General features: G+C 37.4%; 12 protein-coding genes and 1 non-coding gene across 19 annotated transcripts; 6 read left to right on the top strand and 7 right to left on the bottom strand.

Moving 5' to 3' along the window:
* Window positions 1–3,648: 3,648 nt before the first annotated feature.
* LOC100891414 (stimulated by retinoic acid gene 6 protein-like) lies at window positions 3,649–21,188 on the bottom strand. 2 transcript variants are annotated; one of them, XM_030977117.1, is made up of 18 exons: window positions 21,099–21,188; window positions 19,230–19,372; window positions 18,592–18,724; window positions 17,920–17,962; window positions 17,010–17,135; window positions 15,428–15,528; window positions 14,716–14,777; window positions 14,251–14,312; window positions 13,509–13,659; window positions 13,032–13,107; window positions 12,783–12,858; window positions 12,419–12,467; window positions 11,480–11,597; window positions 10,878–10,979; window positions 10,164–10,327; window positions 9,304–9,441; window positions 8,226–8,644; window positions 3,649–4,892 (listed from the first exon to the last, which is right to left on the bottom strand). In XM_030977117.1, exons 2-18 carry the CDS (start codon window positions 19,237–19,239, stop codon window positions 4,482–4,484), a joined length of 2,241 nt encoding a protein of 746 aa, XP_030832977.1. In that variant the 5' UTR covers window positions 19,240–19,372; window positions 21,099–21,188; the 3' UTR covers window positions 3,649–4,481. The 2 variants fall into 2 exon arrangements, with proteins under 2 accessions (XP_030832977.1, XP_030832978.1); XM_030977118.1 differs by having other exon boundaries at window positions 8,400–8,644.
* Window positions 21,189–27,834: 6,646 nt separating this feature from the next.
* On the top strand, window positions 27,835–49,441 carry LOC584157 (methyltransferase-like protein 27). Of its 3 annotated transcripts, XM_784034.5 has the most exons (7): window positions 27,836–27,991; window positions 29,443–29,511; window positions 44,892–45,073; window positions 46,187–46,309; window positions 47,334–47,472; window positions 48,415–48,507; window positions 49,163–49,441. In XM_784034.5, exons 3-7 carry the CDS (start codon window positions 44,915–44,917, stop codon window positions 49,360–49,362), a joined length of 714 nt encoding a protein of 237 aa, XP_789127.3. In that variant the 5' UTR covers window positions 27,836–27,991; window positions 29,443–29,511; window positions 44,892–44,914; the 3' UTR covers window positions 49,363–49,441. The 3 variants fall into 3 exon arrangements, with proteins under 3 accessions (XP_030833140.1, XP_789127.3, XP_030833139.1); XM_030977280.1 differs by lacking the exon at window positions 29,443–29,511 and having other exon boundaries at window positions 27,835–27,991; XM_030977279.1 differs by lacking the exon at window positions 27,836–27,991 and having other exon boundaries at window positions 28,029–29,511; window positions 44,904–45,073.
* An 11,463-nt stretch (window positions 49,442–60,904) lies between these two features.
* LOC584137 (sodium- and chloride-dependent betaine transporter-like) lies at window positions 60,905–69,774 on the top strand. The gene is made up of 8 exons (XM_030976418.1): window positions 60,905–61,350; window positions 65,287–65,421; window positions 65,924–66,212; window positions 66,776–66,914; window positions 67,553–67,687; window positions 68,865–68,968; window positions 69,177–69,328; window positions 69,610–69,774. Exons 1-8 carry the CDS (start codon window positions 61,152–61,154, stop codon window positions 69,738–69,740), a joined length of 1,284 nt encoding a protein of 427 aa, XP_030832278.1. The 5' UTR covers window positions 60,905–61,151; the 3' UTR covers window positions 69,741–69,774.
* Window positions 69,775–69,821: 47 nt separating this feature from the next.
* Window positions 69,822–73,555, top strand: LOC115920539 (sodium- and chloride-dependent GABA transporter 3-like). Its single transcript, XM_030976416.1, has 6 exons — window positions 69,822–69,827; window positions 70,196–70,333; window positions 70,877–70,979; window positions 71,263–71,366; window positions 72,164–72,337; window positions 73,375–73,555. The coding sequence occupies exons 1-6, from the start codon at window positions 69,822–69,824 to the stop codon at window positions 73,480–73,482; spliced, it is 633 nt and encodes a 210-aa protein (XP_030832276.1). The 3' UTR covers window positions 73,483–73,555.
* A 9,967-nt stretch (window positions 73,556–83,522) lies between these two features.
* On the bottom strand, window positions 83,523–94,318 carry LOC584111 (acetylcholine receptor subunit alpha-1-A). 3 transcript variants are annotated; one of them, XM_030977097.1, is made up of 8 exons: window positions 94,131–94,318; window positions 91,303–91,445; window positions 90,445–90,489; window positions 89,544–89,653; window positions 86,460–86,640; window positions 85,136–85,493; window positions 84,858–85,017; window positions 83,523–84,294 (listed from the first exon to the last, which is right to left on the bottom strand). In XM_030977097.1, the coding sequence occupies exons 1-8, from the start codon at window positions 94,234–94,236 to the stop codon at window positions 84,009–84,011; spliced, it is 1,389 nt and encodes a 462-aa protein (XP_030832957.1). In that variant the 5' UTR covers window positions 94,237–94,318; the 3' UTR covers window positions 83,523–84,008. The 3 variants fall into 3 exon arrangements, with proteins under 3 accessions (XP_030832957.1, XP_030832958.1, XP_030832959.1); XM_030977098.1 differs by lacking the exon at window positions 91,303–91,445 and having other exon boundaries at window positions 94,131–94,232; XM_030977099.1 differs by lacking the exon at window positions 94,131–94,318 and having other exon boundaries at window positions 91,346–91,445.
* A 4,354-nt stretch (window positions 94,319–98,672) lies between these two features.
* On the bottom strand, window positions 98,673–105,740 carry LOC754776. Its single transcript, XR_004062526.1, has 5 exons — window positions 105,614–105,740; window positions 103,923–104,130; window positions 103,041–103,213; window positions 100,638–100,826; window positions 98,673–99,306 (listed from the first exon to the last, which is right to left on the bottom strand). It is a non-coding gene; the product is annotated as an uncharacterized LOC754776 (transcript).
* A 1,829-nt stretch (window positions 105,741–107,569) lies between these two features.
* On the top strand, window positions 107,570–130,046 carry LOC763050 (probable ATP-dependent RNA helicase DDX59). Of its 2 annotated transcripts, none has more exons than XR_004062390.1 (16): window positions 107,570–107,651; window positions 110,665–111,523; window positions 111,901–112,077; window positions 114,592–114,667; window positions 115,343–115,462; window positions 116,137–116,283; window positions 116,654–116,736; window positions 117,810–117,858; window positions 120,704–120,780; window positions 121,768–121,896; window positions 122,680–122,783; window positions 123,309–123,375; window positions 125,277–125,474; window positions 126,089–126,155; window positions 126,999–127,155; window positions 128,334–128,440. XR_004062390.1 is itself a non-coding variant. In XM_030976446.1 (16 exons), exons 2-16 carry the CDS (start codon window positions 110,669–110,671, stop codon window positions 129,087–129,089), a joined length of 2,391 nt encoding a protein of 796 aa, XP_030832306.1. In that variant the 5' UTR covers window positions 107,570–107,651; window positions 110,665–110,668; the 3' UTR covers window positions 129,090–130,046. The 2 variants fall into 2 exon arrangements, 1 of the variants encoding a protein (XP_030832306.1); XM_030976446.1 differs by lacking the exon at window positions 126,999–127,155 and adding an exon at window positions 129,038–130,046 and having other exon boundaries at window positions 128,332–128,521.
* Window positions 130,047–130,619: 573 nt separating this feature from the next.
* LOC373382 (mitochondrial ATP synthase alpha subunit precursor) lies at window positions 130,620–143,041 on the bottom strand. Its single transcript, NM_214578.2, is given in 11 exon segments — window positions 130,620–132,267; window positions 132,744–132,888; window positions 133,481–133,588; window positions 134,002–134,226; window positions 134,736–134,887; window positions 135,328–135,476; window positions 135,948–136,114; window positions 136,601–136,774; window positions 137,155–137,324; window positions 137,597–137,666; window positions 142,893–143,041. Coding segments are annotated over 11 exon segments (1,659 nt in total). The 5' UTR covers window positions 142,959–143,041; the 3' UTR covers window positions 130,620–132,034.
* A 190-nt stretch (window positions 143,042–143,231) lies between these two features.
* Window positions 143,232–147,396, top strand: LOC105440158 (ARL14 effector protein). The gene is made up of 4 exons (XM_011669994.2): window positions 143,232–143,330; window positions 143,983–144,063; window positions 144,315–144,457; window positions 145,346–147,396. The coding sequence occupies exons 2-4, from the start codon at window positions 144,025–144,027 to the stop codon at window positions 145,548–145,550; spliced, it is 387 nt and encodes a 128-aa protein (XP_011668296.1). The 5' UTR covers window positions 143,232–143,330; window positions 143,983–144,024; the 3' UTR covers window positions 145,551–147,396.
* A 1,064-nt stretch (window positions 147,397–148,460) lies between these two features.
* On the bottom strand, window positions 148,461–154,698 carry LOC100889414. Its single transcript, XM_030976864.1, has 7 exons — window positions 154,590–154,698; window positions 153,151–153,376; window positions 152,448–152,516; window positions 151,617–151,698; window positions 150,823–150,923; window positions 149,673–149,805; window positions 148,461–148,919 (listed from the first exon to the last, which is right to left on the bottom strand). Exons 2-7 carry the CDS (start codon window positions 153,343–153,345, stop codon window positions 148,789–148,791), a joined length of 711 nt encoding a protein of 236 aa, XP_030832724.1. The 5' UTR covers window positions 153,346–153,376; window positions 154,590–154,698; the 3' UTR covers window positions 148,461–148,788.
* A 2,976-nt stretch (window positions 154,699–157,674) lies between these two features.
* Window positions 157,675–173,510, top strand: LOC583797 (N-alpha-acetyltransferase 35, NatC auxiliary subunit). Its single transcript, XM_030976831.1, has 15 exons — window positions 157,675–157,918; window positions 160,782–160,855; window positions 161,992–162,085; window positions 162,569–162,758; window positions 163,579–163,746; window positions 164,645–164,755; window positions 165,240–165,290; window positions 165,742–165,825; window positions 166,768–166,900; window positions 167,195–167,373; window positions 167,827–168,063; window positions 168,910–169,187; window positions 170,051–170,258; window positions 171,112–171,360; window positions 172,618–173,510. The coding sequence occupies exons 1-15, from the start codon at window positions 157,881–157,883 to the stop codon at window positions 172,756–172,758; spliced, it is 2,235 nt and encodes a 744-aa protein (XP_030832691.1). The 5' UTR covers window positions 157,675–157,880; the 3' UTR covers window positions 172,759–173,510.
* Window positions 173,511–182,718: 9,208 nt separating this feature from the next.
* On the bottom strand, window positions 182,719–217,510 carry LOC579152 (insulin receptor). Its single transcript, XM_030976478.1, has 20 exons — window positions 217,403–217,510; window positions 215,041–215,191; window positions 214,470–214,568; window positions 203,784–203,934; window positions 201,155–201,372; window positions 200,189–200,315; window positions 199,243–199,454; window positions 198,457–198,627; window positions 197,894–198,089; window positions 191,855–192,192; window positions 190,537–190,670; window positions 189,231–189,402; window positions 188,796–188,910; window positions 188,414–188,487; window positions 187,485–187,695; window positions 186,931–187,075; window positions 186,058–186,217; window positions 185,417–185,546; window positions 184,462–184,596; window positions 182,719–183,781 (listed from the first exon to the last, which is right to left on the bottom strand). The coding sequence occupies exons 2-20, from the start codon at window positions 215,096–215,098 to the stop codon at window positions 183,370–183,372; spliced, it is 3,258 nt and encodes a 1,085-aa protein (XP_030832338.1). The 5' UTR covers window positions 215,099–215,191; window positions 217,403–217,510; the 3' UTR covers window positions 182,719–183,369.
* A 42,637-nt stretch (window positions 217,511–260,147) lies between these two features.
* On the bottom strand, window positions 260,148–261,635 carry LOC115920538 (insulin-like peptide receptor). Its single transcript, XM_030976415.1, has 2 exons — window positions 261,608–261,635; window positions 260,148–260,937 (listed from the first exon to the last, which is right to left on the bottom strand). Exons 1-2 carry the CDS (start codon window positions 261,633–261,635, stop codon window positions 260,357–260,359), a joined length of 609 nt encoding a protein of 202 aa, XP_030832275.1. The 3' UTR covers window positions 260,148–260,356.
* Window positions 261,636–285,842: the final 24,207 nt, after the last annotated feature.

Below are 285,842 nucleotides of genomic sequence, written 5' to 3'. Positions count from 1 at the left end.
TATTGGAAATGCACCTCAACTTATAGAGTGGCATAGTAGTATGCAAGCACAGACTCTCCTTTGACAGTTTGACAGAATAATATAGGCCTATTGTGTATTGAGTAGTGCTTTATAACAACAATTTCCCACAATTCACTGACATAATTTACAAATTATATTCAATCTTAAACTTTATCATATCTGCTAACACAGCAAGACTATCCTTTATTTAGCAAGTTGGTTGAGTTTGTAACAAATATTCAAAGTTAGAAATATTATTACAGAATGACGGTTTTGAGAAGGCCAATAAATGACCTCATGGTGTGTGGGTTTGTTCAGAGCCAGAAGGGCATTCGTTGTGTTAAGAGTTAACATCCTTCTGGCTCTCAGCAGACCATGATTATAAATAAAAGTAATACAGAGAGTGCGAGCATACTGGAGGGAGGGCTAGAGAGAGAGAGAGAGAGAGAGAAAGAGAGAGAGATATGGAGAGAGAGAGAGAGAGAGAGAGAGAGAAAGAGTGTGAGAGAGCAGTGGCACAATACATAGGCCTACCATGGGGTCTGGAATCATTAAACTACACAAACTTGCATAAAATCACTACTCATCAATACACAATATATTATTATGTCCTTGCAGACTACTATACTACACTCTACACATTGAGATGCATTTCTAACGCACGCACCAGTAGGGTCTGAATCATACATCTACGCAGACTTGAATAAAGTACTTCTCAGCACACTACTAGTATGTTGTCAAACTGTCAGATTAGCGTCTGTGCTTGCAGACTACTATACCATTCTATACAAGTTGGCGACTTGAATAAAGTACTTCTCAGCACACTACTAGTATGTTGTCAAACTGTCAGATTAGCGTCTGTGCTTGCAGACTACTATACCATTCTATACAAGTTGCAATGTATTTCCATATGCACTACTGGGTCTGAATCATACAACTACACAGACTTGAATAAGCACATCGCGACACATACGCATATTGATTTGTCAAACTGGCAAATCAGAGTCTGTGTTTGAAGACTACTATGCCATCGTTTACTCGTAGAACGCGAATCGTGCACAGTACATGTACATTTCGTATGGGAAGTAGCAGAGAAATCATAAGTCCACGCGCATGCGCACATGGGATTTTTGCTCTCTCGAGTACGGAAAAAAAATTCGCCGCCTGGCCTGGGATCGCAATGCATACACTGTGCCGAAAGGCAGAGGATTGACGATAAATTATGACTTCATAACATCAAGTTATTGTCCTCTGCAAATTTTACAAGCGTAAACTATGTTTCCAAGTCATTCACTTTACTATTTTATCCTTCAACTTCAACCTAGTCAGGTTTCATGAATGGCATTTTGATTTGGTCCGAGGCTCCGAGCCCTATACCTATTAAAGGCCTAATTGACAACTAAGAATGATTTAGTCGGGACATTGCAATAAAAGTAATTTAAACAAATAATTAGGATTTGGATGCAAAAGCAATTGGCTTATACACACACACAACAAAAATTATATAGTTTTTAGGAATGACCTCCCCCACGACTCCCTGATAGTTTTATGCAACCCTCCCCCATAGACCCTTTTCCCTTCTTTTGTGGGAAATCCATTGACATTCTGCTTTAGCCCCCTTTCCCTTACACCAACAACAACAATAATAATGCTGATATGACTGGCCGAATAGGAAGAAAAACTATCGGGCTTTGGCGCCAAGCTACACTGTTGCCCATAAAGTTGGAATAATTTTCCGTCATAATTTTGCATTAAACGATTGTGACAATATTATTGATAGATACAGTAATATATTCTCAGAACTTTATTGTTTAATCAAAAGAGTTCTGAGAATACATAAACTCTACCTTTCGATAATAAACAATATTGTGACAATCATTTCATGAACAGAGGTTGGGAAAAATATTCCAACTTAAAGGGCAACAATTTGAATGAGTGGATCGAATTTCTGATCATACCTAACTTAATTGGGTGTTTTGGATCCTCTTAGCTTGTCTTTTTCCAGCTCTCTATCTCTCCCCCCCCCTCTCTCTCTCTCTCTCTCTCCCTCTCTCTCTGTTTCTCGCTGCCCTTCCCCCCTCAAATTAGAGTTTCTATCGCTCAAGACGGCTATCTTGAAGGTTCTCAATTGCTAAAACTTGAAAGTGTCCGGAGGTCGATCAGTCCCCTGGACACCCGGCGGGACTTTTCCCCCTTTGACCCGAAAGGGGCTCTATATAGGGAAAGCCCCTGGACCCCATGCTTAAGATGGAAGCGGTTCTCAAGACAACCCTTTGTTAAACCCTTTATAACATTTTACTTAGGATATAGAGTTTGTGTTACTATCTTCCAAGACGGCTATCTTGAAGGTTCTGAATTGCTAAAACTCTAATTGACAACTAGAGAGTCTTTTATAGTTGCCAACTATGGTCAGTCAAGTTTTATAAAACAGGCCCTATGTAGCAATTAAGAATGCCAAGCTAAATAGGCTATACTCCGACGCAAAGCTTGGTTTTATAAAAAAAAATTATGTCAAACGAATGCCAGCGGAGATCAGCCTTTCTTTTTATGGATTTTATTGACAAGCCTTACACATGTTAAAAGACAAGAGGATGCATTTTGAAATAGCATATGATTTTATTGAAATTACAATTGATTATTATTATTTAAAAAATCGTAATATTTATTGTTGAAATTACTAGTCGTCAGCAAGCTGGCAGTCGTACCTTTAGGAACAATACATCAAAATAATGCGGTCAATGTTGCAATGTCAGGAATGCTCTTATTACCTCTTTGGTAATCCTCGCAATTGACAAAATATTCGCTCGATGAAGAGAGGGTCGGGTTTTTTTCAATTCATTAATTATTAATTCCATGTCAAAAAGAGCTGAGTAGTTTGTTACGTAACTATTCAAAAATTGCAGGTGCAAGCTATTGAAAACAGAATCGAGTATCACTTCCCTATTCATCGGTGCCATGTTATCACTTTAAGTTTAAGTCAGCAGTTTGCAAAATAAATGAAAATAACATAAAAACTCACCATTATATCAGTAATATCAGTAATTGAAAGAAAAAAAATTACGGGCGATCTTGACAACATCGGACTACAAAAATAATAATAATTATGCATCCCGAAAGCGTAAAATCAGTACATCAGCATATTTTGTGAAGTCATAAACATGCAGAAACTGTTAACAACAAGAAGCGAACCAGTTAATATAGTCAGTTGGCTTAGCGTCAAATGTATTAATTTGTACTTAATTATTTATACTTGCCGTATAAAAACACCTTAACAACACACAGGGTGTGGGGGCGGGGGCGTCTTTTTGGAGCCCCCAGACAATTGTATAACAAATCAATGTTATATTACTTCTAAATTCTTTGGGGGCTACGAGGCGACGCCTCGCCCCGCACCCTTATATGATATTATTGCCGGGGGCTCCTAGCCTAATATCGTTCAGTAGGTCCTTAGGAAGCCCTGTACCAAAAATGGTGCTTTAATGCGGCAAGTAAAGGTAATTTCGCTGAGCCATCTGACTATTATAAAGAAATGTATTATTACTAATACAAATTAACATATCACAGGAGACTACAAATCTGGATTTCTAACCGTACATAAAGCTACTGAGAACACAGAACCAATCAATCGTTCCCCCCCCCCCCCCCCCCATTGAAATGGTGTAAAGGGGGAGGGAGAAAGAGGTAATGTGAAGAAAAGGTAATAAGAAGACCCCTTACAGTTACATCATGATCCTCCTCCTTGTCAGCACCCCCCCCCCATAAAAGGTCCTCTCAGTTACTATAAATACACTATACATGGATATGCCACTTTATCTAACACAATAGAAACTCAATTATCCCCCCAAAGCATTTTATACTCAAATGATTGAAAATGTTTAACATCAATTATTCAAGAAAAGTTTAAAAATGAAATCTATAAAAACCAACATCAGCCTGACATCATAGCCAAAATAATACAAGTGGAAGTTGGAATAATTCTTAAAGGAAATATGTGCCTTTTCATTATGTCCATCATGCGAAACTCCTTTCAAGCAATGTTGATATATCTCTAACCTCCTGGGTTTTATACCACATACCATATTCCGCAGCACCCCTTTGGATGTTCATAATGCAGTGGATTCAGGATTTTGTTCCGATTTGTACATCGGCACTTAAAGTCAGTGCAGCATTGAACTGGCTTGCTCATCGGTTTGACCATTGTCACTCCTAAACTGACTGAATTAAAATTGACTTTGGGTCAAAATAGTCAAGTACCAGAACTCAACTGGAAATCTTCCTGCTGACGTACAAGACCTCCTTTTGTTGTCCAGGTCCAGGATACATGCCATCATAATTATGTCGTCTTCGCCCTGGCCTGCGATGATCCTCAATACATTCTACATAATATCCACCTATTTTTTAGTGTTCGTCTTTGTTTCTATCTTCTTAAAGGCCTACTTTTCTCTCATTTCCTAACTTTATATTCTAATGTATTTCACTAATTACATTTTTGTTGTCATGGTCGGTGTGCCGGGTAGGACAATCTCGTCGTCTTCAATGACTAGAGGCGTAGCTGATGAGTTCGAGATCCCGTGTTCACCTTTCATTGATCTCGCCTGCGATCCATCTGAAACATAGGGCTCAGCATCTCCTGAAATATTTTTCTCTTCCTGTTTCGCGATCTCAGTCTTGTCCTCCTCCTTCAAAGGAGAAGGCGATGGTGTCATTTGAAGACTTTCTGGGATGCTGATTGTCGACAACGTCTCCGCAGTCGATCCCGACTGCGATGTCGAATCAGGATGCGACGCTCCCGAGCTCGGACCATAATCCGATGTCGTCATGAAGTTCGTTTCTCGCTCATCTTCGATCAAAGCTGTCGATGGTGTGATGGAAAAGACCTGTGGTTCGGAACCCTGTATTTTTTGACAGAAAGTATTTATTTACAAAATTTACTTCATATTTTATTCACTTACTTACAATATCTTTAGGGACATCAATGATGCTAATGATGATCCTACTTTTGATACTTTATAACTTATATTACAATATCTCTCACTACATTTTCCCCTTTCACAATACTTCTGTTCTACGCTTCAAATACATGGTATTATGTTATTTTAGTGTATTTATGTAACCTATCATTTGTTTATAAACTGAAGATTGATTTAGAGTTGTATGGCGTTTACAATACATGTCATTCAGATTCAAGGATTGCCAAAAGCGGGCGCTGATACTACATACAAAAGGGACACTAATACATGATACTTGATAGTATCCCTTCATATTATAGAAGGGACACTAATACATATATATCAGCTATCTACAGAGTTTGGCCAATCCTGTTCCAGTTGTTGGTTACAATAAGAATACTGCTGAACACTATTCTTTTTAACTTCAAAATGTCTCTCTCAACCACCCCCCTTCTTCCTTCTTCCCCCATTCCCCCTCTCTTTCTCTCTCTCTCTCTGTCACTCAACTCACTCACTCACACACACCGTGACACACCCCCTCTCTCTTCATATTTGACATTTGATTCTGGCCTTTCAGCGTTTTAACAATGAAACAAGTTGGAGGTGACCAAACACTAAATGGCATGCATTACAAACATTGCAATGAAATGATGCATCTAAATAACTCATGTAGCGTGTATGATTTTCATTCTTTTCATCGTGCCAACGTCGTCTCATTTTCTCCCTCCTCCCTCCTCCCCCCCCCCCCCCCCCCCTCTCTCTCTCTCTCTCTCTCTCTCTCTTTCTTTCTTTCTCTCTCTCTCTTTCTCTCTCTCTCTCTCCTCTCTGTCTCCTTCTTTTTCTCTTTTTTCCTCCTTCTATCTTGTCCCCTCTCTCTAACCTCCCTCCCACACTATCTTATTTGACATTTTAATTTTGGAGGTTTGCCCCTGGGATATAATAGGGACTTTTAGATTTGCGAGGACTGATACGTGGTACTTCCATTCACAGCAGTGCTTTAAAAGGACGTCGATCGTAGCATAGACCTATTGTCTTCGTGCGAATCTAAAAGTCCCTATTATGTGGAGCTGACAGACGTGAGTCATGTAGAATATAAACATTGTATTGAAATGCTGGAGCTCATAAGAGATTCGTGTAATATGAAACAACACATTTAATAAACACGTAACATAACATCAATACGAAACACAATGGTAGTTATTATAAACATGATAACAAAACATCACTACTACAAAATGTGAGACTTGTACATTATGTGGAAAACAGGGTGATTTTTATGTGGTTTCAGTGCAGAACAATTTTGTGTTGTTTGGCAATTCTATAACACAATGAAAATTTCATAATGGAATGATTTGATGGAACGCATACTATTTATTATGAAACACAATTATTTAGAGTTAAATATAAGGTAGTTTCTAATAACATACACAGAAATAAACGGAATAAAATCTGTCTAATGTATCTAATATTTCTGTTATATCCAGACTATACGGATTGGTCAGACCAATATTCTGTTCTACCATTCAGAAACAACATTGTTTAAAGGGATCGTTTAACAATGTTAAATCTGAGACACACGGTCCTACATGTTACCAGTGTCTGTGAGATGGTGTAACATTGAAGCCCTAAAAAAAAATCGCGCTTCAAAATAATCAAAAAGTGCCTCAAAAAAGTAAAAATCTTTGAGTGACCGGTTTTACCATACTCGTTTTCCCCATTAGACTGTAGTGTTATGAAAAACGTTCGGCGAACGGTTTTCAAAATTTGTAATTCCAATCATTAATATCTTGATAATCAGACAGGCGATCGGCTTGTAAAAGTCATGGAATTCCTGGCTGACCTAAGGTTTATAATTATCATTGCAGCATGAGCTAAATCAAGGATTATTTCTAAAGGATCTAAGACAAAGTTACCGGATCCCTTTAAGTCAGTGTTCTGTTTTAAAGGAAAGTTTCTTCCTAAAATTGTGCTTTTTATTTATTCAACATCAAATAATCGGGAATGCATGTGATACATCTTTCCATCAGCCCCTCCTCTCCCCTTTACCAAATTTACTAACCGTCTTCATGAGTTCACCTTATATTATGATGAAAATGAAACCCAAAACACAGCAATCAGCAGTTGTTAATTTCTCCAAGATTTGATTGAAAATCTGATAAATAAAGATCTGAAATGAATTACATTACAAATGGGCAAGATTGGTGGCAGGTACTACATTTCCAGGCTGGCGCTTACGAAGGTGTATGACATTTTGTTCCCGCTTTGATATCGGTTTTCGAGGCAGAAGACTGGTATCTCATGTATATATATTTTTTAAAAAATTAAACGAGCAAGGGCTATTTATGCAGTTTATTGTGACACTTTACAGAGTAATGAATTATTTCTATTCTTGTTGTCTACGTTAGGTGATGTAAGAACATTAACACGTTTATGGTGGATGCTGTACCATAATGGTAATGATAAGACGTATGTTCGAGGTCTTCATCGTTGGGGCAACATGTGGGTCCAGAGAGTGAGGGGCACCGGGCACCATGAAAGAGAGAGAGAGAGGTAGAGAGGTAGAGAGATAGAGGGGTAGAGAGAGGGCCAGAGAGAGAGAGAGAGAGAGAGAGAGAGAGAGAGAGAGAGAGATGGCGGGGGTTTCGGGCACTGTTTTTACCTGGTAGATGAATCACAAATGAAAGGGTTGTCGTATAAGCTTCTTCTTTTTTTTAATTACTTTTTCTCCAATCCTTTTCTTTTTCCTTTTTTCCTTTTTTCCTTTTCAGCAATTTTATAGGGTATAGGATATGATATCTAATCAGTGGTAGAGGCATGATGGGATTAGGGTTACACACTGAGAAATTAAGGTACAATTCTGCTGCAATAAGCAGCACCCTCTGCCCAATCCACGTATATAGATGGTGTGTAGGGTTGAGGATAGAGCTTTGGCTATTGTTAGAAACGTGCCTCTCCTACCGCTCGTCGATAATGCCTACCCCTTGATGGGGTTCGTGCCCCCATAGGTACACCGTTGTAAGCAATAAGATGAACCACAACCATCATGAATGAATATCTAAATGTAGTATTTATAAGTGTCATGATAACAACAACAGCAGAAAACAAACATACGAACAAAATGAATGAGGTAAAATTCCCTTGCAGATGAACATGCCTAGCCTTTACCAGTGCAACATGATGATCGTCATTATGGTCGTGAATGAGTACAGCTCTGCATGAATTATGTGAGCAAGATGTTCATAAGCCTTTAAACTACAAGTCCCAACACACTTATACCTTTAGCTTTGGATGAATTGCATTATAGCTAGTCCTTGCATTGGTGGGTGTATTGGCTAAAAGCACCAGTCGTTCATCATCTCTTCTATCCATATCTTGCAACTTGAAATTTGACGAGTTCACGGAAGCGACCTCTACGACAACGCCACCGTCATCACACCCGCTGGTTCTCACCTCTTCACCAACTTCATCATTGCTGGTGACGTCATCTTTGACGAACGTTTTGACGGCATCTTTCACTATGTTCTCATCCTTCTTTTGTTTTTCTTCCTTGATTTGTCTCTTCACTTCATCCCTCTTAGCGTTGAGTATAGTATCAAATCGCTCGGCAAGCAGACGGTTGTTTCGTACTAGGGTGTAAATGAGGTACCAACGGTTTCGCGCTCTTACGTTCACCGTCTTTGGAATCGGAAGATCAACTGCAAGAACAAAAAAGGGACTAAATTTCGTAATTAAGTAGATGAATAATGTATAAATTGTAATAATTTGAAGTATTGTAAGTGTTAACCCTTTTCCACCGGTTGTTAAAATCAAAAGAGGTGCGGGAACAAAATGGATTCCCCCTTCTATACCCGCACATCTCCTTATGTCTATCCCATGGGTCAACATTATTGAACATAATGATTTTGACCCAATGGTTTATACGACTGCCTTTTTTTATTGTTGGGCTGATGACATAGAATTCCTCAAAAGATATAATGATTCCTGCATCAATCAATTCAAGTCTCATAAATGAAAAGGAAAACTCGTCAAAGTGACGAGCTATCTCCACAATTGGTTTCTTCAGACCATACGCAAATGATTTATTTTAGCTTACAGACAACTTAAACCATTTCAATAAAGCCATCACAATAATACAATAAATTATCAGACTAGTGTTGCTTACAAATCCAGATAAAGATGCCAAATGATGAGAAGAACTCATATCTAATTGAAACACATTGCTGTTAGCGGAAGGTTGATCGAAATCTCATTCTCTCCAAGATTGCCTAACTTCATTGTTGAAACGCCACGATGTAATTTTATTTTGCTCCTTAAAATATCCGTTACTATGGTAACAACAAAAAATTCTTCTTACCTTCCTCATCTTCGCTGAATTCAAAGACTTTATCTTTCTTATCCCTCTGAGTTTTGAGAAGATAATGACAGAATGTAATCACTACAGGATGCGTATGAACCACTTCTAGTTGTAGGAAACCCAAATACGCCTTGTAACCTGATGGTAAATAATAGTAATAATAATAATAATAGTGGGTTTTTGTATAGCGCTCATGTCAGTCAGATTTGACCCTCCTGGCGCTCCCGATTATTACCCTGGCTTTAGCACGGCTGCTATACGGCGCTCTAGCATTTCAAGGAATAAATTCCTGCCAGGTACCCATTTACATCTCCTGGGTGGAGGTAACCATGAATGGAAATATCATCATAATCAGAGATAAGAATTTTGCTTCTTTGCCACTCTGAAACTAGTAGATTTAATCATAAAATATTCTATTACATCAAAATGGTAACTTGATGTTAACAATAGCAACGGCTGTATTGTCAAAGTACCTCAGGAAAGTGACCATGTTTTATACCATCGATATCTCGATGTGTTTTACCGAATGACAGAATGGTACAGTGAGAAAAAAGAACATGAAAATATGTTACAAAATCATATCAACGGAACAGTTTTATGTTCATGCAATCACTATGTTTTTTGTTACATATAGAATATTACAAAAATCTATTGGAAAAGCGACGACTTATTATATTAGCGTTCGTTTCTCTACTGCAGACAATTTCGGCTAATATTGCAAATGTTAAGATGGCATATAGGTTTATTTTATAAATTCTATTTTGAATTGTAGATTCAGTCAACAAAAGAAGTAAGTCAAACAAAAAGTTGGTAAGCAAATTACTCATTTATCAAAGCAAACAACAATTGAAGTGACCAACCTGAATCATATAACTCGAAACCCCTCATCAATAAACACCGGTCTATCCGACCAACCAGCAATAAACCGAAGAGTACCGATTTAAATATCCGAAGAAGGCAGGATGCCAATCCGAGGATGACGTTAACAAAGAAGAAGAAATACACTTGGACGTGGAAGAGTCGTCTGCAAAAAAAAAACAGTATTATTAGTTTATCATTATAATTGTTGATAAACTAGTATTCAGTAAACATGTATCATTTTAAAATTGTGTAATTGAAAAACAAGTAGGCTACAATATTAACCCCTTGTGCTAGGCAGACACTGTGATGAAATATGCATTTTGATTGAATTCACACTAGATTTTATAATAAATACAGGCGACTTAAGGTCATGTCTTCTTCTTCTTCTTCTTCTTCTTCTTCTTCTTCTTCTTCTTCTTCTTCTTCTTCTTCTTTTTCTTCTTCTTCTTCTTCTTCTCTTCTTCTTCTTCTTCTTCTTCTTCTTCTTCTTCTTCTTCTTCTTCTTCTTCTTCTTCTTCTTCTTCTTCTTCTTCTTCTTCTTCTTCTTCATCGTTGTTTTCTACTTCTTATATCATTATTGTAATCTTAAAAGAGCTTAGCACGAAATCTCATCCAAGCGTGTATCTGCGAACTACTTCCTCCTGTTAATGAAGTCCATTTTGTGAGAAAAAAAAAATTGTGATAAAAACAAATAATCGAAATTGACAGATTACCTGTTGTCTATACTGAGCTCTTTCCCTCGCTGCTGAAGAAATAGAAATTTCGCTGAGATCACCTGACTATAATACACAACCAAGTAGACAACTACGGATAACCTGAAATGGGAGCAGCGAATATGAGATGATTTAAAATTTCTTAGCAGTATAAAACTCAACAGCCATGTGCATACAGGTACTGGGTAGATGCTTCTTGCACGAATATCAACTTTTCAGTTTCCAAATTTGGCAAGCGAGCGAAGCGAGAGAGAGACTTTGATTTGATAAAGCAAGGCGATCTTTAAACAAAAATGTAATTCGGGCTCCTCGCTGCCCGAATAAGAGATGATAACTATAATAATTCGTAAGACTATGATAAGATCGATGAATAAAAAAGTCACAAGGTTACAGCTAGAACATAAAGTGTAGGCATAAATACTTTTTGACCAAATATAACCTAAACCAAATAAGTTTTTATTGAACTTTTAGTTAGTTTGAGATAATTCTTTGTAGAGCGCTATGAGCGTCAGTACCCGACGAATAACGGCCCTCAATGAATCTTATCATCATTAATTTATATCTTTATACCGTATGTTTAAATAAGGTCTATGTTTTCTTACCACTGATTCTTGATAAGTCTCCAAGCCCAATTTTCTTCTCTGTTGATGATGGGGAGAATGAGCAAGTAGATGACGAGGAACGTCAAAAGCCATAATGTCAACTGAAGTAAAATAAAACCTGGAAAATTAAAGGTGGATTGTTAATCAGGGCTCCCACTTAGCCGAGTTGTATTAGCGAGTTATGGTGAGTTGTGGTGAGTTGCCTCAAAGAGACACTCGCAATAACTCGCGAAAGCTCTTCTTGTAATTCGGGATAACTCGCGACAACTCGGTATGGCTCGGCGTAACTTTTTACAACATTCCACGACTCTCCTTGAAGTCGCGAGCCTAGTTCCAAGTAACTCGAGGTTAACTCACTTACACTCGTAATATACTCGCATTACTCGTAAGAAGCTCGCGTTGCACTCTTCATAAGGTGGCGAGTTGCTACGAGTTATGAAGAGTGCAGTGCGAGCTTGTTACGAGTAATACGAGTTTAGTAAGAGCTCACCGAGTTACAACGATTACTGCTCGAGACTTCGAGGAGAGTCGTGGAATGTTGTAAAAAGTTACGCTAAGCCATACCGAATTGTTGCAAGTTATCCCGAGTTGCAAGAAGAGCTGTTCGCGAGTTATTTCGAGTGCCTCTTTGAGGCAACTCACCACAACTCGCCATAACTCGCTAATACAACTCGGCTAAGTGGGAGCCCTGCTTAAGAGTCAATGATCCTCGACAGATTCTATGAAAAAATGTCATCACGCAAAGAGAAAGATGCATTTTTATTTTGGCACTAAACTTTTTTAAAAATCCACTGGTTTTAGTTCAGAAAACAACATTCACAATGAATATAATTATTAATCACCTGGACGCAACTTCTCGAATACTACATGATCAATTGCATTATTCTGAAATGTTCTGATGATTATGTCCAAAATCAATGATTATAATTATATGCTTACCCCAAAGAACAAATGCAATGTGAAATCCTGAATACTTGAGACTCGATACCTAATCAAGATATAGAATGGAAAGGAAAAAAAGTTAAATAGCATGCACTTTTTTGTATAGTCTGAAAAATTATACAATTTCACATTTGACAAAATATAAATTAAAAAATTCGGATGTTGACGCCTAAAACACTTTCGACGTACTCGATCTCAACCCCTCCCCTCCCCCCCCCCCCCCTCTCTCTCTCTCTCTTTCTCTCCGTGGCGATTCTGTTGTGTATTTTCCCATTATTTATTCATTAATTCAGCTTTGTAGATTGGCATATTAACTCATGATGGCAAGTTTTACTGAATAGACTTATTTTAATATACTCACCACTAAAGTTGTGTTCGAAAAATTTTCTTTCGGGCAAAACGATTTATCTCCTCGCCATAACCGGAGAGTATTTCTCCTGTAATGAAGATGAAAAAAATGAAGAATGTGACATTTAAAATGTTGATGAAGTATCCACATTCCTACGTAAATGTCAATCAATTTGAAAACTTTAGCTAATCGAAAAATGATATATAAAAAGTACGATAAACCGATGACAGATAAATACATTGGTTTGAATTTCTTTCTCACCTATACGCAACAAAGGTGACGAAATTGTAGCAAATCATTACTCCCATAGCAGCGAATGTTGTCGGTGAAAACGTGTCTGTTGACAAAGAACAAATAACAAAAATAGTACTGATAAAGCAACTTTTAATCGTCCTATTGTTTTTTTCTTCTTCAAAATACGAAAACTTACTGTGTAAAGTTAAAACAGTTAATGAAAATTTTGTTTATTGTACTCAGTCATTATTCTTTTAAGAAATGAAGGTGTGTGAAGGGAAGCTAGTCGTAGGGAGGGTGACCCTTCAAGACTCACCAGGTGGCGGGATGGATGAAATTAAAATTCCATTATTTATTTTCTATTTTGTTCCCCTCTCTTTTCCAGTTTACACTTTTTGTTTTCCACTATAGGAGGCCATCCACGCGATCCTCTCGCCTCATCTCAAACCCGCCTATATGCGTAACATATTGCAATTAAAATAATTACTATATAAGTAAACTTACAGGCAAATGAATCAACGACATCCTTGGCTGCGTCGAACGTATCAGTATCATTGCTTTCGGCAAGGTAGTTATAAAGTGATCCGTTTACAGCAAAGGTTTCAGCAGCCCACCTTTCCAGGTAGATTCCACTGGCTTCGTAAATAATTCCAATCTACATGCGTGATGACATGAGCACATAAACAAATAGATGTAAATATAAATATGACCTGTCACTTGAAATAACAAACGTAAACTCTAAAAAAGTTTGTACAAATATCACGAGGCTTATGTCACAAGAAACGTTACCAATCTTAATTTTGCATCATATTTAAATACACGTTGGGATTTTGCTTCTTCACACTCTTGAAATTAGCATGAATATACTTTAGAGACAAGTTGTAAATGATTCATTCAGCCATTGATAGAATGATGTTTTAAATGTGCAGGAATTAATGTTACATCTAATATGTACCATTATAGTGTCTTTTAGACGAATCGCACATACATGTAAACATAAAAGAAAACATATTGGAATGCAAAAATGATCACATTTTTCAATAATATCACTTTGCATTCTTTGATTATTACATTTTTCTACACAGTGATGTAGAATACGTGACGTCTTCTTTTAATATCTACAAAATCCTCAAGGATATACTTCAACACTGAAGTCAATGTTTAAATGTTTTGGTACTCCTCTAAATTACGATATATTATGCTACTTGTTGTGCAAAAAGAAGATATTAATCAGGTGTTTCCTTACACAAAATAAACACAGTCCACTCAGTCCTATGGTGCAGATGATGCGACGAGAAAATAGAAAACCTGTAGAAAATTAAGAATATATTTGAAAAGGTCTATGTTACTTGAACGGTAAGAAATGCACTTTTTATTCATCTTTCTCCTTCTTTTCATGATCTTGTTGTTACTATATCTTTATATTTCCTTTGTATATACTACTACTACTACTACTACTACTACTACTACTACTACTACTACTACTACTACTATTACTACTACTACCACCACCACCACTACCACTACTACTACTACTACTACTACTACTACTACTACTACTACTACTACTACTACTACTTCTACTTAGACTACTACTACTACTACTACTGCTACTACTGCTGTTTTTTTGTTTTTTTTTTTTTTTTACTTAAGTCACAATTCTATCAATTAGATAACTGAATAATATTTAGAGCAATCAAGATCTACCTACCTGGTTCATCTTTGTAAAATTTGTTCCAAAATTTTCTGCATTTTCCAGGTTCTTCCTGGTCTCTAAAAATTAAATCAAAAAATATTTAAATGACAGACAAATGAAATTACGTCAAAATGATGATTTAAGAAACTGTGTTGGCGAAATAATGGGTTGGATAAATATATAATAATAATAATAATAATAATAATAATAATAATAATAGTGTAAACTTATCGAACACACCATCCAGGGACGATCATAGCGCTAGCTCAGCAACAGTTCTCTTTGATACAAGTACAAGTAAAGTAAATGTTTATTTGATGATAGAATCATACCATCAAAAACTCAAAAACAATTTTGCAACATTTGAAAAGTGGGAATGGAATATTATTGTTAATTGTCAATAAGAATCATGTTTAATATAGTCATATTGAATGGACGAAACTACTTTCACATAATGATTGAAAGTATAACATTTATTTTTTCATTTTCGAAAGTTTGACTTTTGCATGCTTAATCGGTGTCAAGAAAACTGGCAATCGTTTAGTTTGTTAAATATTAATTTGGCATCTCTCTCTCTCTCTCTCTCTCTCCTCTCTCTAACTCCCACTCACTCACTCTCTCTCTGTCTCTCTCTCTCTCTGTCTCTCTCTCTCTTTCTCTCTCTCTCTCTCTTCCTCCATTATCTTACTTAATAGAAAGTACGAAAATATAAGTAACATATTGGTACTTTTCCCACTCCTCCTTGGGTGTCAATAGATATTTGACCCTTTGATAAAAGTGTGTCTTCTTGAAGTCTTCTTCATAGTCGTGAATCTCCACTTCAAGACCCTGTAAGAATAACAATGCAAAATCATTATCGTATTACTTCAAAGTAGTGTACATAACCAAGAGAATAATTTGGAAAACTATATCACCATTGCTTTCATTAAATAATCAATAACAAATTTGATCATCTACGTTACCACAAACCTCATAGTCATAAGTGTCATCACCATCAGCAGTAGCATCATCATTATTATCACAAACAAAAACAACAATACCATCATCATCATTATCATCATAATTATCAAAAATAATATCAATGATGATAATAATAATAATAATAGGTGCTTATAAAGCGCTTACCACCGAAGTCTCTAAGCGTTAATCACATCATTATCATCATCATATCGTCATCTGAATAATCATAATCTTCATCAACATAATGGTTATCATCACCTTCAATACAATGCTCACTATCAACACGATCACCATCAACATCATTTGATAGTGTCTTCATTATCACCACCACCACCATAATAATCATCATCATCATCGTCATCTTCATCACCATCATCATCATCATCACCCTCATTATTATCTTCACAGCAAAAACAACCACATCATTATCATCATCATATCATCATTTTCATCATCGACAACATCAACAAAATAACTATCATTACCATCAATACCATCTTCACTATCAAGATGATCAACGTCACATAATAGTGTCTTCATCATCACCACCTCTACCACTACCGTATTAACCATCATCATTACCATCATCCTCGTCAACATCATCGTCATAATCACCATGACATAATCATTATCATCATCATCACCAACTTCATCACCACCATCAGTATACTCACTATCACCATCATCGTCATCCTCATCGTCATCATCATCATCAACATCATCAGCAGCAGCATTATCATTAATAGCACCACCAACCTCATCATTATCCAGTACTTCTTCATTATCATTACCATCATCATCATTGTCAATACCAACTTCATTACCACCATCATCATAATCACTATCACCATCACCCTCATCATCATCGTCACCATCATCATCAATACCAGCAGCAGCAGTAGTATCATTAAAGGTAAAGACCAGTATTGGAAACGCCCCAATTTCAAAAAATGAAATGGAAGCCCCCATTACCAATCATGTGAAAGAATATGTTTTGACTAATACATGATGATAACAAATTTGCCGGGAAACCGCCTACTAATTCATATATTTGGTAAATTTGTTTCTCTCATGGTCTGTGAGAGATATAGGGTAGTCCCATATACATCTTTCTGTGTATAGTGCTTGTAACTTTACGAAGAATGGGCTAAATTTCTTATCATTTTGATGATTCCAGAACCTTGCAGATGCTAGATGCTAGATGATCAATCTTTTCTGATCGATTCCACAACGTTTCTTTCACAATGCAATCGCATGACCATAACTGGTCTTTACCTTTAATAGCATCCCAAACTCATCACCATCCACTACTCCTTCATCTTCAGTATAGCATCAACCTTTAGACCTACCTGTCTAAGCTTTTGCCGGAACATGTGATTATTGTACATGCGTCGAATGAAGATGCCCAAGAGAATGAGGTAACACAGGTAGATTGGTATCAGAATTAGACTGTTCACATCGCCCTCATCAGATTCCTAATCGAAAGAGTGCGGCACATAATATAGAAGGGTAAGCATAATGATAAAGTAAAATAGTGCTAAATGTATATCGTCAATAGAGCGCATTTCTTTGTGTTCTTTAAGTTCACTGAACAAAATTCTCGTTTCCTTTTTTTATTTTATCTTGCCCCGTTTACATCTCTCTTCTCCCACGCTCTTTCTTTTCTCTCTCTCTCTCTCTCTCTCTCTCTCTCTCTCTCTTTATCTTCCCAATCTCCCCCACCCTCTCTTATTAGAGAAAGAGAGAGAGAGAGAGAGAGAGAGAGAGAGAGAGAGAGAGAGAAAGATATAGAAGTAGAGAGAGAGAGAGAGAGAGAGAGATACAAAAAGAGAGAGAGAGAAAACGAAAGAAACAAAGAAAGGGAAAATAGAAAAGATAGAGAAAGAAAGAAAGAGAGATAGAAAGAGAAAGAAAAAGAGAGAGAGAGAGAGAGAGAGAGAGGAGGGAGGGGGAAAGCAGAGAAAAAAATGGCACGAGGGAACAAGAACATTATTTTGTTACGGTGAAACAAAGAATTCATGACTTAACGTTCACGCTAATAATCGTCACGGCTCATCTTGCCCCTCCCCCCCCCCCAACTTGGTGGGGGTATTGAATGAAGAATCACATAGAGTAAACATAGCTTTATTTACTTCAGTGCAAAGATAAATACGTGGTATGATAAAACAATTTTTTAATTATTCATGTCTATTAAAACTAGAGAGTCGTTAATACTTTATAAAGGGAAGATAAAAAGCAGCTAAAAAGATAAATACTCACTCCCCAAGGACACTCAGCCAGCGAGTAGTAATATAAAAATGCCCTGAAAAGAATAAGATTAAAAATCAAAGAAACATGCCCATTTTAAGGTCCAAATTGGTTGGCGTTTATTATGTAATCATATGCAGTATAATTATGATTAGTATGTCAATGCTCAGATTCTCTTTCAGCGAGAAAATGAATTTTAACCTTGCTATTGGTGTTGAAGACGATGGAAAAGATTGCCAGTAAGTATATGGCGATTAACCAATCCAAAAATAAAAGTAAGAAACAATGCATATATCCAGATGACCATATACATGTACATTCATTATTTGGGGCCATGACTTTAAGAGTTTTTCCCTTGAGTTTTCTAAATGCATTTAGGTCAGCCCACAATGCATTCGACATCCGATATTATATTATTAGGAATTAATATTCAAGTTTAGTTGAAAGACAACTGGTCACATTTATCATTCATTCATTTTATTTCTTTACCTAAATAATCCTCCAAATCTGAAATGGTAATATTTGTGGTAGATTTTCTTTGGTCAATAATTATTCATTAAACTTCAGGCCTGTCAAAAATCGAAGGAATCTAAAGAGCATTACATACTTTTAATCATTAATACTTCATACTTTATATTCAGTTCAATGCACAAATTGATAGTTTAGATAAATGGCTTTTATTACCATTCTAAGGTGTATAGTATTCCGATGACGTCACTAACGACCCATTCTTGTACAGTTAGGCAGATCATGATTGGATAATGAGCTAGTCCAATGGCAAACACGTTTACATACGCCATACAGCTACGAACAGCACCTGTCGAAGTAAAGGTAGACGTATGCAAACCAGATACAAGATACATCAGACTCTGACCAACTCCACAACACAAGCATCATAAAAGAGGTGATTAGTAAATAAAATCTAAGAATAGTTTCAAAGTAGTTCCTGTTGATATAATCATTCGTCTCGGTGCAACAAAGAAGCTTCCGTATGTGTATGTCGCATTTACCTTGAAAGAAAAACTGGTAATATCGATACTTTATAAACTTTGTAAATTACTTATTTTGTACATTTTTTAATATCTATAATAAATGCAAAAGAAGAGGAAAGCTAATTTTATGGTCAGGAATGTGGATTTTTTAATATTTAAATGACTATTCTTGATGAAGAAACCTTCTATTCATGTTTTTATTGTTAATTGATAATGATACAATTTTTGATTATTCTAATTTCAAATTAACATTAATATTCCATCCCCACTTTTCATCCAACCCATTCTTTCACCAAGTTCTTCTTCCTGACCGCCATGGTCGATGCTTACCTCTGACCATCTCGGGCAGGTCATCGTAGTCGGGTTCGACGTAGTAGTTACCGGTGAACAGATCGAGGATACCAATACAGGTGATTCCAAATGCACACACGAAGGCAAGGCGATCAGAGTACGAGTCTAGTAGGTTGACAGGACTGTAAAGAAAAGACAAAATGTACCACAAGTCTGAATGACCAGCAATTATGTTTCAGGTGTGACACTAAAATATTTGCTCCAGCAACAATTACTCCAGGGGAGTGTTTCACAAAGACTAAGATCGGCTTTAAGTTGGACTTTCATCGCCTTGCCTTCGTGCGCCTTGAGCACTCCACAGAGTGGATTTGGCGCGATATAAGTTACATTATTATTATTATTATTACTCTGACAGACCACACATGCCACTGGTTGTTCTCACCATTGGTCTCTCAATTATGATCTTTAGATAATATTTTTCCTTCAATAATGAACTATAAAAAAAAAGCTTAATTCTGTAGATGTGTAACCATGATTTGTACGTCCCTTTTAGAGACCATTGCCAGTCTCATGGTGAGAGCAAACAGTGGCATGACCATCTTAAAGTCGATCTTAGTCTTTGTGTAACACTCCCCAGGCTTTGTTTCGTCAACGGTATATGGATAAGGTTATGGTTGCTATTCGGTTTTAGGTTAGGTTTAGGGTTAGGTATAGTTTTTCTTAACCAGGGTTGAAATGATTAGGAATTCGGTTAGTGAAAGAAATTACCGTGGAGAATTGTCTCAGATGCCCGTATCGTATATAACCTGTTTAAATGTGTAGTTATCTTTCTACAAGTTGCGAGCTTTTTTTCATGTTTTTCAAGTTTTTCAAGTTTTTCAAGTTTTTATTTGTTCCACATTTTACAGAAAATATAGACATACATATATAATAAAAAATTATATAATATAATTGTAGTATAAATGAGCACAACTCAATGATTATCAATTCATATAATAGATTAAGTAGAATGTGAGGAACCTATTAAAAAGCAATGCTTGTATAATGTAGGTTCCTGAAACAAATAAGTAATGTAAATGAAGAACAGTATCAGTAGAGAAAGATGTAATTTAGAGGAGAGAATTTAAAACACAATGAAATAAGGACATTTGTATGCAAAATAAAGCAGTAGCACCAATACCCAGAGTCACCCGGTTAAATGCGTAGTCAAAATGCGTAGTCACCCGAGAAATTTAGTAAGCATAGCACAAAGTATTTTGTTTATAAACATTACAAAACTGGAACATGTATCATTAATTAACAATTATGATTAGCATTGAAAAAAAAAGGACTGTAGGGAGGGCAAACAAATTATATGAGTTGTAAGAATTTAAAAGAAAAATTCCAAGTTTGCGTTTAAAGCAATTTAACGATGGTGCTTCCTTAACCTCCGAATCCAAACCAATCCAAAAAAAGGGACCGGTAAACATAATTGTTTTGGGGGCAAAAACTGTCCTGATTGGGGGAGATGGAAATTTCTACTTCCTTATGAGAGTCAATCAAACTTGCAAGATGACAGTATAAATTGGTTTACGATTGTTTATAGGTCACACAATACTATTATGTGTTTTTGCAGGAGAGATTAATAATAGGTTTCTAGATAATCAGTTTAACGAATATCTATAATAGAACTACTTCATTTTGCATTAATAAAGTTATTTTTCAACAAAATCAAACATGAGTTAAAAAAGAAAGAACAAATTCGATGATGATAGTTACACTAGATGGGTGTTTGATAGCATACGTGACCGAATTAAAAAAAAATGTTTTAGAATGGTTGAGAGATCTTCTGAAATTCTCTACCGCAACTGTTTTCTTTTAGTAACAAAATATGATTAGCGGCCGTCATAGCAACCGTGTCTAACTTACTAAGCTACGCTAGGTCGTCCTCCACAGCAACCAGGCCATAGCCGTGTCCGAGGTTGAAAGAATCCAAAGAAAAGGATTATCAGAGCCTACAAAGGTGATAAATAATCAATAAATATTATAGATATATTGACTGCTATGAGAGCAAGTATAGAAACAGCTATGCTTCGAATATTAAAGCAGTTCGTATATATTTTATATACCGAATTCACAAACAAATCTACAAAGAATTCTTATCTTATCCTTAACATTACCGCAAATCTGAGACACTGAGGCATCTTAAAAAAGACTACTGACCGGTAGACGGGCATGGCAATCATGACTCCAATTTCGACAAATCAATTCGATAAATATTGACTAGATTTGTTCAACATACTAAAGAGAGGTATACAATTATAAATATGTATATATGAACGTGTATTATGACTCAATATCATTTTGACAAACAAGTCGCAGTATGAGAAAACAAAAAAATTACAAAATGTAAATATGGTATAAAAGCATGAATTACAACGATGATTTCATGCCTCTGAGTATAGTCACATTTTCTTTCCGTAAATTATACATACGTAAATTCATGTTTTTTTTTAGCATAGCATAATTGTATTCATCAAGATATTTCGATACAGGAGCTATACGAGATAAACGTTTGTTAATATTATGATTAAAATCATAATGATATCCATGGGTATTTAAGAATCCATGAACCCCCCGTCGTTCACTTTCCTTGCCCGATAAAATATTGAATAATCAGTGCCTGTCAACGTATAGTCTTCAATACTGACCGCGGAAGACAGGTGTAAAGTCCCAACCCACACGATCACCTTACCATCCCATAATACTAACTGCTAAAGGTAGGTTGACCATCGACCACTCCTGCACTGTAAATCTGGGGTTTCCGCACCCGTACGCCGTCTCATTGACCACCACCTCATCGGTCCAGTTCGTCAGGTCGGGGGTTCGATTCGCGTTGACCAGTACACTCATATTGACCACCTTGGGTTCGACGGGTGAGAGAGAAGCTGAGAAGTACACATAGCCAAAGATGCATGCACAGATGAAAATGAAGAGGATAAGTAAGCGAAAGGCAAAGACAGAGCATCGACTCGGACGTGATTCGGAAACCATGGTCTATCGATCTCTACGTGTACATTAAATTGATAACGAATGCGGAGAGGAATCCTATGTATCTTTTAAAAGTTTATGAAGGTTATTCGGTCCCGGATATACACATGCGACGAAAGAAAGTGAAGCTGACCAGCACAAACGACCAATTTCCCGGAGCAGAAACTGCTTACAAATATTGCCAAGAGAATATTTCGCTAATTAGTGAACGGTGCACAGATATTGATTAGTCTCACTGGAACAATACTTGGCAGAAATAGCTTCGCAAGATATTGAACTAGCATTCTGCGATGCGTTGAAGCTAGTACATTAAAGTATAGTAGCTACACAGGCTGAGAAATAGTACAGAACAAAGTGAAGAAGGAACTTTGCAAGTTCAAGTGAATAATGTAGTAGTTCAGTTGCAACTTGCATGGCTGGTGTATATTTTCTGCGTAATAAATCAAATATAAACTTTGCTCTCTCTCTCTCTCTCTCTCTCTCTCTCTCTTTCTTTCTCTCTGTCTTTCTCACTCTCAGTCTTCTCTCCAACGCAGGGGTACAAAGATCAGTTTCGTTTCAGGGTTGAGCTACGTCATCGCATCATCTACTGGACTTTGAAACCAATTATGAATCCTTGAGTTTGTGTGCTCACACCGCAGTCACACCGCCAAACCGTTCTTAAAACCGACTCAAAACCGGCTCTAATCCGACCGTTTCTTTGCCACTTAGGTTAATGTATTGGAGTTTGTTCGTTCGGTCTCATGTCGGTCTGATTTCGGTCTGATCGATTTCGGTCCGATGTCGGTTTCGTCGATGTGACCGGGTTATTAATAGTTATACACGTAACGGGAAGTGCGCGCGTGTGGTTGGTAAAGTAAACACAAAACCTATTACAGTTAATATGGCAACTGACGAGGAGTTAAAACATACACGTCTTCTATATTCGAAAATTGTTAAACTTACAGTGGTTTCAATACAAGTGCCGTTTGGCCTATTTAAAATACGGTCCTTGGGGTCCGAACATCGCTATTAACATTGCGATGTTACAGTGTAGAAAGACTAAAGAAAAAGTAGTTGCTAGCAGTTCTATAGTAGTTCTATCGGACACTGTGATGTCACACTACAAAAATCCGATGTTTGGACCGAAGTATTAAAAAGGCATATAACGCCATTGGAAAACAATCTGAGATTAAATTAAATTAGTTCACCTTTTGATAATTAAGATAATGGTTTGGACTACGGTGTTTTCCCCCAATGAATCAACCTCGTGTTCGTGACAATTGTGTTCGTTTTGATGTAAACACTATTTCTCACAGTGTACATGCATACATCGCATACGTTACTGGTAGGAATTACATCAAACAGTTATTACTCACATGTGGATTCCATGATGCCCTGATAATATTAAATTAATCTTATCATTTAGGCCAATACACAATTAAAGATCTTGGCCGACGTAAAAACATGCCCAACCTTCTGAACCCTACAAACTATGAGTAAAACTATGAGTAATGCTATGCATAAAGTGAGTAATGATATTTTCCTCCATTTTGTGTCACATTGTATAAGAAATTTTAACGAGAAGAGTAAATCGTTCGTTCCAAACTGCACACAATTCCTAGAAAATATATGCATGTAGATTCCGTAATGATAATATAAATGAAAATAATCTTTTAATACATGGATCTTGGTCTTGTGCCTTATGTTTAATTCATATCACCTTGTTAATTAAGTTTAATTTATATCATAGAACATTAATCTACAGATTTTCACAAATATGAAAGATCATAATTATGGCAGAACTTACTCTTCGTTAATAATGAAGAATACTCCACAGTTCCATTGTCGACAACTTGTTGCCCTTGCGTTGGTTCTATGAGGAGTTATGCTGTTATAATGCTCTCATTATTGAGCTACATTGCTTAATCTGCAGACCTAACAGTCTACTTTTCAAGGGGATGAACGTGATAATCCGTAAAGCAAGTTAATGAGTAACTGGAACAAAAACAAATAGTGGTCTCGTTTTGTTTTGTTTCACGGTTGTTTTTTTAATTAATGTGTTTGATACGATGGCCTCTAGACGATAGTTCCTTCTATCGGAGCAGAATCCCATGCATTTTGAACACGAGGCGTCTTTTTGCCTGACATAAGACTGCAAAGATAGGGGTGTACTAATGACGCCCACAAGTAAATCAAATGAAATATTGATCTATTCTCCCTGGACACCTACTCCCTCTTCACGGATCCAATGCCGTGTTTTAAACCCATGACGACACGAAGTGACTAATATCGAGACAATGATACGACATGATCAACACTGTTATCATTCCGGGGAGCTTTGGAAGGCAGGGTAGCGTTTCACGAGACAGTCACAAGTGCAAGTTCACCGACAGCCCATTGAAACGTGTGAATTCAATTTAACACATTTTTCAATTGGATGTCGAAGGATTTGCACTTACGACGGTTTCGTGAAACGATACCCATGTCTTTTTTAAAAATTTAATGCACTGGAGCACTAGATGGCGTTAGTAACCAAATATTCACCAATTACTTAATACTCGAGTGATGGAACAACCCACTAAATCATCTTTCAAAAGTTTCAGGGTTATTATTTTGTTTTAGTTGACTGTCTACTGACCTTATGAAAAATCATGTCGTTTATTGTGGTGGTTATTATACCAGACTGCTAATAAAGCATCGATGCTTGTTAGTTTGCTTACTAACAAGCATTTATGGGACCGACGGACCAACGGCTTTAGGTCCTATCCGAGGGATCTGGTAATGAGGATTAATGCCTTACCCCCCAAAAAAATGAAACGTGTTAGAACCATTATGCGTTTATTAACAGAGGTTGTTGATGGTGACGAATAAACTAATGTGCAGGTGTATTGGATGTTGATACATGTGGATTTCAGTCGTATAGAATGCTCCTATAAAATGAGCATCCTTTTTTTTAATTTTGTGAACTGAAACCGAATTGCACTAAGAATTGTATATAATATGCTTTCTTTTCAAGAGCGGTTCTAAAAGAGTGATTTGGGAGAGAGGGATTTTTTTTTTTTTTTTTTTTGGGGGGGGGGGGCCTCTGGGAGCATAGGTATTATTAAATTCATTTTCTTCAATGGGGGGGGGGCATTGAATTAGATTGGAAGTCTCTTGAATTGATCGCAAAAAACCCCAAAAGAATTCGATCATTATATTCAGAAGGGGATAGTCAGGCAGGGGCGGATCCAAGGGAGGGGGCCTCCCCTGGCCAAAAAAGAAAGATGTAAACGTTAATTTTACCAATAAAAAAGAAGAAGACGCCCCCTAGCCCCCACAAGTAATCTTTCGTTGTTGTTGTTGCTCAAAGGGGGTTGGGTGATGATTAAAAACAAAATAGAGCTCCTTACCCCCCCCCCCCCCCCCCCGTTGAGCAAAACAAAAAAATAATGCTCCAATAAGGAAATGGTGTTTACTTCGGATAGGACGTTAAATGGAGGCCCCGTGTAGAGAAGAGTCACTACCTTAACCCACTGCACTATTCGTATAAGAGTAGGGGGAAACCCCGGTGTAGTGGTCCACCTGCACACACCCCCAGTATAGTACGATAATACTCTGTAAAGAGGTCTGTACTCAAAAGGAATAAGAAAATCCTCCGAACCGGGAGAAGATACTTAGATAGATAGATAGATAGAAGCTAGATTCAATGTGAAGCTGCTTGTTAATGGGGCTTTCACATATACACTCCGGGGCCCGTACGGCGAGTAAAAACAGACATTTTGGGAATTTTCGGCCGGTGTCCGGCCGGCTGCCGACAGGTTCCTACGGGCGCCGGGACAGTTTTCTAAGCCGTACGGGCCCCGTGGTGCTGAGTTGGCTGCTCCCAATTCTCCCGGCGTTTTTAACTGACCGTTAGCCCGTAGAAAACCCGTAAAGGGCCCGTGAGGCACCTTACGGGTCCCGTGCGGGCTCCGGACAGTGCGCGGACGGGCCCCTTACGAATTTTTTCTTCAATTTTAATAAAAATATTTACGGGCGCCTTGCGGTGCTCAAGGGTTCCGTACGTGTACCCTACGGCGCCCTCACGGGCCCCTCAAGAGCCCCGGGTGATATGCACAACAACAGGCGTCTGCCGTCCGGGGGCCATTTAAAATGAATATTGCCCGTGCGGGTCCCTCACGGCGGCATCTCGAAATGTAAAACGCAGATTTAAATACAGGAGGTACGGATACCAGAGGACACATACAGAGTGAGTCAGAAAAAATGTCCCACTTTTTAAAAGTTGTATTGTTTGAAGTATGAATATTTAATGATGAGTTTTATGATATATGTCTTGATAGAGTTATCCTCCCAGTACATTTAGGTACCATTTTCATTTGAATTTCTGCATGCATGATTGAACATCAGACAATCTTTACAAGACTGACAGATCTCACTTGTGCCAAGTTGCTAGGTGAGGAACAAAATAATGTTTTGAACAAAGACAGCCATTTTGTTCAATTATCCAATCAGCCAGACAGACAAAAACACACAAATACACGCACCCCCCCCACACACATATATATATATATATATATATATATATATATATATACGAACATGCACAGGCACACGTCCACAAATGAGCATTCCATTCCCAACAAGGCCTACCAAAACTGTTACTTTTTGTCGGGAATTCTTCTTATCGTACGAAAAGTTGAGTGGCCGCTGTCCTCTTGGTGCGTATTGGCGGATGTTGTGGTAGATGATGATGATGATGATGATGATGATGATGAAGATTAAGATGATGACAATGATGACATGATCGTGGTAGTGAATGTGTTTAAAAGGGAAAGATTTTTACTTTAGGGTTATGCCACTTAAACATTCAGCGATCTTGATAAAAATCAATGCTCAATCAGAAAAGGGGCAATTATGAAATAATTGGCACCGTGTGTGTTGTGTGTGTTGTGTGTGTGCGTGTTGGTGTGTGCACGTGTCTGACTGTCTTTGTCCAATGCATTGTTTTATTCCTCACCAAGTAACTTGGCGCAAGTGAGATCTGGCAGTGTCTGATATTCAGTGATGCATGCAGGGATTCAAATGAAAATGGTACCTAAATGTACTGGGAGGATAACTCTATCAAGATATATCATGAAACCCATGATTAAATATTCATACTTCAGACAATACAACTTTTAAAAAGTGGGACATTTCTTCTGACTCACTCTGTAGTTCAGTGCACCGCACGGCACACGGCCTGGCGCCTTGAGGACCCCGGCCGGGCCCCGGCAGGGCACCTTCCGGGAGCCATCGGTACACCTGCTCATCGGACGGAGCCCGTAAGGTTACCGGTCGGCACCCTGCCGGCACCTTGCCGGCACCCTGCCGGCACCCTTACGGGCGCCTTGCATTTCACTCGACCAATTTTCTCCGGGCACCTCCCGGGCGCCGCATAATATGTGACCACACATGCCGTAGAAATGAAAATCGGACGGTTCCCGTACGGTCTCTAAATCTACGGCAAGCCGCCGGGTAGGGAAAATCGTACGGGGCCCGGTTTATATGTGACCTAGGCATTAGGTGACATTCTATCAATGGACTCGTATACAGTCCAGTGGTCATGTTCAATACAAGTGTCTAAGGTCATAATCTGATATTGAACAAACCATCTTCACTGATAGCTGGTTCCTGGTCTCACAGTTTTGTGTAAGTGAACAGTACCTCATATCTTCGGCTCTTTCTCATCTACGGAATTTATTTTCTAATATCTACCAGTAATGCCTGTTTTGATAACATGGGTTTGTATCAGTGATATGTTATCTTGGGTAAGAGTGCAGATTTCTCATATGTTTATACTGTATTAGTACATTTTATCCGATAGAAAGCCTCGTAAATGTGTGAGTGGTAAATTTTGTGTTCGGATGCCTAATTTCAAGGTTTATAAATGATTGTGTGTATTGCATAGTCATATTGATGGATGTTAACATTTTATACGATTGACATATGATATCATCATCGACAGAGCCTGGTTATAAGGGATATTTTCATGTTTATAATGTCGTAATTTCATTAGTTCTTAACAATTTCGGCGCCAGAAATGTGGCGCCGTTGTACGCATTCATGTGCTGTACAAAGATGGAACGCACAGGCAGTGTTCACTGTGCAGAGTACGATCACTGTATATCCAGTTCAATCATTTAGTCATCTTCATTTTGAATAGCTTGTATCCATATTCGCGATACATTGGAATTTATCTATAATAATAAAATATTAATAATATCTAAGATTTATATAGCACTGGTATACAGATACAGTTTCTTAGCGCTTTACAAAACAAATGAAATGACAATTACGGTTAAACTAAATTATGTCATAAGGATCAACAAGAAACGTGAAATGAACATTGCGCTTAATTTGTACGAATTACTTTACTATCCTTTTTTTAATAAATTCCATAGAGATTGCGTTTGATGGTTTCTTATATCTAAAAAAAGTTGAAGTTCCTTTTTGGGGTTTTACTTTAATTTTTGGACACAAGTTATTTTGGCATTTATATTTCCCTCTCCTTCATTGTAATCGAACAACGATGTAATTGATTCAAAGCAGGCCATAAAAAATTAAATGTAGATAATAATTCCCGGGTGGGAGAACGTGCTGGCTTGTGAATGATGAGATTATCGAGCCATGCCCTTTAAACTGTATGTGAACGGCACGCCCAGTCAAGTCTTTTTTTCGTCTTTTTTCTTATTCAATTAGCTTGAAGATTGTTTAAACTTTTGGACTGATGTATTTTTGTTTTAGGCTTTAATAAGAAGAATATTTTGTGCAATTCCCGGCTGGGAGATGATGGCCTGTAAATGATAAGCCTATCAGGCCCTGTCCCTTAAACTTTAGGTGAACGGCACGCCCAGTCAAGTTTTTTTATATTTCTTTATTATCATTATCATCTATATGGCTTTGTTCAATTAGTTGATTATTTTTGTTAATGTAAGGTGTAATACTTAGTAGAATTAGGTGTAGGTGAATTTTGTCTGGGAGATGTTGACCTGTGAATTATGCACCTACCGGTCCCTGCCCCTTAAACTGTAGGTGAACCGCACGCCCAGCCAGGCGTTTTACATATTTTTCGTTATGGCTTACAAAAGTTTCTAGATCCGAGGAACGACGAGATTATTTTATATTGTATTATTTTGTTCAGCTTTACAAAATTTATCAGTAATGTATCATGCCATGTTGGCGTTTTTCATAATTTAAAGATTTGAGTTCATGATTTTAGGTAATTTCTGATTAGGAGATGGTGACCTGTGACTGATGAGCCTACCGGGCCCTGTCCCTTAAACTGCAGGTAAGCGGCACGCCCTGTCAATTTGTTGTTGCTTTTTAATTAGCTGTAAGGCTTTCAATAAGGTGCTAACGGTCTTTAAAAGTAAGGCTTAGTAGAATTCTGTGTAGTTAATCCCTTGCTGGGAAATCATAGGGGGGTGCTTGCCCCCTCCCCCCCCAAACGAAACAGGGGGGGGGTGCATTTTCTCTCCCTCACCCCCAAAAACACCCCCATCGAAGAAAAAAATTGAAGTAAAACAAGTAAAAATAGTTTGTATTTTTTTAATAAAAAAGAAAATAAAATATAATAAAAACCTGAATGGAAATTTGATACCATTCAAAGAAAAGGAAAATTAAAAAAAAGGAACTAAATTTCCTAAACATTCCGCATGTCTCTTTACTTATCAATGAAGGGTTTTAGAACATATCGTTTGAATATTTTGATATTTTGTAAGGCTAAGTCCTCTCCAAAAGTAATTTGCTTTCAATAGATGCAGAAAAACAAGAGAAACAAAGCAAACAGTTTTGAGTAAAATTGTATAACTAATAAGGAAGTGACGATTTTTATAAGTATGAAAGACTATGAAAAAAGGAAATCACAACACAATTTGTCCAGGTTATTTGACTTGTATCATATTGCGTGCATGACAATTCAAGAAATCTTGTATGAAATTTGAGGTTTGATTTATTCATAATCATTGATTTTCATATAAATAGTTTTTCATTTCAACATTTAACTGACAAAAAATTACTCTTTTTATTAGTGCATGCACAGTTTTTCCACACAAAAACATAGGGGCAAATTGGAAATTTATGTTATCAATATAAATAAAAAAAATTAGTGGATAGTAAGGATATGACGTCACAGACTCTTGAGTGAATCGGCAATTTGTCTTGTGATTTTCAGAGTTTTTCATGTCATCAAAAATTCCAAACTTTCTTCTATCCGATTTTGCTCACACTTTTTTTGATCGATTTGTCTGATTTGTCTGCTTCTATTGAGAGTAAGATATTTTTGGAGTGGACTTGCCATTCACTCATTAATATCATTCAAGGGAACTTTTTAAAATAAGGCCACCATGGGCTTTTCCTTTGTTCTCCAATTGATTTCTATTTGAAGTTATCGTATAAACTGAAAATTCTCTGCTTTGTATATATATATATATAATACTTGTATGTTTATTTGCTTTTGCTGTGATAAAAAAAAAATGAAATGAATAAACGAACGAACAAAGGACGGGAAAGCGTTTTTTTTTTTAATTATTGGGCTGAGAAGCAAGGGCGGATCCAGCTGGCGGCAGGGGAGGGGTCAAATTGTTCGACCCTCGAAAATTTGAAAAATCGCACCCCCACCCCTTGAGCGCCAGGGGAGGGGGCCAATCTCCAAAAAAGGTAAAATTAACGTTTTTTTACACGTTTTTTTCCCCAAGGGAAGAGGCCCCCCCCCCCTGGATCCGCCACTGTGTGCATCATTGTACTCTATGTTTTTCGCAATAAAACCTTAATTGAATTGATTGAGTTGAAACCAAATTTTGCGTTTGCCTAATTGTTTTCATAACTCTACAGTCTATTAGGGAAAACGAGTATGGTAAAACGTGTCACTCAAAGATTTTTACTTTTTTGAGGCACTTCATGATCATTTTGAAGCGCAATTTTTGTAGGGGGTTCAATATTACACCATAGTACAGACACTGATAACACGTAGGGCCGTGCATCTCAGATTTAACATTGTTAAACGATGCCTTAAGGGCCCGAATGTAACGTTGGTGATTTAAGAGGATCACACTCTTGGTTTATGATCTATTTTCTTTCTACAGATATCATAATTGTGTTATACTAAAGTTACTAGATAGTTCAACCAATAGTACATCATTTTCGGGGTACCTGAGGGTGTCCCGGGAACTCCGAAGCTATTCATTGCAACCCGATGGGAAAAGCCCGAACAAAAATTTACTCACTTGAATAGTAAATGATTATGATTTGTTCAACCCATTGATGGTAGATGTGGATAACAACTTTCATTGTCTATAATTATATTGGTTTCCAAGTGGTACAAGAAATCAGTGTATTCAATATCTTTAGCGCAGTACCGGATAATGACAAAATTGTTAACGTATTGCTCAGTCATCCGGGAACTTCAACTATCGATATCTATAATTATGACACACACAAAATCCATATTTTCCGAGGTAAGTCAAATTTTGTTATTTCGCTAGTCAGCCTGAAATAGATAGTAATAATAATATTGTATGGCTTTGTTTTCGTGTGATACAAGAATATATTCCTCTCTCTGTGGCAATATTGGAATCGTCTCCGACTCGTTCAATATTGTCATAGCTCGAGCAATATATCCTTGTATCACACTCAAAGCCATTCAATATTATGTAAAGAACACCGCGGGCTCCTATAACTTCCATCACAATACTCAAGATCAATTTTATTGTTTAAATCGTGAATATGGGCCCTTCGAAGGGCACATTGTCGTGCTTGAATAATGTAGTGATCATTAACACAGTTGCTGGTTTATTGACCTCATAATAAAGAAGTATGTATGAACTACCTAATTTCGAAATTCCAGCTTTTCAGGAGTAGTTTTGAATGCTAAAATCACAGCTTTGAAACACATCTCTGATGCATGTGAAAGAATTTGCAGAACACTCCCACGTTTTGAAGTAGCTAAATAGTATGAAGTCAGCAATATGCGAGGTCGCAATGCGGAAAATTACATCTTATAACAAGGGAAAACCCAATCCTGATGAGGTTATAAGCACATTCTCAGTCATAACGGAAGACTGAAAAGACATTTGATAAGTAACGATAAGGCAATATAATAATATATAAAGGAGAAGGCTGAAGCTTACATTTTTCCTTTTATAATGGGTATTATTTTTGGTTGTTGTTTCGTAACTTTCGCCCATTGCCCCTTATTTTCTCCGTAAAACCCTTTCATATTTGGTAATTTTTCGCTTTTCCCTTATGTCACTGTAACCTACCGCAGTTCACAAATTTTGAACGCTAAAATCAAAACCTTTCTGGTGAATGAGAATGGCCTTGGCATATGAGGTTAATTTATAAAAATAGTCAACATTTATCACTTAATGTTGCCATAGATGTTTTCTCTGCAGTTAAGTAGTTTATACATAGTTCTTTGTAATGAGGTCAATTAAACAAGCAATAGTACTAATGATCACTATACATTATTCAAGCAAGACATTTTTCCCTTCGGTGGACCTATATTTACAAATAAATCAATAAAGCATGGATGTCAGGAATTGTGTGCATATGCGTGTTCATGTAGTCCTTCATGAAAGAGCCATTCAGACTGACTGTGTGTTGGGGTACAAGCTCCCTGTTGGGGCCGTCTACGTACTAACGTACTACGTACTATACTAACATGCCTTCGTGGCACAGGACAGATCTTTTTACGTGCTGACTACGTGTCAGTCAGGGGCGTAGACAACGGGGGGGGGGATGAGGGGGATGCATCCCCCCCACCTCACAAGGTGGGGGGGGGGGATGGCATGTACAATCACCCCCCCCCCCAGGTTTTGGGGAATGATATTTGCTTACTTAATAAGTCATAATGATGATGATAATAATAGTAATAATAATAATGATAACAATTATAATATTAATAATAATAATAATTATGATGATGATAATAATAATCCTCATCATTATTGTAATTGTGTTTATTGTTATTAGCCGCATTCACACGGTGAAAGCCAATTCAGACGGTAAAAAAAAGAAAATCTTACAAGTATTTTGTGGTTATCTTGTGGTTTGGAAACCACAAGATAACCACAAGATTAAACAGGCGCGGATCTACGGGGGGGGGGGGGGAGGTTTAGGGGGTTTAAACCCCCCCCCCCCTTGGTCGGCCCAAAAAAAAAAAAAAAAAAACAAAAAAACAAAACAAAACAAAAAAAAGAACGCACGCTGGAGAGAAACCATTTCAAGTGCAAATATTGTGAGAAGATATTCAACTCATCTGGTAACTTAACCAAACACATGATAACTCTGGATATAACTGTGTATTTAACTGTTACTTGATTTAAAAAGACGTTATCATGCACTGCTTTTTATGGTCTCCATTGTGTTAATAGATGCCAGGAAAACATCACTTACGGGGTTCAAATAAACACCCCCCAAAAAATCGGCTCGCCGCTTCGCGGCTCGTGGACGATGCTCCGCATCGTCATTATTTTGGTCAACCCCCCCCTTAGCAAAAAGCTAGATCCGCCCCTGAGTCATCCCCCCAGGTGTACGAACCTGTCTACGCCACTGGTGTCAGTGATTCATGTTCAAGGCCATTCAGAGTTCAGACGGTGTGTTCGGGTATGTTTTTATGATATTACGGTTAAGCAAGGAATTTTAAACGCTGGAATCCCAACTGGCAACAAATTATTCCAAGCAGCTGCCGTTGTCTAAGGTTGCACAATACAATCTACAGGTGTGCTGTTACCTTTGATGTCCGAGATTCGAAGCCCCGGATTCGAAGCCGCCAATATCATTGGAAAGCTTGAGTAAGAAATATCGTTAATATTTCACTTTTTTTATTTAAACTAACAAGGGGGAAATCGAACAGATGATAAAATATCAATTCAAAAGCCTAACTGTGTCAAGAACTTACATTGTATTATAGCAGTTTTAATTTGTGAAAAATAGTGAAATTTTACAATCTTAAAACCTAAAACCTGCAATTTGACACTTTTCCGATAGTTCCGGCTCACGAAAAATAAAGACTGAAGTTGTTCGTGTACAGTTCTTTATTATGTTATATGTTAGATTTGTGCCCACACATACCCAGTCGAGTAATTGCGATAAATATTTCTGGAAATTTGCTCCATTTTCTTTCGCTTGCCTCCTGTGAAGGTAAACACTGTGTACTGCTCGTATTATCAGACGAGTGGTAGCGAAAAGTAATTATCATTACAAAAGCATATTTCCCTTTAAAAGTTGCCGTTATATAGTTTGCAGCTAGGCAGGAATCTTTTGTCTACCTATTTGCAAGGAATATCCAGTTAAGCGCATGCCTGACATATTTTCTACTGGCGGCATCGAAGATGGTACAAAGGGAATGAGTTAGATATGACTCCAGCTCTTAAAACCCTTTTGGTTTAAGCCTATTTTGACACCATGTATGTCGTAATGTCATGATAACATGCTATAAATTCATTTTTATTCTACGATACTGCTGAGGGAGTACGTGAGTCAGGGATACGTGAAGTTAGTATCGCAGCTTAGTAACACAACCATTATGTGATTTCAATGACTGGTTAGTAGAACATGCATGGAGATCGAGCAGTGCTATATACGCCTGAGAAGGGAGCATAATGTAGTGTGTTTAGGTCTTCCCCTACTCTTTTTGTGTTACACCATTGACACGCCATGTCCCCTGTGGCATGTTTCCTCTCCTTTTTGCCATATACCTTTAGACGTAGATGCACTGAGCTTGGATCAGAGGTCCTTAAACTCCCTTATCAAACCAAACTAGTTCTCACTACGTTCTGTAAAATGTTGTCGAACTGTGTGCAGATGGAGTGAAAGTAAAAGCAACTGTTTACGATCTGTTTAAGATATTGTAGCATAACTAGTCCAGTGAGTTAGTAAGACATAGAGGGCGTTATCGATAATTGTGAAATATATATGTGCATGGACATCGGAAGATGCCCGTCAGTCAATGTTGAGCTGTCGTTACGAGAGCCCGGTGGGGTCATTCAATGTGACTTCCGGACCGCATGACCGTTACCAAAATCGCGGAAAAAGGGGTCAATTTCAAGCAATGTCCGCGGACAAAATATTCCTCGAAATAAAGAAAATAGGGGTGCACAGGTGTCCCCGAAATTGATAAATAGGGTCAGGAAAAGGAAAAGAGAAAACCGGGAAGGAAAAAGAGAAAACCGGGAAGGAAAATTCTCGGAGCCGAGTCTTTTTTTGTCCTTGAAATATGGTAAAATAGGGGTAAATTTGCGAAAGTGTCCTTACAATCTTATAAATAGGGGTATTCCAAAGTACGATTTTGTCCTTGTTTTGATGTAAAAAAAGGGGGCTAAATTTCACAAAATGTCCTTGAAATTGACCGCAAAAGGGGGTTTTATGCATTGGTGGTAACGGTCATACGTGTCACTCTTTGCAGGGGAGTGACCCCACCGGGTACGAGAGGTACAAGAAACTATATAAAGTTACCCAAACTGCCAACACTCTGTAAGTGTTGTTTCTTTAGTCCTGTCAGATATTCTGTGATTGCAGGAGTAAGTGAATGAGAGCTAATCCACGTTATTTCTTACACGATATACTTTTGTGAGAGCCCACTGAGAGATATAGTTGATAAATGATTGTCAAGAGCGTGGCCCGGGTTTTGACAGACTGCAAGGCAGAACGCTACCCCAGCAGAGCCCGGTTACGCCACAATATTCTTGAACGGGCTCGGACTGGCTTGGACGGGAAGGGTGTTCTAAAACTTTGAGCCTGTTCAAAATTGTCCCCGTCCTGCAATTAGACGGATTGACAACGTAATTAAAACGAGATGGGTGCACTACGAACGGAATTGCCATACTTAAATGATCATTGCATTTTGTTTCTTTCTTTTGATAGGGAGGTGAAACATGCAAGTATATATAACAATGGTGAAGAGGAATTGAATGCACTAAACTGAGCGGTTAGAATTATGTTCTGTTAAAGGCCAAGTTCACTCCGAAAATTATTTGCTTTGAATAGGTACAGAAAAACAAGAGAAACAGAGCCAAAACAAATTGAGTAAAATGGGATAACTAATATTAAAAAGGAAGTTATGAATTTTTGGAAAAGTATGAAAAAGTATGGAATAATGGAAAACACCACACAAATTGCTAATTTGGTTATCAGTTTGTGACGTCATTGCCTCACTATTTATCAATTGCTTTATATACATCTTTATCCCTCAATTTCCTTTTTTATCCCCGAACACTTGATTTCCCCATGCCTTTGCCCAGGTTATACGATTTGTATCATATTGCGTGTATGATATTTCACAAAATCTGTTATGAAGAAATCTGTTTGAAGAAATGATACTATTTTCTAAATATTGTATATTCATAATCATTGATTTTTATATATGGGTCTAAAAATATATTAACATAATGAAAACGAAGCACAAAACGACATAGTAAGTATTGTAAAATTAAATTTGACAGGTTTTAGGTATAATGATAGTAAGATGTATGCTGCAATTGACAACAATTTCGGGAAAGGCTATTTTCGGAACTTGGTAAAAGTGCTCATTTCAGGCATGTTATCTCTCTTCTAAGAATAGGACTGGAGTATATACACTTGCTGCGTACGCATTATGATTCAAGGGGTGTTTCACAAAGATCCTAAGTTGAACTTATCTCTAAGTTGGACTTACCAATTATGGAATGCCGTTAACACCCTCGAAAATATTTTGTAAAAGTTATTTAAAAAGGCATCAAATGTTGATTCAAATCATTCATAGTTTTTATTATCATGGGAGATGTCATGTTCTTGATGTGGAATTTATGAAAAGTCTAAAATACTTGATTTTTTGCTATTGAATATATTTTATCATAAGGCTACAAAATGGCTCTATATTAAATTCCAACTTAGAATTAAGTTTGACTTAGGAACGTTGTGAAACACCCCCCAAGGTGTAACAATCATTGTGATGGAATATAATTGGACCTTAGTTGAAATTCAATATCAGCTTTATCATGCTACGGGCATACTATAGGATTTCCCGGCCAAATTCGCGAGTTTGTCATTCAAATTAATTTGGCTTGCGTTCAAATTCGACGGTTTTAGTGCAGTCAGGTATATCTCGGGTTTATATTCCCTTTTCTAGTTTTCAAATCTATGGAATTTTCGTTAGAATCTACGTATGTTTCATTCAAATTAATGAACAATGTGCTTCTTTCGCTATTTGGTCATTCGATTTGGCGCAACACGATTTTCTGACAACCCAACGGTGTACTTCTAACAGGGCTCAAATTAATTTTTTGTCCACGGGGGCTCTTCCCCCGAAAAAAGAGCCCCCGTTAGCCTTCTCATGGAGGCTCTTTTATTACTGACGGGGGCTCTAAATACAAATATCCATTGAATTGGTACCTATGATACTCCTCAATTATTTGCTATTTCATCATTATCATTTCAATCAGCATTTTCCCTCTTACAAATTTACAAGCTACATAGCTGTTACTGGCCTCTGTATATAATATATACGCATACAACACTGATCTTTATGATATCTTTAACGTGACATATCTTCTTCTCCCCTTGCAAACGAAAAAGAAAACATGGTCATTAAAAGGGATTAAGCGACAAATAATGATTGTGATTCAAATTGATGCGAATATTTGTTTGAATAAGCACTGCTATTCACCCGAATCTTCTTTGTAAAAACAACTTTTACAAATCTCAGCCATGCTTACTGAGTTGAGACGTTCCATTCAATTTAAAGGTGAAATTCAAAGAAAATCACAAATGTGTCATCTAATGTATCACTATGAACTGGTAAGCTAACAGATGGCCATCGTACAAGTTTTAGGTCAACTACATATCGGGTGATTTATAAAAATACAAATACAACCACCTGCATAGCAGCTGGGATATACGAGAGATTCGCCGGAAAATAACGATGTTTTAATGACGTCACTATATGGACCAATACTGCCCAAGCAGACGACATCCCATAAAGAATGAACATAATTGCAAAGCTTTTATTTGTCAAATTATAATGAGTTTAGTGTATATAAATGTGATGGCATGTCAAATCATTCAAAAGGGGATATGACCCGATTCCGATAACAAAAATCTTTTGCTTGTAAATACACAGGATAGGGGTTAATTAACAATCAAAGAAACCAGACTTTTGAATTGAAAACCCCCCGAAATGATATTAAGGACGGCATTTGTTCCCTCTTGAAACGCCGAACATACCGCGGTGTGTGCAGCTGAATATTCAACGGCGTCTTATTTTGTTTACAAGCGAAAGATTCCTTTATTTTTGTATCGCTACATTTGTCATCAAAATAAAACCATGTGCGGGGTTTAGAGTGAGGCAATAGATTATACACTTGGCCTTACGGTAGTGAAGTAAGAGAAAGAACTCAAGAGAAGATGAAAACACAGGCACTAAAAATGTGTGAGATGTCATGGGACATCGTCTGCTTGTGCAAATCGTGTCCATACTGTGATCTCACACACCTAAGCAGCGTTCGGAGAGCTCTTCAGGTGCTATGCCGGGGCTGTATTTAAGCGTTTTATAATTTATAATAATCATTTCTTCGAATGTTTCCAAGCATTGAATTTTGATAACCTTGTCGAATCAAAGTTTCAACTTTGCAATAATGAAATTAAGTTAGTTTTTTAAATCAATGAATACCTACTTTAAAATACCCATTACATAATACACTTCTCCTAATCTCAAAGTGATCTTACAGCACAGTGGCAGAATTGCATGGCTGAGATTTGTAAAAGTCGTTTTTCCAAAGAAGATTCTGGTGAAAAGCATTGCTTATTCAAAAAAAATCCTTGCATCAATTTGAATCACAATGATTATTTGTCGCATGGTCCTTTTATTAAATAACCTAGCTATGTCACGTTAAGAAATCGTAAAGATCAGTTGTATTATGCGTATATACATAATGATACCAGAACAAATGTTGATTATCAGAATGTCATTTTTGGAATACCTCTATACAAATACCACATTATCTTTAGCCCGTATCAATATTAGTATGATCCAATATAAAGCTATTATTCTTTATTTTATTCAGTATAATGCTTTTCCTCAAAAAATAGTTTTGCTATTTTTTTAGGGTTGAGACGCTAAGAAATGGTTTCAAATGTACATTACATGAACCCTGAACCATTGCAAAATGATGGTGGTTCTCTCTCTCTCTCTCTCTCTCTCTCTCTTTATTTTAATCATGCATTATCAACTACATATAAAGCAGCAACCAAAAACTTAGGGTTATCTGAGATAGGTGAAAGTAAGAGTTAAAAAGAAAGTCATGCTAAAACGGCGCTTCACTTCCCCCCGCCCCCTGGAAAAAATGAAATAGATTAGTAGTCCTCCTCTCCAGAATCCCCTCCCCCCCCCCCCCCCCCGCTTTAATATCACATTTTCACTTGGCAGCCCAAGGGGGCCGGGGGGTGGGAGGAGGGGGTTAACCCCCCCCCTCCCCGCCGTATATCTGCCCATGTTACCATATCATTCCACGACATTTTGGTCTTCCTCTTCTCCTCAAAAGGGACTTTTAGATTTGCGTGGACGTGGACGTGGACGTGGACGTGTTACGTCCTTTTAAGGCACTGGCAATCACATGTGACGTCCTTTTAAGCACTGGCAGTGCCTTAAAAGGAGGTCTCACGTTGCAGTCCACGTTCTCATCGTGCAAATCTAAAAGTCCCTAATATTGATTTACTGGTCGAGGTTCATTATTTGCTGACAACGAAAACTTCTCCAGGCCATGACCATGTTTCTGCCCTTGCCCGATCGCCTCCAGCTCCAGCAGAAATGGCGCGGCAGCGTGCACACGACCGCTACTAACGGCGCAGTAGGCCTATAACCACTGCTGACGGCGGCACTGCACTGCGAGCTGAATCGATAATAATAGGCCTACTCATAAAACGAGAAATCTTGCACGCTAATCTTAGTTCCATTTCATTGGTTTAAGGTTTGAAAATTGAAACTCAATATTATGATAAAGTTATAACAGAAAAGATTATCTTTATTTTATAATTCCACCGGGGCGATTTTTAATTTTGCAATCGCCCCCGTGAGCAACCTGACGGGGGCGATTTTGTAGCTCACGGGGGCGAATCGCTCACCGCCCCCTGTATTTTGAGCGCTGACTTCTAGCATTCTAATTCATTTGTAGCATTCAAATTAGCACTTCGTGCACTTAAATTGATGGTCAATATACATTTCTCGTTTATTACACACTTTTTATAGCTCATTCTTTTTCTTTCAAGATTGTTTTTTCTTGTGTATTTCATCATATTTCATTTTCTTGCATTTATACACTCATACTTATTAGATTTATCTGATTGTTAAGAAGAAAAAAAAACGACTTGCATCTACGGACCTGATGGTCTCAGTATATTTGTAAATGTTCATGTAAGGAAGTTGGTTGTCTTATGTTTCATCATAAATTTATCATAATTTCATCATAATTTCATTATGGAAGAAGGGTACAATATTGTGACTGGGGTAGGGACTAACGTCAACAATTTGAACATGATTCATTATTTAGCCATGTCTTTAGCCATCGATCTGCTGGCGGGCAAGTAAACTATGAAACTTTTTAAGAAAAACAGAGGGATGTGCTGGGTTTAAGAGACGATGTGAATTACTTTTGTAAAATTCCGAGTCTGTAGTAAAAAGGGGCGATTGAGGGTACCCCCACCTTTCCCGGGTATATGAACATGTCCGTGCAGAAATGCCATATTCCTTGATTTCGCCCCTTCTTTACTTTATGTCTGACTAAACCCATCTGCATTGTCCTTAAAATAAATAAATGGAATAACAGCTTAGACCCCAATGGTAAATCATGCATTTTAACTGCATTATTTAAAAACTGTAAAAGTTTGTTGCAATTCTTCCCCCTAACATTCCTAACTTGAATAAAAATATTATGAATACGAATGACACTATTGAATGATTAAAATTACGCTTCGACAAGTGAATATTAATTTGAATGCTAGTTGAGCAGTTTATAAATTGAATGACAGATCTAGGAAACCCTTCGACCAAAATCCTAAATTAAATACAAAAACTGGAAAATTGAATGATAATTGGCATGGCAAAGCCGATCTGCGCTAACTTAAATGCAAAGTAAATGAATTCGAATGACAAACTAGCGTATTTGGCCGGGAATTCCTATATAATCAAATCATATGTACACAAAAGACCACCTTGTAATATTATTATAGGACTATCTCGTATAATATATATTTATATTCGATAGATGCACACCATGTGTGAATTGGTTCAAATTAAAGTCCAACTTCATTTAGTAACGGGTTTATGGACAGCTAATATTGAACATTTTAAATTTTACGAGCAATTTCAGCAAAGGATAGGGAGTACATACAATGTGAGCAATACATGGACTTACTACGTGCAATTACAGTGTACTATGATCATTTTCAATGTCAATGATGCATGGTGATGGTGATGATAAGAGTAATGATAATGATAATAGTATATAATAATAATAATAATCATCATCTTGGACTGATGATATAAAGAAAGTGTCCGGACAAGGAATGAAAGGTGCAACACAAATGGCAGGTGAAAGAGTTGCATGGCGTGCTCTTGTGAAGGCCACAGCAGCGCTTTACAGCGCCACCTGAAGTTGATGATGATGATAATAATAATAACAGTAATAGTAACAGTAATAATACTAATATATTATTTAGTTGCAACGACCGCAAAACCAACAAAGACCAGGCGCGGATCCAGGGGGGGGGGGCCGAGCGGGCCTTGGCCCCCCCCCCGCAAAAAAAAAAAAAAAAAAAAAAAAAAAAGAGAAGAAGGGAAAAGAAGGGAAAGGGAAAAAGGAGAAAAAGGGAAAGAAAGAAGAGGAAGAAGAAAAGAAAAGGGGTAAGAAGGAGATCGGGGGCCGAAAGGGCCTTGCCTCCCAGGCTGTTAACCCCCCCCCCCCCCCCCCCCCAATCAAAAAAAATAAGAGAGAAGGAAGGAAAGATAAAGAAAAAAAGGAAAAGAGGAGATACTGGCGTACTGAAAGAAGGGGGGGGGGCTTGGGGGAAATCAAATTCAAACGTGGTTTATTTCTAATTCCACAACGGTTGATAACAAATAATGCTGAAATGACACAATTTACGAAATTTTTCCTCACTTTTTAGTAAATTATACGTTTGTATGTGTTTGTTGGAAAATGACAAATTCCTAAATTTACACCCAAGCAAAAAATATGATTCTTGAGATTCCTACATGTCAGGGCCCGAGGTACGGCGGGGATCGAGAGCCTCGAACCCCCCCCCCCCCCCACTTTTCTTGAAAAAGTATATTAAAGAGAAATAAAATAGAATGAGAGCAAGAAAGTAAGAATAGTTAACTGCCAGTGTTAACAAAATAATGAGGCATCAAAATATGCTCATCTGACCGTGATTAAATGCCTAGAACCCCTAAGCTTCCGGGGGCTTTGCCCCCTGGATTCCATCTAGGGCCCTACGGCGGGTCCTTAGATGATCATCTGACGGTAATTTCTTATTCTCTTATCTGATAGTAATGTATTGCCTTAAACCCCTGAGCTTGCGGGGTCGGACAAGGTATCAAGATGTGTTTATCTGACCGCAGGCGCGTAGCCGGGGGGGGGGGCGGTCCCCCCCCCCCCCCAATCGGAAGAGGACGTACAGTGTAGGAAGAAAAAGGAGCAAAGAACATCTTTGAAATTCAGACATGGATTAAGAGTATAGAGAACGGTACAACGCATCGTTTTCTTTTTCTAATAATAAAACGTCAGAGCCTCGCGCATGAGGGGAGGGGTACTGAATTCAGACGAGGATTCAGAGTCGAGAACTCTACAACGAATGCTCTTCTTTCTCTAATAATTTAATAAATCGTAAAATTTTCCGAGCTTTGCGCAGGAGGGGGAGGAGGGGGAAGGGGGGGGGGGACAGAATTTAGACAAGGATTAAGAGTCGACAACGAGTCGTCTTCTTTTTCTAATGATTTAATGAAACGTAGAAGCTTCCGCGCTTCGCGCAGGAGAGGGAGGGGGGGGGGACTGATTTTAGACAAGGATTATTTTCGAGAACGGTGCAGCGAATCTTCTTCTTCTCTAATGATTAAACGAAGATTAAAAGCTTCCGTGCTTCGCGCAGGAGGGGGGGAGGGAACTGAATTCAGACGAGGATTAAGAGTCGAGAACGGTACAATGAATCGTCTTCTTTCTTTAATAGTTTAATAAAACGTCAAAGCTTCCGCGCTTCGCGCAGGAGGGGAGTGGGGAGACTGAATTTAGACAAGGATTAAGAGTCGAGAACTGTCAACGAATCATTTTCTTTCTCTAATGATTTAATGAAACGTAAAAGCTTCCGCGCTTCGTGCAGGAGGGGGAGGGGGAACTGAATTCAGACGGGGATTAAGAGTCGAGAACGGTACAACGAATCGTCTTCTTTCTTTAATAGTTTAATAAAACGTCAAAGCTTCCGCGCTTCGCGCAGGAGGGGAGGGGGGAGACTGAATTTAGACAAGGATTAAGAGTCGAGAACTGTCAACGAATCATTTTCTTTCTCTAATGATTTAATGAAACGTAAAAGGTTCCGCGCTTCGTGCGGGAGGGGGAGGGGGAGGGGGAACTGAATTCAGACGGGGATTATTTTCGAGAACTTTACAACAAATCGTCTTCTTTCTCTAATAGTATAATAAAACGTCAAAGCTTCCGCGCTTCGCGCCGGAGGGGGGGGGGGGGGAATGAATTTGGACAAGGATTAAGAGTCGAGAACTGTACAACGAATTGTCTTCTTTATCTAATAATTGAACAAATCGTAAAAGCTTCCGCGCTTCGCGCGAGAGGGGGGGGGGAACCTGAATTCAGACGAGGATTAAGAGTCGAGAACTGTACAACGAATCGTCTTCTTTCTCTAATGATTTAATGAAACGTAGAAGCTTCCGCGCTTCGCGCAGGAGAGGGAGGGGGGGGACTGATTTTAGACAAGGATTATTTTCGAGAACGGTGCAGCGAATCTTCTTCTTCTCTAATGATTAAATGAAGATTAAAAGCTTCCGCGCTTCGCGCGGGAGGGGGGAACCTGAATTCAGACGAGGATTAAGAGTCGAGAACTGTACAACGAATCGTCTTCTTTCTCTAATGATTTAATGAAACGTAGAAGCTTCCGCGCTTCGCGCAGGAGGGGGAGAGGGGGTGACTGATTTTAGACAATGATTAAGTGTCGTGTACTGTACAAATAATTGTCTTCTTTATCTAATAATTTAATGAATCGTAAAAGCTTCCGCGCTTCGCGCGGGAGGGGGGGAACCTGAATTCAGACGAGGATTAAGAGTAGAGCACTTTACAACGAATCGTCTTCTTTCTCTAATAATTTAATAAATCGTAAAATTTTCGGCGCTTCGCGCGGATGGGGTAAAAACTAAATTCAGACGAGAATTATTTTCGAGAACGGTACAACGAATCGTCTTCTTTCTCTAATAATATAATGAAACGTCAAAGCTTGGGAGGGGGAAATCGCCCCACCCCGCATTACGTCACTGTTGGTCACCATTACGTACCAATATTTGGCTCGCATAATTTCAAATTTGGGCCCCCCCCCCAAGAAATCCTGGATCCGCGCCTGACAAAGACCTTAATAATACTCGAGCAATACTATAAACAGTTATATTTTTTGTTTATTGCATTGTTCATTTTACCATAGATAAGCATCAAGCAAGCCGCAATATGAATGTGAATGACAACGAGAAGGATACCAAGGTAGAGAAAGAAACCCCACCAGACGTGTTGAAATGGGCGAGTGAACGACTACGGGCAATCCTCGGAGCAAGCAATACTGACGCACTCGAAGTTATGTACGATGATGTTGCTGAGCGATATGATGAGGTACGTGGCGTAGCCACTAGGGTCAAGGGGCACATTTGCCCCTGATCGAATAGATACCAAAAAATAGAGATTGAAGAAGAGGGGGAAATAAACGTGAAAAGAAGATAAAATGACCCCCAACACCCCCTAATTCCATGGCCTTTCTCTCTCATTTCCACCTCTAACATGACATGTGCACCCCCCCTCTCATGACAACAAGACGAATGCCCCCCCCCCCCATAAGCTTAACATATGGTATGCCACTGTGGAAAAGGGTGTATGTATTAACATCTAAAACGATACTCGTTTCTTCTTCCAATTACCTTCTCAACAAAAATCACTGTGAGTCTTAAAGAGGTTGACATAAATTGTGTGGAAACTGGAAAGATTGAAATATTTCAGACTATGAGAAAATTACGGTTTGAATGTTGACAATGATTTTGTTGACAACGTATCAATTGCTAACAATTAACATGAAATGGCGTATGGAAACAGAAAGGAAAAACACATGGGTTCGAGTGATGTAAAAGTTCTGCACTGTGTATATGTTTTAGGACTCCGAACCAAACTTCATGAGTGATGGCACAAAATACATAATTTGGCTATGATGGGTGAAATTACAATTGCAATGATTATAACACAATGAGCATGGTTTACGCGATCGATATTCTAAAAATCAATGATCGTGACAATGAGCCAGTTCGTAGATATAACTGCGCATTGGCAGATAAAGGTCATTTGTACCAAAGGTGTAAAAACCCATCGAGACGAATACTGGATCCGTGCTCGTGATTCACCGACGACACGCTCTATGATACACAGATGGAAGTATTTTTCTCGAGAAAGCAAATGAAAGGCATTTAACGTTTCATGAAGCGCCTCCATGACTTTGGCAGTGATTATTCTGAAATGCACAAGCGGACGTCTCAACAAGATGTGTGAATAGGGAGGGGGAGAGGTCATTTGTACCAAAGCTAACTACTCTATTCGGTTGACATAAACATACTTATTTTCTCTGAGCTTAACATTAGAATGAAATGATACTAAAGTTTTTAAACTCTCACTGGAAACTAATGTACCACTTAATTCTTGTCTTTGTATTCCCGTATCTAAATGACCAATAATGAAATTTAGTTGACTGCCGCAATGAAGTACAATGGAGATGTGTTGACTGTTGACGCCCTCACCCGGTTGGTACCGAATCGAGATGTGAGAATACTAGACGTAGGCTGCGGCACTGGGCTTGTTGGCCAACAGGTTAGTTTCCAACCCCCCCCCCCCCCCCACACCACTGGCGTAACTACAAGGGGGATTGAGTGCCTCGATCCATGCCTACAAATCGAGTGGTGAAGTTTAATTAAAAAGGAAGAAAAAGCGTGAAAATAGAGAAAGGGAAAGGGAAAGAGGGAAAAGGACTTGGACCCCTCCCGCAACCTTCCCCTTTTATCAGTGGCCTTGTTAACTCAAATTTACTCGTGTTTATTTATTAAGATCGGTGCCGACCCCCCCCCCCCCTTCTAATTCCAGTTCTCTCTTAATGGGTAGATTTCTACGCCACTTCACCACATTGTTTGGTTTGACTGCCATTCGATATTGGAATATTTAAAACATTTGAGAAGAAAATAAATATATTTGTATTTTAACATATGAATATTCAAGCATGTATAATGTGAATCGTAGTATTAATAAACTATAGTAAAATAACAATTTCGGAGTGTATTGCAAGTTTCCTTGTAGGAGGCAAAGCCAAATCTGTTCTGCATCATAATCATGGAAGTGACGTCAGAGCAGTCTTGTGATTATTTATGATTTGAAGCCGAGTTGGCCTTCACTCCGACCAAAATGTTTGCAATTTCACACTAATTCGATTTTTAGTACATACATTTTACAAAATATGAACATTTATTCAAGTAATATGGAATCATATAAGCCTGACCCATAGTAATGAATGACACGAAGGAATGTTATGTAAATCATTAAATACATAGAACTATACTAAAACTAATCTAGATCTGATAATAGCGGAATTATTTAATGAATCATTATAACATTTGAAATGACATGATGCAAAATTACTGCTGTACGTGGCATGTATACACAGGGTTACATTCTTTCATGTAGGTATGGTTAAGACAATTCTCTCTATCTTGTTATGGTTACGAATGCAAAATATTAATGTATATCAAATATTAGACAGAAAATGGGCTCTTAAAATAATTAAATTTGTTTGTCTCTCTCTCTCTCTGTCTCTCTCTCCCTCCCTCTTCTACCACCGTTGTAGCTCTACGACAAAGGATACCGTGATATACATGGAGTAGACATGTCAGCTGGATTATTAAAGGTTCTTGAAAAGAAACAGATTTACTCGAAGCTAGTGAAGGCTAGATTTGATCCTAGCACACCTCTCCAATATGCCGATGGTAAGCATTCGATGTAGTATTAATTTGTATTTTTGTTAGACTTCACATTGAATTTTTTTATTGGCACCCTAAATTGAGCTTCTAAATGGTTTGAATTGTTGTTTTCTTACTTCAAAGCACGCAATAGTTTTGATTTAAAGAAATACTTTTGAATGAATCAAAAGGCTTGTTTATTGATATTACTATACAATAATGTGAAAATGGACATTTCATTTATAGTTTCGATAATAATAATAATAACAGCTACATTTATATTGCGAAAATATCCATCCCAGGGGATGCTCTAGGCGTCTACAAAGTAGCATTATAACCCCTGGTTTTAGCCCAGCTGCCCTATTAGGAAGGCCCGATACCTTGTGCTTAGCATAGGTCATAATGTGTAAAGGAGAGTAGTTGTGAATTGTATTGAAGATGATTTTTAGCAAGTTGTGAGTTTGTTTTTATTTTACTGGTTCAAACAATCAATCAACTGCAGGATAAACACTCCAAAATGAATTATAGCGCCATGTTTTCTCGACATACGATTCCTATATACCAGAACTGAAGATTAGCTTTAAGGTGATTTCTTCTTATTTTTCTTCTTCTTCTTCTTCTTCTTCTTCTTCTTCTTCTTTTTCATCTTCTTCTTCTTGTTCTTCTTTTTCTTCTTCTTCTTCTTCTTTTTCTTCTTCTTTTTCATCTTCTTTTTCATCTTCTTCTTCTTCTTCTTCTTCTTCTTCTTCTACTTCTTCTTCTTCTACTTCTTCTTCTTCTTCTTCTTCTTCTTCTTCTTCTTCTTCTTCTTCTACTTCTTCTTCTACTTCTTCTTCTTCTTCTTCTTCTTCTTCTTCTTCTTCTTCTTCTTCTTCTCCTCCTCCTCCTCCTCCTTCTCCTCCTCCTCCTCCTCCTCCTCACCCCTATTCTAACTCGGTATGACATAGGCCTACCCTTTGTTATTTCCAGGTTATTTTGACGTGATAATAAGCTCTGGTGTTTTCATACCATCTCATCTCACCCACACCTGTCTTCCAGAGATTATTCGTCTTCTCAAACCTGGTAAAAGACATCTTCGAATCAACATCATTCGACAATCGACATTAAACCATTAAAAGTATATCTTACGTATATGTTAAGTGCTATAGTTCAAAATAATGCGTGCTTCACTTATATGGAATCATAATTAACATATATCTAATTTGCCTTTCCAAAAGAACATGTACAAATAGCAACTCAAGATTGACGATCTCAAGTTACAACAGTTACATGAAACCACCGTTAAGTCTCTTCCCAGACTGTATTTCATTAACATGATCAATGAGGCCATTAAAATTATACCAACATTGCATTACAATGCCTAATTGAAGTGACAGGTTGTTTTATGTTGATGTATATTTCTCCTCCCCCCCCCCCTTACTCATCAGACGAATAAAAGAGATTTAAAACATGAATCCCATGAACTGTAACAGTTTCAACCTTTAATGGTCTGACACCGATCCATAAATATGTTGATGCTATGTAAATGACTATTATCAGATGAGTATTAGTTTATTTCCATTGGCGTAATATGTAACGTATACGTATACAAAACATTGGCATATTTGCATAGCCTCTCTCAAACGAAGCAAAATTATTTTGTCGTTGATTTTTGCTACGCATCAGTTTATATAATATCCCAATAATGATACTCACTGTTGAATCACTCTTTTCTCAGGAGGACTTAGCCTCATCACCACGAGGAAAAACGTCTTTGATGAGGAGATGGCAGGCATAAAGCTGAAATCATCCTTTGCCAGCCTGACCAAAGATGGAGTACTCGAGAAGATATCACACGAGGAGATCGATTATTTGACTGATGAGAACGATGGAGTTACACCAGGCTTGATATTATCGTATAAGGTCCTACAGCAATGAGTGAATGCTCCCCAGGGAGTGGAGATTGTGCACACAGTGTGTGCGGGCAAGCACTGAATCCAATGACCGGGGTAATAGTATATAGCAACGTCGATCTGGCGCTGCTTAGTGGCTGCCGGGCTCACGATCAATTGGGCAAAAAGAATTTCCGTTCCGGTTTAATAAAATTTGGAGTTGACTATTAGGCTATTATTATTATTATTATTATTATTATTATTATTATTATCATTATTATTATTATTATTATTATTATTATTATTATATTTGTAAAGCGTTTAGAGACATTTGTAATAAGCGCTATATAAAAATTAAATATTATTATTATCATTATTTTTATGCATGGGCGTCTTTATATTATCTTGAAGGAGGGTGGGGGAGATTTTGGCCCAAATTCATCGATAAGTCAGCTGACAATTTCATTTTTTCCTCTTCAATAAGTGGTATTTTCAAATTTGCCGACAGTAATGTTGTGTCATAACGGTCGTCATTGATTTCAAATTTGCCGTCTGTATCCTAAGGTTTCCAACGGGCGTAAAAGGGTAATATACTCCGTTTCCGACAGAAAATTATTAACCGAGGACATAGGTCTTCCGCATCAACCTACGAGAAGGAAAGACAGCAAGTCACTCCCATCAAGACCCATCATAGTGAAATTCACCTCTTATCGCGCCCGCAATCTCATGATCAGGAATCGCAAACTGCTGAAAGGAAAAAGAAAGGGGGTTGAGGAGGACCTGACAGCAGCAAAAAGACTTCTGTTGAAGGAAGCGAAAAAGGAGGTTGAACAGAACAATAGGCTGAATGCCGCATGGTCATCAGATGGAAGGATAATTGTATTGACCAAAGCTACCAATGGGAAGACGACAAGAAAGATAATACATTCCGTGAGTGAACTGGCAAACTTGTGAAAACTGATATACATTAAACTGACTACATGCAAATATGATATTTTTCATATTCTTGCCTATGCCCTTTGATTAATTACAGATCTTTTTGTAATTATCTTCGTTATTTTTACTGTATTTATGTTTTATTAACTACTTATTGAAAGTTAATTTGTGAATTTAGGGACCCCACTGGAAATAAGCTCTCGAGCTTTCGTGGGTTATTCTGTTCAAGCTGACTTTTTTTTTTTTTTTTGATCTGATATTATTGTATATTGTTGTATGTTGGAAGCTTGTCGAATAAAAATCAATCAATCAATCAATCAATGAGTGTATGTGTTCATTGTGGTATCTCTTCTTCCTTCTTTCCAACTCAGTCATGGTTATGCACTCAATGTACTTCTAATATTTTTCCATTCAACCATATAGATGATGATAATGAATTTTATTGGACTATGTACGACTTTTTCCATTTAAATAGGAGAATTGATATTGACAAGTTATTACAATTGAAATTAAACCCATTTTGTATGAATAAATATGATGTGCATAGCCTTTTTGATTTAGATCTTGAACTTAAAAATTCATGTCAATACACATTTTGTGAAGAATTTAGTCTAAAATTTAGTAAATTGAATTCTATACTGTCACTTCTCCATTTGAATGCTAGAAGCCTAAAGAAACATTTTGATGAATTACAGATTGTTCTGTCATCTCTTCAATTTGAATTTGATGTCATTGCCATAACTGAAACTTGGTTCAATTCTTCTACAAATATTAATATGTATAACCTAGACGGATATTTTCTTGTTTCTAAGTGTAGACCCCCAAAATCTGGTGGCGGAGTTGCACTTTATTTGAAAAATAATCTCAATTACAAATTACTACCCGAATTTATTTATTCTGAATGCAATTATGAAACTATATTTGTTGAAATAAGTAAGAAACCTAAACCTATAGTTGTTGGTTGCTAATTATTAAAAAATTATCTATGTACAGTAAATTATTATACATCTAATGAAAGAGTGTTCTATCCCAAATCATTATCCCAAATCATTTGGTATCATTTTTGTGTGGTATGTGTTTACGCTTGGATGAACAGGAGGTATTGTTTGCGAGAGTGCAAAAGTCGACTTGCGCCAAAGTTGCTTATGTGATGTTTGGATAAAGAAATTGGCATTGGGTATTAATTCGGTCTTTGCAGATCCAAATAACATCCCTAACAAAATTAATCCTGCTACACATATCAAAAATCGAATATCAAATATCAACAAACATTTGTGTGAGTGTGTGTGTGTGTGTGTGTGACTTTGCTTCTGCAAAAAGCATAATGCAATGCATTTCATTTGATGCATTCAATTCATTCGTTCACTCCGCTAATCCCAACAAAATACATGCTGTAGGCATCACTTAATTGGCGCAAGTCGATTTTTGCACTCTCGCAAACAATGCCTCATGTTCATTCAATCGTGAACACATACCGCACAAAATGATACCAAATGATTCGGGATAAAACACTCTTTCATAAGATGTATAATAATTTACTGTTCATAGATGATTTTTAAAATAATTAGCAATTTTCTAGGTGTAAACTTTTTTTTGACTCACTCGGTATGTCTATGTTTTAACTTACAATGAATTAATTAAAATGACAAGTATTGAATGAATGCTTAACAACAATATTAAATAGCTTGCTCTGCTGAGAATATAACGTTTAATATATTAAATGAATTTCTTAAGCCGGAGCAACGTATTTATCTTGGCGGTACTCAAATGAGTGAAGTCCCCAAATGCGTGTGGGGTCAATAGGGACTTTTAGATTTGCACATCGACATAGTGGACTGCAACGTGTGACGTCCTTTTAAGGCACTGTGATGTCCTTTTAAGGCATTGCCAGTGCCTTAAAATGACGTCACACGTAGCAGTGTTCATCAGTGAAGGTTTTCAAAGAGTGGAACAAGTTTCACATTTATATGGAAATGTCTATGTACATACAATGTAGTGTCCCGCACGTTACCAAATTGTCCCACGCGTTACCACAGGTAATAAATACATTTTGTTTATTAGATAAATCTGGTCCAACCTGTTTGTTATGGAATTGGCATGTCCCAAGGTAACTCAGAACCATTTTAAGTTTCACTCAAATTCAATGTCGCATTTGTAAGTAATTCAAACATATTATCTTAAAAAATAACGCGTAGGACATGCACATTATTTTTGGAACATCCATTATTTGAATATTCAATTAGTTGACGAACTGAAATTCCTAATGTGAATGACCTACCCCCTATGCTATAGGTCCCTGCACTTTGTTGATAATATCTATTAAAAACTATTGAAATACATTATAATGGATGATGTATTTTGTAATGTCCCACGCGTTACCATTACTCATCGATTATGCAAATTTAGTCATTGCATTTACACATTTTCAAATTCACTGACTTTCCCTGACTTTCCAGAGCAGAACAATGTAGATTTCCATGACTCATTGGTGACGTGAGATGCTGATTTACAAAGTTATTAAATTAATCTGAGTGCCATGCACGCAGGGCAAGTCCAATCGCGAATTGACTAACCATAAAGAATTGTGTTGAATAAATGATTTTCCATGAATTTCCAGAAGAAATTGACAAATTCCCTGACTTTCAAGAAATTCCCTAACCCGTCTAAACCCTGTGATTACTTACAACATAGTAGAGATTTCAATTTTCTTTTATTGATTCTAGAAATTTCAATATTTTATCTTTCAAATGCTACCAAACTCAACTCTTATGCACAAAGTTTAAAACTAGTCATCCATTCATCCTGGAAACAAATAGCTTAAAATTGCCCACATATCTAACTCTCTGCCAACTGAGTTAATTTGTCAATTGTTCCTTTGATATTTTCTTTAAACTCTGCTTTTATTAGAGCATTATTGATGCTAGTCATTATTCTATAAATCTTATATATCAAGACGATATGTATAAGAAATATGTAAAGGAATTAACTCTTCAGAGAAATTTGGAAGAAGGCAGACTGGCAGAGTAATTAAACAGGGGATGCCAGTTAGAATTGATCGGAGGGCTTACTGAATTGAATTGAATTGAATTGAATTTTTTTGTCCCTTTCAGGAATTTTTTTTTTTCACTGGTTTTACAGTCATTGTACATTATACATAATACAAGAAGAAATACATAATACAATAATATCAAATGTACATCGTTACAAACATAGTTACATTCTGAAAATGATTGTTGCATTGGAAACGGAACAAAAATACATTGATTGCAGTATAAACATAAACATGGCATTCCAGGTGAAAATTCGAACATTAAGGTTACTGTTTATTTGAAAATGTAGGTAAGTTTAGTATTACGAGCCCTTAACAAATTAAATTCAGAACAAATGATAAGTTGAGACCAGTATTTACGTTTGAGTTCCAGACCTCCGGGCTTGTGCATTGACAATATGAATATGACGGACAATGAAAGCGGACAAAATATACAGTTCCTTAGGTAGACAAAGGAACATCCCTTCACTGCTATTATGTAAAAATGTGTAGAACAGGTGTCACATGCACATAGCAGTCAAGGGATGTTCCTTTGTCTACCTGAGGAACTGTATATTTTGTCCGCTTTCATTGTCTGTCATGTTCATAGTGTGAAGAGGTGAATGGCGTTGGGAACAAAAGATTGCCTGAAGACTGTCATTTGTACGCCATATCGAATAGCACCTCATTTTTGTTTATTGTAAAGAACTTATTGGCATGCACCCAGTAGATTTTTATCATGATTGTGTTTGATCTTGTTATTGAAAACAAGATCAAACATGTCACGTCATCATAATTTACAGGCTGCAACCAACGATTTCTTAACAACAATTGTTTTCTTCTTCAGAGAGCCCAGCAATAAAAGCTGTTTTTATTCAAAGAGCATTGTAGAGACGATGAACAAATAAGGAATAATAATACAACGTCGTTAAGCGTGAATCCGTTCACTTCTATCTCTCCTCGCCAAATAATCCGAACAAAAGAATCAATCGAGGGAATCAATTGTTTAACGAATTTATCACGAGCCCTGGAAAAAGTTATTAATACTGATAGTCGTAGTATTATTGAAGAGCAGCAAAGGCGAACGATTGTCGCTACAATTGAGAAATCATTACCAAAATTACCATGAGATATCAAGCTACATAGAACTACACTGTATGATCGACAAAAAAGATATTGTCTTGAAAACAGTCAGAAAACATTAAAACTAGAATGAATAAAACATAATGCAGATGAATATGACTAGAATGAATGAAAGACACAGGTTCATTTTACCATGTTAATCATCCAGTACCAAATACCCAAGCAAATTTCGAGCCAGATGCATACTGGAAAGCTGAAAGACAATGATTCATGACAAATTGTCAATTGTCATGATTGTATTATATCTAGACGGATTGCAAAAGATAATCAGGATAATAAGAATCAGAAGCCAGAATGATACCACTACTACTAGGCCTACTTCTTCATGTACTATACTACAATACTGCCACTGATGATTATGCTGATGATAATTATGATATACTAATAATTATGATAATACTACTAATATTAATCATCATCATAATCATCACGTTCGTATTCATCATAACACCACCAACAATTATAACAATAATTATTATCATAACACACCTCAGGAACAAACGGGATACCTTACCTATATTCAAAAGTTTTTAAGTATTTTGACTTAATTGAATTCATTATCATGATCATGAGTGAAATGGCACTATAACTGTATTCCGATCTTTAATTCACTTTGAAATAAATGACATGAAAAGGAGGCAACATGAATTGCTGCAATTAATTCAGCAGCAACGAAGACGGCTTCATAATTATTCAAATACTTTTGGTTTCTAAAATGTACGTAATAAAGCCAAACTGTTAATGTTTAAACATTGTTATACTTTCTTGATAGAAATATGCATATGCCGTGCATGAAAAGAAAGAACGTGCAGCAAGTTAAAAATCGATAAACCATGACTAATGCTGATAAAAAAAGACAATAAATGAACCGGTCACCAATGAAAATAAACGGCGTGAAACAGAATAACTAGAGAGAGAGTGTGTGTGTAGCAACATAACGTGGTATAACTGAAAGTAACTATAAAGGTGACATGTAATTGTGCCCCCCCCCTCCCCATGCTCAAGCTCGGATTGACGCCCATGATGGGTTCCAAAGCCTTTTTAGTTCCTTCTCCTACGTGCCTCGTTTATTAAGTACATTTCTTAGACATACAGCTACCGAAGTTGAACTAGTTTAACAAGTATCTTGTTTAAGATGAACTATTTTTTGGTACCAGGATGATGATGATGATTCACAACATTTAATTGGCGCCATCTTTCTGTTTTTGAAAAACATTGAAAGGTGCAGGCTTCTCCAATCAGTATTAGGGACTTTTAGATTTGCGTGGACAGATACGTGCGACGTCCATTCAAGGCAGTGCATTAAAAAGACGTCGAGCGTAGCAATCCACATTGTCTTCGTGCGAATCTAAAAGTCCCTCTTGTCACATTTGATGACTCAGGCCAGTTTGGAGGCATGATTTAAAGCATGATTTAAAGGCATCGTTTAACAATTGTTAAATCTGAGATGCACGGCCCTACGTGTTATCAGTGCCTGTGATATGGTGTAATATTGAAGCCCTTAAAAAATTGCGCTTCAAAATGATCATGAAGCGCCTCAAAAAGTAAAAAATCTTTGAGTGACTGGTTTTAACATATTCATCTTCCCAAATGGATGAGAATTAAGGCGCCATGAATGTCTTGCTCAACTTTATATCATCTGAAATCGCAACCATAGTCTGACAATGGTTTCCACTATAGCTAACGTCAACAATCCACAGTACTGTCTTTTAGGCATACAGTACTATAAAGTGCTATAAATAAGCGAGATTTTTGTACGTGTATGTTATCAAAATAATTAATGGTTTAAATTTCAAAATGGATATATAATTATGTCAGTCATTTTTTTAATCGATGTTATTTTTTTTTCTCACAACACACTGGCACCGATGTTATAGAAAATAGCACTTGAATAGATGGATGTTTGTTTCTACTTCTTGTACCCCCCCCCCCTCCATCCCCCATTTTATATAATCTTACCTTTCCTTATTCATCACAGTGTAGTCTTTATCATTATATTCTTCGTTTCAGCTTGTCATTTACACCTCTCTCTCTCTCTCTCCCTCGCGCTCTCTCTCTCTCTCTCTTCCTCTCTCTCTACCCTCTCTCTCTCTCTCTCTCTCTCTCTTTCTCTTTCTCTCTCTCGCTCTCTCTCTCACTCTCTCTCCCTCTCTCTCTCTCTCTCTCACTCATGGACATTGCCAACTGATTCTGATAATATTGTAGTCCAGTAGACGGTGCCATATCGCATATGCCATGTACATGACCTGGAAAAGTTGATAAGTACAAGGTTTTTTTGTTGATTTGTGTTCTAGATGGGTATTGAAGTAAATTCAGCGTGGTTGCCAGCTTGGCAACCTTGAGCAACTTTTTTAATAGCCGTATCAGCATAATCATCTAATTAGCATATGTGCAATTTGTAATAATGTTGCTAATCTCAATCCAGGAAGCCTGAAAACATGAATAATACGACTATTCAAGGGTTTTCTATGACGAGGAATTCATTTATGACACCAGTTTTTTATTCCAATTAATGCAATTGTCTTAAATAGCATAATTAGCATACTTATGTACAATGTATGGACTTCATTGTCACTGTTTATCTATAAAGCCTAACAATGGTGCAATGCAACATTGTAAATCACTTTTGAAAGACTAATCATTAATTCATGAGAAGATATTCCATGTATATTAGCCTAATTAGCATAATCATATAATGTGCAGTATGTAATAATGTTGTTAATCTTAATCCAGGAAGCCTGAAAACATGGATTATGTGACTTTTTAACGATTTTCCATGACGAGGAATTCATTTATGTCACTATTATTTATTTTTAACTAATGCAATTGTCTTGGACTTCATCGTCATTGTTTATCTATAAAGCCTAAAACTGGTGCAATGCAACATTTTAAATCACTTTTGAAAGACAACACAGTGATTCATGAGAAGATATTCCATGTAGATGTAGTATAATTAGCTTAATTAGCATCATGTATGTGCAATATGTAATAATGGTGCTAATCTTAATCCAGGAAGAATGAAAACATGGATAATATGACTTTTCCAGGGTTTTCCACGAGGGATTCATTATGTGACACCATTTTTAATGTTTAAGTAATGCAATTGGCTTAATGTGTAATTATTGTACTGATAAGCCTAATTAGCACATTTGTAGAATATCAATTATTTGTGACTCTATTCAGCTTCACAAATTGTATGTCAAATGTACAGTGGGGGTTATAAGGCAATGTTGTCGAACCTCATGAAATGTCTAGGAAATGACGGGGTCATCATACGCATTGATGGTTAGGCTTCAGTCATTGGATTTAGAGAGACTTTCGGGAGCACACTGAAGATGGTTTAATAAAGCAGATGATAATGATGGAATTGATGATGTGGTGAGACAGGTACGTACATAGGCCAGGGATGTTGAATACAACAGTGCAAACTATGATATGTCTATGTTTACTATAAAAGCCAGAACCATTGATAGTACAGGCCCGACGTTGCTCAAGCTTGTGGCAGAATTCCTGGAAAAGTCATGTTATCCATGTATTCAGGCTTCCTGGATTAATATTAGCAACATTATTACATATTGCACATCATATGCTAATTAGATTATTATGCTAATTAGGCTAATGATGCTACATATACTCTAATGAATTAATGATTAGTCTTTCAAAAGTGATTTACAGTGTTGCATTGCGCCATTGTTAGGCTTTATAGATAAACAATGACAATGAAGTCCATACATTGTACATATATGCTATTTATGCTATTAAAGACAATAAATTACTTGGAATAAAAACTGGTGTCATAAATGAATTCCTCGTCATAGAAAACCCTTGAAAATTCGTATTATCCATGTTTTTAGGCCTCCTGGATTGAGATTAGCAACATTATTACATATTACACATTATGCTAATTAGATGATTATGCTAATATGGCTATTAAAAAAGTTGCTCAAGGTTGCCAAGCTGGCAACCAAGCTGAATTTACTTTAATACCCATCTAGAACACAAATCAACAAAAAACCTTGTACCTATCAACTTGTCTGTTTGCGATCAGACAAAGTGCATACAATTCAAGAGGTCAATTGGAGTACAAAGGATAATAGCGGTGAATGAAATGATTCAGCACCACAAACACCTGGAAAAATTAGCATCCATAAATTGAATACATTTAATTGATAAACGACTCCCATAGTTCGTCATGCAATCAAGAAAATTGCGATGCCCATGTCTTGCTGAGAAACTGTACTTTATTCTTGCTTTATGCCTTTCTCATACACTTTAGTGGGGAGTCTTTAATCGTGTACAAATTGGGCATGACGGAACTAAATAAGAGGAATTAAAACATATTATGCTTAAACCTTTTTTTGCAATTTATGAATAGGGTCCAATTTCGTAATGCCAAAATCTGTCCATGTAATGTTGCCGCAATAAATAAAAGGTTGTCATAAAGAGTTGTATTACAGAAAGAGATGTTTTTCTGTGAGAGTATACTAAGTATTTGATATAATATGCCTATGTTCCTAGATATGGTATTACATTTACGTAAGCGCTGTTCATTATGACAGATTATCATCAAGACCGAATCCTATACAACGGAATCAACAAAATTCAATTCAATATCTTCATTTTTACAGAGAATTCTAGAGGATTGTGTGAAAAATGTGGGTTTCGAGAACATGAATTAGTCTATTAGCTTCTAAGCAATAGGATATTTTCCACAATTCGTAAAGTTTGTTTATTAAATGATAGAAATTTGAAGTCACCATGGGTCGATATAATGCAAATAAGTTTTTAAATATCTGTGTATAGTTTGCAGTGGAGGCTCCCAATTAACTTTCGTTGATGCCCATGGTCATCGGTATGCAACTCTAGCCCTTGACATTGTTTTAACACATGTGGTATGTCATTCATCATTCATATCTATGAGTTGATGACCTTTAAAAATAGGAACTATGAACCTCCGATTGGTTTGAGAGTCAAGCGTGTACAGCAATTAACCAAATGCTCCCACTGAGTGTATCACCAATTTGCCTTACACTTACCAACAGATGTGAAATAAAGAATTATATTGTGTGTGTCATGAAGATGAAGAAGATGATGGGTTGGTATAAATAAAAGAATTTCCATAACAGTCAAACGTAGAACTAGATTTTGAAAATAGAAGAAGAAAAAAAGAAGAATGCTTATTTCAGTTATATATTCCTATTAGTACAATTTTTTAACGATTATGCTCCACTTTTCCTGAAAAAGCAGGAATTTATCAATAAATGTTTAAAAATGTTGGAAGAAATTAACAATGGTTGGATGATATCAAAGATTACAAATGAAATCATATTCTTGTACAAAAACAATTGTTATTAGAAAATGAATCCCAAACACGTGAAAATGAAACACTACATTTTCTACATCATACAACTGGTGAGCCGCTATCAGTTTATTATAGCAGAGTTTTTTTTTTTAACCGGGTAAAAAAGTTTTAACGCATTTTGAAGCCTCAGTTGCATGGTTTAAAGGGCAAGTTTATCAACCTTATTCCAAAACTCTAGCACACGTGCTTTACGTTGCAGTACGGTGCCAAATAAGTAATAACATTTATTTAAACAAATATCTTGTTTAAATGTATAGTTGTTTCGCTCTTTAAGACAGCATAGACAACTTTAGGCAACATAAGTCTTGTACTTAAAACATATACATGATCCATTCGTCAAACAGTTAATTTTGAGGGGAACTCAATCCCACCAACGATTCCTCAATTGTAGCGACAATCGTTCGCCTTTGCTGCTCTTCAATAATACGATGACTATCAGTATTAATAACTGTTTTCCAGGGCTCATGATCAATTCGTTAAACTGTTGATTCCCTCGATTGATTCTTTTGCTTGTAATTATTTGGTGGAGAGGGATAGAAGTGAACGGATTCACGCTTAACGACGTTGTATTATTATTCTTATTTGTTCATCGTCTGTACATTGCTATTTGATTTTATTTTTAAACAGCTATATAATGTTTTTTTAGGGGTGAAGGAAATAAGATATGGAGTACAATTTCCACAACACGTATTCTCCATTCATGTCTAAAAGGTCATGTTATACTAGTGCCATGCGGGAAACCCATGCAGGACGCAGGTTCGGAACTGAGTCACGCCTTTCGGATGGTGGCGCTTAAGGTCGGTCCCCAGACGTAAATCGTCATATATGATTGATACACGTCTGTAAAACCCAATTACACACACACACACACACACACACACGAGCTGCCGTTTGATTTTGCTTTTTAAATCGAAAATCGTGTGTGTCATAAGTAAGTGCTGGAAAACGAGAAAGAAAGATTTGTAAAAATTCAGAAAATACATAAACAAAGAACACTTCTCACAAAGACTTTTTTCATTGACAAATGACAAAAATAAGTGACAGATCTGCTGACAACTAATCAGAAGCAAGGATTTCAGTAGCTTATAACATAAACTGTCATTTGTCACTGATGACAAGTTTTGTGAAACGGGCCCTGGTCCAACTACTATGCACCGTATGTGTGCCGTGTGCACGCCTCGGGGACATTCGCAACATATCTAATCGATATCAGATTTCGTTCATCACGCGCATGGGCTTGATTTTTCAACGTAACTATACTGGCACACATTCGGACAGTGCGGAGTGACAGGGAATATATTTCGTCCAACGAGACTGCTCCTAAAACGTGCCAACTGCTGTGATCTTCTCTTGGAATCATTTCGAAATGGCAGCTCCAATTAAAGCCAGAGATTTGAAAAGCATCGAAGATGAGGAGAAGGGAGATGAAGACAGTGATGTGGATACTATACAAAAGCGAGGGGAATGGACCAAGAAGATCGATTTCTTCTTGGCACTTTGCGGATCATCCATCGGGCTAGGAAATGTTTGGAGGTTCCCGTATCTCTGTTATAAGCATGGTGGAGGTAAGGCCAGGATTATCTGAGTTTTCTGTTAATAATGATAATAATAATATTGGATATTTATATAGCGCACATAATATTATCCACCATGCGTGGTGCTCAAGGCGCTCCAACTTTTTCCCGGCTCTGCTAGGCAGCCGATTTCGGCGCTCACATCATTCAAGTAATTCCTTCCTACCGGTACACATTTAACACTATGATTACTGATTACTGATTCAAATTAAGACTAAAGAATCAAAATTATGTCCTGTGATTTTCTTAAAAAGAGATATGAAATATAATTTCTTCCTTGACTGCCTGCATTCCTTCTATATTTATATTTATCTTTTATAATATGTTATACGATTTACGTTCTGATATTTAGTTGTCTTATTTTGTGTATTGTGTTTATATACTTTTGATTTTCAATGACTCTCAAATTATTTGTAAATACTGTGATTCTGTTTTTATTCAATTAAACATACCCCATATGGAAACGTTGTATCATCCGCTCAATCTGACCTGCGTACATAGAAAAAAAAGGCATTTTTCCATGAAAAAGTGAAGTTTTCTAAAATGTGCGTTTCTTTCCAGCATTGGGGTGCCCGGGAGTCACTCGGGTAACATTCCATAAAGTATAATATAAAAAGACCATATGCAAATGTTCTGTACTTTTGTCGGAAAAAATAGATTTATCCAGCACAATGTCGTCTCTTTTTGCGTTGGAGAAGAGCAAAAAGCGAGTTTCAATCATATTTGGCCGCTGTCGCAAGCTCTCACTCGTTTCACTGTGCTCAAAAGACTTTGGGGCAAGCGGTTAATGAAAATACTAATCGTTAGCTTTCTTCTGGTATTAAACTTGTTTTGATTGATTGTATAATTGTGTCGGAATAAAGGAAACAAAAAGGCTTGACCAATAACCTAAACAGGTTCTAATGACGTCACCTTCGCTCAATCGGTGTCTTGTATCGTAAAATGCTTCACTTTTACAATGTTTATACACCTTTTTTAATTATTAGTAAGATATAACATGTTTTGTCTGATATCACTGAAGTTTTGGGTTTTATTTAATGAGTAATTTTAAAATAAGAGCCATTTTACTGTTTTAATTTACTGGATCGTACCATTACAGTCGCAGGGTAGAAAGATGCATTTTCCAACCGCGCTAAATTTAATTTACGTTCCGACATTCTGTTAAATGGGTTCGTGTTGTTAAGAATCCACTGCTTTCTGCTCCACCAAACGTCCACATACGGAATCGTTTATCAACTAAATTATTCAAATTTATGGATGCTTCCTTCCCAGGTGATTGTGTTGTTGAAGCATTTCATTCACCTGCTATCATTCTTTGTACTCCAATTGCCAGAACGCAAATTACATTTTGGTTTTTATAGTTTCATGCGGAGTCGTTTATCAACTATATGTATTCAAATTTATGAATGCTTCCTTCCCAGGGATGGTGTTTATGCATTTCATTCACCTATTATTATTATTTGTACTCCAATTGTTAGAATACAAAATGCATTTTGTTTTTATAGTTTCATTCAATAAGTAAGTCAATAAAAGAGTATGTTCTGCACAATAAAAACAATGTGTGTCCCTATTGTACAATGTAATGTGCCCCCTCATTTTGTAATAGTTAATTTACCCATTCACATCATGGAACTACCTGCCCGGTGAAGCCAGTGGCCCGTGACCCCTGAGCACTCAACACCGTGTGGGAGTCAGTTTGTGGTCAACTTCTTTTATGAGACAAATCAAAGCAAACGTTCCCATATGCCCCCCCCCCCCCCCACAAAAAAAAAAAAAAAAAAAATGCCTCCTCTCTCTCTCTCTCTCTCTCTCTAATTTTGCCTATTTTTTTTCTTCTTCGTATTACGTGTCTCTATTATTCATTTGGCCTAATAGTAATACGCGATAATTATTATCGATATAAGGCTTCCAAGTGGTACAATAGATCAGTGTATTCAACATCTTTAGCGCAGTACCCGGATGACTGACCAATATTGTTTTCGTATTGCTCAGTCATCCGGGTACTTCAACTTTCGATATCGATATCTTGGCGATATATCACACGAAAATAAAGCCATATTCACTTCAAGTCAGATTATTAAGTCAGATTTTGTTATTTCGCAAGTCAGACTAATATAGATAATAAATTGCACAATATTATGGCGTTTGCGGCAAATTGCTTTGTTGCATACGTTCTTTCCTCTCAGATCGCCAACAGTGTGTCTTGTTTGAAGGGGTAAAATCGGATTGGAATCAAGTTCCTTCCGGTGTGCCACAGCCCACAGGGTTCCGTTATTGGATCGATCTTGTTTAATTATTTCACAGCCGACTTACCTGACACTGTTTCATCCCCCTTCCACAATATGCTGATGACACAGTTTTGTACCGTGAAGTTTATACCAACAACGACTCTCATTATTTGTTGCAAACTGACTTGAATAATATACTTCTGTGGTGTATTGATAATGGCATCGTCCAGAACTCATCTAAGTGCAAAGTAATGCACATAACTAGATCCCGTAAATTAATTACTACTGTTTACTCCACTGACGGAAATCCTTTAGATGTAGTTCAGTCGTATAAATATCTAGGACTTACTTTTTTGCGAGATCTGAGTTGGAAAAACCATATTCAATGTGTTATTAACAAATGTTCTATGCTCTGTGGGTTTATCCGACTGTAAAATCTAGAAACTCAGCTATTCTCACAAAACTCTTTTGTTCATTATGTCGACCTGTGATTGAGTACGGCATACCAACATTACATCAGATGAAAGAAGAGGATCTCAGCTTTCCAAATATGTGTCATTTATCAATTATAATTGTGCTTAAGTTATGATCAAACGTCGATAATTCTCGGTTTCGTTTTTCTGGGACGCACTGTATAGTACCATATAGAAGCGGAATTAAACTTTCTATAACCCGCTCTCACCCCAATCGCCATCGGTAAGAGTAATGGAACATTCCATCTCGAGTTGTGAAGGGATCTCCTGTCGTGATGGTCATCATTTATGACGTATGTGAAGTTCATGGTTACTTTACAAGTTCAAATATTAAGTTCATAATTACCGCGAGCTGAACTTCAATTGACTCCTTCAAAGCGTTAAACTATGGAGCCTTTTGCTTTCCATGGTCATTTCTACGTATTTTTTTATAGTCTTCCGTTCCCAAAATATGAGATGGATTGACGAGTGTTTTGGGGAGTATCGTTACCTGGACTCTTTAATAATCATTACAATAATATTGATAATGATAATGATGATAATAATGATGATAATAATAATATGAATAACTTTGATAAAGATAATACATGTAATTATAATAATGATAGTGATGATAACAATAACGATAATGATAATACTATTACTTCTATTACTTCTACTACTAATAATATAATAATGTTAATAATGATAATGATAATAATAATAATAATGATGATGATGACGATGATAGCTCATAATTATAATGATAATAAGAATGATGATGATGATAATGATGATGATAGCGCATATTCTGCGGAAGGTCACGGTTTAGTGTGGAGAAGAGGATGGTGAAATTTAGACGACTGACGATTTAGAAGATGGACCAGTTCATACATGTATCAATAGGTTTCATAAAACTATAAATTAAAAGTCCACAAGTAGAATAGATAATAATAATCTAATATCTAAGATTTATATAGCGCTAGTATACAGATACAGTTTCTTAGCGCTTTACAAAACAAATGAAATGAAAATTACGGTTAAACTAAATATGTCATAAGTCATAATTATTGTGTTTAACAATTATTTTTTTAGGAAGGTCACATTAAATTTAAACCATATTGTTTTGTTTTATTATCCTTATATTACGTTAATCTTTTGTAAAGCGTTTGTGATTCCAAGAGTTCATTAATATTCAGTCTGTTAAAATAAAATCCCTTTTCTTTTCATTTGAAAAAAAATAACAGGTGCATTCTTGGTGCCTTACTTTCTGAGCCTGCTGTTAGGGGGTATTCCCCTCCTGATCATTGAGATTGGTTTAGGTCAGTTTACAGGACAAGGGCCAGTTACAGCATGGGGTATGATCTCACCCCTCTTCAAAGGTGAGCCCCCCCCCCCCCACCACCACCATGCACCCCACACACACACATACACACCCTTTCACTCTCTTTCTTATCACTCCCTCTCTTTATCTTCTCATCCTCCCTCTCTCTTGTTTCCCTCTCATCTACATTTCTCACTATACTGCTAATTTATTTGAAATATATGCTTTCATAAATCGTAACTACATGTATTATTTTGTTTTACTGTGGCTCATTCACTTTTTTCCGTATTTCACATGACTTCCTGTCCCATTCACCGTTTCTTATCCAGGGCCGCGTTGCATAAAACTTACCATTGATGGTAACTTTTCCAACAATGGCAACTACCATGGTAACAGGGCTCAACAGCCAATCAAAATCAAGGCTTCCATGGTAGTTACCATTGATGGCAAAGTTACCATCAATGGTAAGTTTTGTCCAACGGGGCCCTGGTCTTTTAAATTCATTTTTTGTTTGTTTAATGCATTAATGCTGGACACGTGCACGTTTCCGTAAAATACAGGAATCGGTGTTGCTGGCCTGGTCATCCAAGCTCTACTGGACATGTACTACGCGGTGGTCATGGCATGGGGCATCTTCTATCTATTCTGGTCATTCAGACGCGTCCTTCCGTACTCGACCTGCGACAACCATTGGAACACTCCTTGCTGCTTCGCTACGAACGCCGTGACGAACATCAACACGACGTCGGGTGATGATAGCACGACATACGAGATGACCACGAATACGATGCTGAATACGAGTGATGAGTGCGGGAACGAGACCACATCGTCGACTGTTGAATTTTGGAAGTAAGTTGACATGGAGCCTTGATTAGGCCTATACCTGCCTGTGATGAATATAATACACCTACCCTCAAGTACATAGAGACTGCACAAGACCTCCACATGTTTTTATAAAGATACATAGGAAATAGAAACGGCACTAGTCTTTTTACACCTTTTAAGATCTACACAAGATTGATGGAGCGAGAATTCCAATAAAAACTTTGATAATAATTATGTCTTGTAGTATATTTATAAAGCGCTTTAATAGAGACATTGTATTAAGTGATATATAAAAGCTCAATATTATTAGTAAAGGGGCGTCGCCAGAGCATTGTTAAATGAAAGGGGGTAGAAGCGTATGTAGCTGAATCAGCCTCATCTCTTCTCCCCTCTTCTTATACCAAAATATATAGATGGCTGGGGTAAAGGTTAGGGCTAGTTGTAGAGTTGGTTTAAAGTTAGAGTTAGGAATTAGGTCAGTTTAAATTATTGACCGCGTAGCAATAATAATTGTTGCACGAATTGTTGCAGCATTGTTACATTGCCAAACCTAATATTTTTTTAATATTTATTCCTGTTGATGATAGCCGTAAGGTTCTTCAGATTCACCTGTCAGACGGAATCGATGATGTAGGACCAGTCAACTGGCAGCTTCTTCTATGTCTCATCTTAACTTGGATTCTCATCTATTTCTGCGTGTGTAAAGGGGTCAAAACGTCAGGAAAGGTTTGTACCACAAAAAAAAATGGCAGATTATTAAATCCAAAACTAATAATGGTTGTGTTTTGTATAATGTCGTCATCAACTGCTTACATTATGAGGACAGAAGAAATATTTCAATCTCTTCTAATTCTAAAAAGATCGGGAGCATGATGTCACATTTAGTAATATTGTTTTTACCCAATTTGATATAGTGTGTGATGTATTCTTCATTGTTTTAAAACAGTTTATACGGGTCTTACCTAGGTAAAGAAAAAGTCGCGAAATTATAACAAGATATAATGATAAAATAATCTTCAGATACAATAGAGTCAGGAAAAGTGTAAAAATAATAATAATAATAATACATAACATTTATTAGGCGCTTAATACTGATGTTTCTAAGCGCACAGTGTTCTGATTAAGAGAAGACTATAACCCGTAGAATTAAATTAGAAGAAAAAGCAAAAAATACACAAATAACAATTGATAAAACTTGTCATCAATTTAAAGTAGAGCAGTTTGGATTTGCTGCATGTGCTATCAAATTGTAAAAGTGATTAACAACTTCTTTCTCGTTATTTTAAAGAAACCTAGTTTTCGTTTACTGTTTTGATGTCTAACTTTGAAAAATGACGCAACAAAACCTGACTAATGTCTTGCAGGTAGTATACTTCACAGTTCCCTTACCCTACGTCTTACTGACCATCCTACTTATACGAGCTGTGACCTTACCCAATGCAGCCGAGGGGGTCATCTTTTATCTCAAACCAAACGTCACAAAGCTACGGGAAAGCCAGGTAAGTCTTGCACAAGTTAATAATAATAATAATAATAATAATAATGTAACTTATATCGCGCCAAATCCACTATTGTATTGTATCTGATATATATAATTACTTATATCGCGCCAAATCCACTATTGTATTGTATCTGATATATATAATTCATCGTTTTTCTTTCTAGCTACTAGTACCATGTTTGTCTTGTATTTGACACTTCATGTAAAGGCCGAGAGTGATGCTTATAATTATTACGCAACTCTACTCAAAACGACAGCAACTACGTATCTGCTGCGCCTGCACATTTTGTTAGCAAATGATAAAACGGTGCTCCTTTATTTTGTCGACACTTGACACAGACACTTGACAAAATAACTTTTGATACTCGCAGCGAAATTCCATTCGAGGGAAGTTTATGGTAATAGAATGTTGTGAATATTGTTAGATATTTTCGAGATTTCTATGATTTTTCTTTGTGATAGACATTTTGGCTGTAATCTGCTGATGACTAAAGAATTTGATAATTTTATGAATATGAATTATATCTTCAGCTTTAATAATACCTATACTCTAATTATCAAAGCATGTTCTGAAATGTGCTTAAATCTAACTCGATGACGTTTGGCGTATAGAGACTCCAAAAAGACCGTTGCTGATGATTCGATACCAAATTTTGCAACGGACATCTTTAATTTCTTAAGAATACAATGATTGTTTCTCAATACCCCAATTAATTGCGATTCCTCGCACACGTGAATATAGTGAAAGGGGAAGGGGAAGGGGAGTCAGATTTGAATCACCCCTTCATGACTATTGATGTTTAGCTAAAGGCACATAGAAAATAGATATGAAACAATCGGAATTACCTGTCCTTATGATAAAAGACCTGCATAGTAGATAGTAAAAAATTCTTTTGTACTAATCTCGTTTACAATTTTAAGTTTTGTCTCTATGTCCAATTTTTTGTCTTACTGTTTATGTATATTCAGGATATTATGTTTATCATGTAAGTTTTCTTCATTTAGTTCGTGAAAGTTGAATATGTAAAGCGCCTAGAAGCAATATGTAAATTTAAATCAACTGTATTATTATTATCAATACTATTATCGTCATTATTGTTATTATCAATATTGCTTTATTATAATTTTCACTGCGTTCTCAAATTATTTGAATATATGTTGTTTTCCTGTTTTAGGTCTGGCTCGACGCAGGTACTCAAATCTTTTATTCCAACTCCCTCGGTCATGGGGTTTTAGTTGCTCTTGGGAGCTTCAATGCGAGAAACCACAACTTTGTCAGGTAAGAATCATAAGTCAATAATGATGATAATAATCATTCTGATAACCCGGGGAAGCCTCATCAGCTACAACGTTGTTTTCATGATTTCGTTTTTCCACATAACATGCGTTTTGAAAAATGTGAACAATTATCATGTGAACTATCTTTCTGTGATCCTTCCATGGAGATGATTCAATGATCTTTTTACGTTTCAATATGTTAATTGACAAATCTTCTTCCTTTTTTATTTCCCCAGGGACACACTGTTATATGCTGCCATAGGTTGCGCGACCAGTCTGTTTTCTGGCTTCGTTACATTCGCTGTCTTGGGTTTTATGGCTGGAAAACAAGGAAAATCGGTCGCAGATGTTGCAACTTCAGGTAAAAACACAAATTAATTTTCAAGATATTTGCTAAGTGATAATTTGCTTATACTGCTACTTAAACGGTTTCTCCGGACTGGCGAAGATGTCAAGTACGTTGGATAGACATGCGGCGGGTTTTTTTTGGGGGGGAGGCGGCTAGTGGCTGTATGGTCGCAGCTAGTGAATGCTTTCAGTGTTACCTTTAGCACTAGCTGTCTTTTATTTGGTCCTTCTCATGAAGTTTCGTCTTGAGGCGAATTTTTTTTTGGTTTAAATCTCTTACAATTATCTCTGCAGGTCCTGGACTTGGTTTCATCGCTTACCCCGAGGCCATCGCTCAGATGCCCCTCTCGACCCTTTGGGCTATCCTCTTCTTTCTTACCCTTCTCCTTATTGGAATTGATAGTCAGGTTAGTGACGTCATTTGAATGGAATCGAGTAGGAAAGATTAGAAAAGATATGCATGGCAATGTATGTGGACAAAGCTTCAATACGACTACCACGCAAAAATGTCGGTATGATTCCTGATTCTTATTAAAGACAATAAGGAATTATAATGTTTGATCAGTCTATTGTATAACTGATATCATCATCGTCATCATCATCATTATCATCATCATCATTACCGTCATCATTGTTATCATCACCATCTTCATCATCATCATTGTCACTGAATATTATTAACACTTTGATAACGATAATGTTACATAATGACTGAAAAGCAGAAAAACGAAATCCTAATTCAACTTTGTTTTTATAGCGTATCATAATATGATGTACTTTGTTTTGTTTTGTTTTTTTGCTACTGTTAATTATGACCAAATATCTGACAAATTTGCTGAATGAAATCAATGAATTTTCAATTCATTATTCTCTCTAACAGTTTGTATGCGTCGAGGGATTCATCACCACTGTGGTCGATCTTTTTCCTAACACCCTCCTACGAGGTCGACGACGAGAGATCTTCTGCGCTGTCATTTGCCTTGTTTTCTGTATTCTGGGCATCCCAATGGTAACCAATGTAAGTATTGACAAACAAAACAAATTATTGTGTTTTCATATATTGACATTTGTATTTGAATTTATCGACCCTTACAGCATTATAGAGGTATCGTGGTCGAGTGGATATGTCACCGGACTGTGGATCACAAGGTCCGCAGTTCAAGTCCCGCCGCGGCACTAATGTCCTTTGGCAAGACATTGATCTATATTTGCCACTCTCCACCCAGGTGTTAAATGGGTATCCGGTAGGATGCGAAAGTTAATGTGGTTTGATTAGCAAGTGGCGCTTGTAAAATGGCGACTGGCTGGAATGCTCCCCAGGAAGTGGAGAATGTGCATACATTGTGCGCGAGTAAGCATGAATCCGAAGACCGGGGTAATAATCTATAAATCGCAATGAGAGGGCCTGCGGTCATGAAATGCGCTATATAAGGAAGAACTATTATTATTATTATTATTTTTGTGTTATCTTTATTTTTGCAAAAATGTGATTTTTCTTCCAGTGTTTTATCCTCCAGTTGTCAAACAAATAAAGAAAGTTCACTTTATCCTCTCCGCTCAGGGTGGGATGTACATCTTTCAACTCTTTGACTACTATGCGGCTAGTGGCTTCGTTCTCCTCTGGGTCGCTATACTGGAGTATGGTGTCATCGGCTGGGTTTATGGTATGCAAACGCATTTCTTTCTATGTTCGAAATTCTCATTTAGTTAATTTGTTAGTCTGTTAGTTAGACTGCCGTTGTTTCATTTTCATTTCTGTCACATGGTATCTGTGTAAACACAACCATTGGATAAAATGGGGTAATAATTTTACCTGTTTAGCTAAATATTGAATATGAAAACACTGGCAATAATTATTCATACCTTCTTTCCTTTCTTGATGTTCTTTGATTTTATCACCATTATCTAAATAATCTAATTATCCGTGTTTGTCTATCCCTATTTAAGGTGGTAGGCGTTTTATGAGTGACATAACAGAGATGACTGGTGTAAGTTGGATCAAACCATACATGCTATTCTCTTGGATGTTCGCCTCTCCTCTCTTCGCTGCTGTGAGTTGAATTATTTACTTGAATATTTGCATTCAATCATTTATTATTTATATAAGGTAAGCAGGGCTGCAGGGGTATGTATCCTCATTGTATCAGCTGCGATACGCCCCTCGTGAGATGCAAAAGTAATATGCGACGGATGGCGCATTTTCAAAATTATTTCAATATTACCGTCTTCTCGTCCTCTCTTTCTTCCATTCATCAACAACCTCCCTCCGTATAACCCCCCCCCCCCCCCTTCTCTCTCTCTCTCTCTCTCTCTCCCTCTCTCTATTTCTCTCCTTTTCTCTCTCTCTCTTTCTCTCTCTCTCTCTCTCCCTCTTTCTTTCCCTCCCGCATATCTTTCTCTCTCTCTCTCTCTCCCTTAGTTTCCGCTAACAGTGTCCAATTTTAGCTTTTTGTTCATTCTTATATGATGTACTCTGATGAGTGCATGATAAAAAGCTTTAGTTTGTTTGAATTCGTTGCTATTCTCAATTTTCTTTTGTGGGGCTTCCATCCCTTCTGAAGAAAAAAATCTTATCGCTATAGGTATTGTTACGAATCTTATTTATTGTTAATCTCATCCATATTCATGATTATAAAAATATATGCGCAAGCGCATTCGTTCAGTTTTCGTGAGCTGGAGATTTAATAAACCACTATAGTCATGGGTAAATCTTAATTGTTTTTTCGATACTACTTTTGCTGTTTGAGTATCCATGAGTTGTGAGGTACAGGCGGGTGAATATTGCATAATGAAGAACCCTCTCGTCGTATTGGTGTATACATGTATGTATCTTTATTTCACCATCCAGATCATTTCTATCTTCGGTCTGGTTGCCTACGAGCCTTTGAAGTATGAGGATGTATACGTATACCCCTGGTGGGGCTACATGCTAGGGATGATCATGATCGTATCATCCCTGATCAACGTGCCCCTCTTCATCTTCTATCAACTCATCTTTCAAAGTGAAGGATCTCTTAGAGAGGTAATTTTCATTATAGCTACAAACATTCTTGGACATTTTTATAAATGTAATGCTTCCTGGGTGAAATTTCAATTATTTTAACATATTTGTGGCTTACACCCAGTAAATAAGATCGATTGATCGATCTGTATTGAAAAACAAGTCATAAAAAATCTTGGAACCAGCGGGACTTGAACCTGCATCTTCTGCTTTCCAAGATTTTTTCTGACTTGTTTTTCAATACAGATCGATCAATCAATCTTATTTACGAGGTGTAAGCCACAAATATGTTTAAATAATTGTTGGATATGTCCTGAAAATCCCTCGTTTCAGTTTAGGGGAATGAATTACTTGTCTTGTTTAGCCCTTTTTATTGTGACAATAATGAGTAGAGCATCCTAAAGACACTCGTTTTTTTTTTTTTTTTTTTTTTTTTTTGGGGGGGGTGGTAATCCGAATGCATTATTGTTGATGGTTTCTTTTCTTTTTTTATTGTATTGCATTTATTGTTTTCATATGTTTTCTTGTATCCCTTGTTATTCTTATACTCCTTTATGTTCCTGAAAATGAAATAAAAATAAGAATAAACCTAAACTTAAACAATCACCTATAGCTTTTATTTAAAACGATTTTTAATTCTCTAAAAAGGGTCACCCGTTGAAATGTTCTCTATTAACCTACATAATCTTTGATCTAGGGCGATTGTACTTCGAAAGATAATTCTTATCGGGCATTTTATATTTTATTAGAGGTGTAAGCACTGTGTTACGAAAACCCACCTTTCCTTTAATCTCTTATGTATTTGTATCAGGAATGTGGTCCTCATTTTTAAGCTGTTACATGTCATAACTAGAATTTGAAGGCATTTGAAAAGCCATGCTTTTCAGGGAACATTTTTTCTCTGATATTCTTCTACACTTGCATAATAACAATGAACACGCTCACAAATTATTTTTCACCTCTCCCCATATTTCAACCTTCTCTGTAAATTGACTTGCGTAGTAACATAAGTATAAACATAAACATCTGTAACATTTTTCTTTGATTTCTTCACACAGCGATGGACGGTGTTGACCACATCGAGAGTACCCGCCTACGTCCCCCCAGGCCCAGCGGCAGAGAAAGACACGGATTATATCAAACTCGCCAAACTCGAAAGCCCGTAAATCAATCTTCAGTCAATTCAAAATCAACCGAAGCTGACATGAGAAAAATGCTCGTTACCTGCCTTTGTCACACATAATACCTGAATACTGAACTATCGGATTTCCCCTGTTTCATAAAACTTGCTATCAATAACAAGTGCCACAATAATAATAAATTTGCTGACAGCCAATCAAATACAACAATTTTAGTAGCTTAAAACAATCATTATAACTTGTTGTTGCTATACAGTTTTATGAAACTTGGCCCGACTCTTAAGCCTATTTTCGGTAAGATCCTAAAAAGATGATTTTACAGTCATCGCGATGTTACCGTGAAAGAATAGCAATGCCTGCTAATTAAGCAACTTTCAACGTAACCGTGGTATCATCGCCATTCATCTAAACCCGGCTGGAATTGAGAAGATCAAACAAAGTAATTCCAGCAAGTTTTACCTCTTTGTGTACATATCTTATTCTCCCGTTGTTGTCTATAAAATGTAGCCTAATCCACGGTATGCATATTGACTTTCATGATTTCATTAATAAGGATGCGGTGAAGTGGATTGGATTAGATTGTCATCTGTGTTTCATGACTTTCGTCATATGGGTGGATTCAAGTCGCGCGGTGACTTGTAGACAAAAATGCAAAAATTCAGTGATTGTCGCCACGTTGCAAATGGTAGGTGGTTATTGTTTGGCATGTTATAGGTTGCATAGCTATTCTGTTTTTAGTTTTAATTTCTTTTGTAATGTGAGACTACATTATCACAACTAAATATATAATAAGTTACAATACAAATAAGTTAATTCAATTTATAATTCTAGCTTCTAGCTTTTAGCAAAAAGAGATCTAACGATTGACTTTCATTTGGTGTCAATCAGTCAAAGATCCATGTAGTGTCGTAGTCGAGTGGTTTAAGCACTTGACTTGAAATTCAAAGTTCGTGGTTCGACCCCCGACACGACACTAATGTCATTTGGCAAGGCATCAATCTTCATTTGCCACACTCGACCCAGGTGAGGTGAATGGGTACCTGGCAAAAATTTATTCCTTGAAATTGAAATGCTGGAGCGCTGTATAAACGGCAGCTAGGCTAAAACCTTGTTAATAATAAATGCGCCTCGGAATAGAATTTCTAGATAGACGGCGCTATAGAAATGCCTATTATTATTATTATTATTTGTCGATACTCTAAAATTTTCAAGCATTTGAATACTTTGAATTTGAAACTGCAGCCTTATCTTCAAGTTTCCAAATTATCGGTGAATACTTGGCGACAGGTATAAAACGATTTAACATTCTCAGAGTGTAGCCAGTTAATTTGTGGTAGTAGCTATTTGAGGCATTTTTGTAGCATCGTGTCAATAGTGTTCGTGGTCTGTTCATCTCTTGATTGAAATAAGAAACGAAAAACGATGATGGTGTTGAATTGATGTTAGCATTGTGTACTTCATTAGGAAAGCATTTTCATTTCTAAAAGTAAAATGATATATATAAATATTTACTGATTGTTCGACTACAGCAATACCAACAAATGAATGATAATTACCTATAAAGATGATTTCTTCTTGGATATTCGACAAAGGAATCTTTCCCCGTTCTTAAGTACAAGAATAATCTGCAATTATTAGCTTTCTACGGGTCTTTGGAAAAGTTAAGACAAAATAGGTCCAATTGTAGACGAGATGAGATATGTCTACAGTATGAATTTAAGGAATAAATTATCACTAACCTATAGCACTTTCGTACATTCGAGACTTGCGTATGTTTGTCTTTATTTATGCAATTTTCAATTACAATGAATGGTTTCTTTTGAGGTCGTAAGCTCAATGTTATCAATAGGCTGGAATACACTGCCATCGGGGAATCTATTTTTAGATAGATAGATAGATAGATAAATGGTTTATTCAAATCAAATCAAACATGTAAACAATAAATGTTCATTAATTCCATGCTTCGTAGCTAAAAACTAAATTGCAGAATTAATTATTACAAGGTAAAATTGCACTTACTAATAATAAACTACTATAGATAATAATGCAACTCTTGGCACCGGCGTTGAACTGCTGCGCCACCCCAGTCACCAGTGGGGCACGAAACAGTAAGATCATATACCCCCCTGATGAATAGCACGACGCAACGGATCAACACCCATGCATACAATATACAGCACAATTCACAGTGAAATAATGAATACAAAAGGACAGGTATGGCGGAGGAGAGAAAGAAAGGGGGAGGGAGTATAAGAAAATGATAACTTTTACATGATTAAAACATTACATACTTAACAAGAAATACATGCGTAATACTGTACATGGCAATTAACTGGTTTAGAACATTTCAACTCTGAAAATAGTAGTGTTGCGTGTGGAAAATTACAAAAATATAAATCTATGTTTAGCATTAATCGTTCAATTTTCTATGAAATCACATTTTTTGTGAATGAATAAATACTATAGGTCATGCTTTAAATATGGTACATGTATTATAATGCTCGAGTGATTTATCCAGTTAATTAGTAAAGAGTAAAAAAAAACATGATCCAGTTTAGCTAAGGTGAATTAAATCTATTTAAAAAGGCTGGGATGTAATAAACAAGATCCTAAAACATAACCATGTTGGCAGGCGCAGGCACGGTAGGTTATCTATTAAAGTGAGGGGATGAACAAAGAAAACAACAACAGACATCCTCCTCACTAACAATAGACCACTCCTCCGCGTCTACGCCCGAAGGTTTCATGCATTGGAAATAGGCAATAGTAATAATCCCAAACTATATGTTTTAAAAAACATTATTTTAATTTCAAAGTGAGTAATTAAAAACATGCAAATATCATTTAAAATCAGTCATACTAAAGTCTATTTGCCCCTTCTATTAGAGTTTATACAAAGTTCAATTAGAGTTCAATAATTTTGTCATGAATGGAATAGGGCTGTTTTGGTATCGATTTGTACGACACCTACACAGTTAAAAATTTAGTGAACATGTTGTTTAAAAGTTTAAACAACTGTTGATTAACGGGTGACCTGATCTAAGAGTTGTTTAAAATGTTAAGCAACTCGAGTTGTTTAAAGTTTAAACACTTAGTTGATCAACATTTTGAACAACTTGTTTAAAATCACAATTTAAACAACTGGTGTTGTTTAAAGACGGTTGTTTAAAACGGAGCTGTTGTTCAGTGGGGGTTGTTTACACCAACTGGGTTGTTTAAAGAAAGTTGTTTAAAAAGGAGCTGTTGTTCAGTGGGGGTTGTTTACACCAACTGGGTTGTTTAAAGAAAGTTGTTTAAAAAGGAGCTGTTGTTAAATAATAATAATAATATTGGATTCTTATATAGCGCACGTATCGACCTTGCAAGGTCCTCAAGGCGCTCCAACATTACCCGGCTATGCTAGGCTGCCATAGGACATTAGTTCCGCGGCGGGACTCGAACCGTGGACCTTGTGATCGACAGTCCAGCGACGTTTCCACTCATCCACGACACGTCTACAGCTTGGTTGGCCATGATTTGAAACAAATCTTTTAGCCAACGCGCACTTTACTGGCACGTGACACATGACGTCATATGTAAACAACACTGTCTAAAAGCTCTCGTATAGTAAATAAAGCAGTCATTAAATTTTAAACAGCGAATGTTTAACAAAATTACTTTCGTTTCGAGCAACATTGTTTACAATTTGTTCAACTGTTGTTTAAGATAGTGTACAACTGTAAGTGAACATCACTTTTTTAAGCAGCGTTTTTACTGTGTAGGCTCACGATAACGTTTATTTTTTCTCAGATTTCTTGTTGGATTGTTTTCGGTGAACCAGTCACTACCAACTTCATCTTATCCGGATGTATTACTCCGTTTAAATGTAGAAATTCATTCTAAAACTAAATCGGATGGTTTGTATCTATTTTGACGTGTGCCTTATTCATTTAAGTTCGATATTTTTAGTGAAATAGAATTGATGCAACATAACGTCCGTGCCTAACGCAACACGCTAAAGACAACACGTTGATCATTTGTAAATGATAGTGGTTCGCCAATTATGTATTAACTTTTTTTTCTAGTTATAAGAGTAATGAAGTTTTTGTAGTGCTAATGTAGTTATTATGCCTTTCAGATGGTGAAGTTAAAGGTCGGTCCCCAGACGTAAATAATCATATCTGATTGATACACGTCTGTAAAAACCCAATTACACACACAGTAGTTATCTAGTTAATTAGTTTGTAAGACTATCAGATTGTGATTCAGCATGAATTCGGCTATTGTCCTAGTAATTGTTCCTCACATGCAGTGCATTTGCCGATTATTCTGGTAAGCGTTAATTATCTTGCCATACGTTTTTTTAATCAATAAATGCTATCCAATTTACTCTCAAAAATTGTCTTCTTGGTGTATTCTTTGGTTTATCCTTTGGCAACACATTAGTCTACATTTGCACCACATAATTATTTGAAAAACTAGAGCGCCATGATAAAATCCGTGCTTAAAATCCGACAGCATTGTCAATGTGACAGACGTGAGCGCTATACAAGAACCCGAGTTTATTATTATTGTTACTATTATTATTATTATTATTATTATTATCATTGTATTTACTGCTAATATCAATATCATTATTATGAGTATTGTTATTATTATTATTATTAGTTGTAGTAGTAGTATAGAAGTAGTAGTATTGTTGTTGTTATTGTTATCATTATTATTACTGTGATATCATTACCATTATAAACATTATTATTATTCACGTGAGAATGTACATGAATGTTAATTAAACTCTTAAATTATCATTCTTTATTATACGAGAGCTGATAATAACTTTAGAGATGCTTTATACCCCACTCACTTAGCAGCAGCCAATAATATTGTAGCGAAATCCCGGTTAATAGAAATCCCACCGCTGCCACCATTGTAGCGAATTCGTGAAACCGTGAAGGGGTGTTTAATAGAAATCCCCCCGCTGTCACCATTGTAGCGAATTCGTGAAACCGTGAAGGGGGTTGGTAATAGAAATCCCACCGCTGCCACCATTGTAGCGAATTCGTGAATCGGGGAATGGGGTGGTTAATAGAAATCCTACCGCTGTCACCATTGTAGCGAATTCGTTAATCGGGGAATGGGGTGGTTAATAGAAATCCCACCGCTGCCACCATTATAGTGAATTCGTGAAATCGGGGAAACAAGGGGTGGTTAAAAGAAATCCCACCATTGTAGCAAAATCATCCCCACCGCTTTATATAACTTTCTTCTGCCACATTGTAGCGAAATCTACCAATATAGGGAATACAAGCAAAACAGGTCTGGAAAGAAGACTACATTAATAACCACTTTTATGCCAGTCTCCTATGCCATGAGATACTTCATAATTATGACGGTTGCTGCCACCACCTAGTCAATAACTACACATAACTTCCATCCTTCAAGGTGAGTATTATTCTCACTGCCGATAATTAAATATCAATAAGTAGGAACTAATCATGTTTATGTCTCTCTAGTAAGTCTCACGCAATTTAGACCATAATCATGTCGCATTCGTTCGTTTCTGTGTATCAAGTCTTTCACTCAGTCACTCAGTAAATAACTTATTCCCTTTTACACTTCGAGCGATTTATAAGGCACGATGACCTGAGTCCGTTTGTCTGAAATATACAGACGAAGTCTTCGTGTTCTTGTTTAGAAATAGTAATATCCTCTTAAATTCTACAGTAGTTCCAAATCTACTCTACATTTCGTACACTATTATCAACAATGCATACTTAATTTACTAGGCAAACCAGACTAACAAGATTTATAACTTGCAATCAATTTAAAATTAAGTAAAGAATTTATTATTCAATAAGCCATTTCTAGGCAACTTTTCAACAATATATAGGAACCGTAAAAATCTCAACAAGGATAGAAATACTTTCATGAACTTTTCTTATGAGTGCTGCTAAATTTGTACACTAATTGATCATTGTAATAAGTGTTTACTGATTGTATAATTTATACAATATTTCATAGCTTTATAGTTACAAGATGTCAACACTTAATTTAAGTGTAGACTGCATGCATACTGTATTAAAGTCAATGTATAGACTTACTGAGCTTAAGTTAGAGGCTTTAGTATCGAACTTTACTAACTAATGGCTGTTAGACCAAAGTTAACTATTCTTTCCAACTCTTATATCAAGTAATCATATTCTGAAATGACTAAAGTCCTTCTTCAGTTTACTCCTACCCCTTGACACCCAATTATCTACCAACGCCTGACACCTTTTTGGCCATTGTGTCCCTCTATCGCCACCATTCAATAAGAATGAAACATTAATCTAATTCACCCTTCCAACTAGACTTTTCAACAGTCTTTCCACTCCTCTATGTAAACTAGCTAAGCTGTGTCGGTTAAGCATTGTACATCTTTAATCCATCATCTCTGTTATAATCTAGCCTCGAGTTATTAGCTCTTAATTACAATTCACTACACCAGAATATGACTTTCTAAATTCAAAGATAACCGGCATTCCATTGAATCCGTCCCTTACTGTCTTAAGTTCGCACCTCTAAGTTATGTAGCAAAGTAATAATTGCCTGATATTAAGTAGGCTCATAATATGTAACTATTTCATTAATTAATTCCAAATTTACATATGCAACTGTCCACTATTCAATGTAATTCTATTAATATACATGTCATGCTATATACAAGTACTGAGTGCAATACAATGGAATAAGGGGGAGAAGAGACACAAGTCCATTGTGTCGATGTCCAATTCTAAGGACACCATGTTCTTATCGAGACAAGCCCATTGTCTATACATATAATGTTCTATGTGTCCATTCCAGTTCCAAGGACACGATGTCCCGCACAAGACAGGACGAGTAAAAAAAACGGGGGGGGTAAGAGCACATTTTTTAATTTTGCTCCCGAATATTTGAAAATTGCGCCGGCCGCAAATTCGCTCAGTGGGGGGGGGGGGGGGGGGGGCACTCATTTTTTTATTTTTTTGCCGGGGGGGGGGGGGTTGGAGGGGGGGCACGTCCCTGTTTGTCAGTACATTTTTGGCGAATTTGGGGCTGATTTCAACATTTTTTTTGGCCGGGGGGCCACGTGGCCCTCTATACCCCCCGGATCCGCCTCTGGTTCTATGGAGAAATCGAGGCAACAAAATTTATCGCAATAAAATATTTCTTATCACTCATAGTTCAATTTTAAACTGGCGACAGAAATGAATTAGAAATGGCTAGATATGAGATATGACCGCATTTGGGATAGATGATCAGTGTGCCCAACGACCTGAGTCACACTCCATTTAATGTGTCCAAATTGATCAATATTAGGACACCAAAGAGCAATATCCTCTCTCTCAAAAAGTGGTTGACCATTTCTAGATTCATTCCTTAACAATGGCAAAATTATTTTTACAAAGAAGAAGATAATCACACAAAACATCACTCTCAAAGATACACTCACAAAAACAACCGTGCAGATAAACTAAAGAAAAGCCAAGGTGGTGTCATGATTCCAACTGATGGTCCACGATATCCTGTTGTTTTTCAGTATATAAAAGTTAAAATGACTGCTTTAATATTCGAGGCATAGTTGTTTTTATACGCTCTCGGGTAGGTTACATCGTGCTACCTTCGGCACGCCTCGGGGCAATAGCACGATGTAACCTCCCCTTGAGCGTATAAAAACAACAATTTGTCTCTCATAGCAGTCATTATTACTATAGTATGAACACCTTCAGATTATGAAAGTCAGGCCTGTCCGGCTACCAAATATGGTGGTAGTGACTTATGGTAAATATTGTACATTTGTTGCGGTCTATATAGAAAACAAGGGAAACGCTCTTAGCGGTCTCGCCTGCATTACGCAATTCGATATGATGACAAATTGAGGTTGGGACATTTTATAGGCAGGGTGGCCCATTAGCAGGCCCCCAAAAATGAAATCCTCTGAATACAATCAGCATTTCGAAGTAAATATTAACTAAGAATCAACACAAGAATTATTTACTATTATTTGTACCAAGATTGATAACTTTCATGAAATATGAACAAATAACAAAAACTGACTTATTAATTCTCATATTAAGTTGTGAAAACATAATCCAAGTCTATTGACCTAAAATGACCTTTCACCTTGACTTTGTGACATGGAATTTGAACAAATACTTTTGAAATTATGCTAAAAATTCAAAATCTTGATGTTGATGCCACAACAAAGTCTAAGTTTGCTGACCTGAAATGACTTTTGATCTTGACTTTGTGACCTGAAATTCTACTCATATGATTGGGGGATACTTGATAACCCTTTAGTCCAAGTTTCATTGAATAAGACCTTATACCTTCAAAATTATATCAAAAATTCAAAAACTTAACCTTAGTTTAAGTTTTTGATGTTGACGTCGCCGCCGGACAAGCTGCGCCTATGTTGTCGCTTTTGCTATGCAGGTGAGACAATACAAAAAATGAGAGGAACAGGTCAGGGAAAGTTTGAGCACATTACGATTAAAAATAAGAAAGTTATGATTTTGTTTAAGATGCGATCAATTAAACATATAGGCCCGAATTCACAAAGGAGGTTTGTCGACAAACCTCGGTTTGTCGACAAACCTCCTTTTGTTTCGACAAACCTCCTTTTGTTATTTACAAACCAGGTTTGTAAAAAACGCGTCAAAACGCGTCATATGACGTACATAAACCTCGGTTTGTCGACAAACCTCCTTTGTGAATTCGGGCCCGTATGTATCTTTCGAGGTGCTTTCGAATTTGCTCTGTACATGAGATTTCATAAACTTGTATTTTCTCGTTATTGATGACGGAATATATGTTTTTCATACAGGGGTTATATAGAAACATGATATATTTGAAATGACTCTATTTAGGTTGCATGTATGATTAAACATTTTCTTGAGGGAAAATGAAAATGTCTGTTTTTACAGTATAGAGAAATGGGAGGGACCTCGCAAGATACGTCACAGAGTTGCCAATTTGAGTTTGATTGATCGCAACTACAAAAATTCATATCTTTCTTATTTTGAATAGGAATTGCTCAAACTTTCACTGACCTGCGGGGTGTTTCATAAAGCTGTGCGTAAAGTTACGCCTGACTTTAAAAATGACTTCAATATGGAGATCCAAATGGGATGCCCACATTTTTTCCTGACATTTTAACAAAGTTTGACTGTATTTCCCATAATCTCAATTACATAGTAGCCCAAAATACACTTTGCATTAAAATGTTTTGTTAACAATGATAAGGTTAATCTACATCTGCATATTTTAACTTAAGCTTATGCAATTCAAAGGATTTGAGTATCCCATTTAGCTCTTCATAGTCAAGTCATTCGTAAAGTCACGCGTAACTTTACGCATAGCTTTATGAAACACCCCCTGTCCCTGTAATTTTGTCTACTGCTATTAAAACCAACTTAATATCAGGGCGGACTTCCCCTTTATTTAATGCAGTCAAAATGCAAGAAAATACACACATAATAACTACAATGTTTCACATACTTAAGTATTAACACCTTGTCCCATCTTAATTACTATGGAGTATTCATGGAGGATTGGGCACACCCTGAAATTCGGTTAGTTAGAGCAGGCGCGTACGCAACCCCCCCCCCCCCCCACTCAAATTTTTTTTTTGGGGTGTATTTTGGAGGAAAAACCGCCTTCAAATTATGCTAATGGGTGACCTAAAAACGGTGACCTTACCCCCCCCCCCTCCCCAACGGAACGAAATGTCGATCGGTGGATTTTTCAAATTTCGGATAAAAAATAAATTTAAAAAAAATGTGCCCCCCCCCCCCCCCCCCCCCCCCCCCCCCGCGAAATTTTTGGGACCAAAAACATATGTCGTTGCAAAATTTTTGGCGCGATTTTAAAGTTTTAAACCCCCCCCCCCCCTTCGAAAAAATCCTGCGTACGCGCCTGAGTTATGTCTAGGTCACATTTGACGCGGCGGCCGTGCGGTCTAAATTGTCTACAGGCAATAGCAATTATAGGGCCGCCGCAGATTCCCACGGTCACATACGTACCGGTCACATAATGTTAGGGTAGCCGCACGGCGTATTTTGAATTTGTGGAGACAGAAAATCTGCGACTGCCGTACGGCCTTTGAAGTGATGACGTACGGTCGCCTTAGGGCGTCCCTGCGGCGGCCGTATGTTTTTGACAAATACTAAGGCAGACGCAAGGTAGCCGCAAGGTTCCCGTAAGGCGGTCGAAGGGGGACCATACGGCGACCGTGCGGCCAGACTGATGCTACCGCTTCACTCCTGGGGTATATAAAACGCGACGCCACCGTACGCCCGACGTACGGTCGCCGTGGAACCGCTCTACGGCATGGCTACGGCGTGTCTAATCGCTACGGCGAACCTAGAAATGAAAACAGTTCAAACTCCGCGTTATCATCCGACGGCGACCTGTACGGCCTGTAAAGATAGGGACAGGGCCTACGCCCTGAGACCACAGCAGATTGTCTACGGCCGCCGAAAGTATCTCTCGATAGCCGTAGAGCGAATGTGACCTAGGCATAACTCTGCTACTCGGGGATTCTTAATTTTGAATCAATGGCGGGAGCCGAAAGCTACCAACGCGTATATGACACATACCAGCATACAAGCACTTAGAATAATACCAAAGACTCTCTCAATCGCAAGAGCAAGATGTTTCCACATAAAACTGTAATCCAGTTCTTCCTCGCTATCCGCTATCTCGTTTGTCTTCCCGTTGATACTGCCTTCTTTCAGTGAGGTCGATTCGGTAACCGCCTCGCACGATGATGGCGACTTGGAGGTAGACAGTTCGACGTCACGTGTACCTTTCAGTCTAGAATTCTCGTCGTAGAAAGCACTAAATTTGAAGAAGAACAAAAATAATCATTTAAAAATCATTGAAACAATCCCATGCATAGATGAGTGGTGTAAGCACTGGACTTGAAATGCAAATGCCGTGGGTTCGACCCCCGACACGGCACTAATGTCAGATAGCAAAGCAGTAATCTACATTTTGGTACTCCATGCCCAGGAATAAAATGAGGATCTTGTAAGATGACGAAAGCTTTTGTGTAAGTAATCTATTAAACAAGTAGGAGTGCTGGCCTGACGGCGGGACGGCTTTTGGTCGCCTCCCACCACGCCTCACTTTCCCTTTACAGACATCAATCAGTTTACTCAACATACGTTAAAAAAATATCTCAACAAAGATAGAAAGAACACTCTACCGACAAAATAAAGCACAATATAACATATTAAGTGGTGAGTTTATTAGGCAACTTTTCAAGCTCATCTGGCGCTGTTTATTGATGATCGTGTAATGGTTCAATGTTCTAATCATCGAAGGAATCGAAACCAGAATGAGGGAAGCGGGTAAACTTTGGGAAGAGCCGAAGAGGGAGCTTCATAAGCTCAACTTACCTCATCGTCTTTTCTACTTTTCGATTGATGAAGATGCGCAGAAGCATGAAGGCCCATGATGGCGGTAACGAATCGACGTTCGTGTGGTAGACACGGAGGACGATGACGGTTAAGATCACAGAGCAAGCACTCAGGGCAATCAGGATGAAGAAACACGTCACTATGGAATAATAAGAGCCAAACAAAAAGGTCCATCATTCATTTCAATTCCGCGTGCATTAACGGAGGTAAGATCGAGATAGCGAATCTGCCAATAAACCGTAACTGCCATTACTCACCAACTATAGACCTTGGCTCGCCAGTCGGTGGCATGAACTGAGCTACAAGCTGCTGGAAGAGAATTAGAGCCAGGAGATTGGTGACAGTCAAACTAATCTTCTCACCCGAGTCAGGATGGAGCCAGAAACTGATCAACATCAGAATGCTCAAGAACACGGAAGGCATTACGATCTGCGTGGTGAAGAATGCTGCCTCCCGGGCTAAGTCCAGCGTATAGACCACATGATCAAATGGATGTGGGCAACACTTGTAGGGGATACTCTCGTTTGCGGCTTGAAAATTTGTCAGGTCCCATACACCATTGCGGATGTACATCTGTTGATGGGCATCATCGTCGTCCTCTGCAAGAAGCCGCATCTTGGGACATACAACAATTAAAATACAAATATAAAATAGATCATTATGTATCAACACTAGGATTCATTAATAATTCTTTGAATATCTAACTAGAGCATGTGGTTGTTGCATATGCGTCATTTCGCCTTGCGTTTTTACCTGCGTCAGTCAAGCCGATGAAGAAAATCAGTACTTGCTCCAATTATTCAACACAATATTATTGTCCGTAGTTGACTACTCATTTTGTACGAATAATACGATTTAATTCTCGTATGGTGCGTCAAAGAGCCCGCTAGTGGCTGACGCAGTCTTACGACAAAAAAAATGACGCCTTGTGTGCAATGTACGGGCACAATGATATATGACATAGGCCTATATCGCCTCTAAACATGCACTTTTATATATAGGTTCACTGCCTTGGCTCTAAATGATGTTCTTTTAGCAAGTTGCATTTCAACAAACGGGATAATACTATGTACTTACTTTAGGTACTTACTTTAGGTACTAGGTATTTACTACAATAACGATCGGGCGAGGCAACTTACGATAAAATGCCTTGTCAAATTCACCAGGCCGAACTCGGAATGTGATTATAATTTTGGGGTCACTTTTCAACAAACTCTTGACCCCATTGGTCTATGAATGTCATGTTGACCGTGAAAATCCCCACGGTGGCCTCGTTGTTTGGCACTTCTTCTCATTTAAAAGCCGGTGCCCCCCCCCCTTCATTATCAATGCTCCTTCAATTACCTGACCCGCGCTACACCAGTGACAAGTCTGAATGACCTGAAATAATGTTTCAGGTGTGATCCGACAATTGCCTTGGGTTTTTTTTTCTTCAAAGGTACATGGTTAGGGTTATGGTTAGTTATAGAATTGGGTCCAGGGTTTAAATTTAGGGATTTATTAGTGTCGGACATTACCATAGTGATTTCTGACCTAGCCCGGATTAAATTACCGACTTTCTGAATCATTCATTCCACCTACCTGTGAATTGTCCAATGTCCACGGGTAGAAGGTCACATTGCATTGTTGAACGTCGTATGGAAAGTATACGATGTTGATTTTACAAGCAGTGGTCGTGATGACGGGAAATATCCACCTCACTGTGCCAGTATAATCAGCGATCACATAGGTGTCGGCGACGATAAAATGGACCCTCTCCACACTTCATGGTAAAATGAGAAAATAACCATTCATAAATCCTAAAAGTTCCGAATTCTAATCAAGTATGAAATATTAATACAGGAACAACAACAAAAACTGGATGGAAAGGCCTGTACTAAGGCATACTTAAAACAAGGTGACAAATCAAACGATAGAATCAGTAATGGCAGGTAATCATTATCTTGATTATAGAGGTATTAGATGCCGCTCTAAATATCGGCTTGCATGGTGATGTAGATATACAGTAGACTTGCGGGTGTACCATGTGTGAGAGAGAGAGGGGAGGATTGGAGTCATGAAAAGGACTCTCGGTAATCTTTCTTGAGGGTTTGTAGTCCTGAAAAGGACTGTTGGTATAGTCTTGAAAAAGAATGTTGGTTATCTTTCTTAGCATATAGTTCTAAGCAGGGGCGTAAATCCCGGGGTGGGGGGCTGCATCCCCCCTGGATTGAAGTAGGGGGGATGGCCTGTACAATCATCCCCCCTGATATTACAAAAAAAAGAGAGGAAAAAAAAGGAAGAAGAAGAAGAAGAAAAAAATGTGATTGTTTCAATTGCAGCATAATGCATGAGAAATTAGTTATTTTGTTTATGTATAGCCTACACGTATACAGTATGTCACGATAAGGGAACGTCAAGGCTTCCGCGCTTCGCGCGAGAGGGGGAAACTGAATTCAGATAAATAGGGCTTATTAAGAGTCGAAAACGGTGCAAGGAATCGTCTTCTTTCTATAATAATTAAATCAAACGTCTAAGCTTTTCGCGCTTCGCGCGGGAAGGGGAAACTGAATTCAGACGAGAATTAAGAGTCGAAAACAGTACACTCAATCGTCTGCTTTTTCTAATAGTTTAAGGAAACGTCAAGGCTTCCGCGCTTTGCGCGAGAGGGGGAAACTGAATGCAGATAAATAGGGCTTATTAAGAGTCGAAAACGGTGCAAAGAATCGTCTGCTTTCTCTAATAATTTAAGGAAACGTCAAGGCTTCCGCGCTTCGCGCGAGAGGGGGAAACTGAATTCAGATAAATAGGGATTATTAAGAGTCGAAAACAGTACACTCAATCGTCTGCTTTCTCTAATAGTTTAAGAAAACGTCAAAACTTCCGCGCTTTGCGCGAGAGGGGGAAACTGAATTCAGATAAATAGGGCTTATTAAGAGTCGAAAACGGTGCAACGAATCGTCTTCTTCCTATAATAATTAAATCAAACGTCTAAGCTTTTCGCGCTTCGCGCGGGAAGGGAAACTGAAGAGGGGGAAACTGAATTTAGATAAATAGGGCTTATTAAGAGTCGAAAACGGTGCAACGAATAGTCTTCTTCCTATAATAATTAAATCAAACGTCTAAGCTTTTCGCGTTTCGCGCGGGAAAGGGAAACTGAATTCAGACGGGAATTAAGAGTCGAGAACAGTACACCCAATCGTCTGCTTTCTCTAATAATTTAAGGAAACGTCAAGGCTTCCGCGCTTCGCGCGAGAGGGGGAAACTGAATTCAGATAAATAGGGCTTATCAAGAGTCGAAAACGGTGCAACGAATCGTCTTCTTTCTATAATAATTAAATCAAACGTCTAAGCTTTTCGCGCTTCGCGCGGGAGGGGAAACTGAATTCAGACGAGAATTAAGAGTCGAGAACAGCACACCCAATCGTCTGCTTTCTCTAATAATTTAAGGAAACGTCAAGGCTTCCGCGTTTCGCGCGAGAGGGGGAAACTGAATTCAGATAAATAGGGCTTATTAAGAGTCGTAAACGGTACAACGAATCGTCTGCTTTCTCTAATAATTTAATGAAACGTCAAAACTTCCGCGCTTTGCGCGGGAGGGGTAAACCGAATTCAGACTAAGATTAAGAGTCGAGCACGGTTTAACAAATCGTCTACTTTCTCTTATAATTTAATGAAACGCCAAAACTTCCGCGCGGGAGGGGGGGAGGGGGAACTGAATTCAGACAAGGATTTACAGTCGAGAACGGTACAGCAAATCGTCTCCTTTTTATAATAATTTAATGAAACGCCAAAGCTTTCGCGCTTCGCGCGGGAGGGGGGGGGGGATTCATTCAGACAAGGGTTAACAGTAGAGAACGGTACAATAAATCTTCTTCTTTTACTAATAATTTAAGGAAACGTCTAAGCTTCCGCGCTTCGCGCGGTAGGCCTATCACCCACACACCACTAATGAGCGAGCGCGCGTGTGTTTGTGTGTGTGTGTGTGTGTGTGTGTTGTGTGTTTGTGCGTGCGCGATCGCGCGCGCTTGCGTAAATTAGTGTGGGCGTGTGCTCCTCCTAGTATGTGATGGCTATCGCAGATCATCCCCCCCACTCCTCGGTACGGATTTACGCCCCTGGTTCTAAGGAGAATGTCGAAACGTCAAGCCACTCCCGCCACTCATCCTCTCCAAGCGCTATAGTTCTTCTTTTCAGGACTCCTCAATCCTCCCTCTCTCTCTCACATGGTGCACCCGAAAGTCTTCTGTATATAGAGGTATTGTTGTCCAGTGGACCTCAAGTTACGTGGTTCGAGTCCCTATAGCAGCACTAATGTTCTTTGCCAAGACATTAGTCTACATTTGCCACACTCAACCCAGGTAAGGTAACTGAAATCCCCATGTTTGTCCACCAAAACGTAAATCAACTAATTTCATTTTCTGAAGAAACGTTTCTTTCGATGTTACTTCGTCCTCTCTTGTAATAATACCCCTAAATTTTAGATTATTAAAATTCTAGTCAAGAAAACAAAAGAAAAAGAAAATCTGGAGAGAAATAAAAGAGAGAGAAAAGGTGAACCTGATAAAAAGAATATGAGTGACCCTTCTCGCACACTGGTGCTTGAGTATACCTCTGATCCCCATATTCCACCCGGTCCCGGATAAATATGACAAATTTAATTCATTTCCTCCTTCTAATACTCACTTCTGCTCCAAATCGAAGTCTGGTTTCCATATATCACTGGGACGAAGGGTTACTGAAGTGATGCCATCCCATTCACTTGGATCCCACTGTAGATACTCATCCCTCCAGGTCTTAAACAAAAATTATACATTTTTCGCCCATAATTTTTTATTTTTTAAAACACGTCATGTCGTTAGACTATATAAACCGGTTTTTTTAAATAGATTTCATCGCATTAGCGTAATACTGTCTGACAAGCAACAACTGCACTCATTCGAAGGCAATGGAAAAATGGCCTTAAATTTAACTTAAAAGATTCATCCAAAATAATGACGTTCTGGCATGCCTTATGATGACGCCGAAAAGCTTCAGATATAAAATATTAAAGAAGTGAAGATGTTTTTGACAAATTTAGTGGCTTGGGTTTTTTGCCTGCCAAAGCAAAAATAATGCAAATTCCAAGAAAGGACGAAATCAGTTATTTGTTCATGTATATTTATTTGAACATATTTCATCAGGATAACAAGATCAGAGAGGACTGGTTGCACATCCTAGTCCTGAATATCCAAAGCTTACTAATGAAGTCATGATAAAAATATTTAGCGACCACAATCTTGAGTAGAAACCAAGTAGAAATTACATATTTCCTTAAATATATAGAAACACAATAATGACACCAAATAATTAACTAAGCTATTTAAAATCGAATTCTATCACATTACAAATTAACCTTACATCATGAAATACTAAAATTAACTTAAATCAGAAAGAGCAGAAACAACGATCCTAATATTCATAATTAACAGAAATGGGTTTTCTTATACATGTTTTTAAAACAGTTGATGGATTGTGTATTATGTAGATTAAAGGGTAAGTTATTTCATAATTTGCCGTTTACGGATCTTAATCAAAATGTACTTACCATTTTCATGTTAGATCGTAGAGTTATATGTTGACTGTGCTCATTCTGTATTGAGATAAATGTTTACATAAAGAATGCTGATGGTTTAGGAGGGCCATACTATAGGGAAGAATCTTAATTTCGTTTCATTTGTTTATTACGAATAGATGTAGTAAACATTACGATGCAAGATGAACGCATTACATTTCTTTCTAAAGGTAGGTGTGGAGAGGCTTGAGAGCATGCCTAATGAATGTTGTGTATTATTATTATTATTATTAAATAATAATATATTGCTTGGCAAAATGTAATTGAAATTTCTCTTTGTAAAGTTTAATCTTAATCATTTCGCGACCATCATTACACGTTTTGTAGTTTCACTCAATAACTTGTGATTCAAAGACTTCAAAATATATGCCAGGTACAATGCTGGAAAAGGAAAAATATCTCAATCCATTTTTTGTTGCATGACTACATTGTGTTTAATGCTAGGAATTAAAAAAGAAAGAAAATAATCTTTAAAATCCTTAAATTGGCAATGCGTTAAATATTCAAAAATATTGTTTTGAATAACAATATGTGATCAGTTTAGCCCTAAAATAAATCCTCTCCAGTAAGAGCACATTTTGTTTGGGGGTCCAGTTCTTGAGGAAAAATTTCGCAACGACTCAGCCAGCCGCTTAATAAGCGGGGAGGGGGGGGGGGGGGGGGGGGGGGGTGGGAGAGCACATATTTCTTTTTTGCCCCCGGAAATTGGAAAATTACGTCGTCAGATATTTCGTTCAGTGCCTTGTGGTGGGGGAGGATTTTTTATTTTTTTTGGCCTCCTTGAGCATAAGAAAATTATTATTATTTTTTTTTAAGTCAACGTTTACTCACAAATGCAACGAGTTCGTATATAAGCATTCGTAGATAGACATACGTTGTCTGCCGGTAGTTGTAAACCGGTCGAACAGAGGTCTCGCCATATCCATCCGTCAATTTCTTTACTAGTGCCTTGGTAGTGCTGTTATTCGTCAAGCCTGATGGATTACGTGAACAAAGCAAACATAGAGAATATATATATTTATTTATTCATTTATTTATTCATGATTTCTTTCAACAGGGTAGTTTCATGAGCTCCACTGGAAGCCAGTGGAGCTGCTTTTCAGTAATAACAGTATAAAGTATAATAATGCAATAATAAAAAAATTGTACATACAATGTGAAATATCTTTATAAAATAACACTATTTGAATCAAACAATATATTTTTTATCAATTATTTTTTATAAAAAGATACTGAATTATTATACTATCAAAACCACGCCTAAAAAAATTAGAAATACTAGAATAATAAGTAATAGAGTGCTGGAGGCCTATTGCACTTTTGAAAGTTTACATAAATGTAAAAGAGTCACATGCATACAAAGACGGCATTGCTTTTTCACTGTAATGATTGATGTGCATGACTGAACAGAAAGTGGGAGTTTGTTACAGCAGCGGACCATAGTAGACAAAGCTACGTTTCCTATATTCAGTGAGTGCCTGGCGGACAAACCAGGGAGGTGAAGAAAGGAGGCGAAACTCTTGTAATTTATTCAAATGCATTCGTGAGTTCTAAAGCGTAACAGTGGGATTTGTAACATTCCACTTGGCTTTGAAGTTCCATGCTCCGAACCGCGCTTCTACTGCGGGGACTTTCGGAAGCCTTCTCTATCACGTCCCTGGACAAACAAAGAACTTTTAACCGCGTACCGCATAATCTAGGCAGTTTTCGCAACCGGCGACGGGGCCTTCTACAACGTTAATCTTAGCGGGGATCGCAATCAGAGCGAAAATTTCCGCGTAGCATTCAAAGCTACGACTATTCAGCGCAGGCGCCCCTTAAAAAAAAAAATTAAAAATTTTTGAAAAAAATGGTTGTAATAGGTGACCCCAAAAAGCTGATCTTGCCCTCCCCTCCACATTTTTTTCCTTTTTTTTTTGGTCTCGAAATTTGAAAATTTGACATTTTTTTGCTCCGGGGGGGGGGGGGGGGGGGGGGGTAAGGTCACCTTTTTTAGGTCAGCCATTGGTATAATTTTTTTTTTTTTTTTAAATTACCAAAGGGGGGGGGGGGTTCCTACAAAATACACACATAAAAAAATACCAAAGGGGTGGGTTTAACCCCCCCCCCCCCCCTGCGTACGCGCCTGTACACTTATGCTACGTTTCGAAACATGCATACGCTAATCTCTTTATAATTATACAGGCTAGACAATTTGATCGATTTGATCGATTTTTGTCTGGGATATACGGGTAGTGTGCATGATCCGTTCGCGAACTATTTGTCAGAGGTTTGTTACATAATTTCATGTAGACCGCAGGGCATTGTTTTACGACAAGTTCATTGCACATCCCATTCACGCGTTTCATATTGGTTGTCGTCGAAGTTGTCCTTGTGGCGGTTTCTTGAAAGCTGCGCTGATAGACGTACACGATTCAGTATATATACCCTTTTATGTAAATATTACCAGTTTGATGAAGCCTTATAATTATCATTGTCGGCACAAAATATTAGGAATGTTTTTATTTCAATTAAGACTTCATGTTCCCTCCCTTTTCAGCACCCCACCCCCATAAGCCCGGTGTGTAAAGTCAATACGGGCAGATCTTTTTCTTTGTTACGAGCCGGAGATTTTGGAACATGAATGCGGTCCCTCCGCTCCCGGAGTGGGTGGGGGGGGGGGGAAATATTATCTAACGATGAATGGCCTGCCTTTGTTTACTCCAATACAAAGTTGACCTTAGTCTTTGTGAAACACCCCTCAGATGTACAACAGGATTACATAATAAAGATATGTCACTATGGTCTATTGCACATGTGACAGTCCTTGAGACAGACTTATTGATTCCCCCTTATGTACATCTTCACACAGGTTTTGGCGGCATATTTTTAGCACGGGAGGGGCTGACGCCGTTTCCCAAATAGCAACTTTCCAGCTGGTTTCTAACTTTTGCGAGCGAGCGAAAATATGTTATTATGGTATTTTTTTTTACTTCGTCATCAAAATGAATTAGATTACATATTCGAACACCTCGTTTCCTGAATTTTGCGAGCGAGCCTATAGTGATCGATTAAAAAAAAAACATTGTAATGGTAAAAAACAAACAAATTACTGTTCATATTCAAAATACACTAGATTAAAATTGAGTTGGGGACTTTTTTCCTAAATATGAGATGAGGGTTCCCTGAATGTTCGTGGGCTGCGGCTCCCAGCCCCATCTTTCCGTACTCCTGTGATCTCCACCAATGTTAAGTTCAAATGGGGTTGAAAATTAACAACCAGTTGGCCCTACTGAAAATAAATATCATTATTGAAACCTCTAAATTTCTGTCAAAGTTTATAAATGTTTAAACCAATGCAAAGAGTGGTACACTTTATAGATGAGTGTATTTTGTACTCATTATAAAACTGTTTACTTCAATCCTCATTGTGTTACTTGCGCATCGCATCCTTCTAATTAACACGAACTATCATTATCATAGAGTAGTCAGGATTTTAAAATGTATCAATTTCAAGCAAGATTATAGTGATTTCATTTGACTTATCAATTGATTATCCTCTTCCCCAAAATCAACATTTTTTTAAACTTTCTAAGAGAAGGTGGAAATCTCAAAATACATTCAAATGATACATTATAAAAAGTCTGACACGTAAGTGAAAGAGAATTAACGGTATTTACCTGTATTTGACTGTCTGGACACACGTGTTGACACACTTGTTGACACACATGTTGACAAACAGATTAGACAAACAATCACGTATACGGTGTTTGAAGTTTCCATCATCGCTATCGACAACCTGAGGTACCTCCTGGAAGAAGAGAGATTATGAAATGCCTTTGATAATCAGCGAATCAGTGAATTCTACAAGGACTGTAAAAAATCAATATTTCATACAGTAGGCTTGCGGTAGCACCGTGTGAGAGAGAGAGGGAGGATTGGAGGAAGGAGGGAGGAATTCTCTATCTCCGATCCAGGCGCTTCCCGGGGGGGGGGGGGTTGGGAGGTTAAACCCATCTTTGGTATTTTTATGTGTGTAAACCCCCCCCCCCCCATCACCCCCCTAAAACCCCTCCCCCTTTGGATTTTTGTTTTTTTTTATAATTATTAAAAAAAAAAAATTATTCCCATGGCTGACCTAAAAGGTGACCTTACCCCCCCCCCCTTCCAACGGAGCCAAATGTCAAATTTTCAAATTTCGAGACAAAAAAAAAAAAAAAAAAAATGTGCCCTTACCCCCCCCCCCCTTCCCCGCTTATTCAGCGGTCGGCTGAGTCGTTGCGATTTTTTTGGGACCCCAAAAAAAAAGTGTCCTCTTACCCCTCCCCCCCCCCCCCCCCCCCCCCCCCCCCCCCCCCCCCCCCCCCCCCCCCCCCCCCCCCCCCCCCCAAACACAAACACATGAAAATATAATACAATGGGTTCTGCAACGCAAGGAGAATCACACTAAACAATATCATACAATTCATTCAAATTGCATGAGGATCTTGTGATATCTCTATAATTTACTAGAATAGAACATGAATATACTTTTAGGAAGGTGAGTGTTCGCTTACCTGTTAAGAAACAAAATCAAGGCAGGTCTTAAAAAGCTGCGACATAGTAACTTCTGGGGAAATTACATCACACGTTACATCACACGTCTATCTGCCTTGAAGTCTAAACTTGCTCTCAACGAAAAAAGCAGGCAAACAACCCCACCATTCCCTATCCCCAAGACAAAGGGGTACCAGCAAATGTATCCACTGGTCATTCATGAATTATGTTCTCTACGAATAAAGGAAGTGGTCTGGGTTTAAGACATAAACAAGGCATATAGAATAGGGGTCTCTTTGTTCCCATCTCTTTGTTTCACCAGTGGCATATACCAGAGAGGTGATCTTAATAGAAACATAGTTTAAAGGTACAATTTAAATAGGGGTTCAACAATTTAAAGTAATATAAGCTTACTCAAAAATAGAATATAGGTTTACTAAAAAATAGAATATACCTTGTTAATAAACAGGTTCTGACACTCTCCCCTCCTAGAATCATGGCGTCCCGGCATCTTTAATTACAAGTCAATACAATAATACATTTCCGCAGACTTTTAGAGGACAGAGAGAGATTGACCAATCTCCTACTTTCTTACCTAGATGGCAAGATGTAATTCTCTGTAGATGACCTCAACATTGGGTGCACCTCTTCAGTCAAACACCGCATCCAGCCGAATGATTCCTCCTGCCACTATGCTTCTTTCTTGGGTAGAATGAGCTTCACCCGAAAGGTGGTGGCAGTTAAGGATTTCATTGGTTTGGTGCTAGTACTTGTGAAAAAACTTGTAAAATAAAAATAACCAGTGCCAGCGTTGTCGTCTCTGACTGAACGCAAACCTAATTGTCAGTGTGGAAGTGCAGATGGGCCTCGATGTACCCAATGTATGGAACTTCTGATTCCACCTGCACCAAACACGAACAGGTCGTCATGGATTCCAAGTGACGATGCGCTAACTTCTTGTGATAACAATACGCAGATATGCATGTCACTTGGGACCGACCCAATAAGGCACTCACAGGGCACACACTCCGTCAACCTCAGCCCAGACAGTGGATTGGGTACCCACTAGTGCGGCGGGAGATCTATCAGATCGATGTGGCCTGATAAGATGGCTTCATCTGCAAACTCATAATTGCAGGTCGCCTTATGGGACTCTTGTCAGGTTTATCTTTGGCCACCTGTTCAGCCAGAAACTTCACTAGCTCTGCCTTAAGCTTAGGGTTAGAGTCAGACATCTTTGAAAAGATTATAAAGCTAAACTATACAAAATGGGGTAAACAAAACAGTTTAAGATATTGAGGTGACTAAACGTACCTTTATAAAACCAATCAAGATTCTAGAAAGTGCTAATTATTAAATAGAAGACAAAAATAATTACATGATGAGAATATCGAAATAGCAAAATAGAAACCACAGTAACAACTGAGCTTGACAAGCTACCCGGCTTGTTTACTGTTACGCCTGTTACGTGAATAAATACACGACGTGTCTACAGGAAGAAGAAAAAAAAACTTTTACAATAATATTGTTAAGCTCCTTTGAAGAGTTCCTTTACAATACAACCTTGGTTACTATAGTTGCGTATAAGCATCGATCTACAAACATTTCTATTCTTCGCCTCGGGATAGATAAAGATTATCTTTAATCAGTTTTAAGGGTCAGTTACAGTTCGAGTGCTCTATTTAGCCATCGGTCCGTACGAATTATCATCATAGCTTATACCCCAGTCTTTTTTGCTTCAATTAAAAGTGTTTTTATTATTTGCAAACAAATTTGCAAATAAAATTCACATTGCATATTAAATTGTCCAAAATACTGACGTTTCCGCTTTCTCACAGGCTCTAAAAAAAACTTTTGCTCAATTCCTCAATGACTGGCGTGTTTGTTCTGTGAGCAGTCTATCTGATTCTCAGAGCACCAGAGTTTGATGTTTGGGGGGCACATACATGTAATCGATCGAATTAAAAAAAGGGGTCTAAAAAATTTCAACCGATCTTGGAAATTTTAGGGGGGGCATGTGCCCAATAATCTCCTTTGAAAGAAAATCAAAGTACAAGCTACTCCATTATAATTATAGTGCGATGTTTCGCCCGCTTCATTTACATGTTTTCTGCATTTGTATTCTTTTTCTCCTCTTTAAATTTTATTTCTTTCTCTCGTTTTTGTTTCTTCCTTCTTTCCTTTCCTCTTTCTTTCTATATTTCTTTGTTTCGTTCTTTTGTTTTACATTCTTTCCCTCTTTTACCCATTTGATTTGTCTCATATACACCGTATGTCGATTTTTGTTGTTGCTCATTTTGCTCTCATTCGACTTAATCTCTCTCTCTCGAAGTATCGATCTAGCTCCTCCTTTTTTTCTCCAGTACCAATGTACTATTACGTCAATTCCATGGTACATGTAGGCCACGTATATAACACAGCATGTCATTCAAAATTGAGAGGAGACATATTTATTACATTATTTAATTTCCTGTTTATTTCAAAAAATATGTGCACTCTCACGTTTGTGCTTAATTTGTTCCTTCTTAGCTCATCGAAATCTATAATGTGTACACAGGGCCTCTCAGACGTGTCAGAAATACAGTATGTTACTGAGAGAAGTACGAGAGAAATATACATGATGAATACCGGTAGATTATAATTTGAATTTTGAATTCATTTATTTCATATGCTCGAATGTATACAGAAGAAAAACAAGGCTAGACTTGTATTCAGAGGAATTTTGTAGATTTAACACATTTAATATTTACCCCGTTCATGTTTATGTCACCAGAAAGAGTTTGTATTGAATTACTTAAAAACATAAATTGTCTTTCTTACGTTTGGAGATAATTTGTTATACAGCTATGAACATAAATGAGTTCTGAGTTCATTTTGTTTAGTAGAGTTATCGGATCACGATGGGAGAAAACGATATTAGAGTCATCACCAAACAAAATTAATGATGGCATGTTAGAAGATCTTTTAAAATCGTTTATATACTAAATGAATAGTAGGGGAACAAGTAGTGATCCTTGTGTTACGCCACATTGTGATCTCTTCCGTGCAAGATTCGCAGCTATTAAAGGTAATACAAAGTTTTGGTATGGGGTCATGAATTTGGTTCAAATGAACATATTGGAAGCATATGCGATCCTACAATATTCAGGTGAAGTGAATGGGTACCTGGTAGGAATTTATTCCTTGAAACGCAGCGCGCGTAACAGCTGCACTGCTAAAGCCAGGGTAATTATGCTGCATTATTGTAGAGCGCTTAGAGACTTCTGATAAAGTAAGTGTTAGGCGCTATATAAGCAAATATAATTATTTTTATTATTCAGTGATCGTTGTCGCGGTTGAAATCGAGTCTAAAGTTATAAAATTGTAAATAATACACTCTTTATGTTGTATAGCTCCCTCTCAAGGTCAAGATATCAATTAAGCTATAAAACAATGTTTCTTGACTAAAATCGACCAATTAGCTATTCCCGTTTGGAAACTATATAATTATATAGCACAACATATTCTGAGATTTTCATGGTCGCAGCTACCATTGTACGGCCGTAGGCGCTATTTGAAATTCATTGAAATTTACCGGGAGCACCGGTAAATTTTTATATTCAATTTTACTCAAAAGCAGAAGTGTTTCAGGAGCTAAAGTTTCTAGTGTTTATAATACATCCACATGGGCATCCAAATATATCAAAATTGTAAAGAATCACTATCCACTCAATTTTCAAAATTTCCCAAAACTTTGTATTACCTTTAACAAACGCATATTGTGTCCCTTCTGACATAGTCCCTTTACCACTCCTAGGCTCTTACTCTATACCATAATGAGACAATTGGTATAAAAGGATAATCATGATTTATCGTGTCAGAAGATGAACTATTATACAGGAATACTAAGATACAAAACAAAAATAATATATCAAATTCAGTTAGTGGGTCTTCAACTCTATAAATCACTCGGATATGAACTAAACGATAACGGTGGTGTCTCTAATCCTTCCCTGACAATCAAATCGTGGTACAATCTCAAAGATTTGTCCACCAATTTCCTGTCTTTCTTTGAGAATGGATCCAAGGTTTGATTTCTTTTTGGTCTATGATAGGTACCCTCTGCATTAGCTACTGCACATGCAAGCCTTTCTTCATCTATGGTTATATGCAAGTATTCCAGGATTCGTCGCAGTTCGTCCTTGAGATGCAGTTGGAGTTGCTCGTAATACACGATCAACGTCGACTTGCAGGTGTTGCCCGGATGATGACATTCGGAGATGAAAGCTCTATATAGCTTGATCCAATTACGAGCCTCCTCTTCGACATATGGATGCCACTCTATAGGAAAGTAGAAGTGAAGTGAAGAGTCATAATTATGATTGTTTATTGTAAAGGGAATTATCAATAAATCGTAAATATATTATTTTTAATAGCAAATAGTAGTAGTAGTAGAAGTGGTAGTAGTAATTGTTGTTGCGGTTGCTGTTGTATAGTAGTGTAGTAGTAGTAATAGTAGTAGAAGTAGTATATTAGTAGTAATAGTGTAGTAGTAGTAATCAGTGGCGTACGCAGGATTTTTTCAAGGGGGGGGGGGGGGGTTTTAAAATCGGGTCCAAAATTTCGCAACGACTCAGGAAAATTTGAAAATCGCGCCGGCAAAGTCGCTCAGTGGGGGGGGGGGGGGGGGGGGGGGGGGGGGGGGTAAACGGACACTTTTTTTGGGGGGGGGGGGGGAGTCCAAAAAAATCGCAACGACTCAGCCAGCCGAAAAGTCGCTCAGTGGGGGAGGGGGGGGGGGGGGAGGTAAGAGGACACTTTTTTTTTTTTTGGTCTCGAAATTTGAAAATTTGACATTTTGCTCCGTTGGGGGGGGGGGGTAAGGTCACCTTTCTTACGTCAGCCATGGGGGTAATTTTTTTTTTTTTTTAATAATTAAAAAAAAAAAAAAAAATCCAAAGGGGGGGGGGGGTTTTAGGGATTTTTTAGGGGGGTTTACACACATAAAAATACCAAAGGGGGGTTGAACCCCCCAAACACCCCCCCCCCCTTGCGTACGCGCCTGGTAGTAATAGTAGTAGAAGAAGTATATTAGTAGTAATGGGAGTAGCTGTAGTATTAGTAGCAGTAGTATAGCATCAGTTGTATTAGTAGCAGTAGTAGTCGTCGTAATCAGAGCTAATAGTAGAATATGGTTGTTATTTTGTTGTAAAGTAGTAATAGTAGTAGTTGCAGTAGTAAGTAGTAGTCTTACAGTAGTAGTAATATAGTAGTGGTAGTAGCAGTAGTAGGAAGAAGAGGAGGAGGAGGAGGGGGAGGAGGAGGAGGAGGAGGAGGGGGAGGAGGAGGAGGAGGAGGAGTAGTAGTAGTAGTAGTAGGAGTAGGAGTAGTAGTAGTAGTAGTAGTAGTAGTAGAAGTAGTAGTAGTAGTAGTAGTAGTAGTAGAAGTAGTAGTAGTGGTGGTGGTGGTGGTAGTAGTAGTAGTAGTAGTAGTAGTAGTAGTAGTAGTGGTGGTGGTGGTGGTAGTAGTAGTAGTAGTAGTAGTAGTAGTAGAAGTAGTAGTAGTGGTGGTGGTAGTAGTGGTGGTAGTAGTAGTAGTAGTAGTAGTAGTAGTAGTAGTAGTAGTAGTAGTAGTAGTAGTAGAAGTAGTAGCGGTAGTAGTACACGAATTACTTTCTGTTTTGAATTCTTTTTCAGGGGCATGTCCCGTCTGGCCAGCTTCCCGCCTGTTAAACTCAGCTACCATTGCTCGATAAGGATTGCGTAAAAGTAGAATAGCACCGACCATATTCTTCTGAAAGACGTGTGTCTTGATTGTCAGAGCCCTGCCTTCCAAATTTCCTTCTCCTCCTCCGGGAAAACCTGTCGTGAATTGGTTATAAAATGTGCGAAATTATTGGAAAGCATTTATTTTAAAAACATTAATGTATGCATTCTTTAAAGCAAATTTTGAGTAGTCTAGTAACGGAATCGCACTTCAAGAGAACTAGGCTTTTAAAACATTTCTCCGGTAGAAGGCTTGTTTGTTTGATGTTCTCCTTTCTAATTGTCATGCATTCGTTCAAAAAGAAAGTAACTCCTAATAAGCACAATTCAGGGGCGGCCGAGCGACTTCCAAAGTGGGGGGGGGGCACCAACAAAAAAGGGCACTTTCTGGAAAAAAGGGCACCTACAGTGGGAAATCTCAAAGCGAAAATATACAATTTTTTAGACATTGGTATATACCCCTACATTGTGATTACATTATCAGGGATGATTTCAATATTTGTTTCTCTTCATACATCATACAAGATATCGCTTAAGCATCATACTTTACAGTTGGGTGTGATGTCTGAATATGCATTTACGAGCGAGCGAAGCGAGCGAGAAAAATTTCAAAGATCTGTGAGGTCGCAGTGTGAAAAATTACATCTTATAGAGAGGAAAAAAGCCAATCGTGATGGGGTTATAAGCACATTCTCATAACGGAAGACTGAAAAGGCCTTTGATAAGTAACATAATTATATCATCTTTAAATGCGAGCGAGCGCAGCGAGCGAACTTTGGGGAAATTGCTCTTAGTCGCTTTAAATAAGGGGCACGTTTAATGATTACATGAAAAGGGGACAATTATCGAAAGGGATAAGACACTTATTAGAAAAGAAAAGGAGCACGTGTCATAGTACAAAGGATAATTATAAGGGTGAAAATGAGGCATTTTTTCACCTGAAAAGAGGCACTCACCAGTGATGAAAAAGAGGCGTTTACGAAAATGGGAAATAGGCATTTGTTGACGGAAAAGGGACACCCATCAGATTTTGATAGGGGCATTTATAAGAGGTGAAAAGGGGATAGGTCCCTTATTAGAAAGGAAAAGGGGCACGTATCATTATTAAAAGGGGAATTATCAGAGTTGAAAGGGGCACTGACCAGATATGAAAAGCGGCACTTATGAAAATGTAAAAGGGGCACTTATAATAAAGGAAAATGTGCATTTGGTGAATGAAAAGGGGGGGCACTGTTCAGATTTTTAAAAGGGGCAGTTATGAGAAGGGGAAGGAGCGCTTTCTTTTTAATGGGGGCAATTATCATAAGGAAAAGGGACACTTATTAGAAAGGGAAAGGGGTAGTTGTGAGAAGGGGAAGGAGCTCTCTCTTTTTAATGGGGGCACTTATCATAAGGAAAAGGGGCACTTATTCGAAAATAAGAGGGGCACATGTTAAAATGAAAGGTGTGCTCATCCGAGTTTAAAAAAGGGGTAGTTATTAAAAGGAGAAGGGGCACTTCTTACAAATGAAAAAAGGGGAAGTTGTCAAAGTAAAAGGAGCACCTCTCAGTTTTGAATAAGGCAATAATCAGAGGTGAAGGGGGCACTTATTAAAAGTGAAAAGGGGCACTTCTCGTACCTGAAAAGAGGCACTTACTTGAGATTAAAAAGGCCCTTATTCAAGATAATTTCAAGATTGATGAGAATGGAAAATGGACACTTATTGCAAAGGAAAATGGAAACATGTCGAAGGAAAAAGGGCACGTGTCAAAAATAAAAAGGGCACTCGTCAGAGGTGAAAATGGGAAGGGGCATTTTTACTAAGTAATAGGGGCACTTGTCAAAGTAAAAGGGGCACCTTTCCTATGTAAAAGGGGCACTTCTTACAAAATAAAAGGGGCACTTTTCCTATCTAAAAAGGGGCACTTTTGGGGTATCTGAAAAAGTGGGGAAGCACTGTGCCCCCCCCCCCCCTGCCTCCCCCGGGAGGGCCGCCTCTGGCACAATTCATCTCAATGAGGACAAAGGCGCGATTTGACACGTTCTTTAGACAATATTATTGCTCAGTCATTCATGATCGCATTTGGTTGAGAAACCTCATAAATTAAAGAAGATTGTTTTGTAAGATATCAGGTCTTGAATATGGGTCTCCTTGACTCACATTGGATTGTGTTTTCAAATAGTTAATTTCTTACAATTTGGGGGATCATCACACCACTGTTCTTAGGCCGACGGTCTCGTGTTACTCTCTGAAAAATAAAGAGGCCTACGAGACTGAATCATCTCATGGGCTGTTTGACGGGAGAGGGAAAAGCAGGTGTTATTCGTACCTCGCCTACGAAGTATTTCGCTTGCATACACACTTCCTGTGGCATAACCAGTTGAAGTCTTTATGAGATGTCTAACCCACGAATTACCCGACCGGGAAAGCTAGCCAGGGCTATAGGTGGGAATGTCCCTTCTGGCATCAGTCGTGTGTCATTGCAGAAAACCAAACCTGCCCCTGTGAAAAGATATGTCGCATATAAAGACAATAATGTTCATATATATTTATTTATTCATGTATTTTGTTATCTTTCATAAGCAGGGTATAGTTCCATGCAGTGCCACAGAAGGCCTGCTTCACAAAATATAATACAAAATAAAATATTAAATATAAAAACTACATGGTAAATAATGAAAAACCTAAGATATGTGATTAATACAAGGCAAAAGGAAAAGAAAAAAACTAAATAAATTAGAATAAAAAACGACTGAGAAGAAAGAGAAGAAGAAGACTCACATTTATTAAAATCAAGAGGTATATTGGAAATATCTTAGGTGGGTTTTAAAACTTTCTAGGAAAGGGGCTGTTTGAATAAACATTGATAGCGAGTTGTACAGTTTTTTTTTACAAAGTATGAGAAAGAATCTTTGTCATTTTCTTTCGATAACTATGATATTGTGACAATGTAACTTGTCATTTGATATTACAAAACGATATTCATATACGTAGATTTAAAATTAGAATGTACAGGGACTATTATATTACATTCAGTGCTTGGAGCATTTTTAACATTTCAACTTGTGTCATTTTCTCTCTACGAATCTCAATCTTTGCATGATTATAATTTCTGTCTAGATTCGTTTGTCTGGTCCTGCAATTCTATCGAATTGATTAATATTACTAACAAATTGATTTTGTTATATATTCGAATATCTAATTGAATTACCTGTCTCTGTTGCCTTTTTTGTTGTGTTTCGTGTTATAATCAGGTCGGTTTCAATCCTACGCCTCGGCCTATCTCTCAGGTGTTGGACTCTACGGAGAGCATCTCCTCCAATGTAGATAATGCAAAAGGTTGTTATTCCACACAATAACATGCGAAATAAAGGGGCCCTCCGGTACCAGACGCATCCCATGGTTATCTTCAGGATAATCTAAAGACAGATGCGGAAGAGACATAACAGTTGGTTAGACGAGAAATTAAAACTGCAGCAGGGGTTGAAAGGTTGAAATGTTGAAATGTTGAAAGGCTGAAAGGTTGAAAGGTTGAAAGGTTGAAAGGGTGAAAGGTTGAAAGGTTGAAAGGTTGAAAGGGTGAAAGGTTGAAAGGTTGAAAGGGTGAAAGGTTGAAAGGTTGAAAGGGTGAAAGGTTGAAAGGTTGAAAGGGTGATAGGTTGAAAGGTTGAAAGGGTGAAAGGTTTGTTTTATTTTCTTACAAGGCCCCACACGGGGCATGGAAGAAATACAAATATAATGGTACAAAGATATTTTACAACAAAGACATTGAAACAAAATTATAAAAAACACTAACGAATGGGTAGTATAGTAATGGTGATTTTAGCCTGGTTCATTTGATTTTCAGTGATTTGATTTATTCATTTTTCCACTCAAATATCCAAAAGTAAAATAACATATACAAATCATACAGTTTAACAATATATAATAGAACAAATTAGTTATACAAGTAACAAATAGTGATGAGTATCTACGAAACAAAATAAGTTTGAGAATAAGACAAAGTAATTTGTATTGCTTGATAGACCCGGCTATCCGGTAAAAATACAACTTGATATAAATGAAAAAACTAAATCAATGTAGAATACAAATATTCAAGTAGTTACCTTTTCATTATTTCACAAAAGCAAATTAAAACCTCATTTTAAAACCTCGAATTACTGGTCAACAGGGTAATGGGTGTATCAACTTGTCAAGCCACATATAGGCTTTACTGGTACACCTTATTTCATTTTCCAACAATTCATGTTTAAATGTTATTACTTTCTTTCACATATTTGAGTTGGTTTTTATATGTATATTTTAAATGATTATAACCTGTTTTTTGTGTTTTGTTACTGAATTTGAAATAAAATGGATCAATCAATCAATCAATCTTCTTATGAACATCTCTTTTTCGACGGCGCCTCCTTGACAACAGGGTCGCCCCTGATTGTGCAAAAGATCGAGGCCTGTTCTTCCTCTAGCAGAGCAAATTATACTTGGAGCATCCATCTTTATTTTGGAGAGCGCCAAAATTATGCATTTCCCGCCCCTTGATCGCATATGACTCATAGAAAACTCTTATCACTCGTAAGAAGATCTTGATAACTCGTTGGTAGATCGGTACAAGTCGTACACACGTCATCGCAACTCATACCGAGCTCGCGTGGCTCGTATCGTGCTCTGTTCACTCGTACATTCATCGTACGAAACTTAATGTTGCGTTGTAGAGACATGCAAATATCATAAATAGTAAATTTCTAGCGAGTTTACGCCACAACTGGAGGCTCCAACTCGGCTAAGTGAGAACTTTGCATTAGAGAATTTGAGTTGCACAAATCTGGTACGAATATAATTAAAGGATTAAATCATGCTACTGATAGAGAATAATTCAGATCTTATGATGATGATTTAACTCACCTCAACGAAGAAATACTAGCTAAGCTATTTGAGTGATGAACAGTGTTGAGATGAGCCAGGCTGCTCGTGGCATGGATTGAATCGAGCACGAATATCGAATGTTTACCATTCAGGCTGACCAATTACGAATAGGCCATGTTCGTAATGTAACCAAATTTAATGCATAAGTCTTTGTGAAGTGCCTCAATACAAATTATTTCATCCACCTGATAAGAATAATAGTATTTCAATAGACAATAGACAGAATCCGAACTGTATGCATTAGTTGTTGCCAGGTATGACCAACATTATGGCTTGACCTACCTAGCAACACTTAATATATACAGTTTGCATTCTGACTATTGAAGTACTATTATTCTTACCAGGTGAATGAAATCATTTGTATTGAGGCATTACACAAAGACTTATTCATTAAATTTGGTAACATATTACGAAAATGGCCTATTACGAATTACATTGAGTGCATGCGTTGCGTTGAATTAAAGAGATGCGAATGAGCCAATGAGATCGTTATGATTTGTGCATAAATAAGTCATTTAATTAGTGTTCATTGGGTGATCCAGCAGATGTGCCAGTATAGGCTCTTTTCAAAATCCGGTTGTAAAGAGATGATAATCTAGCGCTCTGAAAGGCTAGATGGTGGCAGCTTACCACCTCTACTAATAAACAGCTGAAGACGATAATTTCAGGCAATTCCTGTACAAATCAGACGATAGAAAGTACGAGATTTGCTGGATTTCCAACATTATATTAGCATATGTATAGCACGGTAAGCTCAATAGCATGAAAGTTATCGCCACTATTTGTGGCACCCGTTGCAATTAAAATGCCTATGCTCAGTGGGTGAACGTGATTCGTTCGTCTGCTCAAACCACGTGATGTGCAAGGTCGGCGATTTCTTGTTATGACCGGGCAGCGTCATTTTTTTTCTGCGGCACAGATTGGGGCTTGTTTTTTAAAAAGAGGTCTTGATTTAACCCTAACCCTAAACTTTCCCTTAGGCTCAACACGCACCTAACCCCAATCTGTGCCACAGAAAAAAATAACGCGACCGGGGCCGGACGAAATGCGAGAGAAAATCTGTATTCCGTACGTAATGAGCAAAAACGTTTTTGGGGGGAGAACAAAAAAATCAGCATCCCCACCACTCTTACGTGTTACATGCAGGCCCCGCTGGACTTTTTCCAAAGTGAGTGGGGGGGGGGGGGGGGGAGGGGACTTTTTGTCAACACTTCTTGTACTTTACATACAATAGATCAAATTTGAAATTCTTCTTTTATTTTCTTTCAAAGAAAGGACTTATGATGGCTGCATGTGCATTAAAACCCATTTGGAAGTGTATCGGTTGATGTTTTTTGCTTCTCTATTGAAATAAATTTTTACATTGTGAATTTTACATCAGAAGCGCGATTTGATTAATTTTAGATTGTTAACAACTCGGGTAATCCCTGTCGCACTACTTTTTTATCAACATGTTTTAACTAATTGAATCGTGATGTGCATAATTTTAATACTAGAATTAATGCCCTGAATTATCACCTCCCCAAAATTAGAACGACATGTAGGAAAATTTCATCCAAGGACCATTAATATGGAATAGTATATGTGTGTTTTAGGGGGTAAACTTTCATAATAAGGAATCTCTTCTTTTAGTCCGCCTATCCGAATGCTCTCATAAATTGCCATTGTTATTTGTTATCACTGTCTTGTTTTTTATCATTCCATTCTGTATTTGTATGTTTTAAATGTTTTTATGAATAGTGTTGAGTAAATTTTTGAAGTGTAATTTGAATATACAACATTAAATATGTCAGGGCCCAATTTTCTGGGTTCCCGCTTCTCAACCTTTTCTTTAAAAGCTTCCCCCCTGATGATGTTGTTGCTTTTTAAGTTTGATTCGATGCTGCACGCACGGTGACGTCACACACGCATCTCCATTCATTGCGCTATCAGTATTAAATTTCGTGGACTTCCTACGCTGACTGAGCTGAGGCCATCACTCAAACTTCATATGAGGAGTCATGCCCTTTTTTTAAAGGTGGGTTTGAAACTGTAGAGATTGAATGCAGCCTTTCTTTTAAATAAATACAGAAATCAGTAGATCTCAAGTTACAGTCTACGTCTGTAACTGAGTGCTAAACTCCTTGGATGGCGCGCCGCGCTGCCTGGATGCGATGGGAGGCTCCACGACCGGGATGTTTGGGCGATGTGCTCTGTCGAGTTCCCATGGCATGGCTTAAACTGGGCCGGGGGCTTGAACAGCTAACTTTAGAATAGACCTAGATCTACCCCACCTATACTAAAAATAGGACCGGGCCTAGATCTAGGGTTAATGTACATGAACGTCAAAGGCCTAGGGTTAGGGTTAGAGTTAGGATTAGGTTCAGTTTTACTTAAAAAGCTTAAAGGGATCCGGTAACTTTTTCTCAGATTCTGAAACAAAATTCTGGATTTAGCTCATGATGGAATGGTAATTAGAGTCTATAAACCTTTAGGTCAGTCAGGAACCCCATGACTTTTACAAGCCGATCGCCAGTCTGATTATCAAGATATTTATGATTGGAATTACAAATTTTGAAAACCGTTCGCCTGACGGTTTTCATAACACTAGACTCTACAGTCAATTGGGGAAAACGAGTATGGTAAAACCGGTCACTAAAAGATTTTTACTTTTTTGAGGCACTTCTTGATCATTTTGAAGCGCAATTTTTTTAGGGCTTCGATATTACACCATATCACAGACACTGATAACACGTAGGGCCGTGTATCTCAGATTTAACATTGTTAAACGATCCCTTTAAGTCTCGAGATTAAGCTTCATTGGTGAAGTTTTTGAATTTGGTACCCTACAAACGTTTGGTCAATTTTAGTGGTGGGTACTAGATCTAACTACTATTTGTTCCAGTAATACCTCGGCCATTTCGCAATTTCTGGTATTCAGCACAGACCTTTTTGTTTTATATGGCACTGAGGTTTTAATTACTGCAAGAAGAAACTGTGTGATACTTTGCCAGTCTTAAATTATTAAAATATTTATCATGCAAAGAACGCATTTAGACTTAGAGGTCTAGATCTAGTTGAAAATGAAAGTTAGATCAGATCTATAGACTAAGTTAGAAATTAGATTAGTAAGCAACTGTTTTAAGTAGTAAATGATATTGATACTGATAGTGTAGACCGAAAGCTTCAGTCTCTATAATCGTCGGTTGTTCCACTGAGACTACGTCTGGCTCCACTAGACCTCCGGTTATAGAGACTGAACGACTGCCTATGCCAGCCTGTGTTGAACTTATTCCGCTAGATTTTAGCCGCTAGGCCCCTCCCACAAACTTGCCACGGCCGTATTGTTATGCCCCCCAAATCCCCCAAAATGTCATTTTACCTCGTTCATTTCCAATTTTAAATTAGGCCTAGGCTATAATACATCGGTTCCACTTACTAACTTGATTGATATAATCCGTTTAATGGTCCCTTTTAAGGAAATTATCGGTCAAAATCGACATCCATGTTGAAAATCTTGCAAGCCGTGTTAAACTCTCGCTGCCGTCAATCTCATCCCTTCTAGTCTACGCCGAAGGCAAAATGATTATGAAGGAAAAACTGTGCGCCATCTACACGTTCGTAATGGCGTTATCACAGTTTTTCCTTCATAATCATTTTGCCTTCGGCGTAGACTAGAAGGGATGAGATTGACGGCAGCGAGAGTTTAACACGGCTTGCAAGATTTTCAACATGGATGTCGATTTTGACCGATAATTTCCTTAAAAGGGACCATTAAACGGATTATATCAATCAAGTTAGTAAATGGAACCGATGTATTATAGCCTAGGCCTAATTTAAAATTGGAAATGAACGAGGTAAAATGACATTTTGGGGGATTTGGGGGGCATAACAATACGGCCGTGGCAAGTTTGTGGGAGGGGCCTAGCGGCTAAAATCTAGCGGAATAAGTTCAACACAGGCTGGCATAGGCAGTCGTTCAGTCTCTATAACCGGAGGTCTAGTGGAGCCAGACGTAGTCTCAGTGGAACAACCGACGATTATAGAGACTGAAGCTTTCGGTCTACTGATAGTGATACTATAGTCTAGATCTCTATATAACTAAATTATTATTACTCGTATAATATTAGTGATATTACTTTACTACAAATACAATGTCTGCAGTCTGCCAAGTTGGGGAAATATGTGAATGGGTCATTTTACTATTTTTGGGAAAGTCTCTGGCTATGGGATGGAGCCTTGCCTAGCTTAGATATTGTACATGTATGCCTCTGGGCTTGGTTGTTAACTTGATGGGCCCACCTACGTATGCGACAACCAGATGCTGGTGATTGTACATCACGGACAGATACAGATACCTAACTGCCCTAACACTAGACCGAATTTTCCGTCTCTTTCGTTCGTTAGCCTCTTATTGGGGTAGGGTCGGCTCTCTCTTTAGAGACGGAAACCGTCTGTACACATTCCCTTGATAACGCCACGGCCATTTCAGGTCGTAGCGTTTTGCCCCCAAAATCCCCCAAAATGTCATTTTACCTCATGCATTGATTATTTAAAATTAGGAGAAGGTTATACTACATCGGTTCCACTTACCAACTTGACTGAAATAATCCGTTTAATGGTCCCTTTTAAGGAAATTATGGGTCAAAATCGACATCCATGTTGAAATCTTGCAAGCCGTGTTAAACTCTCGCTGCGCACGGAGTCATCTAAACCAATCTCATCCCTTCTAGTCTACGCCGAAGGCAAAACGATTATGAAGGAAAAACTGTGCGCCATCTACACGTTCGTAATGGCGTTATCAAGGGAATGTGTATAGACGGTTTCCGTCTCTAAAGAGAGAGCCGACCCTACCCCAATAAGAGGCTAACGAACGAAAGAGATGGAAAATTCGGTCTACCCTAACACTAACATTAACCTGAAACAATATTTTTGATTAGCTAAAAATTTTGATAAAATAGTCCTTTCGTTTTTATGTAGATCTAGGCCTATACTTCTAGATATTTCAGGCAAATTATGTAAAGCTTACTCTTATATTTTATTCATTGCAGAACCATGAATTTCGTACCAAGAGCCTTGGCAAAAAAGACAGCTAATACTAAGACTAAGAGCTGTGTGTCGGTGAAGAAAAAGGTCATAAACACAAATCAGGAAGGGAGCTCATGTGTGCTTTTACAAAATGTCTCTACCTCGGGCTCATCCAATGCCCAGAACCCCTCTCCATTTCCTATAAGTGCAGAGACGAGAGAACCTCCTGGAAGAGATGATAAAAACATTGGGATACCGTTGATCCATGAACTACAGAACAAGGGTAATTCAGAAGGCAAGAAGCGCCTGGATCAAGGGATATCCTTTGACCCCGCACCTAGTGATGTAGATGGCTCCAGGAAAGTTCAAACACATTCAAGTCAATCTTGTAGATCACCCCCTTTGCCGAAAGGTGATACATCAGAGAATGAAAATGAGGAAACATTTCATAGGAAGACTTCAGAGAGGACTCATACGCAATCACATGAAAATAAACTAGAAAGGCTTCAGCAGCTGAGTGATAGGATATCAAGTCAGGTTTCTGTCATGAAAGGGAACCAGAGTACAGGACATCGAGAATCCTTAACCCCTGCGAAACCTTCATCTGACCCAGTTGTGAACGATGAAAGTATGTCCTATCGGGACCAAGAAGATGTGCAACATGACGTTAAAGAGTCTGAGAACCCTGAGAGTGATGAAGAGCCACGGCCCATCGTATCCTTCAGCAAGAATCAGCGCTGGCCTGATGAGAATGAGCCAGTGTGTGTGGTCTGTGGGAAGTATGGAGAGTATATCTGCAGTCAAACCGAAGCAGATGTCTGCAGTCTGGAGTGTAAGGCTAAGAACTTGGTCAGGAGAGGAATTCAAACCACTGCTCCCAAGGTAAGTTCTACCTTTCCTCTCTAGACTATCTCCCTCTCTCTATCTCTCTCTCTCTCTCTCTCTCTCTCTCTCTCTTCTATTTTTTTTCTCTCTCGTTCCCCCCCCCCCCTCTCTCTCTCTCTCTATCTATTTTCATTCTCTATCTATCTCTTTTCCCTCTCTCTCTTTCTCATGTCAAATAAATCTTGTTATTTTCATCGAATTTCATCCTTATCACTTGATTCAAGAGTGAATATCATTTCCAAGAATTAAATTGAGGGGGGGGGGGCGACATCTCATCTCTAAATGAATTAAGATCTGCATGAAGAATCTAGGCACTGTCGTAGTGATTTTAAAGATGTACATGTATTCCAATTCTGTTTTCTCGCTACAATCAGACCAAGAAGCCAGCAGATGATACCATTGATGCATTATCTGGCCCGGGTGCTGCTGCTGATGATGCTGCTGCTGATGCTGCTGTCACTGTAGAGGAGGCTGATCAACTCTTCATTTACAGGGAGCACCCAGACATCGCTCAACTCGCCCCTGAACAGGTCCAAGATATCAGGAACGAGGCAAGTATTTCTTAATATGACGGTATACTTTCAAGTGGTAGTTGGCAGGGATCTTGCCGGTGTATTGTACCCCTGATGCTAATACCAAGTGTGGGGGACTTACCGGAAAAATTCCAGAGGGAACCCCCCCCCCCCAAGGGTGCTGACACTGGTAATAAATAATTACGGGTTGCATACTTTAAACCTCCAAAACTGTTTTAGTATTACCAAACCACCTCTATAGGACGACATAAGGCCATATTTTAGTAAGTTTGGACCAATGAATATTGTTGGTTCTTTCAACCTACAAAATTTGCTTGGTCAGGACTCTTAATTGATCCCCATGCTGCAAAATTTTATTTTTTTCAAATTGGATGAAGAAGCATTCCAGTCAGGATAAGTTAAGCTATGGTCACGAATCAGAGCAGCGACCGACCGATCAGTAGCCTGCTCGGTCGCTGCTGGAATTTAGCATTGCCCAGCAATTAGGTCGTTGCCCGGGCGGCGACCGCCCAGGCACCGAGCCTATTTTGGGCGGCGAGTGAAAAATGAGCAGGCGCCGCCCAAATTTTAAGTCCGCGCTGAAACTTCAGCCACGACCAAGCGATGCCCTAAAAACGAGCGATGCCTGGGCGGCCGCCGCTCGGTGCCCGGGCAGCCGACGGGCAGAATTGGTTAAAAACTCATCGCTCGGCCGCCGAGCAGGCTATTTTTGGGTAATGTGACCATAGCATAAGCCAAACGATTTTATGTGCAGTCTTTAACATTGCAGATGTAGTATACAGATCACTCATTCTTAGTTTACCCTATCAACATTCGCAACATAAATATCATTACACCCATAGTAACCATCATATCTAAAACTGTCACTCTTTCAAAAGAGCAAAATATACATTATTTTGGGTTTAACCTGCTGACCTACTACTACTAGCACAAAGAGATGGCTTCTATTTCATGGTATTTTCACAATACTTTTGTTGTGACATCGAAAATGTACCACAAGAAATGTATAGGTAACAATGTTTGAATGTACATCAGACATTTTAAACCTGATCAAAATTAATCATATAAATCTCACGTCCTGCCCTAACCTTAAAGGTAATACAAAGTTTTGGTATGGGGTCATGAATTTGGTTCAAATGAATGTATTGGAAGCATATGCGATCCTACAATATTCAGTAATCGTCGTTGCGGTTGAAATCAAGTCTAAAAATATGCAAAATTTTGTAAATGATAAACTCTTTATGTTGTATAGCTCCCTCTCAAGGTCAAGATATTAATTAAGCTATAAAAAAATGTTTCTTGACTAAAATCCTCCGATTAGCTATTCCCGTTTGGAAATTATATATCTCATCTGCATATTCTGAGATTTGTATGGTCACAGCTACCATTGTACGGTCATAGGCGCTATTTGAAATTTATCAACATTTAACAGGAGCACCGGTAAATTTTTATATTCAATTTTTCTTGAAAGCAGAAGTGTTTTAGAAGCTAAATTTTCTAGTGCTTATAATACATCCACAGGGGCATCTAAACATTTCAAAATTTTAAAGAATCACTATCCACCCAATTTTCAAAATTTCCCAAAACTTTGGATTATCTGTAACTTACTGTAGCCCGGGGTTTAAAAAAACAGAGATTAAACTATAAAAGAGAGAAAGAAAAAAAAACCTATGGCTATCTTACCTTTCTCTAACAGACGTGCTAGTATGCGTGCAGTGGAAGGCTAGAATAACTCTTCTCATATACGACACCCTTCTTATGCATCTTCCCCTTTTCACATTTAATTTAACTGCCACGTACGCAGCGTAATTCAAGAATTCCGTCTCCCGTGCCTGAATACAATTAGTGTTCTCACTTATTGCCATATGAACAACATTTGCCAGCTATACATGTACTTGTAACTGTGGCAAATACATAAATTTCCTTCATTCAATTTGATATTCATGAACGAATATGAATAAATGACCTTTTATTTAAACATCTAAATACAGATTCAGCTTAACAGAGATGCACGGGTCGAGGGTTTGCACTTGGTACTCTCCACCCAGGTCTTAAATGGGTACCCAGTAGGATGCGATCGTCATTGTTGGTCAAATAGTTGTTTGAGCGTTGAATAAAGCCTGGCTGGAATGATCCCCAAGGAGTGGAGATTGTGCACACAGTGTGTGTGGGCAAGTATTGAATCCAATGACAGGGTTAAAAGTATATCTGTAAAGAGCTTAGTAGAGACATCATAGATGTCACTATGAACATGACAGACAAAGAAAGCGGAAAAAATATACAGTTCCTCAGGTAGACAAAGGAACATCCCTTCACTGCTATTATGTAAAAATGTGTAGAACAGGTGTCACATGCACATTCACCATTTTACATAATAGCAGTGAAGGGATATTCCTTTGTCTACCTGAGGAACTGTATATTTTGTCCGCTTTCTTTGTCTGTCATGTTCATAGTGTGTATTAAGTGCTATATAAAAGTGGAATTATTATTATTTATTAATTTTGTATTATTCTTTAAACTCTCTTTTGTCAGGTTCAGATTTTTGTTGAAGGGATAAATATTCAGAGACCTATCTTGGAGTTTGAGCAGCTTTGTCTTCCAGCTAAGAGTAAGTCAAAAAGTGTACATTAGTAGAAATGTTCAGTATCTAAAGATAGCTGTGTAGAAGTTATTTGTATAAAAAGTATTAAAATATCAGCTGTGCATAATGTTCAATTGTTCGTATTCTAGTATTAAGGAGACTACACATGAATGTAACTCTAAAATATTCTACACCATCTACCCTATGCATGCCTTTTGAATTTTCGCAATGTAGGAATCATTTTATTTTTGAAATACCCGGTAATCCTTTTTTTCTCAATTCTCTCTTCCTTTTTCTCTCATTCTCACTCCCAAACCTCTATTTCTGTACCCCCTTCCTCTCTCTATCTCTGTACCCCCTTCCCCTCTCTATCTCTCTCTCTGTATCCCCCTCTCCCCTCTTTTTCTCACCTTGAAACCCCTATATGTTTGTCCCTCTCTCTGTCTTCTTTCCCTTTCCACTCTCTTTCTTTGTATGTGTTCCAATGTAATATGGGAAGTTGTGGAACATCAATAATAATAATAATAATAATAATAATTCCCCTTTTATATAGCGCTTTATACATCTATGATGTCTCTAAGCGCTTTACAGTTAAATTATTACCCCGGTCATTGGATTCAATACTTGCCCGCATATTTATTATTATTTTGTGAATCTATATGCTAATCATTTGTTTATATCTTGTTATGTACATGTTTGCAGTACATAGTAATCTCCAATCCTCTGGATACATTACTCCTACACCGATCCAGATGCAAGCCATCCCAATATCCCTTGCTTTGAGAGACCTTATGATATGTGCTCAGACCAGCTCAGGAAAAAGTGAGTTTTAATAATGATAATAATAGTCTGTTGTTGTCATGATGTAAAAATCTGGATTTATATAGCGTTTAAGAACATTGGATTAATTCAAGCACAATGTGCACCATCTCCACTCCCTGGGAAGTATTCCTACCATATGGTCACCATGATTGAATATGGCAATTACTAACACCAAGGTTTTTGATTGTTGTAAAGACATTTTTTAGTGGTTCCAATATTTTGTGTGTGACTTGTTTTCAACTACAGGATCGAGCATGTGATCTTTATTTACTGGGAGCAAAGCAAAATGTCTTTACAACAATTGAAACTTCTCCCAGGTAGCCTAACATCTAAAACAGGTTTTTGTTACCCTACCAGCCCAGGTGCCCATTTTTCTCCCGAGAATGGAGTATGGACAAATGTATAATTAATGCCTTGCCAAAGGACATTAGTGCTATATCGGGATCAAACCCACGTCATGTCAAGTTCTTAAACCACTCAACTACAACACCTGAGTTTTCATTGTAATTATTTCTTTGTTTGTACTTTTTTATTCAATTTGTAAGTTGTTTTTTTAAAGGCTAATGAAAATTATTGTTTTAAAAATGTTATTACTTGTATATGATGATTTTACGTGCACCATACATAGAAATCAAGTAAGTGTAGTTGTTGTTTTTTCCCTGTTTTTGTTTCAGCCCTATCATTCCTTGTTCCTGCTGTGATGACCATATATAACCAAGTACTAACAGGGGTAGGAAGCAAAGATCCGCATGTCCTCATCTTCACTCCTACAAGAGAACTGGCTATGCAGATAGAAGAACAGGCTAAACAACTCATGAAAGGTACAATGAGTGATTTCAAGTTGGGTGTTAGGGCGGTGTTAGTGTTTAAAAAACACTAACACCAGCCCGAACACCGAAATGGAAACCAGCTGGTGTTAAGACTTTGACCTCAGAATATCGTCAACATCCGGTAGCTAATGTTATCAATTTTGCAAAATTGTTGTCTGCTGAACCGACCTTTGTGGCTGGTGTTCATATTTCATGTACAGATGTCCTATTTCCAGCAAATGTCCAGAAAGGTGTCAACTGTGAATACAAATGTGAGCACAAATGTCTATGACCCAATCATGATAAATAAGGGTTTTCACCGAGTTGGTTAGCCCGTTCTTCTATTTATAATATATCACTTTTAAATTTACTGTCATTGTAGGAATGTTGAGTATGAAGACAGCACTTTTAGTTGGAGGGCTCCCTCTACCACCACAATTGCACAGGTTACGACAAGGCATTCAGGTGAGTTCAAGGTGTAGTAATGTCTTTCAAAGATGCCAATTTTCATTTAGATTAAAGATAAACTTGAGTTCTGGTAAAAAATGAAAATGAATTCTCACAGAATCAAACAAAACTTACACTGAATGTTCAAGAGTACAAATAAATGTCATTTGCCGAACAATTTTGGTAGAAAATGTATACTGGCTGAGTATTGAGCATAGAAAAATAAGAAAATCAAGGTTAGTAGCCCTGACACCATTTGTGTAGTCCCATATACCTCTTTCTGTGTACAGTACTTGTTACTTTACCAAGACTGGGTCAAATTTATCGTGATTTTGATGGCTCCAGAACCTTGCAGTACACACCAATACTTACATGCTACAGGATCAACTTTTTCTGATCCATTCCACACCTTTTCTTTCACAATGCAATTGCATGACCAGAACTCTGCAACTTTATCTTTAATTCAAGACCCTGTCAAGTGTCATATCTCTGTGGCAGGTGCTAAGTTGTTCAAAACACATATGGACAGATATTATTTAGAATTTGTTTGATGGTTTATTTTACCGGAAAGCTTGTGTATGCTTGTAAGTAAGCAGACAGGGGATCGACGGCTTTAAGTCCTCTCAGAGGAACTTGGTAGTGAGGTTTGATGCCTTTCTAAAGGGTACTAGCGCATTGCCTTGGTTTCGAACCCAGGAACTCCCGGTTAATCTTAGTGTATAACCCTAAAAACATTGGTATTTTCCCATTGAATCTTTATTTCCATAACCCATGGTTTAAAATCAGCCGAAAATAAGCGCAACACAGTCAGAGGTCCAATATTAGACGCCTGCAAGGCAAGGTAGGCTTAATTTGCGCTAATTTTAAACCATGGGTTATTTGAATGAGGGTTTAAAACCTGGGTTAAATTTTAACCTCCTTTGTGAATTCGGATACAAAGGGTTAAAACCTTGAGTGTGGAGTCAAAGCTCTGTGATATGTAATTTAATGGATGATCATCATATTCTCTTCAGTTATTTACACAATTTAACTCTATTGTTGCCAGTCAGCTTAAAGCTATGAAGTGAGCTGTACTTTGTTTTATATCTTAGTTTATTGTAGGTACACCTGGCAGGATCATGGAGATCATCAAACAAGAAGGTAAGAATGCCAAAAGTATTGTGCATATTTATGTATTTTGATAGTGATCCTACATTTTCTTCAGCAAAAGAAACTTTAAGTTTTATTCTGTCCTCAGGCCCATTTTCTCATCCCAAACAACATTTTAAGAAATCATCGATTTTGGGGTATGTCATTTGCACTACTGGAAAAACCCACACAAAAATGTTGAAGCTTGCTCATACCAAATTTTTAATGAGTAGTGTGCATCCGCAACTTGTCGCTACCCTGCGTGCAATAGCACAGAAGTAAGGAGAGTCCTGTGACGAAAAACCGGAATCACGCTGAATTTTTTATTTATGCTTCACAAATGGGTGAAAATTTGGCAGGCGTTTCCAAAGATCAAACTCCAGAGGTGGATTTTCAATTTTAGTTTTGGAATTTGAGAAAAATCAATGATTTTGCTTGCAGTGTAAATGCAGCTATTATTTAGTAACAGTTTCATTCCAAGAAGTCATGTACATGCATTTTAAGCAATGTAGGATATTTATATAATATTGACTGGCCTTGAGGGGTATATCAGAAATATTGACCAAGCTCAGATCATATTGCCCCGAGTCGAAAGACGAGGGCAATATGGTCTTAGCGCGGTCAATATTTCTGATATCCCCCGAAAGTAAAGCCAGTCAATATTTTTATTGTTATCCAAATCAGACATCTAGAGCAAATACAGACATCCACCATGACAATCTCAAGAACTGAACAAACTTTGTCAAACCAACACTGTGCATCCAGTGCTTGACAAAATTTTCGATACACTGCAAACAGTGTGTATTTGGTGTGATTATTACGTCACAATAGAGTGCGCGCAAGGTGCGCAGGTTCTCGTACGCATAATAGATGCGCAATGAAAATGCGACGCGGTCAATACAAGATGCCGGGATGCGAGACCGTGGAAAATACCAAGGTATATTTTCACTCGTCTCTACACGCAAAGTCAATACGCGCAGGGAGACCAAGGAAAATACAAAGAATATACCCCTCCGTTCCCACTGCTAGTGAAAACTAGGGCAATACGGTTTTGTAAATGACCAGCTCAGATGTCTGATACGGGTAATAATTGTTATTAATGTAATGCTTCCTGGGAGAAATTTCAACTATTTAAACATATTTGTGGCTTACACCCAGTAAAATACAGATCGATCAATTGATCTTATTTACTGGGTTTAAGCCACAAATATGTTTAAATGTAGGAATTGTGTTGCTTTAATAAACACCACATGAGCAATCAACAGACATTGAGTGTGGAAGAATATTAAATAAAAAATGTTCCATGAAAAGCATGGCTCAATCTTCAAATGCATTAATATTCTAAATATGGCAATGTAACAGCATTAAAATCAGGACATATTTTTATGCTACATGTTCGTATAGTCCCATATACATCTTTCCGTGCAGTGTTTGCTACTTTACCAAGACTAGGACAATTTTTTCATCATTTTGATGACTCCAGAATCTTCCAGTACACACCAATGCTTATATGCTAGATGATCAACCTTTTCTGATCGATTCCACAACGTTTCTTTCACTATCTTATTGTTTCCCTATCTTATTGACTTGCTAAATTCACAGTTATGATCATGCACTTTGTCCACATTTGTATAGAATTATAAATATAATTATTTTATTTTATGTGAAATAGTATATAACTTTTTAACTAAGACGATTGTACAACCTTGATAATTGATTAATGAAAATGATAATATAATACGGTAAATCAAGTTTACCATTGTTAACTTTTGTAATGATTGAAACATACTTACCACATATTTATTACAAGAAAAATCTCAAAATTACCATATTTCATGTCTCTCATCTGATTGCATACCTACCGATCAATTTACAATATATGTTATCCATAACTCACCAATGAAAATGTAAAATGTAATTTATTAATTTTTACAACCAGTATTCTCTCTGTCGAAATTGTACTTTTTACCTTATTTTCGATATGTCTGATATACACTCTCATCCTCAGCATCATTTATTATATATATATATATATATATATATATCTCTATCTCTCGCCTTGTCTCTCTTTCTCTCTCCCTCTATCCCTTTGTCTCTTTCTCTCCCTCTCTGTCTGTCTCTATATCACACTTTTCCTGGATCTCCTGTGCTGTCTGCACTATTATCCTCCCTACCTCTCTTCTATATTTCCCTCCAGCCCTATGATGATTGTGGAATAGAATGTTAAGCGAATTTTATGAATTGTATTAATTTGTATATATATATGTGTACACTGATTTATTTAAAATTCAATCACTGCGTGATATGTCTCAATACGTTTTATGTTTGTATAAATATTTATGTTTTTACAATGTACAAAGTTCTGCAATTCAACCATCTGGCTGCAAATGAATTTTTAATAAAACCATTACCATTACATTACCATTACTATGCAATCACTTGACCAGGGGCCCGTTGCATAAAAATTACCATTGACACTGACCCTGTCAAAGAAAAGATTTCCCTGACGTCCCCCCCATCTACAAATTAATACACCCTACCCGCACCCTTAGTTAAAACTCAGACGAGTATTTTGGAGGACCAACCAACCAAGAACCAAGAGAACTTTGCCATCAATGGCAACTACCATGGTAACAGGGCTCAACAGCCAATCAAAATTAAGGTTCCCATGGTAGTTACCATTGTAAGTTTTGTGCGACGGGCCCAGAACTCCACTTTATCTTTAGTACAGGATCCACCTGGTTCCTGTATTAAATGGGTTAACATGTATTTGCAAATAAGATTCAGACAAACTATCTCTGGTTTAGTTTTTTACAGATCAATGTTCTTAATTACTGTCTTCTTTTATTGATTCAAGGTGTTTGTCTGAGTGAAATAAAGCTGGTTGCGATTGATGAAGTAGACACCATGCTACAGCTTGGATTCCAGCAGCAGGTATGAATCATTACCTCTACGTGGCAGAAATTATCTGGTAAAGCAAGTTTTTAACTTTTTCTGTTACATGGCATCTGTTACAGGCATCGTTTAACAATGTTAAATCTGAGATGCACGGCCCTACGTGTTATCAGTGTCTGTGATATGGTGTAATATTGATGCCCTAAAAAAATTGCGCTTCAAAAAGATCATCAAGAAGTGCCTCAAAAAATTAAAAAATCTTTGAGTTACAGGATTTACCATACTCGTTTTTCCCCAATAGACTGTAGTGTTGGAAAAACCGTTTGGCAAACGGTTTTTAAAATTTGTAATTCCAATCATAAATATCTTGATAATCAGACAGGCGAGCGGCATGTAAAAATCATGGAGTTCCTGACTGACCTAAAGGTTTATAATTATGATTACAGCATGACCTAAATCCAGGATTTTGTTCAGGATCTGAGGCAATGTTACCAAGTCACTTTAAGTTGCAGGAATTCTCTGGTATTGCAAGTGTTTAACTTTTCCGTTACATGTTTTAATTATTGAAGATATACTTTTTTATGATAAATAATGATTGTACTGATAAGATGTAATTGTGTAGAAGGGGGAAACAGGAAAATTGATTTTATTCAATATATTTTAGAATAACATATATAGATTCCAGTCTAAATACATTTTAGTGCCACGGCCGTTTGCCATTTTAAATGAAGAGTGACAAAAGATGTGCTTTCTCTCTCCAGTAACTTACAAGTAACAAAGGATAACAAGTTTAGATTTGTTTGGGACAAAAGAGAGCAAATTACTGTTGTGACTGATTTTATGATACAGCTTATGACCCCTGTTATCGAAAGTTTACGCAAAAAATAAATCACTCATCACTAATCAAAAAAGTTAGCCATATCCCATCTTGCAATCTCATATAACTACTGATGGTATCAAACCCAAAGAATGCTATTTATGAAGTATGTTAAGATGTTTAAAATGGACTTTCTTTGTTTGATTTAGGTATATGACATCATGACTCACTTACCGGATAACCATCAAACCATCTTTACCTCGGCAACCATTCCATCATCCATAGAGAAGATGGCATCCTCTCTACTCAGCAATCCTGTCTTCATCTCGGTCGGAACGGTGAGGATCTTTCCCCCCCCCCCTAACTTCCCACTGCGTTAGCTCTTTATTAACAACCTCACGATGTGATGGATCAAAGGTTCATCGTGATATAGCAATTAATGATGTTGATGATGATGATGACAAGGATGATGAGGGAGAAGATGATGATGGTGTAGATAACAATGGTGATGATTAGGATGATGATGATGATGGGCAGTAAACCAGTAGTCATAGTGGTGATGGTTGAGATGATGGTGGTGGTGGTGGTGGTGATGATGATGATGATGATGATGATGATGATGATGATGATGATGATGATGATGATGAGATGATGACGACGACGACGATGATGATGATGATGATGATGATGATGATGATGATGATGATTATGATTATGACGATGATGACGATGATGATGATGATGATGATGATGATGACGATGATGATGATGATGATGATGATGATGTCGATGAGGAGGAGGAAGATGATGATGGTGAAGATGATGCTCAGTTTTAAGACGACAGTGGTCATTGAAGGTTGTAATTCTGGTTCAAAACTAAGCCATGGAGTACAAGAATCAGGCCTATGGGTTTTACAACTCTGTCCCTAATTTTGATTTTATTTGTTGAACACATTCCCCAAGATAACTTGGGGTTACAGCAATTAAAGATGCTGAGTTAAATGAAAATGTGATTGTCTCCAAAGTTGTAAGTCACATGGATAGTTACATACAAGCCTGTAGTTGCTTTCTAAGTATTTTATGTAACAGATGAATCAATTGATGAATCAATTATTCTACAGCCTAGTACACCCTGTACATCAGTGAAACAGACCATCTTATGGGTAGAGGAACCGTCCAAGAAAAAGAAACTCTTTGCAGTACTACAGGATCCCAAACATTTCAGGTATTTACACTTGTGACTCTCTACAATGTTTTTTAAATCACTCTGTATATACTTGTATGCATGCAATCTGTTTCCCAAACTTGTTAATTGAATTTGCTTGTGTACACTTGCATACATATATGTCTGCTCTATTCTCTGCAAAAGTTGTGATTTGTCCTGTGCCTTTGTTTTATTTTGCTATGCACCTGAAGAAGCACAACATTTATGCTTGAACAATTTTCATAATGCTGACTTTTGTTAATGTCATAGTTGTTATTTATTTAATATTGTTGCTCATTTTCAAGATAGTTGAATGAGATGCTGTTTAAATGTTTAATACCAACAATTGTTTACATTGCTGTCTATATCATTCATTAAAAATTCAGATAGGCTAGTTTTGGACCAAATTATAATCAGTTACATGCTAGTTTTTTTTTACCAAGAATCAATCAACCTACTTTGCCGGAACCGTTGATATTTGAAGTGTTTCCTTGGGATCAAAGGTCAAAAGGGGTAACATAGAATGACTTATTGTTTCTTTGACAGGCCACCAGCCATAGTCTTTGTGGATTCCAAACTTGGAGCAGATTTATTGGCACAAGCAGTTGAAAAGGTATGCTTTACAGAGCATTAACATGTGAAGTAGAGAGTGTGAATGATGAAAGAGGGGAAGATGGAATGAGAGATTGTGGCTAGAGGAGTGAGAGGTAGAAAAGGTATTTGAGAGTGACATAATGAGACTACAAAGATAGGTGTAGTGAATAAGATAGAGGGAGAGAGAGGAGGGTGTAGAGATTGGGAGAATCACAATAATAGGATAGCTTTTTTTTGACGAAACTAGCTGGTAATAGGACTCTGAGTCAGGTTGTCCTGTCTGCCTGCACATGCATTTGGCTACAGCATCATGCCTTTACAGTCTTGCCCTTTGAATAGTACATAGGATACTCTTACCATTTCATGTCACAGAATTATGAAGTTGTCAAATCATATATTTGTTTGAAAACACAGCATGAAGTGAGAAAGAGGCAAGTATTAAACAAGATGTATTGAAAAATAGAGAAGTAAGACTGGGAAGTACATTTAAAAGCATACCAGCCCTTACAATACACATGAGCTGCAGAGAAAAGAAATATCAAGAAGAGAAGTTCAGAATGAACTATTGTCCTTGAGAATATCTTTACTTCTTACCCTGCTCCAAATATATCCTTGAATATTTCAGAGCAGTACGACTTGTAGGTTGCCAGTATGTATGTATAAGGACAGAGCCTAGGCATACCAAACATGCCTTGGTAACATGATACATGTCAGTCTCTGGACCTAGGTGTATGGTGGCTGTACACCTTGTATCTTAATCCACGTGATATTTGGTTTGGGATGAATATCAGAAGACCAAGTAGCTGAGGGGACATGGTATGCTTTATCGACAAGTTCAACTTGGGTGTAATGGGAAAAAAGATGATGCATTTAAAGGGCAACCCAACCCTTGTATAAATGAGTTCAATTGTATGAAAGCAGAAAAGTAAAATTAACAGAATGGTGGAATTTTGAAATAATCAGACCAATAATAAGAGAATTATGAATGTTTGAAATATGAGATCACTACATAAGTGCCAAACTCAAACTGACAATTTGGTCCATGGATTGTGAAGTAGAGTCGGACACAGACAAGTCTCCTGCTTGTCGTGCACAAAAATATCAATAATTTCTGTTTTTGTCCAAAGAGCCTTCTCCCTTGGGGCACTACTCAAAATATAATGTAGATAGCATATTAATTTAGGTCACTGAAGAGAAAAGACACTCCTGATCCATACGTCTTTGACATTTTAGTCATTTTGTGTGTTTGAACAAATGGGAAAATTGTCAGCCACTATGTATATCATAGAGACTTTACTGATTTAACCAATATGAAGAGCCCATACCATAGTGATTACAAATTGCAAAAATCATAACTTTCTCATCTGTTTGTGCAATTTTATTCAAAATTTAACCAGTTTGCCTCTCAGGTATTTCTCCTTTCTTCTAGAGAAGTTTACTAACAAGGTTTAAATTCTCTTTAATATAGAGTATGGATATTCTTGTAATAAGTTACTCTTTACACTCACATACCATGTTCATTGAAATTTGGATTTAAATGTTAATTGATGCAGGAAGAAGAGATTTCAAAGAATAATTTAGGCATGCATGGCATTGAATGTTATACCAACTGTTGTTAACTGATTGAGAAAATTTTTTAGCTGTACATTCTAAAAATTCTTAGATTATTACAGTCAGACATTATAAAACCCTAGTTACTGATGTTAGAATGTGAAGATTTGTCCAATTTCACCCGAGTCCTGATGCAATAATTCATTTTGAACGTTTCTCTTTTGATGTAGGCTTGATACAGGTACTACCATGCTCCATAGACAAGAGTTAATGTTAATTTGTAACTTAGTTAGTTATCACTTTTCCTCACATATGAACATTATTAACTAGAAATTAATTGGTTTTTCCATGTTGTTATTTATATGTTAGAGCTGTGGTGTAGCCGTAGCATCATTACATGGAGACAAGCCTCAGATTCAACGTAATGGTATCCTGCAGAGGTTCAGAGATGGTGCATATGATGTCTTGGTCAGTACCGCTGTCCTGGGGCGGGGTATTGACCTCCCAGGGGTCAAGATGGTCATCAACTTTGACATGCCAGGGACCGTAGAGGAGTATATACATCAGGTCAGGTCAGGTCATTCATTTTATACAAAAAGTAACATTTTTTATGGACATTATTCGCATGACCGAAATTTGGTAACCATTGCAACATTTTCTGTGAGGGTACATTTTTTACTTTTGTGAAATGCTTTGAAAAGCAGCTTTATTTAATATTGTTATATGTAGAAAATTTTGAATTAAGAAGTTACTTTGATAGAAAAGTGTACTAGACAATGTGGGACCTTAAATCCACAAGCCTTGCTTTCAATCAAGGTCACCTCATCTTTTTGTTGTACCGCCTTACTCTGTTCACTTGTTATATTCATGTCATATTTGTAATGTGTGTTATGAAAGAAAGATAAATAAAACTTGAAACTTGAACTTGAATGCCATATCAAAGTCAAACAAAAAAAATTAGCATAACATGTGTGTTGATGGTGAATGTTACCACTCATCCTACTTTGCATATGTTAAATTGCCCACACTTCGTTAAATGCTTTCTCAAGATACATGTATACTTTGATATAGAATAATTTCTTTTTGTTTTGTTTTTCTTTCAAATTTCGCGTTTCTATTGTATCCTTTGAAACTTCCCATTCATCTTTGCACCATCTTTCTCTCATCTCATTTCTTTTTAGATCGGGAGAACAGGGCGCTTGGGAACAAACGGAACTGCCATGACCTTCATTAACAACAGCAGCAAAAATATCCTTTTCAGCATTTGATATCTTCAACTATAAGATGATGATATGTCATTTGAATAGGCCATTTTCGCAATGTAACAAAATTTGTGCATACGCCAATGTGAAGTGCCTCGGTACAAATTATTTGATTCACCTGTTACAAATAAATGTAGCTCAATAGTCAGAATAGTCATTAGTTGATGCTACATGGGACAAACATGGCTTTTCCTACCTAGCAGCATGTAACATATGCAATTTCCATTCTGACTATTGAAATTTAATTATTTGTAACCTGTGAATAAAATAAATTTGTATTAAAACACTTCAAAAAGGTGTATGCATAAGTTTGGTTACATTATGAATATGGCCCATTAATACTCCAGTTAGGCCTATAAAAAAATATGATGTATTGCCCTTTAGGTGCCAAAACATGGTTTGGTAGGTCGGCATACTTTTCTTTTTAAACTTTAAAAAAAACTTTTTCCTCTTTGTGCTGATATTTCTCAGTTTTGAATGCTTTTTTCTCTAAAGCAGAGCGTAGATTTCAAGATTTTTGGGTCAGTTGCAAAGGGCAATACAACATCTTTTTTGTTAGGCCTTATCTCATACAGTGTACATACACTGTTTGAAGTCTGATGAGCACTATGAGTCAAGTTGTGTAGTTAAGTAAACTTGATCTTGCTCTTCCCAATTTAGAAACTAAACTAAGGTCCTTTTTGTATCAGTTATTTCCAGTAATTATCACGTTCTTGTTTGTGTATAGTCTTAGATTATGGGATGTGGAACTAATTTATGATTTTACATCATCCTGTCACACAAGATTATTTCCATGTTTATGATTCCTTGACAGACTGAATTTATTCACAGAGTCTATTTTTTCAACTTATGGAAGCTAGTGGAGCCTGACCAAACAAACCAAGACGATGTCAAAACAAGCCGAAAATGATGTCAAAACAAGCGACTGTCCATACATGTTTGGCTTGAGGAGTAGTCCGCTTCAAGTCATTGCTGAACGACTTAGGGTCAGATATCCAATATACTTAGCACAATAGTACACAAAATCTCCTGGACATATACGCCACAACAACTACCCTTACTAGGACAATTCAACTCCACCCCCCCCCCACCCCCGAAAGACTAACCCTAGGTTTAATAACGTACGAGGTAGTTGTCTGATGATAATCAGAAATTTGTAAAGGGGGCGCTGATCATTGTTATGGTGCAATTGTTCGCAGGGGGTAGTCAGTCAGACACAACTTCAGAAACTGAGTACAGGCAAATACCCAGAATATTAGTGAATATAGAACCCTCAATGTTCAATGCCAGGCAGTGTTTACAAAAGACATGGGGAAAACCTTTCAAAGTCAACCTAACGACGCTATAGATTTTTATACGAAATAATGCTGTGGGTCGATTATTTTCAAAATCCCTGAGAAATAGGTCCTGTTAAAATACCTTCAAGTTCTATGGCAAACATAAAATAAATGAATCAACAGCAAGTTTAAAGTGAAAAGAAATACCAACAACAGGTCGACCATGGAAGATTTTCCCCATGCCTTTGAACACACATTAAACATTGAAAACACCATATTCATTGTACGCTATTCTCCGTTTTCTGAGTATTTAGCTGTACATGTACTCTATTTTCTGAAGTTGTGTCTGACTGGTATAATGTATACAAAGTAACAAAGGCCTAATTGAAGAGCATGGTAAGAAAGGGAAGAAAGCATTAATCACCGGAGCAGTAGCAGCATGTGTCTGGTAATGCTGCTTACAAAATGAGAAAACAAAATGGCTATAGGCATGAAATTAATTTTTTATGATTTAAAAAAAATAATATTTAAAGCCCCACTATACTATACTTACATCTACTTGCGCCCCTTTTATAGTCGGTGCCTGTTGGTCCCCCATGATCCCCTTTTTCTTATGTTAATTGAGAGCTGATTCAATGTGATAACCACCTGTTATTGACCTTGCAGGGAGGTCTAATCCCCCCTGGCCAAACTAGTGCAGACAGGCTTTGAGGGTTGCACCTTTCTAGATAAAGGTAACTTATCAAAGGGCTTTACTGTGTTTATATAGTCCTGTGGAGTGGAATACATGAAACAGGATTTGGCTTTATATTCGTGATGTGAGAGAAAAGAAAAACAGATGCTGTCTGTAGATCACGTTTCCTTGACCATAAGATATCATTGCACAGCTCTTCCTGCAGTTCACCGGTACCCTGAAACCCCTGGGTGTGATCCTGCCTCCCGAGCTGATCAACTCTCCTCATCTTAGCTACCACAGACAGCAGCATCGCTCAAGAGACAGGCGGGTGGATGCCTCCTCACATCGCGGCATGCCTGGAGGCAGTGGTTACCATGACAACAAGAGGAGTAGAGACAGGTGGGTATCTTTCAATTTGAAACAAGCCATTTTGTGAGAAATGATTTGTTTTGTAAACTCCAGTCATTAGCCAAGAGTTTCTTTGAGTTGTACCTTGGACTCTTTGTTATCATCTTGTTATCATCTTGTTATCATCTTGTTATTTGTGTTCTTGGAATTAAGAACTAAATCTTTGTTTAAGAATCGAAATTGTTAAATTGAGGATTATAAAAATTGTAAGAATTAAAACCTCTTAATGACTTACAGTTGAGCTCCATTAGGAAGAACACTGTCGCAACAAACTAGTCATAAAGCAGCTTTTTCTTTCTGGGCTCCCTTCTTTGTATTCCTATTGTTTTGTAACCCTGAGATAAACAAAAGTTTTGATATAGTAAGATGATTTCCATTGCCCCAAGGAGTTTGTTGTAACAAGGTGACACTATAAGATAACCTCCTTGTACCTTATTAGATGATTCAACTCTGAGTAATCAGCGATATACTCGTGTGTATCTTTTTATCTTTCCCAAACTTCTACAGAGAAAGTGTGACTGATATCTTGAAGAAAAGGAAAAGAAAATTCAAGCCTTGAAGTTCTGCCGAGGACTGTTGCAGCACGAGACTCGACTCGTCTTTCAGATGGCTGCTTCAAGTTTTAGGGAAGACCGAGCTAACATAATGGTAGATAGCGATCAAATTGATATACCACATCTGTGTGCGCAACAAGTGGACTATTAATATTCACTGATTCAGTGAGGAAATTTCAGCTCCGATTACCCATGCAAATCTTCCATAAGGGGATTCCGTCTTCAATTCAATCTACTGGAAACTGGGCTTGCTTTAGGAGTTGATGGGGTTTGCTTTGTGATTGTTTCGTAAATTGGAATAAATGGAGAATAAAGCACAAGAATCCAGTCACCATAGTATCAAAAGTTGCAAGGGTATCTCAGCAAAATGAACGATAATATAAAGAGAGATAAAAGTCCATTCCAGTTTTGATACATGCATTTCATGATTATATGCTCTCATGGCAGGATAGATTTCTATGTTCACGGTATTCAGATAAGCAATGATCTTGAAGAAAGCCATGTTAAAACAGAATTTATGTACGGTCAACTATGCTGAACACAAAGTTGCAGAAGTTGAATCATTTTTTTAATTTTTACCAAACTGTGCAAAACTTGTGTAAACTTGTCTTATTTTACCTTTCCAAAGTCAAATTTGGGTTGGTCAAATTATTTTTGCAGTCTCAACAGATTTGACTATGCCAGAGTAAACTATACATCTACATGTAATGTCGATGGCAATACGATTTCAGATCATACATGTAGATTGTGATTTTCAGTTTGCTTATTTCTATCAGACTTCGTCATATGAACATCTTTGACAAATGATTGTGAAATTTCTTTTTTCTGTTATATCAAGTAAACAGCCTATTTATATACCAGTAAATAACTTTACTTCAAAAACATACTTTTCTACTTTATGTATCATTTGTGTCCTCTCTAGTTCTGTAGCATGTGCATATTAAAATTAAACCAGAAAATATTATCCTTTGACATAAGAACATAACTCATTACCGTATGTAACAGTTGGTCAAAGACATGTATGGTAAAGTCTCGTTCAGATATGGCGCAGTAGAAAAAAAAGGACTGGTGCTTATTTACCAAGCTCTGTCTAATAAGAAATGTATTACACTTCATGTCATCAAAAAACAGCACTGCGGTTTTTCGGATAGAAATAAACTTCTCATATAGCAGAATGTGAGAAGCAATCATAAGATAAAGGAGACAGAGACACAGAGAGAGAAAGAGAGATGAGAGAACCAGAGCTGCACAACAGAACTTGATAAGCAGAAATAAAGTATAGGTATGAAAGTGAGAGGAGATGGGGTACAGAGCAGAATAAAACTTGAGTCTAAATTCCATTTTTTTTTTAAAGAAGAAATCTTTATTCCTAGTCCACTGATGGAATTTGTCACCCTATTTTGCTCTATAAAAGGGCATATATTTCATGACACCATTTTTTGTTGACGAGTTTCTGGCAATCACTGAAATGAAGTGCTAGACCCACAGGCAAACTAAATATATCTATTAATGCTACAATGGCAACATCACTGAACAGCCAATTGAATACCGGTAAAGGTTTCCATAGAAGCTACTATTAATGGCAAAGTTACCATCAATGGTCACTTGTATGCAACAGAGCCCTGAACATAAGCCTTTTAAGCACCACTGTCCTACTTGTTGCTACTTGTTCCCTCTATATAGAAAACTTTCCCAATCGGTGCCTGTTGGTCCCCCATGATCCTCTTTTTCTCATGTTAGTTGAGAGCCAAGTTAATGAGATAGCCACCTGTCAGTGACCTCGCTGTGTGGTCTAATCCCTTCTGGCCCAGTATTATTGACGGTCTTTGATCTAATCCTTCAGCAATAATAACTTTGTCTCTCCTGTTCCTTGTACTTTTCTTTTTTCTCTCGTCCTTTATCATACTTTCTTTCAGTCTTTTATACTGTACATGCTTATCAATTATACAAAATACACACTTTTTTAACTCTTGTTACTTTTCTGTATCAAATCTTTCTCACTTCTCTCTGTATCTCTTACCCTCCTTGCTATATTCAATACTTTTTCATTCATTTCTATTTTTTCCATCAGCTTGACATTTACAACATCCACCTCTCAGTATTTCTTAATCTCTCTTCAGTTCACTCTCTTATATTTTAATTCTTACTTCTCTTAACAACAAAAAATCCATTCCAAAAACTTTTTTCTTCAACATTATATTTAAATCTTGTACTCTTTCTCTATCTTCTAATCTGCTTCTCTCACCTAAAGTCGTTCATATACACAACTTGTCGAAAATGACACCAAACTATGTAAAATTCTTTTCTCATCAATAAATCTCTTTATTAGGTGAACCTGCTCACATAACACGGCTCAAACATTTCCACACTACATCCTTGCGCTTTCTATCTGCAACTGTGCAAAGAAGACGGGCACAACAGTACATAATTTACCTTGCAAATATTTCTGAAACGGCCACGCAGAAGGAATACATGGACAGAAATATGACCTACCCAATCTAATCATTAAATATAATCTTCATCTCCGTTGGATTCTTCTTGGTCTGGTACAAGTAGAATATATGCAATTCACTTGCAGTACAGTTAATTTGGGATTTCAGGTGACTTTTTGAAAAAGACACTTTCTTTCTTCATTTCGAAATATAAAAATGTGAAGAATTAATACACAGCAACATAAAAAGAGAATTTTGGATTCCGCAAATGTAGCGTGCTACTGTAATACAAGAAATGAGATCCATCTAACTTTTAAAGTTCCATCATGGAATCAATCTGCAATTCATATCATAAATCTCATTTTCAATGGTAGGTCTTTTTATACATACAATAATAAATCTGATCAAATTCCACAAGAGACATCACTCATCATTCTGTTGATCACCTCATGCGGCATTTGATTTTGGTTATGAAGTGGTCCCCCTCCAGGAGGAAGGAGCAGAGAAGAAGTGGTCCTTTAACCTTCGAAGGTATCCAGGAACTTGAGAACGACATCCTTGAGCGTTGCTTCGGTCTGTGGGCTGAGCTGACCTTCAGTACGGATGGTGTCCAGGAGAGCTTGGTGGCTGGAGCGGATGTGAGCAAGGAACTGTTCCTCAAACTTGGTCACCTTGGCAGGGTCGATCTTGTCCAGATGGCCACGGACACCAGCGAAGAGCACAGCGACTTGGTCCTCTACGGCCATGGGAGCTGAAACACAATTAAAGAATAAAGAAATACATATGCAGCATATTCAATAATCAACAAAGCTAACTTGTTGGACTGGTTCTACAACACATATTTAGGTGACAATTGCTCTACAATTAACTTACTACACTAACAAATGTTTAAGTTCATACTTGGAACAAAACATTGAGCTGACCCTAAACCTGCCCTTAAACTAAACAGCAACCCTGTAGGCTCATTCAGATATGTCAGGGTAAACCACTACCAAGAAAGAATTTATTTTTATTTTTAAATACAGCTTTTTTCCATGTAAGTGAATGCCAGCTGCATGTGTGAAAGATCCTGCACGTATTCACTGGGCTCTTTGTTACAACATACAGAAATATGGCGCACATGGCACTTTACGTTGTCGTACATCGTCATATCTGAACTCGGTCTAACCCTCTACCTTTGACAAAGAACATCTTCATAAGACGAGGGTAGATAAGAATATAACTTACTGTACTGTCCTTGTTTGAGGAGCTCAGTGAGACGGACTCCACGGTTGAGCAGGTTCTGTGTGGATGCATCCAAATCAGAACCAAACTGGGCGAAGGCAGCTACCTCACGGTACTGGGCCAGATCAAGCTTCATGGAACCAGCAACCTGTAAATTAATGAGGACATACATGTAGTCAAAGTATTAAACAACATTGGCTACACTTGCCCTACTCAATACCCTGCATCAAATAATGATTTTACCTTAGGCAAGGGAGAGGAAATATGATGTGCCTATGCCTTGAACACATGATACACCTGGGCCCTGTCTTACAAAGAGTTGCGATTGATCCAAAGTCCTCAAATCAATCGCAAGTTTGCAGTCTCCTATCTCTTATGTACATAGTTGCGAAATAAGTTGCGATTAATATTCAACTCTTTGTAAGACAGGGTCTTGGTGTAGTGAATTCATTTTTATTCATGAGCACAAAGTGGACTACAAGGCCATTGTATTTATTTTCTTACAATGGTGACACTTCACATGAAATCATAATATATAAACATACATGAATCAAATAATAGAACAATGAAAAGCCATTTATCAATGCTTTTTATCAGGACACTTCCATAATTATATGTGTTGCTTGTTCCGAAGCAACAAATGTGGGCTGGAATATTAACAGGGACAGCAACATTGTCCACTAGCATATACATGTATCACTATACAATGTGCTTGAGGTTGGGAAGAATGAGATGCTCACCTGCTTCATGGCCTTCACCTGAGCAGCGGATCCTACACGGCTCACAGAGAGACCTACGTTGATGGCTGGGCGGATACCCTTGTAAAACAACTCGGTCTCCAAGAAGATCTGCAGGATTACAAAGAGGAACAGCCATGATAGGGGAAAATTATCAATGTTAATATTTAAAATTATCTCGTCAAGGCAAGAACTTTTTTTTCTTTGTCAATCAGATGCCCCATCTCCCTGGTTTACATCTGTTGAATACATTTCATAAATCATGCTGACTAGAGTTTGATAAGAGTCCAACAAAAAATTTCATGCCAAATGCAAAGTTTAAAACTATATTTTGAATGATTACAAATATTTCATATAAATCTTACTAAACCATTCCATCTTTTCAGATATACTATTTTTCTTTTCTTTTTAAACTTATGTAAACTCTCTGAAGAACCCATTCCAGTTTGTCGAAAACAAATATCAGGTGAATGAAATGCCCAGTACATCTTTGATAATAAGGAGCGAGAGTGTACTGTCTATACCTGTCCGTCAGTGATGGAGATGACGTTGGTTGGGATGTAAGCAGACACATCACCAGCCTGGGTCTCAATGACAGGCAAAGCAGTCAGGGATCCACCACCAAAGTCTGGGTTCATCTTGGCGGCTCTCTCCAGCAGACGGGAGTGAAGGTAGAACACATCACCAGGGTAGGCCTCACGACCAGGGGGACGACGCAGTAGCAGTGACATCTGACGGTAGGCTACAGCCTGTTACACACAAACACACAGAGAAGTGAGGAGTTTCAAATTGATTGCTCATTGCAGTGATGTATAGCCCAATAGAAGTGATGTTCAAATCACAGTTTATTCAGCATGCATAAGTGTATAAAACTACAGCAAATGTACATAATCTGATTTGACCATGAATTGAATATCTAAATCTGGCATTTTAGCAATGTGTTAATAATATATGTGAATATTTTTCTACAATCCTAAGAAAGAAGACAGGTGATCATCATAGAGATCAAATAAATCATGAAGGAAGATATAAATCCCTCTGCCAGCATGATTAACAATGATATCTTATCTGCAACGGCTACTATTAAGACAAACTGTGTGTTGGGTGCTATTTCTCATTACAACAAATAGGACAAAATGGCCCTTTTCTCAGTCATGGAGCTTTTTCGACCTCATCTCTATTTCCTTTCACTGCTGACAGGTGTGTATCGCCCTATCCCTCCCTCCCACCACTTCCAACAAGAGGATGAGTGACATACCTGTTTGGAAAGATCGTCATAGATGATGAGGGCATGCTTGCCGTTGTCCCTGAAGAATTCTCCCATGGCACATCCTGAGTAGGGGGCCAGGTACTGTAGAGGGGCAGCATCAGATGCAGTGGCAGAAACAATGATGGTGTATTTCAACGCATCTGTTTAATAACAAAGTACATCAATTCAGTTAGACTCATCTGATGGGTAACTTAATTATGCATTCAAATTTTCATTCAACATTGTTTAAAAACAACATATAGGGGATTAATCAATATTTTGAGAGATTTTATTGTTGCTAGGTCAATTAAAACTTTCATGGTTGCCTGGAGGAACTTTTCTTGCACATTTTGAAAATACAGTATGCACACAATTTACATGATTCAAAGAAAACCACAAAGTCAGTCATGAAAACAAAGGTAACGGCAAAGGAAGGTGTCATAAAGAAACATTTAATAAATTGATTTATTTTATCCCACAGACTGAATTCATGTATCATTTCTTCATAAAAAACCTCTGTAGCATTCTCAACTTGTTCATCACTTCTTTTCTCACATCCACAACAATCCATCCACCCCTTTTCAATCCTGAAACAACATACCAGAGTCATGTAGCCTCTTGACGATCTGTGCTACTGTTGACCTCTTCTGTCCGATGGCAACATAGATACAGTAGAGCTTGTTCTTCTCCTCGGCTCCATCATTGAACCTCTTCTGGTTGATGATGGTGTCAATGGCTACAGCAGTTTTTCTACAACAACAATATGACAAATGAGATTATCATACAATATATATAAACATTCACAAAGTTGCACTCCCTAATATTTTACAGCTAATACAATGCAATAATGTTTTTGTTTTTTTTGCTTTACATTATGCTACGAATGATTTGGAAACTACGCTTGTACAAGGCCTCAGGGATTTATTTATGTAGTTCCCAATTTCACTTTCTAAATTTGCTTATGAACTATTGAGTATCTTTTGTATCAATGTCATTTTTAACCGAGAATGGAATAAATGAGAATTGAATAGAATTGAATAGAATTGAATATCAATTTGCGCTAATTTTCAGCCCCATTCATTTTTAAAGGGGTTTAATGAAATAAAATCACTTTTACTTCAAATGTCCTCAAACCATCAGGTAAATGACCAAAAATGTCTTTATAACTTGAAATCCCTTGGAACTAACACACACACATAGCCAGCCAGCTTTCTAGCTTACCCTGTCTGCCTGTCACCGATGATGAGTTCTCTCTGTCCTCTGCCGATGGGTACCAGACTGTCTACAGCCTTGATACCGGTCTGCATGGGCTCACGTACAGAGATACGGGGGATGATACCAGGGGCCTTGGTACCTACACGGGCACGGTGTTCTGTGCCGAGTGGACCCTGTAAGTTCACAAGAAAATAATGATGACTTGTTGAACTTCATAGGTCTTAGACCAGAATAGATTTTTGTTCATGTTGTAGATGATTGGTAATTTCCCAATGCTTTCCTTGTGTTATGAATACGAAGTACAATTTGACAATGAAATATATACTTCTGTTAAAAGTTCAAAGCAAAATGGTAATGTACTGTGGTAAGATATAGAACTGCTTGCAATACCCCCCCCCCCCCCCCCCCTGAGCATGTTACCTTGAGCTGTTACACATGTATGCTGATGATGCAATATCAAAAGTAATTTTCAAATTATAACACCAGCACAATTGATTTGAATCACCTTGTCAAGGCTTGTAGGTCAAGCAAGTCCACATTATCATAAGTCCCAGTAATTTAATTGATCAAATGTTAACCACAATTAGGTTGAGAAGCTATTAGGCTGAAAAGATGTAAAAGGCAGAAACTAAGAGGAAGCTGTGGCCTAGGACACTTACCTTGCCATCGATGGGTGTGCCCAGAGCGTCAACTACTCTGCCTAGGATCGACTCACCGACGGGAACGTCTACGATAGCTCCTGACCTCTTGACAACATCACCTTCTTTGATGAGTTTGTCGTTACCGAACACTACAACACCAACATTGTCAGGTTCCAAGTTCAATGCCATACCCTGTAACAAACAAACAAAACATTACTCATCATAATCAACTGATCATTCTCTTGAAAAACAACACATCTCCCTCAACAGAGATGTCTAGTTAGGATTGTTGTTGGTGTAGTTGTGGATAACATTTCCATCAATACCCCATTCCTCTTGGGTTGCCATCCAATGCTTCCACAATCCACTAAGAATCTATTTCAATCAAATTCTTCTGTTAAATTATCCCTGTATTGAGGCCTAATGATGTACTAATTTAGAGGTGTAAATTATTCATCTTGTGTTACCTTTCTATAAACAAAGAAAGGCTCAATATTACAGAAATTTGTTTCCCCCTTTTTTTTCAACTTCTTCAACTTCTTAGAAATTCAGTTTCCTTGATGAGAAATTACCTTGAGACCACTGGAGAATTCTACCATTTCTTCTGCCTGAATGTTCTTCAGGCCATATACACGAGCGATACCATCTCCAATTGATAGTACGCGACCCGTTTCTTCAAGGTTTTCTTTGGGTGTGTGACCAAGAATTCTTTCTTCCAAGATGCTGGACACCTCAGCTGTGCCTGGGAAAATAAAAGACAAAAATTACTTACAACTGTTTTGGCAAATAACAAATGGCCGTACTTTGTAGCAGTAGTTGCATGTGGTCACTTTGATCCACAAACATTTCAAATAACTCTTTCCAATGAAATGGCTAGGACTTTCAAAATGTTATATTGTTGTACTGTATTTCATGTATGCTTCCTTCCCTGCTCATTTTGAGAGGAATATACAGTAGCATTTCAGAACACAAAAATATAATTTTTCTTTCTAAATAACAAAGCTTTCTACTCACTTGGTCTTGGTGCTGATGTTGTGACATTTCTGTGGGATACATATGCGGCACCTATACATCTTTTGGCGACCTGAAATAAAAATCATTCAAAAAATGGGAAATCCCTGAATACAATGCAATCATTACAAAAAGTTCAATTAATCAAATTAGAGACAGGAAAGGTCTATCAGTATAAACTAATGAACTTTGTAAAAGATACAAGTTATGAGCTTTCTATTTTTCAGATTCATAAATATATGTTTTATTTTCATTATCTTTTTCCAGGGTCACAGAAAGCATGACAAACAGACTAAACTATGTTTGCTCCACCAGGAATTCCAGATGTCGACAAACTCTGTGACATCATATGATTTTCATTCTGTATACATGTAGACTTTGTGGTGGACTGGTCATGGGCCTACTTTAGGCTGAATTTGATTTCAAAAGCATCATCACAATTATAGTCACACAATTGATTTTGCAGCAGTACAGGACAGTATATTTGAACTATTCGATTAGCTTACAGGGGGCCGTTTCTCGAAACCAACTCCATGACAGTCATATCTTTGTCGCCGACCTACGGAGATGTCATGAAGCGGATAAACCGTTTCACAAAGCCATGACAGACATGATATCGATATATCGCGATACTAGCAGCTCAAGAACATAGTCTTTGTCACGATCCATTTGATTTATGAAAAATAACCCAAAACAAGTTTTGGGGCTAAAATTGTTCAAAAAGAAATATATACATATAAATTCTCCTAAAATAAATAATAAATAGTGTCATTATCATATTTACATCATCAAATGATTTGCATATTTCTGTAAAGATTCTTAAATTGAAGAAAAACCGATGAGTGTTTTTTTTCGACAGTCGAATCAAAAGTTAGTTGAAGGATACCGTAATGTGATAGTTTATCAATACGTACTTTTTTGTTTATTGTGACGAGAAATTTTAGGCAAAATGTCTTTTCTCAGCCAGTTTTTATTCCAGAGTCTCATAAATACTCGTTATATAATTGATTTGATATTGAAAATATAATTTGGAAGAAGTAATTAGAGAGGGAATAATAATGCACATAGGCCCCAAAGGTATGACGGTATCCTAAGAAAAGACTATGTATCGACTATGGAAAACGGTGTGTAACATTCTTACCTCTCTTATTTATATGTTATAGTTTAATGATTTGTGATTTAATGTTTATATTCAGCTTTTTAAAGTTTCTGTATAATTTGTATTCTCACTTTTGTATATTTGTATTTCGCATCCCAGAGAATTACGTACCGAACTCGTCTATATTTTTCTCAAAATGATAGTGAAACTAATCGTCCATTTCGCGGCCCATGGAATGGCAACAAATTGACTTGTGATGGCGCTTTACAGCGATTAAAAAGATATGACAGGTTCGGAGCAGTGACAACTCGCTTGTCGCGGAAGTTGTCGCTCATCTTGGCAAAGACGGCTTCGTGAAACACTTAGCTGACAAGTTGCGCGACAGTGGCGAGATGTCGTTGATCTTGTAGTTATGACGGTTTCGAGAAACGGCCCCCAGCTGATTAGTACTCGAAAACTACTTTTTACACTATCCAAATATTAGACCATCAACTAAAATTGATTTCAATATATTCAAATAATTCTCAAGCTTCTTAATAATAATAACAAAGTTCCAAAATGTTCTACAATTTGTGGTATTAAAAGAGTCTCAGGGTAAGATCACTAGCAACACCTGGCTGCTACCATTCTTAATTGAATATATTCAAACTACTTGAATACTTTTAAATAGGAAAATTGGTATTAGTCCTAAACCTGGTATGTAAAAACAGTTACTAAACAGAAAATTTCGAACATTTCAAGAGGTTTTATTCTGTAAAACCTGAAATTTAAGGTTTAGTGGTCCATTGTGTAGCTGGCACTGTCACTTTGGAAACCCTATTACAGTACGAGGCCGAATTGGCCCGAGTGCCAACTTAGCCAGATCCTGTTGTAGAAATGGTTAGTTTCATAAACTAAAGACTCTAAATAAGCAGTAGGCCTAGGGTCCGAAAATGTGGAATTAGGATCATCATCATTTTCGTAGATGTTTTTTCAATCAGAGCTCTGCGGATTCTTGAACTGCGCGCTGGCGATGCGAAAAACGGATTCTGCATAAGAAAACAACCCGTTCACCGTCTATTTTTATGGGTTGTTCGTCTTCCCGAGGATTTATCGCTTATAACATGAAAGCATCTGTACAAAGTTAATGTAAAATGCATCAGGAAAATCATCGTCAAATACGTTTTTCGCAACGGCAACGCGCTAATTGGAAACAGCTGCGAAAATGTGGGTTTCTTTTTTTTGCGGACGTGTCTGTCAGCGTTTTCAAAGACGATCCTTGTATAGACTCTATGCGGACAATCCTTATTCCCAGACCAGAGCCCCTGTTGATGAGGATTGTCCACATTTTCGCAGACGATTCTTGGTATCTACCATTCCGCACGTTGGCGATGCGAAGAACGGATTCCGCAATGATGATGCATGTGCACTTACGCAGCACAGAGACTTTCACGTCAATATGACAGTCGACAATGAACTGGGGGTATTTTATGACGTGCGGATCGGGAAACCCGCAGAGCGCCGTAAAAAAAAAAACATCTGCAAAATTAACGATCTTTATGGACACTCCTCATTCTCGGACCAGCGACCCTGGCCGTACTGAGAATGTAAAATAAAATTCACATTAACAAAAATGCTTGGACTAGCCAATCAAAACTCAAGACAAAAGTCAATTAAAAAGTTAAAGAGTGTTTCGCCTTAGGCTCAGGCATGCTTAGGCTTAGCTCAGGGGCTCTACTTTGAAAGTTGCATGCATGCCTTGGAAATTGGAAAGGTGAAGGCATGAATAGGCCTTATCGCAAATAGCCTCACGCAAGGGACGATGGGATTGAAAAGGGAGCAAGAGCGCCGCAAACGTCTGATCGCGACGATGCGAAACGCTAGCAGCCGACGCACTCTGTGTATAGTACACACCTACGTACTATACTACGTACATCGAACGTTTGCTTATTCTACTTTCAGCTCCTATACCGATCAAACATCTCGTGATATTTTGTCTTGCAAACTCACCGATTACATTGATTCTACATGATGGGTGGTGGAGACAGATGTGCTGTCTATGGATGCAACAATAACCGAAGATATCCAGAGAGATAAGAATGATTTTGATGTTTTACTTTCGAGTTTTGTGATGACACAGTGGGAGGCACTGCATGCCTCTAAATCTAATAGAAACAGTGTTACGAGCGAGTGGCGAAGGGAATCGTGTCGAGACAGCTACGGCGTTGTTGCCAATAACAGGCGCTAAAGCTGACCTTGTCATTCTTAATGCTTTTCATCTACCTGGTAACCTGGTTTAATTTATTTGATTGCCCCTGTGATTTTCCTTTTTTGAAAGAAAATTGCCTTATCAATACATTGAAATCAATCATCAACATTTTTGTCTGGAATTCGGAATAGGGGAAGTTGCAAAAATTAGTTGAACGAAATGAGAAAATAAGTTCAATTGACAATTTTAAATCGTATACATGATGATTGAGATGATTGTTGATCTAATTTGTGTCTTCTTTTTCTTCTCCCCACAGATATGTTGTGAAGAACCATGTTAACAACTAAGGTTTCACAAGTGCACAGATCCTCGGAACTATACGCCCAGTGGACCAGGCGTTTTTTTTCTCAATCCTATAATATTTTTTTCATAGCGAAGACATCCAAATACATGCGATTGAACCTAAATATTTTGTGTGTCTTTTTATTTAGACTTGAGATTTGCAGACATGGAAAAAGATAAGAGAATAAGTCATTTACACAAGGGCGAATGTCTGAAGAGTGCGAAAGAAGAGCTGGCAAAATATAAAAAGAATAAAAGAAACAAATGCTACATTACAAGCAGTATATGTATGAGATAGAGGATAAAAATGTGAAAGGGAATGTGATTAAATATTCGGAGATAAAAAGTTGTGTAAACGATGACCCAGCTAGCAATGTTGTAGCCAAAGTGAATGAGGGGGGTGGGTGAGCTGTGGCATTCCCATAAGTTTTCTTGGCAATATATATCTCTTCCTCCTCACTACTTTTCTCAACAAGTACATCTCTTCACTCCTCTTCTCAACACGTACATCTCTTCACTCCTCTATACTTTTCTCAAAAAGTACCTCTTTTCCTCCTCTCTTCTATACTTTTCTCAACAATAACGTCTCTTCACTCCTCTATAGTAGCTCAACACTTACATCTCTTCCCTCTTTATATTCATTACTAAACAAGCAGCTATATCTGAATCAATTTTTTTTTTAATCGTCGCTCATTGTGATGGCTTCATTAATGTTGGAGTCGCTATTAACCCTTACAAAAAAGTACAATTGAGTAATCAAGATATTTTCTCTCATTTTATCTCTTCCATAAATTACAAAACTGTCCATACACAGTAGAAATGAATAGATACAAGCCCATGAAAGATAGTTGTCTTATATTGAACATTTACTTTATTTCTCATATGTATACATTATAAAAGGCAATCAGTATCATGTAAACAAATTTACAGATCATAAAAACTAAGGACATGTATTTGCTTCATACGAGATAACAAACTTCCAATTCATTTTCGGAAATGGAGATTTAAATTATGAATATTGTTGATTTCTGGGACTACCCATCTTCCATCATCAAGTATCAACTTTTCCTGCTGACACTTTAAAATCTCAGTGCTCAGCTTTATCATCAATCAAGCTTTTCTGTCCAAATGGCTTTTTCAGCAAGTTCAGCGTGCTTTTCACCATTGACTGGTACGCGCCTATCCCTCAAAAACTTCTTGAGTTCAGTGGCTGAAAACTGTAAAAACCTACAAGCTCCGTCTGCCATAATTGCAGTTAAGTACCACAAAACAAAGATTAGTTCTTTAACTCTGGGTACAAGTATCAAATTGTTTACAAACTGCGGCTGAAAGAGCATTAAATTTGATTAAAAATAGCTTCGACTTCGAGTAGTACTATACAAAACGTGTGACGTTGTATGGCTTCCCGAAAGCCGAGATCGTGTTTGCTCCCTTTTCTATCCCAGAGGCCTTTGCGCGAAGGGCGCCACCCAGCGACAAAGGCTATTTGCGATAAGGCCTATCATGAATGGTAGCACTGCACTGTACAGTTAGCGGCTGCAGGGCCAGGGTCCCATTTGTTACACATTGAAGATCGACATGTGTCTAGAATTTATTCTTATAGTTTCCAACAGCACAATGAAATTACTTCGTATGTATTGCATCAGATAAATGAGAAAGCATATAGTTACCTGGGGAGCTTGCCGGGACAAACTCCTGGCTGCAGCCGCTGCTAAACGGACAGAAACCTGGGCCATTTTTTGGATCTGTACTATTGCAAAAATGGCTAGTGGAGAAACTCGCCGACTTCACCGGTACGTGCTGCAAAGAAAACTGTGAAACCCGTCACTGAAATATTTCCCAATCGGATGGATATTAGACATTAATGATTACAGTTTAAAATGTTATTATCAAATTATCCTTTTTTAAATATTAAAAAAAAGATATAAAATTATATTTAACTATTTTTAATAACCAAAAAAACTATTTAAAAATGTTTTTATTCATTTATTAAGGATATTTCAGGAACGAGACAAACATGGCAGCGCACATAGTACAATGTTTTTAAGCGTATCTTCGAAAAATTTCTACTTACATATCCATACGTTTGCAAGAAGAACAGTTAGCAGGTAACAAGCCAGAAAAATTGTAATGAAAAATACAATCAAATTCTTTGAGTCGTTTATGTAACCTTATGACTGATAACCACTAAATAGACACGTATTTTTTAAACGTATCGTTTTCATGGCCCGATACGTTGAAATGTGTGTAATGTCGTGCACAGCCTATAATAACACGCATATGCCATATCACATGCGTAGCCTGCATAGCCATAGGAAAACGATTCAAACAGCGGGTTTGGGCACATTTTTTTAAATGTAAAGAATCTAGTAATTACAATTTTGACTTATTGTTTAACAAGAGAGAAGAGAAAGTAGGGGTCTATGCATGCACAGACACGGACGGCTGCTCAGCTCATATTGCATTTACAAAAAATACAAGGATATCCTCTTTTGGACATGATTTTGACCTTGGATTATCTATATCTTTTTCTAGTGCTTTGTGAGCCCCTTGTGGTTGATGTACCTTTCGACCACTCTTTTCCACCGGTATGAGTAAGAAATCCTGTAGCTCTGGATGATATTATTATTAAATTAACCAGTTTTGAAGTGCTTAATTACCCTTTTCATCTAAATGTTTGAACTAAATTAGTTTTGTTTGCTTTGTATTTAATACATATCACTGTGTAACATTGTATTTTTTTAATATCTTTATATCAAGGTGACCTCTGAAGGATATTCTCAATCTTATTTTTTTGTAAAAATGGCGAACAGTGGGAGCAGATCACGCAGCAAGAGAGAGGTAAAGTTATATTAATATAAAAAACTTTTTTTTAAAAACAAAAACAACATATTTTGTGAATAGTTTTATGTATTTCTTAACTTTAAATTGCTTAGACATGAATAATTTTGAATAAAGCTTAACATTGTAGTTAGTGTTCTAAAACTCGAAGCCTCCAGATGATATAGTTTTGTCAATATTAAGGACATCAAAATAAATGTGCTCCTAGATTTTGAATGATTTTCTTTTTATCTTGCATTCTTTATTGACAGAACTCAAAAATCTTGCAAAGTTTGATGTTCAAAAACCCTGGCAAGAAGGTAGCAGAGTTTGCCAACTTCAAACCAGAAGAAAGTGAGCGAGAAAAGAGAAAATTACGTCGATTACAGGAAGAAGAACACCAACGTCATTTGCAGTAAGTGTATTTCTAATGGCCTATAATCATTTCTTTTTTTAACCAAACAGAAACGGTGCCACATGTACCATGGTATGTTTTGTTCTCATGAAAAATATTAGAAATTTCTGTTTCATCATTAATCATTATTCATTTTGTTTATGAATTATGTTCATTTAATGGAATCTTAAAAGGTAAATGGACATTCATTCTCACTATTATCATTTATAAGAATTAAGTTTTTCAATTTGCTGTTTCATTTTGTTGAAAATCAGGATTATGTACCGGTAAATTGTTCATTTAGAAAGGAAAAGTATGCTACAGTGTACATGCATGGACAGAATATTGGCAACTACAATATGTTCATACATTTGTTGATTGTAATTTTAGATTTCAAAATATTGTGAAACATCGATATGTACATGCAATATACATTGGATCTATTCAATAACTGAACTGCATGTTGTTCCTCTCTGTATCAATATGTAAATTTTTTTCAGGTATTTAACAATTTTAATCGATATACAGTGTACATTCAATTGTCCGAATTGTACCCAAAATTATTACTTGAGCTGCTTGGAAAATATATAAAATACAAAGTTTCTGGCAAAAATAACGTGTTAGTCATAAATAAAGAGAAAAAAATGCCTCTTATACATTTCCTTCATATACGATTGGGTTTTGTTTGTAGACAGGAATGTACATACATGTACATGTATGTGGAAGAAAAATGTTAAAAAATATCTTTACACCTGATTTTCAAAAAATATATATCTGGATATACTTCAGTATTCCAAATAGTATTAATCGTTAAGCTATAGTGTACAGGTGTTCAAGAATAACCCAAATGTTTGTAAGTTTACATCTGATGGTCTCTGAGAATTTGATTTTCCTCTTTGGTACTCACAGGAATCGCACCATGTATGATGCCAATGGTCATTTATCATCCACTGGTCAAGATCTGTGCGATTGTTTGGGGAAAGACTGCCCAGGATGTCACTATCCATGCAAGGACTGTGGGTCAATCAAATGCGGACCGGTCTGCAGATGTAAACGGAAATGGGTCTTTGACCTAATCGAAGACGAGGGACAAACCTACTGTGTGAGATACTGAATCATTAGTGAAAAGTGAAAGTGGATTAAACACCAGTATGATAGACATGCCGAAGGAGTCCTAGTACTGTCAAGACTCAAAAGGATGCATGTTTGTACTCGATGGAAGACAAGAGAAAGATTGGAATTCATTCATTGGAGCGAAATGCCTCTTGCTTGGACATTCATTGCTGTGGAGGGACTCTGCATGCATTTATGAGATACTGTGAAGTCTGTGATTAAAATAATACTGAATGGAATATTGAATCTGTCAAAAGACAACAGCAGAGAACACGATCAAACTGTCTTATGTTTATTCACAGCACCTGCAGGTACATTGCTTGTGTGGTCAATGTAGTAGTAATTGTAGTCATATTTCTGAAGGTTGATTTTTTTCAAACATTAATATCTCTGAATGTTCGTTGAGCCATAAGTTGATTTGCCCAGACGTTTATACATGTAAAGATTTGTACTTCCAAGGATTTGTTGTAACAAAAGTTTGTAATACTAAAGTGAAATAGGGTTCCTTTCCCCAAAAATGCAATGGGCCTGTAATTTCAAAAAAGAAATATGGTAGTGTTTTCAATTATGAATCCCATATTTCATTATGGTCTTTTAGAATACAAACATTGAGGAAAATTGAAATGTATTGTTTTGGGTTTTCTTTTTCTTGAGACCTTATGTGTATCTACCTAAGTTGTAGCTTAACAAATATGTCTTTTATATTATAATACAAGTTGCTTATTACTCATACCACTTTTCTAAACAAAAGCCCTGAATGCCTCACAGAAAATCAAAGAATGGTTTTTGGAGAAAACAGAAATAAATGGAAAGATACGTGTACATGATAGAAAATGTCAAATTATCGTTAACATGGTTTTTTGTTGAAAACCCTAACATAATTGTGTTTTTTTATGAACATGTTTGATATGACCTAGATTATTGACAGTGCCAGGTTCTACTTGTACTTGAACATTTAAAATGTGTTTTATTGTAAGCTGCAAATTTGCCTTTTTGATGTCAGTTCACAATATTCCCATGATTGTACATATATTTTATCTTTGTTTATTTTGTTAATAAAACATGAATGCTAACATGAAAAATGTTTTCAAAAAAGATGCTACTGTATCGCCTGTTTATGATCATTGAAAAGTGATAATATCAAAATGGATACTTCCATTTCAGAACTAGTGAATAAGTATATACATGTAAATATGATTTGGGGGAATTAAGGCTGTCGCCATTTCTTTACCTTTAAAAAAAAAATTAAATCTTACAATTAATTATTTGTTTGGAATTATGGAAATGACTAATATGTATATTAAAATGCTGCTTTAATGATCATTATTAGCAATACTGGAATGCTTGTCAGAAGAGCTAAGGAGAAGCCACATATTGACAAATGTACACATACACAAGTCATGACAAAACGGACAATTGGTCTATAATCTGTATCCATTTCAAAAGGTACATATATTTAATATGTCGTATAAACTGGTATAAAAATGCAGTTTCCAAGAACAAAGTACAGAATTAGGGGTCATATCATTGGATCCATGATAATGGCAAAACAGAAAATACAATACACTGTATTAAAGCACCAAAATTGTGCTGAGCTTCATATGAACACATTTCTTTGTCACAGATGAATGCATATTGAATTTCAATACAGTAGTACCTTGTAAAATCTCCTTAGGAACCAAGGAAATTACCTTGTTATATATGGGGACTATCATAATTATCTTATTATATATACATGTATAAGTGTTTTGTTACACGAATCACATTGTTCTTTTTATTAAAAGGAGGTTCCATTGTGTTATCCCACCTCTAGCTGAGCTGTAATAAACATGTTTAGCAGAATTCAAGAAAAGTCTTCTCAACAGATACCTTTTTAATATTCTTTGATCAAAAGAAATCACATGATAACACAGTACATACCTAAGTTTTATTAAGTACTGAGCTGTGAATAAATTCTTTAATAATACATTGAAAGTCAAGTGAAGAACATAAACATTACAAAAAATACATTCTAAGAATTTTGTCGATTTTAATAGTCACAAACGACAGAAAATGTGTAACTTTCATATCAATGAATAAGTACAGTGTGGCTTTACTGCCTTGCAAAAATGGATGAGTATGAGTTCATACTTAACTTTCAAAAAGGGGAATGGACTTGACCCAACTGCTATCATGACAAGTTTGGTATTAGCATATCGGGTACATGCTAGCTGGCTCATTAAAAGTCTTAACCTACTGAATGGTGAAATCTTTAATTTCTTGGGCAGGTTCTGTAACAGTGGGCCAAACCTTATCAAGAATTGGCTGACACCAGCTGAGTCTAGTTTACTTTTGCTTTTTGCTTTTCTCCTTGTTGAATAAATTCTAAAAGTCATTACCTCTTTTCATGTAAATACATTTCTGATAACAATATAGATAATAGATATATAATTTTATTGAAAAACAAAATGCTTTTTAAATGATTATTGATCACATGTAGTTTACAAAATACACAATACAGGTAATTAATTATCCACACACACAATACAGATACCTATCTCTAGATGTACAATAAATATGAGTTAAAACATAAACACAAGTGTATACATAGACTTGTTAATGGAAAGAAGTAAAAGCTAAGACTAAGTCTACTGTTCACTGATTGTTTTGGAATATTTGATTGCATCCTCTTCATCATAATTTCAAGGAAGAAAAAAAATCCCCCCCCCCCCAAAAAAAAAAATCATTAAAAAAAACATGACTGACAAAGAAAGCGGACAAAATTACAGTTCCTCAGGTAGACAAAGGAACATCCCTCCACTGCTATTATGTAAAAATGTGTAGAACAGGTGTCACATGCATATTCACCTTTTTACATGATAGCAGTGAAGGGATGTTCCTTTGTCTACCTGAGGAACTGTATATGTTGTCCGCTTTCTTTGTCTGTCATGTTCATAGTGTATACTGGCCTCATCTTAAACTTTTCAACAACAACAAAATTTTCACAGTGAAATAAAGATAACTAAAGCCTGTTCACATATAACATTTTTAACCACAACTGTGTTTATGATGATATAAGTGCAATTGATGCGATTTTTATATCTTTTAACAAACAGATGAGTGAGCATGCATAGGACCTATGTTGTGCACAACTACATGTACTTTTCAAATCCCAACTTGTCATTCATTCACACTTGAAAAGAAAACAACAACACTACGGTTTCAAGCATAAATGTGAACGAGCCTTTATCATACAAGTATCATGATGCCTGGTCTTGCGTTCTCCCTCGTCTAGTCCTCAGGTTAGATTTATCTTCTGTAGGAGGATCCGTACTGGTACCTGTGCTGGCTGATGTTGGTTTTCTTTTTGATGCTGGTTCCGTATCAGAAGCTAATAAATGACAAAAGAGATTAAAGGAGAGTTACACTTTGTTCAGACATGACTCAAAAGAAATGTCACGGTTCTGCAGAATCATGTACAGGTATAGGATACAGATATATAACAAAAAGGTCAATATCACATATGCACACAAAAATATGGACATAGAATAAAGACACAAGCATATTAAAATGTTTACAAGGAAGTGATCTAGGGCCCCATGTCACAAAACTTTGTATCAATTGATGCAAACTATGACTGATATAAGTTTCTGAAATCATTGCATTTGATGTGTCATTCTTAAGTATGCTACAGCACTGTGAGAGTTCAAGTTTCCATAAACCAAAAGAGCACTGAATATGTGGCTAAAAGTTTCATACTTGCTGCTACGTGGAAATCATACAAACAGTAGACTTCACCATCAATCAACGTTTTTTTAGCTTGCAGTGTAAATGCAGCTTGTATCATTATTTCTTATTTTGCCCTGTTCATACCTTTTACATCTGGTTTTTTTAATCTTTTATTTTTATACCATCTAAGTTACTTCAATCATCCCCCCTCCTCTTTCTCTCTCTCTCTCTCTTCTTTCACTTATCCTCCACCTTCATCCCTTCTGTCATCCATGATCTTCCATCATCCCGTCTCTCCTGACCTATTCTATGCATACCGCAGTCCACTCACTCCGACCTTTTCCCTCTCTAGCTCTCAGTTCTACTTCGTCTACAAACATTCTCATCCCTCGTCATGCCTCTTGACGTAACTTACTGAACGGAAATAATGGATCGGGAGCTTGAAGTCTTTGGTCTCTGTCCTTTTCAAGCATACTGATGTAATTCTTGGCGAGTTCAATCCCACAGTAACCCCATGCCGAGAACAAGATGACTTTCAGGAATATATTCTGGAAGTGATCAATAAGTACCAGTTGTCATTTCATTTAAAAAAATCACTACTTGTGCAAGAGCTGTAGCTACATGGACAAGTACAAGACGCCAAGGGGTCATAGCAGGATGTAACGTCTCCTTGAGCCTATAGAAACAGCAATGCGTCTCATAGCAGTCAATACATATATACTATTAAAGTGTGCTGAGATACTCCTCTGAATTATGAAAAGCCCAGTTTCAATATCTTCATAGTTTTCAAATTATCGTAAATCTGTAACTAAAATAATTCAAACATGTTCATCTGTTGTGTTGTTACTCGTTCTCCCTCTTTAACTCAGCCTTGCTTTAAAGATAATCAAATTATCATTTGCTATGAAAAAAAGTTAAAATGGGTCTGAATGGGTCTATGTATTGGGAAGTAGTGAAAATATACACTATATTCTACATACATCTAGAATTGGAAAGAAGAAAAAAAATCAGATTTAGAAAATAATCCAATCCAGTTAAAGGTATAGACCAGTTTTGGAAATGCCCCCTCTCAAAAAAATGAAATGTAAGCTCTTATTACCAATCATGTGAAAGAATATGTTTTGACTAATACGTGATGATACAAATTTTGCCAGGAATCCGTCTACTAATTGATATATTTGGTAAATTATCATATCTATCCGGCCTGGATAGATATCGCGTAATTATACATCTTTCTGTGTACAGTGCTTGTAACTTTACCAAGACTGGGCCAAATTTCTGATCATTTTGATGATTCCAGAACCTTGCAGTACACACCGATACTTATATACCGGTACTAGATGATCAACTTTTTCTGATCGATTCCACAGCGTTTCTTTCACAATGCAATCGCATGACCAAAACTGGTCTATACCTTTAAAATTATTTTCATCAAGATCGCCAGGAGAAAATAGATGATTTTCTTTGCCATTTTACCCTGACTGCATGTACATGTATGTATACAGATATTTGTTACACCGCATAATATGATGAGCATGGCAAATGTGGGGCTTGATGCGACTTACCTTTACAAGTGGGTTTGGGAGCAAATAGTCGTTAGCTGCGAGAGCAAGAGCTCCTACCAAACATCCTAGGAAGAAACCTTTTACAAGCCTGCCTCGATTATCTGTAAGAAATAATGAGGGCAAAATGAGTGATATGGTGTCAAGACTAAGTTCGGAACACAATTTTGCTCCATTTAATTTATAAGTACATTTAAAATGGGGAAAGTGTAAGAATAACCCTCCTAAAACTAACCCTAACCCTAACCAAAACACTGATTCTAAAGCCTCCTTTTTTTTTAATACCTTTGTTTTTCTTTACTTTAGTTTTTACTTTTACTCTTTACTTTAGTTTTCTCCTTCACATTCCCTTCACAAAATTTTTCAGTTGTTCTAACAATTAAGTTCTTCATTTATAGCTTCTTACTGAGTAATAATTATATCATTCAACTTTCCTCTAATAAAGATAAGATCAACAAATCAAATCTTTCAATACAGTGTCATTTTTTCACCCCATGCCATACAAACAGAAACTCCAAGTATTCTTGGTTTTAGTGCCCAATGACTGATTTTCACATTGCTATATTCATGTCTTTGACCTTATGGGTATGATTTTTTGTTTTCTTCTTCAGTTTCAAAGAAACATATATAACATACAGGTAAGTGTTTTTCCTCATTCTACAGATAAATGCAGGTTGGATGCTTGAGTGGTATTAATCGGACACTGCTATGCTGAAGGTTGTAGTAATCCTCGTTTGAACTAAACTGATTAGAGAAAAATAAACAGTTTAATTACATGAAAACTGAGAAAAACTCACTAATTCTGTGGGCAAATCTTGCTCTGTTTGCTTGATGTAAAGCTTTGATCAAAGCTTCATCTGGCTCATACTGTAATCCATCCTATAAACCAAACATAAAGAGAATCATTAGAGTTTGAAAATAAAACTGATAACAACATAAGTATAAATCAGGAAATATACCATCGACTGATTTATTTGCTAAATAAGATATTAAGCTTTTTCTTTTGCTAATTAATAGCAATACTGTTGCCTTTTATTCAAACATGATTTATAGAATTCAATAAAGAACAAAACATACATGTTGGGTAATGGTCACAGTGGCAAAAATTACTAGCATGTTGATAACCTAATGAAAGGAAGATTACCCTTACCCCCCCCCCCCTTAAAAAAATGCTTAGAAAACTTCATCAACCTTTCTGTATAGAACTGATGAGTTTAGAAAGTCACAATCATTTATGATGTACTGTTTGTCCTACATAGTTTAAGAGATTAAAGATATTAATATAAATTTTACACTAAGTATACATGTAATTAAATAATCTTAAAACCATTGGTATACCTGTTACCTTTACGAGAAATGCAACATCCCATAGGGAGATTATTTGCAGGGTACTTAAAAAGTCAAGCATGTCGTTTAAAAAATTGAAAATATCTAAAACAAATGACAAGATTCACCATTTGTCTTGCTCATTGAATATTTGCAAGGTCAATAAAATGCTATGTAAAGTGATGTTTAGGTGATAGTAGGACCAATTATTTCTACACATATAACTGGCAAACTTCTGTTTGTAACACACCAGCTCACCTGACTAAATGTTCTCTTGATTTCAGAGAGACAAGTATTCTTACCTCAAATGATTCTATTGCTTCCTTGAAGTGTTCTGCACCAACCTCAGCAAGACCCTTGTAATAATAACCCTGGAAAAAACAGAGAAGAGAACAATTAGTTTTAGAACTGAGAGTCTACTTGTTTTCACAATCATCACCATTATCACTATCATCATCATCACTATTATCATCACCATCATCACTATCATCATCACTATTATCATCATCACTATCATCATCAGCACTATTATCACTATCATCCTCTCTATTATCATCATCACCATCATCACTATCATCATTACCATCATCACCACCATCATCACCATTGTCACTATCATCAGCACCATTATCACCATCATCATCATCACTATCATCACCATCATCACTATCATCATCATTATCATCACTATCATCATCACCACCATCATCACCATTATCACTATCATCATCATCACTATTATCACTATCATCATCATCACCATCACCATCATCACTATCATCATCACTATAATATCATCTCCATCATCATCACTATTATCATCACCATCACCATCATCATCACCATCATCACCATTATCATTATCATCACTATTATCATCACCATCATCACCATCATCACCACCATCATCACCATTATCACTATCATCACTATTAATATCACCATCATCATCACCATGGGGAAGGAGGAGCCCTTTTGTCTGGTAGTTGAGGTTGCCATAGTTACCTTGTACCAGTCAGGTCTAAGAACGATGACCTTCTCTGCATCCCTGTATGCATGGTAATGTTGTTGAATGATCCTGAAGCATTCTGATCGTTGAGCGTAAAGCAGAGCATTGTCTGGATCCACCTTGATCTCTTTGGTGAGATCTATTATGGAAGCCACTCCTCCTGGGCCAGTGCGGTGCGACTCTTCCTCCATCTTCTCACTGCTCAGTCAAAATGAATTGGAGCTAGGGAATGGAATCAAGAAAATGTCATTATTCTTCCAGATGACAGGAATACCGAGAGGAGAGGAAGGAATGGATCGAGTCAATATGATTCTTCTGCCAAGTCAAACTACTCAAGAAGGATTAGAGATGGGGAATCTTAAAAAGAGAGATGGCAGGAATGATGAGTATAAATCGGAAAACTAATAAGAAAGTTATGCTTTTTTTTAAAGTACCAGTATGAAAAACTATGGAACTTAGAAAATCACTACACAAATTGCCTATTTGGTTATCAGTTTATGATGTCATTGCCTCACTATTTATCAATTGATTTTTATAATTTTTATCCCATTTATTTCCCTTTTTATCCCCCAAAACTCGATTTCCTTTGCCCACGGGGAAAATTGGAAATTTATATTATCAATTTAAAGAAAACAATTGGTGGACAGTGAGGCAATGACGTCACAGACTCATGAGTGAGTTGCCAATTTGTCTTGTGATTTTTAAAGTTTTTCATGTCATTAAAAATGTATAACTTTCTTATTAGTTATCCGATTTTGCTCAAAAATTGTTTGATTGGTTTGTCTGATTTTTGTGCTTCTATTAGAGGCAAGTTATTTTTGTAGTGGACTTGCCCTTTAAGGTACAACTAAAGGAAGAGGAGAAGCAGGCCCGTGACTAAGGGGCCTGCCCCCCCCTCCTCTAGGGACAATATCGAGGTCTGCTAAAAAAATTATAGGGCCTATATATTATTTTGGTTTTTTAAATTGTACCTAAAAGTAAACTTGATTTTCACTTTCAGACAGAAAATTGCCAAATTTTTCCCTACCCTTTCCATTTGCAGGGGGTTGTCCTCCTCCCCCCCCCCCCCCCCCCACTTTAGCGCTTCGCACCTTCGAAAGGGTATAAGGTACTCAAACACCATTGTGACTCAAGCACCGGTCAAGGAGCTCTACATCCGCATCCCTTGCCTGCTTTACCGTTGTGGCTCGAGATCGAGTCGATTGCCAAAGAACAAATTCCATGTTGTTCCATGCATGAAAACCAAACATGAAAAGATACATTGTGGGACCACACTAAATAACACTGACTCATCATCACGACACTGTTCTTCTAATATTCTTATCTTCCACTGAATATAATTGGTAATAATAGTACAGCTTTCATATTCAACAATGTTATATGGATTCTCATGTATTGTCATCCACTTAACTAAAGTAAAATGTGAAATTCTTACCAAAATCAATTCTTAACTTGCTTCGCGATCGCGTCTGGACACGGGCTAATGAATATTCATACGTAACTCCAAAAAGGGGCGGATCATAATCTCCGCAGCTGGCGGCGTGGTATGGTGGGGATGGGTGGGGGTAGGGGGGCAGGGGGAGAATGGGCACAATTAAGTCTGAAATTGCATGACAACTGAAGGAAAAAAGGGAGAGAAAGAGTTCATCACGTTTGATGCCTTACGATATTATTGGAGTACATTTTGTTTTAAATGTGTATCATCATATTTCTGTTGCCTAACAGCCCGTCTTTTTCATGGTTGCCTGAACAGGCTGAAGATATTTCGAAACTTTGTGTTTCATATACGGGCCTTACAAGTTTACCTTAATCATTTTGATCTATAATCCATTAATGATAATTTGATCACAGAAAGGCATAAAAACATGGCTCAGAGCAGTGCACTGGATCCTTTTTTGCAAAGTAGATAATATTAGCATGTGGTTGGATGAACAAACTTTGTGTTTGATTTTGGGACTAAAGAAACTTTGTACTTTTGGACTATCGACCCCCGTGATCTTGAAATATTTAACTAGGCAACTTCCGATAATGAAGACACAATGACCTTTTTTGCAGCATGAAAAAGAAGGCTTTACTGAGTGACAGTCCTGTATGCATCTCTCTGTATAGAGCTTCGTATAAACCAATGTAGGTATGCCATTTTAAAACAAGATGAATTCCAATTAATTATGGACCTACCGTGTTTATATTTCCTTAGAAATTATATTACTATCTTGATCATAGACGCCTATATTATTTCGCATACTAGCATTGTAACATATGTGCAGCCCCTGTTTTCGATTAATTCATTGACGCTAAACATGCGCATAAAAAAGTGTACCAAACTTTCGTAGCTCCTAATACAAATTCATAACCAATATGACTTTTGTGATGAAGAGTAACTTATTTTCTGTCCAATTATACCATATTCATAATATTTCTGCCACGGGTGACTGAGCACCAGGCTCTTTAAAGTCAGTGTTGCCAAAAACGCCAAGTTTGGGCTGATGGAACGAATGTGGGTCAGGTCATTATGCATCCCGGATGTTATGTGCTTCTTTGGTCTCAGTGCTTCATTGTTTAAAATTATGCAATGTTTTTTAGGCTTTCCGATAGGAGCTTGTTTCATACTATTGTGAGCAACCTATACTAATTTCTTGTCTCAGGATTATCTATTAAGTTCTTTCTGCTCACCCATTTACCTCAAAGGATTAGTGCCGCGGCGGGACTCGAACCGTGGACCTTGTGATCGACAGTCCGGTGACGTATCCACTCGACCACAACACCTCTACAAGCTGCTTATCTTGAATAGCCGATGAAAACCCAAAGCTTACTTAACCCAAATGCAAGAAAGAATACATTATGATGATAAGTATCAAAGAAATTGATAGTAGGCTTCCACAATAAGATAACATCCCAAATAAACTTTATCCATTTTGTATCACTCAATGAGAAGGGTTAGCTCAAAGAAGGGGTGCGAATGAAGTCAAGATAGTAGGCGCTCATCATAAGACAATATCATGAATTTTGCTTGTACTAAGCATTTCCTTGAGTTTGAGTTGATATTAACACCTTTTCTTTTCAACCGCCTAATAGTAAAATGTAAATAGGTGAGCAATTGTTCTGGAAAGAGATAAAACACAAAATGGCTTTTGACCCACATTCATTGCTTTAGAGGATTTTGACAATACTTTTTTTTCTCAAAAGCCTGCTGCTCAGTCATCCATGACAGCACAATTATGAATATTATATCACTAGACAGGATATTAGTTACCCTTTACTATGATATATAACTTTTTTTTATTAAAAAGCTACCGGTTCTAGGACAATTACCCCCCTGGGAATCCATCCCCGGCCAAATTTACCAGCGGGACAATTACCCCTCAGGACAATTACCCCCAGATAATTACCCCCCCCCCCCCTCCGCCCCGAGGACATCTACCCCAGTAGGACAATAATTACCACCCGTGGACATTACCCCCCCCCCCGCCCCATGAACAAAATTCTTCTTTTATTAAAACCAACTTATTATCAGAGTGGACTTTCCCTTTAATGACGGGTAATTTTCGAGGGGTGTGGTAATTATCCAAGGGGCTAACTTTCGGGGGGTATAGTTTTCCGGGTTGTAATCTTCCGGGGGTGATTTTACAGGGGCCCAATTGTCCTGATAAGTTAATTACTTATTGCTATATCGGAGACTAATAATCAGACTGTATGTAGGCCCTAATAAGTAACTATTTTGCAGAGGCATGCATACAATAAAAGGCATCAACTTGCTGGCCGAAGGTGAAGTAATCAATAATGAAGATAGCTATAGGCCTTTTTGTAAGGGTAAGACAAAATAGAGAGCTGCAATGTTGATAAATCAAAACAAATGACAGTTTGATTCCTCAAGTTGAATTAAATTCTGAGGAACCCGTCTTCTAACTTAATTTCTTGTTCTGTATTGCATTTTCCCACCCATCCAATATGTATTCCGATTTTCTTTAAAGAGCCATCGCCATTTTATTGAATTTTTAAATGTGTGCCTGCAAATTTTTATTTTAACAGCAATAATATGATTTACTGAATACTAAAGTGACAGTATTAAAGTGTTAAAATCATATAATGATTATAGGAACTTCAGGGGATAAACTGCTAGGCTATAGGCCTATCTTGGAAAAGCAATTAAGAGAGATCATTTTATCAGATACATTGAAGTTGAAGAGAGGGAGAGGGAGAGGGAGAGAGGGGGGAGAGGGGGAGAGGGAGAAACTCAAATTAAAAACTATAATAATACGTAATTTTTATATAATGTCTCTTAAGCGCTTTACAAATATACTATTACCCCGGTCATTGGATTCAGTGCTTGCCCGCACCCCCGCACACACTGTGTGCACAATCTCCACTCTGTAAAGACTCTTCTTCTTCTTAAAAAGATGATAAAGGAAAAGGAAAAACTAAAGGATAAGGATTGTTATAAGGAGCCGGGGGGCTCGGAGAGATGAGGAGGCGGTGGTATATAGGGGGTATGGGAGGTCAGAGGAAATGCCTGTGTGGTGCGATATTTAGTGGAGTAGGAGGTAAAAAATAGTTGGGGTAGCTCTATCAAATTAATATTTTTCAATCCAAATAAACACACATATGACGTGGTAGAACGATAACAGGTATAAACGTATTAATTACCACGTTATTCCGATCCATATATCGCCATCTCTCAATGTGATATTGGAATTATTATACACTGAAATTCGAACCGAGCGATCGTATGGAGAGTCTCTGTCGAGCTGCCGAGATGGAAGCGAGGTAAATTTACCCTTTTTCACATTCTGTTAACCAAGTTAGGTTAACTTGATTTCAAAATCAAAGTATATATTATACTATTCGAATGGACCTTATTGCCTATAATGCCCATTAATGTGAAATTGTATCTCTATTACAAGGCTAAAGATCCAGTAAACTTTAAGTATTGTCCCATGTATTGAGAAACATGTGCTGTATTCCGTGTAGTGTCACACTCGTAGTCTGGAAGTTAGATGTGGGGACACGGCAAAAGTAATGCAACATTGTGAAAGTATTGTGATCCATTTGGATGAAAATTAGTTTTATAACTTCTCTTTTGTGAATAATGATAATGCTTCCAAATAACACAAAATCTAGATAAGAGTAATGAAGGGGGTTTTCGGCCACTTATTCTTAAGACAAAATCCTATTTTTTGGACCCTTTACTTCTGTAGAGATATGAGTGTGAGGTATTGTGAATGGATATTTGAAAGTGTGTTCACTCGTCACACAACATAACTCTTATTTTTATTTTAGCTACGAGGAAGCAAGGTTGCACTGACAATAAAATACATGAAAGAAAGTATTCCCTTTTCGTTATGTTTATTGGGTACTGATGAGGCTGGCCGTACACTAGACAGCAATAACCATCTGATTTGGGTCATTTCTTTAATAAAACTGACATTTGTTGTCATTCCCCAATACAGATGGCAACCCAGAGATCTCGTACCGTGGGGGTAGCTATAGCCCACAATGGCAGCTTTTTGTGTCAAAACATTTTCTCCCCGATTTTCTTTATTTAGATCTAATTTTCTGATGTCTAAATCAGATGTAAATTAGGTCGGTATGTCATTTGTCCTAATTACAGTTATCAAAATTTGATAACTTAATATTAAATACGTAATTTACGGACTTACTTATATGAATTATCCAATTTGTATCTCAGATCCGCGAAGCAGTACGTTCATGCATTCGAAATATTACCCGGCGGCCGATATATTTCCGGGTCCACCTACCAAAACATAGCCAAATGGCCAATCAGAGCACTCGTTTCGTGGGAGTTCGTTGGTCAAGCTGGGCCGACTCGTACGTAGCTACGGTAGCTATTGGACGTTCGAAAAGAAAAAATGAATATTCATCAACTAAAACCAAGACGGATAATGTTGACGATGAGACTTTCTCGGATTAATCATTAATTTAGGATCTAAATGAGCAAGCTATCGTAAGTCAAATAAGCTATATATATGTTATTTTTAATTTGTGTTGTAATTGCAGCAGTTATGAGGATGTAAAGAGTGAAAATCTCGTTGCATATCTCATTCATCGCGGTCCGGTCGAACCGAACCATTTGTTCCGTACAGTGCCTCACAGAAAGAGGTCCCCATACTTCAGTCTCTATAATCGGAGGTCTAGTGGAGCCAGACGTAGTCTCAGTGGAACAACCGACGATTAGAGAGACTGAAGTTTTCGGTCTAGCCGTACACTTGCAAAGTGTAGCCAAGCACAAGCCGGAGAATCGGAATGAAAATGCATAAATGGTAAATGTGAATATTGCACGGCGATTACATAATGATCAATGATGATAATGAACATGAATAAATGCGATGTACATAATGAACATGAATAAATGCGATGTACATAATGAACATGAATAAATGCGATGTACATAATGAACATGAATAAATGCGATGTACATAAATAGAGCTTACGACAATAGTAGAAATGAAGTCGAAAGTCCAATGAAGATGAAGAGAGTTGAGAACGAAGGAAGGGGCTCACGCGATGATGTGTGCGGAGGCTTGAAGGCGGAGATGCAGCTTCGTGTTTGTGGCTGAAGAGCGGTGACGGATCTCGACGCTGACGCTCGTGATAAAGATGATGAAGAAACTCTCAGGCGAGAAGAGAAGAGAAGAAAGTGACGCTCGACGATGAAACAGTGAGTCGTTGATGTCGGAGGCCAAGGTAGAAAATGCAGACATCAAAGCCGGCAGTGGTGCTGAGCAGTGAGTCGCTCGATTGATGCGCCAAACTTTGATGATGAATGTTTAGATGAGCTGCGGTGAGTCGAGCTCATGTGGGGTGAAGAAATCTACCGGAGCAAAGATACTGGCAGCTCCCAGCGGAGAACCAAGGGGCCATGTCGGGTCTTGATTTAAACTGTTCCACTGGAAGACTGCCAGCCCGCTGAGAAAGTTGACGTGCCATGCAAGAGGTGATAGGCACGGTAGAATAAGCCTGGAGAGAAAATCATGGAGCGTGTGACTCAACTGAAGATGGATTTAGGAGTGAAGTGCGTTTCCGCGCTGATCTATAGTACTATCAGGCGGAGCAGGTATCCCACGCCAGAGCTCCCCGGAGCTTGCCAGGCCGAAAACAAGTACTGCGGTGATCGGAAATTGGAATCTGAATTAGACAGAGATATCGTGTGTGCGTTGCGGTGTCCGGTTGCATTGATTTAATACATGCGGTGAGATACTTTTGAGCTTGCGACTAGCACAAAATCGGGCTCTTAATCTGAAAAATACTTGAAATAAAGCTCATTTTATGGTACCCATATTTCTTACAGACACGCGTAAGATACTCGATTTTTCAGATTCGGGTAGCAGGACCGCCGATTACATCGCTAAAATGTGATATTTTAGGATATATTTTTCATTGCAAATGTGGTTGTTCAGTGACTCTGGCATGGTATGGTATGTGTGGGATATGTGATATGCTATTATGCGATGTATTTTAAAGGGATTTTACCATGCATCTAACCAATCGGCCAAAAACTGAAGCTGGTCGATTACCCCCTCCTTTACTCTATACTTAAGATATAAGATTAGACTTGAAAGGGAATGTAATTTGTAATGACTTAATTTATTCTTGTCCACTTCTTAATCAGTCGAGAAGGCATCCTGCCATCAGACCCGTTTGATGATCATGATGGCTGCAGTGCATTTTCACATCATCTGCCAAGTAAGTACATAATCAATATTCCTTACAACTAGAATGGATTGTAAATCTTAGTAGCAGGAAATACAGTAGACCGAATTTTTCTGTCTCTTTCGTTCGTTAGCCTCTGATTTGGGTAGGGTTGGCTCTCTCTTTAGAGACAGAACAGCGCTATACGCTTTAGTGTTCACGCTTTGTGTAAAGAAACGTTACACCAAACTTGGCAAAACTACCGGCCAAATTCCAAAATGATTATAACTGAAAAACTGCGCATGTCATTACAAACTTGTAGCTTGTGCACAGTTTTTCCGTTATAATCATTATGCCTTCGGCGTAGACTAGAGGGGATGAGATTTAGATGATGTCTTGGGCAGCGAGAGTTTTAAACCACCGCTGCAAGATTTTTATCATGGATGTCGATTTTGACCCATAATTTCCTAAAAAGAGACCATTAAACGGATTATTTCAGTCAAGTTGGTAAGTGGAACCAAAGTAGTTAAGCCTAGACCTGCAGTGTAATTGTCAAAATGAAATGCATCGGATATGCATCCTGTGAAATATGGAATTTGGCTGGTAGTTTTGCCAAGTTTGGTGTAACGTTTCTTTACACAAAGCGTGAACACTAAAGCGTATAGGGCTGTTCTGTCTCTAAAGAGAGAGCCGACCCTACCCAAATCAGAGGCTAACGAACGAAAGAGACAGAAAAATTCGGTCTAGAAATACAGAGGACGAGGAGAGAGAATAAAGGATAAAGAGAGATAGATAGACTAGACAGACAGACAGGGGGGAGAGAGAGAGATGGGAGAGAAAAGAGGAGAGGATGAATATGAGTCATATAATGATAATGAGTGAGGGAAATATTTGTGTATTGATCAAACATTTGACAATGACAATCTTTTGGGAAATTGAGTGACAGCATCATATCCGAGCTTGTTCAGTGAAATTCTTTTTTTATAGAATAAATCATAGAGAAATGTACTTTGTAGCCCAACTTCCATTTAAGAAAGAAATGTAGATCATGTCTGTGCATGGGTTGCATTTCACTCTGGTATTGGTAATCAAATATGTTTAATGAAATTGATGTTTTTTTTATATAAATCTATTAATGCAGTTTATGCTAGAATAAAGAATTATAAATGTTATTCTCTTGCTGTCAAAAGGTAGGAATATTCCCAGGAACTGGAAAAACATCACAGAAGAGTTTAATGAATCTGCCTCGCACCTTAAGCTTGGAGAGCTTCTACATGACTCCATGTAAGTATTACAAAGATGTTGCTAGGTGAGAAGCATGTATGAGTGAAAGACAACTGCACATGTGTGATGCATCAGGATATGCTCAGCAAGTTTCAAGATTGAAAGCACAACAAAATGGATGCTGATTTGATTTTTTTTTTTAGAGAAAGAAAATTATTGCCTGATTTTTTTCTTCTTTGAATCGCTGATTAAAATCCCAATTGTTAAAGTTATTCTCAATTGAATAAGTGTACTTTAAGAAAGAGCTAAACCTGGTAATTATTTTAAACATACGATCCTTGCCTCTAGGAACTCTGTTTTATGGAGACAGTCTTGAATAGTGTAAAGGACAGTAAATGCTGTAATGTATTTTTGTATTTTTGTATTTTTTTTTGTACAAGTTTCTTGGAACTTTTTAAGATATTTCATCCAGCTAGTCGGAAATTTGAATGCATTACTATATCAATGTTAAAACTCACCACTCTCTGTTCCCATCTCCATCAGTTTTGGTTTGTTTGAGGCCATGTCTGCCATTGAGATGATGGATCCTAAGATGGATGCAGGTATGATGTGTAACCAGTCTGGTCATAAGGTACTCAATCTGCAGCAGAGTATCGAGGCGGGGAGATTGAAGACATCAGATTTGACCAACCATGAACTCATTGGCATCATGGATACAACATTCGCATGCTTGGTGAGTAAATTACTCTATTGTCCCTCTGCTATGACATGCAGAAAGGAAATTCAGATATCTGTCAAGCTGAATTTGCCATACTCAACCCAGGTGATGTAAATGGGTACCTAGCAGGAATTAATTCCTTGAAATGCTAGAGCGCCGTAATGGTAGCACAGCTAAAGCCAGGGTTATAATTCCTAAATTCGTTAAGGCGTCTTGAGCATCCCTTGGGGTGGATATGTGTGCATTATAAATGTTATTAATATTATTATTAATTCTGTATAAATATGAGAACCTCAGAGTCTAAAGTTTAGGGATGAGGTAGCTATGGAAGGTCCACCTCTCTGTGTAGGTGCGATAAATATATGATATATCAATAATGCCCAGCTCTTATCTAACAGGACCTTCATTGCATATCAAATCAGTTCAGTTTCCTTCCAACAAGTTAACCTCTGAAAAATATCTAATATGATATTTTGATCTCATTTTTATAGAGCATTTTACATACACATACAGTCAAACCTGCTTTAGTGACCACCTGTCTACAAAGACCACATTTTTTGTTTCCCTTGAAAATGGTTTCTCATTGAAACATGTACTAAAGTAACCTGTCTACAAAGACCACTTTTTGTGTTTTTCCTTGGGTGGTTGCTACAGACAGGTTTGACTGAACAAGGAAATATTTTCAGGTAATGCTGATGCTCCTTATCATTATCATAATTGTTAGTGTCTTTACAACAACAACAAAAAATTATCTGTCATATCGATGCTTTTGAATATTGAAGCAAATATCAACATCATCTTTATAATTCTTAAAATGTTTTCTTCTGCTTGGTAGGCAACTTGGTTGGAGGGTCATTCGTTAGCTCAGACGGTCTTTACCAACCTGTACGCTCATAATCCAGACCTGATTGATGACCGCTGTCTCAGAGCATTCTCCCTGGTCATCCTCAAGATGGTGGACACCATCAAGGACAAGGTCATGAGGGCAGGAGTCTATGAAGAGGTCAGTCAGAGTAACATCAAAACATGTTGGCCCTTATTTTACCAAGATCTAAACCTGACGCTGAGCTTAAGCTTTGTTTCAAATTAAATTTAACAAAGGGAATTATTCTGGGGCCGGTTTCTTGAAACCGTCATAAGAGACATCCCATACAGATGCATTTTAATTCTATAACACATGTTTCAATGGGATGTCCAAGAAGTTGGACTTCTGACAGTTTCAAGAAAATGGCCCCCTAGGATCTAAGATCTAGGTTTTACTGTATTAGAAGAATATGAACCATGATGAAAATAATGATACTTCTGATTTTGGCAGGAGTCTAGTCTGTCAGAAAAGTGTCCAAACATGCATGTATATCATGTAAGGTAATGAATACAGGAGTCTTTCAAAATGTCAGTTGAAACTGTTCTATTGTGCAAAGTTTATAATTATGAAATCAATCCCATTCAAAACAAAGTTATATTTTATCCAAAGTTGGAAGGGACAGGGATGTTGTCACACTCACAGATTTACATTAAGATGGGGCCTCCCAAAAATGTCAACCCCAATCTCCGTTCCCCTGCACACAGTTGTGAACATTTCAGGCCAGACCCCCCTTTGAAAAGGGTTGGTGTGGAGCCCTTTCATATGGTTTTCAAAGGTGACTGAAATTATCTTTACCCTTCAAAAATACTTTTTAGATCCTTTTATGACAAAGCCAAGATGCATTTCAACAGATTTTATATGATATTCCAGGTCTGTCTTCTCTCATTAAAACACTCATGAGTATTCTTGTTAAAGTGCGGGTTTGAGCAGATGTCGGTTGAACAAAAATGTTCAGAGTTATCAGAAATTGATGTTGAGTTCAGTTTAATCTAATCTGTACCATGTATATTCTGTTTTTATCTCCTGGTAATTATAGGAGGATTTCCAGTCGATGACCTATGGTTTCAAGCTAGCCCACAACGTCACTGAGTTAAGAGTTGTTGGTATGCTGAAAGAAATAGAAGAGGACTATAACAGAAGAGTCAGAGTAAGATATCCATTTAGTTTAATTACATTGGCAGGGACCTTGCTTTGGCAATAGCCTAGGTTGCCAAAACATATTTTAGTGTTTCTTTGCTGTTCAGTGCAACACTTTTACATGAAATAATATTGATGTTTTTGTCAGTTGATATGCTTAAAACTCTTCAGGTGGAAACTTTAATTGGTACTAGGGCCTCTATCATTTTGTTTATCCTATAATGTACCTCTTTGAGTCTGTTCCACCTGTCGAAATATGAGCACTGTTTCATTTTGCTTTTACTGTATTTTGTCTAATTTGTACAGTTTATGTTTAAAGCGAGTAGAACTATTGCTACAAATGTTTAATATAACATATACATTCATTATTCAGAAGTGGGAGACATTTAATGGTGTTCTTCTGGCCAAGACTAGGACAGATACGCAGCAATGCTTATCCACACTGTTGCGGGAAAAATATGAGATGTGCCATGTTTGTGTTTCATTTGTTACAGAACACAAGAGCAAGGCAGGGAGAAGACAGAGATACCGCTACAGAACTTGAGGTGAGATTATTATGTCTCTGTTAACTGTTTGTATGTCTTTTATATCAAGTAATTGTTATTCCTTTTTTTGGACAGAATTTCGTCAGTGACATGGCATTGAAATTGTTATAAATACTTATTTCTAAAAACCTTGACCAAATCATGCTTTCAGATTGATACTTTAATGATCCATTGTATTCTTTTTCATATTTAATGAATGTGTTCATTTTGCACTCATTTCCTTAAATCCCCACTGTACTACTTGTAGCTACCTGCTCCCTCTATATAGAAAACAAAGCCTAATCGGTGACCATTGGTCCCCCATGATCCTCTTTTTCTTATGTTAATTGAGAGCTGAATTGATGAGATAGCCACCTGTCAGTGACCACGCTCGGTAGTCTAATCCCCCATGGCCGAACTAGTACAGACAGCCTTTAAAATGTTCTGTTTTCCTATCTGTTTCTATCCCCAGCATGAGCAGTGTATAGCAGTAGTATCAAGGATCAAGTTCTGCAGGATGTTTTATTCAGCTCTGCTTGCATTCACAAAGAAAGAGGTAAGTTGTGTGGAATCAGTCCACAATGCTCTAGGTGTACAGGAGAAAGGAATGTTTATATGGAATGGAGAAGTGCACTTAAAAATTAAAAAAAATGATCATTACTATTATTATTATTATTATTATTATTATTATTATTATTATTATTGTTGTTGTTGTTGTTGTTATTATTATTATTATTGATGTTGATGTTGCTTCTGGTGCTGTTGCTGTTGTTGTTGTTATGATGATGATGATAATGATGATGGTGAACCGATGATGAAATGATGCGGTGAAAAAAATTGTGATAGGTTTTTATAGGGAATCATTACGGGCATCACATGACATTGAGCTCACCCTTCACTCTTTGCAAGTCCAGAAGCCATGGGGAGCTTTGCAATTTTGCAGTTGTACAGTATCTCACTAAAATCAAAAACCTTTTACAAAACAGGTCTATACTTAAATGGAAATTTTCACATGGTAAAATCAGTTTTCTTTTGTAAGCAAATCTGTACCCCCATCCCTAGTTACGTATATTTGCAGTTCAGCTGCTCATGACTTCACACTGTGTTTTTAAATACATGTGTTTGCAAGGTGTGTAGGCAATTCGAGAGGCACATGTAATCTCATTCTTAAAAGAGAAACAAACTGACTGAATTTAATTTTGAACTTTCAGGTTCTGTACATGTAGGTAAACTGAGAGGCTGTTCACACCGGCAGAGATAGCGCGCGCTAGACCGCGCTATCTCTGCGGTTTGGAAGGTACAACGTCGTTTCGGTCCGCCCAACAGCGAGCCACGGCGAGCCAAAACGGCGTGCCACTGGAGCACCTCTTGGGGGTGGTCCACGAGAGTGAGCGCGGTCTAGCGCGCGCTAGAAAAAAGGGGGTGCTACGATAGACCGCGCTATCTCATTGCGGTGTGAACAGCCTCTGAAACTCTATTGTTGGTTTCTTCTCCATAGATCAAGCAGTCAGTAGAGGAAGCCAAGAAATTACTACTCCTTGCGTTAGACCTGCTCCCAGCCATACAGAAGACAGTAGAGTTAGGTGATCCACAAGTCATATCAGACGATGAGACATCACCAGCCATGCCAGGTACTACAGGTTATTACCCAAGTAACCTATCTTTTCTTGTGATGCCTACATGTATGCCAGGTTTCATTTCATTTCATTTCATTTCATTTCAACACAGAAACCCTTGTTACAGTTCTCAGGAAGTCCTTTTTAAATTTAAAAAAAAAAAAAAAAAAATCATATTTAAGTACTTAGATTATCAATTGTTAATTCATTTGACATGTGAGGGAATATTGATCTCATCAATTATATAACAAGATGTTTGATAGAACTACCAATTTCTGACATTGTTCTTCCTTCTGACATTTTTTGCAGACTACCCAAATGTGATGGGCTTTGAGCCGTTAGTAAATCAACGTTTGCTGCCCCCTACCTTCCCAAGGTATGCCAAGATAATCAGTAGGAGAGATGCTATCTCATATCTAGAGGGTCTGATGGCCAGACTAAGAACAGTGTGTGAGGTCACCAGCTTGACACCCTTTCACCCTATAGTGGTAAGTTGGAAAGCATTATTTTGTTTACCATTCAAAGCACTGTTTGATATTGTGGTATGTTTTTTAATGTGGTAGAATTGTCTATGAATTTATGTTTGTATGTAACAAATTGTGTTTGAAATCTTCCAGTAGTATACCCAAACGTGCACATTTCCCTCCTCTAGAAAGATTCATATGCATGTATTCAAACTGATTCAGCCGAGGACGCAGGTTCGAAACTGAGTCACGTCTTTCGGATGGTGACGTTTAAAGGTCGGTCCCCAGACGTAAATAATCATATCTGATTGATACATGTCTGCAAAAACCCAATACACACACACACGTATCTCTTGACAGGATTTCTTTGCTGAGTTCTGAGGTCATCAAGCAGCATCCCTGTGTCCTTCCAAGATTTATCCATAAACAGCTGGTTTAGAAGTCTATTAACCCTCACACTGTATTTGTTTTATACAGGATTTCTTTGCCGAGTTCAGCAAGCAGTGCCCCTGTGTGCTCTCTAGATCGGTCCTACAGCAGATCTTCCTGCCGTATAACAACAAGAAAGTGTTTGGTGTGGAGCTCGTCCAGGAATGTTTGAGGGACACGTTAAGGGGGTTTGTTTGCCCCCCTGTTCTAGCTCAAAGGTCACCCATCTATAACAATGCCCAGGCCAAGGAGATGGCTGACTCTATGCTGATGCACTCAATCAGGGTAAGGAAAGGAGAGATTATTATCCAGGCTTAGACAGATGATGTACATGTATGTAAGAAAGAAGCCCTTGCAAAATACTTGGGTAAGGACAAAATAAGCTGTTTCTCTGAGTGTTAAATGTGGGTTAGTGATACAAAACATAAGGATGTAATGGTGGAAATTGAGATACTAGGTTTCATACAATTGATGATAATGATAATGAATAGCTTTTCTTCAGGGGACACAGGGGTATTTCGCACTCGCCTTGAAAATATTCCACTCAACAAATCAATTTTATATAAATATTTTAGTATCCATAACAATTATTTGGTGTCACAGGTACCGGAGAAAACAAAAGGTGTTCGTTCTTATTCACTTCTCATACAGTGTATCTCTCCTTCCATGCAGTGTAAATTATTAAAGAAGACATTTTATCCCATTTGCTGTACTCTTGTTTATTGGCATAATAAATCATGACTGGATGGGGTGCTTCATTTAAGAGCGATCCGTAGTGTTGGTCAAGTTATAGATTTAAAAATTTAGATTCTCTGTTCATTACTTGATACCTGTCCTTTTGATTAAACATTTTCAGCATATATTGCTCATCTGGGCCTCATTTTGTTAAAAAATCTGTTTGTTATCAATCTCACCTTGACTTATATACCATTCACAACCCTCAACCTTGTAAATAGACAGTAGGCCATCATTGCTCTGTGACTGATTAACGGAGTTGCTATCTACTGGGACTTGTTGCAGCTCTTTACAGCGGCATAAGGCCCTAGTTTTATTTCCTGTTCCGTTCCACATTTTTTGCATTGTAGGGAAACAATTCCAATTAATTCCCCTCGTTTTTTTTCTTTTCAACAGCCGATGTGCTCCTTGATGCAGATCCATGGTCACAACCGAGCCAGACAGAGGGATAAGTTTGGGCAGCTCCTGGAGGAGTTGGCCGGTCTCCAGGACCAAGCTGAAAAGGTGGATGCTAACCTCCATACAATCATGTCCAAAGCAGAGGTCAAGAAGACGTACGAAGCATCGTTCAGCTGCTGGGTTATGTATCATACTCTACGCACCATGATACAGTATGTCCAGTCGGGCTTTGAGCTGGAGCTCTATGGCATTCACGAATACCATTATATATTCTGGTAAGCTGAAAGAGTCAAATGGTCGCTTTGTGTATCAATGAATACAGTCAAACCTGCTTTAGCGACCACCTGTATAGAAAGACCACATTTTCCGTTTCCCTTGAAAATGGTTTCTCATTGAAACATGTACTAAAGGAACCTGTACATAAGGCCACCTGCCTATAAAGACCACTTTTGTGTTTCCTTTGGGCGGTTGCTATAGGCAGGTTTGACTGTACTTGGTTATTAAGAGTGAACATCTTTCTTGGGTAGTTAAGAACGAACATCGAAATATCAATCTAAGTCTGATAAAGAGAAGGTTTTCTAAAGGAACACTCGTACTACTACAAATATTGTGAATCAGTTCAAGTTCTAGTACGAATTCTATAGTTTTAAAGATTCTTTCTCCCGTATGTGTATTGTGTTGTGTGTATATGTTTGTCATGTTTTCTTTTTTAATGAATTTTTTTTACCAGTAAATCATTTGAATCTTGGATTAAATGAAGCGCCAAATAATCAGATGATGTAAGTTTAATGGAAGGTCATTTTGAATTTTGGCGTTATGCAGTTTATAGTATAAATATAATGACTGCTATGAGAGGAATAGTTGTTTTATAGGCTCACGGGTACGTTAAACGTCCTGATATCACTAAGTTTTAACATGTAACCTAATGGGGATCGCAGCAAAATATTACTATTTTCCTGGAAACCGGAATCTTGCGGGAATCTCACTCCTGGATTGTTGAGCGGTACTGGCATTGTTCGTTTCTTTACGGGAGTGGCTCATGAAATCATGACTCCAATTTTGACCAATCAGATGGCTAGATTTCTAAAGAGAGGTATATAACAGTGTTTGAAACATTTGATTGGTCTGTCTACTGTAGGTACCTATCTGACTTCCTCTATGCATGGTTCATCTCTACATTGAGTCAAGCAGACAGCATGCTAGGTGACCATGAAACACAGTATGCTGAACCTCAGGGCAAAGGTCGCAGTAACAAGAAGAAGGCCAAGAGGAAGAGGCCGCGACCTCTGGAGCGAGAGCTCGCCCTCTGTAAGGCGCAGCAGGCACTCTGTTCAGGCTTCTACAAGGTAGGAATCTAATGTTTGACAAATTTGCTCTCAGCCAATCAAATGCCACGATTTCAGTAGCTTACGACAGTAAAACTTGTTATTGATAAACATGAAATGGGGTCCTGATCAGATTAAAGGCTGGGTATAGGCCATATGTTATATATCATATATCTAGAAAGCAAAAAAATGTTGATGATAATTTATATCAAGTACCTATGCCATATGCCAACTTCACAAATGAAGGAATGAATAAATGATTGCCAGCATTATAAAATCAGCTGAAATGATTATGGTAAAATAAAATATTTAAATTCTGAATTTGCATTCAATTTGTGTTATGTAATCCTTGATACTCCAATCTGTAAAATTACAGTGCTCTTTAAAGTGACTCAGATTCTGAAACAAAATCCTGGATTTAGCTCATGATGCTACCATAACTATAAACCTTTAGGTGAGTCAGGAATCCCATGATTTTTACAAGCTGATCACCTGTCTGATTATCAAGATATTTATGATTGGAAATCGAAATTTCATTTCACAGTTTTTATAACACTACAGTCTTTTGGGAGAAATGAGTATGGTAAAACCAGTCACCCAAAGATTTTTACTTTTTTGAGGCAATTTTTTTAGGACTTCAATATTACACCATATCACAGACATTGATATCGCGTAGAGCCATTCACCTCAGATTTAACATTGTTAAACGATGCCTTTAAGAAAACAAATGTATGTATACAAATTTGTTATCTGTCCACCTGTGTCTTGATCTTTCTTTATCACTCCCCTCTTCATTTTTCCTTGTATCTTTCACCCCCTTACTCTATTTCAATGTCTGTATATCTATCTGTTCGTCTTTATTGTCTGTCTGCAGGCGGTGATGGGTTTCAGACTCGACACCAAGATCAAGCAGCCCAACTCTGAGTTTGACAACGAGAAGGTACGCTTTGAGCATCGTTTCAGCGCCTTTTCCACCGTCCCGACCCCGCCCCTGGTGCAATACGATCAGTTCTGTGAGATCACTACCCCTAAGATGAGCCCTGTCGCTCTCTATGGGACGTCGTCTGAACTCTTCTCTCATGCTGCCGAACTCCTTGACAAAGTCCCAAATCCCAATCCTGAGGTAAGAAATCCTCCAAATTCATCTCCTTCTTTATAAAGTATTAAAAGTGGTAAGAACTGTTTAAAAGTAAATGATCTTCATTTCTTTTATTATGCCTCCGCTACAAAGTAGCCGGAGGCATTATGTTTTCTGGTTGTCCGTCCGTACGTCCGTACGTCCCGTTCTCGTGATCGCGTTATCTCAAGAACCGATTGATGGATTACCGCCAAACTTAAATCATGCATGTATCTTGCAGAGCCAATGAACTGATTAGATTTTGGGGTCACGAGGTCAAAGTCAAAGGTTACAGGGCTCATTATGTATGCAAAAAAGCTTGTGATCGCGTTCTCTCTAGAACCGATTGATGGATCCCTGCCAAACTTGAATCGTGCATGTATCTTGCAAAGCCAATGAATTGATTAGATTTTGGGGTCACAAGGTCAAAGGTCACAGGGCTCATTATGTATGCAAAATAATTGTGATCGCGTTATCTCAAGAACTGATTGATGGATTACCGCCAAACTTGAATCATGCATGTATCTTGCAGAGCTAATTAAGTGATTAGATTTGGGGGTCACGAGGTCAAAAGTCACAGGGCTCATTATGTATGCAAAAATAGTTTGTGATCACGATATCATGAGAACCAAAAGACAGATTACCATCAAACTCAAGACATGTATATGTATCTTGCAGAGCCAATGAACTGATTAGATTTTAGGGTCATCAGGTCTAAGGTCATGGGGCTCATTAAGGATGCCTATAAATCGCTTGTGAATGCATTATTAAAGACGACAGATGGATTACAATCTAACTTGAAATTTAAAAGTTGCTTCCGTTTTGGTTTGTAAAATTGCTCTATGGCGGAGGCATCATTTCGACTGCGTGCAGTCGAAGTTCCATCTAGTTCCATCTTAAAAGCATCTCAAACTATCATGTTTTCTCTTTGGAAATGTGTTACAAAATTTGTCTGTTTAATGTGTTTATTTTGAGTTTTGCTTTTGATTATTCTCACCAGCATGGATGTTAGGGGAAAAAAATACTGCCTCGAATATGATATCGCGTTGGTTGTCTCGGTGGTTACTAGTTCAAATGAGACATTACATTTTTTCTTGTCAGTCTCACTGCATTTATCAAAAATATGGAACCACATGGTGTGTTAAAAAAAACCTACTTTTTTTCCTCCATGATTGGAAAGTTTGTTTTAATCTGTAAACAATGAATTTAGTCACTGGTGTACATAACAATGTCATGTTTCTCCATCTCTGACGCATCTGTTAGATCCAAAGCCTGATCAGAGTGGCCAAGACAAACAACGTGGTGCTGAGGTTGCTCGTTGGGGGACACAAGAGAGACTCCCAAGCGCCACCGCAGTTTGAGTTTACTACTCATAGGACTTTCCCCATCATTAAGCTGGTTTGAATGAGTGCTAGAGAGACTCTCAAGCGCCACTGCAGTTTGAGTTTACCACTCATAGGACTTTCCCCATCATTAAGCTGGTTTGAATGAGTGCTAGAGAGACTCTCAAGCGCCACCGCAGTTTGAGTTTACCACTCATAGGACTTTCCCCATCCTTAAGCTGGTTTGAATGAGTGCTAGAGAGACTCTCAAGCGCCACCGCAGTTTGAGTTTACCACTCATAGGACTTTCCCCATCATTAAGCTGGTTTGAGAGCGAGTGCTAGACAGACCCACATGCACTTCACTCAGCAGACTTTCCTCATCATTGAGCTTTTATGAAAGTGAGCGCAAGAGAGACTCCAAAGCACCACCGCAGTTTGAATTTACCACCCATAGGACTTTTCCCATCATTAAGCTGGTTTGAATGTGAGTGCTAGACATACCCACATGACGACACAAGTATATACGGCATCTGCAAGAATCTTTGGTATTGAAGGAGGCAGATTATCTTTAAGAAGACACTCAGCAGACTTTCCTCATCACTGAGCTTTTATGAATATGAGCGCCAGAGGGACTGTTCAGATTTCTTCATCATAAGTGAGCGCAAGACAGATATTTTCTGACTCACATGCACTACCATCACCGGATTTTCCCCATCATTGAGGTTGTTTGAAAGTGAGTGCAAGCGGTTCTCACAAGTGCCATTGGAGATCAGTATTACCATTCTCAGAACTTTCACTGTAGTAAAAGCTTGAATGAAAATGTACACAAGAAGGCTAAAAAAGCATTACCGTTTTATCATTTGTATATTCCTCAATCATTGAAATGTTTACAAGGCCCCTGTGATTAGATAGAGCCTTGAAAGTCAGTCTGCCATGCTTTGTGAGCATGGTTCAGGTAATCAGCTTATTAGAGATATTATTGGTGCTTTTTACCAGAGGATTGGTAATATACAAAAATATTACACAGCAGTGAGGGCATTGGTAAGAATTACCCACACAATGTATCTTTGGAACAGTCGAACACGTCCTAGGCGGTAGCGGAGGGTGTTTGGACTGTTTTGAAGTTACCAAGTGCGGGTAATTTTACTGATGCCAGAACAAATTATTTGTTTTATAAGATTATGTTTTATTTGTTTTATACAATGATGTTTTATAACATGATTTTACTAATGACCGTTCATTAGAATTGGATAATGACCGTCATTATCCAAATTACGCATTAAGCAAAATAAATGCCTGGTCACGTGTACGCTTTCAACCAATCATTTGATTAGGATCCACGTCATCATCTTATAATAGCAGCTAATGTTGCATTGTAGAATAACGTCTATCAGAAAACCATTGATTCTTCTCCTTTATACAACTCTTTATCCATCAAACTCAAAATCTTTCTTTTGATTTATGGACTGTAGATACTTTTCCTCTTCCTTATAAAGATCTTTGACGTCACATGCTGCTTGTAAGATTAGAAGTAGAAGGTAGTAACAACCATCTACAAAATATCTGAAAGAAGTAGGTCATGAACACATGGTCAACATCCACAATTCAACAGCCTTTAAAATTTGCAAGAAATCTAACTGTGCAGACATCTCAATTTAATTCATGTTAAAATTGTAACAGGTGTTTTAATGGGAAATTCGTTAACTGTAATGTAGACCTAGGCAGTGTTTCATGAAACAGTCTTAAGAACAATTTTGCTGACAGCACATTGAAACATGTGTGCCTCAGAAGTAGGGCCTAAGAGTCACATTTTGGTATCCTACAACACATAACTCAATGAATGCGCCTAGGACCATGGTTGTTGTGCGCAATTGCCATTCATTTAGGCATTTTTTTTTTTAATCGCTTTGGGGCAAGTTTTTTTAAACCATCATAACACGATGTTCATGAACATCCCATTGAAACGCGCTTAAATTAATTATATAACAAATGTTTCTATGAGATGTTCAAGATCGGAGACTTATGACGGTTTCGAGAAACGGTCACCTTTACTTTTTTAATGAACTTTACTTTTACGTCAACAAGCATTTAGAGACTTTATTCAGGGATATAAAGAGTTTGAGTTTATCTTCTTTTTAAAAATCTTTTATACAGTATACACTGAAAACCCCAAGGTCTTACAAGGTATTAAAGAAATTGAGGGAATAATTATAGAAGATATACTTGAAGTGTTCATTAAAAGATTTACACATACCCTGAGATTCATTGAGGATCTAGTAAAGGGTGACTAAGCGATGTATCATCGTATGTGATTGATACCCGCTTTAAGATGATGCTCAATGTGGTGTCATGGTCTGCTTTTCTTGTACTTTTGTGTAGGGTAAGAAAAAACACTGTATAAAGGCAAATAAAGCATCCAATGCTTGTAATATATGTGAGGTGCTAAAGTGTAATCATGTAATGTTATGATTGAATCAATACATCACTAATAATGTATGAATTTAACATAGATTAATATATTGGTGACCATGTCTCAGATATCACTAAGAAAATCAATTATCTGTTTGGAGCCAGAACTGCATAAACTCATATACTGTCACACAGAGTTTATGTAATTTTGGCTGTGAACAGATACATTCAAGCCAGGTTTACTAATTGGAGAGGGGACGAGATAGACTAGGAATGAAGATGATGTGAAAGCAAATAAAAGAGGTGAAAAAGTGGGAAAGATGTAGAAAAGGGGAAATAAAAAGAATGAATATACACAGTATAAAAGGCCTTGTTCAAATATGAAATGGAGATAACAGTGGTGTTATTTTTATGATGTAAAGTGTAATACCAGCCACGTTTCTGTAACTTTTAACACAAGGCTTAGTGAATACGTGCAAAACCTTTTGATGCCTTAAGGTGCCAAGGGTTCAGACGTTAAAAAAGGGGCAGTTTTCTTTTGTGGCGGTTTACTGTGTCATTTCTGAACAAGCCTTAAAGGTACTATGTCCCATTTGCAGGCCAAAAAAATGAAAAAAGTTAAATTCCAACTGCATTTGAAAGATAATACTAATTTAGAACTTCCCTAAAAAAGGTGGGGCTTAAAAATGTCTATAAGTGGGAAAATAACAACTATTAGTTGTCAAATTGACTTTAGGGCTACAGAGCCCAAAAGTAATAGTCTTGATTTTCAGACAATTGTACCGAATGGTCATACGTTTTATGCTGCGCAAAGATTCAATCAGTTTAATCTTGGCCATCACAAGAAGTGGGTTATTGATGTAGACAAATGCTCATGTACCCTTTACAACTCTTTTCATGTATGTTATTACCAAAGAAGAAGAAAAAACCAGTCAGTCACTCAATAGTGTCTGACAGTGAAGTCTAGCAAGTAAACGGGTTTCCTTGCATAATTTGAATATGAGGACACTGCTAACGTTTAAATTTCACAGATAGGACATACATGACATATTCATAATTCCTGCAAAGTTCTACAGCATTTGAGGTTGGCTGCAAAAGGGACATAGTACCTTTAAGGGAGAGTAACGACAGATAGAGGAGAGAAACAAAGGGAATTAATGAGAAAGTGGAAGGACAAATTGGTGAAATACAAGGGGAAGAGAATCTCAGGAAAGGGATTAAGATTGACACAGGTAATAGATGTATAGAGTACCGAAGTGTGTCGTCGTACTGGATTTTGTGGTGAACCTCATGCACAGGCTATGTGATTAAGAACCAGTAACCTGGACGACAAATGAGTATGACGTTAGCACTTTGGTACTCTATAGAGGCAAGTATCTTAAAAACTAGAAATATCAACACATATGTCAAACTACATAGAGTACCGAAGCTGCGACATCATAAAATTTTATTTTTGGGATTTCTTCATTTTTTCTTCATTTTCCAAAAGAAAACACTGAGTTCCTATAGGAAATCTTTTTATTCAGATGGTCATATCTCAGCCAATACTTAACATATTCAATTGGTTTTCAACATTTTGACATTATTTTTTATGCTCTTTCAGAAAATGAAGAAAAAAAATGAGAAATTCCCAAAATGGATTTTTGATGACGTCACACATCACCACTCTATTGCACAGGCATACAAGAATGACACAGAAAAACAGCAAGTTTCATCTTTGAAATTTTTAATATTAAATATGTGACATCTTTGTGTAATCTTAGAGTCCTTTTTAACTTTCCATTTACATAATGTACATTGAGTGCAGGGTAGACGGTGATGACACAAAACATACAACATCAACAAATAACTTGAGGTAAATAGTACAAACACATCCATTCTTAGACAATGTGTTACTTGGCTATATAAAGACATCAATAATTTAAAGAGAGTAGAGTAGCAAAATGGTTTGTTATGCTGTAATGCATAGCAGTGCTTAGCATTGGTCGTTGAATTATACATTTACAAGTGAAATGGTTGTACTGCTAACGTTATAACAATATAAGCTTAATACACACAGAGTGAATTCAATGTAAGTACCAAATATTAGTTGATAGACGTGATAATTTCATGACAAGCAGAATCCAATAAATTGTTACAAAGTTGCTATTGCAAATATACTAAACTTGAATTCGTATTTGAAGAACGTGTCTTTAACAGCTTGGTGAGAATAGAACACTTGTACAAGTAAACAATTGCATCATAATCACTCGCAACACGTCCAGAACAACTACCCCAGCCACATACATCTACCACCTGGACAATTACTACCCTGAAATATCTTGCCTAGGACAACTACACCTAGATTTTTTCCCCACTTACGAGACAAAACTGGCATCAGGAGGTAATTGTTTTAGAGGTATAATCATTGATTGAGAGCCAGAATGGACTTAACTCTATTTAAAATATCTGTTTAAAATAAATTGGTAGGCTCTCTCAGCAGATGATGTAGATTTTGTTCAAATGGTCAATTGTCTTTAGAGGGTTATTGTCCAGGGGGTAATGGTCTGGGAATAGTTGTCTAGACTTGAACAATCAATTCATCCTATTCCTCTTAAGTCTTTCTTGTATAAACATGATATACAAAAAACGGGAACCCTTCATCTCAAAACATAAACAATTTCCAACTGCATTTATCAATAATGAATATACAATAGAACCAACCAATGCACCTCATACTTTCTTAATAATTTCCTTTGCACAGATAATCGTTTTCTTTTCATATAAATAAGATTTATACTTACATTCCAAATACATTTTGAAACAAGCTTAAGCATAGTTAAGGAATGACATGTCAATTGCTCTACATTGTATTCAAACAAGATGCACTGAAGAATTTTTTCACAAAAATGATTTCCACAATAATCCTCCTTTAACTTTGAGAAAAGAAGAATTATAATTTTAGTTTAATGTACAGCGAGCAGTTTTTGCCTCTGCACAAAAAAATAGAGGTAATTCATACACTAGCGTTCCCATATAAAGGAACATATTACAATCAATTTCTTGTCTTCTTTTTTTGTGCCAAACAATAAAGGTTACTTTTTCATTTCTGGATAACTATGATTTTTGTAAGGACAATTTTATGGAGATTTGGAAAATACTTTTATTTCATTTTTCCCCTTCCTATCAACACTCTGGCAATTCAATTCACCCACTGCATGATCGAACATAGATTTGAAATCAATAAAGAAATTGAATGGCAAGATATGATGGTGCATGATGTTAATATTATAGTTATGTAACTCTCAAACTTCCTTTGTAAAGTCTCTGTCACAATCTATTCCCGGGTAGTTTGCAGAACGCTTTCTATTTTGATACCATGACTAAATGCTGTGACTGCTGTGAAAAAGAAATTTGCCCTTCATTTTTGATCATAAACGGATATGAACCAGTTACAATTACATCAAAAAGTTAAGCGGTAGGAATAATTCATGTCAAATTTACATTGCATTTCTTGAAGAAGTGTTTTACAAGAGAAGTCAAAATCATTGTTAAAGAACAAGAACAATTGATAAAATGATCTAATATGAAAATATTGTTAAGTTCATACACCTCTAAATATTATTAGAACAAGAACTGTCCCCAAGGGATTTTCACATTTTCATAATCCAATATAGAAGACTTGAAATGCTTCTAAATGTTAGATTTTTAATAAATTTATTGTCTGCAAAATCGTTTTTTGATCTCTTTTGAGAAAAGGAGACAAATATGCTACATTTTTATAAAGCTAACCATTTCATGCAATTGAACATGTCATTAGAAAAAGACATTAACACATAATGCTGTCTGAATAACAAATTGAATTCATTACAAAAACATTTTAACTACTTTATTTCAAGCATGCTATTGGTCCTTATTGATCACTGAGATTAAATCAAGAAATATCAAGATCATAAACTCTTTCAAAAAGTTGAATACATTGATGCAAATTGCCTGAAAAAAGGAAATAACCATCTGAGCTGAATGCAACAAAAACTTCAAATTTAATTGCAAAAATACAAAAAGGAAACATGATCCAGTCCGTTATAACCCCAAGGTGATTTCAGTTCTGTTTTTCTTCACATAAAAGATGAATACATATGCAATAGGTCTTTAGATGTCCATTATTAAATTGTCTCTATTCTATTCTATCTCATCTCGTGGAACTTTAAACACTCTCGTCATGTGTGTTTTATACATTCAAAATGTTTCAATAGTGAGGAGAGTCTTTGAGCTATCAAGTTCTATTTCGTCAGCAGGTGTCAAACATTTTATTAAAACTTCATCACAATATTTTCTTAATTTACCGTATGACTTGATGGTTATACTTTGATGATAGAACATCATTTGATTGTCTGAGCGTCACTTTGATTTTTTTTTTTGTGACTGGAAAGGCCATTAAATGTGTCTTTGATAATCAATAACTTTGTGATTTGTCACATGTGCTGATTACATGATATGACAAGTAAAGAGTTTAACATCGCGACAAGGGTAGGGAACAATCAAACGTGCACAGCGTCTTCAATGGTCGCCATCTTACTCCTCACAAGGAGAACAAAATCAGGTAAAACACTACAGCAGGCTTTCATCTACAAATCTAATCTAATCTAATCTAATCCAATCTAACTGATCTCAAAAACAAGATAGAACCTTATCTGCAGCATAGAAACATGATATAAATGTAATTTCTTCCATTATCAGAGCAATCATGGGAAATAATACTGCAATGTAAGATACACACAAATTCTGACTCAACATGTGTGGCTATTATCGTGCATACTGCCATCCACAAAACAATGAAATAAACAACTACAAATAAATGACATACAAGGGAGAAAATGGCAACAAAATATTCAAACCAGGAATACAGTAGATATCTTCATTGTCATATGCGTTATTGCACCAAGAATTCTGTTTAAACCTGCCTCCCCCCCCCCCTCCTCTCCCCTAAGAAAAGTAGTAACCTTTGCACAAGCTTATCTCAATTAGCCAGTCTCCTTAGCTACAGCCTACATGCCCAACTTTCTATTATATCGTTTTTCTTCTTCTCCTTTAAACAACAGGCCTTGATCTTGTACTGGAAACAGTTAAAAAAACATGAAGCTATTAGTATATCTACATGTATGATAAATATAATGTGGTACAGGGAGATTGATTTGTGTGGCATATGAAGAGTTAAGTTTGATTGTAATATATTATGAAAGGAAAATCCAAAAATATAATGAATATAAAGTTGAATAAAAGCTTTGTAATACCCCTGCCCTGAAGAACACACAGAATAGCTACTTGATACATGTAAGTACGTCTAATATTTCAATACATTTACAAATTGTAAAATTGAGTTGAGAAACTTGAGATAGATACTTTGATGAGTTGCCAGTTTGAGATCCTAATCCTAAGGTGACGATGTCGTCGTCCTAAGATTCCTGACTGACCCTTTGTGACCCTTTGTGACCCTTTTGATGATGACGTTTCAACCACTTCTATGCTGATCATAGGGATGAACTGTGCAGATGTTCATGCCAGTAATATCTTTTATGCCGTCAGCCCATGAAACTTTTGGCCTACGGACGTTTCCGTGACCCTCGACAAGACCTTGGGTAATGATCTTCTGAGACTTTGTCTTATTTCTTGTGAGCTTCCACCACCATCCACAATCAGAGGGCCCAGGAAGTTGAGTGTTGACAACAGTGGATAGAAAACGTCAGTACTGAAGAAGGAATCTTATACTTGAGGTAATTCCAATCATCAAGGAAAAGCTGAAATAATGTAGATGTAGTACTTTTGAATACTAGTAAATGTCATGTCATGCTATCCTGTAAGTACTTAAGATTTGTTTTTTAGTAAATTAGACTTGTAAATACTGTAGACTTGTTTCAGTACCAATACATTAAACACTTCTAAAACCGAGTTGAGATAGATACTTAGCTGAGCTGCCAATTTGAGTTGTTAAATTCCAAGACAGCAGTTGGCGGGATACATACATTTTATGTACATGTAGGTACTGGAGAGGGAATCTAAACCTCTGGTACATTTAATCATTCGGGAAGATAAGAGAAATAGAGTAGAAATGATGAAGATAGGAAGCATTGTAGTACTACTGTTTATATTTTATAACTATAAGGGCTACACAATAGTGCTGTAAGTACTCAGTAAGTACTTTTAATATGCTCTAGTACAACAATTACACTTAACAATAAACAATGACTTGAGTGAGTTGCCAATTTGAGTGGGGCAATGGATGGATTACAATAATGATTTAACACACAATGACGAGTGATACTGAAATGGGAATCTTAACCCTATATCAACACTATATTTTTAACCTCTGCAGAAGAAGAAAAAATTGACACCAAACATTCAAGTAGAAAAGGGGAAAATCAACTATAAATGTACTCCTTAATGTAGCTATTTTTGTCTTCATTTTTGTACAATATAGTAAAAATTGGAATGCAAATGCTTTTATATCAATTTTCCAACTCTTTCAACACAAAAAAGTCAAGCACCAATCTAATCCAGGATCGTCCAATACATGAAACTTCTTTCTGGCTTTCAAATACAATAATATTAACCAAGATTCATTGCTCGGATTCGTTTACAAAATACATGAAGATAGCACACAGGAATATCAATAAGACTTGAAGTATTAATAACTAGGAATATACAGACATTAGTTTTCTCTTTGTATTACATTAGTACACATAAGTATGGCAGTACCACTGGGAAGAGTACATACATGATAGCTGCAAGGGGATAGTTTGAAAAGAGAACTTTCCTTCTGTTATTTCCTTCTTTTAATATCCCTACGAATACATAACTGAGTTGAAACGAGTTGAATTGATAAATATTGAATTTAACTTAATATGTTGATTTCATTGTACACCCCCCCCCCCCCCCCCCTCACCCTTCAAGGAGAACATCTCAGTCCCACATATACCCTGTATGTACAAAACTTGATAATAACACCAATCACTAGCTTTATAGACACTGGTCCATCCAGTTAAGTATTAAACATCATAGAAAGTGAACCATGTGTGAACAGATGTGAAATACACATAACCAACACAATGTGGAGATGAGAAATGGTCTTTGTGAAAACATAGAACATTTTCTATAACTTCTTCTTAAGATAGATCAAATCATGACTCAAGTACGATTTGCAGACACATATCTGCACAAATGACAAACAATGTACATGGAAATACAAAGCCATTAAGTATGTGTCCTCCTTGAAAATGAGGTCCAACTTTAATAGACCACAGGCATTTATGTATGCATTAAAGCAGGCAAGATGACATTATCTTTCCTTCCTTCCTTCCACCCTCTGTTCTCTGATATTGCACCATATAAAACAAAACAAAAGCAAATGAACATCCAGAGGTTTTCAACGGCTTACTGATATAGTATGGCAAACATAACCAGGGGCATGCCACAGAAAGTGAAAGAGATGGAGAGATTAATAAGATTGATAGCACAGTGAGAGAGAGAGAGAGAGAGAGAGAGAGAGAGAAGTAAAGAGAAAGGAAAACAAGAGAAAAGAAGACAAGAGGAAAGAAGAAAGGAAAAGAAAAGAAGAGAAGAGGAAGAATGGAAGGGAAAAAAAGACGGAAGAAAAATGAAGAGGGGAGAGCGAGAGAGAAAGAGAGAGAAAGAAAGTGGAAAAGTCACTGATATAAAAGGCAGAGTTTAATTGTCCAAATGAATCCTCATCTGAAGCTGATATTGGTCCAATTAGCAATCAGACCCTGGCATTACTATCACAGCTGACATCTTTTACTTAATGACAAATTAATAAACTGGATATCTTTGTTTGCACAACCTCTCAAGATCTCAATTAGCAAGCAATATGTTTGCACTTAAGACCAAAACTTAATTTCAAAACACTGCCACATCTGCTGAGTTTTGCCTTTATCTGCTACTTCATTTATCCTCTCTTAATACTGCTTTTTCTTTCGCTCATCTACCATTTGCCCTCCACAACCATTCTGGATCTACCAGTCTCCATCTCTCGGCTGTTCCCATGGTAACCGCTTCTTAAACGATGAAGTCTTTATACCAATCCATTTCTCGAGATGGCTCAGATGCGATCACTCGGTGACACCGGTTTTCCTTTCAATTCCATGTCTTGTCTTGTATTCTCCTCATATCATCCTATTCATCGAGTCCAATGTGACTGCAGCAAGGCATTCAACCAGTTCACAATGGCTCCTTCTCACTTCTCTATCTCAAAGGATGCAAAAAAGAATTCCAAGACACGCCCACCCTCAGCATTCCGTGCACTTTCCTACCCCTACCCCGTGCGGTATCGAGCCGTTCCCCGTCAGGCTGCCGTTGCGATCCTTCGGTGATGATGAGGGTCCCGTTACTATGGGTACCTCTACGCTACCGCCGGCTCTATTTCCCCCATTGCTAGCTCCCTCTGGTTTGTTGTTAGACATACTGGTATAGAGGTTCTCATTGTTTTTTGCATTCTGATCTAATATAGAGACAGTCTCAAGCTCCTTGGAACTCATATCAGCAGGGGCCGCGCTGGCGTTCAGCTGCTCGTTGAGGAAGAAGCAGTTTTGGGCAAAGGAATCACGGAGAAGGCCATAATCCTGCAAGTTAAGTATTATCTCGCCAAACAACGGTCTTAGCTTCTCCTGATACTGCCAGCAGGCCATCATGATTTCTTGCCTGGGATTAGGGTGAGAGAAAAGCAGAAAGTTAAATAGTGAACAGTAATTCATATAATGACACCCCCCACCCCCCACCCAACTCCCCCATACTTACCCACATGAGACTAAAATCTAAATTGACTACTTTGTATTAAACTGGGAACAACAAAAATGGGAGGAAACTTTGCCTAAACAAGTTGACCACAAATCTTTTTAAAGATATTAGAATACAGAGGGCACAAAACAAGTTGTTTCAATAATCATTAAGCTTAAAAAGAGAGGGGTGGAACCCGATATCTCCTAAGAATAGCAAAGCATACAGACGAATGAGAACTCAATGTCTTTCACTCAGAGTAAATCACAAGAATGAATGAACAGAAAGTCAAAATCACTCAATATTAACCTTACATACATGTATATTTCACTACAGGAACAAATCATTAATTATTTTCTGGACAGAACAAAACACAAAAAGCATAACTAGAGAACTAGTTAACAGTTCCTTTTATCAGACTTTGTACAGTATACATCTGCACTACACCTCAACCAGGGGCATACGCAGGGGGGGGGGGGGTTGACCCCCCCCCCCTCAATTTTTGTTTTAATTTATATAAAAAAAATTGTGCTAAAGGGTGACAAAAAAAAAGGACCAGACACTGGCCAGTACTGGAAGTGAAGAAGAAGAAGAAGACGACTTACATTTTTTCTGGGCAGTTTTCTGGTGGTCGTAGTACATTGCCTCCTTTGATATATTCTCCAGCTTCTTCGTTTGATAGGCCTTGGTAGGGCAGCTCTCCTAATGTTGCCATCTCCCATAATAAAATACCAAATGACCTGTGCACGGTGGGGGATGACAAGAATAGTTTTGAGGAACTTGTTTTTATGTGTGTTTGATTGAGAAGATACATGTATATTAGAGAAAGAACAGTTGCTTTGTATAAAAGGCTTATGACAAGGATAAGCAGATAAGGAAAGACGCATACAGAGAGAGAAATTATAAGTTTCAAACTTCTCTTGAAAAGGGAGATACATGTATAAAGAAAGATGAAAAAGAATTACATGAGAAATAATTAAAAATTAGAGAAAGATAGTAGCACATTCAGAAAAGAAAACGCATATATAAATGCAAGGATACAAGACTTCTCACAACAAAACCACTAAATCTATCACTACAATTATATCATTAGAAGTCCTATTCTTCTTATAATGTTTCATATGACTGTTTGTTTGTCTTATTGTCTGCTCACCAAATATTTGTACAAATGTCTGTTTGTCTAATTGTGTACAAACCAGACATATGAGCTTTATGTTTATGAGACATATGTTTTGAACACACCGTTCTTGACAGACTAAAGAGCCATCCATATGATATGGAGCATGCTACTTTAAATGTTATGTATGTCTGTTTGTCTGATTGCTTGTCTAATTGTCTGTTTGTTTGTTTGTTTGTTTTATTTTCTGCATAAAAAAAATACAACATGCATTCAGTAAAACACTGAAGACATAAAATAAAATAAAATAAATGGCTGGATAGCCTATATTCAGATGCCGCTGGTCTTCCTTGGGACCAGAGGGAAATGTCTGTCTGATTGTCTGATGATCTATCTGATTATCTGTCTGAATGTCTGTTTTTTTGTGTCTGATTGGTACTCACCAGACATCTGAGCTTGCTTGGAATACACCATCCTTGACAGATTCTGGAGCCATCCATCTGATAGGTAGCATTCCACCTCTCTCCTTACGGTAGTAATCAGACTGATAGATGTCTCGTGCTAAACCAAAATCTAATCGGAAGAAGATAAGGAGAAAAATATAGAAAATACTGATTGAGCATACTTAAAACCATCAGGCTTACACCAGTAGGAGATGAAAAGGTAATCATTTGGTTGTATATTCTGTAATTATCAACAACAAAACCAACAAGACCTATGCCACAATAATGAGACTCCCTTATTTCTCTTCTATCCCCATCATTAAAAGAAGTCATCATCATCATCATCATCATCATCATCATCATCATCATCATCATCATCATCATCATCATCATCATCATCATCATCATCATCATCATCATCATCATCATCATCATCATCATCATCATCATCATCATCATCATCATCATCATCATCATCATCATCATCATCATCATCATCATCATCATCATCATCATCATCATCATCATCATCATCAATATATCCTTATCATCATTATCATCATCACCATGATCACCAATTCGCCTGTCTGACACCGCCTTGTGATTCCTATGATGTTTTACAACATTGTTCTTCATCATACCTGCTACTTTACACGTTCCCTCTCCGGATACAAGACAATTCCTGGCCGACAGATCTCTGTGAACGTATTTCCTGGCTGCTAAGAAAGACATCCCATCAGCGATCTCAGCGGCCATGTTGAGGAGCTGCTCTAGGGTAGGGACGCTCTTACGATCTATCAGCTGATAGGTGAAGGAAGGATGGGATTGGAGAGAAAAAAAAGAGTGTGTTAAAGTAGTCACCCGAAGAAACTCATGACAACTGATAATTATGGACAAATTATACATGGATGTAAAGATTTTCTCTTGAAAAACATGAATAATTTGCTGGAAAATAATATACATATCATGGAAAGACGTAAATGCTTTGGGGTTAGCTGTGTCTCGCATGTGACGTCACAAATCTCTACGGAAGACCGCTGAAGGCAGAAAAGCTGGATCTCAAAATTAACATTTTTGAAAAATGATTACTGCGGGCCCCAAACATATTTTGAAGAGAAAAGTTGTTATATTTGATCAGTAAGGCTTCCCCTTCGCAATCATATGAATTTTGAATCAATTCAAAACACTTTTGATTCTTCAGGTGACAACTTTAACATCATCGCAATAATCACTACTCCACTGTCTCGCAGTCTTGAATGATTTGAAAGACATGATAGGGTCACAAGATTTGGTCAGTAAGTTTACAATTCTCATGAAAGTGGTGTATTAATTAAAACAACATCATGAACAACAACAACAAGGTTGCTTCATTAATGTCAATATACAAACAGCACTGGGGGTATCCATAAATTGTATAGTGGTATCTTGTAAACTGTATCAAAATTATCCTGTTGATTTTATCAATATTCTTATACAATACTCTGGAAAATGTGAGCAATTGTTCTTTAACTTACTGGTAAGTCTTGTTGGTTCTCAGGTCTCCTTGCTCTCAACCAGTTTTTGAGGTCACCCTGCGCCATGAACTCCATTATGACGTATGTTGGTTGACCTTTTGACACAACGCCTAGCAACCTCACGACATTGTGTGCATCAATAAGTCTGAAATAAGAAGTGATTATAAATCAGTATTATACCTTCAATATTCACATCATCAAGATCATTTCATCTATGTCTTGATCATCTATGAGAGGTTCATTTTCACCTCCATACCATGGTTATCATTTCAATTTCTTCTACCACCATCCTCATCCTCATCACCATAATCATCACCATCATCCATCTCATCAATCATTAAAGGCATCGTTTAACAATGTTAGATCTTTTGATCTTGATTTCCAATCATTATTGATAATCAGACAGGCGATCAGCTTGTAAAAGTCATGGGGTTCCTAACTGACCTAAAGTTTTATAATTATCATTGCAGCATGAGCTAAATCCAGGATTTTGTTTCAGAATCTGAGACAAAGATACCCAATCCCTTTAAGGAACTACCACGAATGATACTCACTTCATGACGGATGCTTCATTCAAGAACTCAATCCTGTCTCTCATGGAAGCGTTGGCCTGAACAGACTTGATTGCCACCCTAGAGATCTCTTCTTCCTCCGGTAGGATGCCCTTAGCCAGACCCTCGTACACCATACCAAAGCTGCCCTTGCCTAGCTCTCGGATGATCTCTAGCTTGTCACGGGGGAACTCCCACTCATCGGCTACATACACTGAGGAAATTAAACAAATTAGATCGGAGATGATTAAATCAATGACATTTCTCAAATAAGATTTTGCATGTATGGGAGGTTCCCTTCAAAGAAGTGTCTACCATTCTCTCGGGGATATAATCTGTTTTTTTTTTAACCAGAACAGCAACAACAAAACAAAAATACATCCCCTTACAAATTTACCTACAAACAAAATGAAACAACAGTTGTTCAGCCAAATAAAGATACTGTTTTTGAACATGTTATATTTTCCTTTTAAAATTTCTACATGTGAATAAATGTTTCTTATCAAAGTAATTGAGATCTCATAGACTTAAATCCTAAAATTACTTTACAGATATCCTTTTCATCATGACATTCTGTCTTAATGATCAACTTCAAGTTAGAATATTGCTTCCAATAATCATTCTCGTTGAGCTATAGACTGGTTTCCTAACACATTCAAATTTTATGCATAATTTTTAAACATAGGTTGTTCTTGATACCTAAAAGCTTGCCCGATGCTTACCCGACATAGCAACAAGTTATAAATGCACACCGGATTCTGAGTATTGTATTTGATTTGTAAATAATAGGTTAATGGAATTAACTTGTCAGTAGGTCGGAGGTCCCCAAAATAGAAACATCCATGAATTTAAATGTATTAAAATCCTGCATATGAATTTCACAAAACTTCAACAAAGTGTACCAAGAAATGACTTATAATCAGCAAACTTACTATCACTGGTGCTCATGTATTCTGGATTGACAGACGCATAGAGAACACCATCAGGCATTTGGTCTTTACGATAGCTGTGAAAAGGAGACAAAAAAGAATATAATCCGTTATCAGCCATTCCAAAAGAATCTTTTCCAAAATTCAATGTATGATCAAGTCTATGTAAAAAGAAACTTAGGGAGTTGTTGGTGAAAATATTCAGTGAAACCTAAGGCAATCAAATGAAATTAAAATTAATCTAAAAAAAAAAATTTGTCAAATAAGAATTGCATTGTTAATGACAGCTAGTTTTACTGCAATTTTTGTTCTCGTAAAATTTCAAATTGCAGTGGTCATACACAATTGTATTTTGTCAAACCATTGATGTAGTCCAATAACTTACTGCCATCTTAGGAAGATAATGATGAAGACGATGATGATGATAACTGCTGCAATGCTGACTGCTATCGTTACTCCCATCATAGGAGGTAGGGCTTTATCAGGTTCATACGTAGGATCTAAAGGAAGACAGAAGTAAATCATTTGCTTAATGTCATTGGTTATTTCAGAAACTTATCTAATACATTTTCAAGCTACCAAATGAATTCCAGTCAAAATTCATTTATTCATTCCTCCAACAACAGCATTGTGAGTTATAAACTTAATAATGCAATAATTCATCAAATTTATTGATTATTTAGATGGAATCATGTGGTGACTTCTCATAAAAAGGTAATTAGACTTCATATCATAATCTTTATTTACTGTATTTCAAAAATGAAAAAACAAATTCTTGATGGTTTAGCAGAGAGAATGAGAGGGCATGAGGCATACTTACTGTTTGTTATATCAGGTACACTGAACATGACAGGTTTGGTCCACGGACCCTCGCCAGCGAGTGATACCGCCCTCACCATCGCTGTGTAGTTACCGACCTTTAACCCCAGTAGTTCCGCTCCTAACACTCGTTTGTAACCCTCTGCTGACACACATTCGGTGTTCTCTGTTGACTGTGTCTGAAGTAAAAAGAATAAAATGAAACATCCTCAATAACATAGACTTTATAGTAGGCTTACGGTAGCACCATGTGAGAGAGGGGGAGGATTGGGATGTCCTGAAAAGGACAGTCGGTAATGGTATGGTATGGTATGGTATATTTTATTTATTCACGGTTAAAAAACATAGTACAATTGTGCCCGCATTCAGCAAAAGCTGTTTTTCAGCAGGGCCGTGATTACATATAACAGAATATAAAACAATGAAAATACGATTTACAAACAAATATGCAAGTTATAATAAGTGAACATATTTACAGAAATTGAAGTACAAAATAGAATCATAGTGATTGAGTGTGTGTAGTCCTGAAAAGAACTGTTGGTAATCTTTCCTGCGCTAATAGTTTTAAAGAGAACTATTGCAACGGTTGGAGAGGATGGGTAGTAGGAGGGGCTCGACGTTTCGAACAGGTTGACTATCAGGAGACTGTTTTGACTACATCCAAAGGTCGATATTCTGAATGAATGTGAGGAGGGAGGGGGCTAAAATTGAATGACATAATTAAATAGGTACAAATTAGTAGAATTGCCTCCAACAAGGAAGGCATGAGGCATTTTGCAAGGCTGAAATCCAAATAAAAATTGTTATCCTAATGAAGTTTTTCCCCTTCCCCTGCAGGCTTTGTAAGACTAGGTTTAACCTGCTAGTAGACAAGTACAAGGATAGTTTCAAAGCCTCATATTATCAAAAATGGAAATTACTTCTAGCAGGTAACAGCATCTTCTCTTTCATAAAAGTTAACATGAAGTAAAAAGTCAAATAGTGAATCACTTTATGGCGATCATTTTTAAATGAATAAGATAATACATGTATCTTAATCACATAAGACCTCTACACGATGAAATGATATGTAATTTTTAAGTTTGTTTTGTAATTTTTTGTTTGTTTAATATGTAATTGTTTATCATTGTATTTTGTTTGTTATAGCGCTTAGAGATTTCGGTGGTAAGGGCTTTATAAGCACCGTTTTTATGATATTTATTATTATTATATTGATTCAGGTCAGGACATACCACTGGTTTAGGTGTTGAATGGCTCTCTACCACTGTATACGCATCACGTTCATCTCCGACATCATCGACCTCCACATCCATCATCTCAAACCTAATCTCATGGATGACGATGATGCCATTAGGGTTGCTAGGCTCGGCCCAAGTCAGGTGGACTCTGTCTGTTGAGGTGTGGTTTATCATCACGGCAGACTCGATCTGGTCGGCTGATTCTGTGAGCAAAATGAGAAATACCAAGTGATAGGGCGCCCATCCTAGCCATAGTAAATGCTGCCACCTTTATTTGCTATCCCCCTCCAATGTTATTTTTTGTCCTTTTTTTTTTTGGTCTTTGGGGGAGGACAAAAGAAGAGAGGAGTACATTTGAATTTCAAAATCAATTAAGTACTGTATATCTTTCATGTGAGCATGCGAGTTCCTGTGCATTCACAAATGTTCATCATCATTATTATTTAAAGTGGGGCGGTCGGCAGTTTCCACGTGCAGAAGTTCATAATTCGCTGACACCAGACTTGATGGAAACCATTAATGGGTTTACAAGCCTGCCACACATCAAACATTCAACAAATACTCCCTCGTCTCTTGAAGAGTCTTCAGGTGGTGCAAATATCAGATGAGGACATATGGGGAAAAGACATTACGTCATTACATAAAGCTTGTTGGTCATAAAACTAAAGGCTTATCCTAGCGATTGACAACAACACCTTTTATTGGGTAAACACTTGAACAAAAGGTGTTGAGACCCCACTCCCCCCCCCCCCCTTTACAGTCAGCATTTCCCTTTTACGAGGGGTTACTGACATTCACGTCATGATGACACTCTCTCCCTCCACTTCTTCTTGTCTGAGCATTCATCTCATTTAGACCAACCTTACTGCTTCACCATATCTTTCCATGAAATCTGTTATTTTCATGAAAACCACGCAAGCCTATAGAAAAGGGGGTTGTCTGTTTTAAGAAAAATAACATCACATACCCTAACCTTAGCTTAACGTGAGAATCATAAAGACATCGTAGAGCAGTGTAATGGTGCTGCTTGCAAATTTAAGAGGAAAACTATGTTTATTCATTGAAATAAAAAATGTTAAAAAAAGGTTTGGAATATGTTATACAATTTTTTTTGGAACAAAAATCTAGAACAAGGCTTCGATTGCATTGGGACACTAACAGAAATGTTAATATTGAAGGAATAGAGACTAAAGCCTTATTGAGATCTGACGCGGCAAAACCGCATCTTTTTAAAAATTTAAATGATGACGCTAAGTGTTATACAAGTCATTTTTCTGTATCTTATAACACAGAGTTAAGTGAATAAACGTAAGACAGTTGCCATTCATTTACACATCAGAAAACCATGGCGGCTTACCGCCGCCATCATATCTTAAGTGTGACCAACCTTTAGGCAGTGAACGTCCATACATGGCCGCAGCACGACTGCAATCCTTGGAGTTACAGGCTTGCAGGGTGATGAAGTACTCTGTGAAGTGCTCCAACCCCGTCACATGGAAGGACTCCACCAGTCCGATGACTCTCTCCTCCACCCTCGAGGGGGAGGTGGTGGAAGCGTTCACCCCCGTAGCAGGGCTGCTGGGGTACAGGGAGCCATTGAGGTTGAATCCAGAAGTGGGTGTGGTCGGTATAGGGGTGATGAAGCTAGTGGTGGTGGGCGTCGTCCCTGCATCCTGGATAGCGCTGCCTGGGACATCTCGTTTCTTGCGACGCCGCGTGTCAGGTCTGTTATAGAGAGGATTTGGAATGCAGGATGCACAAAATATTAGAGAACTAGTGTTGCTTCCTGGTAGATCAAGTTACACCCTACCTGTTCCGGTATAACAACTGCAGCAAATCCATTGCATGAAAATCCATCGCTTGAAAATCAGACATGATTCTATTCCAAATATGGCATAACACTCAACAATCTCACGATGCAGATTACATAGACTCCTTGGTATATTGTATAAAAATGCCACAATGAAAACAAGTATTTGATCTTGCACCAAAATAAAAGGTAGAATGCATCACAAACTGTTGTGCATTTGGAAATTATGCATTAAATACATGTACAAGTGATAAAAAGGGATTGTGAATTTTCACATGCATTACAAATAGAAAACGTAAAAATCCCATACACCCTGAAAGTACAAAGCAAATAAAACTTTATGAAAACTGTGCCCACTTTTTAAAGCTGAATTTTCACTTCATTTCCTAAAAGACATACAGGTTAACATTAAGATACTGCGATGAACCTGAAGTTGAACAGAACATGTCAACAACAACAAAAAATATATAAATTGTGCTAACTTTCAAATTGACCAAACAAATTGCAAGATTGTGTATAACAAGAAGCTGTTTAGAAACACACACCAACCCTTGATACAGTAAAGCAGTAATCTAATGCAGACCACAATATGTGAACACTGAATTTTGAATTCACTTTTGGATATTCCACTTATCTAAACTGTTCATCACTAATGTACTTTCAAGAAAGACAATTTATTCTTTGAAGGTTGTAATTAATCCACAAAGTAATTTTGATTAAGTCACGTTATATAGATTTCACTCAGCGACATTTCATTCTACATAATTTCTGAACTAAAAAGCACTTTACAGTATTTGAGTAGTACCTGATTAGTTATTTTCCCTGAACCTTCCCCTCCTCCCCCCCCCCAAAAAAAATGCCCTAAAAACAGTTTGTAGCCCGATTCATTTTGTAAGAACCATCCTTCTCTCCTAAACAGTTTTTCTTCTTCTTCTGAGCAAACTAACCTTCTCATCAAATAAGAGAAAAGGGAATTTTTCATCAATAGATTTGTAAGGAGGATGAATTAAACAATATATCTTTTTGTTTTGAAGAAGTCTTTACAAAATATTCTATTCTAGCTGGAAATAAAAAGTTCTCAAAAACCACTTCCAGATATAGTACATTTTGTTGACAACATAGTGCAATAAAAACCGATTTTAAGCATGGCTAACAAATCAACATGCCGACACCAAAATATTGAAAAATACAAATCAGCATCATGAACCCGCAGAACAGTCATATACAGACAAATTTCAAAGTGCATTAAAAACCACAATGGTGCAATAATTTGGGGATTTTTTGGGGGGTAGCAACATGCAAGCATGAACAATACACATTTTTTTTGCATACAGATTGCATTATTCATTCATTTTTTTATGGCAAGCAAGCTAAAAAAAAATCAAGCATATTAGTAAGTGCAGGGCAGCATTCACATTTTGAATATATATTTATATATATATATAATAATTGTTTTTCCCTCGAAGGAAAGTGACAATTAGTACATACCTACTAATATTAATGTAATCCCTGGTTAGTGAACGTGAAGTGAAGGCGAGACAAGAAGAGTTAAACATTAGTCAAAAGATGATAGGGATGAGGGAAGGTAACCATAGCAACCTGGTATCGGATGGAGGATGAGGGGGATTGGTGATGGGAGAGTAAAGATGAATTAGGGGAGGGGGGCATGAAGGTTAACAACAGTCCCACATACTTCAAATGAGGGGTGGGGATAAAATGTTAATACAGATACAAGTTGAGATATCTTAATGATCATAGTTAAAGAAGGGTAGAGAGAGATTCTGCAGCTGTACAGCGTGAAGCTTCACAGGAATAGGAAGAGGAATAGGAAGATGAATAAGTCTTCTTTTTTTTAAGACCATGAGGATTTCTTTTTTAGTATTCTACATCCCAAACAATATGTTATACACATATTCTGCATGAAATGAATCCTTGAATTGGGGGATTGTGAAGTAAAATTGTACAAATCAAGACAAAGAACAATTGAAAATGAAAACATGATTAAGAAATAAAATGGAAAAAGAGAACAAGGGGAGAAAAACAACAAAACTATTGAAGTAATAATCATAACAGAAACTAAGTAAGGCTTAGGAAATATTACGTTATTGGATTAAAAAATGACAAGGGTAAAGTTTATGACTGGAGAGAGAATAAGATGTAACTTCCTAGACCTGTAACAGATTAAAATCACTGAGAGCATGGGAGATTTGAGATGAAGAGAAGAAATGGATAGATGGCCAGATGAATTGGATGGTACCTGATTGAGTGAAAGAAAAGAATAGATGGAGATACACAGATGATGAATTAGTGGTTACATAAAGGCACTAATGTCTTTTGGCATGACATTCATCTACATTTGTCACTCTCCACCCAGGTGATATTGCAGGAAGAAATTCCTCAAACTGCCATGTGATCCTTTTCAGAGAAGCTCGGCTTAGCCTAATGCCAGTGTAATAATAGTACGGCTCTTAGAAACATTAGTATTAAGCGCAATAGAAATTTTACTATTGTTATAGTAGATTATAGATAGATGAATGAATATATGGATAAACAGATAGATGATCATAAGGATGGATGGATGGATGGATGGAGTGATAGACAAATAGATTGTAGATAGACTGTTTGACAGTTGGCAGAAGGATGAATAGAAATAAAGATGGATCGATTATTGGAATGATTGTTAATAACAGGTGTTCTACAAAAACATAGAGGGACCGGGATCACATAAGATATTCAATTCATTTATCGCATATTTGAAAACATAACAGTTTGTGAGCTGAGAGTCAGAAGGGCGTAAATTCACATCATTTAATACAGGGTTAATGACCTTCTGGCTCTCAACAGATGAGATTATGAAATTCTTGTTAACACTTTTTCTTACTTGTATCAATGCAAAGAAGAGAAGTGATATGCACCAAAATGCAATTTACATTCAATAATCATTCAATTTCTTTGAAAACAGAATTCTTGAGAGAAAACATCAAAAGAGTAAAAATATCAAGAAAGGATACTATTATTATTTGAAAGATGTATTTGTTTATCTTCTAAGTTTATTCAGCCATCGATGAGATTTACCTGTTTTTTAAAAACACATATTAAAATAACATGCTTTATGCAACATATTATTTTATCTTTCATAATCACTGAAAAACTAAATGATGAATCTAAAACCAAATTGGGTCTGTGGTACATGCAGTCATGCCCTGGATTGCAGTTGACATGCAACAACATGTTTTTGAATATCATTATCATCGCTTGCATAAACAACCTCATCCATCACTCTCAGTCTGGGTTAACGGTGAGCTAAGCTCAAGTTTGCTGCTGATTTTTTGCTAGAAATTGAGAGAGAAACAGAGATGGAAAGACAGATCCGAGTGGTGAGGAGTACAAGGGAAGAGAAAGGGCTAAGAGAAAGGAGTAAGAAAAAGAGACAGGGAGAGGAGAGGGGAGGGAGAGGGGGAGAGAGAGGGGAGAGGGAGAGGGGCAGGGGAGAGGGAGAGGGGAGAGGAGAGAGGAAGAGGGGAGAGGGGAGAGGGGAGAGGGGAGAGGGGAGAGGGGAGAGGGGAGAGGGAGGGGAGAGGGGAGAGGGGAGAGGGGAGAGGGGAGAGGGGAGGGGAGAGGGGAGAGGGGAGAGGGGAGAGGGGAGAGGGGAGAGGGGAGAGGGAGAGGGGAGAGGGGAGAGGGGAGAGAGGGGAGAGGGGAGAGGGGAGAGGGGAGAGGGGAGGGGAGAGGGGAGAGGGGAGAGGGGAGAGGGGAGAGGGGAGAGGGGAGAGGGGAGAGGGGAGAGGGGAGAGGGGAGAGGGGAGAGGGGAGAGGGGAGAGGGGAGAGGGGAGAGGGGAGAGGGGAGAGGGGAGAGGGGAGAGGGGAGAGGGAGAGAGGGGAGAGGGGAGAGGGGAGAGGGGAGAGGGGAGAGGGGAGAGGGGAGAGGGAGGGAGAGAACGGGGGAGAGAGGGGAAAGAGGGAGAGAGGGGAAGGGGCAAGAGGGGGAGAAGGAGGGGAGAAGGAGGGGAGCAGGAGGGGAGAAGGAGAGGAGAATGATGGGAGGGAGGGAGGGGAGGAAGACAGATGGAGAAGGGGGACAGAGAGAGAGATAGGGAGAGCGAGCAGACAGACAGACAGAGAGGGAGTGGAGGAGGGAGGGGGAAGGAAAGACGCGACAAGTTTGGAGGGGGAGAAAGAAAGAGAGAGAGAGAGAGAAAGGTGGCGGTGGATAGAATATAAACAGGTTGTGAATGGATAGTTTCAAGTAGTACAAGAAAAAGGCACATGAATAATAAGGAGAGTCTACAAATGCTCGGTGTGTCATGGTGTTTAACATAATTACAAGTATTATTCTATGTCAGAAGAATACAGTGTGAAATATGTATTATAAAATTATCTTTTCTGACGGTACATAATACCTCTAAAATTCCTCATATGAAAATCAATTTCTAGGAAAGACAGACATAGTTTAAAGACCTTCTTCAAAAACTCCCTTCGCTTTTGGTTTTGTAAGTTATTTTTTTCACCCCTTGGAAGCAAGAAATTTGAAACCTAGACTCACTAAAAAAAAATCTGTGCTATTTTTAGCTTCTTTGGATATAACAATTGAATGGAAAAAAAATGTCTTCCTTGAAATGATTTAAATATATTCATGATGAAAGTTATTACTGTTGACTTGGAGTATTCTTTCAAAAGAAATTAATTTGCTACATATTCCTATACTAAAGTGTATTTCATCGGTTTCATCATGGTTGAAAAGCAGCTTCACAGACCAAGGAAAATTTTTTCATTGTTTCATGTTTCTATAAATAAACTGACTTTAAGTGTTGAGCAATATGGACCAGCCACTTTAAAACACACTCTCTCAAACTCAAACAAACAAAGTCATAAAAATGCAATCAATCAGGTAATCTAGCTTTAAATCTTTGTCTCTCCGAAAATATCCATCAATTCTCCAGGCACTTCAAAAAGACCCACATTTTTTGCAAATATCATAAATGTATAAACAAACAATATTGTTATTGTCAGCTGGCGGGGAACGTGAGTTGTTATCTCATCGGTGAGTGACCCTGCTGGATCAGAAGGAAAATATTAACAGGAGGAAGAGGTGCATTTATAATTTCTTGTTAGCATTCTAGTCAGGCATACATAATATTAAAATTAATTCGGTGGTTATGCACAATGCAGATATTGCAGTTAGAGCATGCAACATGGCCTTCATTTTCTTTATTAGTATTACTCTCACCACCGTCACCACTGTTGTTGTTATCATCTTCATCTTCCTAACCCTTACACTTGTCAATATCCACACAGTCACCATCGCGACTATCATCAATCATCTTCAACACCATCATCACATAGATCATCTTCTTTTTCGTAGTCGTCATCGTCATCGTCTTCATCAACGTCGTTGTCATCATCCACGTCACCACCATCACCACTATCTATATCTCCATCACCTCCACTACCCAAACCATCCATCCCCTCATCATCAACACCATCACAACCATTGTTGTCATCATCATCTCCATTATCATCATCACCATCACCGTCATCGTCAACACCATAACAACCATCATCATCATCATCATCATCATCTTTATCATCTCTGGTTGCCATGCAAACAAACCAACCTCCTCTTGTAGATGGTATTATGAAGCTGGTTCTCAAAGTCCTTCTGGAAGCGTGCATCCTCCTCCCGTCTGGCTAGCTCATCCGGATCGATGGGGCACATACAGCATCCTGCTCCTACCATCGTGGTGTTGGTATCCTCATCTTCAGACGTCTCCATCTCGGTGCTCGACTCAGATTTCCGCAGATTTGGAAGTTCTGTAAAACAAGGAGTGAAATTAATAGTTTACATTATAAGAAGGGTTCTAGATCAGTTGACATCAAGTAGGCGTGCATTTATTTTTCCCACCGTGCAAAACATCTCCAATCAAAAATTGATAACCAATGCTCGATATCTGCTGATATGGCTTTCGCATAATTCAGCCAAATTTAATTTGTGCATAAATCTTGTCTTGATCTAGTTATATCTAACTTATGTGGCTATTGTGACTTAACCGAACGCTGTGCATATCACTAATGTGCATATCACTAATGTGCATATCACTAATGCACAAGGTTCAAACACAAACAGGGGCTGCAATATGAATTTTAAGTCAAGAAATGATTCAAGTCGTATGATTCTTACTTTCTCGGCAGAAATCTCTATCGTCAAACTGATGTATGGGCAAGTACTGAGGTTCCCACGTGATGATGTAGTGTGTCAGGTTTCCGTTGGGATGTTCAGGTGGTTTCCAGGTGACGATGAGCTCGGAGGAGGAATTGGAGATGACCTTCAAGCTGCTAGGAGGGGAAGCCTCTGTCAATTGATAAAGAGAAAATATATACATGTATGTATGTGAGGAAAAGCTTAGTCAAGCTTGAATAAGATGCACTATTCCATTCATATGAAAATTTAAAATCATTTTACTTTATTGAGATAGAGAGCTCATTCACAAGAAAGGGAAACATCAGAAAGTTTGAATTATGATATGATTCCAGGCTGAACACGCTGGATGGGGAAAATGCATTTGACACGTTAAGCTATCTTCATGAATAGATCACGGTCTAATATATAATCCCATGTAGACAAACCTTAAACAATGAATTGTTTGCCATTAGCCTGTTAAAATGTATTTTATTTTTCTCTGCATGGTGTGGAGTATCACAGTCAATTTGAAAACGGAATGCCTAAAATAAATGAAATTTCTAATAACACCATCGGCTACAAATCGTAGAAAAATTCCTTGCGCGTGTAACATAGAATCCTTTTGACAAACACTGACCACAAAAATATCAAATGAGGGATGTGAGTAACTTTGTATCCCACATAGACAACCTCATGGTCACTACTATCCTCTTTAAAAGCAACAATCTTCTAAATGCATCAAAACAAACATCTGTAGCATCATCCCTATTAGCCCCACATACTCACTTGCTTCCGGTGTCAAACGATACTCAATGTTACTCCTGGCACTGAACTGCGCCCCGGCGATGGTGTACGTTCGTACCATGAACGCGTACTGTGTCCATGGTTTGAGGTTAGAGACGAAGGTAGATGTTTCGGTCGGTGGGATGTACTGAACCTCCCAAAGACTGGTTCCGCAGGCATCCTCACCGTCTAACTCCGTCACGTTTCGTTGGGGTCTGATGGGGGTGAAAAATAGTACAAGAAAGTGTAGTGTGAAAGGTCTGACGGGGGTAAAAGTTAGTACAAGAAGGTTTGAAAGCTGTCTTGAATGACTGATGTCTTTCAAAATATTACAGTAATATTACAATACTACAAAACAATTTGCAAAGTTTAGAGTAATTATCTTTCTTTAATCCATACCTCCAATGATTCCCTTTTTTTTAATTTGGGAATTTATTTAAAAAATACAAATCAACATATAAACTTGAGCTGACATGATTAAATTACACACATTTGTAAATCTCTGTTGAGGACATGGGCTCATTGATAGAAGATAATGTCAACACAAGGAAACTTGGGAATTAATTCACAAAACCTTAACGTTTGAATTCACTGACATTCGAATACTAGTTCAGCCAAAAGGGATTAGACCACCCAGAGAGATGACTGACAGGTGGCTATCTCATTAACTAAGCTTTCAATTAACATAAGAAAAAGAGGATCATGGGGGACCAACAGGCACCGATTGGGAAGTTTTCTATATAGAGGGAGCAAGTACCTACAGGTAGTACAGTGGGGCTTTAAAGACTAGTGTTTTGATGGTATGGAGGCAAACTGTAATACATTCAATAACGATTTCATGAAACGCTGCCCTAGTACCTGAATCTGATTTTAACCCATTGTTTACAGGAACCGGGTGGTCCCTTCGTTAATGAGAGAATTCAATTGTCAATGGATTAATGTAACTTACGCTTCGCGATATGATAGGATGTAACCGACGATCTCACGCACATCTCCTTTGCCCTTGGGTGGCGACCAATGGACCATCAGAAACGTGCCAAAGAAATTAAACTGTAGATTCAAACGATGAGTGTTACCTACAGAATGAGAAGCCAAGAACAAACACATCATTGGTAGACGTTGCCAAATCAAAACTGAGAATTTTATTTTTAAATCACAAACAAGTAAAAACTGAAAGCTGTAAAATCCAGATTAAAAGGATTTTTCATTAACTTACCATCAAAACAGTTCAATCTCCTCTATTGTTTTCACTTTTATCCAAAGTTCATAAATATTCTGCAAATTTGTTTGTTTGTTTGTTTGTTTTTATTTCTGCATTTTCAAAATGAAACATAATCATATACATAAAGTAACAAATATTTCTTCATTTTACATAATTATACATTTTTTAAGTACATTGAATAAGATGCATACAAACACAAATATAATTTCAATGAAAAAAGATAAAATTACAGAAAATGCAGGAGACCGCCATCATGAGCGGTAAGCTTGAAATCGATGGCGGCCTCGAAATGAAATGATGATGGTGGACATTGCATCTACACATAAAATTTTGGAACTCAAAGAGTAATCTAAAATGTAATGCAACATGGCTTATTAGTTGTATTGAAAAAAGTACAAGAATGGAAGAAAACGCTGCTTATAGAGTATTCAATCAATTTCATACACAGCCTTGTGCATAGAAACAGCCACTCTATTCTAGCCTTTTTCAATGAATCATGACCTGTAAATAATCTCAGTCTCAACAAAGACTGTCCTTCCCAGTTACAATTATGAACAGACATTTTGGGTAATTTTCAGTCTCATCAGCGCCTTTGATTAGGCAACTAGATATTGGTGCTTTATAAATACCTGGATTGGATTTGATTTGGTTTGATTTGGTTTGATTGAATGCATCATTTACTCATTGACTTACAAGCTACTTGGTCTCCGTTGGACGAGAGCGAGACATCAACGTTACTAAGCGGCTCTTTGATGCCGGTGAGATTGTGAAGCTCCTCGATCTCAGAGTAGCACAGCTTGGGGTTGTAGTGGAAGAAGAACTTTCCGTTGACGATGGTGATGTTCGGATGCTGGGAGAAGTCAAAGAGTTGCTGGAGGTTGTTGTTTGCCAGGACGTAGAGGGAGTATTGACTGTAAGAACAATCAAAGAAAACAGGTTATGGTCTGGTACTCCTCTCAAATGTGAGGTATTAGTATAGAGATATTGACTGCTTTGAGAGGCCTGGTTGTTTTATATGCTCGAGGGAACGTGCACATATCCTGCCATGAACCCGAGGCGCGCCTGGGTCTTAAGACATACGTTCCAGTGACTATTGCTCTGCAGGTAATTTCTACTAACAACTAAACTGCTTACTTCAACCTCAGACCTAACACTTAAAGCCTATCTGCACTAGTTTGGCCAGGAGGGATAAGACCTCCCTGCATGGTCACTGGCAGATGATTATCTCATCAAATCAGCTCTCAAGTAACATAAGAAAAAGGGGACCATGGGGAATCAACGGGTACCGCTTCAATAGGCATTGTTGGCTATATAGAGGGCACAAGTAGCTACAAGTAGTGCAGTCCCGCACCGATGTAATCCCAAATTGCTCTATAACTATTACACAGCCCAATCCTATCCCTACATCATTGGTGAAATAAATCCCAAAGTAAATGTCAATGGAGCATATATATGTTACAACACCACTTTAATTATCTTTGTATGAAGGACTTGGCTTTGTCTCTGATTGTTTGACAAGTCATTAAACTCTACACTTTTCAACCGACTATCAAAGAATAATGTACTAATATAGTAACGTCAAGCTTTGTACCATCCACTCCAATTTTGGGGGGAAAACAGAACAGAAAAGCAAAAAAAAAAAACAACAAACATTCTAATTCCACATGACTCCCGGGCATGTATTGGTATCATTTTCTTAAAGTCTTATAATGCGAAATCTGAAACCAGCCAAGAAATGAAAAGCAGACGTCATTCAGAATGAACAATACGCTAGCACGTCAATAATGGTCTGCTAGATGTTCCCACTAGGTTTGTGAGTGAACTTTATTCTGACCCAGCTAAGTACGAGTACATGCTCTCAAAAGTGTATCATTTCTGATTAAAAAGAGAAAAACATGTACAGGTTTATAAACAAAAGACCAAAAAAATGGCATTTGATCCAAGATTTTGATGGATTTCATGCACGCAACTATACTATTTCACCCAGAAACTTCCTGTGCGGTACATGTATGGTAAACCATTGCGTACTGGAGCAGTGTGTTCCCTGTATCAAGCCTATGGCAATGAATGGATTCAGTAGTCAATGTTGCCAGTCTGATTACAGTAGAATGCAGCACAAAACTTTACAATATCAAAATTATGGGAAAATTTCGATAATACACCTGCTTGTATGTATTAAGGAGAATTATATAAAAAATTGTATCAACAGTACAGAACCTATAGCTCTTGAATATTGACTGTTTAATCAGATAACCACTCGGTTAACGTACATAAATGCATAGCTGCATGAAAGTACTATTTTCACAAAAGATTTATAATACAATAGTTGAATTGTATTTATTGTTACAGTGACAGGTTGCAAACTGAATCTATGATGTCAGCGTGAGACTGGAAAAAGATGAAAAATCTTAACGTCTTTTTACATCAGAAATGCTGCATGAATTAAATTTTGTTCGCCTTAACAGATCACAATCTTTCAATAACGCACTGCCCTAGGCAAATAAGTAATGAAGAAATAAATTGAATCAAGATTAAGATGCAAGGGTGAAGGATAAGCGAAATGGACAGTTTATATGTGGGTGAAATTCTTTAAGCTTGCAAGTTTAAATCAGGTTTGCAAAATGTTATTTCTGATCAGGAGTAGAAAGATTATGGATTTCTTATTAATTAGAACTGGAAAATCCCTAGGGTTCAACGAATGTCCGAATCTAACTAACTTGGTAAAATAATTTATAATCATTTAAACATTCAAATACCATAAATCCAGAATTTTTTTAGGCACAACAGTTTTGCAATTTGCGAAGGATGGCCAGGTAAAAGATGGATTAAAGTTAATGGTATTGAAATTTTTGTTTTCTTTAAAATTGTATTTTTGTGTATAATTTCAATATTTCTCACTCACTCACTTTTTGGAATTTTTACCCCGAATCCAGATGAAATTTAAAATGTATACAAGCAGTTTAAAAGAAGGGACTACAGGTAATAATATGAATATATACATTTTGATCAAAGTTTATCCATGGATGAGAGTTAAGTGAAAATGCATTAAAGAATAAATTGATTGGCAAATTCATGTCCCATCTTTCTGCATCACACTGAACAATTTATGGGCGGGGCTTGTAGAAGAAGAAAAAATCCCCGTTTTGTCAATAAAATGACATAGTTTACACTCTACATTAACATAAGCATCATCATTATCACATGAAATATCAGATACAGACATCAAAATGAAAGCGTTGGATGTCGTGTCTGTCACGCTGGAATTGCATTAATTCATATTTATAGTTTTTAAATAATATAAACATTTGAGAGCCCGACTTACTCCATTTCAAGTCCTCCATCACGCCCCTCTATCTTCCGAAGATTCCTGAGGAAGTTGAGGCTCACAAGAGAGTTGGCCCTGCGGACAATCAAGGCATCACTAATTACCTCAATCATGCCCAAATTTCTCTCCAATTCTTTCAACACATTGCCTGTGAAAGGAAAAAAAATAAGAAGGAGAAACAAAAGAGAAATTATAACAACCATGGCCAATTTATATCCAACATGTAAGTAAGAGGCATGGAAATCAGTTGCAGGAAACTGTTTGCTATTCATCTGCATGTAACCAAGTATGTTTTTTCAAACCTACAATTCTATCGGTAGCTTCTGTATGCAACTGGCATCTGGAATTCATGCACATTTTACAAACTAAGAACTACAATTGATATCATTGATATCATTATGCCATTGAGTTGCACACTGCAGATTTTCAAGACATAGTATATGCTGGGAGGGGGGGGGGGGGGGCCGGGGGGCACAACAAAATGGTCGTCCCTCTCCTTCTCCCCCCTAAAGAAAAGTTTCCTAAAGGTGACAAAGGACAGGGAGATAGAGGGAAAAAGATACATTAAAATGGTGCAATATACGTGAACATGATTACTTGTTCTGGCAGATCAGAACAATTCAACATTCAAATATATTGAAAGGAAATTAAGAGTGGAATGCGCATTAGGGGTAAGTACCAAATAATGGCACACAACTTGAAGCGAAGCGTTTTTACAGTAGTAACCATACTAGTCTTACTATTCCAGGTTTCGATGTTTTCTTCATTGGTTTCGTGCATTCAGACGGGAAGTTCAGTGAACTTTCCTTTCAGAAAGCATGATTGTAAATTTGATATAGAAAGTATAAAGAGAAGGCATGTACAAGCAGCACATTAACAGGCTAAAATCTTAATCCTTATGAGATTCATACGGTCACACTAATCACATTAGGGCTAATTTCCATGGCTCGTATTAGCAGGCTAATGAGAACGGGCCCCAAGTACATGTAGAACAGGGAAGGTTGGAAGACGGTGAGACGATGAGAAACCGGTGGTGACAAACAGATATATGAGCTTCTTGGCAATTAAGCATAAATTTAACTCTACTTCTGGGACTTCCCTAGCTGTATATAGCGCTATTACGCTTGATTGATCACCCAACTTCACTCTCATCGCGATGGGATTACTTGAGAGACGTGACGAGAAATTCCTGATAAGGGCAATTCCGTGCAATCCGTCCCCGTACGTAAAATTATCCATTATTTTATCCTCGATACGAACATGATGAATGTAACTGATACCAGAAAGGACATTAGTCCATTGAGAGATTTTTTTTCTTCTCCGTATTCGAACAAACAAAGGGACTTAGGTCGTACAGGATACATGGCATAAAATCATCCACAAGATGACTATCATCTTATCAAACAACTTTTGGAACTTGAAAAAAAAAAAAAAAAAAAAAAAAATGTTGATTTGTCTGTGAAGATTACAGATCTCTCTCCGACCCATATTCACTTTCTATAACATGTGGTTATCATGCAGTACTACTAGTAGGCCAATTGGCACATATTTTTCAATATCATACATTGCAATTGATGATTTTGTGAAGGAATCCTCCAATGCAATTTAATAGCAATAGTGACTTGGGGAGAATCAAAATCACATTCACACGTGTGGTAACCAGAAATAGTATTTCAATGAAGAGGTACCAACGACTTTGAACATGTAAGTCATGTCAGGTATGTCCTAACCTCGGCGTAAATGACATGATGAAAGCGCTCATTCGCCCTCATTCCATCGTGCCCCTATATATCCTCATCATTCTAATGGTTCCAACCGGCTACTGTCCCATTGATTGATGAATTAAACAGTCAGGACACATTGGTTTCGGTTTACCTGCACCCCATCCCAAATAACTAGCATACCGATTTCTCTCTCTCCGTCCTCCGTCTCCCTACATCCCTTTTCCCCCCTTGTCCGTTTCTCCACTGCCAGGCACTCTCTCTCAGCTCTCTGACCCTTCAAATTGGCACTATTATTGCTGCGCTCTGTTGAATAAACAGCATCCCCAGGTTAGACATGAGACAAACAAAGTGTGACCTTTGACCTGAGTAACATTAACTTAGAAGCTGATGACTCTTGATAGCTAGCTCCAGTAGGAAAAACACAATCTTGAAAACATGTGATCCTAAAGGCATGAACAAATATTTCATGAGCAGTAATATTTCATATCAAGTTTTAAAAGAGAAAAACTATTCAATAGGAATAAACATTAAAGAACTCACTGTTCTAAATATCCAGTTATCAACTTCAAGAAAGAATCTCAAATAAAATATAGTTGTGTTTCATCACAAGATATTTTCAAGAAGTAGAGTGGAAACTTGTTATAATGAGGTTCTTGGGATGATGGAAATTACATTGTTATATCAGGGGGGAAATAAAAATGAATATGAAGAGCTGGGACAATAAAAACACCTTGTTATATAAACAGATACCTCGTTACTGCAGATCTCTTTATAATGATGTTTCACTGTGTATAGCCAGTTATGCTACCAACGCTAGGAAGAATATGAAGGTCAGATTTGTCTCAGGAAACCATGAAATTTGAACAAAACAGTTATACCTCTTATAATAAAGAGGGAATTTTCTTCTTTTCATTTCTCAAGGGAGAAATTAAAAGGAAAACCAAGAACTAGGATAGAATTCAAAAAGCCTGACGATCACAGTTCAGATAATCCTATTTTCATATCAAGTTCTGCATTCCAAATTGGTTTGAACCCATAAACACAGAGTGTGAAGGTTGAGAAAGTGTGAGAGAATACACTGAATGAGAAACGTATGAATAGACTTTATAATGAAAAGAGCTGGCCAAAGAATAGACACAGTAAAAACCGCACAAATGAACACAAAAACATAGTAAACCCTTTAACTGCACATACCTGAAATTCTTATCTTTTAAATAGAAAGAAAACATTAAGAAGAAATAAACAATTAGGGAGGTTTCAATAACAAAATAGAAAAGAGATGGAGAGAAGTTTCAAAGAACAATTGATAAAAGTGCAGAGAGAACAAGCAACAGACAAGAATAGAATTAGTAGAATATCGGGTAGAATCCTTAAAATGTGCATACTTCCAATTCTTTGTCAAATAAAAGAAAACATCAAAGTGAAATAAACAAGTAGAAAACAGTTTAAATATTGTGAAAAAATAAACGAGGGGAATAATGGATAGAAAGTGAAAGAGAAAACCCCAAATGGTGATATTGAGGGTCACTCAGTAAGAAACACATCATATTACAGAGAGATAGCTTAATGTTGAGACTTTTAAAATACCCAGAGGGTGTGAAAACAAACATCTTGTTTTCTCTAACTTTCATGTGGAGGTTTTAGAAATTAGCAACAGCTAATGATACCATGGCAGCAAGATAAACATTCTCTTGATGGGATAATTGGGCTAGACATTAGCCCCATTCACACAACAGTCAGTAAACTTCGAGTTTAGATTGTAGTTTTAAGTTTATCTTGCAGTTACAGACCTCGCCGATCTTAGGGTTTATTCAAAGTTTTATACCCTGAGCGGTGTGGTTTAGTCGAAACATACAAGCAGCAGAGGGGAGGGGGGGGGGGGGGGGTGTCCTCGGGTCCTCTCTCAAAGTTACCTGTAGTGGATATGCAGTGTGTAATGATATTATGATATCTAACTCAGATAAAGTTCTATGGTAACTATACTAGCTGTATATCACTGGAAAGAAAAGAATCAAACTTTAAGGAATTGTGTGGAACAATAAACTAAAGTCAGACAAAAATTGTTGGTGGTTTAGAGCTATATATAGGTGAATTTTAAAGAAAACATATCAACCTTTTAGGGAATATGTATAACAATAAACTGAAGTTGACCAAATTGTTGGTGGTTTAGGGCTATTTATATATAAGTGAAGTAAACCAATAGCTTTTAAGTCGTATGCTTAACCTGACCTTCCTACCCCTATCAGATTGTTTGTTTGCCCAAATATGTCAAATTTTGCCTCTAAATTTCCCTCTAATAACTTACAATCCTGCATTCCTAACATTCTCTTTGGTATCAAGCAAATATCAGTAACTTTTTTATGGAGCTATAATTTTTCATCCTACCCTTTTACCCTCAGCCAATTACCCTTGGTGTATGATGACATATTGTTCTGGTAAACAGGTCTGCGAAGCTTTGTAGTACCAGGTATTGATCAACCCGCCCCTTTGCAGCTTTGTTCAAGAATCACTAATAAACATAATGTATATATTGCTCCAATATTCTAGTTCATCATATGCTTTGAAATACTTGGCGCATGCAACCAGACCAATCTTAAACCAACCGATAAGCGGTGAAACTATTGGCCATACCGGGTAACATAATTTCTTGTCCGCTCTCTTGGAGATCTTACCTACATTCTTGAAGAAAATAATCAGGATTTCATTGTCACTATTTCTCAGACTAGATGACTTTTAAAGGGCAAGTCTTTCCCAAGACATCATCCAGTTCTTGCATAAAGCGATCATGCATAAACCTTTGTTTGTTTCTTGATTTGTTAGGTTGCTAGAAGGAAATTCTGTTTCTAAACTTAGGTCTGCACAGAAGTATTGAAGGGCATGAAACATATATAGTTTTCCATCTAAATGAGTAGATTAGGGGGAGACAGGGGGGGGGGGGATTCCTGCTTATGCTCAATATTTTCTCTGTCTCATGAAAATGAAAAATGAGAGTATCAAAGAAGACGCTGGTTGAAGCAGAGAGACTGTGTTGTGAGATCACAGGTGCTGGGGAGTAACATGATAAAAACACTGAAAGGCATACCCTACACAACCAGTTGTGATTTCCGATCTCACAGACAAAAGTGTCGTGTGGAAAACGGTCCTACGGCTGGCTCACAAACAGACCCCATGTAAACAAGTCTTGACTTCAGTCAGTCCACCCATCTCTCTTGAGGGCTGTTCTCATTCGCAGACATAGGCAAGAAGGGCGTACGAGGCAATAAAAACTCAGAAGACAAAACCAGTATAGTACACGATCAGTGATTTGAATAAGCCTTGTGGTATTCACTAGTATCCATTCAATATTCATGCCGTAGTTCATTTGAAGAAATACTTAGTATTTTAGGTGTTCCTTCTTCATTCAGCCGCTGCCTGTTACACTTGGATCGATACTCGGTCATTCATTTTAAAAGTGGTATTCAGTGTTCCTGCGTAAAGTTACTTATGCCCATTTCACATTAACGGCCTGGGAGGGTCAAGTCCAGACCTCGGTCTGGAATCCCTGATGAATAGAATATGAAGAAGAAGAAAAAAAATCGCTATAATTAGCTGTGGATTGAGTCAGTAAAACTCACTGCGGACTCGAATGTGAACATGAAAACGGAATACACTGGCCTCTGCCTGATTAGTGGACAGAATTTTAAGGTAGAGGACACAATATGGTCAAAGCTCTAGAGAAAAGAAACATATCGTGTGAGAAACAAACTCTCCGCTTTGGGGATTCGATAGGCCTAAAGAATTTGTGTCGGAGGTCAGAGGTCGGCTATTTATGACAAATTTCCATTTATGCGACAACAGAAGTGCCACAATGTTTCATTGTGGATCATGCAATGTGATTGAGTGGACATCTTGGGGTTCGCCACACTCAGCGATAACTTTGATGAAATCTTATCTTTTCTACTGCCAGAAAGTTACACTCCCAAATCTCAACCCTATCATATATTTTTGGTAGGCCTCCATTATTATTTATGAAGGGTCCTAAAGATTTATATCAGCCTAGTACATTCCACAAACAGAGTACTTTAAATCAAGTACCAGTATTTTTTTTTTAATACCATGGAAATAGGGGCCTACTACCATGGAACTTTCAAATTTTAACTAAATACACAAGTTTTGAAATGAATTAAGAGACAAGAGTGTAAATATAAATTTTGGCAGTCTCCCAGAGATTTGGGTGCATGGTATGATCATCAAAATAGCGCAGAGTTCATTAACACTTTTCCATCACAAGTATTTGGCTTGCCATTAAAATCATATTAGCTGAACAAACTTTGAGCTTGTATACAGCATGCTATAACCCAGTTTTGACAAATCAACCCACAAAAAGAACATTGACCTGCCATAATCCTAATATGGCCATAAAATCTGCTCAAAGATACCATTTTTTACAATTTGTATATGTATATACTATTTTTATTTGGCTGTCTCTATTTACCAAATTGGAATTCTACTAGGAAGAGATTATGAGAAACATTCATTTGTGTGGTTGCCAATTTCTATCAAGATCAGTGACACAGGAAAGCTGTTTGAAAGCCAATCCACTGAGTTATCGTCAAGTTCTTGTAAGCCCTTGAAACCATTGATAAATATAATAATCTAGCAAAAAACATTATTACACTCTTCTGGATACTGTTCCTGAAACAACAAAAAAACTCTTTGGTCTTTCGAAAGCAGATGATATGAAACTTGATACTTCAACAAAAATTGGTTTTAAAATGTTTACTGCTATAACCGCGGACTTGCCTGACTTACATGAAACAGTTCAACAAAAATTTAAAAAATATTAATAGTAAATACTCTTGTATCATGTCACTAACTTTTGCCACCACAATTGATTACATGAAAATACCCTTCCGGAAAAAATATATATCAACAACGATTTTTAAAATTATTAATAAGAATAAAATTCAAAAAATAAATCAAATTTTGATTGAAACATTATATATCGTCTGCTGAGAGCCAGGAAGGCGGCATCCATATAAACAAACCGCTAGTAATTCTTGCCCTTCCTGGTAACAGTGGACAATGCATTTAAATTTATCTAACATGAATTTGTTCATATTCAGTGTCTGATTTATTCTGTAACCTCAAAATATTTCTTGGGTTTGCTCTGATAGTATAGTGACCCTGATGGAAAGTCCCTTGAAGGTAAGCCCCAATAAATCAAAATACCTCAAATAATAATCACGATGATATATACTGGCAAGGGGACTAAACAGCCTTCTACTGCTGCTTACACTGTCTACGATATCATGAAATGAGAAATGGATGAGTTACCAGCAAGTTCTTTTGATATCAACCTTGGTATCCAATTCACTGTTATGACAGGTCTCTACAATCAAGGATGACTGGTAAAGTCATCTTGCTTAGGGTCTCATCCCTACTTGGGTCAAACCGCTGCCACACTGGGCTTTCTCACACAACCTCCAACTTAGTTGACTTGTACATCTCAAGATCAAGAGTCGAAGGGTTCAAACCAACGCTCGGCTCACGCTTTTGTTCAAAATTAGGATCAACAAAGGAAGTTAGTCAGAAGTCTAAGCATTTCTTTGTTGAACAGGATCTTAGACCCAGTGTCAGGTTTAAAAGAATCAATAGAAAAGTTTGAGAAATAAACTATAAGGAGGCAATTTCAATACACTACACTACAATACTTTTTTGCCTACAGGAGAAGTCTTGTCCGGCTTACGTTATATTCTTGTCATTATTGGCACATTTTAAGAAGTGATGACAAAGGCTGTTGCAACTTGTAAGTTCACTTTGTCTGATTAGTCTTTGCAACCATGCCACTCATAAGTCATATTTTACTGAAACAAGTTGGGAATCAGAAATCTTGATTATCCACAGCAAAAAATGTAGATGTTCTTCTGTAACATCAGATAGTTATGATATCATGGTTTACCAAATGATTCTTTACAACACATGAAAGCTTTTTAAGAATTACTAAAGAAAATAGTTTACACAATCTTCTACAAGCATCCGATAACCATCTGCATCCTTCATTCATTGGGTAATATGTATTTTCCAATTTGGTTTAAGAACATTTCCATTGAACATGACAAAAGTGAAAAATCTCCATTGTGTTTCTACATCTTCAGTAGATCACATAGCAGGGTAGATGACCTTTCTTGAGTCACTCTTCTAAGATGTACTTAAAACATTCTTCTAAAAGTGCCTCAAGTACATGTCTATACACCTGCAATTAAAGATATGCACGTACACCTTTTCTTGAAAATATATGGTTTAATGACAAAATTGCTTCCGGAAATGTGAGGGTATTGGTGTTGATATGAAATGCAAATAAAGGCATCAATTTGAGGACTGGTGAATGAATTCTGGCTTATGTAAACATTCCCACTTGGGTTAACTAACAGCAGGGGTTTTCCCCAACTGAAAACAAATGCAGACGGAAAAACATAGTATTATCATGAATCCCATGCAAATGAACTACCATGTAGGATCTAGGAATAATATTATTACAAAAGCGAATAATCACCAATCCCCTAAATCAACTTCCGTAAACAACTCATTTCTTGCACCAGCGGAGCTTAGTGTACAGTACATCAGAGAAAGCCAAGATGCAACCTGAAATAGCACACGGGCATAAACAACATGTGACTCACTGATGAGGAATCAATGAAACGGAAATGGAAATAAAGAAATCCCTAGAAAATCTTTCTAATTAACTGGCGTGCTGGTCAGAGGATGTAATATCAGCTCTCTTCTCATTACATTGTGACAGGTTTGGATCCTTTCAACTAAATATACCTATGCGTTCCATTCCCCAGGTGGGGTTTGCTTAGTCAATAGAGGTCTTTTGTATACAGGAAGTCGATGCCGATGAAAGGTATACAGGTGAATGTTAGTTAACCCTTCCGATCTACAACAACAACTTCCAAAAAACAAAAATATTTGTAAGTTCAAAATAAGAAACATTTGCACTGCTCAAGGTGGGTAACAAGTGGATAAAATCTCACCAAATATTGAGCAAATCTTCCAATATATAATGTAATGTTTCTAGCTTTGCAAGATTGTTTGCAGGAACAATTCAACTATTTGAGTATACTCCAATAAAAAATATATATCCTAACTGCCCTATGCAACCAATATAATGGACATGCATGTATGCACAACAATATCCCAGCTCCGATTGTTGAAAATATTGGTTTTGAACTATCTGAACAATTTTATTAGAAAAGATGAATGACTGTTAAATTATGTTCTAGATGATAGGAGAATTGTAATATGAATGTGGATAATGGATCCTCCTTAACGTAAAACAAACATTGCCCACAATTTAAATTGTTTTGTCCCACAGTTGTGACAGAGTATTATAGGAGTGTCTCTGGAATGCATCAACTCTTCAAGATTACTTTAATATCCTGGAGCTCAAAGCATGCACAGCATCTTTATAAAATTGGAAACATAACTGTCAACCATTTGATATTATCCTCAAGGAAAGTGTACAAAAATAAATGTAATACAATGATATAGCTTCAAGACATTTTCTTTCTCTCAAAGAAAGTGTCACCGTGTTTTTGTCCCACTAGAACAAAACATTCATCTTGTCAACATAAAACTCATATACATTTACAGAGATTACCACCCTTCTGGCTCTCTGCACGTGGTATGAACTCTGACCAAAAAAACTATCCACTGTATCTACATTACATTTCTCACAAACATTATCAATATGCAGGGCTCACCACATAGCGGGGTCCAGTGCACATGCCCTCCCCCCCCCCCCAAACATTAACTTCCAGCCCCGTCCCCCAGATTTCAAACCCTAAATGGAGAATTATGTATACAGATCTTAAAAGTATTCTTAACCATATCCACTATGAAAATAGCTACAATGTAGCCTTGAAATATGAAATGATTTCCCAGGACCTTCAATAGACCTCAGAATACTTAACAAATTGACTACTGAATTCTCCCAGTCCCATTAAAGCTTAATACAGGAACAACCCAGTTGTCAGAGACAAAGGCGTAAGAATGGATTCCCTAGAATTACCAGATACACCTGAACCTAAGGGTATGGATCTTTATCGTAAGAGTCACACAGACTTTAACCAGTTGAATAGCATGACAGAACAAGACAGGACCAGAATAATGATAAATATGTACCGAGTGAATGTGAGCGGCATCGAAAGGGTTGATGGTTCGGAGCACCACCCACATGTAAGACATAAATCATATCTTTATCATCTCAAATCTAGTATAATTCTTTGAAAACTAGAAGTAAGATTATGCAGGATCATTTTTTGATGACTGTTTTAGTGAAGTATCTCAAATTTGCATTCCTGCAATGGATTCACTAAAGTCTGAATTATGCTTTGAGATAAGTGATAGCTTAGGGTACCATTCTTTGGCAAGACATTAATCTACATTTGCCACTCTCGACCCAGGTGTAGTAAATAGGTACTATCTGGTAGGAGGTATTCCATGAATCAGAACGCACTACTGTGCTAAGCTTGCCGGAGCTAAAGGTGGGGTAATAATACCTTAGGTCTTTTTGAAGCGCATAGAGACGTTATATCATGGCATGATATGCGCTTTACAAGAACACCCTATCATTAATCATCATCATCATTCTTTCTGAGAATTATCCTCTGTGACTTTGCATGAGGAGATTAAAGGAGGAATTAGACCTACTATTCATGGAGAGAGCAGTTTTGCTATGCTTGAACCAGCTTGGAGCCTTTCATAGAATAGAGCAAATGCAATAAATATGATCGTTGGAGGAATCGCGGTATATTTTATACTTCTTCAGATAAACCATAGAGAGAAACGATTCATTCTATAATAGTTATCTCTATGGGGACATGCATGCTTACTACTTCACCCAACTTCATTTGACTCTCCTTTTCATAGGACCTACAATTTACATCCTATCCAAGGGGTTAGCTACTGTACGTACCTCTTCCATGAACGCTGATGGTCAATGTTCCATGCACGTAGGTACATCCTCTCATATCAGCCGCATCCTCCACAGACTGGATGGTCTTGCCCTTACATACTGAAAAGAGAGAAAGAGAAGTGGTTATTAAATTTTGCTTCACACATTGATCTAAAATGCTAAATAGATGAAAACTATCAAGATAAAAACAACTTAAAGCCCCACTGCACTACTTACAGCTACGTGCGCCCTCTATATATTAAACAGTGCCTAAGCAGTGACCATTGGTCCCCCATGGTCCCCTTTTTCTTATGTTAATTTAGAGCTGATTTGATGAGATAACCACCTGTCAGTGACCATGCAGGGAGGTCTAAACCCTCCTGGCCAAACTAGTGCAGATAGGCTTTAAAAGATTTTGTTCAGGCTAAAGTATACTATCTCTGGGTAAAAAAAAAGAAAGGGGTGAAAAATAACTTAAAACTTTGAGGGTTTGTCTAAAAATCACCACCTGCCCGCAAGGAGGTCGTTTAATACTGCTATTAACCATACATTGCTCATACAGCTGAAGGCACATGATGGTAGGTAGGTATACCTTTAGGGCAGGTTCCAGTACATGGTAGACAATGTCTGCTATCATTGAAGTCTGGCATGTAACCACCCGGGCACTCCTCGGTACATTTCTCATTGAATAACCTCCATCCAGATGGACAACGCTCTCCCGTGATGCAGTGACGATTCTTGAACTAGGAGAGAGAGAGAAAGAGAGAGAGAGAGAGAATATATAAACATGTGAAAATCAATTTATTTTAAGCCCCACTGTACTACTTATAGCTACTTGCGCCCTCTATATAGCAAACAATGCCTAATTGGTGCCTGTTGGTCCCCCATATGATCCCCTTTTCTTATGTTAATTGAGAGGCAACTTCCATTATTATCATTCATAAAAAACCTTATGCAATGAACTTAGCGATTAGAAAATGGTTAACCACCAAAGACAAGAGTACTGAATGACTCCTTGGCAACATGCCCAATAAGATCAACTTTGTCACCCCCCCCCCCCCTCCCCCTCCCCATCCTCTTAAATAAAAGATGCAATCGAAAAGGTTAATACCTCGCATCTCATTCTCCTTATACGCAAGGAAATAAATAAGGAATTCAATTTCAATTAAAGACCGGAATGCAGTAGTCATCAACAGGGTAATGATCATTGCATTTTTATTACAATTCAATATAAGTCTGATTACGTGTTGCGATGTTAGCGCCAATTCAAGATCTATGAAGGGAAAACCCCTGTCATGGCTCATGGCTGTACATGTAACTAATTCTGTGGAGCGTAGAATCACTTACACCACCAACCAGACTCTTTACCGACTGATTCCTGCCCACACAGAATAATGTATTGTTTTAATAATAATAATAAATGAGATTTGCAAGGCGCCGATTCCAAATCAAATGCTCAAGGCGCACTTGTAAAATGAAAACATAAAAAAGATATCCCATCAGAGCAAGATCTGCATTATGAACAAGGGAAAGGAAGTAAGATTGAACATTAAAAAATTATAATATGGCTACCATAACTAAACGGATTTAAGGTTTTTTGTAAATCCTTCAACTGATCTGCTATTACGAATCTCTCAAGGGAGTGCATTCCACAGCGATGGCCCTGCATGAGCAAAGGTTCTCTCCTTCACTTAATATTGAGCTTAGGAAGAACAAGAAATCCAGAGTTTTGATAGTGTTAAGATCTGGACGGAATTAAATGATTTATCAAAGGAAATATTGTACTGTGGAGCAGAAAATGATGCTTCCACTCATGGGCAACCAATGGAGTGCTTTGAGAACTGATGTGATGTGACTGTGTTTGTTCAATCCCTGCCCACTCAGAGTAATATATTGTTCAATCTGGTGTCAATCTGGACCCTGTTTCATAAAACTTGTTACTGCCAAATTTCTATGACAAAGTTGCTCTCAGCCAATCAAATCCCATGACTTCAGTAGCTTATAACAGTTATTATAACTTGATATTGATGATAAGTGTTATGAAACAGGGCCCAGGTGTCTGTCTCTTTGGTATGACCGGGGCATCAGTCTTGAGAAAGAATCTCAGGAAGTGATGTCACTGACTTCCATACCCATTCGATCGCATACTCCAGTATGGACGGCTGAACAATGTTTCATGCCTTTCAATGCTGTTCCATTCAGCTCGATCAGGTAATGCCAACTTGACAAGGTGGGGTCTCCGATTTGTTTGAATCATGGCGCAATGTCACCTCCTAGACAAGATTCACGACTTTACTTTGATAATGACCTGCATCTAATTTGCTTTTCATTTGCTTTATGTGACAAATGTGTACAATGTATTCTGTTACCTTGTATATTTTTCTTGTTTTTAATGTGGAAAATAAATGAAACAAAATGAAATGAAATGAAATCTAATGAATTTTGTTTGGCGTCGCTTATCGTTTAGCATTTCACAAGCTTTATTAGCATACCGGTATTTGGCTCCCGGTTTGGACTTGGTTTCAGATTAAATTTAGGGTGAGGGTTATGATCAAATCCAAGCGTTATGGAATGGCGTCTCCAAAGAATTAACTAAAACAAAGTACTTTCAAAATAGAGTTGAGTTTCCTATCAACCGATATCTAAATAGCTTTGTTATGGAATTACCAAAAAAATAACCTTCTATGTCATTCTGTAATATAGTACATAAAACCAAATATTTTACAAATCTGCTAAATGGTAGGTAGAAAACTCAAATGTTGTGAAAGCACGTCATATTAGTTACTTTAATATGTTGCTAATTTGTAGATTTTTAATTAAAATAAATATCATAATATTCTTTATTAAAAATAAAAAATTCCCTGGAAAAGATATTTCGTAACGCTTGGAATTGACCTTCAGGTAGGGCGTCCAGTCTTTTTTCAAGAACATGATTGGAATGACCGTTAACTTACCTGGAATGTTCCATTTGGACACCGTCCCACGCATACACCTAGATGTAGGAAATGCCGACAGGCTGTGCAGTCACTGGCGGTAGATCCGCTACAGCCACCAATACACTGCTCATGACAGCACCTTCCAGCCGCATTGCAGGACCTGGGACAACTTGCAGGACAAACTGAAACAACAAAGAAAAAGTAAATTGTTAGTAGTGTAGATGTTCAGAGATTTTTTTTTTTTACAAGACCAATACAATTATTAACAAAGGAAGTTTCTTTTATCGATCCAGGATTGCAATTGTTCTGTTCAAAAGCGTCTAAAATGTTATTCAAACATCGCAACATAGAAAGATATATTCAACAACACTAGAAGGTTCTGGACACATTCGGTGCAAGATATTCACTAAAAATTTGCCATGAATAGTTGTTCTAATATTTTGATGAGGAAAAAAACAACTGTTAAGAGATTTTGTTTAGAAACATTTTTTTTTTAAAGAATTCTTTCACTTCAACCATTCACAGATGTTACATGTCACTTGAGGGTAAATAAACTAGCCCCAAAATGTATCAAATGTACCTAATGATTAAACTTTATCATGATGGTCAGTTTGAAGCAAAGTCTTGCTCCTTTGTTAAACCTCACAACTCCATCATGACCACATAAGAAAAGACAGAATTGAAGGATTAACCACAGAAAAAGGAACAAGTTCATCTACCAGTATGTACATTTGATTGTTATTTTCTTCCCACGTCATATTAAGGTATATTGCTCTACTCTGAAACCCTAATATAGCGTGCCCTTTCGAGTTAATGCAGTTATCATGACACCAAAACTTAACCTCACCATTTCTTTCATCACTTTAATACTTCCTCTGCCTAAATCTCCTTCACTTTCTCGCTTTTCTTTTCAGTTGATAAGAGTCAACAGGATGTAAACCTATCTTTTTTTACATCTAGACTTAACACCATTCTGGCTCTTCATAGAATTTTCAACTCTTTAACTTTTCCTCTCTTCCTTTATGTTTCAATATTCATTTTTTTTCAAACCAACAGTTGCAAACATATCATCAACAATAATATAATTGATAGTCTATGCACTCTAGCTGTGTTTAATAGGAAATAATTCCATGTATGTCGTTTTTAAGGATATATATGCCAGGGAAATTGTTATGTGATCAGGCAAACAAAATACATAATTCATGAAATTGAATTGTTTTTATGAATTATGTATTTAAATTCTCTTGACGATATTATTGCTGTTGAATGTGTTTATATTCATTTTACAAACCTTTTCAATGTTCTTGAATTAATGAATTATGTATTTAAATCCTCTTAACATTATTATTGCTGTTGAACGCGTTTATATTCATTTGCAAACCCTTTCAATGCAATAGAATTGTAGAATTGTTAAATAAATTACCTCTGAAGAGGAAAATATTTAAAAAAGAACCATTCTCCTGTAATATCTTTGAATACGTCAAGTATTAAAGGTACCAATAAATACAAAAGTTATGAATGATGAATATTAACTTGTTGAATACCAAGCTAGATGTAACTCAAGCTAGAGTCAATACAAAACGTGTGCTAGGCCGAAAATAAACTGTACCCAATGAGTTGAACAACAAGTTGCAAATGGAATTGTGTGGGAATTGGAGACCAGTCCAACAAATGTTTCCTAGTATTATAAATCAATGTTGACATTGACGCCGAGCAGACCCATACCAAACCTGACCAAGCTGGCTTGATAAACCATGGGGTGTCCACCTACAAGACCAACCAATCTACTCAAAAACTTGTTCTCTTCCTTCCGCTCCTCGTATTTCAAGTTCCCATTTTATAGCTCCCCCAAATCTGTCCACAATTTAAGGTGGAATTGACTTATTTGCTCATTAGCAAAATTTGCCAATTAGAAGGATGCAGACGGACGAAGAAAAAACAATTTATTGTCTATCATTGTTAGACGAAAGAGTTAGCTGGTTGGCTTTGTTTGGTCATTACATTAAACCTCATGGTCAAGAGGCGAGACAGACTTTTATAACAAGAAATTTAAGAGCTTAATTCTATTTTTTAATAGAAGAAGAAATAACAAAACTGGTAACCTTGTCCTTTTAGAAGGCCAATGGAACCAACATTTACCTAATATTGTTTTCGTTGTAAACACTAAAACAAAAACAAACAAAATCAGAGGAGAATAATCTTTGAAAATGAAGATCATTCTCATGATAAACAAACATAGAAGATGATCCTAAAGCAAATTTATAATTTTTATCATGTTATGAAAGGTTTTAAAACTAAACTTATATCAAAGGTAGAGTCTTTCACCTAGACATGATGACCAGGCATTTCATAGGTCCCTCTATCATCCCCATCAATGCTGATTGGAAATTAACATTCAGTCATTTCTGTCAACTTGAGATCAATATCCAGGACAACCGACTGTGTGGAACTTTATATTCCGAACTTCTAGGCCTATCCTAGTCAATGACTCAGTCCATTTCCAGACCTAGAACACAAAAGTTTTCTTGTTCTTCGGTTATTTTCTGCCAGCAAGGAGGTTCATGTCAGCTAAATTATGACTGACTCAATTTCCAATTGAAAAAACAAAATGTGTTCATATCCCCCACTGTCAATAAATCTATTATCTGAAAGGAACAAACAGGTACAAGCAATCAAAACTATCAACACAAAACATGTTCAAATATATTTCATATGATGTGGGTCATGGAAGCCGCTCTTTCATCTACCCGACAGACAAATGCTGGAAAATATTGCAGGAAGGGCACAAATATCTTTCATTTACGCAGAGAGAGAAAACTATCTTTCATGGCTGCACAATTGGTAGCCTAAATACGCTGGAGCTGCAAAACAAGTTAATAGGTAAGACTCATGCCAGTCTTTGTCAGACAGGGGCGTTGGAAAGGAGCGTTGCCACGGCGATGTTAAACAATTGCCTGGCATATCGAACTCCCGGGGACAATCAGAACAACATTTTGGAGGGTAAATGAGATGATTGGGGAAGGTATTTCGGCGGGCCTTGCTCGCCCTGTGGGAGGCGCGTCCCTGAGATGCAGAAGTGCATCGCATACATCCAACCAATGTCATTGAACTATTTGTACGTCTTGTCTTGCCCTTTTGTTGGCACGTTCAGGAAAACAAAAAAGGCTTTGGAGTTAGAGTACTGGCTGGTAAACATATGGTTAAAGTACAATACTAATAGATATGATTAACAAGCACTAACAAACATCTTTGTTAATACTACTTTGATTTCTAGGTAAATTCAAACTACATTATGTTTCCAAACATTTGTATAGCTCAAGTTGATTTTCTATTGCCATAGTTCAATTCCCTCTGTGTTTTTAGATTGTATTTTGGTAGTGTCTTTTCTTTCTTAATTTCCTTTTGGTTATTTGCTTTAAATGTCCTTGTTCTTTTCTCTCCTTTCTTTCTTTCCTTTCTTTCTTTCCTAATATAACTTGAGCATTAGCATCAACTAATGATGAGAATGAACACACATTATTTAATGTAGCTGCTAATGATCATTATGGTCATAGTGCTTACACATATAGTGAAAGTAAAGCCCAAATATAGATGCTATTTTGACACTGTTTCTGAGGTATATGAACTTTTCCAAAAAACATTGAGTGAGTCCATCACTTCATGGTGTCTTCTTTCAAATAACTTCATAAAGCTACAAACACATTCATGGTAAGTTTAAGGCTGACAACAAGTTGTATGTTCACTTTAAATGAGACAAACCTAGTGGGCGATAAAGAGCTGGGTAGGGTGGGGTCAGTGCACTTAATCCATCAGACATATTCAAGTGTCTATGTGACCATTGAATGAGCCGGGGTAGGGTCATTGCTCTTAAAGCATTACCATCATTTTAGTGATCGTTGAATGGGCTGGGATAGGGAGGGGAGGGGTGGGGCTGGGTTTGGTTGGGTCAGGTTAATGCACTTGATGCATCACTATCATTCAATTGCCTATGTGGCCGTTGACTGGGTTGGGTGGGCTGGGTGGGTTGGTTGGGTGAGCTGGGTAGGGTGGAGGTGATGCACTTGACATATCATCAGGCATTCAAGTGTCTATGTGACCATAGAATTGGCTGGGGCTGGGGTGGGGCGGGGTTGGTCAGGGTGGGGCAGGGTGGGGTAGGGTCATTGCTCTTGATGCATCACCGTCATTCAAGGAGTCTATGTGGAGGCAGATTGTCAGGCATCCCTCTGTGTTACCCCTGCATCTAACCTGGTTCCCGCATGGTACCCGCCTGGTTCCAAGCTGGTATCGGGCTGGTATCACACCAGACATGCTGTGTGATGGCTGCCTGATGGCTGCATGATGGCTAGCTTCAGTTGTCACTGAATGATGCCTCTAATCTCATTTAGAGACCAAGGGGGTCTCTCCCTCTTTGTCTCTCTCTCTCTCTCTCTCTCTCTCTCTCTCTCTCTCTCTCTCTCTCTCTCTCACTGTCCATCCATTTCTTTTATAGTTAAAGGTATCCCAGAACATGAATCTTCAAAGAATAAAAAAAACGTACCAATGAAAGTTCCTCAAATAAATAACTAGTCTAACAATTGTGGTACAAAATATAAAATACCCAATTTCATGATGAAAGAAAGATAATAAATTCATAAAAAGCACCTTCGATTTGGCAACTAGATATTGACGCTCTACAAAGTCCTGGATTGAAATGGATTGGATTGGCTTGGCTTGGCTTGGATTGGATTGGATTGGATTGGACTGGACTGGATTGGATTGGATTGGATTGGATTGGATTGGATTGGATTGGACTGGACTGGACTGGACTGAATTGGATTGGACTGGACTGGACTGGACTGGATTGGATTGGATCGGATTGGACTGGACTGGACTGGACTGGACTGGATTGGACTGTACTGGATTGGACTGGACTGGACTGGACTGGACTGGACTGGACTGGATTGGATTGGATTGGATTGGACTGGACTGGACTGGATTGGATTGGATTGGACTGGACTGGATTGGACTGGACTGGACTGGACTGGACTGGACTGGATCGGACTGGACTGACTGAACTGGACTGGATTCTAAGGCAGGCCCACATATTCTGTAGTTACTTTATGGACTATAAACTTGGAAAATAAACAGCTTCATCTTCTTTTTGGGGACAAAAAACGCAGATTACCCAACACTACAGTATTCAGGAAAGGTTATGATTTGACATAATTATGTAGAGGAAATTCAGCTAGTTACCAAATGCCTTATTATTTATTCATGAGAATAGCGTCAAGAAGGATTATGAGTCTAAGCATTTCACTTAAAACCAGAAGATAATTGCAAATCAGAAAGTGGGTTAGGTCCATAGTGTTTGTGAGAGAGATAGAGATTGAGAGACAAGGGGCAGTTACACTGTCATCCAAACACGCCAAAAAATGCCAAACCGGGGCCTGGCCGCGATGTTACCAAGGGCAACTACGCTTTACCGGCAGACATGCCAAGCCCCAAACATTCCAAAACGAAGTGTGATCTTTTGGCGTGTTTTGGCGTGTTTTGGCGTGTTTGGCAAGTATAACCGCTCGCAGTTGTAACATCGCGATGTTAGGCACGTGACTTCCGGCACTTCCGGATTGTTACCCGCGCTCTTTTAAACCACGTTCTTCCCGTGTGATATTAATAGCATTTCCATCGTCGCGCGTGTTATCCGTTCATTCAGCTCCGTTTGTTCCAATTCCGTTAACTCATCCTTTATTCAATCTTCGTTATTCCCGTCTGGCCATATCTGTCTAGTAGTAGTATTTGAGTGTTTTGTTAGATTAATTAATATGGAAGTGAACAATTCCCATTGGACTGATGATGAGATGAAGTTCTTGATTTCGATGTGGAGGCAGGGAGAGCTCCTCCACCAGACTTCCAAGCGTCCCTGCAAACGTGGGGAAAAGGGCTTCAGAGAAATGAGTGAAAGCATGAAATTAACAATTAACAACGATGATTTTCTTAACCTTCCCATATCGTTTTTACTACTAGATTTCGATTGAATTTGGGAAAACTGAATCAGCAGCCGTAGTCCGTACTTCGTAACTTATCCACTCTTGCCTCAAATACTACACGCGAGATAAACAAAACATATCGCATGCATGCGCATGGGATGTATCGCTATTTAGCTAGCTATAGCGCTAGCTGGAAATTGCGCGCGCTAAAAATCTTATAGCAGGCCGGGGTCAAAGGTCGGGAAGACTGCACATGCGCATTACCAACCGAAACACGCCAAAACATCGCTGAACAGCTCCGTCGGTGATGTTTCAGCACAAGTGTAACCGGGTGCACGAAACATCGCGACTTTTCAAAATGAGGTATTTGACAGTATAAATGCGCCTACAGAGTAAGAGGAAAACAGAGGAAGAGAGAAACAGACAAACCATTTTCACCTTACTTCTGATAACAACATTCAGAATCTACATGCGGAGGATGAAAAATTCATATCAAACAAAAAAATGCAACTCTTTTAAAAATGTAGTTCATTGTGAGCATGCAACAAGAGAAATAAGAATAATGTACCAAGACCTTGATAGTTGGATACTGGGGAAAAAAATAAATCACCCACATTGCTTGGGTTAAAGACTAGTAACATTCTGGTAGCTGCAGTCACGCTGGGTAAAGTTGACATGTTAAATTTCATTTTCCTCAATTTTCTCCCCAGCCTTTCTGATAGAAAAAAAAAGATCACTCCATGTTTTCGTCCAAATCGAATCAACCCATTTTGGAGCCAAGGAAGTTGATTCTTTCAATGACGTTAGAGAAATGGAAAAGAAAATGTTGATAAATGCAAGCAAACATGAGAAAAGGGGAGAAAGGAAAGCATGTTTTTATGAGTGTCTGGTATTGCAGGGTTTGTTTAATGATAGTGTGTGGTCTACGACAAAGGTCATGTCTATAATCTTATGGAATAAATCAGATTAAAATGCTATGAATATTTCATGTTTTGAAGTCATGGACTTGGGAGCATTTAATAGCTGGAGCATGTTTGGAGAGGAGATTATGTTTTGGGGGGTATGTTTGCTTGGAAATATAAGTAGCAGACTGCTGTAACATTGTCAAGAGCACTTGTAAAAACAGGAATGTTATAGCCCAGGATAGGATTTTGTTTCTTTCTTGTGGTTCACCCGTTATTAAACTCTAATACCATGGAAATCATGATTTTGCATAAAATGGATGAAGTGAACAACACAGCAAGTGTTACATTTATGTCACTGTCTAAAATGCATATAATAACAAGCTTGGTAGCCCCTTACTGTTTATGATCACTCCACTTGTTCATTGACTAGCAGTAGCAGCAGAAAGAACTAAATATATGCATCCTACTGTGGGTACCAACCATCTCATGAAATACTGATCTCACGTTCACTTTGGATGGTCTATTTTGATTCATGCCATAAAGCATCATGCCCTGTGCATGGTATAATGATTTATGAGGTTCATAAGAAGTTGAACATCCTAAAATATGCACTTGGCGAACATTTATCAGTCCTAATGTGTATTCAGTCTAAGCCCTCAAGAAGCTCTCCCCTCTTCTATGCATTGACGTCAACGTCAACTTCTTCCGGTAACGCATTAATCCCGTCCCCATCCAAAATGTTTTCTAATTGAATATTTATCAGTGCTTCTCGATTCTATTTATAGCATCCTGTGATTAAACTGTCACAGATGAATCGTCACAGAAATTAAGATTCCATTTCATCATGTAGTACTTTCATTCCTGCTTTGCTTTGAGCTTCATTAAAAGTAGCATTATCTGTAGTACTGCAGAATGCATGTGCAGACATCATATCATGTCATGGCGGCTCTACTTTTACTTATCGGTATGTGTAGGTATATTTATCATTTAGGCCTATATATTTTCCTGCTGTTATATTACTATTTTTTGCTGTTGTTATATGATCATATCGCTTGTAAAATTCCATGTCATATTTGTATGTTATTATAAATGGACTACTGTATGAAACTGAGTTGAATTGATTTAACTATGTTTTCTTTTTTTCACCTCTGTACATTTTCATTCGAGAGCAATCTCAATACAAAATATGTTCCATGCACTAGCAATCTATTTATTGTTGTTGTTACCCCTCTCAGATATGAGGTTTCTTGATGTTGGTTGTTTATTCATGAAAGTCATATACAATACCACCAAATTTGCTTACTCAGATAAATTTCATAAAAGTTGCTGGCAGGATGAAATATGTCTAATTTCAAAACCACATGATTTTGATGGGAATGAGCTCTACGACTGTACTGTAGGGGTGACAAGGTAGATCTTTGTACTACTAGAGTATAGGCGAGCTGACTTGGTGAATAACAAATTCCTCTCTCATGAACTTGAGTCCATGACGAATGAGCCAAAGCTTCAGATGAAAATATGTTTTGCTTTCTGACAAGATGAAATAAAGTGCCTGCCTTGTACGAGGTCTCCTGCCTCGGGGGTGAGAGTCAGAAAAACATGACGTGAAAAAATGATAACACTCACATTTCCGATTCGTAATGGTGATGAATATGGGAAGAACACGATCAGGAGAGAGGGGGGGGGGTAGGATCATAAATCTTGTTTATGATCTTTTAAAAGGCATAGGGACAAAATAACTAGCTTTTCCTCTTTAAACTAGCAACAATTGTACTAGTATTATTTATTGAAGCACATACTAAAAGCAAAGAACATTTAACTAATACAAATCTTATGGTATACTATTTAATAAGTGAAAAAATATATGAATATGTGAGCAACAGAAAATCTGAACAATACCTGTATCAATTTTGCAAATGAATAATATTAATTCTACAATTTACATGTAATTAGAATTTACCAGAATTCTAAGTTCTAAATTGCCTATGCCAGCAAATATTTGTTGCTTAAGCAGGCACCGTCGCCCTAGAATCATGAACACACGACTGGATAATTCTGGTTGTTCATATAATTCCAGACACCATTAAGTAAGGCCTCTGCTCCGGGACATTGCATCTCTCCTGAAAATGATAGTGACTTCTGACAAATAACCCACTTCCAAAGAGATATGGATTGGTAAATAGAGAAAGAAAACCTCAGCTTCCATCTAAATTATGGGATTATGATAGACCTGCATACTATCTTCCATCAGAATCAACTCCAAGATATGGCTGGAGGCAGACAGACAATATTTTTGTTTGTTCTTACCCACTAAAAGTGGAGGAAAATATTCAGCTCATGATGTTATTAGTTCCCTAGGAGCTGTCACAAGAAGGTTTAAAGTAATTCTTTGGTTGATTAAAATATAAAGAAGTCTAACATTTTCTTTTAAAATGCTTTAAAAACAGTTAAGACAGTTGCAAGCAAAAACATTATTGGTTATCCATAAAAAGAATGACCTGCTTAATTCTGATCGCAACCATGAATATAATAATTCAAAACAATCTAAGCTTTCAGTTTCCTGTTTTCTTTTATTTCATTAATAAATCATTCTTATTATTATTTTCTAATATTTAATATGTTTACTCCTAATTCAACTTAGAGAATAGATATAACGCATTAAACATATTTCATGATATGAAACACATGAAATGGCTCTGATCTAAGGAAGGTCTACTAGCTCCAGTGTGGCTTTAAAAGGGCCCTAATAATTCTTATCACCAAGAATTGGAGCAGACAAGAGACTAAGGGTGCGTTCAATCGAATTTTCGAAGCTAGAATCACAAACATGAATCACAAATCAAAACGCCGTTACAAAAAACAAGGTCACTGCGGTTAGCGTTCAAGCGATTTTTCATCAACGCTGATTCTAGCTCATTTCGAGCCCAGCCACTGCGGATCACACTCGCAGTTTGACCCAGGAAGTATAGGTCAACTTCGGCGCGCGCTTTTTGGAATTGTTTACGGCCGACTGTCGACTGCTGTTTTGAGCATAGATCGCAATAATAAAACAAAGAATGAGAAAGTGATGGAAGGAAGAAACAAAAAATAACATAAGGAAAGACAGAAAGAGAAAGTGATAGAATGATTGAAACAAAGAATAACATAAGAGAAAGTGATAGAATTATAAAAACAAAGATAACATAAGAGAAGGTGATAGAAGGAAGGAACAAAGAATAACATAAGGAAAGACAGAAAGAGAAAGTGATAGAATGCTTAAAACAAAGAATTACATTAAAAAAGCTGACAGAAGGAAAAGAACAAAGATTAACATAAGGAAAGACAGAAAGAGAAAGCGATAGAATGCTTAAAACAAAGAATTACATTAAAAAAGCTGATAGAAGGAAAAAAAACAAAGATTAATATAAGAATAGAAGGAAGAAACAAAGAATAACAAAAGAGAAAGGGATAGAATTATAAAAACAAAGAATAACATTAGAGAAGGTGATAGAAGGAAGAAACAAAGAATAACATAAGGAAAGACAGAAAGAGAAAGTGATAGAATGATTAAAACAAAGAATAACATAAGAAACTGTGATAGAAGGAAAAGAACAAAGATTAACATAAGAATAGAAGGAAGAAACAAAGAATAACATAAGGAAAGACAGAAAGAGAAAGTGATAGAATGCTTAAAACAAAGAATTACATTAAAAAAGCTGATAGAAGGAAAAAAAACAAAGATTAACATAAGAATAGAAGGAAGAAACAAAGAATAACAAAAGAGAAAGTGATAGAATTATAAAAACAAAGAATAACATAAGAGAAGGTGATAGAAGGAAGAAACAAAGAATAACATAAGGAAAGACAGAAAGAGAAAGTGATAGAATGATTAAAACAAAGAATAACATAAGAGACTGTGAGTGAAGGTAAAAAACAAAGAATAACATAAGAGAAGGTGATAGAAGGAAGAAACAAAGAATAACATAAGGAAAGACAGAAAGAGAAAGTGATAGAATGATTAAAACAAAGAATAACATAAGAAACTGTGATAGAAGGAAAAGAACAAAGATTAACATAAGAATAGAAGGAAGAAACAAAGAATAACATAAGGAAAGACAGAAAGAGAAAGTGATAGAATTATAAAAATAAAGAATAACATAAGAGAAGGTGATAGAAGGAAAAAAACAAAGAATAACATAAGAATAGAAGGAAGAAACAAAGAATAACATAAGGAAAGCCAGAAAGAGAAAAAGAGGAAAACAAGGTATAACATAACGGAACAGGCCATGATAAAGAGCATGGTATAGTAAACGCAAATTGCATGAAAAGCAGGCGCGCATTTTTTGCCCAAACCGGAACAGGCTCCGTCATACAATCATGATTGAGAACTCCGTCCGTTCAATCGAATTTTAGCGACCGTGATTCTGCAGAATCATGATACAAAACGCATCTTTTTCAGCGTTTCATGTTTGTGTTTTCAAACACGTTTATTTTTATGACCGACGAAAAAATCGCTTGAACGCATTGCGTTTTAAACTAAACGTCTTTAGAAACCGTGATTCTAGGGTGAAAAAGTGTCGATTAAACGCACCCTAAAATGGGACTTGACATTGAAAGCTTGCGGAAGAGATGAAGAGAGTCTTGCTCACAGCAACCAACCCATGCGATCCAGGTTAGTTGCCTATCTGCTTGCTTGGCTGCGTCTACACAAGTAAAGATCCTTTCATCTCCTGCAACAAAATCCCTCCTGCTAGAATGCTACTATCAAGAGTTCACAAAGATTCACAAGACATTTCTTCACACCTAGACTCGTAAAGAGTCTTTAAACATTCATGTTCACTTCTTTCTTGAAGATTCTGTGTTCACGTGGATGAATAATCCTTGCTTATATCTGTATTCCAATAAATAGAAGCACATTTCTAAGAAACATAAAATACTCATCGTGAAAGTGAGGATATTGGGAGGTTTTTTTTTGTGTGTGTCATTAATTTGAACATTTATGAGGGATTTCTGTTCCCACATCTTTCTTTCTGCCAGACACCCACGTTCTTAACATTTCTTGATGTTTGTTAAGATGAAGATGAAGATATCTCTGGTGGGAATGCAGCTGATAAGGGTTCCATCCACAACTAGCCCATTAAAAAAATGAATCCCCCCCCCCCCCCCTCCTTTCCATCACCAAATTGAATCTTCTGGAGAGAGGAGTTTGCTTTTCAAGTCCAAAACAAATCATAAATCAGTGCTTAGAAAGCATCAGTGAAAGTGACATTTCTTGGGCCATAAGCTTCCATGGGGGGTAGTACTGGAGTCAACAGCTGCCCCTGTTGTTTGTTCCATATCCCTCTTCCACCACTCACCTGCATGAAATGAGGGCGAGAGGAGGGGGAGGGGGCAAGGTAGGGATATCTTGTTGTTTTTGCTTGTTAAAACTATTTTTGAGCTGCCATTGCATGGGGATCACTTGGATTTTCTGCCTTTACCATCTTTGCTTTTATGTCATGACTTTTCCCTGAGTCAAAGAAAAGTGGACAGAGAGGACAAGGGGTACTTTTGATAGCGATTTAGTACATGGGGGTAAGCTGGAGGTAAGCTGAAGGTAACAGGAAGGTAACAGAAGATGTGCTATTTCACATACAATGATAAATATTTCTTGCCTGCTCCTACATTTTTTTAAGATACTTTGTTTGTATCCTCATCTCTCCAAATCATGGCAGTGTTGCTTTCTCTTTTCTCATCTTCACATCATTTTTCGTTTATGTCATAATTCTCTATTTGTGATCACACTCTCTCCTATTGTGCCCCACCCCTCCCCCCCCCCCCTTCTTCCCTCTCTCTGCCTTTTACCTTTGACTCTATCACCTCTTTTACATATTTTCTTTTGCATCTTCTCATCATTCTGCAATGCTTTGAGGCAATCTATTACTCACTTCTTACTTATGCACTTTGCCTGCAACAGGCTACAGCTAAATACCTGAATATGGAATTTGTTTTTCTTCTTTTTTATGGAAGAGAGGTGTACTCAATTAATGGATAACATAAGAAACAAATTCAATTGCAAGGATTACTCTAATACTAGTAGGACAAAAGTGGTCTTCTTTTCATTCTGTAGTTGGTAAGTTGGTGGTTCCTCAAATTACTGGTTCATGTTTTGTTGTTAAAGGTATAGACCAGTTTTGGAAACGCCCCCCTCTCAAAAAATGAAATGGAAGCTCTTATTACCAATCATGTGAAAGAATATGTTTTGACTAATACGTGATGATACAAATTTTGCCGGGAAACCGCCTACTAATTGATGTTTTTGGTAAATTATCATATCGATTCCGCCTGGATAGATATCGCGTAGTCCCATATACCTCTTTCTGTATACTGTGCTTTTAACTTTATCGAGACAGGGCCAAATTTCTCATCATTTTGATGATTCCAGAACCTTGCAGTACACACCAATACTTATATGCTAGATGATCAACCTTTTCTGATTGATTCCACAATGTTTTTTTTACAATGCAATCGCATTACCAGAACTGGTCTATACCTTTAAGATGTGGGATATACCCTTCCCAATTTTGCCTCCTCCCCCACCCAAATCCTTGGGAGGGGGGGGGGGAGAGGGGGAAGATATTGATTCATGACCAGGCAACCAGTGGACACATACAGAGGACATAATAGGTCAACGTGTTCTTATCGAGGTCAATACAATAAGCTTCCTGAGAGAATCCAAATTCACTTTCCCAGAAATCACATCGGTCATTTGGACAAAAGGTCAATTGAAACTCAATGCTAATGTACATGAGGCGGGTGACAATACTTCATGACTGAACAACATTTCGTGGAAAATCGGAGATGAAATAGACTTAAGAGTGCCACATGATTCGTTTCATTCAGGAGACTTCAAGTTGAATGAACTCATGAAAATAATGATGTCATTTTGGTATTCTTACAAAGTTCATTAAAGATAAAAAAAGGACCCTCCAAAATAAATGTGTTCTAACAAAACAAGAAGATCATTACAGAATAATGTTTTTATATTTAGTGTTGGTTTATTTCCAAACAATGCAAATAAAAGAAGAGTAAGCTGCTGAGGATTTTGTTCCATCATTTGAATTCTCTATTTATTCCTGTATATGTGATAATTTGTAACTTTGCAGGGTAAATGTCAAATGTAGGACCTAACTTTGTGTTTTGCACGTAGATACAGAGATAGGAGGCAATGGTTATGTTCAACCACATTAATGATAAGAAATTGGTTCCAATCATTGACTGCGATTGACATGCTTCCCTTTCTCCATTCCTTCTCTTGTTCTCATGAATGAAACAAGAGTTCCTTCTTGATTCCAAACATGTCTCAACTCTTGTATCAAAGTTTCCCTAGGCCTGTCCTCATCAGCTCGAGATTGCCAAATATCCTGCTATTTGAACTTACCCGATCGCAAATAATCCAGTTAATTTGTGTCTTCACCAGCCCGAAGATGCAATTAGCGGGATATTTGGTCGAGATAATCATCCCAAGATATCTTGGGCTAGTTTGCAAAATATCCCGCTATTTGTCTGGTGCGTCCTCACAAGCCCGAAGACTCGCAAGGTGCGGGAACGCTGAGCAAAATATCTCGAGCTAATATTTCGAGCTCGAGTTTCAAGTTTCGAGGTCAAGTCTCGAGCTGATAAAGACGCGATTTGTAACTTCGGGATTATTTTCCAAATAAAAAATAGCAGGCTATTTTACAATCTCGAGCTGATGAAAACAGGCCTCCTATGTCTGTATGCCTGTATGTGAGGAGAGAGTTGCTATACTAATCATTTCGGGTCTCAGTCAAGTAGTTCATGTTTACCAAGCCGGATAACGTTCCATCCCTCGTGGGATGCTTTCCATCAGCATCACGCATCCACCATTAACGTTCACGGGAGACGGTCCCGGAGGTGGTGGAGGAGTCGGGCGGAGTCGGCGGGAGTGAACATTACAGCCAGGATCGCCCCAGGTGTAGAGGTAATCATAAACAAACAGAGGATAACTGCAATAGTAGAAGTACTTGTACTAACACCGTGCCATGCCCTGTGATGCAGTGTCAGGCAGTGGAGCGAAAGCAACGTTTTTTCTTTAGAGCCAGCCTCCTATAACCTCGTGGCAAAACGTGGATGTGCGTAGCATCCTTAATGGAAGAGCATGATTTTGCTCACTCTACACACCTCAGATCATCTACTAGCATCATCATCATCAATAACAAAAAATAGGAAAACTGAAACAATCCCTAAAGCTATGAATGAGCAATAAAGAATTTTGATTACGCGTGCCTCTACTTTCACATTATGACAGTACATAATCATCAGGAGTTAAGAGGGGAGACCATATTACCTAGAAGAGATTACAGCCTTACCCACACATCAAAAGAAAAAATATGCTGCCTGTGAAATGAAGGCTTATATAAAAATTAAAATGCACATCAAGAAATAATTAAGAGAAATCTTTTCTTTCCATTTCTGGAAAACTCCTTGATAAAAGATATTTCTCTCTCAGATCTATCCATACTTTATAGGGTAGCCGTTGGATTGCGAATTAGCTGTAGTGTATGTGTTGATGGTGGTTATTTTACCTGACTGCTAAGAAAGCATAAATGCTTGCAAGTTAGCAACCAGATGGCCGACGGCTTTAGGTCCTCTCCGAGGGACCTGGTAATGAGGATTAATGCCTTTAAAGGGCACCAGCATAATGAGTCACCGGATTACGAGACCACTGCTCTACCGACTGAGCTATCACGCCTCCTCATGTTTTAAAACAATGCTGTTTGTATAAAGTTAAAACTCAAAGCCTAGATTTTGCTGTAGTGGAAACACAGCAACAGCAAGGTTGTTTGTTGGAATACTGTTATCACTATGGTAACGTACAGGTTTCAAGAATGTTGTTCCCATCCACCGACTTGTTTACATCTGCTGACTACCGCTGACTGTGACGTCAATCCTTAACTTGTGGAACGATCTGCATTATCATTCAACAAATTAACCTTTTCAGTCTCGCTCTCCTGCATCCTGCCATGGAATAGATGCACTGCAAATTGATAGGTAGCGACAGTCCTCTACGGCAGGATGTGAAGGGCTTAATGCTCTGAATAAAACAACAAGCATGGGTATCATGAATGATACAACCCTGGTTCACTTAGCATTTTGGATTCTCCATCCATTACAATATACCGGTATGCAAAACCTGACATTAGCCCCAAGCTAATGCGAGACAATGAAAGGATGTGTACTTTATGAGGAGAATAACGGATGAGGACAGGAAGGGGGAGATCTGGTAGAAGAATCTAGAGTAAGTTCCTGAGGTTCAGATAGGCACACATGAATGGAAAAAGACAGAATGCTTGTGCAACTGATCTCAAACACAAGGATTAGGAATATTCAACAAACTATTACTTTTTTAAAAGTAAAAAAAAAAATGAAAAATAAACCCCAAAAAAAGAATTTATGGTATTTACAGATGCTATCAGTAACTTATGCATGGATCATATCTTATCACCTAAAAAAATCAATTACATCCCACCTGAAGAAGATGTAAAAGTAACTCCTCATGATTCTTTCAAAATAGTCTTACTTATTTTGCGATTTACGGAAGAAAATAAATAATCCACATCCTATCACTAATAAAAAATTAAAAAACACAACATACAGAAGAAGAAGAAAAACATGTAAAAGCAACTTCTTAAGATTCTTTACAAATATTTCTACTTCTTTGCAATTTACATGATAACAATTTCAAAATTACATTTTTGTATACATAAAATTACCCAAAATAATAGGGTGGCAGAACAAACCCTGAAAAATCAACAATATTTTAAACTTATCTTCCTAAGATATGAATCTATAATAAAAAATACCACAAAGCTATCTTTTCTCTCCATCATCTCTCCATCTTATACCTCATCTCTGCAGGTTTCGATTCATTCCAGTATCTGACATTTAAAGCAACCAACAAAAAAGAATAACAAGGATTCATTTCTTAATGCATACCTGGCATATAAACTTATTAAGTGATTTATGTTTAATTTATTTACCGGGAAGTTGTTTTCCGTCACAAGAACATCCATCTCCCTGGCAGTGCGGTTGCTCGCGAGGGTGGGTGGACGAACGGAAATGTCCCTAATGAAGGCTTAACCAGACCCCGCCCCCACAAAAATCAATGCCTTAAGTGTCCTTTTCCTAGGAGATTAGACGGAAACACTTTGAAGGAGAGTGCACTGGCCACATTATTTTATCTACCTTTATCTTTTCTAGAGAATGATAACCTGAAGATTCCTCAAGATGGAGGAAGATGTGGGTGGATTAATAAAGCAGGTAGATGAAGCCAGATGATATACACTGGTCAGAGTCATGATTTTTCATTAAGGTGCTCATCCATATGAAAAGTTTAAAATGAAAATTACTTATCACAGACGGTTCGTCAACAAGTAGCCGACCTACAACAACTACTGATGTCCAATTTATTGATGCACTTACCCATCCGTAAACCTCTTTCATTACGATGACCTCTTGAATGACTCATCGTCCATTCACTATGACTAACTTTTTTATTTTTAAACAGCAAATCTGTGATCTTCAAGCTACGTCTTGCTTCTTAAAGGGATCGTTTAACAATGTTAAATCTGAGATGCATGGCCCTACGTGTTATCAGTGTCTGTGATATGGTGTAATATTGGAGCCCTAAAAAAATTGCGCTTCAAAATGATCAAGAAGTGCCTCAAAAAAGTAAAAATCTTTGAGTGACCGGTTTTACCATACTCGTTTTCCCCAATAGAATGTAGTGTTATGAAAACCGTCAGGCAAACGGTTTTCAAAATTTGTAATTCCAATCATAAATATCTTGATAATCAGACAGGCGATCGGCTTGTAAAAGTCATGTGGTTCCTGACTGACCTAAAGGTTTATAATTATCATTGCATCATGAGCTAAATCCAGAATTTTATTTCAGAATCTGAGACAAAGTTACCGGATCCCTTTAAGAGTCAGAGGGAATGCACTCACAAAGAGTGAATGCCTTTCTGGCTCTCAGTACACAATAATTAAAGTCCATGAACTCTCAAGATGCCAGTCATTCTTTTTTTCAGTATTGTACAGGTACTATAACCTTACTATATGTTTGTAGTTTTTCCTCTATACTGTCATACTTTATACAAGTTTATAGGGCTTATATTCCATTTTTTGTTTTCGTTTCATAATTTTTTAAAGTTCATATAAGGGGCGATCCAACCCTTGTAATAACGACATTTTTGTTGTGGTTTGTTTTTGCTATGGCCTTTTTTTGTAAACAGGCCTTCTGTCATGATGTGATGTCTGCCCTTTTGTAGAAAATTAGGTCGCTGGCAAATTTTCTAAGAAACGCTAATAAATAAATTCCTTTACTAGAAGTAATATTCATCGGAAGCAGAAACATTCAGAGACAAAATCTAATTACTTTTTTTGTATGACTATATGGGACTCGTATAGCTAGATATGTTGAATGCTGGTAGGTTGAATGAAGGGCTAGATGGGTACAATGACATTTGTAAGGTGTGACACCATGCTGCTACAGACCAGCAGTAGGCCATACCAAACAACAACCAAAGATATACCTCCCTCTCTCTCTCTCTTTCTCTCTCTCTCCCTCTCTTTCTTTCTCCCTCTCTTTCTCCCCCCCCCCCCCCCCCCCCGCCCTCCTCTCCCTCGCTCCCCCCTCCACCCCTTTAAATCCCATCACTTTTTGTATTAAATATTCCTCGCTTTCCACCTCCTTTTTTGCTCTACCCCACATTCAATTCTTTCTAATTCCTTCTGATTCCCTTTCATTCTTTTCCTCTTCATCTTTCTTTATCATTCTTGGCCCTCTTTGAAAGTTTCCTCTGTACCTATTTCAAATATTATATCTGCTCTCTCTGACTCTCTCCCCCTTGCTTCCTCCCCCTTGCTTCCTCCCCCTTTCATTCCCCTCCCCATCACCTTCTCTCTTTGCATCTACCTCTTTTGTTTTCTCTCTCTTTCTCTCTCTCTCTCTCTCTCTCTCTTCCTGTCTCTCTCCCCCTCTCTCCCTGTCTCCCGATGTCTCTCCATCACAAACAAAAGGTCATCGAGATGCTAATGGCTTCTGGGCAAAATACTTTCAATGGTCTCACTACCTAAACAACATCATCACGAGTAAACTAGTTGTGGAGTGTGAACACTATATTTAGGATTGAATAAATAGTGGCATCAACTAGTTTTGTTTTCTAACGTCAAATGTGTGGGTAGGCGTTTGTGTGATTGTACCCTATTTGCTCATAAATGTGCACCGATACTGTGATGTGGGTGGATGCATAAATAATGCAAATTTATACATTTTCTGCCATATATCTTGTTTTTGTTTTTCCAATGCATGCAAATGACGAACCATCAATAGTTTTTTGGAGAATCCATTAAATTCCTTTTGTTTGAACAACATAAACAAACATAAAAACCATTTGTCATGCTGAAAAACATCCTGTTTTCATAAGAAAAGTGCATAGAATATGATAACCTTAATAACATCGCTCAAGGTACTTTTTTCTGGCCACAATTTTATGGTGTCAGTAATCTTTTCTTAAAGGAAACTCTTATCTTGCTCCTTAAAAATTGAACAGAGTTTCATGAAGTGTGAACCCTTCAACCTCGGCATCATGCAATGCTAGATGTGGCCCAATGGATCAATATGAAAAATAAAACAGGAAAAGTATTATTGAAAAATTGTCATCACATTTCTAAATATGTGCAATTTTTACAAGCTCATTGATGTTAAAATTACTTGAAAAGATTAGCTCAATGGTTAGCAGCAATGCATCAAATACGAGTGCTGCAACTCAGCGTACATTGGTTTGAATCCTACGCTTAAAGGGATCCGGTAACTTTGTCTCAGATTCTGAAACAAAATTCTGGATTTAGCTCATGATGCAATGATAATTATAAACCTTTAGGTCAGTCAGGAGCCCCATGACTTTTACAAGCCGATCGCCTGTCTGATTATCAAGATATTTATGATTGGAATTACAAATTTTGAAAACCGTTCGCCTGACGGTTTTCATAACACTACAGTCTATTGGGGAAAACGAGTATGGTAAAACCGGTCACTCAAAGATTTTTACTTTTTTGAGGCACTTCTTGATCATTTTGAAGCGCAATTTTTTTAGGGCTTCAATATTACACCATATCACAGACACTGATGACACTTAGGGCCGTGTATCTGAGATTTAACATTGTTAAACGATCCCTTTAAGCTGAAAAAGAATGAACTCATAAATGTTTGTCCGTTTGTTTTACCTGACTGCTAAGAAAGCATGTGTATGCTTGTAAGTAAGCTACCTGGGGACCTGCGGCTTTTCGTCCTCTCTGAGGGACTTGGTAATGAGGATTAATGCCTTATCAAAGGGCACGAGCGCACTGACTTGGTTTCGAGCTTGGGACCTCCCGGTAACCAGACCACTGCTCTACCACTGAGCCATTGTGCCTCCTCCAATGTACCATTTAACAAGGAGTTAATGCCCTTTTTGTTCTAAAGAGACAACAGTCATGCTCGCCTCTGCACATACCTGTATGGTCAACCAGACAACAAATCTGATCAAGTTCATTCCTAATCACATCATCCACGCCAACTCACTCTCTCTGTTTACACGCACTTCAGACTAGACAATAAGACCTGTCTTCATCAGCTCGAGTTTGACAAATAGCCCGCTATTTTCAGACTCGGGATATTACCCTGAATTTCGAAATTGCGTCCTCATCAGACCAATATGCTCATCACAAAGTAGCTTGGACGGGTGCAAATTAGCCTGCTATTTGGGAAACTGCAGGATATTTTGGAAACAAGACCAATATTTCTCTGAATATCTTCTCTACCAAATATCCCGCTAATTGCAACTGCGGCCTGATAAAGACGCAAATTAACTGGCTAATTCGCAATCGGGGTGGTTAAAATACCAGATTATTTGGCAAACTCGAGCTGATGAAAACAGGCCTATACTGAAACGGAGTGCATTAGCTTGCACCATCGGTGAAGTCAGAAGCTTTTTGGGTGTAATGACATTTCAGAGGCACGATTGTTGATTACCGGTAGATGGTGTAGCGGACAACTCCCTGCATTCCTCGTCCTACACTGGTCATGTGACACAGATGGTCATGTAACAATGCTGATCCAACATGAGCTCCGGCTGGAACAATAGTTCCAGGCTTTAAATCATTAAAAATATAAGATTAGGATTAGGGTTGCGATTGGGTTTTTGGTGAGGTTTAAGATTTGGTCCAGGGTGGAAGTTGGGAATTCTGTCACTGTTGGAAACTGACAATTTAGCCATTGACGCAGGAGGATGTACATGTATCATTCAACTGAGACAAAACAACAAAATAAAGCCGTTATGGCTGAAATATGCCTGCTTATAACTATTTATTACAACTCCTCCTCTATCTTCCTACAAAATTGAATCCAATTACTGGGGTAATAGTTATTACAATGTAAAACGTTCAGAAACAAGGCAGTAAGTAATGTAAAACGTTTAGAAACAAAACACTTAATGCTTTGTTTCTAAACGTTTTACATTGTAATAACTATATGTAACTAATATCATTATTAGATTTTAGGTTACTCACTAGTAACTACTCCGACAAAAATAAACAGGACAATGTGTTGTTGATCGTTATTATGTAGGTAGGTGCACGTAGGCAGTGACACATCGGTCATGTAATACCCACTCAAGAACAAAATGCATCATTAAGACAAAAAGAAGACCTGATCGGGGCGCTTCTCACCACCTTCGCAGAAAACACTCCAACAGGTCACAGAGAAGCTAGGTCACAAACAAATCTGCAATCCGTATCACTCTGAAATATATACCTGTTTATGTCCATGGTTCCATATTCATGAAGAGAATAGTCAAGAATCAAGATCACTGCAACTATTTTGAAAACATGCATGTATCTTTGTTGTTGCATCCCCTTTTGACCCTTCTCATCTCTTCTCCGTCTTCTTATTATCTCTGTTTGTATCTATATTTTTCTTTATCAAAATCTTGCAGTCTTCCTCTTGAGCCAACTTCTAATCACAAATATTGAAAATATTGTGAATGGACCAGGAGATGCACAATCCCAACCACAAATGAAATCTGCTAACATTACCATAGGTCTAATTTACTCTTGACATATCAGATCATAGTTTCAGGATGTATTATAAGAAGGCATTTATATTTCATAACATTGAAACAGTCAAAAATGTGGTTCTGGAGCCTAGGGCAATCCTGATTTGAAAATACAAAAACAACTGGGGAGGGGGGGGGGGAGAGACTGACAGAAATCTAAACAATCATACCCTAGAAAATGCAAAATTTAAATGATTTATCTAAAAATGAGCTATAGGTTAACGGGTAAACAAAAATAAGATTTATTTACACTACCAGTGGAAATATTTGAGAGTATACTTTTTGCAGTATTTTGTCATTGCTAAGCATTTAAAAAACTAACCATTTTCGTAAATTCATTTGGCTGGCAACATTATTTCATTGATTCCATGAGCAAAATGGTTTGTTGTTTTTTAATCAGAAAAAAAGGAGCAAGTTAAATCGTCACCTTGTTGATTCTTGAAAAATACAAAGTATGCATCTAGCTAACAAAAGGACTACCACTTCTCTGTAGGCAAAAAGGCATTCATATACTTTAAAACCAACGTTCTTATCAGCCTTGTATACACAAGTGTAACATTAAGAAGGCATGTACAGTGTACCTGTAGTGGGATTCATTCCAATTGCTTTCATTCCTCTCAAATTGCTGATTAACTCCTTATGGTAATCTCCACAGAGCATTGTTATCTTTCATGAAGCAATAAACTAAAAAGTATAGAAAATCAACATGCAATGTCCCTAGAGAAACATCAAATATGCCAGGAAAACACAGATAAATAACATCCCCTGCAATTGCAAATCTTGCAAGAAATCTTGATTTTAAGTGAAGAATGAAGGGGGAAAGTGGCTTGGAGGACGTGCAGGTTCTCCACGCCGTTTAATCCAATCTTTCAAGACTCATTTAAGGTCTGAAAAACATGTCTGAAATCTGTTTGGTGAGCTGGAATGAGATGAAGAACATCGTATTGATCTTAAAAATTGGTTCAAGACCAAGTGTTCCGGAGCTTGTAACTCCTTCATTCAGACATGCCTGTTCATGGGCAATGGGGGCAGCCTCACCTACCCCCCCCCCCTCCCTACTAAAAGTCTCTCGTGACTCAAAGAGGAGGAAGACAGGTGGAAGAAATATAGGAAACAGAACGGAAACCTAGAAAAAGAGCAGAGAATCAGTACACGCTTCGCGAGAACATGACTATTACGAACATTGCAAGTCATTTTTAAGCTTATTTTGTTCTATGGGGTCTTCATGTTGGATCCGGTTGTCTTGTTATACACAAACTTGGGTGAAAACATACCCCATATTCATGATAGGTTGGCACAAAACTGCAAAAGTAGAAAAAAAATCAACTTTTAAGATATTTCAAACAAATAAAATTTCTTTGACACAAAGTGATTTGAATCACTGATTTTATTTATTTATTTTTTGATTGGGTGATTTGAACAAAGGTGATGGAAATCGTGCCGACCTTGATGATGATTAATATTATTCATCTACTAATATTTCAAACTGAGAAAAGATTAAGAACAAAACTGCTGAATCTCTACCCCAAGGTACAAGTAGGACTTCAGGTTTCATATCACATGTTTGACAATGCATCTACTTTACAAGAAAAGATAAACACATAATCCGTGCCAGGAAGAAGAGTCTTTTCTTTGATCCACCAGTATCAAATTAGGCAATAGGGTATTTTTTCCAGTTTTTCTCACATTCTAGAGTTTTGTTGGAAGTTGCTAGGCAACTAATCATAAACATGACGAAAACCAAAGAAAATAGAAAAGCTGACCTCTGGAGTCTTTTTTTTTTAATTGCCGGCCAAAACTCACCAGTTTTTGCTGTGTCAATGCTCGCTTTCAAAACACCGGTGAATTATTTCAGTTTTTGGTCACGTAACTCTCATCGCTTTCGTGCTAATGCATGGAGAGCAGCGACAAGTGGCACATGCACACAACTCACCAAAAATCTGAATCATCAAACACTTGACGTTTTTTATGGGTTTTTTCAGTAGTGTAATAGTAGTTCAAGAAAGAAAAAAAATGACAGACTTGTGAGTAATCATTTCTTTTCCTATAGAACCTACATCACTGTCTCAAACTGGGAAGCAAAAAAATAAGAGAAAAACAAGAGGGTTACGGAGCAATACACAGCTGGTAAATTTCAATGTTTTTTTAGTGCTCAGATCCGTTTCTGTCCAGAGAAGTAGACTGAAAGATGTCTGAGGCCTACATCTGTCAACTGGTCACTCCAGGACACTCCAGGACACTGTCCAGAACAACCACTCTCTCTGACCACAGCATTAACAAAACACATTGGTCAAAAAATTAGAACAAAGTATAGGTCTTTCTGAAATGGTTTATTTTCGATAGCCCTACATGTAGTTGTCTCTTCAAGAAACCTACTGTGAGCCCCCATGTTTTTTTCCACCGTCCAACATACAATGAATGCTTACATCGTCTGTTTGGAGCCAGAAGGGTGTTAATTCATATACTTTATTAACACAGAGGTAATGCCCTTTTGGCTCTGAACAGGCAATATCTGATATGGTTTATTTTCAATAACCCTTTTACATGTGTACCCTTCCTTGTTCCGCTCTCAGCACAGATGTGGAGACAGTTTGGAGCTGGTCGGAATTAAACTCCTCTGGTTCTAATCATCATCTCTGACCTCTCGCTGTTCTGACCCAGATTCAGGCCATTTCTTGTTGATTTTGATAATGATACTAATAATGCAATGCCCAATTAGATAATGGCCAAAACAATATCTCCTATTTAGCTTATTTCCGCTGAATTATCAGGAGCAGTTCGAAGAAATCTATGTTTTCTGACGATTTCATATAATCCATGAGAACTTGATCTTGACACATCTGTTTCTAATTTTCTTTTTCTTCTCTTTTTCTTCTCCTTTTCTTTCTCAATATCCCACCCCCTCATTCTGTCTCCTCAAATCCCAATCCATAAGTTTCTTTTCCTATGTTAACTATAATTTCTTGCAAAGCCTGAGACTTTTCAATAAAATTAATCTTTTAGTCATACAAAACAAATCTTACTTTTAAAACTATGATCCATTAAATTTCCTTGTTAAATCTATCTGTCACTTTTTTTTCTATTTCCCTGTTAAAATCTTTTCTCCATTTTTATGCTTGTCTTTCCAAGTAGGTGCAATATTTCTGTATGAAGTTGATGCTTGTTAGTTAACTTCAAGTATTAAACAAGGGAAACGCTCTCGGCGGTCTCGCCTGCATAACGCAATTCAATATGATAAACCAGAACGTCAATGACGTAGCGCTCATCCGCATCTCACAACAACAAATATCGTAAATTTTATGTGGTACACTTTTGAACTGGTCAAAAAATAGAAATTTGATGCCCTGGAAGGGACATAATTTCATTTCATTTGCATAAAGTACCATAAATAATCAACGGAGCAAAATCTCACAATTCTGTGTAGAAGTTTATTGTTCCAAATTTAGCTCTACCAGATAAGGCAAAATTGGTCAAGAAATGAGGGAAAAGAAGCAATTTTTGTTATTTTTGGAATAATTTTGCATAAATTACCATAATTAATTAATGGAGAACAATTTCAAAATTCTGTGTAGAAGTTTAGTGTACCAAAGTTAGCTCTACGATATAAAGCAAACCAAATCAAAATCGGTCGAGAAATGAAGGAGAAGAAGCCTTTTTTGTGATTTCGAATAAATTTGCACTAATTAGCATAGAGAATGAATTTCACGATTTTGTGTAGAAATTTTAAATCCCCTCCTAGCCCTATCATATGAAACAATCGGAAACAAAATCGGTTGAAAAATAACGAAGAAGAAGCATTTTGAAAATCTTAATGTTGATGCCACAACAAAGTCTAAGTTTGTTGACCTTAAATGGCCTTTGACCTTAACTTAGTGACCTGAAATTCTACTCACATGATTGGGGAGACTTGATAACCCTATAGTCCAAGTTTTATTGACTAAGAACTTATACTTTCAAAATTATATCAAAAATTCAAAAACTTAACCTTAGGTTAAGTTTTCGATGATGATGCTACAACATAGTCCAAGTCTGTTGACCTGAAATTACCTTTGACCTTGACTTTGTGATCTGAAATTCTACTCACATGATTGGGGATACTTGATTACCCTATAGTCAAAGTTTCATTGACTAAGAACTTATACTTTAAAAATTATACCAAAAATTCAAAAACTTAACCTTAGGTTAAGTTTTTGATGTTGACGCCGTCGCCGTCGCCGTCGCCGTCGCCGCCGCCGTCACCAGAAAAGCGGCGCCTATGTCTCGCTTTTTGCTACGCAGGCGAGACAAAAATCTGAACTTTATAGACAAATTTTCACTGAATAAAACATTCTTTAGGCTATTCTTTCCAGATGGTTAAGTCTCAGGCCCCCTTCAGACTTGACTGCTTAAAACTGCCTAAAAATGTATGCAAATATTATTAATTTCTTTTCAAAATATATTCAAAAGGAATTGTGCTTTTATTTTGTTTATTTTCAGAAGATAAATAGAACATCTAATTTGTTCAAACTCGAATTACATGTTGTTCGAGATGTTTAAAAAATATATTTTCCTCCCTTTTTGTGCACTATGAAGATTAAGATCTGCTATTATCAAACCAAATCCACTTGTATAATAACCCAAGATTGGGTATGGATACAAAACAACAACATATCAGTGTCTAAATCAAAACACTAAGAAATCAATATATTATCCATCTGCATCAAAACAATCATGATTGGCGGATACAAGAGCTCTATAAAGAGATCAACTATTACCATACTAGTGTTTTGAAGACGAAAGAATGTCAAAACAAGGCATTTTTCTCCAACTAATTGCATTTATTGTGATAAAGACAAAGCCATGAACCCAGGAGTTAGCTGTCAATCATTTTCGGCATACACATGTTATGTTGATTCATAATTGATATTCATGGAGCCTACTATTCTTATGCAGAACAGATTGTTTTTCACTATTTCACAGCATGCCATAGAGGCTTGTTCACACTCGATGGATATAAACGGCCCGAAAATAATTGCAACAAACAAAATGAAATTATATAAATATTGTGTGCTTCATAATCCTGTATCCTATAACAAAGAGATAAGTGAGTGTGTTTGTTATTTTTTCCTCCACCATCACCACCACCCATTCATGTACAGTACACATACATGCACATTTTTGATTTTGTCCTTGCAGTTTTTGTAGAGCGGGACATCGTTTCTAGAAACCATTATATGTCATAGACATCATATTGTAATTGCGTTTTAATTGTAATATACATGTTTCATGTGGGTGTTGGCAAAATTTTTAATTATGACGGTTTCATGAAATGATGCCCAGAAAACATCATCATTTGTGAACAAGTCTAATACAGCTTATACAAACTTTTCTCTTTTTTGGGTGTGTGTAAATGCTACCTTTCTCTACTCTATATGATAATATTAATTTTATGCCCTTTGATTTATCTTGTGTGAGTGCATGCGTGGGTGTGTGTGTGTGCATGTGTCGAAACTATTCATAATTCTATTAAGTATATCATTATGTATTATACATTTCCAGGGACAAGCCTGTTATAGGCTTTTGGCCTTTGTTCATCTCTCCACCTGATTTTTAAAATTTTTTATCCATTGTAAGTTTGTACTACACCATTTATTGTTGTTGAATTTTTTTAATCCTTTACTGCATTGCTATGTTTATAGGTTGTTTTGTATGTTTTTTATTGTCATTTTTATTGAATTGTGGAAAATATAAATTGAATTAAATATGAAGGTGTAATCCCCTGGCTAGCTTAATATCAGAACGGATTAGAGTGAATCTCTCCGAAATACATAGTGGTTGTTTGTTTGCAGTCAAAGGGATTATTAATGCTGTACCCTCTAAGTCAGATTATACAGCAGATAACAAACAAGTGGGTGGCGATTTTGTGCTTATTGAAAATTGAAGGAAAACACTTAAAATTATATAAATATTTGCTTTTATTGGCAACAGGGACCACAAACAGAATATTCTGCATAATGTGAACAAATGTATGGAATATTATCTAAATAATATTTTTCAGAAAACAAGATCAATTTAAGGAGGGCATTTAGCATTTTTTTTTCATATATTAATAAATATATATGATAATAAATGCTTTTGTGTGCGTTGGAGTATACATTATAGCTAGACTCTGTCCTTTTCCCTTGAATTGCCTTCACCTGATGTTGGACATTCAAATATCAACCAAATTGGTATTCCTCATGGATTTCAAGTGGAATTATCTCTAGTTCAGTATCATACAATCATAAACAACATAGAAAATTATAATTAAACTCATATACATGTAGCCTATAAGTTTCTTTACGTTTTTCAGTTCAATGTTTTTCCTTCCATCTTCAAATAATACGAAAGCATAATCAATAGAGCACCCTGGACCCCACCCCCCCCCCCCCCCACTTGCCCCCTTTCCCTACTATACCGGTATATACCAGCACCCAACACCTTGTGGATTAGCCCTCCTGCCAATCTTTCCACAGAGTAGCACCCTACTCAATCACCACCGGTATAGTGTACACTCATGGTAGATTAAACACAATTCCTCTCTCTCTCTCTCTTATATCATGTTATCACTACTTCTTCAATGAATGGGTCAAGTTCGTCCCATGAAAGCTCTCTCATCATTGGCTAAAAACTCTGGTGTAACCCCCAGTAAGCACTATATCGGCCAATCAATCATCACCTCTCAAGGATGTTCTCTTTTTCTTCATTTGCTGAATTGAGCACCTTTTACAAAGAAAGAATAATTCACTTTATCACTTTGTAATTGAATCCAAGTCTTGAACTGTTTACCATCCTTGTGATAATTTAACCCATGCTCATCATCAAGTTTACCATTATTTTCTTTCCTGATTTGTTGTAGTAATAACACCATATAAACAAGTAATGACCCCTTTCAATCATCGGTGTTCACCCACCATCTTACATCACTCAATCACACCAATCTTCTTCACACCTTGACTCAATCTGAAGGTCAAGGGTCAAGTTCAAGATCTCTACCTACAGGACAAGCTGGTGGCTAAATAGTACTCACTGGCACTGGTTTGTGGTGAGCTTCTTCAAATAGAAATGGAAATATCGAGGGGTTTTAAAGGGCAATCAAACCTTTGTTCATTTGTATGAAATCAGAAATATAGTAGAAACAGAATGGCAAAAGTTTGAACTAAATCAAACCAATAATAGGAGAGTTATGAATGTTTTAAATATGAGATCACCAAATCTTTGAGAAAGTCACATTGGTATTAATTATCGGTAGATTGTGAGTCACTGACAACTCCCTTTTTTCCCAATTTTATTCAAAATGTCACCAGTCCAAGCCTCTGATTTACCTGCTTTCTTTTTGAGGAGTTTTCTATAAAGGAAGGATTTTCCATTAAGAAACCTGCCTATAGAGTATAGGACAAGCCGTCAGTTAAAAAGTACTCACTGGTATTGGTGTAGGACATTGATAGAACCTTTCTGGAAATAGGGAAGATTGAGGGTTTCAAAGATCTTTGCCAGTAACTTCAGTACAAGACATGTTGTCAAGTAAATAGCATGCATTTTCAGGGCTTTAAACTACTGATTGGTGATTAATAGATCCCCTCATTACAATAGAGACTAACCAGATTCTGTAGATAATGGGTAACATATATCTATCTCCAGCATATACAGCAGCCAGCTTATATATATAGAAAACTAAACATTTATATTTGGTAGTAGCATCAACCTATATTTCAACATAATATCAAACGCAGCTGTCCAAAGCTACCTAAACAATTCAACATATTTTCATCCAAATGACTAATCTCGTTGTCGGGCTGTTGATGTTTCATTGGCAATGTCAAATAGCACCTCTCTATAGTGTGGAAGAGGGGATGTAAACACATGTGATTGATTTCATAACACTCAGCAATGTAGACTGGAATGTTTTCATATGGAATTGTTTGCACAATTCTTCAAATCTCGAGGAGTAGGGGCCTTGGCGGAGAGGGTGAAGGGTGCCCCCACCTTGACAAACCCAACAGAATTGGCCCTGAACTTGTTTATTCGAACGTCAAGACGACAAGGCTTAAAACTCACTTCACACTTCTGTTCACAGTCCCTGACTGTTGGACAGGATTTAGGATTTAACGGAACGTCAGCCCCGCTAAGCCATCCCCTCTGCCCCTGTTGTCCTATGAAAATGAGTGGAATGTTGGAGGAACGCTTGGTTCCAGATGGTTGCCTCTGACAGGAGACATGAGAGCAAGCAGCGGAGGAAAGGAATCAACCTCTGGAAGATTGAGGGACAGAAGGACACCAGCATCCATCGCACCCCTTGTCAATCAAACATTCACAATCCAATGGAAAACGTCATGAGGAATCAAACATACAAGCCAGCAATGAGACAGATACACACATAGCCCACAATCAGTCTTTCGATTCTTCTCAAAGGTAAAGACCAGTTCTGGTCATGCGATTGCATTGTAAAAGAAACGTTGTGGAATCGATGAGAAAAGGTTGATCATCTAGCATATAAGTATTGGTGTGTACTGCAAGGTCCGGGAATCATCGAAATGATAAGAAGTTTGGCCCAGTCTTGGTAAAGTTACAAGCACTGTACACAGAAAGATGTTTATATGGGACTACGCGACAAGTGCGCGATATCTATCCGGTCCAGATAGATATAATAATTTACCAAATATATCAATTAGTAGGCGGTTTCCCGGCAAATTATGTATCATCTCGTATTAGTCAAAACATATTCTTTCACATGATTGGTAATAAGAGCTTCCATTTCATTTTTTGAGAGGGGGGCATTTCCAAAACTGGTCTTTACCTTTAACCATCACAGAATTACAGTCAGATATTAAAGATACATATATTACTCAAAAAAGAAAAGAAATGTTATAGATGACTGTGATAATCGAAACGGTGAACAGAATATTCTAAGGCAGCAGAAAAATCAAGATCGATGGACTATTTCGGACAGTGCACAATTCTGCACATTTAGAAAATGCAAAAAAAAACTTTGAGTTGAGACCTTTATAAATATTTTCTCCTTTCCAAATAAAATAAATAAACAAAATATCTGCACACCCTGTAAAGTACTCAAGAAATCATCTATGAAATCTTCATTTGATATGTAACAAGTATGTAAAAAGTACTCAAATCAGTGCTTAAAATATCTCTCCTGCTTTCAAATGAAAACTGACTGGTTGCAAGAGCAGGAGATTTTTGTTATCGCTCTACTCCATCTCACTCTGATTCTCATCATCATCAAGCTTTCCATCCTCCAACTCAAGGACACGGTTAACATGGAATGCAGATCTACAGCGTCAAGTCTTGTGTCAGGTAACATAAGAACTTGTTTACGCTTCCACAACTCAACGCTCACATTATGCACGTGTAAACGCGCTCCTCCTGCCTCTCTTCCATTGTCGGTACGAGGGGGGAAAATGCGACGCCTTGCCCGCTGCCTCACAACTCAATGAGTGCGGAATTTCTGGGAAATGGGTGACAGAGTAAATACCACAGAAGCTTATGCATCACGTGTTGACTCACAACTTTCTTCTCTCTGCCATGTTCAGCAATAGGCCTGTTTACTAATGTATTCACGGACCTTTAAATTTGCACACGGTTGTAAGCTCTGGCAAACAAACCGAGCGCAGTGTCTGCTACGGCCCTGCTACACACACTTTGTACACGGCGATGTGGGGAATGCGAGGAAAAAAAGGCTGATCATCGTCCTAATAAACTTCGTTTAAAACTGTTTGTTTTCCAACCTTAGGGTATATAATTAAAATAAATATAGTTTTTCTCAGTTGTACATGACAAATCTTCGATTTTATTTTCCGAAATCCGACGAAATATCGCAAAAATGGGAGGTAAGCATTGCTGTTACGGCACGTGTAACAGCGATTCACGGTACGCAGACAGACCCCATATGAATGGTGTGTTTTTCATCCCGTTCCCCAAACCAAAGACGAACCTGGAGAAGTGTAAAATATGGATTAAGAATTGTGGAAGAAAGGACTTTGGAATCGACATATTATATGCTTTGAGTTTCTTTCTGTCGTAGTCAGTTCTATTTACTATCAGGTAGTTGAAAATGTCGTATAATCCGAAATCTGGTATACTTTCAAAGTTCTCGGTGTAACCGGTGATTTTCATTGGGTCGTCGAACGAGCACCCCGCACGCTCCAACTTCTCCCGCAGCGACCGTGCGGAGTCGAAGCTCGCAAGGTCCGGGTCTTGGGGCAAAGCGATATCGGCCACAGCAGTCGCAAGTTGAACTAGTTTCTGTTTGTTGTACCCTGATGTCGTAACTCCTCTCTTTCTTAAATAATCGGTGAGCTCCTTCACTGTCCACTGCGAAAACGGCTTGCTGGAACTACAACTCGATGTCGAAGGCGATGCCATTGTAGAAATTAGGGTGAAAAAACGTCGCGGTCGCTAGCAATGGCTTTGTATGTGTATAGCGTAGCGGGCATGGAAAAACAATGTGGCGACCGTGCCGCACCACGCAAAGCTTGCCCTACGTAGTAACAATCGCTAGGTGCGAGGGATTATGACGTCACTCGCATATCATTAGTAAACAGGCCTATTGAGAACGAGCAATCAGATTCTATTCTATCTTTAGATGGAAAAACAAAAATTTAAAGGACAATAAAAAAAAAATACAGTTTGAATAATACTGTAAGCCATACTAAGTAGCAACAAAGCATAATTAATACTTTTTGTATTTCATATTTCTTTGAATGATGTGATGATGACGATGGTGGTAGTGGTGGTGTTAGTGGAGGAGGAGGAAGAGGAGGAGGAGGAGGAGGAGGAAGAGGAGGAGGAGGAGGAGGAGGAGGAGGAGGAGGAGGAGGAGGAGGAGGAGGAGGAGGAGGAGGAGGAGGAGGAAGAGGAGGAGGAAGAGGAGGAGGAAGAGGAGGAGGAAGAGGAGGAGGAAGAGAAGAGGAAGAGGAAGAGGAGGAGGAGGAGGAGGAGGAGGAGGAGGAGGAGTAGGAGGAGGAGGAGGAGGAGGAGGAGGAGGAGGAAGAGGAGGAGGAAGAGGAGGAGGAAGAGGAAGGAAGAGTAAGAGGAGGAAGAGGAAGAGGAGTATGATGGTGGAGGAGGATGAGGTGGAGGAGTTGGTGGTGATGATGATAATGATGACAATGAGGATGATATAGTTGTAATAGCCCATTTCCTGGATCAGCATTACCAGGCTGTTTCGGCATCTCTGACTAATGAAGAAACTTGCCTATAATGACAGACAGCTCATCATTAAAATAAACATCACCCAAGACAAACATCACAATTGGTTGTGGAAATGAGGCCCTTCTATTCAGCAAACATTCCTAAGTAGTATTGAAACAGGGTATCACAACCACTTCTACTGATGCAACAACAGCTTCTTTTGAGTACTATACTCTCATAAGTCTGGTTACCAATCAATGCAGAAGCCCTGAAAGTGCCCCTCTTCCTCCCAGTCCCTCCCTCCCCCCCCCCCCCCATAATATTTGCCAGACCAGTGATAGCATGCGGCCAGAAAACATCCATACACCAACTTTAGCAATCTCACAACAACACATCATCTCTGAGAAATAGAGAGAGCGAAAAAAAGTGACTTTCATTTCCTCCCATCAACTCAAATAAACGAACATTACTTCATTCAGGAGCGCCAGAGGGCATAGATTTCATGTCGATGTGACGGTGGATTACAAACAAGTCTGAGAGGGCTAACGATGGTTCCGTTTACACTCACAAGTACATATCCATTCCTCACTTTGTAAGGGACATATTGAGAACAGAAATTGTTTGCAGACTTCCTTCAAAGTAGTCTACAATATTTGATGTTGGAAAGAACTTACGTTCAAGGTTAGATGCAATCACACTGCAACATTCAGGTGTTTAGCCGGAAGTTGCTAGACGAAAAATCCAAATAAAAAGAATCCACCTTTTGAGTGTTTTTTTTTTTTAAAGCAGGAAAACTTACAAGAAAAGCAAACATATATCGAGCACAAACAGTCTCTAATGGCTTTTTCCAGAAAAAGATGGTTTCTAAAAATGGTTTTGGGGCTGTGTAAATTCTCAGATATCAACAATATGTGGTTTGAAATGTGAGTGTTTTTATCATCATTTTCATTTTTTCTTCTTCTTCAAATCTAACAAGTACTGTCTGACATTCAAGATAAATGACTCACAAACCAAACAGCGGTGATACAAATATGAGCGTGGTTACAATATGGTGATCTGTTTACTTTATAGGAACTTCTCCTCCTGAAGTTTATTACCGATTTCCAGCTATTGCAACCCCAAAACTATAACCATGCATTTCTGGTGATTTAAACCATCCTTTTGCTAGAGGAATCTTCAAGAAGATGCGCTCCCACACGGTTCACAAAAGAGCTGTGTAAAATGGCTTCTTGACCACATCAAAAGATGCGAGAAAACAGCATGACGTCTGAACAGTCAACTTGTTATTGTTTGCACGAACACCCAACATCTCAGGGTGCGTTCAATCGAATTTTCGAAGCTAGAATCACAAACATGAATCACAATTCAAAACGCCGTTACAAAAAGCAAGGTCACTGCGGTTTGCGTTCAAGCGATTTTTCATCAACGCTGATTCTAGCTCATTGCGAGCCAAACCACTGCGCATCACACTGCGCAGTATGGCCCAGGAACTTCGGCGCGCGCTTTCTGGAATTGTTTACGGCCGACTGTCGACTGCTGTTTTGAGCATAGATCGCAATAATAAGACAAAGAATGAGAAGGTGATAGAAGGAAGAAACAAAGAATAACATAAGGAAAGACGGAAAGATAAAGTCGATAGAATGATTAAAACAAAGAATAACATAAGAGAAGGTGAAAGAAGGAAGAATCGAAGAATAACATAAGGAAAGACAGAAAGACAGAAAGAGAGAGTGATAGAATGCTTAAAACAAAGAATAACATAAAAGGTGATAGAAGGAAAAAACAAAGCATAACATAAGAATAGAAGGAAGAAACAAAGAATAACAAAAGAGAAGGTAATAGAAGGAAAAAACAAAGAATAACATAAAAATAGAAGGAAGAAACAAAGAATAACATAAGGAAAGACAGAAAGAGAATGTGAAAAAAGGAAGGAACAAAGAATGACATAAGGAAGAACAGAAAGAGAAAGTGATAGAATGATTAAAACAAAGAATAACATAAGAGAAGGTAAAAGAAGGAAGAATCAAAGAATAACATAAGGAAAGATAGAAAGAGAAAGTAACATAATTATTAAAACAAAGAATAACATAAGAGAAAGTGATAGAATTATAAAAACAAAGAATAACATAAGAGAAGATGATAGAAGGAAGAAACAAAGAATAACATAAAGAAAGACAGAAAGAGAAATTGATAGAATGCTTAAAACAAAGAATTACATAAGAAAAGGTGATAGAAGGAAAAAACAAAGAATAACATAAGTATAGAAGGAAGAAACAAAGAATAACATAAGGAAAGACAGAAAGAGCAAATGATAGAATGATGAAAACAAAGAATAACATAAGAAAAGGTGATAGAAGGAAAAAAACAAAGAATAACATAAGAATAGAAGGAAGAAACAAAGAATAACATAAGGAAAGACAGAAAGAGCAAATGATAGAATGATAAAAACAAAGAAAAGGTGATAGAAGGAAAAAAACAAAGAATAACATAAGAATAGAAGGAAGAAACAAAGAATAACATAAGGAAAGACAGAAAGAAAAAATGATAGAAGGAAAAACAAGGAATAACATAACGGAACAGGCCACGATGGTATAGTGAACGCAAATTGCATGCAAAGCGGGCGCGCGGTTTTTCCCAAACCGGAAGAGGCTTCGTCATACAATCATGATTGAGAACTCCGTCCGTTCAATCGAATTTTAGCGACCGTGATTCTTTTGAATCATGATACAAAACGCATCTTTTTCAGCGTTTCATGTTTGTGTTTTCAAACACGTTTATTTTTACGACCGACGAAAAAATCGCTTGAACGCATTGCGTTTTAAACTAAACGTCTTTAGAAACCGTGATTCTAGGGTGAAAAAGTGTCGATTAAACGCACCCTCAGAGAGTCGTCTCACTAGGCCTGTCTTCATCAGCTCGAGTTTGCCAAATAACCCGCTATTTTAAGTATCCCGATCGCAAATTAACAAAAGCGAGTCTCTCTCTCTTCGCTCACTTTTTCTCTCCTGTTTCTCTCAAGTGACTCCAACTCTCTTTTGCCATGACATCTGTCTTATTTCTGTCCTGCTCAAATTTACCCTGTCTCTTCCTGTTTATATTTCTCTGTCCATTCTTTTATATTTCTCTCTCTCTCCCTCCCTCTCTCTCTCTCTCTCTCTCTCTCTCTCCTATCTATTCCCTCAAGCATCAAGTCAACCTCTGCCTTCAACTTCACAAGAATCCATTGCCCCACATCACCATCGAGTGATTCAGTATCATGTCATGAGATTGGCGTAATAAGCCGGTCCCCATCACTCTCTCTCTCTCTTTCTACTTCCCTCTATCTCTTTCTTTCTCTCTCGATCTTCCCTTCCCCTCCCCCTCCCCTCTCTCGCTTTCTCCCCCTCCCCACCTCTCTTTTCTACTCTGACTCCTGTTCATCCGAAAGGTCAACAATGTTTGCTACTGCACTTTTCAATTTCAATTTACCAATTCTCTCTCTCAATGCAATCCAATAAATACAACCATTTCCCATATCATGAACAAGAGAGAGTGAGAGAGATAAAGAGAGAAAGAAACACAGAGAGAGAGAGAGAAGGAGAGAGAGAGAGAGAGAGAGAGAGAGAGAGAGAGGGAGAGGGAGCATCAGGAATGGACCTGCTGCACAGAGATTGATGGCCAATAGAGGGCAAACAATTTGATGATGATTGTACGTGAACGTCCGGCTTAAGACCAGTCCACCATTTCAAAGTCAAGTTGAATAGTTTACATTGAAGATGGCATGCATGCATGATGACTGCTTGTACTCTTGTTTGGCCTGAATTTGGAATAGATAGTCTCTTCTATTTCTGAAGTCAACCCCAAAGAAGCATTTCGTTGAGACCTTCTCTCTACAAAAGTGGAAGAAAGAACACTGTTCGAAAAGCCGGTAGAAAAGCTAATGAAATGTTTACAGAATGAAAATCTTAAATATCATCACCAAGCATTATGTTTGTTTTATTTTATTTAAGATAGAGTTACAAAGATGTCAGAACATACTGACTTTTGAAATCAAATCAAATCCCTTCATCTGATGGCATGAACTAAGTTAGGTCAAAAGCCCTTGCCCCTGTTTTTAGAGATCAGCACTGACAGAAATTATCATTTCCCCCGGAAGGAAAGACAAAAACAAAGTACTTTCCAACAAAGGTGCTAAAGTTTAATTTCCTTCCCTTCAAAAAAACAACTGCAATATCATATTTCAGTAAGTTTTCTGAATATAACCCGCGGCCCTGTAACGTATAAATAAACTTACAATCAATCGTAAACATCTGTTCTTATGCTGTAATCAATTTCATCATACCATGCATTGTATCTATAACTGTAACATAAAATTATTGTTAAGAGTTACGACTGGTTGATCATCGAAGGAGATATAATTAATATAGATAGGGTGAGAAACGATTAATCAAAACTTGTTTAATGTTACAGGGCCAAGGTCAACTTTCTTTTTTTCTTTCTTTATCCCTCCGACCCTCTCTCTTTCTCTCTCCCTCCATCCCTCTCTTCTTTCATCCCTCTCCCCCTCCCCCCCCCCCCCACTCTCTCTCTTTCTATCTCTAGCTCTCTCATAGATCAAATTCTATGCATAATCAATGCTTTTATTTCTTTGATAATGAGGGTCTCGGTGGTCCGTTTGCATGAAGAGATTACATTATAACTTCAGAAAATACATTATAAAACTTCAGAAAGTTCTCCTTGTATATAAATAGTTGATTTGCATATATCTACCAGAGGTTCAAAAGCAATTATCAAACATAATTATCCAACCCACGTATTTATCAAGGGTAAAAAGGGGGGTAAACAGCAAATTGCACGATCTGATCCACATTACCTTGATATAAACAAATTGGCAAAGATCAACTGATAAGCCTATCATGCAGAGTAATTCGTTTTAAATTAGATTACAAAAAAATAAGGAAACATTATCTTCCCCTAAGCACTTCATTATCATTGTGAAATATCTCACAAATAACATCCTTGTCAACAACAAAAAACCCAGAGAATATCCGTCCTTCACATTCAATTCCTACCCAATACAGATTCTCTCACTCTCAGCACTACACACTTGACAGCTGTCTGTAGACTAAAAATCAACCCTAAATAAATAGTACCTTCATTCAGTCATTTCTATATTGACTGAATCATCCCTATACTCATATTCATCTACTTTACTCAAACAAATGAAAATAAATTGGAAAAATCAGCCGCGCAGTCAGACGAAAATTTACATAATTCATTCAGACTCTCATCTTTGAGCGCAAAGCACAAATAACCTCCCCTCAGCAGGGGGATACTGCAAAACATCTCTTTTACACACTCACACCGGACTGCATATTCATCGTACAGAGCATTGATACACACAAAAACACTTCTCTGGATGAAACCCATCTGGGATAAACAAAGCCATTAGGAGCAAAATAGGCTATTCTTAGTCACTCCGTTTTCTTCAGGGATCCCGTATTATTTCCTTTTGAAGAATTAAAAGATTACGTGTCTATTATCTGGAGTGAGCGGGGCATTGACTTATATCATTTTACACAGAGTTTATGCCCTTCTGGCTCCTATATTTACCACTAATAATTGATATCATTCTATAAATCAATTTGTTTCTCTGATGGAGGAGATCAAACACCATTTTAGCTCGTTGGGGCTCTCTCAGGACATAACATCCACAACAAGGAGAGGGAGAGGGGGAAGGGGAGATGGAGAGAGAAAGAAAGAGATAGATGGAAGTAGAAAGACCTCTGGCAGGTTTGGATTGTGTAGAAAGAGAGAGTTATGGAGGCTGCCTTATTACGCCAATCACATGGCATGATACTGAATCACTTGATGGTGATGTGGGGGCAATGAATTCTTGTAAAGTCGAAAGCAGAGGTTGACTTGATGCTTGAGGGAATATATAAGAGAGAGAGGGGGAGGAAGAGAGAAAAGAATGGACAGAGACGAATACAAATAAACAGGAAGAGACAGGGTAAACTTGGGCAGGACAGAAAAAGACAAATGATGGTAAAAGAGAGTTGAGAGAAACAGTATAAAGAGAGAGAGAGAGAGAGAGAGACTCTTTCGCTTCTGTAATATCACATGTAGAAAACAGTTCTTCAGTCTGAGAAATATATCCTTTCCTTGGAGCCCAAGGGAATTAACTGTGTGTTGAAGTACTCCTAACCACTTTCCATTATAATAATGATAATAATAATAACAATAATAATATTTGAGATTTGTAAGGCGCCAAATCCACTTGAAATCAAGTGCACAAGGCGTATTTGTGAAACAAAAACAACACAATAGATCACATAAAAACATCTGCGTTATAGACAAAGAAACAGGAGTAAGATACAAAAATTAAAAAATGACAGAACAATGAGTTATATGCAGATTTAAACAGATACGTTTTGAGATTATTTGTAAACAGTTCAACTGATTTGTTACTAAGAATCTCTTAAGGGAAGACAATCCCCAGCGAAGGCCCTGCATGAGCAAAAGTTCTTTCCACCCACTTAGTATTCAGCTGAGGAAGAACAACAATTATATTGATGATTTCACTCATTCAGTCCTGAAAAAAGTGTGTTCTAGGAATAAATATTTTCAAATTTGTAATACATCTACATCTACCCCTGATGTTACATCATTGGGAAGGATCAAACGAAGTGAAGATGGGATCATTTTAAATTCACCCAAGCTAAAGCTTGAAAATCAGAAAACTGTTCATATCACAATTAATATGAAAAACCTCCACTTGGCAATCCAGGCAATGCATTGATGAGATGTGATGTCATACATGGACTTCTTCATCCATTTTGTACAAAGATTTAATCAAAAATATCTCCTTTGGACCCTTTCTCAATTTTCATAACTATAGAATAAATATTATGTCCATTGGAGCCTTTGAAGGGTATTTAAAAATATAGTATCAGGAAATATCATTTCAATGCACATATTTTTAGGTACTTTATAATATCTTCCTCCATTGTAAGCATGGACTTTTACTAAAAATATTTTTGAAAATTAATCAAATTGAATGACTAATATCGAGAGAAGGGAGCACTTCTTAGTCCATATTCCATAACCATTAACAGATGGAATTGCTTATGTTTGACTTAAATGAATAAATTGCCTATAGGAGACTTTCAATATTAATGGTGATTATAATGTTCACCCACTCATAACTTTCTCAATGTTTGTTCAATTTACCTCACCCTACTCTACTTCTCATCTCATCTCAGAAGAAATAAAAATGATTATCTCTTATTTCAACTCATGGGCTAACGTCCTTGCCCACGGAATTGCAAAAACAATGAGAGCCAAATTTTTGAAATATTCTACACCGTCAAGTCTTAAGTTCTTGACCCAATCACTATTTGCCCTATGTTTAATACACCATCTAAAACCAATTAAAAGAAAACCTCCAGTCATGTGTCAATTAGTAAATACAGTCACAGAAGTGTGCTTTAAAAAGTGAAGGAGCAGGCATGATAATACAAATTATAATTAAAGAAACATATTTCGGCAATTTCAAGTGCCATCCTTACTATTTAACAAATTCGTTAGCGAGACCGGTTGAGAGTGAAAATCCCAAGAGTATGAAATAAGTTAGTATGAAAAATGGTCGTCTGAATAGCATTCCAGATTTGGCAAGAAAATAATGGATACAAAGGGTAAATTTAATAGCATTTCAGGAATCTGAATTTTTAAATTACTTGACTTTGTTTAGTACGTTACTCTTCATATTTTACAAAAAATACATGGATAAATAGTAGAGTAAGCCTTGTCAGGAAAGGATTAGTGCCATTTCTAGAAACAAAAGAGAACACAGGCAAGTTTTGGCAGAGACAAATTTATTCAAGCCTCTTCTGCATACTGACTTTCTAACCAACCCATCCAAAGAGGTGGCGTCAGCTTTTTTGCATCACTTAGATTGAAAGCAAGGTTAACAGAAGGTGCCTGTTGTCATGGAGACGTAAAAGCCCGTAATTAAACCCTAATGATGACAACATGAAATAATTCATGAGAGTAAAGTAGGATTTCAAAGAAAATGTAATGTGTTTTCATTTTTCACCCTCTCTGCAGAAGGTCTGTGGAAGGTCAGGCAGGCCTTTCATAGCACACTCAATGAATGTGATCTAATATGTTCCATTTGACACAAGAGTGCTTGGAGCTATTGAACGCAGTGTTATGGATACCCTGTTTACCTTAGAGACTCAGAATTGGGAGAAAAGTTATGAGATTTGTGAATTCAATCTTCCTTCTCCATTTACAAACGTACAATCCCTGTTTCTCTCTCCGTCTCTCCCTCTCTCTCTCTCTCTCTCTCTCTCTCTCTTTTCTTTTCTTTTCTCTCTCTCTCTTCTTTTCTCTCTCTCCCTTTCTCTCTCTCTCTCTCCCTCCCTCTCCCTCTCTCTTTCTCTCTCTCCTTTCTCAAGAAGTGAATTCTACATAGAACTTGCCCGACCCATTGGAAACATTCACCATATTTACGATCAAAACAAAATTCTTCAAATACAAGCAACGTGACTCAGGCCTTAAAGGCAAGGTGGTATTATTTACAAAAGTCATGAAAATGTACCATGTCAAAAATAGTCAACTAAAATGAAAATCAGTCACATCCCCCCCCCCCCCCAAATGATTTCAGGATTTGTTGTTTAGAGGACAATCTTTTATTGCCAAGATTTAAGCAAACAAATTATGAACTGATGGAGAAACTTGAAACCTGAAACTTTCAAAGACTTTGCAAGGAAACAATGAAATTTGATACAAGCCCAACTGAATGCTTAACCCTACCTTTAAGAACACTAAATGCTGTTGTGAGTGTGATTTTGTTGGCTTGGGAGAAAACACTGCTATTTTTTTCATCACAGAAGTATAGTTTACAATCATTCTGTTGTTGTGGAAATCATGACTGCCTGCCTCATGTTTTCAAAAACCGAAAAGTAAAATACAAACCACTATTTCATTCCCACTACCAAAAGCAATCAGTGGATTATTTGTTGCAGATTTACACTAAGAGCTAATTCACAAAGTCATTTCAAGGACTCAAAATGTATCTATTTACATTGTAGTTTAATAATTGTGTTGTATTTGGAGTACGTTTCAAAGTTTTCATATTTGTTAATCTGTTCTGTAAAGTGCTTTGATCAGTTTTAAGCGCTAAAGAAGAAAAATATTATCAATATTATTAACAAATACAAATTTTTATTTAACTGAGTTATTGCCTAAAAAATGTCAAATAACATTCATGTATTGGAGTGCAAGTGGCATGGCACATAAAACACAATGCTGATTTGTCTCTAGTGTGCATGTAAATGCAGCTGCAATTGGTTTGTGATGGCCATGCCATTTTTACCACTGACTGGCCTGAATAAAATGACCTTCCCTTGACAGCAAGCCTACAAAACACATCCAACTCCAAATGAAATCTGACTGCAATAATAACCTGAAACACAGGGCAGATGGTTTTTGCAAAGAAAGATCATTAAAGTGGGACTGTCCATATTTGCAACCATCAAAATCTGTGCAGGTTCTTCAAGAAACAGGTACATGTAAGCTTACAGTTACATGTGCCTGTCTGTAGCAGGCTGACTTGTACTACTATGATCAGAATGCAAGGAGCCTAAAACACATATTAAGCCCCTTCCAGAATTAGAAAGGAAAGTGGTCACAGGCTCTCAAACAATAACAACAAATTATGCATACCAAGTACGGAAGGAATCAACCAAGAAACCACAATTTTTGATTCCTTGCTTGCTTGGTAGGTTAGATATCTCTTTTGTTTGAATCGTTTCAGGAAAAGAAGAGCTTTGAAACTGGCTTACCTTTCTGGCAGTGTTCATTGGTCCAACAGAGCTCAGCGACATCCCCAGAAGATGTGAGCTTCCGGCAGAGACGCTTGCCATCATCCTCTGGACAGAAGTTAAAGCACTCCTCTTGGTCCTTGTTCCCTTTGATGAAGTTGTTCTCCATCCCTTGGAACTGGACCAAAGACCAGTCGACCGTCGAGAGGTAGCAGAGATTGATGTTCTTCTCTATCCTCACCGAGCCTCTCATCACAGCCTGGAGACTCGGGAGACCAATCTCCTGCAGCTCGAACATCTCGAAGATGATGAGGGCATAGTTGAAGAAGAGGCTGTCTCCTCGGATCACGGCGAGGTTGGGGAAGATATGGCGCAGGGTCTGGAGGTTCTTGACCCGGAACATCACAAAGTATTCCGTGATCTCCCGTAGCTTGGGGAAGCTCAGGCCGGCATAGTCGCTGGGCGTTGCATGGTCTATGAGTACTATCTGGAGGTAGCCTTCAATCACGGTGCAGTTCTCAAGCTTGGCAAATTTCTCAGCGCTGTTCCTGATATCCATGGATTTGCAAACTGTAAAGAGGAAAATAAAAATCAACAATTCATTAATTTACCGCCAAGTATTTTGTGGATGGGAAAAAATCAACATGAACAAAAGCATAAGACACACATAGTAACATCTATTTTGATTCTTCATAGCTGCGTTTAGAAAGACAAGACATTTTAAAATTCTGAAATAAGAATGAATTCAATCCTGTTAACCCATTTTTCTGAGGGGACAGAGTCCTCCCTTAGACAGCAGAGATGGGAACAAAATAATTCAGTATTCAACAGGTGTACACATATTTATCTTCTGAAATTTTGTTATGACAAGTTAGTTTAACATTCTTCACTATTATCTTTGTTTAAACTTTAATAAAAATCAAGCAATATCTATAAGAAGTGACAAACAACCAAGCCCACAGTTAGTCTGGAATTACATCAAGTATAAATGACTAGACCAGCGGTCTACAGATGAAAATATAATACGACAAATAAACGATTCTGTCTCTGGTTGTGTTGTTCCAAAGAAATATCAGCCAAGAGAAAATAGGAGCACAACGAGAAGTAGTAGAGGAAGTTGTTGAGAGTGAATTAAGTGAAATTTAGGAAGTACTTGAAGATTGTTTTCTGCAGACACAAGCTCTCTGATTTCCTCTTAGACACACTCTAGTTTATGCATTTTAAAGAGCCATCTTCCAACCGTCCTCTTCCTTTCCTCTGGCAAACATTTCGTCCGATGACCAGGATAAACACATGAGTCTCTTTTACAAACAGTTTTTCCATTCCTTGCAAATTTCTATGCAGTTTTACACTCTCACCAACATAGCAAGTGATTATGATATTAAAGGTAAAGACCAGTATTTGGAACGCCCCAATTTGAAAAAAATGAAATGGAAGCTCTTTTTACCAATCATGTGAAAGAATATGTTTTGACCAATACATCATGATAAAAAATTTGCAGGGAAACCGCCTACTATTTGATATATTTGGTAAATTAGTTTATAGATTGGGATGTGATAGATAAACCGCAAGTGTCGCGTATATGTGCATAGTCCCATATACATATTTCTGTGTACAGAGCTTGTAACTTTACCAAGACTGGGCCAAATTTTTTATCATTTTGATGATTCGAGAACCTTGCAGTACACACCAATACTTATATGCTAGATGATCAACCTTTTTTGATCGATTCCACAACGTTTCTTTCACAATGCAATCGCATGACCAGAACGGATCTTTGTCTTGAACAAAGCGGCACAGCTGGGATAGAAGGAAGATGAGAACTATCTTTGTATTCACCCAGTGGGGAAATAGATTTGTTTGGATAAAACATGATTTTCTAATGGTTTACAACCCAAGTGATCTCCGCTCTAGATTTCATTCAGTAAATTTATCATTTCAATCTTCATAACTCTTAAATAAACAAAGATCTGTTAATTACTTAATTCTTGTTCTAAAACTGAAAATAGTAGTGTAGTTGTACACCTTATTAGATAACTTTTTTAGCACGAGGCTAATCAATTTGCCTCAAGAATATTATATCAGTTTTTTCATAATAAGCAATACATTGATTCATTCAAATCTCTTTTCTGATTCACTGCAAACCAGTCTGCATGTGCTTGGGTACAAAGTATCAGTGTTTTGCATTGTCTGGAGACCTCAAATATACATTGTAGCACACCTGTATAGATAGCTTTATCAAAAGACTGATAAACTACATACTAGTTAAAGATAAACATACAAACATATACCAAAGAGTATCTCTTTGCATATACAAAATAAACATACACCTAACCTAGAATAGTTTCAATCCAAACTGTTTTATATTTACAAGTTCCAGAATATCAACTGTGTCCCCAACAAAATAAGATAATTTCATCTAAAAACGGTATACACCTGTATTCGGTATCTCTATAAAGTGATATCACCGACTCATGAGAGAATGTTATTGTGAAATAAGCTGTGAAAAATGAGAAAAACAGGTTATCACTAAATAGCAGCAAACAGTTGGTGTCTATAGACATAACATACATGGACACTCCCCATGTCTGAGTCTACAATTTTTTCCCTACAATATAGGCCTACAAACATGTACCAGACGTTATGATTCAAGAAGTTAGTTCCACAAGATCTTTTTGTTTTTAAAGAAAAAGTAGTAGGGGACAATGTAAAATACATTTCATTCATTGTAGTTTCTTTTGGAATCAGTTAATGTGAATATGGGTGTACTTGAGATTTCCTCTGGCCTTCCTTTTTTGCTTCTTTCTTTCTTTCTTCTTATCCAGCTTCTTTAGAGTTTTACGGAACTTAACTCCTAATACTCCTCTGGTAATTTTACTCTCTTTCTCTCTCTGCGTCGGGGGGGGGGGGGTGGCTTGGGCTGGTACCAATTCAAGGGATGACGGATGACAAAAATGGGGGGAAATGTTAAAACACATGGACATCTATCTTCCTGTTAGTATTGGCTAACAAGTCGAGCACTATCAATATCCCAAGATTGCTTCTATTACATGGATCATTCAATAAAAAGCTCACAAAAGAGAGAATATTCCTAGGACACGAGTTCAATTCTCTCTAGATTCAAGAAATTATGGCACACAAATGCTGCTCAAATAAAAGCTATCCTGAGAGACGTTAGACACACACTTTCTCATGCTACAGCTAGGGTCACTGGCATCTACTTGAATTTGTTACAAGTGGCCTTGGTAAGACCTTTTTCATCTGTGGAACAGGGGGGCTGACTGCTGACCATAAATTTCTTGCAACACCAGTTGTTACTGGGTCCCTAGAACCTGGAAGCAAGAGGCCTGTTTCCATTAGCTTGAGATTGCCAAATAGCCTGCTATTCAAAGTTACAAATCGCGTCAACATCAGCTCATGACTTGACCTAGAAACTTGAAACACGTGTTTGAGATATTTTGCTTGGCGTTCGCGCATTGGGCGAGTCTTCGGGCTGGTGAGGACGCACCGGACAAATAGCGGGATGTTATGCCAAATAGCGGGATATTTTGCAAACTAGCCTAAGATATCTTGGGATGATTATCTCGACCAAATATCCCACTAATTGCAACTTCGGACTGATGAAGACGGAAATTAACTGGATAATTTGCGATCAGGATAGTTCAATTGACAGGATATTTGGCAATCTCGAGCTAATGAGGACAGGCCTAAGGTGAGGGAAAGCATCAGGAGTTCACAGAGTCAATTTGGGAAGTTTCTTCCCCTCATTACAGCACACTGGTTTGTATCACATTCAAGTAAAGTTCAGGAGCAATACATGTCTGTCGTAAGAGGCATGGCCCAGTTCCCACCGTCCACCTGCTAACTACATTCATTTGACCAATTTACAGAAGGAATACAGGAGTTACAACGGTCATGGCATTGGAGCCAGTTGAAAGCATACTGTGTGAAAGATATACAGCCTGCATTTGTTGCAGGCCCATCTCTTAATTCATCCCTTAGTTTTTCCCTTATCGCTTCATTCAAACTTGTTCAGTTTTCTTCAAGTAATTGAATACCTCAACCCTATAAAGGCTTTTATAAATGTAATGCTTCCTGGGAGAAATTTCAATTGTTTAAACCATGGACCTACTACAAATGGACACTGAACGGTACCATAATATATTCATGCACCTGACTCTGTCAAAAGTATCATAATGACATCCCGAACATACTTCCAAGCTTTGATCTCATCACGACCGCCGCCAGTCAGCCATAAAAAAGACAGAACTGTGACTTGAAGTATCTACAAAACCCCTGCGCAAAAGAAACTGAATCGCTTAAAATCAAGGAAATGCATGTGCAGTTGTGGCATAAATATGAATATTAACGTATATGAAGTTTTTAACAGAAAATTAGAAGTAGTTTACAAGTGAAACCTGTAAATTTGGCTATAACACAATGATTTTAAACTTCTTTTTAAAACTAATCCTATCAGTTTCCAAGGAATAGAAGGTAATAGGACAGTACAGAATATGTTTGTTTCAAAGTTTGGCAGGTCCAGATGTATGTCCACCAGTGTCCTCTTCTTTAATAATCAATCTAAAATCACACAAATTGTCATATTTTGGGGTTCACTGCTCCCCTAACTGGTCTTAAATTACGATACTTTTCCTGAAAACTACCCTCTGGGCCCTGGCCCAGCGAAAATAATCTGAAGAAATGTAAAAGGTCCCTTTGTCTGTGATGATGCGTGATTACATAATCAACATTGTCGCGTCAAATGAATGTCCTAATCAACATATACATTTTCAGGTGGCGGTGGTCATGATGTGATCAAAGTAAGACTCTCATTATTAGTCCATCTGTAGTAGGGTCCATGTTTAAACATATTCGTGGCTTAAACCTAGTAAATAAGATCGATTGATCGATCTGTAATCGAAAACATGTCAGAAAAAATGTAAAGGCTTGGTCAGATATGGTGCGGGGGAAACCACCACCAAAAAAAGCTGCCATTGTTCTTTTCCATGTGATGATAAATCTCTATCTATTTAAATAGTTTCCCAACTTTGATTCCTTAAAATACCTATATATAAGTGCCCTAAAGGTAACAATCACCTTCACAGCTGACATAGAATGGGTATGTCCTTGAATTGTAGCCAGTAAATAATGCTTAACACAGCTGCAATGCCAAGTAATAGATTCAATGTTACTCTGTTCAACCTTCACCTCACAAAGATGAACTTGATTTATGAAGTCATCTCACGATGGAGTAAAGGGGTCACTAAGTGAAATGAACCCAAACCTTTTTATTTCGTTCATTCTTTTTTTCTTTCTTTCTTTCCGACTCAAAAGAATAGACAGCATCTCTACTTGTTCTTACTGATTTACGAGTCTTTATAGAAGGGAACCCTGCAAAGTGTAACAACCATTTATTCCAACATCAGAATTCCAAGAATTATCATTCAAAATCTATACTTTTGTAGTTTTGTTCCAAGTAAAGATCTTAGACATTATGGCAGAATGTTGAATCACTTCATGACAGGGAATTCTTGTCTTCAAAAATATGATATTTGTTTAGCTTTTCCTTTGATTGTTTGCCTTTAAATGTTTCATAAAAGTTACCAACCACTGGTCCTAGCTTTAATATGACAGTGAATTAATGTCAGCCACTAAAATCATAGATTTCAGCAAAGAAATTGGTCAGGTTTGGTAATTTTCAGTATCAAGTTTTAGCAAACAACTAATCTTCAGAGACATATCGTTTATTTCCCTTGAGGAGCCTCATGTGAACCCATCTAATATTACACAGCTTATCTCCAACACCACTTAATTCTTTTCCTAAAAATCAATAACTATCATTAAGCTCCGAAGACAAAATCTGATGCTCTTCCACTTCTGGTAAGATGGAAGAAAACAGAAAGAAGGAAAACATCTCCATGTCAGCCTGCCTGACCTATCAGCAATGATGTTATTCTTGGTCTTAAAACCATGAGATAAACATGATTGAATTTCAATGTTCTTTCAAGAATTGCCTTTCTTTATTTCCGTCATCCTTGCTTGCTCTCTATCTCTCTGTTATTGGCGGTCGGTCTGGTCGGGAGGCACATGCTCCCAAGCCGATAGCTGTGTGGATTGGCAAGTGCTCTCCAGTTACCATGGTGAGGCTGTGATGCGTTCATGTGCTCCACAAAATCACATTTGCATCTCAAACTTTGGGAAGCCTCATGACCTGAATCTTTCATTGCATTAAAATTGTAAAGGTCTCTAATTTAAAAACATGTCAACCCCTTCGGCCATCCAAGAATTGAATTTGAAACTGGGGAAGAAGGATTAGCCATCTTTGCCCCCTCTATTATAAACATATCTAACAATTTTCTTGTCAGAAAAAAAAAGAGCAATTATTTGAAAATTGAACAAACTACACTTTTGGAATTTCTTTTTTTATGCCTGATTGCAAATAAGATGAAATACTAATGGTTTTAGGGAAATTTTACAATACGATATGGCTGCAGTATTTAACCCATGCTCTATATTTTCCTATGTATTTTATCCCGAGATAATGAATTAATAAGATCTTGTCATAAATATCGGCAGAGGCTTAACTTAAATCTCTTTACTTCCTCAAGAAAAGAGAGACTTTCTTTGTGTTACTGATTCATGAATTACAAGCAATATCAATTAATGTCATATTACACTATTTACATAACCCTTGCAAATCTTTTCAAGAATTTAATAATTTAATCATTTTAAATGGAACTTAATTTCCTGGTTTGCTCACCAGTGTAAATGCACCCTTTGCCAAAGTTGTTTACATGGTACGGAGTCTTATCGAGTGATTGCTCCATTTTACTTTTTTCCCTTCTCCTCTTCTATCAGGCTAGTAGCTAGCTCCCTCGCTTGCTTGCAAGCCTGCCCTGGCATCCAAGACGTAAACACGTTAAAGGGTCTATGCAGCATGGTGTCATACACCAAGCCATACCGGATGACACTCTCTCAATATTTGTCTTTATAGATGACTCACTTTAAAAACATCCTTTCTATCCGTTTCTTCTCTCTTTTCTTTCTCTGATCAATCCTCTTTCAGTTACAGTCCAGACAGACTGGAATCTATTTTCAAGTTAAAGGGATAGTCAACCCTAATACCGTCAGTTTAATAACAATTATAAACTTAATTGCAATTTAGTAATTAGGAAGCTCGGTATCAACTCTGAGTTTTGTAAATTATTTAATTCCCCAATATTCATCATCACTGATAGCGGATCCAGCTGTTTCACTCAAGCCGTTATGCCCAAGCAAATTCAAGCAAAGTGTTTTTCAAAAATAAGGGAAAATCTTGTCTTTCTTGCGTATGTGTGGAGTAATGGTCATTGTTAAAATCAAACTAGGGAAAAGCTTTAATATGGCTTTAATTTCATTTACTTTCTATCATTTACTACATGTATACTGTTTGCTCTATACCTCTCTTCAGACATGGAAAGTTATAAAAGATTTCAAACAATAACCTTAAATAGAGGTAACAATTTGTTTCATCTTGTGTGTAATTGTGTAAAGTTGTAAACATATAAGTATATTTCAGGAGGTACATAGGCCTACAAAATTGTACTATCTTGTGTAATATTATATGATGTATATTATTTGTCTTTCGTTTGTCTTGTATGTCTTTTCACATATCAGATGTTTCCTAAAAAATCAATACAGAGATTGGGTTGACTCATCACTGCACATCCCTCTCAAATATTTTCAAATGAGATGTTTCTTTCTCTGATACATGATGTATTTTTTTACAAAATATCCATTCCACGGAGCATGCCCTTGTAATAAACAATCACCATACAAGTTTTGCCATACAGTGTTTCCTCTCATATAAAAGGGGCTTTTACAATCATATTTCTTGACCAAACAGCAGGTGACTTCAGGGCTGATAAAAGAGTTATTGGAACAAGAGCGCAGAACACTGAAGAATGAAGCATTTGCTTACAGACACCATTAGGCATTACCCATAAATAATGGGTCAAACGCTGCAAGGATAATAGGCCAATAAAGAAAATCCCAATTGTCTCCTAATCTCTTCCCGTAGGTGCTTCTATGAAACTTAATAATGAGGTTAACTTTAAATCTTGAAAATAATCTGAATTCTGCAATCTATGATATATGATGACTATATCATTGTGTAAAAAGCTAGAGAGTGGGGCGTTGAAATATCTTCAAAAAACACATTATCCTTGAATACTGGGTCAAAAACTGTTTAAATGGTATGAGTCAGCACCCTTATACCATGCAGTCATTGGTTTTCATGGAAAATTTGAAGAAACATTCAGATTTTTACCCAATAACTAACTGGTGGTGTTATCACTTGCTAGAAAAAAGGACTTCAGTTTGATGAATAACATGCCTTAGGTAATGCAGGCACCCTCCATTACCTCAAAAGAACAACACGTAAGGAAGACTCATCACTATAAAGTTTGAAAAAAATTCTGAACCGAAAAAAGGGACAAAATCTTTCTGAGTCTCTTGCAGCAAGATCTTGATGGGACACAAAGTTCCTCTACTGCTACGTGCGAGTTTTGTACACACAACAACTAGTATATTTCTAGGGTCCAGTGTGTGTGAACTATGATGCAATGCACACGGAAACAGACGAGACTGTGTCTTTAAATTGCTAAGGAGAGAATTCTTTAATTCAATGTGAATGTCCTCATCAGCAGATGATAAATAAATCATGAATGGATCGCAAATATCATAACTGCCTCGTTATTTCATTTATGATGTCCATTACCATTCCCTAGAGTTTGCTTTTCCCTCATCTCTGGTATCAAATTAATCAATTGAAACGCAGCTACCACTGACAAAGATATAATGAACTTTATACTTTGAATTCAATAATAAATAATATACCTGGTAGTATTGAATTAAAATAATACCTGGTAGTATTCCATCGTGCAAATTGTATTAAGGGGCAAAGGTTGATATCATAGCGCGCTCAAAATTTAACCATTCTCACATCAACTTGAAATTAATAATAAAATGAAAATATTAGGGAAAAGGAAAAAAATAATAACTATGGACTTTGAATTAATTTCAATTAAATGATATGTGGTAGAATTTCACTAGCCAATTAAAAATGAGGTATAGGTTGACAACAAAACACTTCCATGTCTTTTACAGCACATCCAGAAAATGGAAATGGACATCCAGAAAAGAATATTGAAGAAAAAAGCTGAATTCTTATTCTTTAAATTAAAGAACTTGTTAAATTCAATAGCATTCGCTATTTCATGTTGCTATGGAATCACTGAAATCTCTTTACTTTAATATTCTTATTAACATCCATCAAGGTTCATTATGCTGGATTGACAATACAACATCAGTGCTAGTGGTAACTGAGGAAAACTTGTCATCTAATTCACCAAAAAGAGAAAAATCCAAAAGATATTCCAGTATACCATGTCTGCTGAGAGCCAAAAACCATGGCATTCATTTGTAAACTTTTACAAAAAGTTAATATTCTTCAAGCTCCTATATTGAATAGCTGACAATAGTAAGGTCTGAAGGTGTTTTTGTCCTATTTTTCCCAATTTCATACCTTTCAAACCACTCAAATTCAAAGAAACCCTACTCAACGACCACCATGCTCATCATCTTTCAAACGTATTCCACGAAACCGATCATCCTACCGATTCCATCCAGGCCAGTTGTTGAATTATGAGACCAGGACTATCAATGAACATTTATACAGGAAAGAGGAGAGGTTACTTGACTTCCAAAGAGGTAAGGATTCCTGCTTGTCAAGAATTATCATATTCATGGTCGTATCTTCAAGAGCACTAGACCTGAATTTAATCCCCTTTAGTTCATCGAGTGTGTAGGAAAGAGAAAAGCAATAAATTCTACACTCTCTTTAGCCGGAAAGTGGAAGAGAACAGAGCCGTAAGAGGATAGATAGATTCTGCTGAAGATCTGGTTTAAGGTATGCATAAGAGCCCCCTGAGGGGGGTATTCTTCGACAAGCTGTTGTCTTGTCTACCGGTCCTGCAAGCGAGGTAAGAAAAACAACAATGAAATCAGGATTCTAACTCTTTGTTGGAGACTTCGTAGATGTGGATATTAAAATGATCGGGGAAAGTCAATGTTTACATGAATAAAACTCAGCAGGGGAGACAGGTTATGAAGGTGTTCCTAACATGATTAACTCATTCTTAGCCGTAACAAAAACAGCTGAAAAACATAACACAGGGAGACCTCCCACAAACCTCAATAACACATTTCCTTTGTTCTATCACGAAGTTATTTCATATTCCACTTTCCACTTTCTTTCATTTTTGTAGCGCCAACACCGAATTCAATTTGAATGTTTCACCAGCCCCAATTCCTATTAAAATGGTTTGCATAATATGACCCTTATTCTTTTATAACAACCACTCACTTTCCTGGACAGAAGCCAAGAAGACTTCTTATCAAGGGCACCCAGATCATGTTAATGGTTAACCCACATACTGCTCTCTACCCCCCCCCCCCCCCTCTCCCCTCAAGCACCACTACAGCTATATCTTTAACCTAAAGTCAAGTTCAACCAAGATACCATTTAACTTCTGGATGGCTATTACTCAACTTAATATTCCCTTCAACCCATATTCTACTCCAATTTAAACCTGACGCTGGGCTTAACTTTTGTTCAAAATTGGCTTTAACTAAGAAAGTGAGTCCAAGTTCTAAGCTTTCCTTTGTTACATGTACATGTGATCTTAAAGCCGGGTATGACTAAATGAATTAGTAGAATGGAGACTTAAAATAGTTGGTGAAATTCACAAGTACTTTGGGTGTAAGCCCCTAATTCTCCAAGCAAAACCCTGAACAATGCAAAAGATCAAATCAGAGTCAGTTATTTTTCAAAATCAATTTAATCAATACAATTGTTCAATATGATAACATAGTTCAGTTTGGATGAAAAGAAGTCCTCAGACATCTGCTGAGTGCTACAAATAGGGGGGATCTCTATGGAAAAATGTCACAAGTTGATGCCCTTTCAGCTCTCAGCACACATCAAGTTTTAACATGAAGTGAACCAAGTGTGACAGCCTCATCACCAGTGGTTGTACCAAGTTATCAACCTCACGGTTAGACCAAGTAATGAACCTCATCACCAGTCAGTGGATCAAGATCATGTCATGCTTGGCCTAGTCAATGATTAACAGATTTTTTCGCACCATATGCTTCCCGTGCTCCACCTAACCGATCATCTACTGCTGATGGTAAACAACTGCCTTACGGTATATACAGGGTCATAGTATGGTCAATGACTCCAGCCGCCATAACACTCCAGGTACTACTACACCTCGTTCTGGTCAACTCTGGCAGCCTGTGATGCATTTGTGATAAATTACCAAGTGAAATTGACCTCGTAAAAATTGTCCCTTAATCTGCATAGCTATCCGTGGCAGAAACTTCAAATAATTTATTCATTGGGTGAATTATTTTCAATAGCAACTGGATATATGCAATTTAAGACAAACTGGACTCACCTTTATATTATCCTTTTAATTAGATTTAACAGAGAGCCGGAAGGGTAATACCTATCTGTTATAAAAACTCTGCCTTTCAAACAGATAATATTTACTCAATCTGCTTATATAAATTGGAAATGATTACTTTCTCCTCATGTATGAATGATCAATGATGCATTCCTAGGAGAATGAATGAATTGTCCCATGGAGACAAGGACAAATAACAATATTGATAGTAGTGTACAAGAAGATACCAGTTAAATTCCATTCATTCTATATATTACCATATATATTGGAAATTAAACAGAATATAGACAAAAGATATCTGGCATTTTTTAATCCTAGGCCAAATCAATAGTAGATGTAGAATCACTTCTGGATTAAATTTCTTAATAATCTATAATCTATAAATTCTAGATGTTGGCTGTCTGGAGCCTAGTAAAGGGCAATAATTCTATCACTTAACACAAAATAAATGCTTTTCTGGAATCCCCTTCTCCCAGTTTTTAAAAGGTTAATTACTTCATTTACTTGTTATTGAGTATATGTCCCTGATATTTCTAAATGGTAAACTAACAGAGGAGTAGGAGGGAGAAAGTGAAAGGAGGAGCTTTTGGAAGAGTGTGATCTGCATTGCATCCATGATGCAAGTTGGCATGTGCCCTAACAAGCAAAACAAAACCATAAAACATGGTTGGAATTGGAAGTGTTTACTTTTAAGGAGATGCATTAAATTCATCTCCAGTTTCAGAGTGAGCTGAGAGCAGTCTTGGATTGATATGGAAGTCAGTTGGCTGAGCTGAAACCCTCTCCTAGTCACAGATGAAATCCTCATATTAAAAAAAGATGTAATGCTCAACTTCATGTTCATATAAGTATTTTGTTTTGTTCTGTTTTCAATTGATTGCCATTAATCAATGTGCCAAAAAAATAAATTCCTCTTTGTTCTATAATTTCAATGTACGTGTGCCTGGTAAACAAAGTGTTTATGTTTTTCATATTTCATTTAAGAATTCATAACACAGCAGATTTTCTGATGAGAAACCATTGCAACATTCCCTATTTGTGATCCCTGGCAGAAACCATTGTACCAGTTCTCTTTTTTAATCTTTTTTCTTACATTTTCAAAGATTTTATTTTTAATAACTTTTATTAGAGCTCGTTAAGAGATTCTGAAGCTGTATAATTCCACACTCCTTATGTATTTTTAGTTTTCACTGTGAGAAACTGAGCATATGTCTCTACAACAGCTGCATGTAGAGTGGTAAACAAAATCATTCACAATCTGAGTATTACCAAAAACACTTCAATTACCAAAAAATAATAGATTAATCATAGAAGATAGTATTTGATACATTCCATTTTGGGTGTCAAATCTACATGTTTTTTGTAAGTTTACATTCTTTTCAATTTTAACCAAGATATAGGCTGAGGGTTGTAACTTGTAAACTGAGAAACTTAACAAATTAACAAAATTAGCAATGTTTTGATTTTTATCAAAAATAGCGACGTTTACCTTAACACCTATTTTGTAACATGTCTGTTATGTTCACAAATATATTTAATGATCAAATGGGGAAATATATGTTATTATATAAAAAAAGACTATTTTTACATTTTGTAATTAAAATGAGAAACATCTGGCTCTATCTCCTAGACAAAACAGGTGCTGGGTCACAGCTTCGATAGGACGTTAACCTTGTTTTCTGTTTTCATGCCACTGGTTTTTTTTTAGAATTAGAAAGGATAGCAGATTTACAAAATTGGCCAATCTCATGAAAAGGCTCAGATGGATTGGTAACGCTCTTCATTAACTTCTAAAAATATTCTAAAAATAAAGCAATAGCCACCGGAAATACCTCCATCACGGGAGGTTAGGATGAGAAAGACGCAAACAAAAGAGTGATACATGGTCATAATATATCCCTTCTAGAAAACAAACAGGGAAACGGATAGAGAGCAACAAGAGGGAGCTCACACAATAGTGAGGAAAGCAATATGCCGCCATCACCAGGCGCATCGCCAAGTTGTTTTGACAGAAAAACTATTTTTAGCCGCGGCTCTGCCATCCTCTGGCAAATATGTTTTGATCAGCAATAACAGCATGCCATGTGCATAGAGTCTGAGTGAGAGTCGGAGCAGGAGCGAGAGAGAAAGAGAGAGAGATAGAGAGAGAGAGAGAGAGGACTGAGTGAAAGGGGAATGGCAAGGCAAAGATGCTGTACGCCATAATCAGCTCTGGTTTTATAACGAGCATGGCAGTGTGGGTGTGTATGCGTGTGTGTCTATCCTCGAGTGTGTGTGTGCGTGTGTGTGACTGCATCGTAGGTGATGCAAGGCCTAACGAGCGTGGCCGGGGAAGCAAGCGATGTTTACGCTAAAGATGGAATCGTGTTGTTTTCCGCACTGATCGCCCAAAGACTAATTCAATATGGAATGATTAATATTAAAAAAATCAAGCTTGAAAACATAAGTTGATATTGAATGCATAATTGAGAGTGGCTGGTTGTGTGCCCGTCTGCCTGCCTGCCTACAGGATCATGCCAGTACTATCTTCACATCTCATGGAGATAGTACTGTGGCTTTACTATCATAAACAAAAATCTGACCATGTGTGCTTTTTACAACTGTTCAATAACTATTTCTGTCTTTGTTGCTGTCTCCTCTCTCTCTCTTTCTTTCTCTCTCTCTCTCTCTCTCTCTCTCTCTCTCTCTCTCTCTCTCTCTCTCTCCTTTTCTCTTTTCTCTTAATACAGTGCATCTCTTTCTCTCTCTCTCTCTCTCTATCTCTTTTCTATGTCTCTTCGTCTCTATATCAGTCTTCTTATCTCTCTCGCTCTCTCTCTCTCTCTCTCTCTCTGTCACTCACTCTGTAACTTCTTTTCTGTCTCTGCCTGTCTCTCTCTGTCTCTTTCTGTCTGTTTGTCTGTCTCTCTCTCTCTCTCTCTCTCTCTCTCTCTCTCTCTCTCTCTTTCTCTCTTTCTGTCTGTCTCTCTGTCTCTCTCTCTGTCTCTCATGTTCCTCTCTTAGTATTGCATCTTACTCTTTCCTGTGCATCTCTTTAAACTTTAATTATTTTTCATCCAAAAATCAATTCACAGGTGCATCACAAGGTTGAACAATTTACATTTTAAAAAACAGATAAACATCCAATCCTTCCTCTACAATTACCAACATGAAAAGTATATCATAATTTTTAACCTAACCCAAATGAATATATGAAACTCTAGAGTATCCATTCTCCAAGATAGCATCACTTCAACGGTAAAAACTGGATCAAATCAAGGGTACTGCCCATGAAACAGAAAACGGCGACTCCTTCATGAATTTCATTATTTGTCTCACATACAGGCAAGGACTGACTGCCCTGGGAAACTATGTCACTCACAACCACCTCCAGCACCATCACCACCTACACCAACATAGGGTGCGTTTAATCGACACTTTTTCACCCTAGAATCACGGTTTCTAAAGACGTTTAGTTTAAAACGCAATGCGTTCAAGCGATTTTTTCGTCGGTCGTAAAAATAAACGTGTTTGAAAACTCAAACATGAAACGCTGAAAAAGATGCGTTTTGTATCATGATTCTGCAGAATCACGGTCGCTAAAATTCGATTGAACGGACAGAGTTCTCAATCATGATTGTATGACGGGGCCTGTTCCGGTTTGGGCAAAAACCGCGCGCCTGCTTTTCATGCAATTTGCATTTACTATACCATGCTCTTTATCGTGGCCTGTTCCGTTATGTTATACCTTGTTTTCCTTCTATCTTTTCTCTTTCTGTCTTTCCTTATGTTATTCTTTGTTTCTTCCTTCTATTCTTATGTTATTCTTTGTTTTTTTCCTTCTATCACCTTCTCTTTTGTTATTCTTTATTTTTATAATTCTATCACTTTCTCTTTTGATATTCTTTGTTTCTTCCTTCTATTCTTATGTTAATCTTTGTTCTTTTCCTTCTATCAGCTATTCTTATGTAATTCTTTGTTTTTATAATTCTATCACTTTCTCTTTTGTTATTCTTTGTTCCTTCCTTCTATCAACTTCTCTTTATGTTGTTCTTTGTTTTTATAATTCTATCACTTTCTCTTATGTTATTCTTTGTTTCAATCATTCTATCACTTTCTCTTTCTGTCTTTTCTTATGTTATTCTTTGTTTCTTCCTTGTATCACATTCTCTTTTTGTATTTCATTATGTTATTCTTTGTTTCTTCCTTTTATTCTTATGTTATTCTTTATTTTTTCCTTCTATCACCTTCTCTTATGTTATTCTTTGTTTTTATAATTCTATCACTTTCTCTTTTGTTATTCTTTGTTTCTTCCTTCTATTCTTATGTTAATCTTTGTTTTTTTTCCTTCTATCAACATTTTTAATGTAATTCTTTGTTTTAAGCATTCTATCACTTTCTCTTTCTGTCTTTCCTTATCTTATTCTTTGTTCCTTCCTTCTATCACCTTATTTTATGTTGTTCTTTGTTTTTATAATTCTATCACTTTCTCTTATGTTATTCTTTGTTTCAATCATTCTATCACTTTCTCTTTCTGTCTTTCCTTATGTTATTTTTTGTTTCTTCCTTCCATCACCTTCTCATTCTTTGTTTTATTATTGCGATCTATGCTCAAAACAGCAGTCGACAGTCGGCCGTAAACAATTCCAAAAAGCGCGCGCCGAAGTTGACCTTTACTTCCTGGGTCATACTGCAAGTGTGATCCGCAGTGGCTGGGCTCGAAATGAGCTAGAATCAGCGTTGATGAAAAATCGCTTGAACGCTAACCGCAGTGACCTTGTTTTTTGTAATGGCGTTTTGATTTGTGATTCATGTTTGTGATTCTAGCTTCGAAAATTCGATTGAACGCACCCATAGACAGACCATGGTGACTCTATGAATATTCATGAGCACTGGTCCATTTGACACCAGGGGTGGGTGGATATGAATCCATGGCAAACAACGGTTTCTGTATCCTCTATAGCTGGTGTGTGTTTGGAGTGTTTACGTAGAGTAAATTATTTCTATTCAGCTCCAGGGGAATGGAATGCCAAGATGGCTAGGAAAGGAAGGTGATGGAACACAACAACAAAAATCCACTCACTCAGGCGGTGGCGGTGGCGTCCAAAACAAGCGAACTAGAATTTGAATGGCATAATAGATTCAGTGACATAATTATACCAACTGTCCTTTTGCGTTACGAGATGGCGCCGAATCAATTCCTCTGTAATAATGGGGATTGTTCTCCATTTACAATATTGCTATATTTGGATAATGTTCTATCGATTTATACGAATTATACGAACTAGGGTAACATAAACAGGTAGTGGCAGGATATTCAGTTTAATATTAGTTAGTGATGATAAACATATAGCTGTAATTGAAGATTGTGGAACTAATAAGTAAAATTTATAAATAAATGTATATAATTTTTTCATACTTTAAAAGAAAGTGATGAAACTATCACACATGTAGTGAACATTTAGAATCCTGTCCGGCTTCATTAGAATTTTTCATGTTCCATTTTTTTTTTTTTATAAATCATTTTTGGCGATTATTCTTTCATGTCAAAATAAATCAAAATACTGTGTACATGTGTCACACATCATTACTAAACTTAGTTAAAATATTGAATTTCCAACATAAATGTACATGTAGGCTATCTAAACATTGACTTGTATGAACTGTCAAGACTTTAATACTATCAATTATCGATGAGGCTATCTACTACAGTATACATGTATGCTGTCCAATGTGCCTATCCCTGATGCTCCTAGGATGTGTGGTTTGCAGGAAGTTTTACGAAGACATACATAACGTATCTCGAGCTAAAAACCTTTTATCATTACTTTATTTATCAATGCACTGGTGAATGTGAGAATGTGTTACCGCATGCCCTCCAGGAAACATGATGTGAGTTGTGAACAACATTGCATTGTACACAGAACTTGTGTTAGGATACATTTCAAGTCCAATATTAGTGTTTGAGGAAACCAAACACTTCAACATGTGTAAACAACAATCCTAACACATTGATTTTCCCTGTTATTTCTTCTTTTTCCATCAAAAGAAAAAGTACATGTACTTCCTCAAGTTACAAACATAATTTGCTTTAGTAACATCTGCTTGCTTTGTCAAGATAAGGACTTGCAGCCTTTTCACACACAGCTAAAATTCTATAAACATGACTAGTATAAACGTGTTTCGAACGTGTTTAAACTAATCACGAGCCTTTCACACACAGAAATTTCGGTGCGATCGTTAATTGTTTCGTGATTAACTACTGCTCGTAAAATGCGCAGTAGTGCCATTGCGCATTGAAGGTCATGTCATGTCAATCAAAGCGCACGCTCGATCCAGTTTAAACACGTTTAAACAAGAATTTCCTTTCACACACAAAATGTCAAGCTCTCTAGATACGAACTTCGTATCTGCAGCCTGCTTTTAGGGGCGTATGGATCGCGACTTCGTATCTATCCCAACATCGTATAAACGATGTTCACACTGGGAAATTTTGTCTATAAACATGTTTAAAATTTTACGATGATTCTAATCATCACTAGATACGATGAATTTTAGCTGTGTGTGAAAAGGCTGTTGGTTGCATATGGGGGAGGGGGGGGGTTGGTGTAGGGTAAAGGTAGGTGAAGGGTCGTGGGTTGGAGCTGTGGTGTGAGTCCATACCATATGATAAAAAATAATACAGTTTAACACCTGTACATAATTATAGCCTACTTTGTTCACAGTTTCTCTTAATTAATACACATATTTTCAACATGCTAAACATCTAACATTTTAAAAATTATTAATCCTAAATCTACCTGTGATGTCTTTCTTTCTTTCTCTTTACTTTTAAATCATATATCTCTATTAGGCTAATCATGTATACAAATGTACTCTCCATATCCCTCCCTCCCTCCCTCCCTCTCACCAACCCCCTCTCTTCTCTCTCTCCCTCCTCCCTCCCTCCTCTCTATATCCTCTCTCCCTCCCTCCCTCCCCCTCTCTCTCTCTCCATCTATCTCTATCTCATTCCCTCTTTATCTCCCTCTCTCTCTCCCTCACCCCATCCCCTCTACCAGCCAGCCAGCCATCCAGCCATCATGGGAGGTGGCATTCATCCAGGGCAAAAACTGTACTCTCCCCCATCCCTCCCTCCTTCCTTCTCTCTCTCCAACCCTTCTCTATTCTCTCTCTCTCTCCTCTCTCGCTTTTATCTCCCACCTCTCTCCCTCTCTTTCTCCCTCCCTCTCCCCCTCCATCCATCCCTCCCCATCTCCCTCTCTCTCTCTCTCTCACCCCATCCCCTCTACCAGCCAGCCATCCAGCCAGCCAGCCAGCCATCATGGGAGGTGGCATTCATCCAGGGGAAAAACTGTCCTTGTTTATGATGAATTGCTCATCAAAAATTCATTAGATTTTCAGAATAGCCAAGGACTCTACCTTGTAAGGAAACCATCACCTTCCTCTGTCACCTTTATAGTGTCATCAATCATCCAACATCATCTTTTATTCTATTTTCCTCTTTCCTTCTTTCTCTTTCTGTCTATCTCTCTATCACTAGCATGCATAGACCTTCATGGATGATGGACCAGTGAATGAAATATTTCCGCATTTTTGTTGTTGTTGGTGTTGTTTTGTTGTGTTATTTGTTGTCATCAATCATCAGACATCATCTTTTATTCTATTGTCCTCCTTTCCCTTTCTATCTATCACTATCACTAGCATGCAGTATCTTTTGTACGGTAAGAAACTAAAGTTTGTGATTATGTATTTCTATGACAATCCTTCAAAAAATCCCTTTCTACCTAAATGAGTAATGAGTGTTTAACATCTTAAAAAGGTAACCCACGGATGCAAAATGTACACACACACACACACACACACACACATTTGAACATATGGGACTACATACTCATACAAAAGGGACCCACTTTTATTAGCCCTCTTTACGTCATATTATCAGCTTCACTTTTTGATGGATCGTCATAAAAATATATATAACCACAAACTTTGGTTTCTTATTGTACAAATGATACTCGAATGAAAGAAAATCACTGCAGAATAACGGATTCTGTACAAGATAAAGATGGTGTTTCGACAGGATAAAAATCCTGTTGTTGGCAATGGAACAGTTGATCGCGGCCAAGGTGAAAATCTACTTCTGTACTAGAAATATGTACCGGCATGCTTTGTGATGAAACAACCGTGAAGGTACGTATTCCCTTGTCATCAACAAGGTTCAAGCAAGAGGTCTGATGAACATAGACTAACAATCATTCTGTCTTCACTCTGCATCTGTTGTTGACATAACTCTCTCTACCATTCTCTACCATTCTCTCAGCTCACCATTACATGTACTTAGCACTATCATGATCATCAAGAGTCATTACTCATTACACTATCAATACCATAGCTACAATTAATAGCATACAACAAAGAAACATATATATGCAATTGAGCGCACACTTTCTAACAACAAATTAAGGCCTAGTCTTCTCATTCAATATCATCTGTCTGTCTGGAGCAAGAAGGCATCAACTCACATACAATGACATGTACACTGTAGTTAAATACATATATTCAAAGCTTTTCTGGCGCTTAACAGACAATATTCTGATTGAATTTATGAAACAAACTTGCATTTTAATCATGTATGGGGGAAGAAACATGGGCAGATAAAATGGTTTTTGGCAATGTTTTTTTTTTCTTCTTTCAAATCCTATCCTACAAATACAAATAGGCCTACGGTACTAATCATATTCCTTGCAATTTGGAGGGTGGAGACGATAGCTTGAAACATAACGTGAATTAACATGTATTTACACCGCAAGCAAAAATCATCAGTTTTCTCACATTCCGGTGTTTTTGTCAAAAGTTGCTAGGCAACTACATGTACCTGCAAACACGACGAAAAAACCCAAATAAAAAAATTCACCTCCTGACTATGGTCTTGTGGAAACCCCCGGCAGAAATTTCACTGATTTCTGCAGTGTAAACGCTTGCTCTCAAAACATTGATGAATGATTCTCGTTTTTGGTCATGTGACTCTCCTTGCTTCCATGCGAAAACATACAGAGCAGCGACAAGGCACTACTCACCAAAACAAAAAACAGAATAAGCAAACACCAACATTTTACTGGGTTTTTTTCAGTCATGTAAATGGCAGTCCAAAAAAATGATGGTTTTTCTAAATGGTTTGGGGGCTGTGTAAATGTATTCAGCAAACTGACCATGCTCAGCATCATGTCCCAGTGGACTGTTTGAGTGCCCCAGGCAATCATACCGAGCCCCAAACTTTGCTCTCAAATATTGACACAAAGAAACATGATGGGAACAATCATAACAGTATGCTCCCATCTTGTATTGTGAAAACACATGGGCAGGCCCATTCATAAATGAATGCGAAAATAAACATTTGCATTCTCTCTTGCTCATGTTTTCACGCCACACCAGGCAAAGCAGGTCACAGTACGCATGAACTTGTGAAGTCCATGCACAATTTTAATACATGAACGGTATGCAGGTGTTACCCGACTCAACATTTCCCATGCTCCAACCATCAACATTCAACAAAGCATTCATAAACATTATTTTAAAATGTATGCTCCATTTTCAAGGATCCAACTGCTTTATATGCATATTGCATAATAAAGATTCATGGAATGAAAAGGAAATAAATAAGTAGAAATTCTGTAAATTCATTTGCAATTTAGCCTTTGATGAATAAAATACCTTGAGTTGAAATGTAGATGAAAGATTACTTTCCCCTTTAATATCTAGGTTGAATTTTCACTCTAATATTCCTTCTACCTACACTGTATATAGATTTGCTGTCGCTTTTGTTTTTAACATGACGGCCTAGGCCAACGTAACATGGGTATCGTAGCTCAGTGATTTTGCACATACACATAATGGGAATGAGTAGAATAGAGTAGAATAGAGCATGGCTATATCTGTATTCTTCTCATTCTATTATACACAAACCTCCAGCAAACTCATACATGTAAATCCACAGAGCCCTTGTCATTACGGCTTATATTTTTGTGTTGATGTCTGTTGGGATTAATTAGTGATTGATCTAAGTTTAGAGAGGATAGGGTAGTGAAGGTAGGGGGAAAAGGTGATATGTCAACTGAGCTAATGTACATGTAGGTCCACAGTAATGGTTCACACCTGCGTTTCCATTTGTATCTAATCTACAGATGGAAAATTAGGTTTCCCTATACTAACAGTCAATCAATCTTGAATGAAAACAATATTTCAAAAAAATATTCTAGAAATAGAGAGGATGGATTCTTCAATGCTTTAACATAGGAAAAGGGCTGCACAACATCCAGGTTACCATGGTAACCATATTGTATGATAAATAATTACCAGCATCCAATATCAAAGAGATATACTAGCTGGGAACAAAATGATATACCATACTGGTACTTACATGTATAAAGTACATATCAAAAATATGTCCCTATGCACTGTAATGGAGAAAAAGAAAAGAAAAATAAAGAAAAACATTGAGAAGAGTGAGAGATGCTAGGCATACATGTACGTCCTCCAGACATCATCTAACATCAGAAATAACACTTCTTTATTCACCTAAAGTGATTTAAAAAAACTGAACTCAGATTAAAAAGTGGGGCGAAATCCTAGAATGGATTGTGAGGACATTTCTGGCAGGCTCCTCCCCCCCCCCCTTCCTCATCTCTCTTTCTCGATCCAACCATTGATAAAGCTCATAATTTCATAACGCAAAGAGGGAAGCAAGCAATTGACTTCAGCTGTCTGTCTGTGATTAAACAAGAGCCAGTGGATGAGAGGAACGTTCCTCTTCATCTCCATCTCTCCCTCTCTCTCCCTCTCTCCCTCTCTCTCTCCCTCCCTCTCTCTCTCTCTCTCTCTCTCTCTCTCTCTCTCTCTCTCTTCTAACCTCTCTACATGTATCTTGCTCTCTCTCTTTCTTTCTACCCCCTCTCTTTCTCTCTCTCCAGCCATTGATAAAGCTCATAATTTCATAACACAAAGAGGGAAGCACGCACTTGACTTCACCTGTCTGTCTGTGATTAAACAAGGGCCAATGGATGAGAGGAACTTTCCTCTCTCTCTCTCTCTCTCTTTCAGTCTGTCTGTCTCTTCCTCTCTCTCTCTCTCTCTCTTCTCACCTCTCTATCTAGCTCTCTCTCTCTCTCTCGCTCTTTCTACCCCCCTCTCTTTCTCTCTCTGACCATTGATAAAGCTCATAATTTCATAACGCAAAGAAGGAAGTATAAAGCACTTGACTTCACCTGTCTGTCTGTGATTAAACAAGGGCCAATGGATGAGAGGAACTTTCCTCTCCATCTCCATCTCTCCCTCTCTCTCTCTCTCTCTCTCTCTCTCTACCTACCTACCAACACAAACCAAATGGCGTAAACAAGGGAGCCTGCGTGGCAAAGTAGGTCATTGCCTGCACAAAAGGTCACACTTGTTTGTGTGTTGGCCGTTACACAGGCAGGTAATAGATGGATTGCAGGCACGAACCCTCGCCGCTTGTAACTTGCAACCCAGGGTCTGAATTGTAAGACTGCAAAGTGCACCTCATAGGGTCTGTACTGAAGCTGTACTTGCTAAGGTACATCAGTTGTTTACCCCAATCAAGACATGATGTATTTTGTTTAGGTGACAAATTAGAGTCTGAGGTTGCAGACTAGTAAATGGGAAAAGATGGAATCCATACAATAGTCTGTATCATCCATACTCCCTCATGAAACCTTGATGCCTATGACATCATATTCAATATTGTATAATGTAGTAAAATGTAGTCATCTTTCAAAAGTTTTTTGAGACATGATCAAGATAACCAATGCTTACATGTACAGGTGTACCTTTAAAAGAAATGAAAACCAAAACATGTTCAACTGGAGTTGATATTATATTTGAATTTGTTCAAATGTTTGTTTCAGTGTTCATTCATTTTGTTTGATGCATGGCTAATATTTTCTAAGATGTCTGACTGGTAATTAGTGAGTGGAACATCTCCACTGGCTGTCTCATCTGCATAACCCATCTCGTATGATAACACATGCTCTCAGCAGAGCAGCAGGAGGAGAAACAAAAAAGAGAGAGAAATTGATGTCCTACATGCCTGCTGCTGCAGCGGATTGCTCTACCAGATACCACAAGCACACAAATCTCAGCCCAGACTCAAAACAAATGCATACAGCAGACATTATGCATAGTGACACAGCTTCTTCTACAAAGTTCAACCAGATGAGCCGTTGCCTTATTTATCAATCTGATTCACTACAAATAGCTCGAGTGCATTTTTCCACTAGTCCCAGTAGTAGAGTTCTGCGTGAGTGCAGTAGACCGATAGTCATAAATGTTTGATATGTACATGTATAAACTATAGTATCAACAAATTATGTCCATCTACAAGTTAATTTGTGCAGTTACTGTAACATGTAAGCTGAAGAGGTTTATAAACATATAGTTACGCAAAGATTCTGGTATTTCTTATTTTGAAAAATATTCATGGTCTTCTAGTTCTGTCAAGTACAGATTAAAAATATACTTCCCTCCAAAACAAGCTCCTTTACACAATATTTCTTTCAACAAACTTTTCCTACGGTGTAAAAAGTCCTAAGGAGGGATAAAACAGAGTGTTGGGACAGGAAGTCGATTAGAATTCAATGATATTAGTCTTAAGGGAGCTAAACTGTTGTATTGTGTGACGTTCATGTTCATGTAGCTGTTCAGAATATAACCCCTAAAAGTAAATTGTGTACATCTGTTAAAGTACCACCTGTTTTATGTTTTATGTCTGTTTTTATGACCCTTCATTCAATGATACTAGGCCCATTTACACGGCCCAAACACCATTTTAACAAATCAACAATTTTTCAGACTGGAACATTGACACAAATATTATGTACTATAATGTTGTAAGAAGTAGATACATGTACAGACATAATTTAATTATAGTTTGATTAATAACAAAATAAAAAGAAAGAGGATTTGTGTCGTGGAAAAAACAGTGAATGAAGAGAAGATATCTAACATAGAGTGTATTTCTCCAAATAACAATTTCTCAGACTATTTCATGAACGGAAGGCTAATTCCTTCTAATATGAGAATAACCCACTATAATTTAACTTCATAAGCTCAGAAACGGCCTACAGGCATCTTTAGAGAAGAGTGAACAAACTCTTGAATGGAGGTTCATCTGATTTGTAGAGTTGTTTTCTGATTACAGTTTCACTTAATCAGAGGATATTTATTATTTACAAGGCAATGAAAGATTAAAGGTAATACATATCTAAAAAAAGAGCGAATAGATTTCACTAAGTTCCTGTTTTGAACACCTGAGAATTCCCATCTGAAACACCTGCATTTCCGATTGTTTAGGACAGGATATATCCTTCACCTTATTGTGTTTCAGGGGATTCACTTTACTAGGAATATCTCGGATCAATATATGTGTGAGCCTTCCTTAATATATACCCCCCCCCCCCCACAAAAAAAATAAATAAATTAAACAAATAGTAATTGTAAAATAGTAATAATGAATAAAATAAAAATCACAAGATTAGTATATCTGAAGGAAAAAATAGATTTGTCCCACCGGACATTTATGCAACATTGTAAACTGTTCAACAGTCAAATCTAGTTGAGGAAGACTGATTATCAAATATGTCTTACACCTGTACACCACCACAATGTGCCAAAAAAAACATGTTTTCACCAAATCAGTACAAACACTATTTATGTCGTAATTTCCGGCATGACCAGGAAAATAACTCATCCTGCCTATAAGCTAGGCTAATTGGGAGCATGCTGAGCTTACCAATCAATTGTGGAGTAAAGTCTAGTAGCTCAAGGGGATCTCAAGATTTCTAGCAAAACAAAATTTGCACAAATACGGACTCCACTTCGTCTTGAAAGACATTACCCGAGATTAAAAAAGAAGCATTTTGAGAAAAACAAATAGAGTGCCTCCGTTTGTTGCTTGCGTGCAGGACTGGCATT

Source organism: Strongylocentrotus purpuratus, unplaced genomic scaffold (genome assembly GCF_000002235.5).
Source record: "Strongylocentrotus purpuratus isolate Spur 01 unplaced genomic scaffold, Spur_5.0 spur5_scaffold_9, whole genome shotgun sequence".
NCBI lineage: Eukaryota > Metazoa > Echinodermata > Echinoidea > Camarodonta > Strongylocentrotidae > Strongylocentrotus > Strongylocentrotus purpuratus.
Note: the sequence above shows the minus strand (reverse complement) of the source record. Positions and strands in the feature narration are given on the sequence as shown.

Bases quoted from the DNA above. Each gene is read 5' to 3' on its own strand.
- LOC100891414 (XM_030977117.1), bottom strand. The intron at 14,313-14,715 runs GTAGGTAGATCT...AATTTTCTACAG, and splicing joins ATTTTACAAAGATGAACCAG to GTTTTCTATTTTCTCGTCGC. The intron at 8,645-9,303 runs GTAAGAAGAATT...TTGTTCTTGCAG, and splicing joins ATTCAGCGAAGATGAGGAAG to TTGATCTTCCGATTCCAAAG.
- LOC584157 (XM_030977280.1), top strand. From the start codon at position 44,915: ATGAATGTGAATGACAACGAGAAGGATACCAAGGTAGAGAAAGAAACC. The intron at 47,473-48,414 runs GTAAGCATTCGA...TGTTATTTCCAG, and splicing joins ACCTCTCCAATATGCCGATG to GTTATTTTGACGTGATAATA. The intron at 48,508-49,162 runs GTAAAAGACATC...CTCTTTTCTCAG, and splicing joins TATTCGTCTTCTCAAACCTG to GAGGACTTAGCCTCATCACC.
- LOC584137 (XM_030976418.1), top strand. From the start codon at position 61,152: ATGGCAGCTCCAATTAAAGCCAGAGATTTGAAAAGCATCGAAGATGAG. The intron at 65,422-65,923 runs GTGAGCCCCCCC...CGTAAAATACAG, and splicing joins GATCTCACCCCTCTTCAAAG to GAATCGGTGTTGCTGGCCTG. The intron at 68,969-69,176 runs GTAAGAATCATA...TGTTAATTGACA, and splicing joins AGAAACCACAACTTTGTCAG to AATCTTCTTCCTTTTTTATT.
- LOC115920539 (XM_030976416.1), top strand. The intron at 70,334-70,876 runs GTAAGTATTGAC...CTCTCCGCTCAG, and splicing joins GCATCCCAATGGTAACCAAT to GGTGGGATGTACATCTTTCA. The intron at 70,980-71,262 runs GTATGCAAACGC...TCCCTATTTAAG, and splicing joins TGTCATCGGCTGGGTTTATG to GTGGTAGGCGTTTTATGAGT.
- LOC584111 (XM_030977097.1), bottom strand. From the start codon at position 94,236: ATGATGGAAACTTCAAACACCGTATACGTGATTGTTTGTCTAATCTGT. The intron at 85,494-86,459 runs GTAGGTGGAATG...GTATGTCCCAAG, and splicing joins GGACATTGGACAATTCACAG to ATGCGGCTTCTTGCAGAGGA. The intron at 84,295-84,857 runs GTAAGTTGAGCT...CTTCAAATTTAG, and splicing joins AAAGTAGAAAAGACGATGAG to TGCTTTCTACGACGAGAATT.
- LOC763050 (XM_030976446.1), top strand. From the start codon at position 110,669: ATGAATTTCGTACCAAGAGCCTTGGCAAAAAAGACAGCTAATACTAAG. The intron at 116,737-117,809 runs GTGAGTTCAAGG...TTTATATCTTAG, and splicing joins GGTTACGACAAGGCATTCAG to TTTATTGTAGGTACACCTGG. The intron at 117,859-120,703 runs GTAAGAATGCCA...TATTGATTCAAG, and splicing joins GGAGATCATCAAACAAGAAG to GTGTTTGTCTGAGTGAAATA.
- LOC105440158 (XM_011669994.2), top strand. From the start codon at position 144,025: ATGGCGAACAGTGGGAGCAGATCACGCAGCAAGAGAGAG. The intron at 144,064-144,314 runs GTAAAGTTATAT...CTTTATTGACAG, and splicing joins GATCACGCAGCAAGAGAGAG to AACTCAAAAATCTTGCAAAG. The intron at 144,458-145,345 runs GTAAGTGTATTT...TGGTACTCACAG, and splicing joins GAACACCAACGTCATTTGCA to GAATCGCACCATGTATGATG.
- LOC100889414 (XM_030976864.1), bottom strand. From the start codon at position 153,345: ATGGAGGAAGAGTCGCACCGCACTGGCCCAGGAGGAGTGGCTTCCATA. The intron at 151,699-152,447 runs GTAAGAATACTT...TTTGGTTTATAG, and splicing joins AAGCAATAGAATCATTTGAG to GATGGATTACAGTATGAGCC. The intron at 150,924-151,616 runs GTGAGTTTTTCT...TATTTCTTACAG, and splicing joins AAGATTTGCCCACAGAATTA to ATAATCGAGGCAGGCTTGTA.
- LOC583797 (XM_030976831.1), top strand. From the start codon at position 157,881: ATGGAGAGTCTCTGTCGAGCTGCCGAGATGGAAGCGAG. The intron at 163,747-164,644 runs GTCAGTCAGAGT...TGGTAATTATAG, and splicing joins GGGCAGGAGTCTATGAAGAG to GAGGATTTCCAGTCGATGAC. The intron at 171,361-172,617 runs GTAAGAAATCCT...CGCATCTGTTAG, and splicing joins TCCCAAATCCCAATCCTGAG to ATCCAAAGCCTGATCAGAGT.
- LOC579152 (XM_030976478.1), bottom strand. From the start codon at position 215,098: ATGCCAGACTTCAATGATAGCAGACATTGTCTACCATGTACTGGAACC. The intron at 187,076-187,484 runs GTGAGTATCATT...TTCTTATTTCAG, and splicing joins AATGAAGCATCCGTCATGAA to ACTTATTGATGCACACAATG. The intron at 183,782-184,461 runs GTAAGTCGTCTT...CCCTAATCCCAG, and splicing joins GAAAACTGCCCAGAAAAAAT to GCAAGAAATCATGATGGCCT.
- LOC115920538 (XM_030976415.1), bottom strand. From the start codon at position 261,635: ATGTTTGCCAGAGGAAAGGAAGAGGACG. The intron at 260,938-261,607 runs GTTGGAAGATGG...TCCTCTTTACAG, and splicing joins CAGAGGAAAGGAAGAGGACG to TTTGCAAATCCATGGATATC.